This window comes from Crotalus tigris, unplaced genomic scaffold (assembly GCF_016545835.1).
Source record: "Crotalus tigris isolate CLP2741 ecotype Arizona unplaced genomic scaffold, ASM1654583v1 scf7180000017887.1893490, whole genome shotgun sequence".
NCBI lineage: Eukaryota > Metazoa > Chordata > Lepidosauria > Squamata > Viperidae > Crotalus > Crotalus tigris.
This window is the reverse complement of record NW_024096704.1, coordinates 365,249-579,113: the sequence shown is the minus strand read 5'-3', so window position 1 is coordinate 579,113 and position 213,865 is coordinate 365,249. Positions and strand designations below refer to the sequence as shown.

The following is a 213,865-nucleotide window of genomic DNA, read 5'->3' as shown; positions in this document are numbered from 1 at the left end:
CAGTTGACTTACTGCTTAGGCCTCTTCTAAGGCCTAAGCAAGTATAAATGCTATTTCATCTCCAAAGAGATCTGGGGAGAAAAACATATAAAGCAGGATTCAAATGTTATCATTCTTAGAATAAATCTACTAAAATTTGCTAAATGAAGCATATTAGTTTAATAGGTCTGCTCTAAATATAATACCACCCTAACTCTAAGTGACCTAAAAAGTTTAAAACAGGCAGCTGGAAAAATCTGTGATTTCATTCCTTTTGCTTAAACATTACAAAAGATAAATGGTGCTGGTTGTACTTAGATAACCCAAAATATACAATGCATCTTACCTCGATGCCTTTGATTCTTTTTCTTTTCTAAATATAAAAATAAGATTAAAAATAATTCTTTTGCAAAATAGAGGTGGATATCTCTTTTATCCTCCAGGTATTCCAAAGCATGTTCCCTCAACTATCAAAAGACGTGTTTTTCTAGTGAATATGCAGTTACCTGGCAGTAACACTATAAGCTAATTCTAGCATGAGTCACTGATTCCACCTTTCTCTTTAGGGAGAAAATTTATATTTTTTTCCAGTTTTAGAACATAACTCTGGCGCCACTGAACACAAAGGTAGCATAATAAATCTTTCTTCTAGTAGATAATTGTTAATATTAGTTACAATAACCTACTTGTCAGTATCTGGGGAATCGGGGCTATGGTTATTATAGAACCCAGGATATTTAAAAGATTTAGCTTCCTTACCTTCCTATTACTAGGTGGAATTACTTGCTTCCACCCTTCAAAATAATCTTTAGTTAATCCTTTGTAGTTGGCCTATTTATTTTCTGGCATTCTAGATATTCAAGGTTGATAGGTACTGGTGCAAATTTTAACAAATATCTATTTTAAATTTACATTAATTTTAGCCATTTTCTCCAATTTGGCAATTTTCCATATTTTATGTTAACTTGAATTTCCTGAAGCTATTCTATTCTATTCTAGCATTTGTGCCTAGATCCAATGTCACTAAATTCTCAGTTGAATAGTTAAGAATCTGCTGCCTTGCAAATTTTAAAAGATAGTTACATGTCTGCCTCCTCCATGAAGGAGTTGTTTTTAGAAATAGTTGGAAGGAGTGTCCCAACATTCATTGGGGCTGCTGAGAGTTCAGCCATCAAGAGCACTCTGAAATTATTCATTAATCATTACATTTTGGATAAAAGTATAATTGATAATTGGGCCTTCATAAGCTCACATTTGTCTGATAGAAACCGAACACAGATTTATGTTAAACTTCAAGTGTCTTACTTCTTTGTTTAAAAGGGTAAGGGGTTAATAATAGTATTTCTGTTCCCAAGATTCATTTGAGAAAGCCATGACTTACCAAAACAGTACTGTATAAACTGGATTTAAAAACATGTTTATTATATTACTGAATATGAACAAGATCGCTTTATTGACCAGATGATATAAGAATGACTCTGTTCTCTCTGCAATCCGAATTAATTTGCATATCTTAAGAAACATGTACTTTTTATTTTAGAGTAAATGGCTTACTTGTGCATACTCCTAGCACCAGCAAAATAGTAACCATGTGCTTCCACCTTAATAACAAACTAGTATGTGAAGTTTTGAAGGTCTGTTTAAAAACAACTTACTCCCCCATAACCACCTTCCAAATTATCTTGAAGTAACATTGGACCAGATCTTTTCCTATAAGATACAGTGGCAAAAATCAATACTAGGAACAACATACTTCAGAAATGATGCAAAACTAAATGGGGAGCTTCACCTGCCTCTCTCAAATTATCAGCACTAGGGCTGGTCTATTCTGCAATAGCATACTGTGCCCCTGTATGCCTTAATAGCTGTGAGATACCAGACTCAACAATACTATGAAGATTACATGCAGATGTATCAAAATCACTCCCAACTTGCTGGGATTCCTGTTCTCAGCCATAAAGCACTGCTAGCTTTACGAAGGTAAGATGTACTAGTGAAATATCTCCAATAGATGTATCCAGTGGTGGGATTCAGCCGGTTTGCACCACTTCGGCAGAACTGGTAGCTAATTTTTTGTTGCCCAGGCCCAAAATGGACTTCCAGAAGCAGCATCCACACAGAGAACTGGTTGTTCACATATTTGAATCCCACCACTGGATGTATCACACAAGTCAGGGGTCCCCAACCTCTGGACCGCAGACTGGTACTGGTCCATGACCCATTGGCAACTGGGCCTTGCAAGCAGTGGGCAAGTGTGAAAAGCCTCATTAGTGCATGCGCCAGGAGCTAAGTTGTGCACGTGAAACCATCCCCTCCTCCCTGCTGCTGCCATCACTTCTGCTGCTAGTCCAAGGAGCCAGAAAAATTGGGGACCATTGACATAAGTTAATAGATATTAACACTAAAATATTAACAATATTAATATATCTCTCAGGGGTTTTTTTCTTTTACTGGTGCTTCTTCTTTATAATTGCTTTCGTTTCAAGAAATTACAAGCTAGACCAGTGGTTCTCAACCTGTGGGTTGGGACCCCATTTGGGGTCGAACAACCATTTCATGGGGGTCGCCAAACAACACAGTCCGCCATTTTTTTCCCCTTTTCCTTAGCTGTGCTACTCCCTTTTATTCTACTGGCTTTTGAAAGCCAATAGAATAGACTCTCTTGAATAGCGTCTAATTCTATTGGCTTTCAAAAGCCAATAGGAATTGTGCAGGCTGTCTCTGCCCTGCTGAATCCGCCAAAAGTCCCATTCTGCAAACGGTGCTGCACCAGTTGAGTAGTCCTCGACTTACGACCGGTTGAGTAGTCCTCGACTTACAACTGGTTGGGGGTCGCGGCATTAAAAAGGTTGAGAACCACTGAGCTAGACTAAATTTAAAGGATAATTTTTTATGTGGAGGTTTTGGTATTCCAGTCCATAATTTCTAAATTTCGGGGCTTAAAATACTCTGCTGTGACAACTTATCAGTTACGATTGTGACAGATGCTTATTGATTGTATTTACTTATTTATTTTAAAATTGTACACGTGTAATATCTAAATACTCCTGTTCATGAAAACTCTTAAAATGTGCTTTTGTCATTTTGCTGATTTGTTCCTTTTCAAGGAGACCTACCTTTAGCCTGTATCGAAATGGAAATCTGGTAAATCTGGTAAATACTCTGAAATTACATAGCTGCAGTTATCTGAATCAGCACTGGAATAATAAAAATGCTGTGGAATATTTATAAAGACTAGGCATGCTTTTGAATTTACTTGGGAGAAATCATTTGAGCACAGAAACTCTCTGCTATTCATTAAAGGACTCTGGCCATTCTCATGAATCTGAAAAAAGTTTGATGCTGTCTTAAGGCACCCCTCAATTAAAGTTAACTGTTAAAGCAATGCCTTCTTTTTTTTTCAGATTCACAAGGAAATCTGGAAAAGTTTCGCCTAATAATAGCAATAGATAGTGTATTTGCATTCATCCAAAGTCTAAAAAAGCTAAGCCAGATTCTAATGAATCCAGGCCAGCAGACAAGATTTATTTTTGTATTAACTCCATTTTCTAATTGATCTGTACTGACTTGTAATTTTTATAAATCAGTCATCAAACTCTATGGCTCACAATTTGTTTCTTTGCCTTTAACATCATAAAGGATTTAACCAATGTTGCTAATGGGCTATTTTCTTCTGTCCCCATATACAATGATCAAGAAGCAGAAGCTCTGTTCTGTTGCTCTCACTGAAAAATGAGAAGGTTGATAACAAAGTGTTTTGACTGATGGAACTCAGATAATGAACTTTAGTACTTAGTTAAATGTATTTGTTATATATATTCAGATATATATAACTTTGTTTAGATAGGTGAGATTATGGAGTGAATATAGAACATACCTTCTTTGTTAGTATATGTTACTCTTAATGTGCTGTTAGTTTGTAAAATTTGCCTTATTGCTTTATTTTTCAAATAGTTTACAGGATGAAAGATGCACTTAGATCAGTGGTTCTCAACCTTTCTAATGCCACAACCCCATAATACAGTTCCCCATGTTGTGGTGACCCCCAACCATTTATACATCACCAGGTGCCAGGGGTGTGGCCAAAGAAAAGGGGAAAAAATGGCGGACAGCCTTGTTTGGCGACCCCCGTGAAATGGTCGTTCGACCCCAAATGGGGTCCCGACCCACAGGTTGAGAACCACTGACCTAGATACTTTCATAAATAAATTAATTGGATACAGACAATTTCCTACAAAGTTTTAATAGAATTTTTGCTCCACTTCTATTGTCTAGTTGTTGTTGTTTTCTCTCGCACACAAAAGGCATTTGAAAGGACAAGAGTCCAATCCCCTCTAGACTGCTCATCAGCCACACAATGATCTCCAGGTTTCTCCTAAGAACTAAAAGTTAAAATTTGATCTCATTAGAAGATATGATTAACAGTTCTTTGTCCCAAGTGCTTTCTCTGCTGCTTCTTTAAGAGATAAATTACAACTGTTAAATTTTTGTGGAACTCTGCATAAGTGGTATGTAAGAACTCCACTCTCTATATCAGCCCTGGGATGATGCTATTAATAATACAGCTATTGTTTCTTTTGTGAATCTATTATGGGCTCCTATTTCTGAGACTGGCACATTTTATAGTTGTTTAGTCACTTTAGAATACACACACGGACACACATACACAGACTGCAAACAAAAAATAGGAAGAGATTTTGACATTTGATAACATTATTTCGGAAGAAGAGGATTTGAGCTGGCTGCAAAGTTTTTGTAGTCTGAGAGGATAATTGAGGCAGACTAGGCTCAAATTCCATGCAGTCTTTGAAACCTTTTGTTATGCTGTTGCTATCAATACACCTGCAAGTCAAGTTAGTACATAATCAAGTGAGTACTACAAGAAGGCAATTTTTAATGGCTCTTCATGCTAGCTTCATCTGTTATCCCACTTGGAGACATTATGTAAAGATCTCACTCTCTAGAGAAGGCTCTAATGCTGTGAAAAATGGAAAGAAGAAGTGATGACAGCCAGAAGGATATATATTGGCACTATATATTGGAAGACCTGGTGCACTGTTTATTGAAAGACCTGGAAGACCAGGTTAAGGGCAGATCATTGGGGGGGGGGGGGAAATGGTCTTCAACAGTCACCACTGACCTGAGGGCACATAATTAATTAAACAATGGTATCTGTGGATCAATATTTTTAAGCTACTATTTGGAATGGTAACAGTCACATTTATTTCTATTATATCATAGATATATCAACATCTGTTATTCCATACAAATTTTCATGTAAGATGACAAACTGGATTATCACATTATATTCAAGCATAGTTTGTTGAATTGTGTATCACAATAAACTGGGTTTGCTAAACTTACTAAGCAAAAGTCATAGACTATACAATACAATGTCTGTGTTACAGACTACACTTTTATGTATTGCTGATGATGCTGTTAATCATGCCTAATTCTCAGCGATTCTATGGACCAACAGTCTAGTGTGGTTTCTTTTACTTGTTTGATTCTCTGACTGATATTAATTTGGGTAGTGTATAGCCATTATGTTTTTTTGGCAGCCTCATTTCCTTTTACCGCTGATCCCTCTGAGCATAACTGCTTTTCCAGTGAATTTGATCGCATGACATAGTGAAATATGTAAGGCAGAATTTTATGATTTGACCTTATTGTGATATGTCTGGTTTAATACATTCCAGTAACATACTGTTTTGTCACCTTTGCTGTACAAGAAATGCACAGAAGCCTTCTCCAACACTACAACTCAAATGAGTTGATTTTCCTCCTGTCTATTTTTTTCATAATCCAACTGTAGGTAGCTTTTGAAAAACATGAATTAATCTGCATTTAGTTGCCAGGCTGATGGCCTTCTTTTCTATACTCATTCATGCTCAGCTGTGTGACCCAGAGTGATTTGATGCTTTATTTCTGAACTACCTTCACAACTTTAACCTTTCATTCAATTTCTTCACTGTCTTTTGTCATTTTGACATTTCCACACATCTTTATTAGAAGACAAAACAGTAAGATTGCTCCCCACAAATACTTGTAACCTTCCAGGATATCATTCTATCGTTGAACATCCATGTTCATGCTTTTTCTATGCAAGCAGATATTCCTTCAAATACTACAGTGGACTGGAATGTCATTTTTTTCCCCTAAGACCTCAGCTAGGGTATATTCAGATACCATGAGCATTCTTGAAAAAAAGGGGATATTTGAGGTGGTGCTTCAGAATGCTAGCGTTCATTTTAAATTACCACAGTATTTAAAAAATGAAATAAAATAAGGTTGTACATAGACCTTAGGAGATAACCTGGGATTAGTTTCATGAGTGCCTATAGACACCATAATATTGTAAAAACAATACTGATATTAATTCTTCCTCTATGGCATTCTGAATTACAGTCAAAATATTTAAACACTGGAGGGCATTTACTCTGAGACGATGTCATGACCTCCCTCTCAGCTGGCTTTGAAAAGTGATACCGGAACATTCCTTACCTGAAGAGACAATGTACCTGTGACTCTGAACATATTAAAACAACAGAGCATATGAGTCTTCATTATCTGTACTGCAGAAACATTCATATTAGTCTCATCTTACCATTATCCATTGCATCCATTGCATAAGACCATTCTACACCTCCTTGCTGCTTTCAGATATCAACCATGCTACAACATACCATTGTTACTACATTTTGTGCAACACCACTTAAAATTTATTGGATGATAACCTGTGCCATAAACTACAGTTAATAATCACCTAGTTTGACAAACTAGAATGCTCTGTATTTTGATAGATATAATCTTCCAGGTGCTAATCTTTATATTCCCCTGTTCCTATCCAATGTTCCTATCCCAACTTTTAAATTTTTAGGTGTGTGTGTGTGTGTGTGTGTGTGTTTTCTGAGGTTTTCGCGGGTGTTTGTATGTAGGTCTTTACTCCTGGAAGCAAGAAGCCGAAAACACCAGCCTGAAGATGATGAATGAGACTCCCGTATATCTTTTATGCTTTTTAACTGACTGTACCCCATCCTGGTCTATACCATAATAAAGATTTGATTTCCTTAGGATGATTATAAAATATTTTTGGATTAATGACAAAGCTTCTTGTGGCTTAAGCTTTCACAACTTCTGTCTTCTTCAGGTAAATGACAGATTAGCGTTAGGAGGGAATTTTTTCATTCATCTAATGCTGCAGAGAGGGAGAATAATCAAAGAAGGTCACTGTTTAATTTTTAAGAAAATGTGTTAAGCTTCCAATCAAGTATCATGATAAAACAAACCTCTTTGTTCACAAATAAATATTTTAAGGGCAATAACAGCTTGTACAATGGTTGCATATACATTTCTGATATTAAACTTGCACGTATACTTTCATTTAAATGCTGGTCAGTTTATCCTAAGAAGAATGGAGTGAGGCAGTGCTAGAAGATTATGGATTCCATTAAAGTAGAAAATGACCTAGTATATCAAGTCTTCTCTTGTGAATAATGCTATTAGGTTTTGCTGACAAGATAAACAGCAAGGGAGCTATGTAATTTAATTTGTAAATCTTCAGTTCCACCCACTTCAGTAAGATGCTGTACAATCTAGATGTAATGCTATTCACCATAGGAATATGTTTCTAACCATCATGATCCCCAAATAATTATACGTGCATCATGATATTTTAATTCAAGCTCTGCCGTTTTGTACTTGTGTCACAAAGTCAAAGTCAATTATGCAAGGAGTGGAATTTCTGCTCCAGTGCATGGTTCATCCTATGCCCATTCTTGCCCTTCAATAGATGTCTATATTCTTTAACTGAGGCACAACAATAAGATAATTAACATCAGAGTATTTTTGCATTATTTCTCAAATTCTCTTTCTGGAGCAGAGGGGGGTTGAACATGGTTTGCAAAGCAGTTTCCAAAAAGTGTTTTGGAAAAAAATAAGGCATTGCTTCCAAGCTTCACAAGTCCTACTTTATGCTATAAATTCAATAAGCTCCAAGAAATTCAGAGAGATTGTATTTTTTCATCATTTTGTTTTCACATCAACTCTACATTTAAGATGCTACATGAGGCAGTTAGTTGCTTAAATCTTTCAGTGAATTTCAGAGTTGTATACAGATTTCCCAGTCATAATCTGATTCTCTAATATTGGGTATGCCATATAAATTCTGCATGCAGGACCAGAAACATCCATAGACTTAGGTTGCTTTTTAGAGTCAAACAACAGTGATATTCAGATTGTCTGCCCATCCCTGCTTCCCTTTTAGCAGCCTTATTTTGTGATTTATTAATTAGATCAGGAATGTCCAAAAAGGAAGTGAATAGAGATCACTTATGCACTCGCTAACCAAGAACAATGCACTCTTTCTATTTGCTGCAAGAAAGTTGGAAAAAAAATCTCTTTTATGAGTAGATAGACAATATTGATGGCTAGTGGAGAAAATCTTAAATGCTCTTTGGGTTGCTAAAAATTGTCTCCAAACCCAGACTTTAGATTTCCAAAATTTGGAGATGACCAGGTTATTTAGCTTTTGTTTAAAAGAGGCATATGAGGAAAAAAAATCTAGTAATAATCAGATGGACCACTGCATCTCCTTCAGAATTTGTTTATGAAGATATGTATAAGCTAAAATTTTATTATAAATGTAATAATGATGTCCTTATTGAATTGATATAATTAGAAATGTACCAACCTGAACATGAGACAGTAATTGTTAAGGGAAAAAGAGAAGAAATATTTGATGTTGTAGCCTGAGATTTGTACTAAGATTTTTTTATTGAGCTATTGATTAACCCAGTCACCACATTGCTTTTTAAATATTCAAATGTAAAATTGGAAAATTAATAAAATATTATATAAAAAAAGAATTTCCAACAGGCAAAGCCCAGTTTTGTTTCAATATGCTGGAAATAGTGACAGCAAAGATTTTGGGGGGGGGGGGTGTTAAGAAATAATTACTTTAAGTAGTTGACTTATCAGTAATTCTCATCCTTTTTTTTCTTTTCTTTTTCTTTCCTGCAAACATACATACTTAATGTAGCAGGGCTTTAGTCAGACAACACAGAAAAATAAACATTAACATTGAACACATTTGTCTGTTTAAGTTGTGGTTTTTTTACCACCTGGGTTCTAATCACATGAAGGATTTGTGATCTATTTAACATTTAAGATTTTAAAGCATGGGAAAAGACACATGCAGAATATTACAATATGATTTGAGTTCCAGTTGGTTTCAAGACAGCATCTCATTTTTTTATTCCATTCTCAAATACCTAAGCAGGGTCAGGCCCAGTTGCTATCTTGGCAGGAAACGATCAGAGACTGGGAAGCTGAAAAAATAATGACTTCAAATCATTTCCACATTTTTGTCAAAACTCTTTACATGGATATCACGCTCAACTTAAAGAAGATTTGACCCAAACTTTTTGCTGCATCAAGGGAAAGTACCAGGATGACCTTATCTGTGTTTAGAAACTAAGCAGAGCTATAAGTGGTTTTTTTAAAACATAGATCACCAAGAAATCCCAGACTAATTTAGGAATTTGAAATTATAGAAAAATGCAATTCAATCATGTCCTATTCTGAGACTGCCTGGATAGGTCCCTGCAGTTTTCAGATGTGATTTGCCTCTTTACTAGGAGGCAGAGAGAAAGTGACTGGCCTAAGGTCATCTAGATGGATTGACCAGCATTTCCTCTGCTTTCCTTTTTATATTCATTGGGAAAGAAATTGATATATAGCCTAACAAGTTTGTACTTTACCTAAACATTATAAGCCCTTCTCATGCATTTCAGTTACCCTGTAACTGGCTACATTGGTAGAAACATGGTGAAACATACCTGTCAAAATTTATAACACTGTATTCTATGTTGCCTTCTTCATAGCTTTCCAGCTTTCAAGTATCTTTTTACTCCAGAGGAATGATGGCTTCATTAGAAATGCTTAGATGAGGATAAGTGCAAATTAATGCACAGAAAGGTAATGAAAATGTCAATTTGGGACTGAAGGGATATTTTATTGTTCTAGAACTATATATCTGGACCAGTATGCTCTGGGGTAGGTGACTCATGTCTTAATTACCATCCAGATGGATTGTTATGATATACAATATGGGAAAGACACAACCTGGAAGCTGATCTAGAATGCATAAACAAGATTATTGGAAGGTCAGTCCCACCACTGCATCGCAACATCTCCCCTGAAGCTATTACATTAAACCAGTGATGGGATTCAGCCAGTTCACATCAGTTCCGCAGAACCGGTAGCTATGTTTTTGTTACCGAGGCCCAGAATGGACTTCCAGAAGCAGCATCCACACAGAGAACTGGTTGTTCACATATTTGAATCCCACCACTGCATTAAACCTCTGGGTCACATAGAAAGTTTTATATGGTATCACACCAAGTTACATCAGGCACTATTGCCAGAACTGAATCTTCTTGTCCAGTGACCATCCATTAGGAATGCCTGTTAAGAAATTAGGACTGCGAAGAACACAACAGGCCTTCTCTATGGGAACACTCATAGTTTAGAACTCTGTACCTCTAAAAGACTATAAATATCCTTTATTTTTAGGAGAACTTTTAAGACACTCTTCACTGGGCTTTCAATCCTTGATGAGTTTTATTGATATCCATCTTGGGGACATCAGTTGCTTAACACTGTTTTTTATTATTACTGGTTTTTTAAAATATATTTTATATTAGTTCTATTGTTGTATTTATAATTTCTATGCCTTCCTAATAGCCAGCTGGAGAGAAGCACTGATTGACTTGTGCTCTCATAACCCCAAAGTTATATGGAAGAAATCAATTTGTATCCCACTTTAAATTGCTTTGGACAAATTGGGGAGTGAAAGTGGTATTTTATGGAAGTGTCACATGTGTTCTCATTGTGGATGATGGCTAAAAGAGGACACTAAAAAGGAGATGTATTAGATTTAGCAAAACAGCAAAAAAATGGTATTGAGCTAGTCTCTCAAACAAGCTTTGAATATAAAAGCCGTTGAATGTCTTTCTTTTTTGACAGCTGAGTAATTTTGGAGTGGAAGACAAGTACTGAGGTGAGATATTGTAATAATACCTTAGCAGAATGTTTGGCTATTTTACTTCTATTCATGAATTTTTAAAAAAAGGAATTAACTTTTAAAGAGATAACTTGGCATTCCATGTGAGAAGTTAAAATCACAGGACATACAAGTTAGTTTCCTGCATCAAATAATTTCTGTTTATTTAACAGCCCTGTGAAAGTAAGTTGGTTACTCATGGCAGAACAAACATCCAGGAAATTCTACATATCCCAAGGACAGAAAACTGTTGTTATTCTTAAACTTTGGATCAAGCACAACCTATCAGATGTAACACACGTTAAAGTAATGAATTGCAAAAATAAACTTGTTGAGTCCGTCGCGAAATGGTAAGACACGAGAAGCAGTTGTAGTTCTCAGGAAACCTTTATTCTTCAGTTCAGCTTACATTGGAATATGGCGGCAAAAGCCCACACCTCGCAGCCTCCTTTTATAGGACTTTCCCGGGTCAATGTGTTACTTTTCGCGCGCCAGCACTTGCGCATGCGCACAAGCACTGGCGACAGCCTGTCTGGTCCCGGACAGCTTGCACCTGCCCTGGACTGCCTGCAACGCCCCGAGCCTGCTTGCAAGGCTCAGGACATAACACCCCTTTCCCCCGGGCTAAAACTACGACCAATGCCAAATAATACACAACCCACTCTTAGTACAATGCTCTGCTCCCCTCCATGTTCGGAGTTCCCCCATTTTCATTGCCTCAGTGTTTCTACCCTTCTACTGGCTCTGTTATGTAATCCTCTAAGTACTTAGGAGATTTCCTTGCTCTCTGTGACCTCCTAAGCTCTGGGTGCTTGCTAGGTACTCCCTGACTGAGGGGTGATGTGTGCCTGTTCCCTCCATTATGCCTTGGTGATTCCCAAGGACTGTGCTCCAATGCCTGGCCTGCTTGCTTGCCCACCGGGCTCGTCAGGCCAGGGCTTCTTCCAGTGTATGACCTGGTTGTCCCGCCTAGCTGTAGGCTCTCTGGCCCTTCTAAGTGACTGTCACTGTTGGGCGTTTCTGTAGAACTTCCTAGGTCTGTCCAAGACCTGTCAGGATGCTGTCTATCCCCTGAATCCCGTTCTGTATCCGGACTTGTGTGGGTTTCAGTACTGTCCCAAAACTCAGTTGTCCCCTGAGTGTAGTCAGAGGTGTTGTAGTTGGGATTTGGTTCCTCGACCACCTCCCTGTGTGTTTGCCCCCTTCTAGGGACAGGGGTAGTGTCGGGCCAACTCGAAGGAGTGTGTGCCAGCTGTCTTGCAGGGAATGGATTGTTGGGATGCTCCCGGGTATTCTCTCTGACTGGAGTATTGAGTGATGCGGGTGAAAAGTTATCATGCCCCCGGGGTGACTCCCTGGCTGGAGTAGGCATTGATGCCTGAGTTCTAGTTGGGCTCCATGACTTCCTGTTGGGAGCAATTGCGGAATTTGGGATGGGCCATTTGTGGCTCCCTCATTGGTACAGGGCAGCATTCCATGCCCCTTGTCAAGCTCCCGAGGGCTTGACATGCAAACGGGGACGGGGGGGCAGACGGCAGCCCAAAACCTCCGGCAACTGCCGAGCAACAAGCCATCACAGCTGGAGCCCGGTCTGAGCAGGGATACTTGGCTGGCCCGCCTCTCCGCGCTGACGCACAGGCGAAAACGGGCGCTGGTCTATTTGCAAGTCTGGACTTCCCCGACGATCAGCTGGGGGTGGCGAGCCCGGAATTCCCCGCGGTTCAGTTGCTGTCGGCAAACCCAGAAGTCCCAGAGAGGCAGCTGCGGTCGGCGAGTCGAATGCCCGCCGGCACGTCGCCGTGGGACGGGGACCCTCTGCAGCTACAGGGGGATCCAGCGGGGGTAGCGGATGGGGGTTACTTACCAGACAGAGGGGCCAGTAGGCAGGGAGAGCTTGGCGGCGGGAAGGCACGCAGGGCGTTTCCCTGGCCGAGGGGGAGGTGGAGGCTGGCGACGGTGTTGAGGCCATGCCGGTGCCGGACCAGGCGGCCGAGCAGCCTGTGGTGCGGCCAAAGTTGCTGTTGGCCGCAAACCCAGGACCCGGAGTGGAAGAGACAGGGGCCGTGAAGCCACAGGAGGAGTGGTGGCAAAGCCCGGCGTTGACCGGGGTGCAGACCGGGCAACCCCTGACGCCCAAGCCGAAACCCAGTCACTCGGGATGGAGGGAGAGTCGTGTCACCTCCGAGGACGATGAGGACTGGAGCTATTCAACGGCTCCGGGCCAAGATACGATGGAGATTTTGCGATACCGGTTTGGCGAGGCGAGCTACAGGGGTGCTTCCAACATGTGGCAGTCGGAAGAAGACTCTGCGGCGCGCACCCCGTCATCCCGGTTCCGGCTGAGCAGTCCGCGGCTGCGGTTGCCGCCTCCAGCAGGTTGGTCGGCCATCACGGGTCTCCCGTCGGGCGGCCCGCCGGGTCAGCCGCAACCAGCCCAGCAGGCTGGTTCCAGAAATGTGGCTAGAGGGCCTGCAGTGAGAGGGGGTGTGGAACGTCAGGGACCTATACCCGGATATGCCAACGTCGGGTCAGGCCAACCCCTGGGACCATGGGGTCCGGGGAGTTCATGGGGACCCCTCCTATCCCTGTCACGTTTGACGGCAATCCCGATCACCTGGCAATGTTCCTGGGCCAGGCTATAAGCCATCTAGATCAATATGCCCAATTATATGCCTCTCAATGGGCCATGGTCGGCGCTGTCACCGCTGCTCTGCGCGGAGAGGTGGCTGCCTGGGCGGCCGACCTGTACAGCGACCATGCCCATGAATTGGGGAGCGCGGGCCTGTTCTTGGACGCCTTGCATGGGAGGTTCGAAGATCCTACCCGAGCACAGAGAGCCGAGGCGGACCTCCTTGCGCTCCAGCAGGGGAAGCGCCCAGCTATCGAATATGTGCGGGACTTCCATAAGTTAGCTGGCCGATTGTATTCTTCGTGGCCAGAGCGCCTGCTGGTGCATCATTTTCGGGCCGGGCTGGACCAAGATCTGCGTCAAGCCTGCGTGTACAGGGGAGTTCCGAATAGACTTCGGGACTGGTACAAGGTAGTGGTGGAGTTGGAGGTGGGCCTTAAGGAGGTGCATCGAGGAGTAGGGGACATCCTGTGGCCACGGCGTTCTGGAGATAGGCCTCGAGAGGGAGGCCAGGAGCCGCCACGAATAACATCCAAACCGTCCGGTGCATCCAGGGAAGCGGGTTTCCAGTGCTTCCGCTGCAACCAGCCGGGCCACCGGGCAGCCGAATGCCCAGCGCCTAGCCCGCGTAAGCCCGCAACGATCGGTAAAGCTACCCCCCTGAGGACGGCTGGAGAGAGTTCGAGAGCCATCACCCAGCAGGCAACATCGGCCGTGAGAAAAGGCTCCCCGGCCACTCCAGAGTCCGCGGTGGTGGCCCGCTACCGATCCGGGGACGATGAGGATAGTCCGGAGGATGGGTCCGTCGACCCAATGGTGAGTGATCCCATTAGGCCATTTGTGCTACCCATAATCCTAACGAGTCCGGTAACGGGGGTACAGAGGGCGTGCCAGGCGTTACTAGACACCGGATGTACATGATGTCTGATCAGCAAAAAGGTCGCGGTGGATAGTGGGTTCCGGATATATAAATTAACACAACCCATCCGATTTGAACAGGTGGATGGGTCACTTTTGGGAGGGGTCCCCGCTCCTCATGTCACCGAACGGGTATGCATGGATCTGGGAGACCACTGGGAGGTACTACGCTTTATCGTGGTGCCCATTATGACGGAGACTGTCATACTAGGGTTGGCATGGCTAGATAAATGGACCCCCACGATATGGTGGGAGGGGGGTTACCGTAGAGTACGTCTTGGAATAGGCCCAAATCCAATGGATGGTGGTACAGGAGATCAGGTCCCTGTGGTCCCAGTGCTAACGGCCCAACTTCGGGAGCAGGAGGGGGAACTTTCATACCCCGAGGAATACAGGGACTTAGCAGATGTCTTTAGCGAAGAAGATTGCAATCACCTGCCCCCTCACCGAACCACGGACTGCGCTATTGAGTTACTGCCGGGGGTTAAACTCCCAAAACCATGGATGTACGCTATGACACCAACCGAAGTACAAGAACTCCGTAGGTATATTGACCAGAATCTAGCGCGAGGGTTCATCCAGCCAGCCCGTTCCCGGATAGCGGCTCCCGTACTCTTCAAGGAAAAGAAGGATGGATCGTTGCGCCTGTGTGTCGATTTTCGGGGCCTAAATGCAGTGTGCGTCGAGCATCTATATCCCCTCCCCCTTATGAAGGATCTATTGGCACACCTAGGGAAGGGCCGCATATTTACCAAATTAGATCTGCGAGAGGCCTACTATAGGGTACGGATTAAAGCTGGAGATGAGTGGAAGATGACATTCAACTGCCCATTAGGCAGTTTTCAATTCCGCGTTATGCCATTCGGATTGCAAGGGGCCCCTGCGGTGTTCATGCAATTAATAAATCAGGTGTTGCATGAGCACCTATACCGAGGGGTCCTTGTATACTTGGATGATATCCTAATATATACCACAACAAGGGACGAACATATCCGTCTTGTGAGACAAGTACTACGGAAGCTTCTCGATGCTCAACTTTATGTAAAATTGTCTAAATGCGAATTCCACCGAGAACGCCTAGATTACCTGGGATATCGCATTTCGGGGAACGGGGTGGAAATGGATCCGAGTAAGGTACAGGCGGTGCTAGACTGGCAAGCCCCCAAGACCAGGCGTCAGCTGCAAAGTTTCCTCGGATTCGCGAATTTTTACCGCCAATTCATTCCATCCTTCGCTACCGTAGTTCAGCCCCTTACAGAGCTTTTACGGACAAAACACCTTACCGGGAAACCCCGCCCAGGTCAACCGTTGATATGGACCATGGACTGCCAAAAGGCATTTGAGACTTTAAAAGCATTGTTCGCGAACGAGCCGGTGTTGCGCCACCCAGATTCGAGTGTCCCTTTTGTGGTGCAGGTCGACGCCAGCAATGTGGCTGTGGGGGCGGTGCTGCTGCAGAAGAATGAAAGCAGCGCATTACAGCCCTGCGCCTATACCTCCAGAAAGTTCACAGCGGCCGAACGGAGCTGGGCCATCTGGGAAAAGGAGGCCTTCGCGATCCGATGGGCTTTGACGACATGGCGACATCTACTAGAAGGGGCCGAATTACCTTTTGAGGTGTGGACAGACCACAAGAACCTGGAGGCACTACAATCCCCGAGGCGTTTAGCCCCCAAACACGTCCGATGGGCCCAATACTTTAGCCGGTTTAAATTCGTGCTAAGGTATGTGCCGGGAGGAAAGAACTTCCTGGCCGACGCGTTATCACGGATGCCGCAGTATCATAGCAAACGGGAGGAGGTCGTCCAGGCACTAATGCCCCATTCCCAGCAGGAGATGACTAATAGTGCGTTTCACAAATCACACGTGGACGAGTTAGACGACATTAGGACGGCCATGCGGACGGACAAGTGGGCGAATGAGCATCCAGGGTGGCTGACCAATCGAGATGGCGTAGCCTGGAAAGGCGATAAGATGTATGTGCCTGAAGCCCTACGTAAATCTGTCCTTCGAAGATGCCATGATGCTAAGCAGGCAGGCCATTTTGGGTTTCTGAAGACCTTACATTTACTACGGAGACAGTTCTGGTGGCCTAAGCTGAAGATAGATGTGGAACAATACGTAAGAGAATGCCATGTGTGTGCCAGTGCGAAGCCTCGGATAGGAAAGCCCATGGGACTGTTACAGACAGTGGCCAACCCATCCCGGCCCTGGGAGGAGATCGCCATGGATTTCATCGTAGAGCTACCCGAAAACCGGGGTTATAACGCGATCTGGACGGTGGTTGATCTGTTCTCCAAACAGGCGCATTTTATTCCATGTAGAGGCCTGCCGTCAGCACGGCGACTGTCACGGATGTTCATTCAACATGTCTATAGGCTCCATGGCACACCCAAAAGAATTATATCCGATAGAGGGGTGCAGTTTACTGCACGGTTTTGGAGGGAGTTCATTCGTCTACTGGGTTCATCCCAGGGGCTGAGCTCAGCTTATCATCCTAGCACCAACGGGGCAGCAGAAAGAGCAAACGCCATGGTGGAACGATACCTTCGCAGTTATGTATCGTTTCAGCAAACGGACTGGGTGGACCTCCTACCGTTTGCTGAGGTGGCATATAATAACACCGTCCACAACAGTACTGAGTATACCCCGTTCAGGTTTATAACCCGTTCAAGAGTTTAACCCCATTCCCGAATGGGCACCAGAGGTAGATAATGGACAGACACCCCAGACGTGGTATTCCCAGGTAACAGGGTTATGGGACCGGGTTAAGGAGGCATGGAGGAAGGCTGAAGCAGCTGCCAAAGCCCAGGCAGATAAAAAAAGAGCAGAGCACAAACCATTCAAGGTAGGGGATTGGATGTACCTGGCCACCAAGTATCTTCGATTGCAGGTGCCATGCAGAAAACTGGGTCCAAAATACGTAGGTCCTTTTCAGGTGACTAAGGTGATCAACCCAGTCACAGTCCAGTTACGGTTGCCTGCCTCCTTAGGTAGAATCTATCCCGTGTTTCACTGTAGCCTCCTCAAACCTGCACATGGGAGGCCCTACGCTACTGGAGTGCCAGGGCCAGTCTCGGGGTCCCATTACGAGGTACAGGAGGTTCTGGACTCCCGAAGGCGGTATGGGAAACTCCAATACCTCCTACGGTGGAAGGGGTATCCACTCTCGGACGCAACCTGGGTAGGGGAGGGGGATATAAATGCCCCTAAACTGATCCGAGCATTCCACCGTAAGTGTCCAGGGAAGCCAGGGCGAAACGGGTGTAATGCCGTGCACTCAAACTCTCTTCTCTCTTTTCCAGGAGGAGACATGGTAGAAGGGGCCGCATGTCAAGCTCCCGAGGGCTTGACATGCAAACGGGGACGGGGGGGGCAGACGGCAGCCCAAAACCTCCAGCAACCGCCGAGCAACAAGCCATCACAGCTGGAGCCCGGTCTGAGCAGGGATACTTGGCTGGCCCGCCTCTCCGCGCTGACGCACAGGCGAAAACGGGCGCTGGTCTATTTGCGAGTCTGGACTTCCCCGATGATCAGCTGGGGGCGGCGAGCCCGGAATTCCCCGCGGTTCAGCTGCTGTTGGCAAACCCGGAAGTCCCAGAGAGGCAGCTGCGGTCGGCGAGTCGAATGCCCGCCGGCACGTCGCCGTGGGACGGGGACCCTCTGCAACTACAGGGGGATCCAGCGGGGGTAGCGGGTGGGGGTTACTTACCAGACAGAGGGGCCAGTAGGCAGGGAGAGCTTGGCGGCGGGAAGGTAATGCGCAGACCGGACGCATGGACAGAAGGATGCGGGGATGGGGCTCCGTCGGCGAAAGGGAGAGCACAGGGAAAGGGTGGAGCATTTATCCAATTCAAGCGGATGTTGGCTTGGAGTTTGGGGCGGGAGCACAGGGTGTGGCACACAGTTATAAAGCGCTGGGAGAAAACCACTCCCAGTGCTGACTTTGTTTCATCTTCACAATAAATCGATTGGTGAGTTCAGTGTGTACTGGCGTTCCTTTTGTTCTTTCTCACGGACGACTTCAGATGCACTTGACACCCCTCCCTTTGCCCAAGGCCTCCCCCTCCCCCCCTGGAAAAGACCCAGAGTCTCAGCAGGAAGGTCCTGTCTAGGGCGAAGTTGGTCAATGTGCCGACGCAGGACACGACCGTTGTCCAAGGATACCTCGTAGGATAGAGGACCTGTGACCCTGGATATAGATGCAGGGACCCATGTATGACCAGGCCCGTAATTACGAGTCCAAACCGGGGCACCCACAAGTAGTTGCCTAGGTGCCCTGGGGTGTGAGACAGAAGGAGGCAGTCTGTCCGGACGCAACCGGTCAAGCTTGGTAGTCAGTTTGCGCCCCCAACGAAGTTCAGCTGGGCTTCTCCCTGTAGAAGTGGACGGTGTGGTGCGATAAGAAAGGAGGAAGTCAACCAACCTGTGATGCCAGTCCCCGTAGGTGAGCCTCTTCAATGCGTCCTTGGTGATGCGAACCATGCGTTCAGCCATACCGTTGGTGGACAGGTGGAAAGGTGCAGAAGTGGCATGACGAATCATGTTAGCCTGCAAGAAAGCTTGGAATTCAGAGGAAGTGAATTGAGGGCCGTTGTCAGACACAATAACGTCTGAGAGCCCGTGTGCAGCAAAAATCCCCCTCAGTACCTGAATAGTTTTTGCAGTGGTGGTGGAAGAGACAGGTACAACCTCAAGCCATTTTGAATGGCTGTCAACGAGGACCAAGAAGAATTGACCCTGAAAGGGCCCAGCGTAGTCAATGTACACCCTAGACCATGGAGACTGTGTTTCCTCCCATCTATGCACAGGAGCTTGGGGCATTTCAGGGCGTGAACATTGACAAAGGTGGCAAGCATGCACCTTAGCTTCTATGTCTTTGTCTACCCCTGGCCACCACAAGTGCCTGCGTGCAAGAGCCTTCATACGAACAATGCCAGGATGACCCTCGTGGAGGGAACCTAAGACCCTAGTCCTCATTGAGGAGGGAATGACAACCCTGCTTCCCCAAAGCAGACAACCCTGAGAGGTGGACAACTCGTTCCTTTTAGACCAGAAACTCTGAAACTCAGGACTAGGACAGTGCTCAGGCCATCCAGACAAAACCCAAGAAAGGACACATGAAAGTGTGTGATCTGTGCCTGATTCAGTTGCTACATCCCTGGCATTCAGGGGGGACTCGGGCAAAGCTTGAATGGAGAGAATATTGATGGCTGGCGTGGGGTCAGCCTCTATTACCGGCAGGGGTAATCTACTGAGGCCATCAGCATGGCCCATTTCCTTCCCAGGCTTGTGAAGTAGGGAAAAATCATATGCAGACAAGAAGATAGACCACCTGAGCATCCTGGGAGAGATGATTTGGGGAGTTTGTTTACGTGTGGTAAACAGTCCCAGCAAAGGCTTATGGTCAGTGAAGACCGTGAATTGCCTATCATATAAAAATTCATGGAATTTTTTAATTCCAGCAACAACAGCTAAGGCCTCCCTGTCTATTTGAGCATAGTTGCGCTCAGCTGCAGACAATGTCCTGGAGTAATATGCAACAGAAACCTGAGTTCCATCAGCCCAGAGGTGGCTCAGTACAGCACCTACCCCATAAGGGGAAGCATCACAAGCGATGCACACAGGAAGACACTCATTAAAGTGTGCACGTACACTGTTAGAAGTGAGTAAGGCCTTGACCTCATTGAAACTAGCCTCATGTGTTTGTGACCACTGCCACACTGCCTGTTTATCTAATAGCCTGTGAAGAGGCTCAGCTACACTAGCCTTATGTGGAAGAAAGGAATTGTAGAAATTCAGAAGGCCCAGAAAAGCCTGTAGTTCGGCCTTAGACTTTGGCCTAGGGGCTTGCATAATGGCTTTTAGTTTGGATTCAGCAGGATGAATCCCAGCAGCATCAATTTTGAACCCCAGAAACTCAGTAGAAGGTACCCCAATTTTACATTTGTCCTTCTTGAGTTTGAGTCCCGTTTTCCTGAACCTTAACAGGACAGCCCTTAGCCTTTCAGCTAGAATGTGTGTGGAGTCTCCTGCAATTAAGACATCATCAAAATAGGGGCAAACCTATTGTAGTGTGTTTTCCATTACTCTTTGGAAAATCCCAGGAGCGACATTTACTCCAAATTGAAGTCTCTTTACCTTGAAAGCCCCTCTGTGGGTCACAATAGTCTGAGCTGTAGCAGCGTCATCATCAACAGGCAGCTGTTGATATGCTTGAGCTAGGTCAAGCTTTGCAAAAACGTGCCCCCCCCCTTGAGGGAGGCCAGGATATGACTGACCACAGGAACAGGATAGGCATGTTGCTGCAATGCCTTATTTAGAGTGCATTTGTAATCAGCACAGATGCGAATGTCCCCATTTGCCTTAAGAGGCGTGACAATGGGGGTCTCCCATGGACTGGAGTCAACAGGTTCTAGAATTCCTTGTTGGATCAGTTTGTCCAACTCAGTGTCAATTTTACTCTTTAAAGCAAAAGGGACTCTTCTTGCTTTAATTCTAATGGGAGTGACCGTGGGGTCTAACTTTAATGATACAGGGGGTCTTTTGTATGTGCCCAGCTGGGGGCTGAAAACGTCTGCAAATTCTTTGCAGACTTCCTGTAGGTCGAGTGTTTGTAGGCTGTTGAGCCCTGTGATGTGTATCCCCAAGGCCTCAAACCACTCGAGTCCTATGAGACTCGTTCGTTCACCCTCTACTACTAGTAGGTCTAGTGAACCCTCAAAATCCTTATACTGTACGTTAAGGGTGGCCTCCCCCTTAACACACACTCTGGAGTTTTGAAAATCCATTAGCACAATGTCAGAAGGCCTCAATTTGGCCTGGGTTCTGCTGCCGGAACAAATCTTCCTAAATGTGTGCATAGAAATGATCGAAAGTGCAGACCCCGTGTCCAGTTCCATAGTTAATGGAACCCCTTGTAGCTTCACCTTAAGTGATAGCTTTTTCTTAATGGGCTTGTGTGTGCCTGTCCTGTAGATGCTTCTTCGCGAAGCACAAAACCCCACCCTATTCTGGCTGGGGACCCTGGTACCTTTCAGGTGCAATTCTTCCTGAGATTGTACCTTCAGACGGCCCAGGCACACAGCTGCAATGTGTCCTTGTTTTCCGCACGCCCGGCAGATAGCGGAGCAGAACTTGCAGTCAGCTCTCTTGTGGCGACCTCCACAACCAATGCTCTTGGGGAGAGCTGAAGAGCTTCCTCTTGGTTTTCCTTCCTTTCCGTCCGGATCCTCCTCGGAGTTTCTTTGGACTTCTTCCTGGTGCACGGATGCAGCATCTGGACTGTTTCTGATCGGCCGCATGTTCTTGATGGCGCCGCCCGCTGCTTCTTCTGCGGTGACCTCTCTCAAGGCATCTTGGAAAGACAAGTCCTCCTTGGGGAAAAGTCTTTGTTGCAACTCTCGATGCCTTAGCCCGCACACAAATCGGTCCCTCAGTCGTTCTTCGAGGTCCTTGAACTCGCAATGTTTGGCGGATTTCCTCAGTGCGGCGATGTACTCCTTGGCCGATTCTCCAGGTCATTGATCCCTCTGCTCGAAGGTGTGGCGCCACGCGATGACGGACATCTTAGGTTGGAAGTGCTCCTTCAGTAACTTTTTTAGATCTGCGTAGCTGACAGACTCTAAAGGAACAGGTGCTGCGAGGTTCTCAGCGATTTCGAATGTGTCTTGACCGCAAACGCACAGCAGGGTGGCAGCCTTCAAGCTATCTTCTCTCACCTGGTTCACTTTGAGGTAGTTTTCCACCCTGGCTGCGTAGGACTCCCACCTCTCTGGGTGTGAGACGTCGAATTCCGAAAGCCTTCCAATCTTCGCCATTTCGTATCAGGAAGGGTCTATCAGCCAGCCTACCCCCGAATGCATGCTGGATTGGCGGGTAGCTGCCGAGTCAACGCCGTTCCTGCCGCTCCGGACTCACTCGGGTAAGCTTACACCTTCTCTTTTCCGATGTAAGGCAATCCGATCCTCGTCGGTAGTGTTGAGTCTGTCGCGAAATGGTATGACACGAGAAGCAGTTGTAGTTCTCAGGAAACCTTTATTCTTCAGTTCAGCTTACATTGGAATATGGCGGCAAAAGCCCACACCTCGCAGCCTCCTTTTATAGGACTTTCCCGGGTCAATGTGTTACTTTTCGTGCGCCAGCACTTGCGCATGCCTGTCTGGTCCCGGGCAGCTTGCACCTGCCCGGGACCGCCTGCAACGCCCCGAGCCCGCTTGCAAGGCTCAGGACATAACAAAACTCTTAATTTTTAAATACACAGCCTTGTGTATAAAAGTTCTAGTAAATCTTTTTTACACTTCTTCAAAATCATATAGGGACATATATGCTTGGCCTGAAGGAACTGGCAGATGTGATCTCAGAACCACTGAACTATATTTTTCAAGGATCCTGGAGCACTGGGGAACTACCAGAGGACTGAAAAAGAGCTATTGTAGTTCAATCTTCAAAAAAGGGGGAAAAATGGATCCAGGAAACTACAGACATATCAGCCTGACCTCATTACCTGGGAAGATTCTGGAAAAGATAATCAAGCAATGAACCAGCAAGCACCTAGAGGCAAACAAAGTCATTACCAAAAGACAACATGGGTTTGTCAAAAGCTGATCATGCCAGACAAATCTTATTGCATTATTTGACCAGGTGACAAAATTCATGGACCAGAAAAATGCTGTGGATATAATTTACTTGGACTTCAGTAAGGCATTTAATAAAGAAAACCACAACCTATTACTTGATGAGATAGAAAAATGTAGGTTACACAACATCACTACCAGATGGATTCATAACTGGCTGATCGGCCATACTCAGCGTGCAGTCCTCAATAGAACTGCATCTACATGAAGGTAAGTGTGTAGTGGGCTGTCCCAAGGCTCTGTTCTGGGCCCAGTACTCTACAACATCTTCATCAATGATTTGGACGAGGGGATAGATGGGGAGCTCAATCAAATTTGCAGACAACACCAAGCTGGCAGGAATAGCCAACACTCCTAAAGATAGGCTTAAGTTACAGGAAGATCTTGACAGACATGAACACTGGGCACTATCTAACAAAATGAAATCCAATGATGAAAAAAGTAAGGTTCTACATTTAGGCAGGAAAAATCAAATGCACATGTATAGTATAGGTGGTAACTTGCTAAATAGTAGTAACTGTGACAGGGATCTCAGAGTCCTAGTGGACGATCACTTAAATATGAGCCAGCAGTGCACTGCAGCTGCCAAAAAAGCCAACACAGTGCTAGGCTGAATTAACAGAGGGATAGAAGCAAGATCACGTGAAGTATTAAAACCACTTTATAAAACCTTGATAAGGCCACACTTGGAATACTGCATCCAGTTTTGGTCACCATGATGTAAAAAAGATTTTGAGATTCTAGAAGAGCAACAAAGATGATTAGGGGACTGAATTCTAAAACATGCAAAAATCAGTTGCTGGAATTGGGTATGTCTAGTTTAATAAAGAGAAGGATGAGGGGTGACATGATAGCAGTGTTCCAATATCTCACAGAGTCAAGCTATTCTCCAAAGTACCTGAAGGCAGGACAAGAAGCAATGGATGAAACTAACCAAAGAGAGAAGCAACCTAGAACTAAGGAGAAAATTCCTGACAGAACAATTAATCAGTGGAACAACCTGCCTCCAGAAGCTGTGGATTCTCCAACACTGGAAGTTTTTAAGAAGAGTGTTATAGAGTTTCCTGCCTGAGTTGGTGGTTGGACTAGATGACCTCCAAGGTTGTTTTTATTATTATTATTAGTATTAGTATTATTATTATTATTATTATTATCATCATCGAGAAGTTTAGTATAATGCGGTCTCATTAACCTTTAATGAAATGTTAAAAGAAAGAAAAACAAACACCAGGATAGAATAAACCAGACTGTTTAATGTAAACAAGCCTGTGGTTAAAAAATCACTAAGCCGATGTCGTCAGGGTTGGAGTAAAAGGAGATCTGGGAGTTAGCGTATATAACGACCTGCCTCCGTGCCCAGCTTCTCGAGTCCATCATCAGCCCGTTGATTGTGCTTGTCTGTAATGCGCCGAGTTGCTCCACATCTGGCAGCCTGTCCCTGGCCCTGATGGTTGTTCTTCGATCCTCAATCGCTCTTCTGGCACATGTACAAGCGTCCAGGGGGCGGCTGTCAAAACATCTATTTGCCTTGTCTCCCTTCCCTCCCCTCTTGGGGAGATCTCGGATGCTGTTTCTGTTTCTATATGCCGGTTGATGGAATTCTCATCGGAGAGCCAGGCTTCTTTGAATAAGCAGCCACCCTTGGTGGTCTCACAAGATATAACCTCCGCATTGGCCAGATCCAAAGTATGTGATTTACAGAATTAATTGCAAGAACTGTGCAAGCAATTACGTTGGGGAAACAACTAAAAGGCTCAGAACTAGGGTCCATGAACATGAATTAGCAATCAAAAGGCAGGAGCAATGCTCACAAGTGTGGGCCCATATGGCCATCTTTGGCCATACTTTTGATATGGCCATCTTTGGCCATACTTTTGATATGGCCAATGCGCAGGTTATATCTCGTGAGACCACCAAGGGTGGCCGCTTACTCAAAGAAGCCTGGCTCGCCTATGAGAATTCCATCAACCAGCATATAGACCTCCTACCGGCCTATCAGACCCTCAGAAGGTGGGAGAGACTGCATTGCGATCCACAGAGGAGACAACTAGTCTGTCCCTTGCAGGATCGGGGCGGCAGAATTATCAATGAGGCAGCTACGGTCTTTAGAGAGGACGATGACCTGATTAAAGGGGAGAGAAACCAGGGATTGAAACAATGGGACAGTTTCTTACACGATTGGGGCGATAGGTCTACAGGTGAGGCGGCTACAACTTCCATGGGAGGGGATGATGGACCAATGGCATGCCACGGCCGTGAGCTGGGGATAGATGCACAGAGGCAATCTGGAATGAAGGGGAGGAGGGGGGAGGCGGAGAGCAGGAACACTGGAACAACCGTCCTTCGCAGGACTGGGCAGGGGAGTTATGGGCAGGATAACAGCAGCCTTGGGGTGGGGGAGGATAATGGCCCGATAGCATGCCCTAATTGCAGCTTGAGAAACAGCAGCTTGAGATCCCCCCCAAGAGGGGAGGGGATGGAGACAAGGCACAGAGATGTTTTGACAGCCGCCCTCAGGTGCTTGTACATGGGCCAGAAGAGCAATTGAGGATCAAAGAACAACCATCAGGGCTAGGAACAGGCTGCCAGTTTTGGAGCAACTCAGCGCATTACGGACAAGCATAATCAATGGGCCGATGACGTACTCGAGAAGCCGGGTGCAGAGGCAGGTTGTTATATAGGCTAGCTCCCAGATCTCCTTTTACTCCAACTCTGACAATGTTGGCAGTCTGGCTGATGAAAGTGCTCTTTTGGCATGTGTGCAAGCGCCTGGAGGGCAGCTATCAACATGTCCCTGTGCACACGTGAAAGAAAAGCACTTGAGGATCATAAAACAACCAGCGGGGCCAAGGACAGGTTGCCAGATGCGGAACAACTCAGCGCTGTACGGATGAGTACAATCAGCAGGCCGATGACGCACTCAAGGAGCCAGGTGCAGAGGCAGGAGGTTATATGAGCTGGCTCCCAGATCTCCTTTTACTCCAACTCTAACTACGTTGGCAGTTTGGCCAACAAAAGCTTAGTGACTCTTTTTAATCACAGGCTTGTTTATATTAAACAGTCTGGTTTATTATATCCTGGTGTTCGTTTTTCTTTTTAACTCGGTTAATATGATGCCCAGGGTTCGCATTTTTAGTATGTTAAAGGATATATATATATATATATATATATATATATATATATATATATATATATATATATATATATATATATATATATATATATATTTGGTCACCCTAACCCTAAAAATGGTGGCAAAATGATGCATATTCTGCCACAGAATATCCAACATTTATTCTTATTTGAAATTAATAAAGCAACGTTCTTTAATGTTATATCATAGAGAGTAAAATTGTCTCTAAGTATATAGATAAATACATCAATTTTCAAAGAGCATAGGTTCAGTTGCCATGGGACCAAGAATTATGTATATTCTCTACTATATGTAAAAATGAAAAGATCATGGGAAAGATTGAGGTCAGCATTCTTTTCATTAGCAGCATCTTGACTTTGCCACCATTTTAAACTTACAAATATTTCAGTATAACCCAGTAGCATTGATGTTTCAAATGTTAAGGTGGCCTTTCTGAGCTTCCTGCTAGTGGTACTACATTAATGAGATTTTCTAGATACCATCTAATTCCAGAATTCAAATTCCTCTTTTCAGAGCTTCAAGCTACAATAGGGTACAGGATTTTTTTTTTCAATACCAAGAAATAAAGTTCTGCCTTAGTTGATAACTTGGACAATATCAGTCACACAACTATATATTTTCCAAAAAGAGTCTGAAGGCATATATACCTCAGCTACATAGCCATTTATTAATTTACAGACTACTCCAATCACAAGATTTTACACAGTATATAACAAAGCCAGAAATGCAGAAAATTATAGAAATAAATTATAATCCAAAAATGAAATGATCATGATTGATTAGCACCAGTGGCACAGTGGAATAAGAATGTTTTTACTATCTTGTGGAATTTAAGAAAAAAGCACTACATATACTTCTGGAGAAAGATATTATTAGAGGACAGGTGTCAAACTCGCTGCTTCACGTAACAGGTTGCAACGTATTGTGACTTTTTTCACATTGCCAGAGCTGGGGTGGCCACGGCCTCTGCATGATGCAACTGGCCCATGGGCCAGCAGTTTGGCACCTCTGTAATACAGCACCACACACATCAAGTCTGCCATCTGATTCAGCTCTCATGCTTCCTGTGAGCAAGAGGTCTCTTGGCAGACTCACTTGATATATTTGGACCAGATGGATAGGACCAGTTTGAATAACACAGATGTAATCCATTAATCTGCTGCAATAGGTCTTTGTAGACAATAATTTTGAATTGGACACAGAAGCTTGTTAGTAAACCAGTGCAGGAATGAAATCAGTGTTCTCTTGCAATGGTGGGATTGTGCACCAGCTGTCTGGTTACCACAGCTTCTATATTGCCTTCAAAAGCTACCTCATGTGCATTGCAATACATTAGTTTGATTGTTCATTTATTAAAAACATTTCCAGGCTACCACAGTCAAAACGACTCATGGTGGTCCACCTAGAAAATACTATTTACTATAAAACATATCCAATATAAAATAAAAGCATAACAACATGGTGACAATACCCACATAGAAGAAGCTAGAAAAGATGGCAACATCAAATCAAATCAGATTGTCTAAAATAGGTTGGTCTTCAAGAGGTTTTGAATGACTAGCAAAGAGGAAGCTAGCCTGATCAAGAGGAGTCCATTCCACAGTGTCCATGAGCAACAGAAAAACATTGCCTGCTTGCCTCAGCTCCCCGAATCTCCTGAAAGTGTAGGTTTTGCAGAAGCTTCTTCTTGGTAAATCCAATCAGGCCAAAAACAGTAAGTGAAGACAGTCATGTAGTATCTGGGTACCAAGCCCTTTAAACTGAGCCCAGAAACCAATTGGCAACCAATGCAGGGTCAGTAAAACTGGTCTTATATATTGTCCTCATGTTTCCAGAAGTGTATGAGCTACTGCATTTTGTTTTGTTTTTGTTGTAAAGTTTTTATTTTTTTTCCCCCATACAATTCAGTAGTATTTATTCAACAAACGTGTTGTCTGACTTTATCATTCCCTAATGCAAATTTAATTCCTAATCCTTTATTCTTTTCTCCAGCCATTGATAAAATAAATCCCAAGTTTGAAAGTATTCTGTTTCTTCTTTTTCTTTCAACCTCATAATAAATGTGTCCATACTCTAGAAAGAGTACAGAGAGTACAGAGACGAGCAACAAAGATGATTAGGGGACTGGAGGCTAAAGCATATAAGGAAAGGCTGCTGGAATTGGGTATGTCTAGTTTAATAAAGAGAAGGACGAGGGGGACATGATAGCAGTGTTCCAATATCTCAGGGGCTGCCACAAAGAAGAGGGAGTCAAGCTATTTTCCAAGGCGCTTGAAGGCAGGACAAGAAACAATGGGTGGAAACTAAGCAAGGAGAGAAGCAACCTAGAACTAAGGAGAAACTTCCTGACAGTTAGAACAATTAACCAGTGGAAAAACCTGCCTCCAGAAGCAGTGAATGCTCCAACACTGGAAGTTTTTAAGAAGAGACTGGACAGCCATTTGGCCGGAATGGTATAGGGTTTCCTGCCTGAGTAGGGGGTTGGACTAGATGACCTCCAAGGTCCCTTCCAACTTTATTATTATTATTATTATTATTATTGTTGTTGTTGTTGTTATTATTATTATTATTATTATTATGGATCATCGCACAGTCAGCCAGATGTTCAGACTGGATTTGGCATTTTGTCTACCTATCGAGTCCTTACCCAGGACCTGGGATAGGCAGATGTGGATGTTTGATGGTACTACAGATACCGTCGCAGGACGGAAGCAGTTCCTAGTAAGGCCGCCTTTTGCAATTGACTAATAAAAAATTTGTCAATGCCAATGATGTTCAAGTGGTGCTCCAGTTGTTTTGGGATTGCACCCAAGGAGCCTATTACTATTGGTACTACCCTTGCTTGCTTTTGCCACAGTCTTTCTATTTCTATTTGTAGGTCTTTGTATTTTGTTATCTTCTCCAGTTCTTTCTCTTCTATTCTGCTGTCTCCAGGCACTGCCACGTCCACTATCCAGACTTTTTTGTCTTTCTTATCGACAATTGTTAAGTCTGGGGTGTTATGTTGCAGGTGCTTGTCTGTTTGAATTCTGAAGTCCCAGAGCAGTTTAATTTTATCATTTTCTATGACTTTCTCTATTTTATGATCCCACCAGTTTTTGCTTACAGGCAAATGATATTTTTTGCAGATCTTCCAATGCACCATTGTTGCTACTTTGTCATGCCGCTGCTTGTAGTCAGTCTGTGCAATCTTCTTGCAACAGCTTACCAGGTGGTCCACTGTTTCTTCAGCTTCTTTGCATAGGCGGCACTTACTGTCTGTTGCTGTCTTCTCAATTTTGACTTTATATGCATTTGTCCTTAAGGCTTGGTCTTGTGCAGCCAGAATTAGTCCCTCGGTCTCTTTCTTCAATTTTCCTGCTCTTAGCCATTGCCAGGTCTTGTTATTATTTGCTTTCCCAGCTATTTTTTTGATGTATTGGGCATGTAGTGCATTGTCTTCCCATGCCTCTATTCTGTTCTTCATTTGGTCTTTCTTGTAGGCCAGTTTGGTCTCTCCAGTAGTCAGTAAGCCTTCCTGATATACTAATTTCAGTGCATCTTAATCACTGTTTTTATTATTATTATTATTATTATTATTATTATTATTATTATTATTATTATTATTATCTTTTCTGGTATTATAACTAGTAAAAAAAGTTCAGGTTTAAAATCTACATGCTTTCCCAACATCTTTTCTAGCCAAGTATGTATTTTGTCCAGTACCTCTTTGTTATAACACATGTCCACCTTACATGATAATAAGTATCTGACTTATATTTACATTTCCAACATCTATCTGACATGTTTTTTAAACATTTTTGCTAACTTTGCTGATGGCAAGTGCCACCTGAAAAACATTTTATATAGATTTCCTTTATAAGAAGTTGACATTGTCAATTTATAATTTCTTTCCCACAAGTTTTGCCATTTTTCTAAATCTATGTTATATCCAAAATTCTTTGCCCATGTTATCATTGTTTAACTTGTCCATGTTCCATTTTCAAATTCAATAAAAAGCTACTGCATTTTGAACAACTGTAGTTTCTGAACAACATTTAAGGGCATCTCCATGTAAACTGCCTTAAAGCAGTCTAGCGTGACGGTAATATATATATTTTTTTAATTGAAAGTTTTTTAAATTTTACAAAACAAATCCCCTCCCCAAACCCCCCCCCTCCCATACCCTCCCCCACCTCCCCAAACCTCCCAAACCCTCCCTCAACCTTCCCAGAGCTGAGTACAGGCTTAATTAAAATTTTTCAGAAAAAGAAAAGAAAAACTTAAAACACATATAAATCCTAAACAAATCTAAATACATTAAATTAAATAGGTTATCTTCTCTAAAAAAATAATAATTGCAATCATTAAACACATTATAATATACTCTAAACATTTTCTAGTATCATACTTATATTATTATCCATCATTCTGTATAAACTCCCTCCAAAACACAAATTTAAACATTACTTTCTTTGAATATCTATACCTACAATATAAAATCTAATCTCTCCCTCTTTCTTTATCCTAGAACACAAAAATAAACATATAAACCTTCATTATACCATTAAAACTAAATACTCTTTGAATACTTAAACTAAATACTTAAACTTAAACTTCTTATCTAAGATTTTCATTCAATCTCCATAATCTTCTCTCCTATCAAAAAAAAAACTTAAAAAACATATAAATCCTAAACAAATCTAGGTACATTTAATTAAACAAGTTATCTTCTCTTAATAATAATAATAATAATAATAATAAAAACCCAATCATTAAACACATTATAATATACTCTGAACCTTTTCATATCATACTTATGTTATTATCCATCATTCTTTATAAACTCCCTCCAAAACACAAATTTGAACATTACTTAAAACATTAGAATTCCCTTATACACATTTAAATCTTTACCAATAACAAATTCCATCCACAATAAACACATTCCTTATCAATCTCTCTTGAATTCCCTTATACACATTTAAATCTTTACCAATAACAAATTCCATCCACAATAAACACATTCCTTATCAGTCTCTCTTGTCCATAAACCTCAAAAGAAGTGCTTTGAAAACTGCCCTTAAAGCTAACTCCAAAAAGTTTGTAAATCTTGCTTCTCCCACAGACTCAGTACTCTTTTGAATACTTAAACTAAGTACTTAAACTTAAACTTCTTATCTAGAATTTTCATTCGATCTCCATCCTTGTCAGTCTCTCTTATCCATAAATCTCGAAAGAAGTGCTTTGAAATCTGCCCTTAAAGGTAGCTCCAAAAAGTTTATAAATCCTGCTTCTCCCACAGACTCAGGAGCCAATACTTGTGAGGCTTCCTTAAACTCCTTCTTCTGTTGCTCTTTTTCTTTACGATTATATGTTGCACGAGTTGTCCTCTGCTCCTTCATCTCGACTTGTTGAGGCCCCTCAAACTGAGATTTCCCATTTTTCATTAATATAGGCTCTTCAGACTGCAATTCTACCCTTAAAGGTTGCTCCAAAAAATTTATAAATCCTACTTCTCCCGCAGATTCAGAAACCAATAGTTGTGAGGCTTCCTTAACCTTCTTCTGTTGCTCCTTTTCTTTACAGTTATATGTTGCACAGGTTATCCTCTGCTCCTCCATCTCAACTTGTTGAGGCCCCTCAAACTGAGGTTTCCCAATTTTCATAAGTATAGGCTCTTCAGACTGCAATTCTACCTTCTTTTCTTCCAAAGCTTTAAACTTAATAGATGGCGATGAACATACCCCCAGGACCGAAGTATAAAAGTCTTTTGCTTGAGAAACAGTATTAAGTCTATAACATATCCCCAGGTAATTCACCACCATTCCAATCGGAACATCCCATCTGAACAAGATTCGTCTCTTTTTAAGTTCATCTGCTAAAAAAGCAAACTCCTTTCTTCTTCTTAAAATTTTAGATGGGATCTCCTTTAGAATTATAACATCTTGTGAAGCAATTTGAAATCTCTTCTTATAAAAAGCTTGTATAATTTCGTTGCGCAGGGATCTTTTCCCAAAGTAAATTACCACATCTCTTGGCAAATTCTTTTGCACTGCCACCACAGAGTTAACTCTAAATAATTTTTCAATTTCACTAAGTATTTCCTCTTTTTCTTTATTCAAAATCACAGCAAAGTCCTTTGCAACCATCTCTCTCAGATCTCCTTGCACAGACTCTCCCAAACCTCTGATTCTTAAGGCATATTCCATTTGTCTATATTGAAGCATAAGAATCTCATTTTCCATTTCTTTTTCCATGCTTTCAAATTTTCCCTCCATCAATTCCACTTTTTTTATTACCTCTTCTACACGAGAGTTCAGCTTTTCAAGAACAGAGGCAACTCCTTTTAGAGCCAAAACTATCTCTTGCCTCAAAATCTTATTATTTTCCTCTAAAATCTCTTTCATTTCTGCCCTAATTTGAGATATAACATTTCCCATCATATCTTGCAAATCCTTCACAATTATTGGCTGTACCAAGGAAGAGGGTGAAGCTATTGATTTAGGTTGTTGCACTGATGATAACACCGAAGAAGAAACCACCTTAGGAGCTGTAGGAATTACTGGACGCTTTGGAGCCATCTTAAAAAAAATCTTTACTCCTTCTTAAAAATTACAAAAATTAAGCAAAAGAAAAAGAGAGATTAAGTCCAAAAAAATTCAAAAAATCCTTCAAAAGGAGATCATTATAACAAAAAAATACTGAACGCTTTGGAGCCATCTTAGAAAAATCTTTACTCCTTCTTAAAAGTTACAAAAATTAAACAAAAGAAAAAGAGAGATTAACTCCAAAAAATCAAAAAATCCTTCAAAAGGAGATCATTATAATAAAAAGAAAGGAGTTAAAAAAAGAAAAGGGAAGAAGAAAAAAATAATTAAATAGAAAAAATCCATTCCATTTTTTTAAAAGTACAAAAAGCAAAACAAAGAAGTTAAACAAAAATAATAATGCTTCTAAAATCCAAACCCAACATCAAAATCAAATCCACATTCCGTTCCAATCATTAAAAAAAAAAGGAAAAGGATAAAAAAAACACCAAAAAGCCTGCCGATCACCATTCTACCTTCCCAAAAAAAAAAAAAACCCCCGAAAGGCTTGCCGATCGCCATTTTACTTTCCCTTTCAACAAAAGGAAAAAAATAAAAAGAGGGAATATAAAAGTAAAAGTAAATCTTTAAACTTAAAATCCAAATAAAATCAAAGAAAGCAAAAGCTAAATCCTCTACTCAGCTCTGTCCGCCTCTAAAAAAAACTCACCAGATCACTTTAATCGCGGAGGTGGTTGCAGCGGCTTGTTTTGTCCCTAGGGACAAAAGCAGCTGGGAAGCGGAGACAGTCTGAACTCCGTGGGAGCACTCCTCTCACCCCCCCAAAAAAAGCCTTGGGGGTGCATGAGAGTGGCTCTACCACTATTCAGACAACCCTCTTCCCCCCCCTTTGCCCGGGAGGGGGATTTTGAACCGCTGAACAGCTGATGGCCGCTGTTCATAGCGATTCAAACACTTACCCAGGAGGACGGCTACAAAGTAGCCGCCATCGCGCGCGCAGATCCACCGGAAGTCGCGTGACGGTAATATTGGCATGGGTTTGTGTTATCCACGTGCCAAGAAAGAGCAAGCATATTTCTAGCCCTTTTGAATGTAATTCCATTTCCTCCTCAGCCGCTGTTGCTGATTTTAGAAAAGTTTAAAAAAAACACTTTTCCAGTTAACAACACAACTGGAAAAGATTGGGGAAAATGGACTGCAGAGCAGGTTTAAGTTAATAATTTAAGAAAAATGTGAGGATTTCCTGCTTTTTTAAAATGTTCATATCCATTTTCCTTCTTATCTGTACGCAAATAAGACAGGTATGGTGGCTGATCAAAAAATGTTGTGCTCTTATTCACCTTCATAATGTTCTCAGTTATAAAATATATTGCCTCTACTCCATGCATACAACCTAATCAAAGACAGCAGGGAAATCTGCAGTTCAAAATTACTTTTTTTTCTTAATAATTCACCCTAACTGAACAGCGAAATTCAACTCTTCCTGTTATTCTCTTGTGTATTACCTCCTAGCCTCAGTTTAATTGTCCAAATTAAATTAAGTCCATAGTCACAAAACCCCACCAATCCTGCAAAGATATTGATACTTTGCAAACAGCTCACAGCCTGCATAATGTTTTAATGCACAATTAATTTAATAGCTCTCCCCTGAAGAAATTAGAAACCAGCATTGCCGTTCAAGCAGCCATAATATCTCAATTATAAACAAGGCAAAGCTGATAAAATGGTAGATGGAGGTGGCAGTTTCATTCAGTCATGGTTTAATGGGGCTCATAAATACTGTAATAAAGTCAATGTGTCTGGCTTTTATGTAAATTGCTACCCAGGCTCTTTTCTGCCTTTAGCTTGAATTACATAACACTTTTTATAAGTATGCTAGATTATTCTGCAAGGGCATGTGGGAAATACCATGTGGTTAATACTGCCCATGTCCCCCATTAAATATTAAGAATTAAGTATGTCATCTGTCCAAGGAAATTTCCTATAGAGATTTGCAAATTGTTTTTCCTGGCTCATAACAATTTCTCAGTTGGTCCAGGGCAAGGGTAGGGTAGAAAGACTTGCGCTGCAGCTGCAATATATTCATTTTTGCCATGTATAAAATCTGTGACATTTCTGCTTCTTACTACATTTGTCTCCCTGTCAGAATATCACAATATGATTACACTTCTATATGCTCCTGCGTTGCTATCATGCAAAACTGTAACCAAGTGTCAGAATTTTGGATGTAAAGCAAAATGATCCAAAATTTGGCTCCACACAATTCATAAAAGTTCACTCATAACAATAAAAACCTGCTTATTTAGCAGTCTGGAAAAACAGTCTAATCTTCTTTATTTCTTTCAATTAATCTCAGCCTGATTTGGGGATATTGAAATGAATGAAAAAGCATCTGTTTGCCTAGAACCCCACATATTTTTAAGAGTTTTGACCGAAAGAACGTGTGTTACAGCAATGACTATTTGTTTGAGATTATGGCAAAAAGAACACTTAAGAAATATAAGCTCTTTATAAATGTCAACTGAAGCCCAACATAGCATTCAGCATGCTGAAGCCTATTCAGATCATGATTCTTAAGCTTAAATCTTAAAATATACAGTTGGGAAATATATGCCTGAGGAAATAGCCTCATTAGCAATTTTTAGAAAACCATTGCAGCCAATGTATGTCTATTAGAATTAATGTTTCCAGAGTTGTTGCTTCATTTAAATTGGTTGCCCTTTTGTATCAGCAGGGCAAGTTCACAAACCAATCCAAAACTATGAAAAGTAAAACTTTTTTGGTTTTAGTAATTTTATCTTAATTTTATTTTTTTTATATTATGTTCCTGTAAATCGAGTTTATTTCTTCAAATTTATATGTCCTCTGTAGCAGGCCTTTCTCTTTCCTTTTCTTTTTTCTTATTTCCTTCTGAGAGAGAGGGAGAGAGAGGGAGAAGCAGGGAAAGAGAGAATATTCATGAGTGCACAGCAGTATTTCTTCTATATCAAAATAACTCTTCCTTGCCTCTTCCAAGTCCTCTCTGAATCATAACGACTAAAAGTTGACGGCACTTTGTTCTGCCATTTTGGATATAAAATATCATTCTAAAAACAGATCCACTAACCTTTAAAAAGACAAAAGTAGTGCATTCTCAATTCAATCCACGTTCCATCATTCTTCATCTACGTCATCTTTATTCCAAAGCACAATAACAAGAACCACATCATGTTCATCATCTTGAGCAAAGGTCAAAGCAACATTAAGCAAATGGCCCTGCAGCCCTTACAGTACCTTCTCAAACAATACTTGAGGAAGAAGAAAATAGTCTGTGATAGAAACATATGGATTTTAATTCAAAAGGTTTAAAAACTGGTTGAGCAGTTGAAGAACTAACATCCCATTACTTCAAGACAAAGCTTAATCAAGTACAATTTAAGAAATGCTGTTGATTTTATGGTATCTTTTGGTTGTAACCTGCATCCAAAGAAAACCCCAATGTATAAAACAAGTGAAATTATGTTCTGTTAAAGCCTTATTCCCATCAATGAAAAAAATAAGAACATCAGGATATTGATTTCAATGTATTGGATAACCTAAAGGCAAAATAGGTGTGTGGTTATGCACATGGGTGTATATATTCTTTGAACTGAATCCATTTTTAATACTCATATATAATCCAGATTTAACAGATGTACTTAATACCTATCCATGCTTATAGATTATGTTTGCATATAGTGAGAAATTCTTAGTATATTGTTTTGTATAAAGTTTCTGTGTTTCATGGTTTATGAACGTGTCATGCATATCTGAACAACTGGATCTAAAACTGATTAAAACATAATTAGACTAAACAAGGATACCATATCATTTTAATAGGTTGTATCAGAAAAGTGTTTTTACAATTATGAAGACAGTAATCAAAAGAAGAAAAGATAGATATTATACAGATGCACCTAGGTGCCATTAATAATGGACTTTAGGCATGTTTAAAATACTAACATTTCTCAGAAAAGAATGTATGCCAATTAAATATAGATGAAAGATTCAGATGTGCATCTGAATCAATTTGCTGGTTTCCAGCATTTTCTCACCTTCATTAATGATGATTTGAAAACCTATCTGCTGCAAGTAACATACTCTTTCTTAGACCACATATATGGTGAGTCAGGTAGGTCTGTATAAATTATCATAAATATTGTGTGACACAACACTGTGTTCCTTAAATATATATGATATTTTCTACTTGTATACCTCCAGAAATATACCTACAACTTAGAATAGCTTACATGAAAATTCATGATTGCTGCTTTTATGAAATCCAGGCATGACAAATAATTTTATGATGCATTAACTTGTCGCAAGAAGTTTCCAAAAATAATTTTCAACAGAAAATCTTTTGACAACTCAACAGACACTGAACCAAATATATGCATTCGAAGGGAAGGCATTTGTCCAAATATGAAGCCCATGAGTTATCTTTGCACATGGCGCTCATGTGACTCACTAGAAATTTAGGAGGTTTTTTTTTTTTGCTATTATTCTAGAAGCAGGACAACCAAATATGGAAGCAATTCATGCCTCTGTGAGTTACATTTTACTTTTTCAAAAGCCATTATTCAAATCTCTTTCAGTTCATTGCTATTAGAAGTAGCAACCCATATCTTTATTGGGGATTTGCTCCATCTAGAAAACAGTTAACAGTCTGCCTATTGAAAGAAGAGTCTAATGTAGATGATGTGTATCAGAACTGAATCATAACACTTTGTCTTGAATTGCCTACATATTATAACACAAACATGACATTCCTAGCTGAGCCTATATCTTATTCACTCCAATAGAAGCCCATTAAGTGGAATTGACTAGATCCATTGGAAAGTTAGGGAAGATAGTAATCAAAAAAGTATACATTCTTATTTAATTAAATAATTTGTATGCATAGCTTTAGAAAATATAAAAATGCATATAGTTTTCATATAGCATGATCAAGGCGTAATTTAAATAATGTGTTATTTAATACTGTCAGCATAATTCAGGAATAACATAGAAGTATTTGGTCAGAATCTATAAAAGCATTTCTAAGAGAAAGAAAATATTAAGTTTTTGTAACATATTCTTAATTCACCATAATGAATTTTGTGGACTTCAGTTTTCAACTCTGTTAAAGAGGACAAAACACTTATTTTTGCAGCGTGATAGTTGATTATCAGATATGCAAATCCACTGACATTGACTACCGCTAGTTTAATTCAGATTTGCATGTCATCTTTTCTGCATTGTAGTGTGTAGTGATAAATCTGTGATCTCTGGAGCTTCTATAGAACTGTACATGTGAAAACACTTTAAAAATCTGTTTCAGTTTATAAACATGTAGCTTTTGTTATTGTTTTATTTGATATATAAATTTAAAATGATTTTTTTTTCTTTTAATGACCCTGTAATCCCTTGCATCGGGGTGGAGTCGGGGCTACTAAATGGAGCTTGAGCATTTACTGACCAGATGCCCTTCCTGATGCCTATGCAGAGTTCGCAGCAGACAATAACTCATTGCACCCAGAGAGAGAAATATCTGCCACTACGTAGTTTGAACTCACAGTCTCCTGATTGTGAGGCGAGAGCTCCACCTCTACACCACGTCTTCATAAACTAAAGTTGATTACAAGTAGTATATTACTATTATTATTACAACTCTAACTCCAAAGGAAATCATTAGTGGTATTTGTAGAGGGGTTCATTTATCATTTTTACAGCTTTATGTTTGATAATCTTGTAATATGATAATATTGAAACTAACAGCTTTTACTTTTTTAAAAGTCTTAAAATATATATTCATTATTTGTCCAACTGAAAAAAATACATTGAGAATATTAGTTTTTCTTATTTAAAATACCATCATTTTGATCAGAGAAACGTAATTTCCATATTGACATTCTACATGCCATATTTTAGAAAGCTATATGATTAGAAGAAAAAAATTCTTGCCAATAGCTGGAGTAGGTGTAAGACAGAGCTGGATGCATCATAGCAAAACCACACCCACCCCATTGCTGGCAATGGAAAAAAAGTTGCAATACGTCGCAACACATGACGTGATGTTGCAAGTTTGACACTCTGGTCTAAGATATTTTTGTTTCAATGGCTGTAATGGAATGCATTAAAAGCCATCAATTTACTTTTACAGTGCTTCTTTACAAAGTACTATGCCTTAATAAACATTATTTCTGTCAAAAATATATCTATAACTGATTTAGTCTGAATGTTGCAAATTTTTAATAATTGCAAAATTTCAATGACTTTAACTCTTAAATATCCTGCAATCTTATCCAAGAATGCCCCTGTGAACTAATGAGACTTTAATAAATTTTAGAAATAAATACATGTAATTAAATGGGTGAGAGGATGGATGAATAGCTTTTAGGGTGCCTTATTATTGGTATATAGTGAAAAATACAAGAAGAAATCACATATTAATAGGAAGTAATTTCAGATGTGGAGTAAGTTGAAATTAAGTTAAATTACTTTGTGATATATTGGCCACCTCTTCTGTTTCTATCAGTTGAAGATCTACTCATTTTGAGGCAATGAAAAAGAGGATTTTCGATGGCAGTCCCCACCACCTGGATAGTTTTTTGGGGAGATTAACATCTGGATGCAAGGGGAAACCTCTTAAATTTTCCATTTTTTGCAAATAAGAATTAAAAGGTCAAAATTCTAAGCCATCCCAAACTCTCTTTGGATTTTCTACTGCACTCTACTGCATTCTACTGCATTTTTGTTGTCTTGGATTTTTTTTCTCTATGCTATACTGTGCAAGACGGACATTTGATAAATCTGAAATTGACCTGTTTTGCAACCCTCCTACTATGTTCAGGAAAGTCATTCTGCATTTCTTTGCTTATGAACCCCAAAATCTATTTTATTTCTTAATAGTGACTGAATAAGAGAGGAAAAATTTCTATCTGCCAAACTTTCCTTGACTATATTAAAAAAAAAATCCATCAAGGCCAAGTTGTGCTACTGATATCAGTCATGAATGCTTTTCTTTTCAGAAAACGACTGCTGAGTCTAATTCTCCTGAATCTGGTAATACTTATATTATACAGTTTTTTGCAATTATGCAAAATATTCTACTATTTTAGTTTTGAAAGGCAGGACAATTGCTGGGTGTTATATATTGGACTACCAGCCTGTCTTGCTGGTTTAACTGTAACATGCGCAAATACTATTTCATCTTACAACTAGAGTTTGCAAATATACAACATACATAAATACATTAATAATCATAATACATATTTATACAGAACACAGCACTATCCATATTAAAGGTTGCAGTGCTACTCTTTAACTGTCTTTTGTAATAAAATAATGGGATAAATGTTATTATACACACAGAGAAACACAAAACGCTCTTCTTTAAAAACTGATGCACTACAATAACAGCTGCATCTTTAGCTTGTGACACAAAATGAGCCATGCTCATCCAACAGAAAACACAAAGAAGACATGAATTCAATTGTTGACTCTTTTTGATGATGTTTAGGCAGTCTTTTTTTCATAAAGGACATGTATTTATCCTCCATTCAGAACCTCTTAAAGCACAGACAATGTTAATGGCTTCTTCAACATCTGTTTAAACTTTCTTTACTATTACAGAAAATTTGAATTATTTATCTGGAGATCCACTGTGATTTCACAAAGACAAAGGAGAAGTTATCAATCATCCACATGTCTCAAATAATAGGTATGGACAACAAAAGTCTGTTCTCTTCGGCCATCTGTACCACTAATGGACCCGAGAACATCGGCCTTTTCTCAAACTTATATCATCCAGCCCAATTTCCCCAGTTCTTCCTTTTCCTTTTTCTCCTTTAAAAATAACCTGAGAGGAGAAAAAAAAATAAAGACATATGAGATTGATTGGATTCATGTATCACATTAAGCTATTGCTTGCTTAATAAGTAACAATGACTTTAGCTATACATAACACCAAGCTATGAACCATAATGGTTAAGACGTTAGATGGTTTAATTTTTATGGTGTTCATCATAGAAAAAGGTGCTCTGCAGATTCTATTTTGATAATTAACATTAAGCAATCAAGACACTCATTGAGGAAATTGTAACACATATAGAGAGATTAATAGAAGGAAATGTAACTCTATTGAATATACTAAATATAAATAATATTGTGATCTCTCTTTCTTTCTGTTTATTTTTTTCCCCTTAGATCCCAGATTTGTACTCACACTTTTGATGCCAGGTCCTTTCAATGTTATATGCGTTTGACTCCAACCATGACCTCTATTCCTTCCCCAAATTGCTGGCCCATGAATACCAGTCTTTCTTAGAAAGACTTGAAGCAAACCGGAGTGTAACCCAGATACTTTATGCCTAAAGGATAAGCACAGATCTTCGGAGCGAGCTAAATGGCCAAGTGGAAGAACCAAGCGGGCAAATCGACCTGCCTTCCCTTTCGGTTGAGAAATAGATAAATATTGTCCACCTGTTTAAGACAAAGTGGGAGAAGAAAACAAATTATTTCAACATGTCTTTGAAAAAGAACATGATAATAAAGAATTAAATTTATGGCTGCAACAAAAGACTAATACTGACCACCCAGCTGTAGCACTGCAAGTAATGTGAGGGCAGCACTGATATGACTGATTTTAAATTATTTATACATTTCCAGCATATGGTCTACCCTGAAGGCTAGATAGATAGATAGATAGATAGATAGATAGATAGATAGATAGATAGATAGATAGATAGATAGATAGATAGATATGTGTGTGTGTGTGTGTGTATGTGTATATGTGTATATATATGTATATGTATATTTATGTATATATGAGTGGTATCATCTGCATTTTTCTATAATGTTGCAGAAAATATTCTATCCAATTCAGAAAGTATTGTTATCTTCAAGCTGTAATAACTGAATGTTGGGTCTTGAGAAACATTTTTTTTTGCAAAAAAAATATTTTCTCATCAATATTCTTTAATTATATTTGATCCTGATGGTTTTCCATTGGTGAAAGGTCACTTTGGGAATCATATTACCCAAACGAAACTTGGGCTTCAACTAAAGAATTGACACCAAATAATCTGGACTTATTAAATGTCTGTACATCATTTATCCTAAAAGAGAAGATAAAAGCTTTTCATTTGAAACTGTAATCTTAAAATATTTACTGCCTGGAACAATTCATGTTTCTGAGGAACTGAGAGTTCAGTAAATTTTCTACTTTCTCTTTTGGATATGTGCAGGTTTATATCCATAGATTTCAGGTAATTTTAAATATGTCCATTTATGCAACCATCATCCCAATTTCTGTAAACATAGTATCTAGAGCCATAATTCCAGAAATATACCTAACATTTGCCATTAGTTAATCATCCATGTACTTCTTCATGACAGGATAAATAATATGTTGTGCAAAAGCTCAACTGTTAGAGGAGAACTGGAAGACAGGAATGAGTCAAAAAGGTAGTAATTTATTTCAGTAATGTTTTCATGAGAATTCAAAAGTCTACTAAAGTTGCCATGTCACATAAATATGCTATCAATATTTTTTTTATATATATATATATTTGTTTTCTGAGGTTTTCGCGGGTATTTGTATGTAGGTCTTTGGTTGTTCGGGTTTTCTCCCGCGTAAAATTGGAAGTGTCTTGGCGACGTTTCGACGAAGTCCCATTCGTCATCTTCAGGCTGGTGTTTTCAGCTTCGTGCTTTGAGCAGCAAAGCACGAAGCTGCTCAAAGCACGAAGCTGAAAACACCAGCCTGAAGATGATGAATGGGACTTTGTCGAAACGTCGCCAAGACACTTCCAATTTTACGTGGGAGAAAACCCGAACAACCAAAGACCTACATATATATATATATTGTACATACTGTACTTGTAGTGTGGCTATATTATCTAGTTGTAATTCCCAAGTGATTCTTGTCCAAGCCCTATTCAAGTGACTTGAGATGTCTCAATACAACTAATTGTATAAAATCCATATTCAGAATCACAAATTATAAGTAAGTAGTTTTCCAAAGCTTGAGCTACATAATAGGCCATACAGATTTAGATTTAGTTATACTTTCACATGAAACATTGTCAATTATAAAGAAAAGAAGTAAATGCTAATTTGATTTAGAAACAAAAATCTGAATAAATGTGCAAGAAAATTGCTTTAAGATGTATTACTGTGTAGTTCATATATTGTTTTTTAAACTTTTCTATTCAAGAAATAGTCCAGAGAAAATGGTCCTTGAAAATTTATATACACAGGAAAGCTGAAACAAAACTCTAACAAATTCTAACAAAATTCTAACAGAAACACTTTTCAGCTCCAAATAAATCAATTGCCAGAAACTATATGCCAAGATTTTTCTTATTTCTGATTCTTTCCTTATCAATTAGCTCTATCTTAAATGGAAGGAAATCAATACCTGAGGAGTCTTTAACAGGTTCCCAGTGTAAATCATCTTTTCTTTCTTTGATCCATCCACACAAACCACCATCAAAGTTGCAACTATGAATCAGAACACCTGCAGAGAAGAGATGAAAAATCAATAAAAAGACCTTCAGATTTGAGACAGAATAACTCACTCCTTTATAAACGTGCTGGGATGTTCATTCCAATACTTTGTAAGTTACTAGATTGGTAGAGGCTAAGCTAAGTGTGTGGTTATTATGTGGAGTCAAGCAATGTAAAGAATATATTAATCACATTTGCAAAAAGGAGAAGCTTTTATTAGTGCATCAATTGATGAAGACTAAGGAATTTTAAGCCATTTCCTACAGTGTGTTTCTCTTTATTTCTGCTTTTAGAAAAGTATGGGATACCCAATTTAATTAAAATTTGTCATCTTGGGGCAAATTATAAAGTTCTGTAGATTTCATTAGATTTATTCTACTATTTTCCTCAGAATTCAAGGAATGGCTTTCAAAAAGTAGAATTCTTGTTTTATAGTACATCTGTTTTGTACTTACAAGTATTAAAGTACACATATGCCTGGTAGCACACATATTGTTAGGAAAGAAGTACACAATAAACAGTAATGCTTTCCGCTTCACAGTGCTTTCTAGAATGCTATCTAGATCCAAAGGGACAAAGTGCTTACCTGGATCATCGTTTGCTTCATCCTCATTGGCACTTATCCCTTGTTCAATTTCAAATGTTTCTAAGAGATTATTGCTCACTCCAGGCTGGCGGGGAACTGGAAGAGAAAACCATCAAGCCATTAAAAAAAACTATAAAATAGAGAAGGAAGTCAACCACGGATTATTACATAGATTACTTACCAACCTATCGTCAAGCTTCACTGCAAAAGCCATTTGGGTGAGCTTGTAAGAAATACAAGGATTTGAGCTAAGTAATAATTATAGAGGCCACAACCAACTACTATGACTCATAAAGAAGACTATAAAGAGAGAACCATATTCAGACCCTCTTGCATTTCCTTCCTAACAGCTTTTTAGCATGCTAGTTCGTTTCAATCAGATCTTTGTTTCAGCTTCCATTGTGAAACTGCTCTGTTTTCAGTTTTTTGCTAACATCCAACCACATTACAGATAATCAGTCATGTGAACTCCCAATTTAAACAATACATTAGTGATGTTTTAATGAAATACTGTATATTGAGGTAGACATTGCTTAAGAATATTGTGCTTGCCTACACAAAAGTAAAACATTTTGTATTAGGCCATTTTAATTTTCTTGGAAAAACATGACTACTATAATTAAAGTACAGCAATGATATTGAGCTTTTTTGAGTGGCATATAGCATTATTTATTTCTTAAATATATGTGCTGTCAACACAACCTTAAGATAGTTTGTAATAAAATACGATACTAAAACCAGAAGTAAATAATAAAATCAACCTCTGATATTTAAAATGATGTAAGATGTGAATCATTTAAAACACCTGAATAAAATATCAGAAATTAGCCTAACTTAAAAGCACTGTAGAAAAATATGTTTTTTAATATCCCTCTTATTGGGGGAGAAAAAATGTGGAACATCTGCTGTTCTCACTAAAGAAAAATCATTCCTTGAATGCTGTCAAGGCCCAGATAAGTCATGGCAACTGTTCTTTCACTAAGATAGCTTTGGTTTTTAATTGTAATTGTTCAGACACAGGCCTTATAGAGAGCAGTCTGCTTGAACATCTAATATGTGATAGACTGTTATTTGGTATCTGGGTATGAATTTTGCCATTCAGTATCCCCCCCCCCCGCTACAATGTGATATGATCTACAATAGTTTTATTTTAAATGATTCCATTTAGCGTGCATTTTATTTTTAAATTAAGACATGAAATTTTGATTAAAATTTATTTCCCTCCTACCCAACACAATGTGCCCATCTTATGAACCATTTTGAAAGGCAAACTTTGCTTCAGTAAAGACTATCTGGTGAGCCACCACTGGAATATTGGTTCCCTGTGAACCTTCTCCCTTCCAGGAGAATCTCTCCTCCCTAATGCTCCTTTCCAATTTTCAGGAAAAGGAGGCGGACTGTCCCTACTCTACTCCATATGCAGGAATGATCAAATCCCAATCCTGCAATATTCCTCAGTTATCTCTCTTTAGTTTCTCCACTCCTAGTTAACAGATGGAATTTCTGCATGGAAAAGGGCAATAGGAGGCTGCTAGTTACAGTGACCACTGCTACTGAACCCTCTGTAGAGTAAAACTACAGATTTAGCAACCAGAAATTTTGGAATTCAATTTATATCTGCTAGTACAAGTAATCCTCAACTTATGACCATTTGTTTAAAGCAGCGGTTCTCAACCTTTGTGTGATGGCGAGTCCCATCACACGGACGAGGCGCGCATGCGCCGTGGCGCCCCATGCGCGGCCCCATGCACGGCGGCCCCATGCGTGGCGGCGCCCCATGCGCGGCGGCGCCCCATGCGCAGCACGCATGCGCGGCGGCGCCCCCATGCACGGCACACATGCACGGCGGCGCCCCCATGCGCAGCACACATGCATGGCGGCACCCCCATGCGCGGCATGCATGCGCCGCGGCGGCCCCATGCGCAGCACGCCTGCGCAGTGGTGCCCCCTGCGTGGCGCGCCTGCGCAGTGGTGCCCCCCTGCGCGGCGCGCCTGCGCGGCAGTGTGCGCCTGCGCGGCGCGCCTGCGCGGCGGCACCCCCTGAGGGGGAAAAATGGCAGATCGCATTGTTTGGCGACCCCCGTAAAATGGTCATTCAACCCCAAATGGGGTCGCGACCCATAGGTTGAGAACCACTGGTTTAAAACCCTAGTGGCATAGTAGTTAGAATGCAGTACTGCAGGCTGACTCTGCCCACAGTCTAGAGTTTGATCCTGATGAGGCTCAAGGTTGGCTCAGCCTTCCATCCTTCCGAGGACAGTAAAATGAGGACCTAGTTTGTTGGGGACAATATGTTGACATTATAAATCACTCAGAGTGCTCTAAAGCACTATGCAGTGATATATAAATCTAAGCGCTATTGCTATTTGTTTAACAACCATTCAAAGTTATGACACCGCTGAAAAAAATAATTTATAACCCATCCTCACACTTAACAATTGTTGCAGTGTCCCTGTGATCATGTAATCAAAATTTGGGTGCCTGGTAACTAGGATGTATTTACAATCGTTGCAGCATTCTGGGTTCACATGATTGCCATTTGAAACCTGCCCAACCAGCTTCTGGTAAGCCAAGTCAGTGGAGGAAGCCAGTGTGGGTGCTCCATCACTGGAGGTTTTTAAGAAGAGATTAGACAACCATTTGTACACAGTCTCCTGCTTGAGCAGGAGGTTGGGCTAGAAGACCCCCCAAACTCCCTTCCAACTTTGTTATTCTGATATTTGCTTAATAATCGTGTGATTCATTTAACAACCATTCGAAAAAGGTAACAAAATCTAGTGTGACTCACTTAAGGTCCGTCTTGCTTAAAGATGGAAGTTCTGGTCCCAATTGTGGTTCTAAGCCAAGAATTACCTGTAAAGCAAACCTAACCCTAAACCTATGTAATATATACCCCTATTATCATGAAGTGTCCGACTTTGTTAGGAATCAATATCTGTATATGCCTTCTAAGGCTAAGTTCTTGTTGACAATACTATAGAAGAGGCAAGTAGTACACATACTACAGGCAAGTAGAGAGAACGTCTTTGCCATTTAAATCATTATGACATTCTCTTTGAAAAAAATGTTTGTAACTATAATAGCATTAACACACTTAAATTTAAAATTACCTTTCAATGTCCACAACTTTTATCTCAAAGTTCCTCCTAATTTGGAGCTAGGCCTACAAAAGGATCTAAATCTTCTGAAAGAATAATGCCTTAGGCTGTTTGCCACATGAAAGCTTGACAAATTGATGTAATCCAAAACATGAAAGGAATTTCACGTGCAGACTGTACAGCTGGTCCTTTGATTTCATGTATATCAACTAAAGAATAACATGCAATTATTATAGCTTTAGACTACTCATATCAATATCTCTAAATGCCAAACTATTTGTGCTGTGTAACTAATATTTCCCAGAGAAACCAGCAGAAAACTGAGTGTTGAGTCCTTGGCATTAAAGTTGTAATTCTTTCAGATTTATAGTCTCGACTGATTTTTTTTTTAACTTCTGAGCAGACATGCCTAAGATCTTACAAACAGTACAAACAATAAGCCTATGCTGATACATATATAATGAAGCCTTTTCTGACAAAACTTTTCCTTTGGCTATAGGAATTCATTATTCTGCACTAAATACTACAGTAGGTAAAGAGCACCTAGATATATATAAAAAAGAGAAGACTACAGAGTGAATTTGAGTGATTTATTGACTAAAATTCTGTGGATTCATGAAAGAGTCTCCTCAATTAATTAAACATTCTTGCATCTCTGAGCAACTTAATGGATTTCTAAGCATACCAGCCCTCCCCCGCTCAAGACCTGCTATGTCACCTCATTCTGGTAGTCCAGTTTCTGAGGGTAAGAATGAAAAACACCAGGAGTATATACCAAAACTAAAAGCTAGTATGAGAATTCACCTATGGTGTAAAGGTCATCCCAACTGCCTAGCTAAAGCAAGCAGGCATTTATACTAGAGACCAGCAATATGGGAAGAAGAAGGAGGTATATGGTCTTTCTTTTTAGAGACAACAGCAAACCTATTATTTGAATTGGTATGCTAAGGGTCACAAGGTGAATGATTCAGAGAAGAAGAATAAAAAAAACAGGATGGAAGCATAGTGAAATTCTGTAGTAGAGATGTCAACATCCAAGATACTTTGGAAAATATTTCCTATTCTCAAGAACCTGTACAGATGAAAGATGAAAGATGAAATTTGATCGGCATTCTGATTATTACCGAGATGATGACGAGAAAAAACAGAATGATCAGCAACAAAGAACATGGGTATAATTACAGAGCGATAGTATTCTGTTAGGAAACCTGAAAATCTAGGATGGGAACAGATTATCTTGGTGGATGTCCACCCATGTGATTATTAAGATTAAATACTGATTTGAGGGTACATAATTAATTGATAAGTCAAAGCATTTCCAGTTCTTCCAAGCTTAATCTTGTTGCACCATTTTATTTGCCTGGCTAAATAGTAAGTGGCAAACTTGACTGTTTAACCTTTATGAAGCAATATCATCTGCTCACATGGAACTGGAAAGATAAACTGCTGTCAATTGTAAGCACTTTCAGAAGCCAAAGTACAGTTAATTTCACTGCCTTTCATTTTGAAGGAAAACATTTGCTTAGATTCAGAAAAACAGTCAGAAACTTAAATTGTGAGTTCCAAACCTGTTCCAACTTGATATGTTGTCAAAAGCCTTTCCACAGGCTATAATATGTATTATATTGAGACAAAATGTGTGTCTCTCTGTGTGTGTGCATGCGCGCATGAATTGTTTTTAACCCAATATAGTGCATGTATCTTTCTTTTTTTTTCCTGTTCAATTATATCCAATTCTCAGAAACTGCCTGGACAAATCCCTGCAGTTTTCTTGGCAAGGTTTTTAAGAAATGGTTTGCCATTGCCTTCTTCCTAGGGCTGAGCCAAAGTGACTGGCTCAAGGTCACCCAGCTGGCATTGTGCCTAAGGCAGGACTAGAATTCATGCTCTCCCAGTTTCTAGCCTGATGATTTAACACACCAAACTGGCTCTCTGACATGTACCTATCCTACTCTAAAAAGAAGATTTACAAACCAACTGATGTATTTATACAGCATGGCAAACAGAAAAAATATATATTATGAACTCAGTCTTTGATTTTAATATAGCATTTTTAACATTTGAAGATAAGAAGCTATATGTTAAACTCTGGAAAACTGAATGAATAATTGTAAAATATGCACATGATGAAACATTAGAGCAAGTAAATGAAATTGTGTACCTAGGTGAGACGTTTATTAAAAACAGGGAAATGGGCAAAGAAATTTTAAGATGTGTCAACATTGACAGAAAGGAATGGGAGGCAAGAACTTATTTATTATTTATGTATTGTCCAAATCCAATATTAAACTAAAATGGAATAATATGATTAGTAGGTACTTATGTATGCAAGTGTAGTTAAATAGAAGGAGGAGAGGAGAAATATTGTTATTCTGTTGCATCAAATGACTTCAGCCCAGAAAATGTTTTAGATTTTAGCTCTACAGGTCTGTCTGTCTGTAATTTATATAATCATCCATCTCACAAGCAAATGAATCTAGGTGGTATACAACAAAACATATCTAAAAATAATTATCATTAAAAATATTTAAACCATTAAACATTGTAAAAAATACTAAAAGAAGACTAATAGATGCAGGGATGTTAATAGTAATGGAGCTACCTCATTAGTTCACCTTGTCAGGGGCCCCAGACCTCCTGGCATAATCAGATCTTGAGGGACCTTCAGAATCTTAGATGTGATGAAGCCGTTCTCACCTCAGGAGAGGAGGGGAGAAGGCTCACAGTGTGGGGATTATAAATATTCTAACAGATTTTCCTAAACATTACCTATCTTGTGACTTTGCCATATTGCCAATCATAGTTCAGATTTCTTCTGTCATAAATAAAAATAAGCATCTATCAGCATCAGATATTAGACAATATGAGCAATACAGAACAAAACAATAATATCTGTGCAATTTACATATTATTCACTTTTTCATTCACTGGATTGATTGATTGATTGATTTACTTTGTCATTCACTGGATTTATTTATTTATTTATTTATTTATTTTTATTTATGTATTTAATTTATTGCCGCCTATCTCATAGTCCTATCCTGAATGTGGGTAACAATGTTTGCAAAATAATTCTTTAAGAACCCTTACAGAGAATTATGGTGTAATACGTCTTTTTTCAAAAACATTGGGTATTCTTAGATAATGCCTTCATCTTCCTCAGGCTTACTGCTGTGTTTTCTGTCCCCTAAAGTTATGAGGCCTTTATACCTAAAATATATATTAAAGGTGGAAAATTCAAATAAACTGCTTTTCTGGGGAGGGAGAAAACTGTCTTAAGAAGTATGCTAATAGGAGTTGCTGAAATACAGCCAAAATCACTCCCAAAGTTATTCAGGAATGCACTTGTCCATACAAGATAATAAAATTCATATTCTCTTAGCTAAGCACTGTTACTATTCTGGGCACCAAAGAAAACTTTCCGAGATACACTCACAAACTCTATAATTAACGTCAGTTGTGATGCTAAAGATGAACAGAGCACTGGGGTATTTCTTGGCAGGCATTCCAAAACATGCAAGTCATCAAATGTCATTTGTGGCATGAAGCTGACTTGGCATGAAAGTACTGCAATATTTTTAAAGACATCTCTCTAAATGATGCTCCCTAATGAAGAAGCACCTTTGGAATCATGAAGTCCAAATATCTCCCATTTGTTGTGCTCATTCCATAAAGCAGAAATCAACAGTTATTTTTAACTTGACTTTCCATTTGATTCTTGAGCAAGTAGCCACAAGATGGTTATGGGAATTCACATGAAACAGCACGTCTCTCAAAAACTTGTTTGGAAATTAAACTTGGGTCCAAAATATTAATCCATTACATATTTAGTATTGTTTTTTTTATTTAATCCATAGCCAAATTTCCCATATCACTGCATTCCATTTGATTTTCAAATGTCCATCTATTATAATTGGACATGTTGATCTAGATTTTCCTAGAATAGACCACAAGCTACAAGTCCAGCATTCTGTTCCCACAATGATCAAATGCCTAATGTCAGTGAGAAATCAACATGCAAAACACGATGAAAGTAACAGCATCCTCCAACACATGTCCCTTATCACATAATATTCACATTGCATGTGATATTAGAAGTATGCTACTATCATGATTAGCTGCTATAGATTACCTTATTCTCCATAAATGTGCCTATACTGTTTGTGACAGTATGAGAAATCTTATTTTGAGCAACAGGAGAATATCAAATTATACAAGATCTTGTGATACAATATTCCAAATAGTAACTATGTGCCTTTGTAACCATCTTTCAAGGCATAATCCTGGTTTCTACTAAGAGGGATAGAGAAGAGATTTTTTTTCCAGACATAAATATATTCATTTTTATTATTCCTTTCTTACTCATTCAATAATAATAATAATAATAATAATAATAATAATAATAATAATAATAATAATAATAATAGTAATAAAAAGTTGGAAGGGACCTTGGAGGTCATCTGGTGCAACCCCTGCTCAGGCAGAAAACCCTATACCATTTCAGACAAATGGCCGTCCAGTCTCTTCTTAAAAACTTCCAGTGTTGGAGCATTCACCACCTCTGGAGGCAGGTTGTTCCACTGGTTAATTGTTCTGTCAAGAAGTTTCTCCTTAGTTCTAGGTTGCTTCTCTCCTTGATTAGTTTCCATCTGTTGCTTCTTGTTCTGCCTTCAGGCGCCTTGGAAAATAGCTTCACTCCCTCTTCTTTGTGGCAGATACTGGAACACTACTATCATGTTCCCCCTCATCCTTCTCTTCATTAAACTAGACATACCCAATTCCAGCAGCCGTTCCTTATATGCTTTAGTAGTTAATAACGGTAATAGTGATAACATAGTAATACCCTGAGATGTAATTTAAAAGTTTAGATCTGTCAACTTGTGGATCAATATTAAAAACATGTTGTTTAATCCCATGAATAGTTTTGTCTTAATCTATCACTTTCTCTCTCTCTTCTCCTATTCCTGCTTCCTCATTGATGAATTTAATCTAGTTAATTAACTATATTTCACATCAACACATGAGAAAATTTACCCTTACTTACTAAATACATCTCCTCGGGGTTTCTGTGGCTCAAATGGGATCCTATTGTCAACTGTAATTTCCGGCTGTGGTGTAGTTTCACTAGGAAAAGGCAGAGGCTCCTCAGTTACTACTATTGGCACTGTTGTTGTTACAGGCTTAAATGGAACTGTGGGTGGTTGGGGAGGACTTGTCACTGGTGGAGATTTTGTCACTGGCCTGAAAGTTGTTCTTGTTGTGGCCGGTTCTGTTGCCAATCTAGTGTATGGTTTGTATGTTGGTTTCACAGTTGGTCTTGCTGTTGTCTTCACATAAGGCTTTGGTGTAATTACATATGGTATATATGGCAATTTGATAGGATATTTTGTACCACCAGACTCAGGTATTCTGTTGGTCATGCCACTGCTTCCTTTCAGAAAAGTTGAGTTGCTTTTAAATACACTATATGGGTTAGATGGATCAATCATAACTTTAGGAATCCCTGGAAAGAAAGAACCGAGAAATGTGCAAAATTAAGAAGTGATGCAATGTTAACGCTAACAAAAGCAACTACAAAACAAAACAAAAACAAAAACAGTATTTCTAGACTAATATCAATACAAAAGTATTATGATGCTTGCTTATAGTTCTGTGGATATCATTTTTTATCTTTAATTCATAACTACAATTTCCATATCTATATGAGACTGTCAAATTTTCAAGAAGATGCATTTTTTTCCATAAGTTGGATATGTAGTCCAAAATAAACAGGTCTTCTATAGTTCCAACAAAACTAGACAGCACCAGTTTGTAGAATTTTATTGAAGGCTACTGCATTTTAATAGTAAGAGAAATTATTCAGGTATATGCTTGTAAACATGGTGGAGGATTCAGTGTTTTAAACTTCTAAAATGCATAAGCAAATAACACAAGTGCTTAAATATTATCTAAATTAAATGGATGAGGAATTTGTTCAATAGAAGAAAGCACATTCTTCTTGGCAAATACATTGCTCAAATTAACTTAAGCGAAACTGCTGTAAGTAATTAATTTAGTGAATACTTTTAGAGCAGAAGTATGAATCTATGCACGGAATGAAAAGCAAATTTTCCAAGATATCTGCAACATTTTATTTGGGCCTCTGCATGATTTTGTCCAGCAAAGTGGTGATACCTTACAAATATAACACCATGACAAATAAATTTGATCAATAAATGCCTCTGCAGCCGAGAACCGAGCTATAGATTCAATCGTAGCTCAGTTCTCGGCTGCAAAGGCCTTTCCAGAAGGCCTCTGACACCGAAATGCAGGCCGGGGGATGCCCTGCATCTCAACCCAGAGCTGCATTCTCAGCTGCAGAGGCATTTCCTTTGGCTGCAGAAAAAGTGGGCTGGCTGGGCAGGTCTGTTGGTGCCACCGCCACGAGGTGAGACCATGGAAAAGACATCCCCGGGAAAACACAGTATTACCTGATCGCAGAGCCTTAGTATTCCAATCCACTACAAATACCTTTCCAACTTTGAAAAATACATTTTACACCAGCTTTTTAATATGACTACTAAAACCAGGGTCAGATGTCCAGGTGTCCATCAGATAGCAGCAAAGATTTGGAGTTTACAGTGATTATCTGGATTTAAGTAGTCCAAATGTCATAGCCCTAATATTAACACTTAAAACTTTCAGAATACACTTTTTGTTTTTACAAATGTTAGTGAAACTGAGATGATCTTAATAGATCTTAAAATGAACTTCACAAAGAGGTCATGTCTCATTTGGATTCAGAATACCAGATTAAAAGGATCATTACTTACTTATGCAGTTTAATCCATCACCTCTGTACTCTTCTTTGCATTTACATTTGTAAGACCCAAGTGTATTATAACACTGGGAATAACGTCCACACTGATATTGGCCAAGAGAGCATTCATCTATGTCTGTAACAGAAAATAAAATAAATACTATTTTAATAATAATCATACATTTGCAATTTCAAGTTAACACTCTTTCTTTAAAAAAATTAACACAAATCCCATTGCTGTATTAAAATGCTGAAATTCTAACGGTGAAAATTAAAATGGAAGGCAAATTATTTGAAGAGGCTTGAATGAATCTGGTGTTTTAAAGAGGTCCCAGTGGTCTTTTACAAGCAATAAAGATCAGAAGTTTCAGATAGTTGAGTTTTGACTTATAAGCTTTTCTGTGATAATAGAATACTGCAGGCTACAAGAAAGAACTACATATTACAGAATGGATTCACATTGCTTGAAATTAATAGCCATGCTGGCTGATGATCATTAGAGTTGAACCCTACATGTCTAGAGGCCTGGGAAAAGTTCTATGAACTATAGTTTATTAAGCATGGTGCTGGCTTTCCAGTTTATGCTATGCAAAATCAAATATAATCACATTTTAGATCTTGGATTGGTCATGCTGTGCTAAACCATGAGGTATTGGAAAAATCAGGGAAATGTCGATCTAAGTGCCTTCCCTTTCTTTTTTTTTCATGAGCATCCAAGAAAAAGAAAAACAGTCCCAAATTCAGTTTCACTTCAGCATTACACATGCAAAACAAGGGATTGTAGCTAAATTCTAACTCTGAATGACTTGCAAAAAGAGCAAAAGGCTAGAACAGTGGTTCTCAACCTGTGGGTCAGGACCCCATTTGGGGTCGAACGACCATTTCACGGGGGTCGCCAAACAACGCAGTCCGCCATTTTTTTCCCCTTTTCCTTAGCTGTGCTACTCCCTTTTATTCTATTGGCTTTTGAAAGCCAATAGAATAGACTCTCTTGAATAGAGTCTAATTCTATTGGCTTTCAAAAGCCAATAGGAATTGTCCAGGCTGTCTCTGCCCTGCTGAGCCCGCCAAAAGTCCCATTCTGCAAACGGTGCTGCACCAGTTGAGTAGCCCTCGACTTACGACCGGTTGAGTAGTCCTCGACTTACGACCGGTTGGGTTCGCGGCATTAAAAAGGTTGAGAACCACTGTTCTAGAGTTTGTGAATCCACTTTGATAATTCAGCATACTAACTATAGTGGGAAGCCAGAGAGCATAAACTCAGCATTCTATAGTTCCTGAGATCTGAAGTGAAGTTCCACATGCATTTGACTAAATATGTTTTATGAGTTTTGTAGAAGAGAGGTCTCTGATTATACAAAATATGATGACAATATTCAAGCAAATACAGGTTCAAGTCCCTTCAGAGCTTCCCTGTTGTCTATGGCAGTTGAAGATAGGGAGAGCAGAGCAATCCCGCTTCCCTTTCAGACTTATGTTTTTCAAATGCTTGAAGTCGACTTTGGTGCAACAAATATTTATAGACTGTTTTCTTTTATGAATGATTTTCATTACCATGGCATTGGTATCGGCCTCCAATGTACATCAAATCAAAGCCTTTATGACACTTGCAAATATAACTTCCAAAAGTGTTGACACATTTCCTGAATCGGGGACAGGTAACGCTCCCAGTGATGCATTCATCCACATCTACAAATAATAATTAGTAGCAATGAGTTTTATGTATTCAAATTTAAAAACACATTTATCTTGGATAATCTGAAAGGTCAACAGTCTTCTAGGGCATTACTTTTTATGTAGTAGTGCTGTGCAGAAATTATAGTTAAATTTTAAGATTACTGTATGGATAACTCTATTTTTCCTCCATAAAACCCATCTTTTCAAATGGAATTTCGCATCCCTAATGTGGCATAACTTTATAAAAAGCAGGTTTAAATCTTGTGGAAAACCATTGTGTGCAAAACATTCTGAATGTTAGAAAAGAAGTGTTAAAGGAAGAATTAGAACACTGAAATGTTTAATTTAGGAAGAGGTAATTGAAATCTAATATCCTTCAAAAGCATAATTTATTCTGATTTATTATAATTTACCCTGTTGCACAAGTGAATTTTATTGGCAGATTTCCATGCTAAAAGTAAAGTTCAACCAAGGACATTAAATGACTGTTGAAAAGAATTGATTTAATCCAATCATTGGAAGGTTTTATATCCAAACTACAATGCTTGTCAAAAGCTTTATTAACTGTTTCTGGAAACTATTACAAAATGTAATTATGTGTTCAAAAAATGATTTATAGAGAAAATTTCAAGACTCCAGGCATACCAGATTCTAGGGATCAACATTACAACATAAAAAAGATACATTCATAATATATCCTTTCACAACACTGAAACAAGGCATTTTAACCACTGAGTTCAATTATCTGTTCTATTATGAATCCAATTGAAAATATCTATAATAGATCTTTATCCAGTTTCTGTATGAACACAATAATATTAACATTCTCAAGCAACAACATCTGCTTATAAATCAGCTGTGGTGGTCCCAGTGGCTTCTGACACACTGGGTGCTTACAGTAGTGGCCAAAATTGTGGAAGCCTTTTGGGAAAAGGGTACAGTAGAAATGCCACCTTTGGCTAAGTTTCCACCAATTTTTCTTCTAATTTCTTTATAACTGTACCCTTGTTCACTTAATAATACTATTTTACATCACTTTTACATCACCAGATGTACATCATGTTTACATCACTTTTACATCACCACTTTTACATTACTTTTACATCACCAGATGGATCCGTAGCTGATCAGCCATACCCAGCGTGTAGTCCTCAATGGAACCACATCTACATGGAGGGAATTGTGTAGTGGGGTAGTAGAAGTAGTGTATACCTTTTTTTAATGAAAATTATCAGCACTTTTGATCAGTGACATCATCAAAGTAAACAAACCCACGTGCTGATTACATCAGCAGGTCATGGCCCTAAATGGAAGTGACGTGCTCAGCCCCCACCCTCCGGATGTGACGTTTTGGCCTAATCCCATCAAGATTGGCAGTCAATCCTCTGGGTACATGATTAGGTTAACCTGGACTAATTCTATGGACATTCAAAACCAAAAACAGCTAAGTAAAGTGAATAATTAGCAGAGGCCTGTGTTTTTGGGATACAAGCCCTGCTTTGGGGAGCTGTGAAATAAAAAATAAAAAAGGCTTTTTATTTCTAATCATTCTAGCCTAACGATGCTTTTAATTTTTGTGGAGTTTTAAAAATCAGTGCCTCAAAAGCGGTGGGAAAAGAAGCCCCTGAAAGGCAGCCAGAGCCTGCATTTAACCCCTTTTTTCTAAAAGGTATTTTTTTCTAAAAGGTATTTATTTCTAGGTGGCTTTAAAAGCATTTCCTTGAATGCAGGGGAAAAAACAAACAAACCACAGCCCATTTTAAAACCCATAGCTGGCTTTTACCTTTGTAAAAAATCTAAGTACACATATTTTGCCATTTGCAAAAATAAAATAAAATTTATTCTGCCCCCCTCCCCCCTATAGCAAAAGACAAGGAATATTAACAAAAATTAAAAGCATCGTTAGGCTAGAATGATTAGAAATAAAAAGCCTTTTTTATTTTTTATTTCACAGCTCCCCAAAGCAGGGCTTGTATCCCAAAAACACAGACCTCTGCTAATTATTCACTTTACTTAGCTCTTTTTGGTTTTCAATGTCCATAGAATTAGTCCAGGGTTAACCTAATCATGTACCCAGAGGACTGACTGCCAATCTTGATGGGATCACATCCGTTTAGGGCCATGACCTGCTGACGTAATCAGCACGTGGGTTTGTTTACTTTGATGACATCACTGATCAAAAGTGCTGATAATTTTCATTAAAAAAAGGTATATACTACTTCTACTTGGGGTACCCCAGGGCTCTGTTCTGGGCCCAGCGCTCTTCAACATCTTCATCAATGATTTGGACGAGGGGAGAGATGGGGAACTCATCAAATTTGCAGACGACACCAAGCTGGCAGCAATAGCCAACACTCCAGAAGACAGGATACAAGAGGATCTGGACAGACTTGAACATTGGGCGCTATCTAACAAAATGAAATTCAATGGTGAAAAAAGTAAGGTTCTACATTTAGGCAAGAAAAACCAAATGTATAGGTATAGTATAGGGGGTACCTTGCTCAATAGTAGTAACTGTGAGAGGGATTTCGGAGTGGACAATCATCTAAATACGAGCCAGCAGTGTGCTGCAACTGCCAAAAAAGCCAATACAGTGCTAGGATGCATTAATAGAGGGATAGAATCAAGATCACGTAAAGTATTAATACACTCTACAATGCCTTGGTAAGGCCACACTTGGAATACTGCATCCAGTTTTGATCACCACAATGTAAAAAAGATGTTGAGACTCTAGAAAGAGTACAGAGAAGAACAACAAAGATGATTAGGGGACTGGAGGCTAAAACATATAAGGAAAGGCTGCTGGGATTGGGTATGTCTAGTTTAATGAAGAGAAGGACGAGGGGGGACATGATAGCAGTGTTCCAATATCTCAGGGGCTGCCACAAAGAAAAGGGAGTCAAGCTATTTTCCAAAGCGCCTGAAGGTAGGACAAGAAGCAATGGATGGAAACTAATCAAGGAGAGAAGCAATCTAGAACTAAGGAGAAACTTCCTGACCGTTAGAACAATTAACCAGTGGAACAACCTGCCTCCAGAAGCTGTGAATTCTCCAACACTGGAAGTTTTTAAGAAGAAACTGGATAGCCATTTGTCCGAATTGGTACAGGGTTACCTTCCTGAGCAGGGGGTTGGACTTGATGACCTCTAAGATCCCTTCCATCATCATCATCATCATCATTATTATTATTATCATTACTACTACTACTACTACTACTACTACTACTACTGCTGCTGCTGTTACTTCTTTCTGGGCAACAGTCAACTCTTTGCACCATTACTTTAATTTTATTACGTTTTACAAGCTCACTAAATGAAAGAACACAAAAAAACCCAACCAACTTGATAGCGATCACATAACACATTCACAAATGTCCTCCTCTCATCTTCAATACATGTCATCAGGGCTTTTTTTCTCATAGAATGCTCAAAATGGAGTTCCGGCACCTTTTTTGGATAGAACCTTGTAGGCTAGGTAAGGCGGGTTCTATGACGTGTGTGAGTTTCGGCACCTTTTTTTTTTTTTTTAGAAAAAAAAGCACTGCATGACATCAATAACTAAATCCTACTGTGATCTGATTGGCTCATTGCCAAAACAAGATGACACCTGATTGGCTCTCTAAATACTCCTGTTTATTGGCTACTCCAAAAAAAAGTGGTGTTATTAGTTATCAAACCTCAAAACTACACTTTTTCCCAAAAGGTTTCCACAATTTTGGCCACTACTGTAATTAAAAAATCAGCACTTAGAAATTCAGCATATTGACAAAATTTCAAAAGGCCATATTCCTTGGATCCGTATAGTACATGTAAATGCTGATACATTATGACATGCTAGATTCTTGGGAAGAACTTGATATGTATGAAAACCAATACCAACTAAAGAGCTGGCAACTCTGATTTTACAACTCTGATTTTGCACTGTTAATCAAATTATATCATATACATTGTTGTGTACATGATATAATTTGGTTAACAGTGCAACCAACCACAATATTTAACTTGTATGCCATCTGACTCTGAATGACTCTGGGTTGCTCACAACAATCACACAAAGGAATTACAATAAAATCAATAAAAAAATAAAGATAAAAGAAGGCTAGAGTGATGAAGTGAGGGGTCTCCCTTTTCCTCACCAAAGGTCTGGGTCAAAGAGCCATGTCTTCATGTCTCTACTAATCAAGAGTGGGTGGGGTGGGGTTTTTTTGGAGGAACCTCATTCCAGAGAGCAAGTGCTGCTACAAAGAAGGCACACTTCCAGCATCCTAAGAGATGACATCCTTTAATCAAGGGTACCCACTGAATGGTTCCTTCAAAATTGGTCCATTATCAAACTGCCTTTATTATCAAGTTTCTCCCAATTTCTCTCCTGTCTGAAGTTTCAGTTCACATTATAACTGTAAGCAGCCATAGGAGGAAGACGTAAGATGAACCATACAACCACAAAGCAAACTCTGCCTCTTGCATACTACATCACAACATAAGTATAAAAAGGCAGAGATTTCATCTTGATGACCCAGTACACATTTTATCCTTTTGGCATCATCAGGGTTAGGAACAGATATCTATCTCTGCAATAATTTCTAAAAATAGTTATTTTTTACTTCTGACAAATATTGTAATATGGAGAAAATACTTAAAACTATGTAATGATTTCTTACAGTATTTAAAGTGAACAAATTCATTTCAGTGATCGTTGATGGTCTCCTTTACATTAGTATATCCTTTCAGTCTTATAATGTTCTTTATTTCCAAAACCTTTTTCTGAATGACTGTTCAGATTGGTTGAAAATACATGAAGATTCTTTACTTCTTAAAAATTATTCAGGTAATTTAACATTTTCAAGAACGAGAATGACTCTTTGTTTCTCTCATTTCTGCCCCACATCAATTGTGAATGATTCTTTCATTGTTGCATTTAAAACAAAAATGGCACATTTTTTCAGTCTTTTTTTCACTACTGATATCACTCACTATAAGAATGTTAATATGTTTTTTTTTCAATTTTATTCTTCTGCAATTCTTTAAAAGTTCAACATGCATAATAATTAACAGAATTCAAAGGCCCAAGAACATTAAAAATCCCACTAGTATATCAGGAATGGAAAACTGTTGTTTCTAAGAATTTGACTTTGCTTGAGTATTATTTTGACATGAGTGTGATACATGCTCAATATTTCCTAGTAAGTAGATTGTATAAAGCAGGGATGCCCAATCTTGGCCACTTCGAGACTTGTGGACTTCAACTCCCAAAATTCCCCAGCCAACATATCTTAAAGTTGCCAAGATTAGATACCCCTGTTATAAAGGTTCTTTTAATCTCCAAAATTCCTTCCTTCAAACAAAATTTATTGTGAAAAGCTGCCCAGAATTTCCACATCTTATGGAAGAGAGAAAATAAATATTTTTTTACTCACCCATGCAGGTTCTGCCATCTGGTGCCAGCTGTAATCCTGGTGAAGGACAACGACAGTGTATTTCTCCCTTAACCACATCACAGCCATACTGACAGTTTGCCATTGAACACGTGAGAGCATCTATGGAGAAATCAATATGTTAATCAAATGCTTCAGGATGTTTTTCACGCTGCCAGCTTATTTTTAAAATAGCATTGTAATGCAATTTAGCAACAGAAAAAGCCAATGGAAACATTGCTGTGATTATCTTTATGAGATGTTTCCTTCCTGATTGCAGAGAAAACTCTGTTATTTCTCCCAATCTTGATGTACTAAAATACAGTAGGCAAATTTATTTTAATAGTAGAAAGGCGGAACTTCCTTTTTACTATTAAGAGCTGTGGTGGCACAGTGGTTAGAATGCAGTATTGCAGGCTGTCTCTGCATTCCCACCTCCAGGAGTTTGATCCTGAACGGCTCAAGGTTGATTTAGCCTTCCAGTCCTTTCAAAATCGGTAAAATGAGGGCCAAGATGATTGGAGGCAATATGCTGATTCTGTAAACTGCTTAGAGAGGGTCTGCAAAGCACTATGAAGCAGTAAATAAGTCTAAATGCTATTGCTATTCACATACAGGAAAATTATACTAGAACATTAAAACTGAGAACCATGGGAAAGCATTGGATGATTTTGATAGATTTCATTTGTGATATTGTATTTTGGGGATTGTGGGGAAGGCTGCCATTTATTTAACAAGTTTTCAGAACCATAGCTTGGAGAATCTTTGGATTTCTGACAAAAGCCTATAGTTCAGGGAAATTTTGGAAATTAGTATTTTAAGTACCAACATCTATCCTCAACTCATTGCCCAAATATAGAGAATGAATGCCACCTTAAAGCAGTAACTTCATTACTACATGAAGTACTATAAATTGCCATATAAACTGTTTACCAAACTGACCACAGGTATCACTGTTTTCATCTTTCACTGCTTCCAATCACTCTGAAAATGCATTCAGTTTTCCATTACTTCCTGAATTCTCAAACATTTTCCTTGTCACTTACTTATTTCTATCCCACCCATCCTTTCTCGGTGAGAGAAAAGGAAAAAATAGAGTAGTGTATATTTTAAACACTCAGCAAAGGTGGGGCAAGCCTGAATATTTGAAAAGGCTATAAGGACACAGAACGTTCTTGGCAAAAAGTAGAAATCAGCTCTTTTGGTAGTTCTGTTTCTGATATCCTCTCAATTCACAATTGCCTGACTTGTTGAGCTTTAAATTTTTTAAACCTGTTAGCATATCTGATTCTGATCAGGGTGAAGATTGAGAAGAAGCAGGAAAAAAGAAATAACTGATAAGAGAAATATAAAGAATGTCTCACCTGAGACCAAAATTACTGAAATGTGTGTGAGGGAGGGAGTTCCTAATGAAGAAAAATGGAGATGGAAGAAAGGGACAAAGCCAGAAAGAGGACAGGACAAGTATTTTCTGAGTCATGTGGTGGTGGTATGGAAGTCAGAGATACAGAATAGACTGAGGGTAGAGAGTAGCTAGTGATTTTCTTGCCAAACATGGCAGTCATATAATACAACTGCTTGGTTTCACGGTGACTAAGCACTACATTAAAAGCCTATTAATTCTTGGGTTGGGCAGGAAGAATAAAGAATTTTACATCATTGAAGGTATATAAATAATTTGCGTACTTTCACCAATAATGATTAACTATTTTGTATGGTTTCCTTACTGTCTGCAACAAATATTTATAACTAGTGGAGATGTGAATCTTCTGCCAAGATAAGCTAAGAAGCCAATCTGTGACAGAAAATTAATCAATTACTGTCAAGACCGGGCCATGGAATTCTGACAGCAATATTGCAACTTAACAAACATCCATAATTCTTGCTATGTTGTTACATTCCAAATATGACAATTGTGAGTCACATAAAAAGTGACTCTTGTATCTTGTGAAAATAAAACAAATGGAATGCTATTTCTTCTTTTTTGCTTTGGTTTTTTTAATCTCATTTAACAGAGTCCTTTGCTTAAGGCAAATTAACTCCTGCTTCCAAGGAATTCCACTGTAAAAAAATTGAAACAATGAAAACTTAACCTACTAGAGCATGATCCATCAGGCATAAGCATGTATCCATTCAGACAATAACATTTGTAGCTTCCATAGGTATTCATACATCGATGTTTGCAAGGCCTTGGTTTCAATCCACATTCATTGAGATCTAAAGAGGATATAGGGAGGGTGAGGAGCAAGAAATAAAACATTAGATGCTAGCATTTGAAGTTTTGGAAGTTCAAAGTCAGTTATTTTAGAAAATTAAGTCTGCTTTACAGTAGCTGTGTGTGTGTGTGTTAAATTTGGATTGCTAACAAAGAGTTAAAGGGAAGCTGGTATAGCTATTTTGAGCTCTTTAGCTCTCATCAGCCAGCTACACCCTTCTGAGATTCAAACCTGGCTGCTTACACATTAGGAATTCAATCATTATTGGATAACATAACCCAAACTTAGTAAATAGATATGAATATGTATAATATATTGAAGGCAAAATGCAATAACTTATTAAATTTTTATACTGTTCAGATTCAGAAAGTGTAGGTTATGACACATAGTTTTGGTACACATAGTTTGGTACACAAATGTATGATTTTGGCAGTATTAGGGCACAGTGTTAAAATAAATCTTAATAGAAGAAATATATTCTTACTACTTGCTTAATTTTAATTCAACATTAATTGTATATTTTTGCTGACTTTATTCAGTAACTTTGAGAATAAGTCAAAAGTAGACAAACAGAGTCTGGGTTTTAATATTTTAAGGTTCAAACCTTGCAAACTGCACTGGAAATAGGGCATTTCACATCAGCTTCATTGTTTCTGTACTGGTATTCATTCAAAGGCTAAAAATGTTAACTTAGGAGTTCCCCAGTATAATTTCATTAAAGGAGAAAAAATCCTTTTTTTTTAATTTAACTGTTTCACTGTAACATCTCTAATAAACTGCCTTTCTGTTTACATTCTGTAACAGCTTTCTCAGATCTGTGTTAAAAATATTTGATATATTTTAATCCAATATTTTTATCAGCAATATGATAATAATATGAATATCAAAGACTCCACTACAAATTTCAATCACACAAAAAACTAGCCTTCAGTAAGGATATCTTAAGTAGAAAAAATTGTCTATAAATGGACCTTGGATTTATTTTGTTCATTTGGAAAATAATTTAAGGCCATTAAGGCAGGCATAAGATCGCAAAGGATTTTATACAATAATCAGAGGGCAACCTTTAATCCAAGTTGTGCTTTTTTCACTGACCTCAGTAGCCTTTGATCATTTACATGAACTATGCAGACAAAGCAACAGGAATGCACATATCCCCATGTGAGTTGCAAATACACTGAATACACCATTTAGAAACGCATAATCCTGTGCAGCATTCCAGATACAAGTTTGCAACTCTCAGAACTAACTGAATCCTGGCACTTGTTATCTATTCTATATAACCCTTTTTTAAAAAAAAAAATCTGTTTTAGCCAGTGGCACTATACCTGTGGTTTTTGTACATAAAGGAAAGGAATAGTTATAGTTATTATAGCCACAAAAGTGTCAGTATCGTAATGAATTGGCATACATGTTGCATTTTTCAAAAAGATCAAAAAATGTGTTTCATAAAGATCTTGCTTAGAATACTCTATGAACTAAAAAAGTAAATCTAGCAAGTTGGATCAAATATAAGAAAAAGTTATAAAAATGTTAAATTATCAAAACCTTTTTAAAAATCCACTGCGGTCTTCCATGTTTCTTTGCATTTTGAAAATAATTTAATGAGAAGTGCTTTAGCAAGCTTTGTTTTTGTTGGTTACCGTTACACACAAAAAGGAGAGTACTAAAATAATAACATAGGAATATTGCCATCATTAAAACTATATATTGAAGAGCATATAGAGAAAGCTAGGTGTTGAAGCAGCCCTTTTAAAAAGCCAGTCTCAAAAGCGCAGGCTGCTAAGCTTAGCTACTGCATTATAGGAAGAGAAATGGTTAATGCTTTTCTTAGAAAACAAATGGCTTTTGTGTGCTATCACTGCAGAGCAATTTCTAGCTAAAATATATAATAAAGATTTAATAGTTGCACCTAACAATGAAATACAATTGCTTTTCAGGTGCCATAAAATCAAAACTTTTAATCAGCTAGATGAAGTGAAACTGTGCTTCCAGGATCAGGCTTGGAAACATCATCAATGCTGAGATCCACCCACAGAGGTATGGAAGGACCTGACAACTCTGCAGTATTTAAATCCTTTTCAACTTCTCTTTGTTCTTGCCTGCATGCTCCAAACTAGGGACAAGATAGCCATCTTCCCAACCACCAAAGAGATCTAACCATAGGTCCCATTCTCCTACTGATAATTACAGACTGCACGTGCACCAGCAGAAGACAAAGGAACTATTACCCTCAATTCATCAGGTAACAATAAAATGTTTAAAGAACCTTAAGAACAATTTCCTGTAACAGAAAATGTGGTAAAATATTGATCCCAGGGTTAATTATTCATAATTATTAACTTACATGGGTTATAACCAGAATCTTGTGATAGTTCCAGTCACTATAATAACCCTTACCAAGCCACATTGTCTGATAGTTTTCCTATTGCAAAAATCACATTTTCTGAATAAACTCTGTCAAACTTGCAGCATTATTCTAAATGAACTATCTATTCTCAAGATATGATGGGACTCCAGAAAGCCCTGCTGGAAGGGATTTCTAAAAATATAGTCCCAACAGATCTATAGAACTTCAGGCCCATAAGCACTCTGATTCTGATTACTATTGTGCCATGTACATTGCACCACCTGAAAAATGCACCAAGGACCTGCTCAATTGTCACAGCTAGCAGACTTCTGGGAATAATCTAATTATCCTCTTGAATAATATATTGCAAAGTGCTAAGAGGTCTGCTGTACCTCCTTAATATATATCAAAGAGAAGTTCTATCTCTTCTTCCAGCTCAACTTTTCCTATTTTGCAGCATCTTATATATAGTAGTTGTCTTTCTTATCTTCTGTTATTCGCTAGGTCTGACATTATCCAGGTACAGCACTTTCTGCTTATGTTTTTCTCAATCTCTAGATCAGCGGTTCTCAACGTTTGTGTGACGGCGACCCCCGTCACACAAACGTTATGCGCATGTGCGGTGTGCCGCCACCCCCATGCGTGGCGCACATGCGTGGCGGCGCCCCATGCGCAGCACTCATGGGCAGCGCCGCCCCCGGAGGCGCGGCGGCGCCCCCAGAGGGGAGAAAATGGCGGATCGCCGCCTTTGGCGACCCCCGAAAAATGGTCGATTGACCCCAAATGGGGTCGCGACCCATAGGTTGAGAACCGCTGCTCTAGATGGAGCATCAAATCCTGGATTTTCTGCAAATTATAAACCTTTTTCTTAAATGTGTCAAGAGATGTTACGCTAAACCTATAAGCTTCAGGATTGCCTGTATGTTATATGCTATATGTTATATGCTATATGTCATATGTTATATGCTCGTACTATACTGTGCATGCATTTTACATGCTAATACTAGCACTACTGTTCCTGGAAGAGAAACTGCCAGAGATTTTAACAAATGCTACAATTATGATGTTTACTTAACCTTATTTAAGCAAGCAGCATTTTATCAATTAAGAAGAAGCTTAGAAAAAGTAGCATACATCCCAAAAGCTCTGAGCAGGTGAACAACCACAGGAAGAAAGTTGTTGAGGAAGAGAATTGTTTGGAGGTTAGGGTAACTATCAACGCTCAGTCTAATTGCATGCTGCCTATATTGCAGGCTTCTTTGTGGCAGCCAGAAGTTTGTTATCCTTTCAGCCTGTTTGCATAAGAGGTTTCCATATGTACTGAAGCCGTGCAGGTGGAAAGCATGGACCACCTGAAATAAAGGATTGTCCTCACCCCTCCAAGGCAAATATGTGGCATGATCTTCTGCAGTGGTGAAAAAAGGTGGTTCACTGGACCAGTGTTGAGAGGTTGCAAACTGGTGTGCAGCTTCACAATGGAGGAGAAGGCATAACAGAAGTCAAATGACTGAAACTCAGCAACACAACATGGCACTTTATTAGGTGAAATACCATTTCTGCATGTTACACTCAACTGTCTCCGTTCTCTTTAAAAGAGCAGCAGCAGATTGGGTTCAGGGGAAGAGATAATCTAGCTGAATTTGCAGCATGGGCCTGAAAAAGCTGAACGTTCAACTGAGAAATCGCTGCTATACAAATCTCGAGAAGGTGAAACTTCTTGTAAATCTGGAGTCAGAAATTATTTGAACAGATTAGCACTTCTACTACTGGGGCACCCACAAATGATACACAGTACAACAGTTCAGATTTAAATGAAGTGGAAGCTTAAATTTAGAGAGAAACACAAACTGAAACACAAGAGGGTACCTGCTACAGGAATAGTTTTGTGATAGGCCCCATTGCATGCACTCAGAATCTCCAATGTTCTGAGAATTCCTTTAGCCCCAAACTTTTGGCAATTCTTAGAAAAAAGGGTATGGTATAATATTAGTTATACTACCAAAAGTAGAAGAAAGTACAACAATATGATGTATTGAGGGTAAGGCAGGGAACAGCCCAGGACAAAATGTGAGGTCTCACAAAAATCTTTCCGGTGAAGTTTAATATATCTAAACAAGTACGTTTTTAAAAACATTTAGAATTCACTAAGCTGTGGAAAGAAACACATTTCCTGTTGCATCAACTTTCTCAAGTTGTCAGATATTCTAAAATGCTCGTTTCATTTTCCATCAGAACAGAAGCTTAGGAAAGCTTTATTAGAATTCATGAGTGTAACTGCACTTTTAAGCCCTTGAAAACAGAGAATAAACAGGCACACATGTCACCTAGTTGGACTTTTCTTCATTTGATGGAATGAATTTTATTTCTATTTAAATTATTTTAGCATATGGATTTCTTTGCTTATTTTTTGAGAAAGCAGTGCTGGTAACAGCAATTTATGTTAAGTTCCCACCACTTGCTTAAACTGTAAATATTTGTGGGGGATTGTGCTTGGCTGAACTAAGCAACAACAATTTGAACAAATGTTTCAAAGAGATAATACAATTTCTCACTGAGTTCAAACTGGCCAAGGGGGGAAATAGTGTGACCCACAAGACATATATGCCTACCAGTATTCCTCTTTTTTTGTCCCCAGATTACAAAAAAGTGGGTAGTCTTCTTAAAACACACACTTTTTTTTCCATTTGGGGGAATCAGGATATTTTAAGGGGGGGGGGAAATAAAAATTTCCTATCTTCAAGCTTACTCTGGGAGTGAAGACTTTGATGTGTCCTCAAACCAATGGAAATAAGGAGATCAAAGATTCCACAATTGTTCACTTTCATTTGGTAAAATATACCATTGATCTTGTCTATCATTAAATCAAGTGGCCAATAACTGAAGCTGTACCTCTGCAGTATAAATTGCTCTTCCTTTATAATTCTGATAAGGACCAAACAATAGCTACTATAAAAACAATTAACTGATGTTTTGTAAAGAAGCTTGAGTTTTATTTGTTTTTCTTTCCCTTTTTTGTTTCCTTACCTTGGTTGCATATTTTCCCAGTGTATCCTGGATGACATTTGCATTTGTTTGGACCAACACATTCTCCATGCTTACATCCAGGTTGACAAACAGCTGTGAATACCCAAAAAGAAGGCTATTATTCTCCTTTCAAATTAAAATGTTCACAGAATTAAAGAGAGTAAATTAAATAAATTTTCATGGTCTTTGTAGCTGTTATATTTTGTTAGGTACTTTTATTGTTGTTTTTTAACTTTATATTGTTTTGAGAAGTTTAAAAAAAAGTCTCCACTAATTGTTATATATTCAATAGTAGCCTTTATTAGAGTTAGAGCAGTAAAATAGTACAGCCTTCCAGCACTATATGTTTCTACTACAAAACTCCATTGCCCGACACATTTTCCCAAGAAAACAAAATAAAGTTGACTTATTTATAAAACAAAAAAGCATAAATAAAACTGTGGCCTCTTGCCAAAAAAGGGTGTCTCTTTGCCACAAAAAGAAAAGATCTTTCTTTGGCGTGGCTGTTTAAATATGAAATCTTAGCTATATTTTGCCATGTAAAGAAATAAAAAATGTAACAAATGCAAGTTGATAATCAAGAATGTCATCAGAATTAAGACTCCTTGAGTTGGGTGGAGGCGGGGGTGCGAGGGTGGAGGGACTGGTCCCAGGAAAATTACTATAAGGTTGCAGCCTATAGTGCATAACTAATCCTTCTGTCATGGTGAATAAACAGAAACTGCAAGGAGATTGCTTTTAATTAAATGCCAAATAAGCTTATCCTTCAACAACACTTTGTTAGGCTCGCATTCTACAAGGTGGCAGATTCTGTCAAAAATATCCCAATATATATGATATGAACAGAAAAAAATAGAATGCTATTGATTGACAATGACCTTGTTTAAATAATCTGTAAATATGACTGTAAAGGACTATTATAGCATGGGAGCAACTTAATACAAGGATTGACCTCTGAAAACTGAATGTTCTTTTAAATTATGGAGCTAACTGACAATCTTTGCTTGCTGACAAGAAATATTAATATAACTATTAATAATTTGTTTTACTGATGAAATTTTAAATGGAATGTATGACCTTATAAATGATATTCTTTATTCCAGATATGTTTATTATCCCAAAATTACAATGGCTAGAAGTGCACATTTACAGTTTGTTAATATGCTTTCAGAAATCTTTACCATAGGCAGGTGGTTTTTAATCTCTGAGCAGCTCAATATGCAATCTTTTCTTCTATCATCTTGGAATGACAATGCCAAATGCAAGGAAAATAATATTCTGTCTATATTTTAAATACAGCAGGCATTAGAATTCCAGAGAGATTTTCAACTAGTTAAATCACTGCCACTTTAGATTAGAATTGTGTATGAATCAGTCACTGTAAATAATGCACTGCTTTACATTTTGAAAGTGTTATTTCATTACACTCGTGGGCAAAAATATCTCCAATGCCCAGAAGTTAAGCTACTTGGATTTTTCATGTAATAGTACATCTATACTGTAAATCAATATATATGACAAACATTCCTTAGTATAGTACATAATATTGGAATGCCTCCAGAAAGTTCAGTGGAATTACTCAGACAGTAATGTCTGAAGCTGATTCTCAATTCTATAGCAAAAAACAAGTTGCCACAAGGAAAGTTGACACTGATTTGGAAACAAAAGCCACCCATAATTTTGGCCTGAGAATTGGAAATCTCCAGATAATGTTAAACTTTATTTTCTCTTGAAACATCTGGGCATGGATTTCTGCCCAGATAAGCCTTAACAAAAGCATTCTAAGATTCCTTGCTCTATTTTCTGCAACAAGTAGAAGATGGGGAGAAATCTCAAAATTATCAACATAGCCCATAAAGGAACAACACCATCCCTGTAGAGAATCCACATCTCAACTTCTTTATTAAATGTCAATGTATTTTTTTTTAAAGAATGATTATTATACATGCATCCTATACATGTTGAAGTACAGGTACTGGCATTTTATTCATAGGCAGTTTTCTGGCCCATAAAATATTGGATTTTCTTCTCCTACATTCAGTTCAAATGGCACCTTTTGTGGTAGCAACTAATTCTATACATAATTGTATGCTTCTAAGCCAAATTCCAATATTCAGTTGAATGTATAAAAAATAGTCTGAATAATTTTTCAGTGGAAAATAATCCAGATATCAAATCTATTGGACATGTTAACCTGAAGCAAACTTGTTGAGAAGTAAGTCTTTAGTGAGGTAAATGCCTAGATAGGCTTTTGCTTGGGAACTCTTAAAGAGCTCATGTAATTAGAAATCAGAATCACTGTCAATTAGTTCTAATTGAATTAGTAAACTTATTTCAGATTCCACAGCAAAGGATTTTGTCTTGAGTTATATTAAGGTGACCAATCGTCCTCCTTTAGGGAGGACAGTCCTTCTTTTGTACTCATTTAAATAATAATTAATAGGCATATAAGCATAATTACAATATAAAATGTTATTGTTACAAATGTTTTTATTATGCATTTATCATATTATAGTGTATTCTGTATTGTTGCAATGAATAAAGTGTTTTATTTACGATATTTTTTCTTCAATTTATTTGTGTCCTCTTTCTCATTGTAAAAAAGTTGGTCACCTTAGTTATATACCTGTATTACAGGAATCAAAGCACAGGGCAGCTAGATTAATTTTATGCACACCGGGTGTTCTCACTATGGCTCTGTCTAAATGTGTCGGGACTGCAACTCCTAGAAATTCAATCCTAACAGATCTGGAAAGCCATTGGTTGAACATAGCTGTTGTATGTTTCTGGGCAGTTATAGATGTCAGATCAATGGCTATTAAGGTGATGGCAGTGTGACTGCCACTGAAGGCCAACTCTGGGCAGATAGTGGGCTTTCCCGTGTAGTTGGTTGGCTAGGTTTTAGAACAGTCTGCTGTAGTATTTGGACCAAGGGTACAATCCAGCAGGACACATGCTATGTTTTCCTTTGGATTTTGGACACCTACATAGGACCCAACCTGATACAATAAAAAATATTTCAAAGGAAACATACATAGAGGTGCAGTGAAGTCCTAATAAGATTTGTTCATAAGGAAGTCTCATGGTATTCCCAGATAAGCATATACCAAATTGCTACTTGGTCTCTATTTCTGGCAGGGATTCAAATAGAAATTTGCATACAGCAACACTGAAATAAATGACTAGAAAATAAATGACTGTGTATAGCATTGTTTAAAATTGTAAATAGATAAACAATTTAAAACAGGCTTTCCTGATATCTTATTTATAAAACTGAAAATGATGTCACAATAGATTCATATTAGTTAGGAAATCCTCCACTGTATGGGAATGCTTCAAAAAAAAGGGTTTTGTTGCCTTAAAATAACAAATAAAATAAACACATATTTTTTTCTCAGTTTACATAGAACGTCATTTCCCCAAATTAGCAGTTACAGCTCCAAAACACCATAGTGCCAAAATTATTTCAAGAAATATGTTCAGCTAACCTTTGGGTTGGCACCTTATCCTGGCTATTCTCTGTCTTAAGATGTAGAAAGCTGCAAAACAAATTTCCATAAAAAGCAATTCAAACTGTTTTTAAAAATTATTTCTGAAAGGAGAGTGAACTTGGATGGGATTTATCAATTTGCTACATTCCTGCAGACTTACACACACGTTCAATTTTTTTTCTGAAACAAAAAAATAAACAAACTGAGACACATGTAAAAAGAGAATACCTTATATGTCACTAACTTACTATCAGGGTTTGCAATGAGATACATTGTGTATAAAAGTTAATAAAAAGAAATTATGTCATGCTATTCCTCTTTGACCTATTAAACTCCAAAAGTGAAAAAGGCTCCCTAATCTCACCATGCAATATATTATGGTAAAACAGTCTATTCCAACATCCAGTACAAATGCAATTCAAATATTCAAAATAATTTTTCTTTTAAAGAAACAGTATCCTTTTCTATTCAACCAAAGCATCATTTTTTGGCCCACTTACAAATTTGACAAAAATAATAAAAAACCTTTGGGCATCTAGAGATTTCAAGTGCACAAAAGCTCAAGCCAACAAATTGATTAGTCACTAAGATGCCCTAGTTTCTGCTGCTGAAGATTAACACAGCTATTCCTTTAGGAATTTTAGTAAAATATTTTATCAGTTGTGAGACAATTGATAATTAAAATCATTGCATTTTTAATATATTGAATTACAGCAGCTTATGGGTTGGATTTTTGTTTGTTTGACATTGCTTGTGTGATATGTGAACTTAACCAATATGGTTTGTAAACTATGATTTATGCTTTAGTATTTTTCTTGAACTAGATTATTATGGCTTCGTCAACAATTCATATATTAGCCATAATTAAAAAGCCAATAGTTAAGATGCTTGTCTAGAACTGGGAAGGTCCAGCATCGGTTGATGCTGAGTGGCCCATGAAAATTCACCTTGAGCTCCTAGAGATAAAGTGGGATAAAAATCAAAATAATGTTAGCAGTAATGATAATAAGGCACTCCAAGGACAAGGGAACATGCAACCCAAAGTAGTTTAAAAGGCTGTAATAACTAATTTGCTGCAGCTGTAGTGTTACATGATTTTAACCTTTCAAATCATAAAGTCCCAAAATTGAAATTAAACTGAAATGCTAGAGAAGAAACACAAAAGCAATAGCACTTAGGCTTATAAACTACTCCATAGGGCTTTACAGCTTCTCTAAATTGTTTACAGAGTCAGCATCTTGCCCTCAACAATCTGGTCCTCATTTTACCCACCTCAGAAGGATGGAAGGCTTAGTCAACCTTGAGCCAGTGAGAATTGAACTGCTGGCAGTCGGCAGAATTAGCCTGCAATACTGCATTCTAAACACCATGGCTCGGTAACATTTCAATTTAATTTCAATTTCATTTATTAAAAATAATATAATTCAAGATCTAGGGGAAAAAAAAGAATAAGTTCTGACCTACACCTGCTTAGGCAGAATAGCAAAGCATAGTCCAGTCTTATGTAAACCAGCAACACAGAAAAGGCAGTTTACCTGTTCTCCCTCCCTCTCATGTATGAAGAGACTTCGCCTGCTCCTGTTATTTATTAGTGCATCATGAAAGTAAGACAGAAAAGCAAAATTCCTAACAAGCACAAATCTTGCCACAATGGATACTGTTTCCTTAAAAATGCAATACATGTTCCCTTTGAAGTTTTGCTAAAGTACATTAGACTTTTTCAAAATATCATTAAAGAGGAGGGGAAAAAAGAATAACAGAATCTCATTGTTTTCTATACAAGCACAATAATGCAGTTCTGTATTAGTTCAGCATACAATAATTCAGATTCATAAACTGAAACTTAAATAGTGAAAATAACCTCCTCGTATTGCACTGCTCTTTTTTGTAACGGAAAAGTTCTATACTCTGGAACAGAGCTTGATCACAACCAAAACCTGATTCTCAGAATAAGCTACCTTAAACGAATATACAGAATTGCATTAAAAACGTAATTCTTCTCCCCACCAAAAGAATGTTTTCCCCTTCCATGGTATCTTTTGGCAACATTCAAAAACAAATTCCACGGTTAATAATAAACATGCATTAAAAGGAACATTAATATTTAGAAAGGGCAGAATTTAGCAAGTAGTTTTAGCCACAAAGCATAACAAAGAAACAGTATTTTCTCAAGCATTGTTTTTTTTTCTGCAGCTGTAGCAAGAAGGCAGAAGCATGCAAAGGGTTAGGTTTCCTGGACTCTTTACATTTTTTTATGAAGCTCCCTATAAAGTTTGTCTGCATTTCAGTTCAGCAAAGTCAGTTTTCTGGAAGCATTTTCATGATCAAAGGGGTTTGCATGATGTTGGCTTAAAAAGTAAGTTTAGGAACAGAAGTGGAAGATGAGCATTCTTTGAAGCTGAAAGAAAGCTTTCTGACTGTGGCAAACTACTTGCAGTCCTGCAATATTATTGACTTATACTTCTGGGCTGGCAATTAAGTCCTTATAATCTGATCACAGGTATAGTCCTCGTTTATCATTCACAACACAAGCCAGCAAATCACACATTAAGTGTGATATCACGTAACTGTGACTTGCAACATTCTGCTAGCTTCCCCATTGAACTTGCTTATTGAAAGCTGGCTGTGAAGGCTGCAGATGGTGATCAAGTGATTCTACATGCATACTGGTTGCCCAACATCTAAGTCATGATCACTGTAATGGCCACAAGTCTGAGAATCAGTTTTCCTTTAAGCAACATCATAATTTCAAATGGTCACTGAATAAGTGGTTGGTAAAGCAAGGACCATCTGCAATGTTTGTGGACCTTAAAACATATCTAATGTCCTTAGGATACATTATTAATGTGAAATGTGCTTGAAAAGCCAGGGAGTGCTTTCTGTGCTTTTACTATAAAGTGCATATCATTAACCATGCAATCATAGGCAGATTTGCTCAGAAGGAAGTTTTAACAATTAGATTCACTCATCTTGTTTAGACTTGGTTTGTTAAACTATGGTTTGTTGAATAAGCCACAATTTGCTGAGTAGAGTATATACCAGTGATGGCAAACCTTTTAGAGACAGAGTGCCCAAACTGCAACCCAAAACCCACTTATGCATTGTCGAGTGCCGGATGGGTGTGGCCCATTGGCTGGGTGTGGCCCATTGGGTGGGCGTGGCTGCAGTGGTAACAGCAGACTGGGTGAGACTAAAAAGTTCAATCAATCAATTCCAACTTTGCAAGATCTTTTTTTTCCCACAAGAAGTTGAAATTGACTGATTGATTGAACCCTTTTTTTTTTTTGCACACGGCGGTGGAGGCCTAAAGCGAAAAGGTTTTATAAAACCCAGCTGAAGGCCTAGGACTGGGCTGATGATGCGCGTGCCCACAGACAGGGCTCTGAGTGCCGCCTTTGGCACCTGTGCCATAGGTTCGCCACCACTGGTATATACAACATGTTAAAAGTCAACCACATGGGTTATAAATTGTAATACTTGGATACATGCAACATACCAAGTCAAACCAATCAAACAAATGAATCATATTTGTGCTAGCACACTTTACTTCTTTAAAATTTGCATTTCAATAATATACATGCTTCAACAAATAAATAAACCGTATTCGGACTTGGAATGTCCTATGACTGAAGCCACTTGGTCCTTGTACATTCTTCTCTAAGTGTTTAGCTAGATGTAAAAAAAAAATTTTACCCAAATTTTATCCTGTAGAAATGTCAACATTGTCAATAAATGAATTTTTTTCTAAAAAAGAAAAATATCAATAGAAAAAAAAGCTAAAAAAATTTTAAAATCCAAAAACTAAACTCTGATTGTTTCCTGTACATATTTGCTTTCCACAAATTACTTTAGCCAACTCACAGTTAGCCTTAATCAGACAGAGAATCACACTAAGAGTAGAATTGGTTGATAGACAAGTGTGGAAAATATACTGGAAAGCAATTCAGGATTTTATAACAAAGCAAGCAAAACTACATCCTAAGATAACTCTTCATAGGCTCTCGTACCTTGTACCCCTCCTATGAAGAGTTATCATAGGATGTAGTTTTGCTACATGGTGACACAGTGATTAGAATGCAGTATTGCAGACTAACTCTGCCCACTGCCAGAAGTTTGATTCTCACCGGCTTAAAGTTGACTCAGAATTCTATCCTTCCAACGTTGGTAAAATGAGGACCCAGATAGTTGGGAGCAATATGCTGACTTTATAAACAGCTTAGAGAGGACTGTAAAGCACTATGAAGCAGCATATAAGTCTAAGTCCTATTGCTATTTGACCCCAATTTTTTGTAACCTTCTTGCTTATCTGAATGGAGTTATACCTTTAAAAGTATCAAACTGAATAATCCGTCATGCATCATAAAAGCCAAATCCTGCCAATGTACTTTATTTTTTTTCATCCTGTGCCGGTTTTAGGAATTGTGAGAACATCCTTCTCTAAAGAGTTTTCAATATCCTTTCAAGCCAATCAATGATCTTTGACCAAGTTAACAGACATCATAGAAATCTTCGTACACATTCATAGATACAAACTTGCTGCAAAAATAAATAATCTTCCTGTAGCTGAGTAACCCAGAAGGTAAGGTTTGAAAGTTTGAAAAACACTCCCAGCCACAAAAAAGACTTTTCTAGAGGTTATAATCACAGCCAACTACAAAGAACAGATGATAATCATCTTTAGATAAATTAGCCCCCAAACATAACTTAGATATTGTTCTCAGCCCCTTTGATCTTTCTGAAGTAATTTAAACAAAGCTAACTTGTGTTTTAAAATAAGTGATTATGCATTTTTAAATTCCTAAATCTGAAGACTATTATGCTGAAGTTTTAAAAGGAAGCATTTTACACCTCTGTTATTGCTGTACTTTCAGAGTAGAGAAGATTGCATGTAACACAGCTTAACATTTGTTTGAGATGGTATACATAAAAGGGCTGCAATCAGGTTTAATAAGAATATGTTAAGTAATACATCAAAAGCAAATATTTGGTCTATGGATTATGGAATAAAGACTGGTGGAGGCCATTTACTTGGGACATGTTCAACTTATCTCATGACACATTGGGATTCTTTAAAAAAACATAGAGGGGTGCCAATACTTTTGGTCATATTTGTAAGTACATAAAATTGAAGCATAAAGGAAATTAAACCCAACACATATCATATTTAGGTAATCCTCAACATACAACCACATTTGACCTCAAAATTTGTGTTGCTAACTGAAAAATTGAGTTTTGTCCCATTTTACAATCTTTCTTGCCAGAGCGGTTAAGTGAATCACTGCAGCTGTTAAGTTAGTAATATGGTTGGTTGTAAAGTGAATCTGGCTTTCCTTGTCAGAAGGTCACAAAAGGTGATCCCAGGACCCTGGCATACTGCAACCATCCTAAATATGAGCCAGTTGCCAAGCATCTAAATTTTGATCACATGACCATGGGGATGCTGCAACCGTCGTAAGTGTGAAAAACAGTCATAAATTACTTTTTTCAATGTCACTGTAACTTCGAGCAGTCACTAAATGAATGGTTGTAAGTCAAGAACTAACTGTACTGATAAGTGATCCAGGGTCTCTACATTTCCCTAGTAATGATGTTTACTCTAACCTACCTTTGAACTGTTGATCCAACAATCAGCAGAAACGGTAAAAACTCAGAATAGTATTGAAAGTTTAGAAAGGCGTGAAGGGATGGCAAATGCAGCTGTTATAATCTGGATTTTACTGTTATTTCTTTTTTTTTTTAGTAATGACTTTGATTTCTTCAATGTACTATTCACTACTTCATATCTACACTTTGTATTGTATTGTCCATCCCAAAAGGGAATGTTGCAGTGTGATATAAATGTATGTATACTATTTCTTGGAAAAACAATGAAGCTAAATTAAATGCTTTTATTTACAGCCACTAGGTTAACAGTCCTGCATTATACTATTAAGTTCAAGATGTATAATCCAAATTGCCAGCCTAACTATATTAGCAGGATGCCTGCTTTTTAGGAGTGATTTTGGCTGGTTTACCTCTGCTTTAAGGAACCAAATTGACTCCAAAATGGCATATGACCTAAATAAAACCTATTCGTTACATAGGAAACCACAACAAAAGTTTTGAAAAATATCCAGAAATGCAAGTTCACAAGTGGCCAGCCTTCTCTAACTTTCATAAAAGCCAAAATTTCAGTTATATGTTTAAAGAAACAGCGTTTCATCTTGCCAAGCTAAAGAATGGTATGTGCCTTTGGGCTTTTCATATTAACCACATCAAATTTGCTACTTGGATTTTCTTTCACTTTAATAGAGCAGTGCTGGTTATTGTCAACTTTACTAGGTAGATCAGACAAGAGATACAACCAGATGGGCTAATCTTATTTTACCATAAAGCTACATTAACAGAACTCTATAAGTTTCTCCCGCCATCTCCTTTACAGCTGAAGAAACTAGGGAAGGTCTCTTTTGAAACTCTTGCTCTAATAGTTATCCAGTTGCAGTCTATGCTGACTCTTATCCAAGCATTTCCTAGGTAGTATCTCCAGGCCTAATTTGGCAAGGTCTTTCTCATATTCTGTCGGTTCCTTGCTTGCCACAGTTGTTAAGTGAATCACTGCAGATGTTAAGCTACTAACATAGCATCACTGGTTTCCCCAATGACTTTGCTTGTCAGAAGGTCACAAAAGGTGATCACATGACCCCAGTACACTGCAACCACCCCAAATATAAGCTAGTTGCCAAGCATCCAAATTCTGATCACGTGACTGTGGGGATGCTGCAATGGTGGTGTGAGAAATGGTCATAAGTCACATTTTTCAGTGCTGTTATATCTTTGAAAGTTCACTAAACTGTTTTAAGTCAAGGTCTCCCTGTAATATGTACAGTTTGAACTGAAATGCTGTCTGCAGGATTTTTGAACAGTCCTGGTTTTTTTTGCTATTTGATGCCTCTCTATACCTCCATGGATTGCAACTCTCCTCTGGAGGGGACTGTGATGAATTCCCCAAAGCTGCTTATAGATGTCATTTTGGGGGGTTCAGAGTCCCTTCTAGGAATCTCTGGAATTAATTAACCCTGAAAAACAGCCACATCCTGTTTCCAGAGTGCCTATATCTACAGAGTTACCACATTAACGTACAGTCATAAACCCAAATTAAGCCTCCAAGCCACAGCTCTCACATTGCAGCTGGCAAGGTTATTTCTTGAACTTTAGGGAAGTTACTATCAAACAAATCTTTCTAGCCATTCCAAAGAATATTTTTAAATCTGAGCAGGCTAGGCTGATATGGTATAAATAAACAAACCAGCCAAATACTGCCAAGCATTTCTATAAGAAGCAACTAAGAGGTGGGGACTCAGGCTGTGATCTTAATAGGGATATTGCAAAGAAGCAGAATAACCCCACCTTCCTTATGTTACATACCCAATGATTCTTTTCCAGAGTAATTTTTTCTGCCTTTCTTAGGCAGCTATATATGTAACTACACCCATACACAAAGAGCAATCCTCAACATGCCAGCCATTAACCTCTTTCTCCTTAATTACCTTTAAAGGAGAAAGTTAGAACCCAGATTAATACCTTCCAACAATTAACAGAATAAAAAAAAATATGTTATATATCTACAATCTCCCCAGCTATCCAATTTACCCACTGCTATGCTATGTTGTTTATTATGAAGGAGAGTGTCCTGAGCTACTAATAAAATTAGTTAAAATCCCAAGATAGTTTTAGAACAGGTAGTCCTCAAGTTACGACCACAACTGAGCCCAAAATTTCTCTTGCTAAGTGAGACATTTGTTCAATGAATTTTGGCCCATTTTGCGGCCTTTCTAGCCATAGTGAATCACTGCAGTTTTTACATTAGTAACCAAATTGTTAAATGAATCTGGTTTCCACATTGACTTTGCTTGTCAGAAGATTGTGAAAGGGGACCCCCGTCAATAAACATGAGTCAGTTGCCAAGCATCTAAATTTTGACCATGGAGATGCTGCAATAGTCATGTAAAAAACAGTCATAAGTCACTTTTTTCAGTGCCATTGTAACTTTGAACGGTCACTAAATGAGCTGTTGTAAGTCGAGGACTACCTGTAGTTATTAACAACAGCTTTCAGGCATACACACACACACACACACACACACACACACCTATGTATATGAGCTACAGCTACCAATGGTAACTTCTGGTGTACTGGCCGGTGTCTATATTAGACAATACTATTTTACCCTTTTGATTCTTTTCAAATCCTCAAGATAAAACCACCCTGTCTAATCTTTACCCCTTTCCTTTCCTTTTGATGTTGTTAGTCACATAAAGCTGGGAAACGTTGGGAATGAGTTCTTTTAGACAGCACTAATTTGTTGCTAAAAGAAATAATAAAATTTGCTTTGAGTTTTTTTTTTTTTTTTTTACAATTGAACAGATCCAAAGATGGCTGTCCTGTGGCTAAAAATGAGAAGAATATTACGGTGACCAGTGTCAGCCTGTGCTTGTTACTGAGAGTACATGCCACAGTACCCATCACCTGTTACTTTCTGGTGGTCACTGAAGAGGAGGGCTTTCTTACAGATTTGATTCCTAGGCCAAGCTCCTTCTTAGAACTGGAAGATCATGTTGCACAAAGGGAGTATTTAATTCTTTGCATCTGTTGCTTTGAAGTCAGTGAAATCCTTTCTCCTCTGAAGCTTCCAGTCTTGGAAAGCATAAGTGGAAGTTTCAGTTGTATGAAGATAGGAGGGCAAACTTTTGAAACAGCCCCCATTTTTAGTACCCATCCACTGTTCTGTTTATATTAAAATGTTATCTAGTTTGGTTAATGAAACGTCTGCAAGAAAACAGCCAGACTCAGAGAGCACCAAGAAAACCTTTTTTCAACCATAAGTACAAATATTCTCTATCGGTACCCAGTATTTCCATATCTTTTAATTAAAAAAAATGCTGCTGCCTTCCTCTTGAGTTGTATACAAGAATTAAATTTTGATATAAACTATGCTACTTATGCATTAATCAGGACTGTGGCCTTTTAACTTTAAATAGACACAGACACATAAATACGCACACTGAGAGATAAAGATATGAAGAGACTATCTTCATATTAAACTGAAGTCAAGAAATCAGGATTGTTTCGGTTTTTTAATTTTTATTTTGTTTCATTGTACCGAGAACCTTACCTTCACACATTATTGGAACTAAGCTGAATGGGTAAAATCCAAATAGATTTTAAAAAATGGTTTTCATTATAAATTATAATGAAACTACTAATGAATTTTACATTAGTAATTTGACTTCTTACAGGGAATAAACAGGTTAGTGCTGCCCTTGCAAATAGATCTGAGATAAAGACAAGAGGGATTGCTGTTCCTGCTTTTACAAAGACCTCAAGGTGTCTCTTAAACTGCCATTCTGTGCTGACTGGAGAATGGTGAAGATAGCTGAACTATGCAGTTTGGAGGAGATAGGGAGGGACACTAGGAGGGTTTGGAAAACTATATTCTTGTGGAAGTCAGCTGCTATGTTAAACTAACAAAGTAGCAGAGGGAAAAGCAGACAATCAGATGTGTGCAATTATGAGACCATAATTATACACATCTTATGGCACAAATCTATGACTGGATTGAGCTTGAATCAGCCTCTGAACCACAGCTCACCTTTCACCCTGACTGTTATTTAACAGAAATAGCTTACTGAATAATAAAACCCACTACATTTAGTTGAAATCTTTAAAAAAACATTAAGAATTAAACTTCCAGCCAAAGTAAATCCACATAAATATATGGAATTAATCAGAATTGTCTACCAGGATTGAGTGAACTATTCTGTAGATATTGTCTTCAAGATAATTAACGCACTGTACATAATACAGACGTATAATCTGCTCACTAATATTTAAAACTGGAACAATGCTAGAATTTTCACACAGATTTGACTGTTATCATCAGCTTTCTGGAAAAACTAAGAAGATTTAGCCAATATATAATTGAAAGTGAGGTGGAAACTATTCATACATGAAAACAAAGAGTACCCAGTATGAGGGGTCCTTGGTGCTCTCTGAGCTTGGTTGTTTTCTTGCAGACATTTCATTATCCAAACTAGGTAATGTTATCAATGCACTGATGATGTTTGGGTAAAGAAATGTCTGCAAGAAAACAACCAAGCTCAGAGAACACCAAAGACACCTCTTTTCAACCCTAAGGTACAAATATTCTCTGTCAGTACCTCGTATTTCCATATCTTTTAATAAGAAAAAAAAGTGTTATCTTCTTCTTGAGCTGTATACAGGAATTAAATTCTGAGGTAAACTATCCTATTTATACAGAACATGACACTTTAATCAGGGTTATAGCCTTTTAATTTAAATATACACAAACATATACACAAACACTTAAACACACACACCTGATGTAAACTATCCTATTTATACAGAACATGACACTTTAATCAGGGTTATAGCCTTTTAATTTAAATATACACAAACATATACACAAACACTTAAACACACACACCTGATGTAAACTATCCTATTTATACAGAACATGACACTTTAATCAGGGTTATAGCCTTTTAATTTAAATATACACAAACATATACACAAACACTTAAACACACACACACAGAGAAAAAGATATGAAAAGACTATCTTCATATTAAATGGAAATCAGAATAGTTTTCTTTTTATTTTGTTTCATTGCACTGAGAACCTTACCTTCACATGTTATGGGAACTAAACTGAATGGATATAATCCACATAGATTCTAATACATGAAATCACCTTGATTTTTTTAATTTTCAGCAAACAGAATCCAGAGAGTTTGTAATGCCTGACGATATCATTTAAATTTAATTAATTTTAGTTTAATTTGCTTTGCTTTTTTTCTTTGCTTTTTTTCTCTTTTTCCTTAATTAGTCCTAAGTTTCATGTATGACTTTCAAATTACTTGCTGCCTAACAATTGCCCTTTCTCCTGGTAGCAAGGCAGCTCAGCTGAAAGGAATTATTACACTCTACACTCTTCCAGAGTTCATAATAGTTTAATTCTTTATTCCTCCGTTGTAGTGTATTATTGTTCTGAGGTCATTCTTTTGAGCATATTTGTGAAAATAGCTTCAGAAGAATGGTAAGGGGTCAAAGAAACATGGAAAAGGTAAACATGTCAGTCCAAATGGCAGGTTGATTACTGTGCAGACATGGCAAATTGGTAAATTTATTCAGGAAATGTTGTAAGAAAATATTTCAAAGCTTAGATCACAATGTCCTAAAATTTGTCTAGGCATTGTGACAGATGTTGAAAGAAATCTAGCACTGACCTTCTTGTGATAACCTGAAAGAGGATAATTAATCAAAGATATTAAATAGGATGTGGTGTTGACTTATCCACTGTTCACAATATCTTCTACAATAGCTAATGCAAACATCTTTTAACTGAGTAGTCTCTAGCTATTAGGAAACAGTATTTCAATTGTCATATAATTGATTCTGATATCTCCAGTGACACTCACGATCACCAGGGTATCGGTGGACATCTTTCCTATCACATTCTACTTTACAATGTTAGAATAGAATAGAATAGAATAGAATAGAATAGAATAGAATAGAATCTGGAAGGGACCTTGGAGGTCTTCTAGTCCAGCCCCCTGCTTGAGCAGGAGAACCTATACCATTTCAGACAAGTGACTGTCTAGTGGTCACTTCTTAAAAATCTCCAGTGATGGAGCGCCCACGATTTCTGAAGGCAAGCTCCAGAATTCCAATGGTTAATTCTCCTCCATTAGGAAGTTTCTCCTTAATTCCAGGTTGCTTCTGTCTTTGGTCAGTTTCCAACCATTGTTTCTTGTCTTGCCCTCTGGTATTTTGGAGAATAGTTTGATGCCCTCTTCTTTGTGGCAGCCCCTCAAATACTGGAAAACTACTATCATGTTGCCTCTGTTTCTTCTTTTCTTTAGTATAGCCAAACCCAAGTCCTGCAGTCGTTCTTCATATGTTTTAGTCTCCAGGCCTTTGATCATTTTAGTTGCTCTTCTCTGAACCTTTTCCAAGGTCTCAACATCTTTTTTGTGGTATGGTGGTATGGTGACCAAAATTGGTTGCAGTATTCCAGATGTGGTCTCACTAGGGTTTTATAAAGCGGTACTAATACTTCACGTGATCTTGATTCTATGCCTCTGTTTATACAACCCAGGATTGTATTAGCTTTTTTGGCTGCTGCTGCACACTGCTTTTAAAGTATTAAATAGCTATTAAAAGGAATCTGTCATTCTGCAAAGCAAAGTGTGGCTCCAGAATTGGATCCTATATAGACTCCATAGGCAGTTTTAGAAATTAAAAATGGTGAATGATTCTAGGCCAGTATTTTCTTTGTAAAGTTACTACTGTCTAGTAATAGTTGACAATGATTATTCTGCAGAGAGCTCAGCAGAGAACAACCTCACCAACTTGTTTGTAATAATGTGATTGAATGTTTTAATCATGCTGTATCCATAGAGCAGGGGTATCAAACTGCTGGCCCGCAGGCTGGTTGCATCATACGGAGGCCGCGCCCACCCCAGCTCCAGCAATGCAAAAAAAGTTGTGATATGTTGCGACACGTCACGTGATGTGGTGAGTTTGACACCCGTACCATGGAGTGTCAGATAAATAGTCTTCCAGTCCTTTCTCCACAGGTCTTAATTTATAAAGGCCTGGACAACTTTAATGTATACAGGGAGTCCTCACCTTACAAAAGTTCATTTAGTACAATTTGAAGTTACAACGGCATTGAAAAAAGTGACTTATGAACTTTTTCACACTGACAACCGTTGCAGCATCCCCATGGTCACATGATCAGAATTCAGATGCTTAGCAACGGACTCATATTCATAATGGTTGCAGTGTCCCGGGGACATATGATCACCTTTTGTAACCTTCTGATGAGCAAAGTCAGTGGGGAAACCAGATTCACTTTACAACCGTGTAACTAACTTAACAAATGCAGCAAGAAAGGTTATAAAATGAGGCAAGCTCACTCAACAAATGTCTCACTTAGTAACAGAAATTTTGGGCTCGATTGTGGTCACAAGTTGAGGGCTACCTGCACATGAAGAACTGTCTTCTCCATCTTTTCTTTCTTCCCAGTAAGCTTGCTAGGTAACTAGCCAGCCAGCCAGCATCTCTGAATTTTAAGATCTTTTTTAAGACCTCAGTGTGCCAAATAATCAGAATAGAGTTGGAAGGAACCTTGGAGGTTTTCTAGTCCAACCCACTGCTGAAACAGGAGACCCTATAATATTTCTGTCCAGCCTCTCCTTAAAAACCTCAAGTGATGAAGCACCCACAATGTCTGAAGGCAAAGCTGTTCCACTGGTTAATTGTTCTCACTGTCAGAAAGTTTCTCCTTAATTCCAGGTTGCTTCTCTCCTTGATTAGTTTCCATCCATTGTTTCTTGTCTTGCCTTCAGGTGCTTTGGAAAATAAGTAACGGTAGTCCGCCTTAAGGGATCACATTTGGGACTGGGAACTTGGTTGTTAAGTGCAATGGTTGCTAAGTGAAGCTACCACTATGTTTGAAATTTTACCTTAGCTTTCCTTTATTTTACAGACCTGCGAAGGTTATACATGTGAGAACTGATTGGAACTAATGAAAATTACTTTTTTATTACCATCATAATTGCACACGGTCATTGTCTGTGGCAGTTGCTAAGTGAGGACTAGCTATCAAGACTTGTCTGACCACATAAAATAGGCCTTTGTAGGTAGGTAATTGGTTCAGTGAAATCATTTTTTAATTATGAAGCCACTTTAAATTATATTTTACTGGATTTTTTTCCATTGAAATTGCAGCATCCTAAAAAGGCGTATTTAATTTCAAATATTTTGTTTGTTTTCACAGAGCCTAAATAACACCTATTATAGATGGTCTATATAAATACAATATATATATTGTGTGGTTTGAAAAATATGAGATGTTCATTCTGGATTTTTAAAAAGTACCAATTCTTTCAATAAAAATGCTACTGGATCAGATAGATGCATTCTTTATTTCTAGTTAGTTCTCATCAGTTGCACTATTCTGCAGTTCTAAACACATCTAAACAGGTCAGCTTTAATTTACAGAAATTAATATTCACGCAGCACCACAATTAGGAAAGCATAGACAAAGATGTATACAAAATGTAAACAATCCCATCATACTCTCAAATAGACATATATTGGTAGGGGAGGAATAAGCAAATATTATTTTTGCTTTTTCTGAATCTTTTTGTTTCTTCTTCTTAGTTTTTCCTCTTTTTTCATTTAACTTTTCATTTATTTTAAGCGATTTACATTGCCAGATTTGCATTTAATTTAATTTGTAATTTGGAGGAGAGGCTAAGAATAAAAAGAGGGGGGGGAAGACGAAAAAGGGGAAAGAGGAAAAAAGGCATTCAGTGATTAAGTATTTTAAATTCAAATTGATTTCAGTAGATAATTAATCTTACATGCAGTTTGTAAACTCTTGATTGTACTTATGTACATTCCTAATTGGTGAATAACATTCTGATAAGGCAACTAGCAAATGTCAGTCAACAAAATATTAATTTGGCCAAGAGAAAAGCTGATTTCTGCTACATATGTGTCTTATCTCAGTGGGACTAGCCCACTTCCCTAAACTGGCAGAGGGGCATACTGGGGATCCTGTCTGTTATGTCCTGAGCCTGTGGAAGCAGGCTCGGGGCATTGCAACGGTCCTGGGCAGGTGCAAACTGCCCGGGACCAGACTGGTTGTCGCCAGCGCTCGCGCGCATGCGCGGGTACTGGCGTGCCAAATGTTGCAGTTTGGCCCGGGAATCGCCTATAAAAGAGGCAGGGAGATTTGGGCGTTGTCGGCGTCTTGTAAACAGTATGCTGAACAGAAATAAAGAGTTCCTGAGAACTACAACTGCTTCTCATGTCATTGCCATTTCGCGAAGGACTTAACACTGGCAACGAAGGTGGGATTGCCTTACATCGACCGAAGACAGGTGTAAGCTTACCCGAGAGTCCTGAGCAGTAGGAACGGTGTTGACTTGGCAGCTACCTGCCAATCTAGCGAGCATCGGGGGGTAGGCTGGCTGATAGACCCTTCCTTTTCTACAAAAATGGCAAAAGTTGGAAGACTTTCAGAATTCGACGTCTCGCATCCGGAAAGATGGGAGTCCTACGTAGCCAGGGTGGAAAACTATCTTAAAGTCAATCAAGTAAGAGAAGATAGTTTAAAAGCTGCCACCCTGCTGTGCGTTTGCGGTCAAGACGCATTCGAAATCGCTGAAAACATAGCAGCACCTGTACCTCTAGAATCTGTTAACTATACAGATCTCAAAAAACTACTAAAGGAACACTTCCAGCCCAAGTTGTCCATCATCGCTTGGCGCCACACCTTCGAACAGAGGGATCAGCGACCCGGAGAATCAGCCAAAGAATACATTGCTGCACTGAGAAAAGCCGCTAAACACTGCGAGTTCAAGGATCTAGAAGAACGGCTGAGAGACAGATTTGTATGCGGACTGAGGCATAGAGAATTGCAGCAGAGACTTTTCGCTAAAGAAGACTTATCATTTCAAGATGCCTTGAGAGAGGTTACCGCAGAAGAGGCAGCGGGCGGCGCCATCAAGAACATGAGGCCGATCAGAAGCACTCCAGAAGCTGTGTCCGTGCACCAGGAAGGAGTCCAAAGGAACCCAGAGGAGGATCCTGACGATGAAGTAGACCATCTCTACCCCACGAAAGAAGGGAAACAGAAAGGAAGCTCTTCAGCTCTCCCCAAGTGCCTCGGTTGTGGAGGTCGCCACAAGAGGACCGATTGTAGATTCCGCTCCGCTATCTGTAGGGCATGCGGAAAACAGGGACACATTTCAGCTGTGTGTCTGGGCCTTCAGAAGGTACAACCTCGGGAAGAATTGCGCCTGAAAGGTAACAGGGTCCCCAGCCAAAACAGGGTGGGTTTCTGCACTTCGCGAAGAAGCATTTATAGGACAGGCACACACAAGCCCATCAAGAAAAAGCTGTCACTTAAGGTGAAGCTACAAGGGGTTCCATTGGCTATGGAACTGGATACGGGGTCTGCACTTTCAATCATCTCCATGCACACGTTTAGGAAGATTTGTTCTGGCAGCGGATTTCAGGCCAAGCTGAGGCCTTCCAATATTGTGTTAACAGACTTTCAAAACTCCAGAGTGTGTGTTAAGGGGGAGGCCACCCTTAACGTACAGTATAAGGATTTTGAAGGTCCACTAGATGTAATAGTAGTAGGGGGTGAACGAACGAGTCTCATAGGACTCGACTGGTTTGAGGCCTTGGGAATACACGTCACAGGGCTGAATAGCTTGCAAACAATTGACCTACAAGAAGTCTGCAAAGAGTTTGCAGATGTTTTCAGCGCCCAGCTGGGCACGTACAAAGGACCCCCAGTGTCACTGAAGTTAGACCCCACTGTCACCCCTATTAGAATTAAAGCAAGAAGGGTCCCTTTTGCTTTAAAGGGAAAAATTGACACCGAGTTGGACAAACTGATTCAGCAAGGGGTTTTAGAACCTGTCGACTCCAGTCCTTGGGAGACCCCCATTGTCACGCTTCTTAAGGCAAATGGGGACATTCGCATCTGTGCAGATTACAAATGCACTCTGAATAAGGCATTGCAGCAACATGCCTATCCTGTTCCTGTGGTCAGTCATATCCTGGCCTCCCTCAAGGGGGGGGGTCGCGTTTTTGCAAAGCTTGACCTAGCTCAGGCGTATCAACAGCTGCCTGTTGATGATGCTGCTGCTGTAGCTCAGACCATTGTGACCCACAGGGGGACATTCAAGGTAAAGAGGTTACAATTTGAAGTAAATGTCACTCCTGGGATTTTCCAAAGCATAATGGAAAACACACTACGGGGTATACCAGAGGTTTGCCCCTATTTTGATGATGTCTTAATTGCAGGAGATTCTACACACACCTTAGCTGAGAGATTAAGGGCTGTCCTGCTGAGGTTCAGGAAAACGGGCCTCAAACTTAAGAAGGACAAATGTAAAATTGGGGTGCCTACAGATTTTCTGGGATTCAAAATCGATGCTACCGGGATTCACCCTGCTGAATCCAAATTGAAAGCTATTATGCATGCTCCTAGACCAAAGTCCAAGGCCGAACTACAGGCCTTTCTGGGCCTTCTGAACTTCTACAATTCCTTCCTTCCAAACAAGGCTAGTATAGCTGAGCCTCTTCATAGGCTCTTGGACAAACAGGCAGTGTGGCAGTGGTCACAAAAACACAAAGCAAGTTTCAATGAGGTCAAGGCCTTACTCACTTCTAACAGTGTGCTTGCACATTTCAATGAATCCCTTCCTGTGTGCATCGCTTGTGATGCTTCTCTTTATGGGGTGGGAGCCGTACTAAGCCACCTCAGATCAGATGGAACTCAGGTTCCTGTTGCATATTACTCCAGAACCTTGTCTTCTGCAGAGCGAAATTATGCTCAAATTGACAGGGAGGCTTTAGCTGTTGTTGCTGGAATCAAAAAATTCCATGATTTCCTATATGGCAGGCATTTCACAGTCTTCACTGACCATAAGCCTTTGTTGGGGCTGTTTACCACACATAAACAAACTCCCCAGATCATCTCCCCCAGAATGCTGAGATGGTCTATCTTTCTGTCTGCCTATGATTTTTCCTTACTTCACAAACCTGGGAAAGAAATGGGCCATGCTGACGGCCTCAGTAGATTACCCCTGCCGGTAATAGAAGCTGACCCTGCACCATCAATCAATATCCTCTCCATTCAGGCCTTGCCTGAGTCCCCTTTGGATGCCAGGGATGTGGCCGCTGAACCAGCCACAGATCTCACACTTTCGCGTGTCCTTTCTTGGGTTTAATCTGGATGGCCAGAGAGCTGTCCAGGCACTGAGTTTCAGAGTTTCTGGTCCAAAAGGAACGAGTTATCCACCTTCCAGGGGTGTCTGCTTTGGGGGAGCAGAGTTGTCATTCCTGCCTCAATGAGGACTAGGGTCTTAGGTTCCCTCCACGAGGATCATCCTGGCATTGTACGTATGAAGGCGCTTGCGCGCAGCCATTTGTGGTGGCCTGGGTTAGACAAAGACATTGAAGCTAAGGTGCATGCATGCCACCTTTGTCAACGCTCGCGCCCTGAAATGCCCCAAGCTCCTGTACATAGATGGGAGGAAACACAGTCTCCATGGTCTAGGGTGCACATTGACTACGCTGGGCCCTTTCAGGGTCAATTCTTCTTGGTCCTAGTTGATAGCCATTCAAAATGGCTTGCAGTTGTACCTGTCTCTTCCACCACCACTGCAAAGACTATTCAAGTACTGAGGGGGATTTTTGCTGCACATGGGCTTCCAGATGTCCTCGTGTCGGACAACGGCCCTCAATTCACTTCTTCTGAATTCCAAGCTTTCTTACAGGCCAACATGATTCGTCATGCCACCTCTGCGCCTTTCCACCCGTCCACCAACGGCATGGCTGAACGCATGGTTCGTATCACCAAGGACGCCTTGAAGAAAATTACCTACGGAGACTGGCATCACAGGTTGGCTGACTTCCTCCTTTCTTATCGCACTACACCTTCCACTTCTACCGGGAGGAGCCCAGCTGAACTTTGTTGGGGGCACAAACTGACTACCAAGCTTGACCGGTTGCACCCGGACAGACTACCTTCCACAATCACACACCCCAGGGCACCTAGACAACTGCTTGTGGGTGCCCCGGTTTGGACTTGTAACTACGGGCCTGGTCATTCATGGGTCCCTGCCACTGTATCCAGGGTCACAGGTCTTTTGTCCTACGAGGTGTCCCTGGACAATGGTCGTGTCCTGCGCCGACACATCGACCAGCTCCGCACTAGACGGGACCTTCCCACTGAGACTCCTGGGTCTTTTCCAGGGGGGGAGGGGGACCCCTTTGGGCAAAGGGAAGAGTGCGGGCTGCCGCCTATCAGTAACAAGGGAGCTACAGACAGCTCATTCCGAGATTCCGCGAGTGCTCCAAACAGGAATCCATGGAGCCCAACTAGAACTCAGGCACCAGTGCCTACTCCAGCCAGGGAGTCACCCCGGGGGCATAATCACTACTCACCCGCATCACTCAGTACTCCAGTCAGGGAGGATATCCGGGAGCGTCCAAACAACCCACACCCTGCAAGAGAGCTGGCACACATTCCGTCTAGTTGGCCCGACACTACCCCTGTCCCTAGAAGGGGGCAAGCACACAGGGAGGTGGCCGAGGAACCAAATCCCGACTACAACACCTCTGACATACTCAGGGGACAACTGAGTTTTGGGACAGCACTGAAACCCCAACAAGCCCGGGTACAGAACGGGAACAAGGGGAAAGACAACCTCTTGACAGGTCTAGGACAGACCTGGGAGGGTCGCCCAACAGTGACAGTCACTTAAGAGGGCCAGAGAGCCTGCAGCCAGGCAGGACAACCACGTCAAACAGAGAACGAAGCCCTGGCCTGACGAGCCCAGTGGGCAAGCAAGCAGGCCAGGCATTGGAGCACAGTCCTTGGGAATCACCAGGGTATAGCAAGGGGGACAAGCATGCATCACCCCTCAGTCAAGGGGTACTTGGCAGGTACCCAGAAGTCAGGAGGTCACAGAGAGCCAGAAGATCTCCTCAGTATTTAGAAGATTTTGTAACTCTACTGGCAAAACAGAGTTAACAGAGAGTATTCCTGTACACATAGGAAAATAGAACACTGGGAACAATAGAAGCAGAGGGGATAACTAGTACAAAGTAGTATGGGCACCACGCTCGTATTGGGTTGTATATTATTATTGTATGATCATAGTCTTAGCTGGGGGGGAAGGGGTATTATGTCCTGAGCCTGTGGAAGCAGGCTCAGGGCATTGCAACGGTCCTGGGCAGGTGCAAGCTGCCCAGGACCAGACTGGTTGTCGCCAGCGCTCGTGTGCATGCGCGGGTGCTGGCGCGCCAAATGTTGCAGTTTGGCCCGGGAATCGCCTATAAAAGAGGCAGGGAGATTTGGCCGTTGTCGGCGTCTTGTAACCAGTATGCTGAACAGAAATAAAGAGTTCCTGAGAACTACAACTGCTTCTCGTGTCATTGCCATTTCGCGAAGGACTTAACACCGTCAGTCAAGGAATTTCAGCTGGCGGGATCAGGAGAAGAGCCTTCTCTGCTGTGGCTCCTGCCCTCTGGAACATCGGATCCTCAAAGTGAAATTGGGTCCCACCCTCCTGACTTTTTTGTAAGAGCCTTAAGATCTGACTCTACCAGATGGCAGTGGGGGAGCTTCACACTGGAAACTGTTGGCTAATTAAAAGCTATTTCCCCCCTCTCCTTCTCTGTGTATCCGGCTCCCTCTTTTGCCATCTTGTGTTAATGATTTTAATTTATCTACTTTGTCGTTTTATATCTGAAGATTTTAATGTTTTTATGCTGTGAGCTTCCCAGAATCGTTTGACATGAGATGGGTGGCAAAGAAATTTCAAAATAAATAAACAAACAAATAAATGTCACACTACTATACAAGCAGCTATTCAATATAATACTGAGAACACATTGTGGTTTTAAGAAATATACTTTTAATAAGGATATTATTATTATTATGCGTAGCTACAGTAGCCAGGAAACCATGATGCTATTGCCGAGTAGTAATCTAGCTTGCCAAGGTACCACACCTGTTATAGGACACGCTTGTGTGCGTTTCAAGGTGCACCACAGGAAGGCGAGCTGGCTTCGCACCGGAGAGAAAGACGAGCAGTTCTTCCTGTAGCATCATCCAAGGCCCCTCCTCCCTTCCCGGAGCTGGTTTGCAAATGGGAGCGACAACTGGGAAGGTTCAGAGCAGTCAGGAATCTGACTGTCTGCTCAGAGTACAACCTGCCTCCTCACCAATGTGGTACCTACCTATCTACTTTCATAGAACATGCTTTTGAACTGTTAGGTGGACAGAAGCTCAGGCGAGTGACAGGAGTTCACACTCCTTGCAGTACCTGGGCTTGAACTGCCAGAGCTGAGGCCATCTTCAATGTCATTAAGCCACTGACCTGCCATGCCTCCTTTTATATAGGTGAAAAAATTATGTGTAGAGTACTAGATGATTATGACTGTCATATGCTTCATAATGTGGGGAACTAGGAAGATCACATATCTAACTTTGCAACAATTTTCAAAAGCATAAATATCTAATATAGGTATTTTCTGGATGAAGACTATAGTGATTTAACTAAGCTAACTGTTTTAATTCAGTTGATAGCCACCATTTCTGTATCATTATCACTTCCTTAGCTTCTAACATACCTTGTCAAAGGAGCAGTTTAAAGGGTTGATAGAACAATGAAAAAAGTGAGAAATGTTATTAATAAATGACCACTACAGGACACTGTCAGGATAAACAGAAAGATAAAAACTGAGCTGGATTGTTTTTGTTGCATTTTTTTTTAAAAAAATAGGTAGAATATTTCCATAAAATTCCATTTAAAGAGCAATTGCTCACATAGAGAATATATCAATTAAAATTTAAGTTTCAAACAAAAATTAATTTGGACAATTAAAGCTGGTCAAAGAAAGATATACCAAATTTAATACCGAGGTTAAAAGAGAAAGAAAAATAGTGATCCCATTGTTTATTTATGCCACTTACAGTACTGTTTGTATGAGTACTTGGACTTTACAATGACCAGAGTTTTTAACCTGTCAGTGTCCCTCCAGGAAAGAGCAGTAGCCAGTATATATTATAAGCCCTTCATCAGGTGAGTGTCCATGATTTCAGGAAAGCTATTACAGTATTAGTGATGTCCAAGCCCCATGAGGAATGGCTCAAAGCCCCAGCAGTGGTGATACTCACGTTGGCAGTGGCCCCAGGCGTGGCGAGCCCAGCCCCAGCAGCAATCCACTCTGCTCCCAAAATGGCACAATCCAGTCGTGGAAAGGATCTGCCTAGGCCACCTGCACCAGCACCAAAAATAAGCTTTAAAGAGTAAGTCCAAGACTCCATTCGTGTTAAGTTATAGTTGGTTTATTGGTGCTGAACTGAGTAAACCTCAACTGGCTGGATTCACACAATGTACTAACTTACGGTATTAGAAACAAATGGCTGGGTTTACCCAATATACCAGGGGTTCTCAACCTTGGCAACTTTAAGACTTGTGGACTTCAACTCCCAGAATTCCTCAGCCAGCTTCTGGCTGAGGAATTCTGGGAGTTGAAGTCCACAAGTCTTAAAGTTGCCAAGGTTGAGAACCCCTGCAATATACCAACCAGAACTATATGCACTCAGTTCAGTATAATGTTTTCACCTTGACAGAAAAGAAATGAGTGAACTATGGATCTTTTGTTCAATTACACTACAACAATATTTTTTGCCCAGTCTTTTTATTGTAAACTTTCAAGAAAGAAACCAATCATTGCATTTCTGGGTCCTTTTTCTATTTTTTGTGAGTTTTTTTTTTCTGGCAGAAGAGATATCTCGCTGGTTAACTCCTGTATATACCCTAGCAATTTTTCTCAACCTTGGCAACTTTTAAGAGGCATGGACTTTAACTCCCAGAATTTTCCTGTCAGCCATGCTGTCTGGGGAATTCTGGGAGTTGGTCCATGCCTCTTAAAGTTGCCACGATTGAGGAATATTGCCCTTCTGGATAACTGCAACATCATGTAACAGGACACATATAGTATGTGATGGTTATTGCAGATGCTAATTCAATGGACAGAACTTTCAAACAATTTCATTGCATCCCAAATGCTGTATTTTTAATTGGAATTGGTTTAGACATTCAGCTGTCATTTATTAAATAATATTTTTAAGCTTCCAGATTTTATCATTATTTGGGAAGCACGTTTTTACTCTTATTATCTTGGCAAGCCATCTTGAAACCATCTGTCATAAAGTTTTCATATGTTTTTGAACTACTGTTTCATCCCATCTTTAAAGGGTCTGGGAAACTATTTTTCCATCTTAGGCTAATAGTTTTTTTTAGTTTAGTTTCTCTTTCATTCCATCTCTTATTAGCATAACATATCCAATACCATCTGGGTTTATCATGGGAATCAAATGTTTCTGGTGCTTTTTTGTAAAGATAATTTAACCACATAACTCAAAATTTGATAAGGGGTCTTAAAAAACAAGTTGCATGGAAATTCTTCTAGGTAATCAGCCTTTACTTCTAGCCATTCACCATAAAAACAACTTAGCTGGAAGTTATTGATTTCTAGGCAATTCCCCAGATCTAAAACTAGGATAAGGTCAACGTTCTATGTACCATCCTGTCCTCTAATTATATATTGGACATACAACATGCCAGAGGTAAGGTCAGACATTCTGAATATGGTGCTGAGCTAGAAAACGTTTCTTCCAACATGCTAAAACTTACAGCTGAAATACATATTCAAGATGAATGCACCATATCTCATTAAAGGGATAAAGTTAGGGCAGCTACAAATATTTTATGATGATTCATTGTCCTTTTATTAGCTATAGCAATATCCATTTGATTACCGATGGTGTTCAAAATTTGTACACCTCTCCTGTTAAAGCATAACACACTATAAAATAATAATAAAGTGTGCTTTATTTGAGCAAATCAACTGACCCTATGGAATAAATGATTACTCAACCAATTGTAAAAAGGATAGGTAAAGGATAAGCTTTAAACTAAAATCCCACCCAGCATATTTTCTTGTCGTCTACATGACTTATTTCCTAATTTGCATCAAAGTTTTTTTAAATCAAATTTTGACACATTATAACTGTAGCAATTACATGTACATTCCTGCTTTTCAGCCCTCACTTTCAGATTTCATTTATCTGCATTCATGTTTAAACTTGAGCTGCAAACTTGTCAGCATGCTATTTCATCAACGTTGTGCTCAAATCATTAACTTCTGATTTATTCAGCTTATTAACGGAGAGTTTTTACTATTTGATAGACCTATTTGATAGCAACAATAGGAATTACAGAGGACAAATAAATTGTTTTCTTATAATATTCCTATAATCTCTGTGTGTGTGTGTGTGTGTGTGTGTGTGTTATACACACAATAAAGATCTGATGGCAGCAATTTAGCACCTTCCAAATGCCTTGCATTCTCATAGTCTTCAACAGAAATGTGCCTTTTCCTGAACCATCAAAGTATCTTTAGGAAACTGAGAGATCAGGGACAGTAGAAGAGATCCATAATTGTCCATTTAACTTACATAGGCAAACAGATTTCTGCATGAGCATCCTATAGTTGTCAAAAACCAAGAGCCATAGGCATAAATTTGATGCTCATCCAAAAATGGCATTTAAGCTGTCAGAGTTTTGAAGGATTCTGATACTGAAGTTTCAAGCAGTAAGTGTGTTAAAAATTGGGAAGCCATTAAACAAATAAATTCTTTCTGTATCAGCATCCCAGAATCTTCCCATGTAATATATGTTAATAAAAGTAAAGGTATCCCCTGTCCAGTCATATCGGACTCTAGGGGGCCGTGCTCTGTTTCTTAGACAAGGGAGTGAGGGTTGTCCAAAGACACTTTTGTGTTCATCTGGCCAGCATGTCTATATGCTGAGTTGAACAGAACACTGTTACTTTCCCACCGAAGTGGTACCTATTTATCTACTTGCATTTGCTTGCTTTAGAACTGCTAGGTGGGCAGGAGCTAGACAGGAATGGGAGTTCATCCCGTTGTGCAGTGCTCAGTTCTCAAACCCAGAATGTCAGCTTTCCAGTGACAAGGTCAGTGTCTTTAACTGATGAACCATCATACCCCTTTTAATAGCCAGATTTAAATCCTGGGCATCTTCCTTTTGTCTTTTTAAGGAAACCTCCCTTCTCCTCTCCACTCTGGTCAAAAGAATGGGGAGCTATGAAGAAGGAACTATGCCACTCCTTTCATTTCAATTATTTTGTCAACTAGAGCAGATAAAACCTCTCCCAACGTTAGCCCTCTGAATCCTTCCTTGCTCCTGGCCAAAGATCTCTGAAAGAACCAATTTCCAACTCCTTTTTTTTTAGGTGGAAATGGAAATAATTCTAATAATATAATAATTCTGTCTAATGAAGAGAAGGACAAGGGGGGACATGATAGCAGTGTTCCAATATCTCAGGGGCTGCCACAAAGAAGAGGGAGTCAAGCTATTCTCCAAAGCACCTGAAGGCAGGACAAGAAGCAAGGGATGGAAACTAATCAAGGAGAGAAGCAACCTAGAACTAAGGAGAAACTTCCTGACAGTTAGAACAATTAACCAGTGGAACAACCTGCCTCCAGAAGCGGTGAATGCTCCAACACTGGAAGTTTTTAAGAAGAGATTGGACAGCCATTTGTCTGAAATGGTATAGGGTTTCCTGCCTGAGCAGGGGGTTGGACTAGATGACCTCCAAGGTCTCTTCCAATATTTTATATATATGTGTATAAACTATGGATTGGATTCTCTCCCTTCCCTTCTTTCAACTCTTTCAAACTGTCTTTCCCTATTGGCCTGAGATCTCCCAAGAGAGGGGGATGTCCATTACTTCTTCGGGAAGGAATTTTCTCCCCACACAGAGACCTTTGCACCCTCTTGTCAGGCACTTGCCTATTCCTGAATTCATCCCTCCATTTCAAGGAGATTAATCGGCGTAATTATATCTTCCCCCTTCCCAAATCAGTTCTCTTCAATCTCAAAATCAAAGCTGCTAGCATGCACCAAAGCTGAAAGATATAACCAATTATGTCTGAATAGGTGAGGGTAATTTATTTATTATTATTTTGATAACTTAAATATCTAATATTCCTTTCTCCTCCTATTTTCCCCGAAACAGCCTTGCATTGAGAGTGTGTGACTGGCCCAATGTCAAACAGCCAGCACTCATCGCTAAGGTGGGACTAAAACTCACAATCTCCTGGTTTCTACCCTGATACCTTAACTATTGCACCAAACCACACCAAATCAAAGGAGTGACAAAGGAAGCAATCCTTCACTATTTCCCAGGATATCTCTCTTCTAGGTATTCTTTCCAGTGAATAAAATATTACAGATCGCTTCTTGTGCATCAAGTATCTCAAAGAACTTCCACTTTCAATTCTTCATCCCTACTTGCAGAGATGGAGTAAGCACAACACAACAGTGATGCATAAGGCTCAGGTTCCAAGCTCAAGTGGTGGCAAACCGATGTATGTTCAGTGCAGCTTGAAGCTGCTAATAAAAGGCTGCAGGATTGATATGTGTATGTACAGGAAAGAGTGCAGCTTCTTAATGGTCATATGACAGAGAGAAATTTGGTAAAGAGCCAGGAGACAAGGGAGGGACTTCAATAATGCAGGGGCCATCTTAGTGATGTCAGCTGGCAGAACATTTGTTAATGGTCTTGGCTTGATACAACTGATCCTTGAGGAGATGCTGATCTATCTGCCATCCTGGAGAAAATAGAAGCTCTCGGGGAAAGGAAACAATCAGGAAACATTAAGCAGCAGTCATGGATAATATCTGTGTATGAACTAAAATTGCAACACTAGTGTAGAGACATAAATTGGCATATTAAATGAGAACCCAGTCATAGGCAAAATATCAATTCAATGATCTTGCTGTGGTTAAGATAGCAATGGAGGAATTCTGTTTCATCATCTAAATATACAGTAGATGACAGGCAGAAGATAGTTGGAAGAACAGTATATCCAACAGATAAAACAAAAAGATGCCATGAACTGTTGGCTTTTATCAGAAATTAAATGAATTCATAACGTGTGGTTCTGGAAAATCTGTTGAATGAGCCAATAATCTCTTTACAGAGCAGAGGGAAGACCATAACAGGAAATGAAATGGGCCATTGTGGAGGAAAATTAAAATACCACTCGAATGGCATCCAGATCCTTGACATAAGGTCAGTCAATAATAAAAGCCAATGAAACTGTGTCTCAAGGCCCCTGATAGAGACAAACAGTGCAGACAGCTTCTGGTAAAAGATGTGGCAAGTTGCCAAGGGTAGCAAAAAGAAATGTTGACTTTCATACATGCTATTCTAAGATGCCAGAAAAAGCCACAGAGAAGTTGTTTTAAATAGAATGAAATGTCCAGAGCAACTAGATTTCTTTCCTCAAGGAAGAAGAGTATATTACTAATCACTATGAAGCAATTCTCCCCACGTTGAAGAAAACAGAAGAAGCAAGATGACCGAGTCCCCTTAAAGCAGGGGTCTTCAAACTTGGCCCTTTTATGACTTGTGGACCTCAACTCCCAGAATTCCTCAGCCAGGCATGCTGGGAATTCTGGGAGTTGAAGTCCACAAGTAATAAAAGGGCCAAGTTTGAAGACCCCTGCCTTAAAGTCATCTGTTTGAGCCTGCATACGTGGGTCCTGCTATTGTGGATTGATGTGCAAGGTCAGTTAGGGAAGGCATCTTCCATGTTCTTCCAAGTCACTTGGGATGGGAAAGATGCTGGGAGGAAGGAATTACAATTTTCAGGAGCCGAATAGATATGATAAGAGGGCTTCAGGGTAAGAAGTAATTGATGTGTCAGAAGATCACACCACTTGTTTTGCAAGCTAGAAATATAAGAGATGCATATATAGAATGGGAAAAAAATTGTATTCAGCTGTTCTGATGATATATAAGACTATGAGAAGTTTGTAAAGGTGTATCAGGTTTCTGTGATCAATTTGTACCTCAATAAAATGTGTTGTGCCTTCAGACATGACAGCAATTGGAGTTCCCGTGTTCAAAACTATCCCTGGTAGCCAAAGACTTCTTTTTAAAAGAAACTTAAGTTTGCTTTGCATAAAAAGATTTGAGAAGAAAAATGTATAGCAAGCTCTCATTAAACTTTTGATCAGATTATAAAAGCACAGCACTCAAAGCAAAATCAGAGGAATCAGACTAAGCCATAGACAGATATAAGGGATCTGGATTATGAGGGGTATATTGAAAAGGGAATGTTCATTTCAATAGACAAAGGCTTGTTGGATCTCAGAAGCTCACCGTTCTTAGTAAAACACAAGAGCAGTGCATGAATATCAGCAAAACTGTCAAAAATTTAAGATAAAAAAATGACAAAGTCGATTACAGGTAGTCCTCGACTTATAACCACAACTGAGTGCAACATTTTTGTGGCTGAGACAGTTGTTAAGTGAATTGCCCCATTTTACGACCTCTATTAAATGAATCACAGCAGTTGTTAAGTTAGTAATCCTGTTGTAAAGTGAATCTTGGCTTTCCCATTGACTTTGCTTGTCAGGTCACAAAATGACCCTGGGACATTGCAACCATCATAAATATGAGTCAGTTGCCAAGCATCAGAACCATGGAGATGCTACAATAGATGTTAAGTGTGAAAAACGGTCATGAGTCATTTTTTAAAGTGATGTTGTAATTTCGAACGGTCATTAAATGAACTGTTGTAAGTTGAGGACTATCGGTAAAGGATTGTGTATGTGTACAGGATGGGAGATTTCCAATATAGACTAAATCCATCTTCAACTGAATCCATCTGAATTTTCCTTGACGAAATATAATAGTTCAGATGGATAGATCAAAGAAAGGCCCATTTATTCAGCATAGTATAGAGCAGAATTCCCCAACTTTTCCAGCTTTGTGGACCGGTGGGGGAGGGGAGATGGTTCCACACGAATGGTGGGCAAGCGCATTCACACACACAGCTCCATTTGCCTACAGCTCCATTTGCTCATGCAAATGGGAGCGCACATGAATGCACTTGCCCTCTGCTCACGCAAGTGGGAATGCGTGTACACGCTCGCCCACCCGCCACTTCCACAGCCCGATTCTAAACGACTAAAGGCTCGGTAGTGGGCCACAGCCGGAAGTTGGGGACCCTTGGTATAGAGCAGGGGTCTTCAAACTTGGCCCTTTTATGGCTTGTGGACTTCAACTCCCAGAATTCCTCAGCCTGGCTGAGGAATTCTGGGAGTTGAAGTCCACAAGCCATAAAAGGGCCAAGTTTGAAGACCCCTGGTATAGAGCATGTTTTTATAGGAACTGCAGAATTGCACATACTTGTGTCATGTGCAGAATGGTAAATAAGCAAAAAAATGATCTGAATGGTCTCCAATATGTCTTGATAAACATGGTTCATAAATCTCATTAAGGCTGAGGAAGAACTATCAAATTCAAATAATATTACTAAACATTTCAGTAATGAGTATCAATGGGAATTAGATGTCTATATCCCTCTTTCATGTCAAACAATTTGAAAGGTCCTCTGAGACAAGATTTGTAGGTTTTGTTGTATTCCATGATTTCAAAAAGATGGGGAAAATGACAGTATTCATTAATAGATAGAGGGTCAAGGAGTTGGTAACAATGAACTACATCAAAGGCAGGGCACTTACAGGGGAAGAAAATGGGCAGATAATTTTTTTCTGCAAGTTCTCATTAATAAAAGTCCTTTAGGTATCCAACTGTCTTTTGTAGATGTGATGTTCTGTGATAATCCGAGCTGCAGGAATAAGACTGAAAGTACAATCACAAAGTTGATGGATATCACAGTCATTGTCTCCCCGTTTCCAAACACATCAACCTTATTGCTTGTGAATTGCTCAGAGCAACTGCAGTTGGGCGATGCCTAAACTCAGTTAAACAAGAAATAAATAAAACATGGTCCATGTATTTGCCAGACAAAAGAGGACACTTCTGCCAGAGGATGCAATGTGGGTGGTTTAAAGCCCTGCAGGCTGTGAGTTTTGTAGGCAGGTGAACCAAACATTATTCTAGTTCTAATTAACATATGGATTATGAGTTTGAAGCCAGTCCATCCCCAGGACTATTAGAAAATGTGATGGCAAGGCTAAATAAAATCTAGTCTGATGGCTGTTGATATTAAATAGCAAATGGTATGTCTAGAGATGGGCTTTCGACACAAAATCAACCATTAACAGCTTCAACTCAAAGTGGGAATCAGCAGATTTCATAGGGTGAGCTTACTTATTGTGATGATAGATTCTATGAAGCTGCCAGTGGCACGAGTAATAATAATAATAATAATAATAATAATAATAATAATAATAATAATAATAATAATGTTGGAAGGGACCTTGGAGGTCATCTAGTCCAACCCCCTGCTCAGGCAGGGAACCCTATACCATTTCGGACAAATGGCTGTCCAGTCTCTTCTTAAAAACTTCCAGTGTTGGAGCATTCACCACTTCTGGAGGCAGGTTGTTCCACTGGTTAATTGTTCTAACTGTCAGGAAGTTTCTCCTTAGTTCTAGGTTGCTTCTCTCCTTGATTAATTTCCACCCGTTGCTTCTTGTCTTGCCTTCAGGCGCCTTGGAAAATAGCTTGACTCCCTCTTCTTTGTGGCAGCCCCTGAGATATTGGAACACTGCTATTATCCCCCTTCGTCCTTCTCTTCATTAAACTAGACATACCCAATTCCAGCAGCCTTTCCTTATATACTTTAGCCTCCAGTCCCCTGATCATCTTTGTTGCTCTTCTCTGCATTTTTTTTAGAGTCTCAACATCTTTTTTACATTGTGGTGATCAAAACTGGATGCAGTATTCCAACTGTGGCCTTACCAAGGCATTGTAAAGTTGTATTAACATAAGGGACCAACTTTTTTACAATGAAAAGGAGGACACAAATAAATTGAAAAAAAAATATCGTAAATAAAAGAAACATTTTATTCATTGCAACAATAATACAGACAACTTGCATATGCAAAGTTTGCCAGCCGGGTGTTTTGGCGCGCTCAGCAGCAATTCCTATCGGCTTTCAAAAGCCAATAGTGGGAGTAGCACAGCTCATGCAAAAGTTGAAAAAAAAAACATCAAAAAAAGGTGCCAGAACGCTGTTCTGAGCGTTCTATGAGAAAAAAAAGCCCTGCAGATTAGTCTTCAAATATCGAAAAGGAGGACATGTAGGAGGACACTTTTCGAGGGAGGACAGAACCTACAAAAGGAGGACTGTCCTCCCTAAAAGAGGATGGTTAGTCACCTTAATTAACACTTCATATGATCTTGATTCTATCTCTCTATTAATGCAGCCTAGCTGCATTAATAGAGAGATAGAAGCTAACTGTGTTGGCTTTTTTGGCAGCTGCAGCACACCGCTGGCTCACATTTAAGTGATTGTCCACTAGGACTCCAAGTCTACTAGGGTCTGCAATTGTGTTTCCAAGCCACGTGGGTCTGTAGTATAACCAGAAAATTTTGTGTTGTTAAGTCTGGGCTTCACTTAATTTCTAGGTCCCCTAGCCTCTGAGATTTTGGAGATTTGAACATACTCCATATTCAGAGACCAAAGAGGCTAGTGTAATATGAAACAAGATTTGCTTTTTACAAGATTTGCCTACTGATATAGCCATAAGGTCTGTTATTCTTCACCATTCCTAAATGTCTTCATGAATTATGAAAACCAGTAAGTCTGGAGACTTATATCAGTTCCAGTCAATAAACAGAGCAGGTGTGCATTCTTTTCATGGCTTCAAATCACAGGGAGAGATAAACACTTCCCATATACAGGTTTCCATTTAGATTTGTTCCTCCTGACTGTTTACATTGCGATACCTAGTTAAAAAACAGCTTTGTATCCATTATTCTGGGTTCCAATGAAAATAGCTTGATAAATGAGGTCAAAGTACTGCAGTTGTGATCTATTTAACAATTGTAGAAAGATAATATATCTAATAGGTCTATCAGTTACAGAAGGGTTGTGGCAACTAAGCAATGTATTTCAAAAGAAACCTGGATTGCCTAAACCTGTCAAGGCTTGCCTATCATGCATCTTTACACAACTGAAATATTTGCATTGAATGGTGGAATATAATTGTGCCCTTAATTTTACAGCTTGTCTGATTAATGTTTATTTTACGTATGTGTTTAGAGATATCCAAGCATACCTGGAAAACATACAGGTATAAAAAGAAATTAAAAGTTTTACAGGATTATAAATATTCCCTGGTTTACTGTCAATTGCATAATTTATCTGACAGGAGATAGGCATTCTTTTCTCATTCACCCCAAAACACTGAAGCTACACAGATGCTAAACATAAGAGTTCTGGAGGCTGCAGTTACTTGGTATGACAATCCATATAATTATACATGAACAACGGGGAAATAACCACTTCAGCAATTAAAGTATTTTGTTTTAAAGCTCTTTCTTCCATGTTTACCTTTTGTGAACATGTTATTTTCACAAAGCACAAGCAACAGAATATGATTAATATCCATAGAGTATAATCATATGTTATGCTTACCATTTCTACAGATGTAATAGCACAGCTCTCAATAGCCTATCAATTAAACTAGAGCAATTTTTCTTGCTAGTATTCTTCCTGCACATTCAAATGCAGATTAGATTCTTTCCATCTACACCAGTGTTTCCCAAACTTGACAATTTTAAGGCATATGGACTTCAACTCCTAGAATTCCACAGCCAGCATTGCTGGCTGTGGAATTCTGGGAGTTGAAGTCCACATGCCTTAAAATTGTCAAGTTTGGGAAACACTGATCTACACTAACGTGTAAAACGCCCAATCCTATCAAAAATCTACTGTACTGTTGGTTTCAGTTACTGGCAGAAATGTTAAGTAAAAGGCTGAGGCTGATGGGTTACTTACAGAAGATTGTAGACTTAAGCCCTGACATCATCAGCTGGGTCTACCTAATAATAGAGAGTTCCTATCAGTCAGTTTAGATATATAAAATAATTCAACTGTCCAATGATCTGTTTAGGACTACCATAGCTACCTGTATCAAAAAATAATCAGTTCAGATTAGGACTCAGAGCTATTCACATTTAATTAGAGGTAAATTCCATTGGAAGAGATGAAATTATTTTCAAATAAATGCCAAGATGCCAGCTGTAAGCCTTCCTAGTTTAGATGGTTCTCCCCTCAATGCAGTGCAGCAGTTTAAAGACCAAACTACAAATCAGAAAACCCTGTGCTTGAATTAGTCTCCCATTCACAAAGTGGCTTTTTCTCTTTGCTAGGAATTTGAAACTGACCAACTTCAAAGGTCTGCTGGAATCCTTGTAACAATTCAAGGTTTCTGATTTCCAGAGGGATAGCCTTAAATTAGTGAAAAACAGAACCGAACCAAAAATTCCAAATAACAAACAGGAGTCTTCCATGAACTTTAAAAAGGCGTATTATTAACTCATGCATTTGATAAAATGGAATTTGATGTATGGAAGCATGTGCCAATCATTATGTCACAAATCTTTTAGGCATATGAACTGTTTTGTGTGCCTGAAGGCTATGATTTATTACAAAAAAGGGTGCACAAAAATAAAATCCTGTTTCATTTATCTACTTATTTAGAGTTATTAGGGTCTTGCAAACCTTTTATTGCAGGTGCCACTTATTGCCACTGATTCCTCCCAGCTCTGTTTCCTCAAGTAAGTGAAAACTTTCACAGCTGTATTTTGTGCAAAGTGCTAGATTTTGAACGGAGCGTGCAAAGAAAACGGAGTGCAGACTGATTCCACCTCCAACAGGTTTTCTACCCTGTCTTAGCCACTCAGATGTTAGTGGTGGAAACAGAAGGCAGTGTCAAGGTTGTGAATTGTTTCCTTCTCTTAGTAAATTGGACAATTTCTCATTCTCCACCAGCTCGGAAAAGAAGCTTGGCTTCGGATTGCTACCCTTTCTTTCGTTTCCCCAACCTTTTCCTTTCCAGGAAACTGATCAACTTACCTGCCGTCGAAATCCCCTAAAGTCTCCAGGTAAAGCCAGGATAAAACGAGGATCCTCCAGGATAAATCCATGTCGAGAAGGGAAGACAGACAGACAGACACAGACAGAAAAAGAAGAGAGGGAGAACAGCCCTGGGTCTCTCCACCACCAGCGGCAGGTTGGGAAGAGATGCAAGAGGCAAAGGCGCCGGAGCGCCCCGCCCGGCTCTTCTAGAAGGCGCCCTCAACCCAGCCCAGCGCGCCGGGGAACTGAACGCCAGCGGGGCCTCCGGGGGCGCCCGGCTGCAGCTAATCCAAGTCCTCGCAGGAGGCGAAGAGGTCGATAACAACGCAAGCGGCAGGAGGGAGCCCCCCCCCGCGTGTCCTTGCCTGGCGCTCCCCTCCCTCGAGCTCGGAGGCGGTCACGCCGCCCGCTGCCGGGAAGAGAGTGGAGCGCAGGCGTGCGCGTCTCGGCTCGCCTTCGGGTAACGTGGGAGAAGCGCGGCCGTTTCAGGTTCCCTGCGGAACAGAGTCGGTGGCCGTTTCAGACGGCTTTCTTGGAAACAAACGGAATAAGGAAGCAAAGGCGCGGGGCCTCCGATTGTGATCGCTGGTGGATGTCCCAAAGGAAGCTTACTTTTGATGATGAATGTCAGGTTGTGTTTCTTTGGGCATGGGGATTAGCCTCGCTACATTTAATGGGGTAGACTGAAGTACCGTTCATTAAGGCAATAAATTAATAAGCTAAGGCAGTGGTTCTCAACCTTTCTAATACTGTGACCCCAAAATACAGTTCCCCATGTTGTGGTGACCCCCCCAAGTGGGTGTGGCCATCAATAAGAGGGAGTAGGACAGCTAGGGAAAAGGAAAAAATGGCGGACAGTGTGGTTTGGCGACCCCTGTGAAATGGTCATTCGACCCCAAATGGGGTCCCGACCCACAGGTTGAGAACCACTGAGCTAAGGTATAGTGGGAAGAAAATAAAGGGAAATAATCACATTATTTTATTACCCCCATACTTCAGATGTTTTGTTTTTTTCATGTTTCTTTCCGGTCAGTTTCTGACTCCTGGTGAGTGCCTGAATTGGTCTGCAGTTTTTTTTTGCAAGATCAAGATTTCGGAAGTGATTTGACATTGTTTGCTTCTTAGGGTTGAGAAAAAAAGGGACTGGCTAAAAGTCATCTGTCTGTTTAATAACTCAGGTGTTCAAGTTTCTAGCCTGATGCTTTAACACTATACCAAACTGACTCTCTGGATGCCTTGCCACAATGTAAAAAATAGAAGTGTAAATAAATAGAATAAAATTAAATCAATGAAACTGAAAATCAATCATTAAAACAATTAACAGTGAAAAGCTTGCTGAAGAAATGCTTTGGGTATCTTCTTAAAAGGTGTGAGTGTAGGAGTCAAACAAGCTCAATAGGGAGTATATTCCATAACTTCAGAGCCACGGGAGATTCTTTCCCACATATCTACACATATCTACAGCAAAGGTTCGGGCAGGGTGGGAAGGCATCTGGAAAGAATTCCAGCCTATTTCTATAAGCAGGACAATTCATGACTGGAACTAATGAAGTCCTAAGCAAGAGGTCCCCAACCTTGGCAACTTTCTGACTTGTGGACCTCAATTCCCAGAATTCCTCAGCCAACTCCCAGAATTCCTCACCTCTGTCCTAAGCTACTTAGAGCTTTAAAGGTTCAAAGCAAGACCTTAAATTGTGCCCTAAAAGCAATAAGTATCAGTCCAAATCATGCACTACAGCCGTGGTGGCGAACCTATGGCACGCGTACCACAGGTGGCACACAGAGCCCTCTCTGTGGGCACACACACTATCGCCCCAGTCCTAGGCCTTCAGCTGGGTTTTATAAAACCTTTTTGCTTTAGTCCTCCGCCGCCGTGTTAAAAAAAAAAAAGGTTTCAACTTCTTGCGGGGAAAAAAAATCTCGCAAAGTTGGAATTGATTGAACTTTTTAGTTCCACCCAGTCTGTCGTTATCACCAAAGCCATGCCCACCCAATGGCCCACACCCACCCAATGGCCCACACTCACCCAGCACCCAAGGATACATAAGTGGGTTTTGGGTTGCAGTTTGGGCACTCGGTCTCTAAAAGGTTCGCCATCACTGCACTACAGGATCCATGTTATCTCTGTTACCTGTTCAGGTCAATAGCCTGAGAGGGTAACTTACAAAAGGAGCTTTGCACTAATCAAGATGGGTTGTAATTGAGATGTTGATCATTGTTGTGTCAAATCACCTCAGGCAGTATTGCATTTGGTGCACTGACTATAATTGTACAAATGTGGTCCTTGCCAAAGCTGGCACTTGCAAATCCAAAGGCAGCTGGAAATCAAGGAACAATCCCAAACTGTGAACCTGCTTTTTATGGGGGATGCATTCCCACCCAGAACAAGCTTCACTTTCATCCCAAGTTAAGCACCTCGTTCTACTTTGAAATTAATTTCAGTTCTTTCTTATGCAGCCCATCATTGAGATAGCATTCAAGGGTACTGATTGTTCCTTTGGAGTTAAAAAGTAGATAGAAGAATAGAATTGTCTTTGGCATCCTGATAACATTTCTCCAAAAAGGATTCATTTATATATTAAACATAGGAGACATGAAAAAACCATGTAGCATTCCATAGGTCAATATCTAGTGGTCAAACAATATTCGTCTAGCACCACCTTCTGGACACATTCTGAAATAAGGTTTGGTGTCCCTCCAAAACCATGTCCCAAGAACCAACCTGTTAGAAAGATGGGAAGGTAGAAAGCAGCCAAGAGGTCCAATATAAGTTGCACTTCCCTCCAGCTATGATCTCTGGCATAGATCATTTTTGCAGATGACAAAGGCATCTCAATATTTTATCTTGGAAGGAACACTATTGAAATGAGTAGGACACATCTGGAATTGTGATGTCATCACTTTATCAATGCCTTATCCAAGAGTAACCTATAATTATAGAGATATTCAAGGACAAGGGAGGTCTTTTTAAACAAAGGCTTCTGCCTGCGTTTAGTATGCAGGTCACATTCCACACTCAGAAAAGAATTGATCACCTCCCTTAATTATGAAGTCTGTGGGAGCGTGGCTGTTTTACTACTCTGCTTGGAAGAATAAGGGGTGAACAAGTGGTGGCTTTCATCACCACACACCCTGTCCACATCTTCAGATGAAAAGAATATGAACATGACTTGCCTCAAAAGTCCAAACTGAAGCAAATCTGAACAGTTTTATTTGCAAAAACACAAACAACAAAAGTGAAAATTCCTGAGTTGGATTCTGAATTTGGCACTCCCCCCAAATCCTGATGGAATGCAGCATTTTTTTCCTAAAGCATCATAAGACTGTTCTGTGTAGACATAATGAAGACAGAGAGGTGTGTCCTTATGGCAATTGCTACTGCAGATATTATTTCAAGTGTCTTAAGTGTGCAGCAGTCTAAAAATTAGATGATTTTGTTGTTGTTTTTAATTGCGAAGTCGTGTCCGACCCATCGCGACCCCATGGACAACGTTCCTCCAGGTCTTCCTGTCCTCTACCATCTTCTGGAGTCCATTTAAGTTCACACCTACTGCTTCAGTGACTCCATCCAGCCATCTTCATTCTCTGTCGTCCCCTTCTTCTATTGCCCTCAATCTTTCCCAGCATTAGGCCCTTTTCCAGTAAGTCCTTCCTTCTCATTAGGTGGCCAAAGTATTTGAGTTTCAACTTCAGGATCTGGCCTTCTAAAGAGAATTAGATGATAAATGGACCTAAAAAAAACCTCTATGGTTCAGTCTGATTGCTCATTATATTTCCTCTCTTTTACTTCAGTTCTGTTTGCTTAATTGTTCTCAGATCTCCAATAACCAAGATGTCAACTGACTTCTGCTAAAGAGAAGAGGGCATTTTTAAGCTATAATACCAACTATCCAGGCCATTACTATATTCTACAGATCAGGACTTTGATAATATCGGTAATAATGACCAATTAGATGGGAGATTCTCCAAGTTCATCCAAAAAGAAATCCAAATTTGTTTGAATTTTTAAATAAATGTTTAGAGCAGCTGCTACTGTAAATATGCACAGAGAATAATCTGACCATTATCCTGGAGTTACAGAATGATTCTCTAGCACAGGGCTTTTCAACCTTTTCACCCATTGTACCACTTTTAGGATATAGCAACATCCGAGTACTACCAGTCGCCTAGCAAAGTATCAAAAACTTGATGACCCCCCCCAAAAAAGGAATAAAGTGATAAAGTACAGGTAGTCCTCGACTTACAACAGTTCGCTTAGTGAATGTCGAAGTTACAATGGCATTGAAAAAAGTGCCCCCCAAGCCACAGCCGAGCAAGACACCTTCCTGCCCGCCCGGCAGCACTCTTCCTCCTGTCTGAGGTTTTCATTGTTGTGAGCATTTCTGTTGAGGATATGCAGCAGGAGTGCGGTGGGGGGTGTTTGGTTTTTATTGCCCCCGTCTGCTGGGTGGTTGAAGCAGGTTTCACAAGACCCTGGGACACTGTGACCGTCATAAATATGAATCAGTTGCCAAGCATCTGAATGTAAATCACAAGACCCTGGAGATGCTGCAACATTCCAGCTGATCGGCGCTTCTTCTGGGCTCAGCAGAAGCACCAGGATCAGCGCCGAGCTCCAGCTGGAGCCTAGTGCTGATCCTGGCACTTCCGCTGAGCCCTGACAGCCTTGCAGCTCCAGCCATCTTTCGCTCAGGCTTGTGCGGTGCTGCCACCGGTTCAGTTCATTCCCCTTCCCCGCTACCACTTTTTTAGGATGGTCATGTATCACCTGTCAGGTGCCAATGTACCACAGGTGGTACCTGTACCGATGGTTGAAAAGCCCTGCTCTAGCAGATCATTGGCACTAGCCAAACAGAATAGCCAGACACAAATCCACTGTGTCTCCTACTGGATATGCAAAGCCAGATATCAAACAGGTCCATGAAATCATAATTCATTTCTCATGTGGCAACCTCAGCATGGACACTGAAATCCTCAAGATAAAAGAATATAAGGTAATCTGGAGTGGTAACAACTATCCTGGCTAGAGTTTGTTGATCAACAGTGCACAGTATCTTGAGTGTATCCTTACACTGTCTCAGCTGCCTAAATGTATCAGCAAATATAGAAAACTGGCAGATATGTCAAATGGAGCTTGACCAATAAGATGAATATAGTTGCTCATATGCACCTCTATGTCTTTCCTTGAGTTTGTGTGATAGCTGTATCATCTGAGGAAAATGTTTCTATTACAGAAATGCTAAAAAGGTGCATGTTTTTGTCATCACCTCCTTAACACTTCTTTAACTCAAATGTATTCTTTCTTGATATCAGGAAAAGGTGCAGCAAGCCCTAAGCACATACCTTCCAAAGCAATTTTTTCTATTTTGAACCTGAATAGCTACATAATCCTATGAGCTTCCCATAACATCTACTGTGATCAGATTGCTTTGAAGTAAGAACTCTTCTAAAACTCTTGTCATCCCTAAAAGGAAACCCATGTTAAGCTGTCTGGAACTGATTGAAATTGCAGTCCCCAAACATCTGAAGGCACCAGATTGCCTCAGATAAAACAAATTTCATATCTGCACATCTTTTGGCCACACCATCTACAATTTTCCTCCTCTCCTCTACTATTCATTTTACTCACTGTACTAACTATAATTTTCTGTTGCTTTTCAGTTATCTGATATCAAAGCAGTTCACATCACTAAAAGGAAGACCACTAAAATAAAATAAAAACTATGCACAATTTGAACAACAGGAAATCAAGTCAAGAGGTGCAGCTGTCTTTTCCAGGAAGACAGAGATGGGTTGAGCAACTGCAGCAATGATGCTGTCACGGACAGAACTCTGAAATATAGCACCCAAATCCTGCAGCTGCTTTTGACAAAATCCCTGTCCTTTCTTAATCTGAAAACAGCAAATTCCACTGAGCCTTCTTCAAGCTGAGCTCAACTTCTAGACAAATATCATCTAATTTTGTCACTGTCTTTTTCTTGAATGGTTTTTGACTCCTAGAGTAACCTATGACTGGTATTTCTGGGCGATCATCCTGACTTATCCAGGTCCAACACTACTTAGCTTTTAGAACAGCCAGTAGCTAGGCAGACTCCTTTTTTTTAGTAATTTTAAAACCATTCTCAAGGTTGCAAAAATGCAAAGATTGTATAATACATGATGTTTGGGATGGGGTTGTGCTCATGCAGGAAGGACTGATTTGTAATAAGGGTATACTCCTTGACTTGAGCTTTCATTGGGTTTGCAGGTGGTGGCAATGGTTTCCTAAGATGAATTTGGTTCCAATCTTCCCAGCATTCAGGAAGTTGGAAAAACAAATCTTTTTCTACATTTTATTTTGTGATTTAAGCTTGGTTTTACTTGGATAAGCATCTATTTTATTGTCATGCTTTATTCTCTCCATCTTTGCTGCAAAATGCTTTGAGTACTGGAGTTAATGGAATAGTAGGGTATCAATTCAATAAGTAATGTGGTAGCCACATTTGCCTTAAACCTTTCACTATTGCCATCAGCCTATGAAATGATAAAGATTTATGACAAAATTCAATTTTCACACTAAGATATGTGATTTGGCTGATTTCAGTACAGAGAGTTGCACCAAATTAACTTATTGTGGATTAGTCAATATGAGCCCAAACATGAATACTCATGTGTCTTTAATTTATATCTTGGTACAAAATTATGGGTATGATTTCCTAAGAATCCACATACAGTTGCTTGGAAATAAGAATATAGGAATACCAAGGAAAGATTTAACCCTTTCCTTCCCCTTCTAAATTCTTAATGAAAACAATTGTATAAAAGCACCATTTGAATTAAGAAAAAAAATTCCATTGGCATCAATTGAAAGTTTATCCAGAAGCGTAATTTCAGAAGAGTAATTTTCATGATAGTTTCAGGAAGGAATATTAAATTCCCTTTCTTGTCTGCTGAAATCTTGATAACTTGCTGCTATTCCAAGCAATCATTTGCATGTTAAAGGATGTACAAAGATTAATTTAATAAATTAATTGGGCTCCATGTCAGAACTGCAAATAGTTAAATATATAAATGCCATTGTGGCATTTATTTACAGTCCAGCCTGCCATAAAAAGGCAAATATAAATTGTTACACAAATATTGAAGAATAATTACAAGATTAATTTTATACAGCTTTTTGTATTGATTATCCTAAAAATCTCTTCCAATACTGGAATTGGAATGAAGTAGATGTACTTGTCTATTCAACAATAATATTCTTAACAAATTCACCTTCTAGGAAACTGACATATAAAGGACCTCTAAGAGGCAAGAAAGTGAAAAATGTTCACACCTCCCTCTTTCCTCTTGTTGCAATCCTTTGGTGTAATTTTTATTTAAAACAGTTTAAGTAAATGAGTTAGTAAAAGTACCAATCCATCTGATAATATGAAATACTAAACCATACTGTTGATACATGGGGCCTAGGGAAACTGCCTATTTTTTTTAAAAAAAAAACCTAATTAAATCTGCATGTACAAGTACAACATTTAAATAAGTGGGTATTGCAATTTTAGAAAAATAAATTAGTAGACCTAGTCAGAGTTCTGTGACTCTGTTATTTGGTCTTTGTCAGATAAATTTGACAGGGTTGTTACATCGGTCTCTGTAACACATACTTGCACTACTAAACTTTATGCCAGCAAGAAAATTAGAAGCTAAAAATAAAGCATGAAAAGTGTTGTGACCTTTTTGAAGGGAAAAAAGGAATGAATGCATGAAAGCCAATTGCCAGTTTGAAAACATATCCCTGGAATGCTTTGTTAACACACCCTAAACCATGACCCCAGTTGGAACACTACAATCGTAAAGAAAAAATAAACTAGAAAGCACAGTTGAACAGATAAAATTACAAGGAGCATAGATTAGGAAACTAGGTAATAATTTATGCATTAGCTCTAGTTGTTGATATACAATGGTGAACAAATATCTCAGACAGCATCCAATAATATTTTTCATTAGAGTAGAATGACTTAATGGGCATCTTGAAGTGTGTGGCTTCATATAGATTTTAATCAATTTATTTTGATAATATGCAGCAAATGATAGTTACCAAAATATTACTTTTAGAGAAAATGTTTATTTCTACTCCAAAATGGCTCTCCATAACCATTCAGACTGAAATAAAGTTAAATTTATATAGGCAGGAATAAATGTTAAATAGAAACACATAAACGAAAATTTGTCATCATAGGAAGAGGAGGTAATATTGGCAAAATTCTCTGTTGGCTCCTTATTCATATATCAAACAGATTTGGTTTTGTCTAGTTAAAAAAAGTACAATACAGTAAAATGATTTCTTGCCCAGAAACTCTTATGATGGGGCAGGATTCTAATAGGTGATGGTAACCGAGTCATGATCACATACCTACATTATTTGGACTACCACAATGAACTATTGAAGATGACCCAGAAGTTCTAAATATGCAGTGGATAAGTCAAACTCCATCCTTTGAAAATAACTCATCCATTACAAGAAGTCCCATTGAATTCAAATCTACAAGTTGCCAAAATCATATCTGCTCACCTTGTCTGGTTATCTAGTGAGGAGGCAATAGTGGTCACTCCTCCTCATGAAGTTTTTGGGGCAGAGATCAAGTAACAGATCTTCCCAGAGGTAGTCCTACTTTTATCGGATATTCTGCAGTCTGGAAGTGCAGGCAGCCTCTACACTACATGCATTTCTAAAATTAAGCAAAGAGTGTTGTTCCAATTAGCCCTTACTTTAGTTTAACTGAATAGTACTTACAATTTGCTATTGGTATTAACTGTAATCTTTAATACATTTGGACTGTGGCCACACATTTGTTATGAGGCATCCACAACAATTCATTTTTCCATGTTGCATCACTGTTGTATATCTTGGATAGACCGTATAAGAAATTCTCTCACTAGCATCTACTGAAGAACTTCCAGAACGCTTGTAGACCTGATTTTCTCCAACCAAGATCTTGTCACTTGTGAAACTTCATTATCAGCTCATAAAATGTCTTTTGAGCCCTTTTGCTTAGCCATCTGCTTCTTTCTCTTTCTCCCAGTGACTAGGGAGAAATGACATGGTACTTTTCAGAGTTTACAACTGCTGCCAAATTCCAGCATTTTTCCATTTCAATGTGTGAGTTCGTTTTGGATAATAAGCTTTTAGAGTTTTTTTTTTAAAAAAGCTGATTTTAGTAATTATCTATCAAATTTCTCTCTGAAGCAGTCAGTTTTGTAAGACTGTATTCACACCTTTGTCACTTATGATCTGGTAATGAAACAGAATGGTACTACCAAAGATATTTCCTTTAAGATTGCTTCATTTATATTCTGGAAGATAAAAGCTGCACACATTTAAGTCTTCCTGCCTTTTATCTTCACAGAAATAAAGTGTGAACAAATTGCCTTGGGACTGTTTGTCTTGAAAGTCAGTTTTAAACTGTCTTAAACATTACAATATAAAGGAATACAAGCAAAAACTATCATTAAATATGCAATGGACCATCTTAAATGTTCAATAGTAAATGTTAAATTTCTTATTGAAAGAATCCAATAGTCTCAAAAATACATTATACTGATATTATATTGATATTAGAAAGCTAGTACAATAGAACAGAACAAGAAAAAATAAACTCATTGGTTGTGCCATGAACAATAGTAAACTGTTATGAAAACCACTCAAAACAAAATGTTTCTTTACAGGATTACTGTATTATTGCTCTCCCTTTGCTTAGCTTTGAACAATCTCTTTAATTTTTCAGACAATAAATATGAGAGAAACATAATCAAGCTTGAAATATTAGAATATGAACATTTTATCCAGCCTTGACATTACTGGAGGAACAACTAAGTCTACTCTAATGAATTAATTCTGGAGGAGGTTTACAGTTCATTGCTTGAGTAAACCAAACAGAACCTAAACACTGTAATAATTTAAAAAGTGTTCTGTATCTGGTTACACTACTTTACCTTCTGAAGAATCTGTCTGAGTGGCTAATGACAACATAACTTAAAATGAGTTTTTAAAAAATGAGCTAATATAAATTAAAGCCTGAAAAAGGAGTGCTATTCCCGTGTTTATTCAGGAGGACCAAACTGTAACGTACACATGACTGCATATCTCAAAATACCAACGAGAATTTCCTAGAGAAACAGATCTAAAAAAAAAAAAAGAAAAGAAATGAAGTATAGGCATGTGGCTTTTTTCTGCTGTAACTGTCATTTCCACAGTTGTTTTCTTTTCCCTATCCTCTTCCTCCCCAGCATTCATGTGGCCAAATCAAAACATGGAACATAATCCTCACAGGGAAAGATTAAAGGATACTCTCACTGAAGGAAGATAAAGAGTTGCAGAAAAAACAGGTAAACGTACATACGCACCTTTAAAGAATTCCTTACAAATCTGTTTTGTCCTACAGAGGACAGTAATCAAAGTTAATGTATAAATCTACTTGTAAATTATATACTATAAATACAGTGGTGAGTTTGACCTGAAGCATTCCTTAGATGACCTTGGCTATCTTGAAATAGGCTAAGAAAGAGTGGACCTAGTTAGTACTTTAATGGGAAATTACCCAAAATATAAAAACCCTTAAGCTAGGGTAGGAAATTGCAAATAATCAAACCACACTTAAATAGTTATCAAGAAAACCACATGGATGTTGACCACACAGCGATCATACGTTGTGAGATTTTTTTTAATTTAGAATATACTTTTCTAAAAAAATATTAAAATATTTGAGCAAAGTGATACTTTGTATTTACAGCAATACAGTTGTAACTGAGCACAAAAATATAATTGTAAAATATTGAAAAGAAGATACTATGATTTGTTCTCTAGTTCAATACTGATAAGCTCAAAACACTTGCAAAATACGTTTCCCAATGTCAAGACCAATTTTCATAGAAAAGGAAATCATTCTTCCAAGGATATATTGGTTGCTATTATAATGTAGACTGCTTAACATTTTGGGAGAGCCAGATGTCATTTAAACACATATTTCAAACAGGAATTAGGAAGCTTTGCAAGATAGCCCCTACTGCGTTTCCTTCCTTTTTCTGGAGACAACTGATTCAAGATGTACAGAGTTTCCTTTCCAGTCTTCAAAAAGTTATTTGCACTTTGATCAAGAAAACTAAATATCAATTCAACTTGACAGAAAAACCTTTGAATTAAACTGGGATACCAGTTATCAAATTATTCTTTGGGGAACATGACTGTGGTTCCATGGTTATCACTTGGGCTGAGTAGTTGCTTCTTTCCACACTCCAAGCCCGGTCAAGGTCCACCAGTCCCATGCACTGTTTACCTGAAATATATGAACAGAATATATATATATATTTCATATATATGAAAAAAATTCTGAAAGCCAGTTAAGATGTTAGCCTTACATCTGGGGAGACCCAAATTCCAGATCTCCCACAATCATAGCTTACTGGTTAACATGGGCCAGAAATCTCTCATCGCCACCTGTCCTATAGAATTATTGTTGGGGAGAAATTGGAATGTATTTTGGGTTTCTGGATACATATAATAATATTATAATAATAATTGACAAAATACAAATAACTTTGAATACTACTTTGTAATCCATCTTTGGTCTAAATAAAAATCTACACATTATCTAATTTTATACATCTGGTGACTACCATGCTTTATATTATATACAGAAGTCAATCCCTATAACAGTGATATCCAGAGACAAAATACTATATAAATTATTTTTATATTGTTAAGAAACTGAGAAAGTGGAAGTAACAGAGGAGTAGCAAAAAAATAAAAATAAAATGTGTTGTTTGGAAGAGCCAGGGCTTTTTTTCTCATAGAACACCCAGAACGGAGTTCCAGCACCTTTTTTGGATGGAACCTTTTTTTTAAAAAAAAAAAAAGCACTGGGAAGAGCAATTTGGGTTGGAAATATAACAAAAGAAAGAAAGTTGACAGCACAAACTTAAGCATTCACTGGTAAATATTCAAAAGTGAGTCCTACTGGTTCAAAAAGCATTACTTTCAGGGAGGACTAGTTATCGTTAAGCTTAATTGCACCCCAGTGTATTTCAGTATCTCTTTTTAGGGAACATTTGTTTCATGCTAATCTGATCTGACCTCCCCCCCTCCAATCAGCTGAAAATAAAATTACACACCCATTAGCAAGTTTAAAAGGTGAAGAAAGATGACTGAAATAGAAAGATTTTTAATAGAGCCTAATGTCAAGTATAACATCAGAACTAACAAGACAAGAATAAGAACACAAAAGCTAGATGGAAGGAAAGAAGATGCTTGAGGTTCAGAAATTTCTCTTTCCTATTTTTTCTGTGAAGGGAAAAAGGACTGCTGAAATGCTGAATCAACGTTTAAAAGCACACAAAGACACAATCATTCCACCCATCCTTATGTGACATATTTCCTTTATATATCATCAAAGTATTGGAAAAGGTACTCCCTCCCAATTGGTGAATGACACCTTTCAAATGCACAGCTGGGTTGATAACAGCATAATTTTGCTAACTTTAAAATCTGCCAGATTTACTGAGACATACAAAAGGTTAGAAGATCTTGAAATTTCTTTATGTACTCTGAACCACAGAGACTGAATATTTTATGCAAGTGTCTAAGCAAACACTTTTATTGTTCTTAATACCTCTGTAATACAGCCTGTAACTAAACACTTTCATTAATATTCATACTCATTTTTTCTCCTGATTAATTATGCACCATCAAGTCATTGCTAACTCTTGGCAACCAGATAATTTTTCTGTTACTTCTTGCAAATATTTTACTTCAAATATTTATGGTTCACTTTTCAATCACATGTCTTCCTAAGACATTTAATAATGACTAAAACATAAAATCAATTAGAATAATACTGTAGAACATCATTTAACGTTTTAAAAATAGTCAAATTAATCAGCATTAGAATTCAGTCAACAGCCAGTTTTTCAGGGAAGAACAATTAGTTTTGATATAATCAAACAATCATCAAGCTTGAAGGCTAATAACAGGCATACGGCAGAGAGTTTGTTATAGAGAACACAAGAGATGGGAGAAAGAAGTAACTAAAATTAGAGTGGGGTAAATAGAGAGCTGTATCTCCATGCTGACAGACAGCAATCAACTTTAAGTGAGTTACTGATATGCAGTAAAGATTCCTAACTAGCAATGCCTGTCATACGTCTTAAAGACATAAACTAAATATGAATCTAGAGCCTGGTCAATCCATGCCTTTGACTACTGCTTGAAAACTGCTGAGAACTTACCAGTGAGATTAATAATTTCTGTTCTGTTCTGCCTTACAGTGAACCTAATGATTTCTGTTGGTTGGCCTACTGTGTTGGTTGGCCTACTGTGCTGGCTGTGGAATTCTGGGAGTTGAAGTCCACATGCCTTAAAATTGTCAAGTTTGGGAAACACTGTTGTAAACAATGCCTCATTTTATTTTTTTAATATGTTGTAGTGATATGTCTGATTTATCCATAGTAAAGCATATTATTGCTGTTTTTATGAGTCACTGACCACTTTGGATATCTATCCACATGTTATATATAATTAAATTGCTCAATAAGCATTTATAGCACAAACAAGAGGTTATGTTTGAATGTGTTATTATTACAAGAAAACCAATTTCACAACAGCACCTATTGTACATCTATCAGAAGAATCAGGAAACAGATTTTGCAGAGAGAGAGAGAGGCAACATTAGTAGTGTTAATATGATTTTTAAGGAAATCTGTATCTGCAAGGGCAAGGCTTGCCCAAGAGTCTTCATGGTTGACAAGAGATTAGAATCAGTCATACATTTTTATAACTGCTTGTTAATACCTGTCACAACCAGCCATTAATAGTAAGCTAATCACATCACCAAATACAGTGTATATAATCTCCACAACAGCTGTTCTACAGAAAAGCATACCTATTTGCCTGCGTTCAGAGGGCAGCTGGACAGCTGTCTGATCAGCAAATCTGCAAAGAATCATGTGCTCCTAGAATAAAACACACACACACAACAAACACACACACAAATGGTCACTGGCATTGTTTTACTCTACAAAAATAATTATTTTAATAGCACTATCCAGAAAAGTAGGTTTACCTATGTTTCTATTAAAAATTGCTATCAGCAGATTTTGGATTATACTTTTGTCATTCATTCTGAAAGCCAATGAAAGGAGGGCAAGGGAAGGTTAATTAATGTTCCTCTGACTCAGTCAAAACTGGATACAGCTATTATAATTGCAAATGAAAACTACAGGATTTCTCCATTGGCAACTACTCTTTGGAAAGGGGAAATATATCCCTGACTGTATTTTTTGCCTCTTTGCTTTTACTGTTAGAGCATTAAATGACTTTCGCCCAGTTGTAATGCCTCCTGTGTTACTATTTTGTCCCTTCTCCTTCATTATTCTTGACTCTTGGATAGGCATACTGCTCTGTGATTGAGTACAAGACTCCCAGATGTATTCATAATGCTGTACTTTTATACCATGAGCTTTTGAACTTTTGATTTGTTTGCTTATTAATCTCTACCCCTAGAAATTAAGTTTACCTGTACAATCTGAAACTGAGTTTCATTAATGCAGTCACATACTGCAATTGACCAAATGTAGTGTACATTACATTAAATTAGAAATCGGTCTACTCCAGTGGTTCTCAACCTGTGGGTCGGGACCCCATTTGGGGTTGAATGATCATTTCACGGGGGTCGCCAAACAAGGCTGTCCGCCATTTTCCCCCTTTTCTTTGGCCACGCCCCTGGCACCCGGTGATGTATAAGTGGTTGGGGGTCACCACAACATGGGGAACTGTATTATGGGGTCGCGGCATTAGAAAGGTTGAGAACCACTGGTCTACTCCCTATTAAGTGAAAAAATAAAGATCAATGCCATGACAGTATATGTATTATTTTTATTTTTTCAACTTATGCTTTATTTTGTACAATACCTGTTTTGTTTTTGTTTTTTGTTCTCAAAATTACACTGCTTAAAGCTACATTTATTTTTTGTACAAAATTATTGGTCCTGACACTGGCAGAGATAGAATTTCAAACCAGTAAATTAAGAGGGAAATGCATTGGAAATATAGACATAGGAAGATATGTACATGACCCCTCCCCCAAAAAAGGTGCCAGGCTTTGAACTACCACATCAGTAATGGACAATCCTGAATAGAATTCACACCTCACACAGTGTCTGCCAGGACTGTCTGTACAAATGGGGCACAGTATCTTCCCTAGTGTGACTGTGGGATCCCACGTCAAACAGTAGATCACACTGTGACCAGCTCTAAGCTGAGGGCACATACCGGTCCAGTATCTAATTTTTTAAAATATAAACGATGCTATGCTTCAATGATTAGATGGCTTAGAAATTGGTATTTGAACATACATCTTTTTAACATTTATATTTTATTGTGTTTTACTAATCTAGGTGAAATGTTAACATATATTGCTAGTCCATATGAAATGCCATATTCTGTCTCTCTCTCTCTGGTTTTTAAATCACAGTGTTTTTGTTTGTATGCTTATTTAACAGTATAATTCAAAACAGAGCTTGGCATTCCAGAAATAACATTAACTAGGTATTTTGGATTCTAAATGTCTGGGAAACAGAAGATAAATCTAATATTTAGAAAAATGACATAATTGGAATAAAACCTCCTTAGATGTGTTAATGGGTTTATGTGTGTAAATTGCTCCCTCTTTGGAAACATTAGCTTAAATGAAAAAGCTGGTTATTTAAATTGAGACTTTCTATTCATGAAGGAAAAAGTTTTATTGTCTGGATTTTTATCCCCTTAATGGGACAAAATCATTTTATTAAATTGTACAACAAGTTTTCCTAATTTCTCTGATACCCTATACTGGGGTAGGCAACCTCGGCTCTTTTATGACTCGTGGACTTCAACTCCCAGAATTCCTGAGCCAGCCATGCTGAAGGGAGAGGGAGAGGTTTCCATGCTGAGCCATGGTGGCTCAGGAATTCTGGGAGTTGAAGTCCACGAGTCATAAAAGAGCCAAGGTTGCCTATCCCTGCCCTATACATATATACATGATATCAAATAGCTATGCTCTAACTGTAGAAAAATTGGTCGAATGCCTCTATTTACAAGTGTATATCTTAAGATGAGTCAAATGTTGCATTATTTTTAATGCAAACAGGGAGACCTCTTTATCTGAAAGAGAGGCCTGTAAGTGGGAAAAAATGATAGGTTAATGAAGGTTTAATCAACCCACCATTTTTCCCTTGCTCCTCTTTTCTAAAAAACACTGTTCTATATTACATATATGTGTATTTAATATTTAAGTGACTTCATTTAGTGATAAAAGGAATTTTCTATAAGAGAATTCACATAATCTCCATCACCAACTATCACTTCTTTACTATGGGCTTTTGTTACTGCCATTTTGAACAAAAAAATTAAAGGATAAAAATGCTATTGGCTTCATTTGACAAATAAAAAAAATACAAGGCTGGGATAAACTAGGGAGTGTGTGATAATGTCTAGCCACCAAGTTGGCTTCATAGGGATAATTAAAAGTATATAAATCCAAACTGGAAGGGTTCTCATTAGTGCTGATACAACCAAGTTATAAGATATAAACTTGGAATTGGGACACCATCTGGTATAGATTCACATAAAATACTACAAATAAATTGGACTGATTTTGGAATGCCTTCTGGCACAAATGACTGGGTTTTTTTTTAAAAAAAGAAAAAACCTGTTGCACATTTGTGAAAACAATCTGTTTCTTAGAACCTATAATGTTTCACTATGAGACATCTTAACTTCTGAATTTGCTATTTTCTTATCATTGCAACATTCAATGAACTCAATGAAAGAAGAATTTTCAGATGTGAAAAAATATGATAGAAATTTTTTTAAAAAATAATTTACATTAGTAACGTTTTATTTTTTCACTGGTTTAATACTTCCAGTCCAAACAAGTATGAAGTAAAATGTTGATAATACACAAAAATAAAGATAGCATGTATTTCTTTACATCTTATATTTTTTTTTTATTTGAGGACATGCTGAGGTTTTGGACATGGCCACTGCAGCGAATATATATATAAAATAACTTTATATATACAAAATAACTTTTGTATATAAATGCCTTTTAAGTGATTTCATCTAAAAAAGTGTTCAGAATATGTTTAATAAATTATGTGAAAAGATTTAATCCTGTGTTCTTTTATCTCCCTAGTTCTGAGTAAAAAAAAAAAAAAATTCAAGTTCCACATGAGTTATTGATTTAAGCAGTAGCATGTATTAGCTTTTTAAAATATATTTTCATTTATTAGAAACTTTAAAACTATTCATTAATATGTTTCAATTTCAATTTTTTATTATGGTCACAGACTAGCAAATAAAACATTAAAACAATAATAGTAAAAAATAAAAGAGAAAATAATATATCGCAATTGGTGATAGATTAATGAAGGCCAGTTAAAGTTTGTCTAATTTTACATATAGCACAGCAGACTTTGGCCACGTTCAGAGAAACTACTTCATACTGATCTGATTGCTCTACAGAGGATGCTATTTCTTCGACTCTCCATCTGAGCTTGGAGCACTTAGAGCAGGGGTTTCAAACTCGTAACATCACATGACATGTCACAATGTATCACTATTTTTTCCACCATTGCTGGAGCTGGGGTGGGCGCAGTTTTGGCATGACACAGCTGGCCCAGGGGCTGGCAGTTTGACACCCCTGACTTAGAGGAAAGAAATACTCATGCGCATATGCTGTTTGTCGACTTCAGTTCAGCATTTAACACAATCATTCCTCAGCATGTAGTAATCAAACTTGGCCCTTTAGGCTTTAACACTCCTTTGTGCAATTGGATTTTTGATTTTCTTATTGATAGGCCCCAGTATGTGTGAGTTGGGACTAATATTTCTAACACTATTTTCTTAGGCACAGGTTCTCCTCAGCAACCATATTGTGAAGTATGCTGACGATATAATAGTAGTGGGCCTTATTCAATATGTACTTACCGCAAGGAGGTAGAGGTTTGGTGAACTGGTGTAAAAAAAACATCAGTGAAGCAGGCACAGCAGCACCTGCATTTTCTGCGTCGCATGAGAAAAGTACATCTTCCTTCCCCTATCCCACTTTCTAGAGGGACGACCGAGAGCATCCTGTCATATTGCATTACAATCTGGTTTGGAAGCATCACTGCTTCAATCAGGAAGGCAGTGCAGAGAATGATGAGGATGGCTGAAAAGATTATTGGCAGTTCCCTCCCTTCCATCCAGGACATAGCACATAAGTATTGCTTGAGCAGGGTCCGTAAGATTGTGTGGGACACTACACATCCTCTTCACAACCTTCTGGGAGAAGGCTTCATGGTATCCAAAGCAGAACATTCAAATTCAGTCATAGTTTTGTTCCATACAGTATTAACTCTCAAGCTTCCTCTTTCCGCTATGCATTCAAGATGGACAGTGATTAATATTTTTATGTATTTATATGTAAGGGTATAGGTATATACATATGCTGTATATAGCCTGTTTATATGTGTATTATGTAGGTGTACACTTTTGAAAGCAAGCAACAAAAGTTTCATTTTTAATATGTGCCAGTGTATCCAATAAAGGTTATCTTATAACAGTTGCACATAAAAAAATATCAGTATTTCTCAGATATTTTATTAGAAAAGGTGTTATGAATTGAGTCTGTGAGTCCTGATGTAGTATGGCAGGACTTGAGCCATAATTTCAATGATCTCTTGTCCACAGGGCCACAGTCTCAGCTCAGATGGTATATTTTTGTATTGGCCCTCCAATACACTGTGGGAAGTACGTTGCAATGGACTAAAATTAATGCCCTTCAGATTTTTGGAATGGTTATTTGATATAAATACCTCGCTGCTTTAAAAGGGGATCATTAATATGTTATATTTAGCTCTTTAAATAAGGATTTGAAGTACAACTCCAAATACTGTAATATTAAGTTAAGAGATACTTATTAAGAAATTATCACTGTCCAATTTCAATCTGGAGAGAAGACCAGGAGGGAAACATATGGAAACAGAATGATTGTTAAAAGAGGAAACTGTTTCAAAGATGCAGATCTGTATCTGGCCTAATACTACTGGATGGGCTCAGACTGTCTCCAGACATATTTCAGATACCACAAAAGACATTAGAAACCTCCTATTTGACAGCTATTCTTTGTATGTACAATTGATGAATGGACATAGTTTTTTTTATACTGGAACTAAAGGTTTTTTTGGCCCACGTTTAAATTCTTAATAGCCGTTTTAAATTCTATTTTACAATCTGCCTTAGAGATTCTTGGATTTTAAAAACAAGATAATAAAATAAATTAAAAATAAATTTATATTTACTAAATGTTTATTCCATTAATAAAAGGAGAAAAAGACATAAGCTTTTTAAGTTTGCTATTCTGATATATTTTTAATGGGAGATTTTTTTTACAGTAAAACTAAACTAAACAAGAAAGATACGTAGAATGAAATTCTAAACCCAAAGTTTATATTTTCCTTACCTTATATGACAGCACTTTCTTGAACAGATGGCTATAATAGAAAAGAAGATCTTATTTTAAATGCTAAACAAATTCTTAATCAAGTGATTATGTTGTTGCACATAGCGTAAGAAAGAAGCACCCAAAACAGATTTTATTTAGAACCTATCCTCTAAAAACAGATTAGTAGTTCAGTTTGTTTTGAACAATGTTGCATTCTTAAAAACTTAGTTTGGAAGTGTTCCTGAAAAAACAGGAATACTTTAGAATAGTTGCACTTATTGCCTTATCTTTCCATAGCTATACATGCATGATAACATCTGCAAGAATACATTCTCCAGAGATTGCAACAGAAGAGTCTGGAGAGCAAAATTACAAAAACAAGTGAAATGACTGGCTATGCAAATGGTGTTGACAGAGAAATGGTTTGGGAGACCATAATCTCAATTATCTAAATAATGGACTGCTGGCACAAGGTCTAACAACTACAAGAACTGGTTAAAAAATTACTTAGAGTACAAGTCTGATCAGAAGAGCTTTAAACTGAATCCTGGGATGGGGTGGGTTATAAAAGTGAATATCTGTAACTCAGTTAAATATTTATGTGCTGTAGAAGGAACAGAAGTAATAAAGTATTCACTCCTGTTTAGAAATCCAAATGAATGAATGTGACAAGGCTATAGAGGCCATCTTGGTTAAAATAAGTGGAAGAACAAATATGTTTAGAGGGTGCTGCAAAGCACAAGGAAGTGCTATATAAGTCTAAGTGCTATTGCTATTATTGTTCTTGGTGTCTCCAAATGTCTACCTATTCAAAAAGAAAATGTGAACAACACCTTTTAAAATAAATCTCGAATTGTTCAAAAAGTAATAAAAAGATTTCAACCATCCAGACATCTGCTGGGAGTCTATGGTCATTCCACAAAATTCTTGACTTGTCTTATGAACATTTTTTTTTTTTTTCAGGGAGAGGAAAACTCCTAACTTCATACCAACTAATAGGGAAAACTTTGCAGGAAGTAATAGTAGGAGGAACATAGGAAGAAGGTGTTGAGGTTCTTAATTTTAAGGGTAATTAAAGCTTAAAATAGTCAAATAGGAGATACACCTCACTGGTAACACTACACGTGGAAAACATCTTGTAGTTGCAAATAAATGGAGTTGTAAGTGAGCAGTGTGACATGGCTGGAAGAAAAAGAGCAATGTAATTTTAGGCTGTCTCAACAGAAGAATTTCCAAATAACAGGAAGGAATATTCTACCATATTCTAATGCTGATCAAACCACACTTTAAATATATCTAGTTCTAGACATCACACTTTAAGAAGGATTAGAACAAGAAGTTCTCAGAAGGAATGATCAGAGGATCTTGTAAGTCCTCCTACGAGACTTAGAAGAAATTGGAGAGAGACAAGGATTTGTTGGTTCTGATTGTAGGATCCAGATGAACAGATTTAAGTTACAGAAAGATAGAATCCAACTGAAAGTTAGAAAAAGATTTTTCAAAAATAAGACCAGTGAGCTTCACTGGATCTGTTCAAGTGGAAGTCAGACATTTATCGGGATGCTTTAATCAGGATTTCACCACTGAGAAAGAAGATGGATTTCATAAACAAAATGACTTTTTCCAATTGTATGTTTCGGGATTCTATGACTTGGAACTATGTATTTCTTTTCTACATAATACAGCACTAGTAACTTGCATTTTTCTTAAGTAACACAACCTGAAATATTTTGATATAAATTGTAAGCAACTTTAAATATTTTAAAATACCAGCTGTTAAACATAATGCTTGGATTTGCTGTTTTTTCTATTATGTGAGAAAGCTTTTACCACCATACCCAAAATGCAGTTTCAGATATTGGGTAAAATGCTATAAATTTTAACATATTGGAAAAGCAACTGACCTTCGTGGAAATACAAACTTGGATGTATTCTGTATGAAACCATAACAGCAAGGAGAGATAACAAATGCTGCACCAACTTTGATACAGTGTTCAATAACCATGTCCGTTGCCACACCGCAAGCATGCAGTGCCACCTGCAAAAAGAAACTCTAAATATTTATTTGTTCAATTTCTATGGCTGTCCATCTCAGTCAATGACTCAAATTTGAGTAGAATACACTGTCCCACTAACAAACTTCCATGAGAAATAAAGGCTTTCTATTCATATTCCACAAAATTTAATTAAGCATATTTGGAAGGTGCACTGAATAAGAGAGGGAAGCGTCTCTTTTTTTTTTGTCAGTGATAAGTGTTTCCATGAATGAAAGCATATGATGAATACTGCTCATTAAGGAACCAATCATTCCCATGTCATTTTCTGAAAAGCTGAGTTATCTATTGGAACATCAGCTTTTGTTCATTGTGATTTTTATTATTCATACTCAGTTAGAAAAAATGCTATAGAAATTGGCATGAGAATAAATGTCAATATTAACTGAAAACTTCTTTCCCTAAATGAAAATTATTTTTAAGATAGTATCTTTAGTTTTTCAAGTGCAAACAAGGTAAAATAGCTTACCCCAATATTAAAACTTCCTTTAAAATTGTCCATATTCGCTTGGATGAACCAAATATTATGTAATCCTAATTCATCACTTCTTTTTTCGGCACATAGAAGTGACTGTTCTTTATTTTCAACCAAAATTATCTACATTAAAAAAGAAAAAGAAAAAAATAATCCTGGTCAATTTCTGGATTAAAAAACAATACATACTGTATTTTCTGGCGTATAAGATAACTCGGCGTATAAGACAACCCCCGACTTCGGCGCCAATTTTAACGCTTGCGAAAGTCATCTTATACGCCGGAAAGTATGGTATATTTTGCAATGAAAAGACTGAAGAGCTTGCATAAAGTTTCCTTGATCAGAAATATTTCCATTATAAACATAAATGAAATGCAATTAAGCTTGACTTGAAATAGTTCTTTTTAAAAATGCATTGTTCTGGGCATGTTACAAAAATCAGATATGTCATTAAACTAAAATCTCATAGTGAAAAATTATACTAATTTTAAAAAAAGGAGTTTCTAAAAACTTAATATTCATTCTTGTGAGCAGTTATTATTGTGCAGTGACATCCATGTCTGGCACATAGTATATGTGCCAATCCTACAAAGTTTTTATCCAGTTAGCTTATAAAAACAAAGATTAGATGTTTGCTAGTTATTATATGCACTGTCTTTAATATCAAGAATCCATGACCACATTTGTACCAGATGGGCCCAGTTGAAATCATTTTCACATTTTGCAGAACTTTGCAACTGCAATTCCCAAAATAATTTGTGAGCAGGCCTCTCTGGTTCATTTTCAAGTATTTGGAAACAAAAAAATTTTTTCAGGTTCATTTGCAGGCTTCAGAATGATTAACACAGATTTCCAAGGGAAAATCTTTCCAAGGCTTAAGACAGAGAGACATATTGCTCATAGAGGAGCAGCAGAGTTCTACAACTGTGAATCAATAACTAAATCACAGTATTTCGCAGGTAACACTTCTATATTTGAGGATACTGAATAAAAACAGAGATTTATGTTTAAAAAAACTTCTGGGTTCTTTTTATAGTTACAAAACTATTACATGTTTTCCATTACTGTAAAAGTTCAAAAATTAAACTAGAATCAAGATTTCCAATTTGGCAGCAGATCTGGGATTATGTAAAGTTTTGGAATGAATTTAAGCTAAAACATATTCAGGCCATTGCTTTAGCATTTTTATCAGATTTATATAAATTTATTTAAATGTTTTACAAATATCATGTAGGATACACAATGATATGATATTTTATAATAATTATAGAAGTTGTATAATAATTGTAAAAGTCTAAAAGCAAATTAGAATATAGTCAGAGAAAGATCCAACTCAAGTTTAGTAAAGCATAACGTAAAGGAAGGACACTGACACACCGGACCACTTCCAAATTTAAGATGTTAAAGGGTACAAAAGGAAAAATTTACAACTAATGTCGCAAAGGTGCTTTTCCAAAAGGCAACTGGATTTTCTTGTTTTTTTTCTTGAAAACATTTCACTTCTCATTCAAGAAGCTTCTTCAGTTCTCGATGACTAGTTAAATGTTTTCAAGGAAAAAAAACAAGAAAGCCCGATTGCCTTTTGGAAAAGCACCTCTGGGACAACCGTGATCTGGATGACTGAAAATTTCCATAGAGATTGGAGTTAATGGATATATTTAGCCTGACATCCTCCCCCGCGAAAAAAAAGACTACAAGGAGACTTGATATCTGCAGTAAAGTATATGAAGAGGTGTTCTGGAAAGAAAGCTGGCCAGAATGTCTCCAAAAGACAGGACAATAAACAGTTCATTAAAATTAGAACCAAAATGGGGCGTTCTTGGTGCTCTCTGAGCTTGGTTGCTTGCCTGCAGATGTTTCGCTACTCAACTAGGTAACATCATCAGTGCTAGTGTGAGGTTTGTTTTTTTATATATACAGTAGCATACTCTGCTAGTGTTGTTCGAGGTGTGTGGTTTTCTCCTTGGTAGTTCCTTAACAGCAGGGAAGCAGTATTTTTTTGTGCATATTGTATTTACAAGTACATAGACCTTTTTCCAGGTTGTTAGAGGAGTGATCCCCCAAGTTTTATTAGAGAATCTTCTGAGCTTGTTCTAATATTTCTAATTAATTAATTATTAAACTGATATCTTCCCATAAACAGATGATCATTTGTGGATAAAAGCTTTCATATTTAGGCTAACCTAAATGTTACCTTTGCTTTGGGCCTAGATATATTAATTTAGTCTTTTTCACTCACTATCTATAGGAATTACTTTAAATGGGAACTATGAAGAGGCATAAAAATATATGTTCTCACAAACATTATTATTTTATTATTTTTTAAAAAAAATATAGAAAGCTGAAAATATAATCAGGGAACTGCTTTTATTACCAAATTTCCTTCATAGGAAGATTATTTTCTTTCTTAGAAATAATTTTCTAAAAACTTGAAGTATTGTTATTGAAGGATGGTACATTATGATCAGTTAAAAAAAATATATCCAGAAAAAGGTGAATAGGTATTTGAAAAACATACTACAGCATATAAGCCACCCGTATCTAATTGCATATTTGAAATTTTGAGTTACCAATATTTATTTCATTGGTACTTTACCTGGCACAGGGGTAAAATATAAGCAAGAACAATTCCAACATGGCCCTGTTCAAGACAAGAAATGAAGAAGTAAATCTTAATTCTACACAGCCACTGCTTTACAACGGGAAGTGTGCTTGAAATGGAAAATATACTTTATTTTGAATGTAAAATAAATTTCAGAAGTTCCAGAAGAATTTTGGATTAGCCATGGTTCATCATAAAAAACACATCCGTTATGGTTATTCCGGGTTTTAAGGAAACAACATCTGGATGGATCCCAAAGTGATTTTACAGGATAAGTAAGGTAAGGCTGGTGTGCCTGGGACTTCTCCCTCTCAGCACATCACCTTTCTCTGGCCTCCATCCTTCTTAAGAGTCGCTTCCTTCACCCAGACACTCACTGTGCCAATATACTGGCCTGTGCACTTGTTCCTTCTGGCAATGATCTTTTGCTGTGTATTTCCACATCACTTCTGCTCTGAACCTCAGAACAACTTGTGTATCTGAAAAAAGTACACACTTTTGTTCCATATATGAATTGAGAGATATATGCTTCAGATGGGCATTGAAACCTGTGGCACAGGTATGGAACATTTTGCATATCCTTATATGCAATGTATTGCAACAAAATATCAACAGACATTTGAAAGTCAATGAACCTCTAATTTGTTTGCCTCTGTCTTGTAGGCTGGTGGTATACTTGTATATGTGAAAAGTAATTGAGATTGTAATTTACTACATTACCCCACCACTGCAAAAATCCACAATTACATCTCCAGGCTTAGACAGTTTTGTCACTAAAGCTATTATGTTGTTCAGTTGCTGCTGTTTCCTCAAAGCACGATCAGCAGACATCTTTCCTAAGAATGAGAAAAAGAAATATAAACTGACTGAGAAAAAAAACAGTTTCTTTTTAAAATCAATTATTTAACTACTTATTCTGATTTGCAATTGATTTATTTTTAAAGTTTAGCAGCAGTAGTTCTGATTTCAAATGGTGAAAAGAGGAGAAAAGAACAAACTCGCTTACACCATAAATCAGTTTTCCAAATAAGCCTCGGTTCTCTGACACATCCATGTAATTTACTTTGCCAAAACAAAAGTAGTTTGCCACTGCATTGTTCCAAGGTATTTACTGACTTCCAGTCTAGTCTACATCCTTATTATTTTTTGTACAATCCCCACAAAAATACTAAGTGTAATCCCGACTGCATTTTGAGATCCAGTAAAGTTGACAGAACTTCCTTCTCTCTACTACCCTGGTTTCATCTGACAAAATAATCTGATACTACAATAATCTGCACAGTATAAGTTTATATATGTGCGTTCAGATTTACTAAGGATTAAATGTCAGCCTCTACTATTGTTGGTTCCTTATGCAACATTCAAAAGTCACAAAATGCACTACACAGCAGATTACAATATTTTCTATCTCATTTTAAACAAAAAAATGTTTGTTCATTAAAATGATGGTCCAATTCACTTTGATTTCTTTTATTCAAGAAACCCACAATCAACAAGAAAACTAGAAATTATTTATCTCCAGCAGAGGCCACACTCGGCATAAGTTCTTTTTAATTGAAGAAGCCACGTTTTAGCTGTATCAAGGTTTGCATGAAGCAAATAGTCCACACTTAATTATAATCACTCCATTGAAGCTTACGTTTCAGACATGAGGCTTACAGCACTACTGAACAATAAGGGCTTACAAAAAGATCCTCAGAAAAGATGGAAAGGATATATTTGGGCTCGTCCAACTATCATGTTTCCCCGAAAGTAAGACTCGGTCTTATATTATTTTTGCCTGCAAAAGAGGCATTAGGTCTTACTTTCGGGCGGTGTCTTATATTTTCCGTGACATCTGCCTCGCCTTGCGGTGGCGGCACCAACAGTCCCATCCAAAAGTTCAGTCAGACCTTCCAACTTCACGAGATATATTTTTTTTCCAGAAAAAATTAGAAGGTCTGACTGAACTTTTTTTTAGTCTCATTCCGTTTCCCTGCAGCAGGAGAAAAACGTGCCAGAGCTGGAAAGCAGGTTAGTGAAGAATTTTTTTTTTTGCTTTCATAAGCAAAAAAAAAGGGAAGAGGGAGAAGCTGGGCAATGATGTTCCAAGCTCTATAGTAACGCTGGGAGAATTGGCAGGAAACAGGGCGACCATTTCGAGAATGGAGAAGAGAGATGCGAGGCAATGCAGGGCAGCAAGCAAGTGCCCTTCTCTGCTCTGCATTGCTGTGCAGAGCCATTCTCCTCCCCGTTCTCTCCAGTGGGGATGACGGAGGGAGGTGGAGGTCACAGCACAAGCCATAGGAGAGTTGGTGGAGAAGGTGGCGGCTGCCGCCAGGCAGGTGATTTGTGGAGCGGAGCATGAAGAAAGCCCCTCCAGAGGTGCACAGTGGCAGCGGAGCCTTTCAATGTCATTCCCTCCTGGCTCCAAAATGGCAGAGGGGAACTAGGTTTACCCCACCCAACCTCCGTACGATAGCATGGCAGTCAAGCTTGGGAGGGGAGTGAAAGGGAGCAAGGAATGGCCTGGCTGGAGGGGCCTGAAGGAAGCAGGTGTGGGGCGTGTGGGGCAGCTCCACCACTCCCCCACCTGCCTTGCTGTGGCAGCAGCGGCGTGATGTGCCAAATAGCCTCCTGCCCCATTGCAGCAGCCAGGTGGGACGGAGTGGGCAGGGTCCTAATTAGGACTTATTTTTGGAGTAGGGCTTATATTAGGCCAACCCCCACAAATCAGGGTCTTTTTTTCAGAGTGGGGTTTATTTTGAGGGGAAACATGCTATCTATTTCATATCCTTGTCACTATTGTTGTAGTAATAAGCATCTTATAAAATATAATTCTAAATTATTTATTTTAAAAATGCATTGTCTTGAGGCAGCAGAACCAATGAATAGTATAAAACAGATTTTAAATTCCTATAAATACAAATATTAGAGTCAGATTAAAAACAATGGCAACAGCAATAGTAGATTTAAAAAAATCCTCGCAGAGCAGCCTCAATAGGTTTTCTTTTTTCTTCTACTGGCGTAGAAGAAAACTATGTTTGGCAGTGTTCTGCAAATGGCTATAACTTATTGCAAAACATAGCCCATATTTATTGTTTAGATTTTTGTGAAAAGCAGGATTTTCCTTCACAAACATTCAGCGATTTAGACAATGACCATAAACAGGAACTGTAATTTAAATCATAAGAATAAAAACCAGACTTGCATATTAAAAGAATAATTTGTGCCCTAAGAAAAACCATTTTACTTCTGTAATTCCTTCTGCTTTAACTTGTCATGCAAGAACAACAGCAAATACATCTGAGTTAACTATATGTTGTGACTATCTTTAACAATTTGGCAAATATCCCTTAGACTGCTACCTCACCTCCTAAGTATGGAAGAGGGACCATGAAAGACAATTGATGCTTGAAAAGTTGATTTAAAATGTAATTCAGAACAGCATGGTATTACAATGTATCTGTTTTTCTTAACTCTTATTGTTTCCTTTAGCTCTACTAGTCAAATTGTTTTCTATTAAAAATACACAAGATGTTACTTTAATTTTATACTTGTTATATATTTCCAATGTTATGTCTGGACCATGGAGGCTTTAAAATAGGTTCAATCTGTTTTCTAACTACTTTTCAGGGCACTAATCTAGATAGGATTGCTAAATGTTAACTATAGGTATTTAAATTAATAATACATTCTTTTCTTTTAGATATTAGGACAGCATGAACTACAAAAGAAAGTAACTATTTTGGAAGTTTAGACTATCTAGTTAGTTTAATATTCATTTTACATATTAAAATAAAGAGCTAAGTTTGGTATTTGTTAATCTTTTTATAGTCTAAACTCTACAAGATACTGATAATCCCACTGACCTATTTCATATCAGAAACACAACGCAGCAGAGACATTTTAATGCTTTCCCTAATGCTATTTCTAAATAAAAAATCCATTCCTTGAAGCTATTTTTTCCATTTTGTAAACTTAAAGGCAGTTTTGGAAACCAAACAAAAACAATCTACTTAGGTTTCCAGATCATTCTATTTTAAAGCACCATAACATTTAATCCTGCTTATACTTGAATAGCTAATATGAAAGACAGAATCAAACTTGCCAACTATGAGGTTACTGTGTGAACTTTTGCTGCTGTGCTTATGAATAACAAAAAAACCAGCAAGAAATTGTGTGACTATTATGAATACAAAATGCCAAGAGATTTTATTATCCTTAAAAGTAGTAGACATGAATAAAATGGAGTTATATCAAGGATTCAACTAGGTATTCACAATTATCCTGTACTTGCATTGCTATATTTGAAAAATTATAAAACTGAATTGTATTTGGGTAGACCCAGATACTTGCTTTCTCCAGTGCATGCGTTCTGGGGAACTACTGTTATCTTACCTTAATGAAACTTTAACAATACTAACAAAACAACAATCCACCTAAATGCAACATCCATCAAGCTTTTGTGCCCAGTTGATAATGTTTAACAAAGGATAAAGTCAAGCTCAAATAGCAGCTTTCAAAATGTCATGTAACAAAATACCTCAAAAAGCTGCAATAGATGTAATAACATAGCTAGGAAAAGAGATCCACAACTGTGTCAGTAGCGGACAATTGGATAATAGAAGATTGTGCAAATATTTAATTCGACCAATATATTATATATTGTCATAAAATTGATATGTCTTTCTTAGGCATGCTAGGACAAAAAAGAAATGCTAAGATTTATAATGAGTCAACAAACTGCTCACATAAAACACTAGTATGCAGACATCCAAATTATGACTCTAGAGCAGTGGTTCCCCACCTGTGGGTCGGGACCCCATTTGGGGTCGAACGACCATTTCACGGGGGTCGCCAAACAAGGCTGTCCGCCATTTTTCCCCCTTTTCTTTGGCCGTGCCCCTGGCACCCAGTGATGTATAACTGGTTGGGGGTCACCACAACATGGGGAACTGTATTATGGGGTCACAACATTAAAAAGGTTGACAACCACTGCTCTAGAGATCCAAAAGAAGATGTGCTAAGTTGGAAACAACTTCAGCAGAAAGTTAATGAGTAGTCTCAAGTCCACTTTTCTTTGTAAAAATTGATAGGATCTATTCTTAATCCACAAATTCTAATCATTATTAGATGTGCAAAGGCAATCATTAGTAAAAAGCTAACGTTTGTGAAAGGTTTGCAAGCTGGGGAAACTGGGGTACAAAGTAGACATTTTGAAAACCTTTTTAAAAAGTGCTGCGGAAAGGGAATTAGAAAACAGTGGACTGTAATGTTCCATAAGAGCATAAAATGTAATTGCTAAAAGGTAAATTGAAATGGATAAAAAATTAGTTTGAGACTCATGACTGGAAATCTTTTGCTTCACACAAAGTCTGTGCAAAGTTTCCAGCTGGCATTATCAATGGACTCACTTTTACTTTAGCTTCAATCCTAAATTTCCAAGATGTCATTCATGAAAATATAGGAGGTTGGATCTCCCTGCTGTCAAAATACAGGGAATAGTGTACCATGGTCAATGGACCATGTGAGAAAGGGACTGATTGAATAATTATATTCTAACTTACAGACCAGAGAAAAGTATGGTTGGTGGACCGCCATGAGTTACCATAACATGTCTTGACCTTACACGCCAGTTTTATAAAGTCCTGGCAATGAATATAAGAGTCTTACAAGTAATTTTCTGTCAATAAAGTTACATAAAATGATACCTAAATTAATTCCACAGCAGACTTATGGAGCAATCATAACCTATCATCAGATGCACTACAATGTTGGCCATGCAGAAGAACTGACACTAATAGGAACATTTTTGATACACAACTTGATAATATGATAAACGAAATAATGGACCAGGAAATAAAACAGCTCAAATGAAGTGAATTATTAAAGAAAAATGGAGAGACAGTTCCTTCATGCATAACATGGCTATTTCTGATCAATTGTCCTTTGTATTCACTTTGTCATATGAAATAGCCCTGGATGAGAGACTGAGAAGACTAGTATTAAATTTCAAATACTTTAAATGGAAACTGAAAAGAACAATCCCTGAATGAGATAGGTTAATTATTCACATAATATTGTGTGGGTCCTTATTTTAAGACGTGTAATATTGTGACATATTTTACTCAAAGTATATATTATGTAGCATAGTCTGCACAGTGTTTATGTTGATTTGTTGTTTTATTTATCCTGACTGCAGCTAAAGGCCCTATGTACTGTATGCTGTTTTTTAATTGTTACATAGTTTTGTACAGTTTGTTATTAGCTAACAAGAGTCATAAATTCACGCTATGCAGAGTCATGGATTCACGATAGGAAGCTATATGATTTGAAATAATAATTGAAGAATATAATTTGAAGAATTCGTTACGGGAAAACATAGTGACATTATGAGATCCCTAAGATTGCGACTAGTCACTATGTAAGATTAGTCTCTATGTAAAAAAATCTTTGGGCTCACTGTAGAACAATAATCTTATTACAATCACAGACATCAAGTAATCCCCCAATCGTGTAATAGAAAGATTCTATTTAAACCTTGTCTCAGTTACACTTGAAAATAAATTAGGGCAACAGACTTTAATAATAATAATAATCAGCCTTTTCTAATTTCATGACCTGTGTGGAATTCAAGCCCTAGAATTCTCATCAAAGCTATTCTACTCAGAAATGCTAATACTTGATGTTCAAAATACAACGCTCAAGAATTGTTATTAACAATTATGAGCAATTTCTGAAGATCATTAAATTGTTGCCAATTTTTTAAAATAATCATATGTATGATTATGTATCTGGAGACGGCATGGTGGCTCAGCAATTAAGATGCTGGGCTTATCAGCTGGAAAGCCAGTAGCCCAGGTTTTATATCCAAGCATCATGAGACAGGGTGAGCTCCTGTTCTCGCCCCAGCTCCTGCCAACTTTACAGTTGGAAAACATGCAAATGCGAGTAGATAAACAAGTACCACTAGCATTTTGTGACATCATGCTGGCCACGTGATTGCAGAAATGTCTTTGGACAGCTCTGGATCAATGATCTTGAAACAGAAATGAGCACTGCCCTTATAATTGGCAATGACTAGTGGAGTAAAATCCGCAGGGACTTCTTTACCCTTTTTTATTATTATGTATCACATACATGACAAAAGATAACTGTCATCATTTAATTGCTTATATCAGTTCATTAAGCTTATGAATATTAACACACATATATTTCTCAGAAACAGTTGGAAACAAACTTTACTTTTTTTATAGAAGATACTGGCTTTGGGACAGACTCTTTTTTTAAGGAAATATTCTTGCTTGTTTTTTTTTTTTTACTTTGCAACTAGAGTTTTGGCTGACACCTAGAAGTTCATAATAAAACCACCACTAAAAATGGCAATAAGGATATGTTATGCTAAACCAATTGGGTTATATCCAACTTTACCTGAACAAACATTTGCACGCCACAGAATTTCCTCTCTCTCTATTCCTCCCCGCTTACCATCCAACTTAAGCAGAAATAAACTAAAATCTTGCTACCTACCATTAAGTTGTGCAAGACAAACTTGGAAGTGACTTTGCATTTTACAGGTTGCCAGTTAAAATAAAAAAGAATTAATCTCTCCAGGAACATTTTATCAGAGTCTATCAAACGTGCTGAAATGCAGCCAAAAAAATAAAAAAATCAAGCAATCAAACAATTTTTTTTGCACTTTTAAGAGATTTAATCCATGATGGTGATATAAGAATGGTAACGTGAAATTGGCCTATTTTTAGTAGTATAGATTTAGAATATTGAGTGAAATATGAAAAATCCAAACTTTTTCAACATCGTTATTCAGAAGTGATAACGTTGAGCCATGGAAATGCCCTGAAAACCTAAATGCATTATGCATAACTATAGATACTGTTCCCTAGTTCTGCTCTTTTGTAAACCAAAGATATGAAAAACTTTTATAGAATGAAATATAAGCCACTTTTAGCTTCTCCTCTCTCCTGTACCAGGAGAAGCAAAATATATCAGGCTGTGAAACCAAGAGAATATTGCATGCATGTAAACAGTTTTTTAGGGGTTTTTTTCTGGATTTTTATTGGAAGCTTCCCACCTCCTGCTTTTATATTTGCATTAAGCTTAACTTGCCAACATGACCTTATATAACAAAATAAGGAAAGCCACACATCCCTGACCACTGAGAAAGATGAAAAAAAAAAGTCAGTCTGGAACTGAGTATCTCTTATGAAAACCCTCTTGAGCATTTCTTATGACACACAAAAATTGCAATGGTTTGCAATTGGTGGCCTCATCCCTACTATCTAAAGTAGTGTTAAAGTCCGGCTTTTCTGCAATCTTTGGGCACTGAGAATGTTTTTACAACTAACATAGAAACCTTTGCTGTTATGAGTGTTGGATTATTTGGATTTGGATATTTATTGAAGCAAATTATCAATGTTCTGATTTATTATATAGTCTGTTATTGACTATGTTTATATTATTGTCTTAAGTTTCTTAGAAGTCACATGACTAAAATAGCATTTAAGACTTAGTAATAAATAGGTAGTACATAAAAATGTAATGTGCCTATGAAAAAAGGCAATGGCTTATTCTGGGTTCAATAAATGGTTTTATCATTTTTAGCTGCGATAACTGCTCCAAATGTTTCCTATAATTGATTATTATTTTCTCACAACACAGCAAAAAAATTCATGTTGCAGGATCTCCCTTCATTTCATTCTCACAAAAACAAGTCTGTGAGATAGGCTGGATTAAGGGATTGTAATTGGCCCCAAATTACTCAATACATTTTTATGGTTAAAGGTGGACTTGAACCTATTTTTAAAGTTAATCCTTCAGCAATGTTATTAATTTAAAAATTGTGTTATCTCTTGGATACAGGTATGTATTTATACTTTCCTGCTAACTATTTTAGTACATTAAAAAATCTTAATCACTGTATCCTATTATTAATGTAATTTATCTTTATTGAAAAATATACTGATGAATATTAAAAAATTGTTTATAGCAGGTTTCTTCAAATTTGGCCCTTTTATGACTTGTGGACTACAACTCCCAGCCAGGCACACTGGCTAAGGGATTCTGGGAGTTGAAGTCAAGTCATAAAAGGGCCAAGTTTATAGGAATCTTCAAAATGTATTTTTTTGACACTGCAATAATTAATTACTTTTCTCCTGCCTTGATCTTTGTCCTATTTTCAATTTGGAATTATTTTTTTATTTTTTGCTTCCTGGATACAGTTCTCTCTGGTGGTGTTATTTATATTTACTATATGTGGTACATTACAAGAAGTTAGAGCAGTGGTTCTCAACCTGTGGGTCGGGACCCCATTTGGGGTTGAACGACCATTTCATGGGGGTCGCCAAACAAGGCTGTCCACCATTTTTTCCCCCTTTTCTTTGGCCACGCCCCTGGCACCCGGTGATGTATAAGTGGTTGGGGGTCACCACAACATGGGGAACTGTATTATGGGGTTGAGGCATTAGAAAGGTTGAGAACCACTGAGTTAGAGGGTACGGTTAGAGAAGACACATGTCATGTCACCACCCTTTACAATTCTTTGCATGCTTGAAGACAAAAGGTGCTGACATTTATCAGCTTTTTCTTGCTGCAACAGATGTGAAATTTGCTTGATCAAAAACTCCTTGGGAATTCTACCTGAATCAGTATCATACAGTCTACTATATGCTGTGCTATTAGGATAGCTGCTTAATTTTATTCTACTAATGTAAGGATTTCTGATAATTTTTCTTCCAATTCCACCAAAATATAATGCTGGAACACTTAATAATCCATAAGTGTGATAAAATGCATGCTGAAAGGCATTTCTGAAGCACACTATCAGCTTATATTATGTTTTGAAAGATTTTAGTTTTAAAAGAGAAATGGTTGGGATTATGCTTAGTACAGGTAAAGATACTTATTTAAAAATGACCAGCTACTTTACAAAAATATGTGAATATCTATTTTAAATATTTATATTTTATAATATCTGGAAGTAAATAACTTTTTCTAAGGCTAACCATCTTTATTTAATCTTTGTATATATAGTTGTCTAACTTTAAATTAAAATGATGAAAAACCTTATAGCAATGTTGCTTCTTCAGAATCTGCTAATAAATTTGATGACATTGAAATTGAATTTATATCAGATAATATAATTTTTAAATTTTAACAGATTTTAAATCTGAAGGAAGAATGAAGATAAATCTCTGATGTTGTTAAACAGTGAACTGGTTCCAATTTGCATGTCTTAATTTGGATAGCTAAACCTGCTACAAAGGCAGATGGAAACAATAAACAACTCCAGCAGATATAATTTCCTTTATCTCTGTTTTAACTCTAAATTCTGAAGACCAACCTATAATGACAGCGTGCCAAAACAGAGCCTATAATGGAGACTTTGCTGATTTCCTGGCTGTGATAAATGAAGCAAAAAAATTATATCTATAAAAACTGTAGCCCAATAAGGAATAATTGAGTTTATTTAATTAATATATCACAAAAATCATACAATTCCTAGCAGGTTACAATCAAAATATTAAAAAAAATTATCTCATGATTCTGAATCTTAACCATGCAGCATTTTTTCCTATCTTTAACTAATTCAAAGTGTTTGCATCAACTAGTTCTTTACATAATACAGGGTTAATCTTATCAAATGTATTTATTTTAGGAATAATTACAAGGAATAACTACAAGGAATAAGCCCCTGTTTCTACATATTTTACTGCCCTCTAGTGGTCTACAAATGAGGCAAACTGGTAAGCAAACAAAACAACAATGATTTGTCCCAAAAATTCCAATAAAGAGAAATTTTATTTTCAAAAATTCTAAAAATCATCTCTGAAAATTTACTACCTTACTTTGAAAACTATACTTTTTTATTGTTTTCTTTGACTTAAGTCTATCTAAAAGTTATTCTAACCAAAGCCTGATGTTCCTTTGAACGATCCACAAATGAGCATCCCACTTATGGTGGTTTCATTAAATTGTTAATAACAAGAATATTTTCAATTAATAGACCGTCCATTTTGGAAAACATAATGAACTTCACTAAGACCATAAGACAAAAAATATCAAAAGCAAATGCTGTGAAACAGGAGTTTTACAGTCAGCCAATTATTATTTTTTAATTATAATGTGGTGGAATGTAATAAGGAGGTTGATTCCCAGGAAGGAGGGGTGCATTCCAGAGGAGTAAGAGGCAACTCAGCCCAGATCTTATGTGTGTGAGAGAGGGTGAAGGCAGCATCTCCCTAATAGTTCACAAAGTAAATTGTAGATGCAGATACAAGATTTTGTCTACAGGTATGAAACATTAAAGAACTCAGCTTGGAAGAATCACTGCATGTCATTCTTGGGGCCTGATAGATAAACAACTTTTTAATGCCTGTTAAGGAATCTGAAATACACAGTGGAACATGAAAACAAAAACAAATACTTTTCCTAGATAAACTAATTGATTTGACTACGTGCCATCAAATTGTTTTTGACTATGTGGTTGCTTGGAACTGAGAATAACTTAATGGCATGTAATTAATCAATCATTTCATCTAAGAGCATTCTTAATAGGACACAATCATTATCCTATTTGTTTTCAAATATATTATTTATGGTTAATCAATGGTTTCACTGCTAACAGAAACATCACATATTCTCTCAATTTTTTGAAAAAATTGTAATTTTTTCAAAATTTAGTTTATACGAGTGTGAAATCATCATTTCACAAATGAATGAAAAAAATATGATTCTATAGCAGTGGTTCTCAACCTGTGGGTCGGGACCCCATTTGGGGTCGAACGACCATTTCACGGGGGTCGCCAAACAACGCAGTCCACCATTTTTTCCCCTTTTCCTTAGCTGTGCTACTCCCTTTTATTCTATTGGCTTTTGAAAGCCAATAGAATAGACTCTCTTGAATAGAGTCTAATTCTATTGGCTTTCAAAAGCCAATAGGAATTGTCCAGGCTGTCTCTGCCCTGCTGAGCCCGCCAAAAGTCCCATTCTGCAAACGGTGCTGCACCAGTTGAGTAGTCCTCGACTTACGACCGATTGAGTAGTCCTCGACTTATGACCGGTTGGGGGTCGCATTAAAAAGGTTGAGAACCACTGTTCTATAGGGATATCAAGATCCTTGCCTTTTCCTGGGTTGACTGCAGCAGGCAAACTGTCCCAATCTAGAGCCCATTTAGGGCAAGGATGAGGCGAAAACATTGCTTCAATCCCTTTTTCCTGCATTTCAAAGAAAAGAAATCATCAATTCGTAAATCTGCTAGAAAGTTCAAAGTACCCTATCTGTACAATATAAAGTATTATGCATTAATGATATCCTGATATTAGTTATGTTTAAAACATAGGATTATTATAGACAAATTATGCCCTTGCTTTTATATCTATCAAAGTAGATACCCCAGAACAGATCTGCAGTTGAGCTAGCTAAAATTGGCATTGTTTTCTTACAACAGGAACCAAAACTTCTCCGTTCAAATCATCACTCAGCCATGAGTTACTCTTCAAAATATGTTTCTGCTTTATAAGATTTACAAATTAAGTTTAAATAAAATATTTTTACGACTTTAGAAGTAATTATTTAATCAAGCAAATAATACATTTCTCCTCTTCCATTATAGTACAGAATTTCTAAAGCAACCCAAATTCAACCTATTTTCTGGTTAAAGTTTCACTGTCATTGATGCAGAAGCAAATTATTTTATTTTGCAGAGAATAATTTAAGAAAAAATTAAAAACATTGCAAACATGATAAAATATCAATTCTCCAAACTACTTTTATTAGTTAAGTTCTTAAAACATAAGGAAATATTTTTATAGTTAATATATCTAACCTATAAAATAATTACCTACCATTAATTTTGTTATTGTTGGTCTTGGTCCACCTATAAACTGAATTTCCTCTGGAAAGTTTTCTGGCTCTTTAAAAGCTGAGAAAGTATTCTGCTGGCATTCATTTGGTAAAGGGTATGATCGACAGTTCAGTATATTTTTTATATTGCATTTGACAGTGGCTTGCTTTATTCCAGGTACTTCTAGAACCCTTTTGTACCAGCTCAATACTAAAGGCAGCTGTAATACGTTATTTTGGTGTTTCTTCCAGGCAGCCTTAAAATGATAAATGAAAAGTTTTATGCACCATTTTGATATACAAAGAATGCCTTTCATACTGAATATATATATTAGATGTACAATATATATAACTATGGATTGACGGTTGCAGTGTCCCAGGGTCATGTGATCACCTTTTATGACCTTCTGACAAGCAAAGTCAATGGGGAAGCCAGATTCACTTAACAACTGTGTTACGAACATAACAAATGCAATGGTTCACTTAACAACTGTGGCAAGAAAAGCAATAAAATGGGGCAAACTCACTTAACCAATGTTTCAATTAGCAATATAAATTTTGGGCTCAATTGTGGTCGTAACTCAAGGACTATCTGCATTTTTGTTTCCTCCATGAGATATTTAAAGTAAGCTACCTTTCAGCACTTATCTTTATGCTGTATTTACATTTTACTGACTGTTTTGCTTTTGCAGGGGGTAGAGGGAGGGGGAATACAAGGTAAACTTTTCTTAATTTAATAATTATTTTATTTTTCCTATGGATCCAATTAGGCATTTTCAAACTAAAGTTACCCAGACAGAATATGTTAATTTTGAAAAAAACATTGGTTGGAATTATACTTATGCCTTACTAAATCATCCAATAACTAATGCTGTTCTTAAATGAGTGTTACTGAATGACATTAGTATTATCACTAACGTACAAGAGTTGATTGGATGAACTGCTGTATGGTCTAAATAGAATTAATATTTTGACTTTTATTAAACTGTATGAAACATGCAACTAAAACCCTAACAGAAAAGTTCTGGTGCTGCAGCGTGTTTTTATATTAGAAAATAAGCAGTCATGGGAAGGCACTTACGGGAAAGTTACATATGTACATTTACTGTCATGTATAAATTAGGATTAATTATAGGAAAATGTCTTTATATTGTTCATCCACGTATCAGACAAAACAATTGGTTTCAAGCAGGATTATCAATGAGAATTTATGACCTACTTGGAAAATATTAAAAGTTACAAATCCTGTTTACTCAGGCAGTTGTAGATAAAGGATCTAGAATTTGGATTAAACTGACCTGTAGGGGCAACAGCAATTTTAAACACATTTACGCAGAAATTATATCTTAATAGATTAGTAATTATCAGTCTTAATTTTCAGATCTGTATATAAAGAGGGAAGAGACTATCTATATAGGCTAAAGATGATCAAATCCATGAACAGGCTACAAAGGTTGAGCACTTCCCACAACTTATCATTGCTCAGCTTTTATTTTCAACAGAGATAAATTATTCATTCTTACCAAAAAATGATGGATACATGGCAACAGAACTATGTCGGTCAAAGTGAAATAAAGCCCTTCAGCAAATATATGCTCCAGAGGTGGAAGTTCAGATGTCTTTATTTTCCTAATGTGAGATGGTTCCCTGTTGGTAGCAAGTGGCACCTTCTGCAGAGTTAGTTTAGAGAAAGCTGTCCTCAGTTCCAAATCTGCAGAAGCAGGTTTCTGATTTTCCACAGTCCTCTCTTCTTTTGAGGAAATATCAGTGCTTGCTGTCTTGTCAAGCATCTTTTGCTGTTGAACTTTCTGTCTTCTAATTTTGTCATCATTGTGTACTCTTACAGGTTCCCCCAATTTATTTTCAAACTGCAGTATCTCTTTGGGAATATTCTGACGCTGATTAGGAGACACTTTTAGAAAGTTTTCAACTGCCAGAGGAATGCTGATCTCACAAAGTCTGGTCCATTCGCTAATCTAGAAATAAATAAGAGTGATGCAACAGTTAAAAGTGCTGGATTACAACTGGGAATATTCAGTTTCTACCTCACTTTCAACTAAGTAAATTTAATAGGTGACTTTGGGATAGACATTGTCACTCAACCCAACCGACTGAAAGGTATACAGGATAAAATGAAGGGAGATGTAAATCCTGAGATCCTGGAAAAAATATTGGATATATCATTATCATCACCACTACCACCACCACTGACTATTTAGCCGAGGATTAGTATGATAACCATCAATTGTAAAATGTAAGCATTTTAACAAATTGATTGAAATGGCATACATAAATTATTTGTTTTTGAAGCTACAGAAATAAATCTCTACTCATACACACTGGATCAGATTCAAATGCTACCACTGTGTACCTAAAATAACTCCAAGTATGTATTCCTCAAAAAATAGCTTTGTTTTTACCATGCAACAAGCTGGTTTTGAAGCTGAATTAAAATTCATAAGACTTTAAATTCTAGCATTAAGTCTAATATTCAAAGATAAACAGGACTCTAGGGGATATTCTATGATAGTATAGTTAACTGTTTTATACAGCTTGTTTTAGATATCTATTAATGTGCTATATAGATATATCTTTTGCTTTTATGTACTAGAAAGTAGTTTAGAAATATATTTTATCTTGACTGAAAGCACCCTCTAGATTTCAATAATAAACTCACTTCAGCACAGGCTTTCAAACAGGTCCTTTTAAAGCCCAAGAGTTCCACAACGCCTTTCTTTGATGGATCCGCCTCATAGGTTTTCTGTACTATATACCGCAATACCACAGCAAGCCCTGCACGACAAAATCTTCCATTCTTTTCAACTACAGCAGGTAAACAGCAGTTTTGAACCATCACAGGAATTTCAGATCTTTTGATGAAGCTAATCTCTGGGTATGCTGACAGTATTTCCTCCATCTGTTGCATATCAGAAGTTATTTCACTTGGGGTTACTAAAAATATCCTGAAGTTCTTACAATCACAATATGCCAACAGAAACAAGGATATAGATGTGTGCAGAGGGTAGGTACAGTCTTCATTGTGACCGAAATAGTCTAGATATAGGTGGTCTTCGTTTTCGCTTTTCATGTTTTCCTTAAAGCAAGAAATGTAATTTTAAAAAATAAGAGCTAGAGTTATCTATTTACAAATCAATGTACTATAACCTACAATTACAGTCCTAATGGAAAATAGATCATTTGGTTTTTCTTTACAATACATAAACTAGAATTGATTCATGCTATGTATGGACAGCAATCCAATGCCGAGTTCTCTTCTCTGAAACATTTAGGACTTTTTATTTGTATCAGTATAACACCATTACCTTTTGCTGTTCCACCCTTTATATTACTGGTAACTATCAAAATCAAATTTTAAAAATTTAATTAATTTTTTTTAAAAAACATGGGTATATCCTTGCATATTTCTAGGAAGGTAGAAAACTCATTATTCAGCAGTGTAGTAACATTTTACAACTTTCAAATGGTAATATTTTAAAACTAGATGGCATACCCTCAAAACAATTTAAGTTTAAGAATGTAATATTCTTGCAAAAATGTTATAATGCCATTATAACAAGTCTACTTATCATTTGCAGAATAAGTTTTAATGCTTAAGAGACTTTGAAGTTGTTTATCAGCCAACCATATGGTACACTAATAAGGTGTGAGAGGCATCACACCTATGTGTACACATTACTGGAATAGTAATTTATTATATTGTTTATATATTGTAAGAGCATCTCATTCAAGTGCTATTGGCAATTTTATTATAGATAGGGAATTTACAGCACCTGGGGAGAACACTTATTCACAATATGCTGTGATATGAATATGGTCAGCCACAAAAATACATGACTGACAGATATGACTTCTTAGTCCTAAGGGTGTTCTTTAAATTGAGATTATGATCTGAAAAAATACTGAGCAGTACTTCACAATTTTTATTTTATAAGAATATTCATGGAGGCTGAGGAGGAAAGAGGCGTTTTTAGAAATAAAGAATAGAATGGAAATTATTTATCAAAATTTCATGTCAAATTTATAGCAGCTTGCTATAATTAAAATATCAATAGTACATTATTTTAAAGATGTTTTAAAAATAAAATTGCCTAGAAGTAAGGAAATCACTGGTTTCAGAAGGGATATTTGCAGACACACTGAAGTCAAGGAACAAAGCTTGCTTACCCCAACATGTACAATACATAACTGCCCTTAAACGTTGCTCATAAAACATTTTGTTTTTCAGAACTTCTACATGATATTGAGGTTACAATTCTAAGTACTTTAAATCCCAATAAATGTTACAGCATTTATTCATGAATAAATATGCCCAGAACTGTACAGATGAATAGCAATCCAAAGTATTTTTAGAGTAATTACACTAAATCAACGAGATACACTTTCAATTAAACACAAAGATGTAATACATAGGTACATGTTTTTAAAGCAGGACCCCGTTATTGAATAAAATACTGTAAGGGATTCACTGACTTAATTAGCAATATCAACACTAACCAGTTTCCACAAATATATTTTGAATCACAGTTCCAACATTTTCATTACTAATTCTTCCTTTTTTAACTTAATATTTCATGAACTATGGAATTACAGTTTCTTCCCATTAAGTCTAGGGATATGATCATGTTACATCTATAACTAAAGCCTCAGCTTTTAGATGGTCCTTTACAGCTAATGCATTAATTCCAGTTTTCAGTTAGCTGAAGCTCTCTACACTACTTTTAAACGCCTTTTGTAGAAACAAAGATGTCAAAATCTCAATTAAAAGGATGCCCAAGGCAACTACATTATTCCTTATTTACAGCTGGGTTCCAACAATTAAGAGGTCCCTTCAATAGAGAAAAAATATTAAGAGAATACAAGAAAACATCAGAAAGATATATTTTTTTTTTCGTGTCATTTTTCTAGATTTGATTCCTTGTGATTACCTAAATAACTGTAATTCCAATTTTTCAATTTCATAGTAGATATTTTGTTTGCATTTCTTTCACTTCTCCTACAAATGTAGCAGGCAGAATTGCACAGAAATTATACAGATTTTAATCTGCTGGCATTATACCAAGCTGACTGGTCAGCAACTGTTTTTCTAAGAAAGCGAGAAAGGATAAACTGCAATCTCAGAACAATTATTGAAACAAACTTGAACTGAATATGTGGCCAGCCCTTGCGCCGGGTATCCCTTACCGAACGGCTTCTTGTCCCCCGAAGCTCCACCCCTTCCTCCGCTTTGTCCGGGTTGGAGATCACCGCTTCCGGTGCCAGGCCGAGGAAGAGCGGCCGACCGGTATCGGCTGGAAGCTTCCCAAAGCGGTAACCAGCCGAGGGTTAGGCGCGATTTTGGCGGGAAAGAGAGGACGGCCTGCCTTACCGGGTTTCCGTGCGCCAGAGCGAAGCATGAGGCGTTGGGGGCTTAGGAGTAGTCGCGGGCGAGGAAACGGCGCGAAGCTTTCGATCCGCTTCTGCGATCGCTGCGCCACCGTTGTTATGAAGATGGGGTTTTTTTAGTACTATTGTATCCATGATGGGTAATAAACTTGGCAGCAAAAAAGCAAGGAAAAACGTCCCTTTTTTGGACAATGATAGGTGTCTGGAAATAAACCCATGTTTATTTGGCCCATCCTCTGAGGCAGAACCGTGATCCTTATGTGGTTTGTTTAGCATCTTGTGTCAATCCAACCCGTTGTTTTATTAGTCAGCATTTCTGACTTGGCACAAGAGGAGAATCCAGACCAGCTTTTAAAATGTATTAAGGTTAACCAGGCCAAGAATCAGCAAGGGGAAAGAAATTTTTCCCAGATAGATATCATTATAAAATGATAAATAATAAGGTTTCTGTTATGAAACCTTATATGATGGTGAGATTAGCAAAAAGTACAAATAGATAAAGTGGCTGCAGTTGCATCAGATTGTAACATTTGACAGATCATCAGCAATCTTGCCTTTCAGAGTGAAGAACAACTTAGTCATATTTCAGCCATTCTGTAATTGAGACTTTTAAAAAGCTTAATAAGTGTTCAGATTCTGTGGCAGCTCTCTCATCACCGCAAGTACAGATGTAAGATAAAATGCATAGAAAGTAAATTTTCTAGATGGCAAGACCAGGTGTATTATATGCATATTTCACACTGATGAATGCATTATTCCCTCTGCTGTTGCTGACTGTAACTTCCAGATGAGCCTTAACTGAGCCTATCCTAGATTCTGAAATTAACACCAGGTTTCTTAAATTGATACAATCAGAAATTGTATATGAGCTGAAGAATTAATTGCTTGCATTCATTTAAGCCGTAAAAAGTAAAGTAATAGAAGAAACCTGCATTTCTTCAAACAACCTGAAATGATTTTACCAGTGTAACTATTTCCAAACCCTGTTAAAAACATGTGAGATATGAAGGCCAAATGCATACTTAAAATTGACATTTTCCTTTCTTTTTAATTAAAGATTCTACTATGGCTGCTACTGTGAATTTGGAACTTGACCCTGTGTTCTTGAAAGCTCTGGGCTTCTTGCATTCAAAGAGCAAAGATTCTGCTGAAAAGTTAAAAGCACTTCTTGATGAATCTTTGTCTAGGGGAATTGATGCATGTTATCGCCCACAACAAAAGGTACTGAAATTGATGGAAAAATATGTATGTTGTCTCACATGGCATATACTGTAACAATAAATGAGACCCATTTTGATTTAGAAGTTAAAGGTCCCAGACTAGAAACAGGAGACTGTTGGTTCTAGTACTACTTTAGACACAAAGCTAGTTAGATAACTTTGAGCCAGTCATGTACTCTCAGCTGTAGGAAGGCAAACCATTTTTGAAAATCCTCCCAAGAAAACTGCAGAGACTAGTCCAGGAAGTTTCCAGGAATCAATATTGTGATTCAAAGATGGATAAATAATGTACCCTGCCCTATGCCATGTTTTCTGATCTTACCGATCCTATTCAAAATATACTGTACCCATATTAAAGGACCTGGTTTAAGACAAATCATTCTGGGAAAAAAATATGATAGGTCTATTTATTACCTATTTCAGAAGTAGATCTGGTTTACATATGACACTAGTCCATCAAATGTTTTTTTTTATTTTATTTGGCAAGTTTTTATTTTATTTGGCAAGTTCTGTGAACCCAGCCATTTTAATTTATTCATAAGAATCTGTGTATTTTATGAGTTTTACTTATAATATTTACTCCAGTTTTACTCTTAATGTAACATTTTGTGCATTTTTTAGGAAATAGATCAGCCCAAAGTATCCATTCCAAAACCAGTTTCTGTTAAGACCACTCCTAGCCTCCCTACAAGTAGCAATAATGGGAAACCCACTGTAGTTGAAAAGGTGAAAAAAGAAATGGAAAAGAGAATTGTGGATAAGGTACGTTTCTTTGTACACTTTGAACATTATACCAATTCCTCATTTACTAACCGAGTTCCAGTTCAGCAATCAGATTGTAAGCAGAATGGTTGCTAAGTAAACATGAGAGAGAGATGCTATAAAAATCACTGGTTGCTGCCTCCTCAATCACGCACCCAAATTGGCCTGAAAATGAATGTTTTATTACCATTGTATTTGCAAATGATCAGTAAATGCTAAACAAGAAGTGAGTGTACTGGGAAAAGAGATTCTGATAATATTGCATATTTTTTAAAAAATTGCTAGTGTTCAATCAGAGGTTCTCAAACACACAAATCATGCACATTTGTGAGCCACAAAAAATCCATAAGAGCACCTCAGTGAGCCAAAATATATAATTGGAAATGCTGTGGACCTAGAATCCTGTTCCATGACATCACTAATGGACTGTCTCTATTTCACACCCTGGAAGTCCCACTTATAAGATACATGCTATGAGATGAAAAAGACTGAAAACTACTGTTTTAAATACATATTTTGTTTTGCAAACTATGTCTTTGCCAAATGTTACTTAACAAAAGTTAATTTACTTCAGAAGTATAAAATGTGCTTTCCTCTGCCAGTCATTTAATTTTAAAAGGGTGTTCTTCTCTTTTTTACAAGTTATTTTGTTGCTTTTCAGTGATTAGGAGAACACGTTTCGTTACTCAAACTATATTTATTTAGTCTTTCCTTGCAATTTCACTTTGCTATTTTAACAGCATACTTTCAACTTAATATATTTTATCTGTTAGATAAAAGTGGAAATCAGTGAAGGAATTGACATTGCAAAAAAGCCAAGACTAGAAAAGCCAGAAGCTCATGCTTCATTAATCACAGTGCAGACAAGCAAGGATTTGGCTATGGCAGACCTTTCTAGTTTTGAAGAAACCAGTGCTGATGATTTTGCAATGGAGATGGGTCTAGCTTGTGTAGTTTGCAGGTAAGTTTTTTGATTTAATATTTATAGCATATATGAAGACCACAATTAAATATCTTGATATTACTTGTAAATGGAATCTTTTGTCTAAATAGAGATCTTGACTCCTTAAATAATTCTCATACGTTGTGAGATCTAAATACTTTTGATTTCTCATATATCATGGGTATCTAAAGCATATCTGTTAGAAGATGTTACATTTCATGGCAGTGAGATTATAAATACAAAATTCATAGAATCATCATTGGATGGAACCATATAAGGCCACTGAGTCCAAATCCTAGGGAGGCACGGGAATCCAAATTAAAGCATTCCTCACATCCATCATCTAGTATTTGGTCTACCAACCAAAGTCTTACCTCGTGTTCCTAAAACCAATTACTACAGAATGAAAACTGCTTACTTCTGAGTAAAAGCTATGTAGAATCATATAATCTGGGATAATTTTTTGCCTTAATTTGGTTTTTGTAGCAGCAAAAACCATCTATATGTTCACTCTAATTTTGCTATTAAATTAAAAACATCTTTTTACCTAGCCTTCTGGAAATAGTTTCTATGGATACATATGTATCTGTCCAGTAGGGATACATTTTATGCAACTTAGCAATTAAGTAACCTGGTTTGTTATCTAAAAATAATAGCCATTAGGGAAATGGTGTTTTGCTAATGTAGTTAAGGTATATTTCCATTGGTATATAGGATTAATATTGTTACTTAAATGTTTCCAGTAGAATAAAATTTAATGCATATGATTTTCTTACTAATGTACTACAGCCTTATCTGATGTAGTCTTACTCTTATGACTTAAAGACCTAACCTTTCTTCTGATTCAGTAGCTATCTTCTATTTATGTTTAATGTATAAGTTGAAGGAATATGATTTGAACGAAGTCATTGCACAATATTTTAATGCTGTATTTGTGCTACATTTCATATTATTTAAATATTTTAAAGGGTCAGTAATTGTCTTACTTTGATTTCATTAAACAAAATGATGCTAGACTCAACAATTTTCATATACATTTGTCTTGCTATGGTTCTGTGTGCTTTTTTCTGTTATATCGAGTGTAGATATGTTGTTGTCCAAAATCATATTTGATTTTTCATAATTTAACATTTAGAATTCCCAATTAAATATATGCTGCAATTGGGATTTATTTCCTTTTTTAATTAATCGGGAATTGGAAGAGTGTTCACCTTGCTTTTGTTGATCTTTGGTCATTGACCATTCTGGCTGAGACTACTCAAATTGCAGGTCAGCAACATTTAGAGAGCAACAACTTTTTATACATCTGCTTTGAGTTAAAACCTTCAGCTCATGATTTTGTTGACAATTTTGGTCTGTTTTTCTCTTGGTTTGCATGTAACTAAGATAGGAAGAAAAGAGCATATCTTCCTTCTTATCTACCAGGAACCCTGCCTCGTCATAAATTCCCATGCACCTTTCATATATGCTTAAGATGATGGCGCCCAGAGTCATTTTGAACCACAAGATAGGTGGCATATAAATTTAATAAATAAATGAAATTCTAAAATAGCATAATAAATTTTGGTAACTATAATGTTGCTTTGACTTATAAACATTAGATTTTATGCTGACAGGTAATAAACATTATACCCATTGATAAACGTATGGTAGACCTTTGTTTGAAAGAACCGGGCCTAAGCTTGCAGGTTTGTTAGGTGGAATTGGAAAGCACTAATTTGGCCTCCATTGCTCATCCTGTGCATATCTGTCCATCTTTTCCAGTTTCACACTGTTGTGATTTTGTAGCTCCTCCTAATTCTCTACAGCTAAAGATACAGAATCATAGGGCTGGAAGAGATCTTGAAGGTCTTCTAGTCCAATCCTCTGCCCGAGGCAGGAGATCTTATTGCATCCCAGACAAATGGCTGTCCAATCTTGAAGACCTCTAGTGATGGAGCACCCACAACTCCAGGAGGCAAGCAGTTCCATTGATCAATTGTTCTCAATGTCTGGAAATGTTTCCTTTGATCCAGGTCGGATCTTTCTTTAACAAGTTTCTACCCCTTGCTTCTTGCCCTGCCCTCAGGTGCTTTGGAGAATAAGTCGACCCCCTTCTCCCTGTGACAGTTCCTCAAGTACCAAGACAACTCTCCCATCACACCTATTACTTCCCTTGGTTAGACTAGACATGCCTCGTTCCCTTAACTATCATGGTATAGTTTAACCTCTAGACCTCTTATCATACTTTTGCTTTTCCCTGCACTCTTTCTAGTGCATCTTTTTGGTATTGTGGCAACCAGAACTGGTTGCTGTATTCCAAGTATGGTCTCACTAGTGCTGTGTAGAGCAATACTATCACATTTTGTGATCTTGATGCTATCTTTCTATAGAGACAAATTTGTAAAAAGATGATTTTTTTCATGAGGTTGTTTGAAGAAATGACATTTAATTGACTACTTTGTGTTTTATAGACAAATAACAGTGACTTCTGGAAATCCATTAGTGGAGTGCCAGGAATGTCATAACCTCTATCACCAAGACTGCCACAAACCTCAAGTGACAGACAAGGAAATGAATGATCCACGGGTAGTGTGGTATTGTGCCAGATGTACCAGGCAAATTAAAAAAATGGTAAGATTTTTTTCTATATCTGTGAGGAAATAGTAATTTATTTAAGGAAGAAATTCCTTAACTGACTAGAAAATAAGATCAGAAAGAAGAATAGCTTGTTTTAATAAATTCGGTTGACAGCAACCGGGTTCTTTTTTCCTAATGTTGTTTTATTATAAAATAAAAAATATCCTTAAAATGTTTTGAAATATGTTGTTTTGTTTTTAAGCTGATGTTGGCTTGATTTTAATAGTTTAATATAGCCTTTACAAAAATAGTTACAGCAACTATATTTTTTAAAAAATAAAGTGATAATTACACTGGAAAAATAATTCAGCTCAAAAGGTTTATGCTAAATCTGATTCACCAACCCATGTTCTTAAACCCAGTAGTGATGATAATTTCATAAACTACTTTAATAAAAGACTGACTTTTATTGGATCAGGTTAATAATATTTAAATCTCATAAAAAATGAGGTACTTTCCTATATTGATTTTCCTGGAAAAAAGGCTTTATTTTCATGTAAACTATTGTTGATTTCACATGTAGAACTTATTATACCTGTATTGGTAAAATTGAGATAGAAGAAAAACCTTTTTATTATTAGAAAAAACACAGAGTAACTTTTTTTAAAATCAAAATATGGGAAAATTTTTCAAAGGAGAGTTGAACTCTTGTACCTTCATTTGGAATAATGTCACGTAGAATATTTTGTTTAATAAGGTCTAGCTTTTTTAAAAGCATAAAATAATTTCCCCTGTCCTCCAACCATCATATTCTACCAGCTAATAAACTACTGTTCAATTATGTAAATTTTATAAGGTCTCTATAGATGCCTTTGGAATTAATAGTATAAAAACCAGGTATACTGTAGGTTCATATTTTTTTCTTCCCATGTCAGACTTGGACAACAAGCTGATTGGTCAATTCCTGTCACAATAAATGGATCAACACTTGATTGATATAAAAAAAAATGGACCTTGCACTTTGGGAAAATTCTAGGAAGAAAAAAAAATATAATAGTAATACATTAGGTTGTTATATAAGATCTCATGTACATCTCTTAAGTTCCTTTATTGTGATTTGTCAAATTTACCTACTGAAAAGTTTAGTAGATACAGGTAGTACTATTAAAGCAGAAAGCTATTGTTTCATATATACAACATGTAATTTACATAGGCTCAGAAAACACAGAAGCCTTCCCAGAAGCCAGCTCCTGCTGTAGTGTCAGTAGCTCCAGCTGTGAAAGATCCATTAATAAAGAAACCAGAAATTAAGCTAAAATTGGAGACTACACCAGCCTTCCTAGCATTTAAGAGGGCAGAAGTTAAGGTACTGTGCAGAGTGTACTGGAAAATATTTATTTATTGATCGAATTTATAGGCATGTTTTTAGTTTAATTTTGTTTTTCTAATGGGGAGTATTTTGTTTTACTAACATTCCTAACCTCATATTATCATCCTCCACTTACACTTAGAGTTCCATATAAAATATTTTTATTCTTAATTTTGTTCCATTTTGTTAGTGATTTTGAATAAATTATATAATTTAAATAACATTATCAATAAAACTATATTTAATAAAATTTTGTATTTCATTTTAAAACCAGAATGCTACCTGTTGTTTTCAAAAATATTTATATTTATTTCTAGATTTAGATGGGATGTAATAGAAATGTTATCCCTTCAAGTTTGTAATTGTTCTTTCTTTTCATTCATATTAAAGTGAGACAATTACTGTAGTAGGAGATTTGTCTGTATGGGAAATCACATTTTTATACCTAAAAGTTGTATGAAATAAAATAACAGTTTTAACAATAAAAATGTTAAAATTAAAATTAGTTACCGAGTGAAGGAAAGCAAAAATTACCAAAGGAAATAATTAACAAAGTTTGTGCTAAAATTGCAGATAGTTCTTGACTTATGACCATTTAATGATGGTTTGAAATTATGACGGCCTTCAAAAGTGACTTACAACCTATCCTCAAGATTACAACCATTGCTCTTTCCCCATCAGCCAAGCAAAATAAAATGGAGAAGCCTGTAGTTGCTTCTGCTATTGCAATTTAGGAAGCTTCTAGACAAATTCCGGGGCCATGGCCCTTAAGTTTCCTGAAAGTTTGAAAATATCACTGAATGCAGAACTAAAATAAATGTGTTACTTTAGGTAAAAAAAAAAGTGATAGTATTTTAAACCAATTAACATGCAGGACACATGGGTGAATTTTCTATGCGTTCTTTTATATTTGTAATAGATAAGAGAATTCTGAATCAGTTTGGTAGGATTCTGCCCTTCTCATCAGAATTAAAAAGTGCAATCCATCTTTTCAACTTGTGCCATTCAGAAAACACTGCTTGCCTTCATGCCAGTCCTAATAATTTTAATGAGGCTTATACAGCACCATTTGTGGTTGACTGTATCAAACAATTGCAAATAACTTTGATGGAAACCTATACATGTACTATGGAAATCTATGTACTATTGAAACCTATACATGTACTATTAATGTGCCCTATTGCATCTAAATGCCTAAACCACTGCTATTTTGTCCCAATAACTACAAATTATATTTCTGAGATCCATTATTTATTTTCATGTTAAAAATAATTCTTGATTAAAAAAACCTTAGGCATGGATCATTGAGCTATTGCAGGCATGTCAAACTGCCGGCCCACAGGCCAAATGCTTCACACCGAAATCGCGCCAACTCCACTGCTGGCACGTCGTCACGAATTTGACATGCCTGAGCTATTGTAAAGTGTACATGCAAGAAAAAAATTGAAGCTGTGGTGGTCGGTTTGGAACATTAAAGATATTAATGTACTTATTTTTGTAGTCTGAGCCTTTGAATAAATATTAGAGTCCACTGAGTTTTTCATCTAATAATGATAGGAAGGTAAATGTCTGGCCCTTTTGCTTTGCATGTTGATCTCTGCTCAATTGCATGTTAGGTAACACTTGTTTCTATTTGATTTTAGACTTCGGCAACAATTTCAGGGAACTCCACCACTGCCAGTGTTTCCTCCTCCTCAAACAGTGGCCTTACTGGATGGGCAGCTTTTGCAGCAAAAACATCTTCTGCAGGCCCGTCAACAGCTAAGATGGGGTCTGCCACCCAGAGTACCGGTGGGAAGCCCGCCCCTGGCTCAAACAATCAGAAACCCACTGGTTTGTCAGGGCTGGCCACAACCAAAGGGGTAGGGTCAAAAATAATATCTGCCAGTAGCACAAGCTCTGGCCAGTTGAAGCCATTACCACCTCTGACATTGGGTAAAATGGGTCTCTCTCGTTCTGTGAGCAGTGACAACGTAAGCAAAATAGGCCTTCCTAATGCAAGCAGTTCAACCCCAGGCAACAGCCCAACTATTGGTGGAAATGGCAGCAATGTGGCAGCAGGGAGCAGCGGGAGCAGCAATAGCAAATCAAGTACAGAATCGGGCAATCAGTCCCCATCGCTGAAAGGTCCAACTTCACAAGAATCACAGCTCAATGCTATGAAGAGGTTACAGATGGTCAAAAAGAAAGCAGCTCAGAAGAAGCTAAAAAAATAATAGGTCTATTTTTTTAAAAAATAGATAATGCTATCAATAGTTTAGTCTGCAAAGTGCAAACATGTCGTTCAACTCTAGCCAAATACAGTAAAATCAATGATCTATAAATTACTGTTGTGTTTTCGTTTGTCACCTGTGTATGTATTCACAAGAATTCATATATGTGCTGTCTGCTTCATCCTTGATATTTGCTGGCAAGACAATGTCTTATTTTACAAAGAAGTTACACATCTTTCCAAAGAATATCTCACATACTGTATATACAATCTCTTAATACCAAAATCTTGTCTCCCTTTTCTTTTGTGCTCTATAGAAGTCAAGTAAGCTGATGTTTTCAATCTGTTTGAAAATTAAACTTTAACCAGCATCTCCAATTGTTTAATTCTGGAAATTTATCCAAAATAGCTTACGAACTCTTGGTCTCATGAGACAAAATTTCAGTGTACAATATTTTTAGCCACTTGCACAATTCAGGTACTTCTGGAAGGCAGATCCATGTTAATAATTTTATATGTAAAGTATCTCGAAAGGAAGTGATTCTATTCATAAAAAAAAAAATTGGGCAAAGTAGGAGTACCCAATTTAGAGGCTACCTCACTAAGCTGCATCATCTGCAATAAGTCTGTCAAAAAGCAGAATTAAAGCAATATTCACTTTTGACTTTCTTCGCTGTTTCTTCATAGAATGGCAGGAGATATTTAGAACTTTGGAGTTAGGTTTATGGTAAAAGAAAAATCAGTGCTGCAAGCATTTTATTAGTCAGTCATAAAAATAAAACGTATGTACCACACAAATAAGGTGTACATGTCTGTGTCTGGAGATCAGAAAGCAATAGAACGTTTAATCATTTATGGAGTATTTGCCACCTTATCATATGAGGGATCACTGAAAAAGTCTTATTGTTGAAATTCTCAATCCAGCAATGAACATATGAGATTGATATGTCCCAGGATAATGTTTCAGGAGCCAATCGGGGTCGCTCATCGAACCAGAGATTTAGTCTTCCAAGCTTTTAGACTTGTGCTGAAGATTAACACTGATTCTAAAGACGGTTTGTAAATTATACTTGCAAGATTGATCTTAGAGACCATTTATAAATAGTTTCTTGAACTCTCTGACGTATATACTTCGCCAGTTCTTAATACATGGGGAATAGCATCAGATTTAGTGACTTGTATTTTTATTTTTTAAATGATTTGGAAATTGCCTAGGAAGATACCATTTATCATGAATGAAGGAAAATATATGTAACTGCTGTCCCACTCGGGCACACACATAACTGGATTAGTGAGTTTATTAATATTCCCCAGCAATTCCCTTTGCCAAAACCCCAGAACTGTCTCAAGTCCAGCCACAAAAAGACCAATGCTAATCCACAGATCAATGACCAAAGACTCCACAAGGCACTTGAAAGTTTCTCAATCAAAATAAAACCACAAAGCAAACTTAAATCCACAGTACAAGAGAGTTCACAAGGCAAGAAAAGTCCAGAGTTTCCAAGGCATGATCCAAGTCAAGGCACAGTGTTGGTCCAAAGTGAGGCAGGAATCACAATGACCAGAAAACACAGCTAGGAAACAAACATGTTCCCAGCATCACCTGCATCTGTCTGCTCTGCTAAATAGCTTCCCATGCAGCCCATCAAGAAGAGCGAGGCTTTCTCCTCATGGGTAATCTGGCTGACCGTCTCTACTCCTGCCTTTTCTCTGCCTTACCTGTTCTTGGACCAGGAGCAGAAGGCATTTTCAGCAGAACTACAGTTCTGAGATAGCTGTTACAAAGTAATATTCTGTTGAAAGGTCAGCAAATAGTGCATTCAGTTCTTGAAATCTTCACAAGCTTAGATCTAGAAATGTCTTGCATAACCAAAAAGGCACGTCCATGTGCACGAAATCTCCAGTGAATTTTCTCAACTTCTCTGTACCGCTTCAGTTCCTTACACCTGAGTCTAAACTGTTTCTAAGAGTATTTAGAAACCTGAAAACATTCTATGGACAATATACGGTTCTTCTTGCCCATTCCTGATTAATTCACAGATCTACAAAAGTCAAACTCTTAAATTTATAGTTGGCATAGCTAGCCGAGTTGGATTAGTTGTGTGTTGGGCTTTCACAGCAAAGTTCAACAAGACATCTTGTGGCACCTAAAGGACCAACTGGATTATTATGTCATGAGATTTTTGTTATTATAGGTGGCTTAACATAGCAGTCCCCAACCTTTGCTGCTGGGCTGGGGGGAGAAGGGAATTTGGCCATGTGAACCCATGAGTAACGGGCCAGCACGCACTCGCATGTGCATAGCTTTACTTGCACAAGTCAAGCGTGTACATGCTCGTGCAGCCCGGTTCCAAATAAGCCGCGGCCTGGTAGTGGGCCACTGCCCAGAGGTTGGGGACCCCTGGTTTATCAGATTAGTTCAATATAATTAAATTTCTCATAAATCTGTGGAAGGCATTACAAGAGGTCTTGTCCAGTCCAGGGTGACAAAAGTTGAAAAGTAAAAGCAAATGCACACATTCCATCAAAAATTCTTCTTCACAAGTACTTCAATTCCGGATTTTGAAAGCTCTTAGCTTATTGCATTTTTTAAGGCACAAAAATTCAGGGGTGATAATATCACAACAAACGTCTTCTGTTTCTGGGAATTTGTTCCGTGAGCAATCTGATATTTACGTGTATGTCATCTTCCCAAGATAATTAGCTGGCACATATCCTTTTTGTCCTTCAACTTCAGCTAACCACCATTCTTTGTTGCCACTCTGGTCTGAAAAACGAAGGATTTGAACTCTCTGATATTCGTGAAGACTGAGTTCCTGTTTACTTCTTGCTTGAAATGCATGAACAGCATAGAAAGTCTAAGAGGAACGAAATATAAAAGAGAGAAAGAGAATGAATGAACGTTCAATTCTATTCCTTATTTCAGTGAAAAACGGGGAAAAGCCCAAACAGCAAATCAAGCAATATCTTACTTATGCTTGTTTCTTTAAAAATCTTGTGTCAGATTTGGAATAATGTGTTTGAGTAATGTCACTAATATTAGGCCCAAATCCCTAAATTTATAAACTCTATACTTATTTCCCAATGAGATAAGTATGAAGCCATGAAACAGTGGCATATTAAAGTTATCTCTTGGGTCTTTGAATACTTATCTTAATGCACCCTGAGAACTATAAAACATGACATGCTCTAACTTAAAATGATCCTGTAGCAGTACAGGATCAGCTCCAGATTTGGAAAAAAGCAAGACCTAGACCAGATGTTTTAGTAGGCCTACTTATTTGCCTTTTTCATAACTGGTCATTTGCACATCATCTTCCTTTGAGATCAGTCTATACAAAAAGAGTTGGCAAGATTAATAGATGCTGTAATTCATTTATCTGGAGAAGAAAAATGAACTGGCAGCTATAATTAGGAAGCCCTGAGCAGCAACTAACTCATCCCCTCTCTTTTTTTAAAAAGGACTCATCAGGAAATCATGCTTACGTGTTGCTCATCCGTTTCATAAAAGCTCTCCAGTTCAGAGCCATTAACAGATTCTTTTTCACACAGACTATTATAGGAAGAGTCACTGCCATTTCTTTTGTGCCCTGTGGGTTTTGAACTGTTGTCATCCAGTTGTCGTGAAGAGACAAAAAGGCTGATGTTATCAAAGTCACCATCACAGAAATTGGTTTCCCCAGCATTTTGTGGTGCCTTGGCTGGTTTATAGGGTTTCAGGAAGGAAGAATAAACGTATCCTTTAAGAACTATACAGAGGGGAGAAAAAAAGGCCAAGAGTATCAAAAGGTGGATTTTTTTTTTTATCTTAAGAACCTTCAACTATTGCAAGTTGAGAGAGAGAGAGAGAGAGAGAGAGAGAGAGAGAGAGAGAGAGAGAGAGAGAGAGAGAGAGACTGACTTCTGGTTCTGCCTCGTAGTGACGTAGCCGATGGATTGCAGAGCTCCACACGCCTAAATAGGTGCGAAAGTCGCCCCAGAAAGGCGATAAAGAAGGAGGGGCACCCCGATGATCGCGGAATGACAGAGGTCTATCCATTTGATCCAGCGGAAGCCAAGAGAAAGGCTACCTGCACATCAGTGTCTAGCCCAAGCTACCAGTAGCCGAAGTTCAAAAGCACAAACCAGCATGCTTGGAACTGGGTGAGAATATCGATCTTCTCTCTTCTATTTTGCAATTGATTCCCTGGAAAAGATCCCCAAAGCAAGAAATCCTCCAAAAATGAGAAGGGAGGGGATTCTATCCCCACCCTTCCATAGACGGAAGCGGTGATTTAATTTTTACAGGGGAAAGAAATATACTGAAATGAAATTAGCAATATTACAGTCTGGATAAATCTTAAAATTAAGAAAACCATTAAGATTTTACATCTGAAAGAGTTTTGATGAAATTATAAAAAATAATTCTTTGTTTGAAAAGTTGGAAAATGAATAATTACTGATATCTAGTGGAGGATTAGAGTATACAACAATAGCAATACTGACTCAGAAATTGGCAAAATGCCAGAAATAAAGAATAATCTGTTCCCTTCAACCTTAGTGACCTTCAGCCAAACAGAAAACAGTTGGGAACAAGGAAAGAAAACATACTGAGCCATCTACTATAGACTGAGAACTATATTTGTTTTAAAAACTGCTGACCTTCTGGGATTATAAATATTTAGTGAGCTGTGATCTTTAAGCTCAAGAATTGTCTGCAGAAAAAGAAAGAAAAATTGGAAGATTAGTTAAGATGATTTTAATATCTTATTTTGTTTTAATGTATTTAATTATTGGCCATTCACTTTCGTTGGACAATGGATAGCATAAACAAACAAGATTATTATTTAAGTCAAAAACCTATAGTCATTTAGGAATAGCAATATAGAAAAGGAAATAAGAAAATAAGAGGTGAAGCAGTGATTAAAAGTAAGTGTCCATTAACCCCATATTTAAAATCAAGAAGGCAATGTTAAAGTCAAGTCTCTGCCGCTAGGGCATATCTAGGCTGAGATGCAATGTGAAATACTTACTTCCAGTATCAACAAGCCACCTGCTTGTACAGTCAAAAGGATCCTTTTGGTCTATGAGAGCCACCACCTCTCCTTCATAAAGATCAATATCCAATTCCTGTGTGGCATTGCATTTACGCTTGGCTTGGTATAGCAAGTCCACATTGTACATAGAAAGTAGCATTGACCTGTGGACTTCTTTCTGACGGGGAAATTCAGTCTGGAAACAAAAAGCTGTTTCAAAGAACTAATATACCATGGAACAGCATGTTCATTGTTAACTGCAATTTTCTACATAATAGGATTTCAGTCCTGGCCTGGTTTAAAATAATAAAAGGCTTATTTAATTATGATTTGTCAAATAAACCACAATTACCCAAAGCCAAACTCAAGTTCATCAAGTTCAAAATCACATTATAGTTTAGTCCAATGTATGAATCCACTCTTATTATTCACATACTTATACTTGTTCATATTTTTGAAGCTATAAGATTCGTCTTCCACAAAACATCATATTTGTCTGCTTCTCTCATTTTAATACCTTCATTCTGTCAATATATAGCATTTGAACTTATCGTTATCCTATAGTGATTCACATTACAAGGCTATTCTTTAGAAATTAGCTATCCATAGATAATACTATTTTATGACAAATTGTAAATATACATCAAGAATTAGTTACTGTCTCCTAAGCATCTGATATTGTTTAAATGACAGCAGGTGGAAACTGGGATCCATACATCTCCAAAAGCGATGCCTATTTGTTAAACTTGTATCCACTTCAGTGCAGTTACTCAGTCATGGTTTAGCATGTATGTATTTAGCCATAGCAGATTTTTGGTTTTAGACAGTGGTGGGATTCAAATATGTGAACAACCGATTCTCTGTGTGGATGCCACTTCCAGAAGTCCATTCTGGGCCTGGGCAACATAAAATTAGCTACCGGTTCTGCTGAACTGGTACAAACCGGCTTAATCCCACCACTGATTTTAGAGTGTATCCAAAGGAGATCTCAATATCTCTAGATTGAATATAAAGATGATGAATCTCTAGGTTGATATAATTACTCAGAGTTTAATGACAAATTACATACCTGGAGAGAGACAGGCCTCTTTTTTTCAAAACTTAGCTTTCTTTCAATAAAAGTTACACAGTGGTTTTCCTTGATACAACTCAAATTGTGAACATCTTCAAGAACCTGATCCTGTATTTCATTGATACTTGGAGAAGATTTCTGCAAATTATAAAAGAGCCTCAAGGTTACCTAATTATTCTGCAGCTTCAAGTATGAAGAAGCTTCTACTAAGAACCTTATCTCTATCACAATTATAATAGACACGTATTAACACTTTGTAACTACATGTGCTTACTACCCAGTCTGCAAGCACATTTCCAGGTTTCCAAAATCCTAGTGCCTAACTGATGAGCTGTGTTTGCTATATCTCCCAGAAAGCAGTTAGGGAAAGAACTAATTGTTTAGCTGCATATTCATTTTAATTCATGCCTTATGGGGAAAAAAAACTTTTTTGAGGCAATAGTGCTGAATCAGAAAACATTGGATAGCAAAAGACCCAGCTGAGCAAATTTAAATGTCAGATGCAAGGATGTGCCCCTTCCAGATAATACAATCCCCTCTGCTTACTTAACTGAAGCTTAACTACCAAAAGGATGTGCAGAGAATTGTTCTCATAATTTATTAGCTCCTGGATTTAAATACGGTGTGCACCTTCCCTATAGGAGCACGGTGGGTCAAGTGGTTGCAATGCTGGGCAGGAGGTTAGCTAGCCCATGTTCAAGACCCGGGGGCTGCTGTGGTGCAGGGCTGAGTTCTCGTCCTTCACTCCAGCTTCTGCCAGGAACATGAAAATGAGCTCCAAACTGGGCTTGCCCAGGTCAACAGTGATGATACTGGCTAATACTTTCAACCCAGAAACACTTCAGTGCTTTTAACTCAGGGTGTCTTCAAGCTTGGCCCTTTTATGACTTGTGGATTTCAACTCCCAGAATTCCTCACCTAGGCACGCTGGCTGAGGAATTCTGGGAGTTGAAGTCCACAAGTCATAAAAGGGCCATATTTGAAGACCCCTGTTCTAACTGGATGCTTCTAACTTTCCCTATAAACAGAGATCAGTAACTCATGGGCTGTAATTTACACACAACCACCCAACTTCATTTAGGTCCCCTTTTCCAAAGTCATCATTTTGTCAGCAAAACAAAACAAAAATTATAAACATTTCAGCTTTTGTTTTGTTTAAAATGTGACTGATGTGAATGGGGACAAGTATCTTCTGGGAGACCCTCCATCCCATTGATACCCTTAACCTGAAAAAAATCTCAGAGGCAAAAATGACCTTCCACGTTTTGGTGACATCACTAACCTTCCTATGATGCCTTTGAAAATGGAAAGTGCAGACCCAATCTAAAGAAAACACTCCATCCCTATCAACATTTCATCTACCAGCAATGTAATACCACTTTGTCAAAAATTCTCCAGGATTTGTTATCGTTCAGTGGGATGAAGGTGAATTTGCTTTTCAAATTTTCTTTCAGAGACCATCAATTCAGCTAAAAAAATTGCTGGTTTAAAATGTGAAAAACAATTTGAATTGCAAACATAAAAAGCTTCCTTCAAAGAAGAAAGAATTACAACTGCTTTCAGCAGGGTGCTAGTACCTCTGGTTTAATTGCTAGTAACTGGGATTCGTTGGTTGAAAAGGATTGTGATGCTGATGACATCATGTCTTTCAGGAGAGCGATGAGACAACACAGGCAACTGGTCACAATTTTCTTTGCTGCTTCATTGAATCGCTGGAGCTCCTCCACCAGCTGAGCATTGAGGGCCTCGTATTCTTTCCTGGCCAGGTCAGTATCATCCCCTGAAGCCTTTTGATACAAGCTACTATAATCCAGAAGTTTGTCATAACGTTTTTGGATGAGCTTCTGGGGGCTGAAGAAAAGAGCCTGCAGTGCAGTCAATGGAATCAGCACCAACCTATCTACTTGATTCAGCTTCATGCATTAGAAGAAGGGAAGGCAAAGGACACATATCAGAGCAAGGAAATCAGCAACATTCCCATTTGTTAAACAACATTAGCATCACTTTGACATAAGGATGGCATCTCAGTCTTTACCTCCCATATTTCTAAGCACACTCAAAATGCCTCCTAGTTGTGGGCTACAGATAGCAGTATGTTGGCAAATAAGGTAGTCTGTATCTTGCATATATTAGCCTAAGCAAGTGAAATTGGACTTTGTATTTGTGGCATTCAGCCAAAATACAGGTAGTCCTCGACTTATAATATTTCATTTAATGACTGTTCAAACTTATAATGGCACTGAAAAAAGTGACTTGTGACCTGTGGTGGGATTCAAATATGTGAACAACCGGTTCTCTGTGTGGATGCCATTTCCGGAAGTCCATTCTGGGCCTGGGCAACAAAAAATTAGCTACCAGTTCTGCCGAAGTGGTGTGAACTGGCTGAATCCCACCACTGCTTATGACCGTTTTTCACACTTATGACTGTTGCAGTATCCCCTTGGTCATGTGATCAAAATTTGGACACTTAGCAACTGACTCAAATTTCAGACAAGCAAAGTCAATGGGGAAGCCAGATTCACTTCTTAAAGCCAGATTCTAAGCTATCTTGCTAAAAAGCATTATGTGAAAGTCTGAACTGAACCCTGGATGGCAGCAGAGATCAATAGCTGTGGGATCATATCATGAAAAGAATGCCACATGCGGGATTGTAACTTAAAGTATAAGAGAATTATATGGCAAAATGCTAAGGAAGGAAGAAAGGAAGGAAGGAAGGAAGGAAGGAAATGTTCTGTGTACCCAAGGAACTAAGAGAAAGGACAATGTATCTGAATGAAGATAACCTGTTCTCATAAAGTTAGTGAAGATGTTTCAGGATGTGAAATAGTAAATCTATTTATAGCCAATATTTGCTAGTAATAAATTATAATAATAATAATTTAATGATCTAGTTTAGAGAATCTTGCTAAATTCCTGGTTGTCTTAGGAGGATCAATTTAGATAATGAATAATAAGGTGAAACCCTAATTCAAAAATATAGAATTTTCCATGCCATAGATTTAAGTTACAAAGTTTATGTTCAGGTGTAAAATTTACTGGATGAGTCACATTTTCTGTTTGAATTCATCTTGCCAAAGTTGTTGCAAGAATAAAGATGGGAAAAGACATACTAGATTTTCTTCCTTTAGAAGACCACAGCTAGATGGTTGACATGGCTTTTATCCTCCAAACAGCTATGTGTGGTGGGTTATGGCCTGACTCACCAAATAAAGTTTGTGGCTGAGCAAGATTTTTTTTTTTTTTTAAAAAGTGTCCCTAATCTATATACATTATTTACATTATATTCATTCTCAGTTCATTTCTTTTGAATCATTCTTCTGATATGGAAGACTGGATTTTGTATATACTTAATGTAAATTGGAATCTATAGTAACTAGGCTAAAAAAACAAACTGTATTAGATTTGTTGTGTAATATATGCACCTTTTTCACAAAATCCATTTCCAATCATTTTAAATCTATATATTCAAGAACTTACAAATAGTTTGCTGGGATGCCCAGCATTAATCAATGTGTCTGAAGATCTGTTTTCCCCTTTTTCGTTCTCATGTATCAGATCCTGAAGATCACTTATGCACTGTGCTCCGAGAAATACAGAATTCTGAAAAAAAAAAAATGAAATGGGCAAAAATAATGTTACATATACTCACAAACCACCACTCACATGTATACTTGCTCAATAATATTTTCAGTAAGAAGTCAATACTTATTTATGAAAAATCTGCTTGCTAAGCACTTTGCTGTAATATTTATAAAGCTATGTAGATAGGGATGTTAATAATCCAATTTGCCTAGTATTCATGAAATGTGAAATGGCTTTTTGGGTAAGTATACTATATAAGCATACACAGTCAAACCTCTAACTCTGTGTGTGTTTGTGCGTGCCTTCAAGTTATTGTTAACTCCTGATGACTGCTTGGACTGGTCTCTATAGCTTTCTTAGCAAGACTTCAGAAGTGGGTTGTCATTGTCTGCTTCCTAGGGCTGAGAGAGAATGCCTGGCCCAAGGTCACCCAGCTGGCTTAGTTCCTGCAATAGGACTAGTTTCCCAGTTTCTAGCCTGGTGATTTAACCACTGGTGATTTAACCACAAACTGCCTCTCTAAAGACCTAACTAGAGAAGCAAAAACCAAAAAATTGCAATTCATCACCTTTCATTTTGTTTCTTCCTGTGAAAATGCAGGGAACAGGAAGTGGCAAAGATGATATTCAAAGAGTACATGTTAAAAGCTGGTAAACCAGTCCTTTCAAAGATATTAAAACCACAGTGTTATTCAAATGAGTCCATCAGACCAAGCAAACACCCAGTCATCTATAGTTTCATTTCAGAAGTTTGGTGGCTATATAAATCATTTAAATAAATATATTAATAATGATAAATTCTGAACTAGATACAAAAGAGATCAAGCCAGCCAGAAGATGGTGGTGGTCTAAATGAAGATCAATATATCTAGAAAACTTTTCACAGACACAGGTTAGGAATATAGGTAACCAAAGCAGGGTTAAAAAGAATGTTGTGTATCTCAGCTTTTAATCCTACTTTCCATATTTCTTTGTAGCTAGACTCTAGTGCGGTGACTCTGACTTCGGCAGAAGAGTCTTCTCCAGAGTCTGCAAATATGAAAATGATCCCTTAGATGAGGCCTAAAGCATAGATCTATAAAGAAATTGACTGGAGCCTTCAGACTTCAAATGGAAGATTATTATTTTTAAGTAGTACGGTACCATTATTTTAAAGCTCTTTGCAAATGAAAAAAAATCCCAATAGAAGAAGGCATTGTTTTATTGATCTGCTAATGTAATTGTTGTCATTTATTTTAAAAATTTAAATAATTTATGCACTACATAAATAAATTATGTAATACATAATACATAAATCTGAAGATTTTCTCAGATTATTTCTTGTATCCACCATTCAGCATTTCATACATCTCAGGCCCAAAGATTTATGGTCTGATCTGCATATTATAGTAAGCCATGAGTTGCTTAACAATTGTTTATAACAACTAAACAAACCAGAATTGATTGTGCAACTATTTTTAAAAAATGACTTTCCATATTTTACAAACACAATATAGCCTTAAAATGTACATTTGCCAGGAGACTCACTAAATTAAGTTTAAATCTTCATTTAATTATCTGGTCTGAGAATTCATTTCAAAATACTGTTTCTGACATTTTTAATATGGGTTAAGAGGAGTGCTTCAGAACTTTCTTCCCATCTGTGAGATCAATTTAGAATTTGAATCAGGTTTGACCGGTCAAATGTTGATTTGCAACTTTTGAACAGTTAGCACCAGGCTTGCAATATTGTTACATAACACTTACTTCTAAATGCTGAAGAGACAATGGAATATTCTTCACACATAGTTTGACCGTCTTTTCTAAGCTTTTGAATAACTTCTCCTCTTTATTAAAAACTTCATCTTTCACCTAAAGCCACAAGAACATTATAGTTAGGATAAGAACATAATTGCTAATAGTAATGTCAAAACGTCTCAGGGTTCCTCCCTAGTGGTCTGCTGAGGCATCTTCATATAACACTAAATAACAGTTTAAAGGAATGTCAAAATATCTTCACTACCATTCTGGTTCCATTTCTTTAATTTCAATCCTGTGGGGTCCTGGTTGCTCTCTGAGCTTGATGGTTTTCTTGCAGATCTTTTATTACCAAACTAGTGGTGCACTGAGGACGTTATCTAGTTTGGTAATGAAATGTCTGCAAGAAAAAAAACTGAGCTCAGAAACCAACAAGGACTCCACAGTTCAACTCACTGCTACTGGTACAAATATTCTCTTCCATCAATTTCAGGTTTCTTCAACATTATCCGAAAATGAATATTGACATGTTTTATAGGCAGGCATTTTTAAATTCCCCTCATTGTATGGGAGCCTTCATTGTGTTAGCTGCCGAGAGCTATTTAAGCGAGATGGACAATTGTATAAATCTCATAAATAAATGAATACATCTTTTGAATAAATAAAAATATTATCATAAAAAACAAGGGAAGGATTTCTGGGATTGCTTTCATTTACTTCATGATATCTGCCTGTGGGGTCTTTCTGTAAAACAGTAATTTTGCGCTTTCAGTGAGCAAATGTGAAATTGGTACGTGACTTTAGCCTCATGTTCACTGTCTTGTCCAAAATAGATCATACATGCACTCATAACCTTTTGGAATGCTTGCCATTCGTACACTACAAAACACATCTGTTAAAAGTTTTTATGGGGAAAAAAAAATCCTGCTAGGATTGATAGAATTTACTTTGCTAGACAGAAAAGGATCAGCAATTGATTAAAGAAGTTAGAAGTTGCTGCAAATGTCAGCAATGGAAAATGTGACCTGAAATAATAACTTAGAAGAAAGAAAAATAACTCCACCCTAAGATGCTTCAATAATATTTGACAAATGTTGATAAAAAAAAACTCAGCACAGAGAATATACTCTTTATTGTGGGAATGTTATCAGCCTGCACAGAACTTTTTGGACCATATCATTCTGCGCAGCTGATAAGAACTGGCATGGAATCAAGATCTATGAATTTTTATTGTTAGTTCAGATTTCTGAATTTCATTGCAAACAAGTAGAGGATCAGAATGGCTGCTGTTGCATGTAATAGTGTCAATATTGGTTGAGATGGAGAAGCAGTTAGCTATGCTCAAGGCAGTTCCTCTATTCTTAAAGCATTGATCCAAATGTGAAATAGCTTTGAAATTAATCGAGCTGCCAACTACAATAACCTCATATGAAGCCCAATTTTCATTTATGTACTGTGTGCTAAGACCTCCATCTAGGGCAGAAAATTTCACAGACTAGTTTGTTTAGTACTGGCTTCCTATTAAAAGATTAGTACTAAGCCACAGAAAAATGCAATTGCTTTTTTTGAAGTCAGATACGTTTTGAAACTAATTCTCATCCATAAACAGCACATACTTATGAAGTCAATCACAGACCCTAACATAATATATATTTCATGAGTACTTTACCTTTTACCAATATAGATTATTTATTTATGGCCTAGTAAGCTACTGGTTGGCACCCCTTTGTTAATGAGACTAGTTGAGATCACAAAGCAAAGAATTTAGCAAGCATCCTGATCATTGTGCCTAATTTGTGCATAATAGAATTGTGACTCTGGCATACAAAAACATTCTCATTAAAGTAAATTATGTACTCCAGATTTCTTAACACCTTGATAAATGCATGGGCTGTTGATAAAACCTGTTTTGGAATGGGCAAATAGTAAGGACATAATAAGAAAAAAAAGGAAGGATACCGCAGGAATGAAAATGCTTAGCCCTCTGATCACTAACCCTCTTAAAATCCCTGTCAAACAATGGCTGGATTCACATGTTGCACTAAAGTAAACCATAACAAAGTTGACTTAGTTGTTGCTTAAGCATGTTGCATGAAATCAGCCACTGTGGATTTTAAATTATTGATGTGAATAAATCCAGCAAATGTTTGTTGATTCAAGAAATCACACCTAAACATGCCATAATTTAGTGTGATGTGCAAATACAATGAGTGATTACCTGAGGTTCTCCTCCAGTCAAAATCTTCAGGTGACCAGTAACTCTCTTGGACTTTTTACTAATTGAGTGAATATTTAACTTTGAAAATTTATCCTTTAAAGATTCGTCTTCATCATTCTTCTTATACTTAAGCACTGTAATCAGACAAATCACATTAATAGTAACAATATGTACTGATAAGGCATCAATGAATTCCTATCTACTTTTTTTTAATGCTATCACGGATTAGAGGGGGGAAAAATAAATGGAGGCTACAGCTTGTTCTACTTATGGAAAGAAGAGATAATTAAGTCCTTATGGCCACAGAAACTTTTAAAAAGTTTAATTTCACTAATTGTTCCTGCCATTTTCAATAGCAGCCTTTGTTCTATTGCAAAATGCATATAGATGCTTGAATTCTATATCATGTGTTTGCAATCTTTAGTGAATCTATCAGGGAGAAGCTCAAATATAACAAGAAAAAATGCCTAGCTTTATGATATGCCTTAAGCAAATGCAAGCATCTAACACTGGAGCTATAGCATTTTTTTTAGCCTTCTCATGCAGTATGACAAATAAGATGGGAAGAAAATGTGCCTTTTGGTTCTGGGATTTAATTATTTTTTTTGCCTATGAATAATCATATATTGTTCTTTATGAAGAACAATAGCCCAAGGCAATTCCTATATAAAGAGACAGGATACCCATGAACTCTAGATGTAAATGCAGAAAATGTCTATCCCTGCAAAGCTAGTAATTGTTGAAAATTGAATTGTGAACCAGATGAATATTACTTTGATCCTACAAAGAACATGCTACAATATTTAAAGGATCCACTCAAATATCATAACCACTGCCTATATTTGGATATCTCTGTAAACTATTTTCTCATAATATGAACATACTTAGCTTTTTTTAGGGTTATGGGTCCTTACCATCTCTTCCTCAAGCATAGCCAGTGGGAAGAGATTTTGTTGGACTTCCAGGTCTGAGTTGTGAAATTCCAAACAATGTGTTGCTGGATAGAAATAGGGAGTTATAGATAACCCTAACTATTTGCTGTCATCTAATAATTGTATAGATTTTTGCAGCCCTACTTTGTGATCAGATAAGATTCTACATAGGGCATCCAAATACAAGACATACATATCCAAAACAAGCTAAATGCAAAGCATAGATTATTGTCATATAAAGTGACTGGATAAGACAATGCTGGATTTACAAATCATATTAATACAAACTGGTATTTAAGTTTGGTTTCTCATACTATATGAACCCAACTATATGATATATGACTGGACACCATGTATGAAACCAGCCAATTTTAATTTGTTCAATAGTTAAGCAGCTTAGGACTTTTGTATAACATTTAAAAAAGGTCTTTGAATCCTGGTCTTATGTCTCACTACACATTTTGGGCCTAATAAACTAATGTTGATGCATTCACATTTCTTTCAGGAATGCTTTGTACAAGGCAAATGAATTATCTTAAATTTTAAAACTTCATGCTAAGTAGAATTATTGTGGCTTGAATTTGGGTTCCTATCATGTGAACTTAATATTTCTATTACAACAATCTTTTCTGTAGTAGTTAGTATTACATCTGCAAATGTGTTTGGCAAACTTTCCCTATACAGAACAATCATTCTGAAATCAGACAGATATTAAACTGACAGAATCACTTTCCTAAAATTAAAGGTCCCATAAAATAAGAATCCCACAGGAACAGGTTCACTGTCTGTAATTCCAAATGCATTGCCCATATGTGTCATAAATCAATCCATGGCTTAATTTGTAAATAAATAATGAGGTCAGGTCTTTAGATGAGCTCAAGTTAATGTGGAATGAACAGCCATCACAGGAAAGACATTTCAGTTGTATATCTAAGCTTTAGCCAAAAGAAAAGTGTTAGATTCGCAGGTTTGTGGCATTAAGAGGAGACGCATTGTGTAAACAAGTCTTCTTTATTGTTCTCTTCCATAACCAGCAACAGCAAAAATGGTGCGCAGGCCTTTTATAGTGTCCAAACCCCGGACAGCGTCAGCCAATGAAAATCTGGCTGTTTTCGCGCCTTGCGCATGTGCGCAAGGCTGGAGACAGCCAGTCTGGTCCTGGGCAGCTTTTAGTCTGCCCGGGACCATTTGCAACATTTCTGAGCCTGCTGGATGCTTCAGCAGGCTCAGGACATAACAAAAAGTCCTAGTAGATTCAGTCAAAGATTTATTTGATCTAATATTCTGTATTTCACAGTGGCCAATCAAATAGATTGAAAGTTCACAAGAAGGGAAAGAGGAGAATGATACTCATTCCATAAGTACTTATATTTAAAACAAAGCTGCTTGCTGCTGCATACAAACATACAAACCAGTCCTTACAGATATCCCATATTACTGACTTTTTCTTACCTATATCTTTTCTCCTTTTAAGTTCATTTATATTCATGTTCATATCTTTCATAGCAAGCAAGGCATCCTGAAGTGCTTTGTGGTCAGGGTGAGACCTGGGAGTTGCATTCAAGAGCTCACATAATAACAAAGGATACTTCATTACACGTTGTATTGGTTTGATCATCAGAGATCCCATGTCTAGTAGATTTGGTTTTCCCCTAGAATTTAAATTAAGCCATGTTAAGTACAAAAGAGAGTTCGTGCAAAATAGGGAAGAAAAAGATTGTATTTCCTTGTAATAAGTTGCTTTCACAATAACCCCACGCTAACCGTAATTCTTACTGTAATACACTTAATGGTGGGGAAATGTTAGCATGAATGTTTGATACGCCTATTTCTGCAATTGCATTAGCATCTTTGTTGTTTAATATGCCAAATGATCAATATCTTCCATTGTCATGAATTTTAGCAGGAACAAAAATCTAATTCCCTTCTGTTGTAATTCTGAGTCACCTACTTTTCAATGACTGTGCTGTCATAGCACACCAAACCACAAACTAAGTACCACAGTTTAGTTCAGTATAGTATATAAAGCCAGCTTTTTGGCTAAAGGTAAAGATTTCCCTTGTCCAGTCATGTCTGACTCTAAAAGGCAGTGCTCATCTCTGTTTCTTAGTGAAGGAAGCAGCGTTTTCCAAAGACACTTTGGTGGTCATGTACCTAGCATGACTATATGCTGAGGTGCATGGAATGCTGTTACCTTCCCACCAAAGTGGTACCTATTTATCTACTCACATTTGCATGTCTTTGTACTACTAGGTGAACAGGAGCTGGGGCAAATAACTGGAGTTCACCCCATTGGGTCTCAAACCCAGGCTGTCAGCTTTCCAGCTGACAAGCTCAGATTCTTTAACCACAGAGCTATCCCACCTGCTAACTTAAAGTGGAAGCTCACAGTATTTGCTTAATTCAATGAATGATAGTTACGCTAGCTGTGGATAAGCAGATTGCTTAAATACAGCTGCAAATGACAACAGATATTGTCTATTTATAAAAACATTACTTTTTGGAATGGTTTAACTGGTTTAAAGGCTATTCCTGAGCTAATTTCGACCCTAGATTTAATAGCATTTGTGGTGATTATGCAGAGCTTAGGGAATACTCCCATTACAGTGATCAGAGACTTCATTTTGCCAATCAGGGCTTTTTACCATTTACTGTATACTACCACAAAACTTCACTGTATCAGACTGGAAATAAAACGTCACTTGCAATTAATCTAATATAACTAGTACAATCAGATTTTGATTCTTTCTATTGGCAAAGTAAATTCATTTAACAATTGCAGATATGTTTCTTTCATGACTTGGGAAGCCTTGCTTGTTTTCTTTCTATAAATCAGACTGTCATTATGGTACAAGAAATGGACAGATTACTACATCTTTTGCAATCTGAGTTTTTCTCCTGTGGGAGTTTGATTACTGAACTCTATCCAGCAACCCAAGATTAGATTAGATTAGATTAGATTAACTTTTTGCCCTTCCCCGTTGATTCAGTGATTTTACTTTTTAAAGTTGGAATTGCTATTATTTTTCCCAGGTACACATCTTATCTTTGTAGGGTCATTTCCTAAATAATACGGCTGCAAACCATACTAGGAAACAACAAAATCTCAGATGTTAGTGCAAGCCACTTATTTATTTATTTATTTATGAGACTTATATACCGCTTTAAGTGCAAGCACTCTCTAAGCGGTGTACACCAGTAAGCAATGTATATATATATTTACATTGCCCCCAACAATCTGGGTCCTCATTTTACCTACCCCGGAAGGATGGAAGGCTGAGTCAACCTTGAGCCGGTGAGATTTGAACCGCTGACCTGCTGAACACAGTCAGCTAAAGTGGCCTGCAGTACTGCCCTCTAACTGCTGCGCCACCTCGGCTCTTTATATATTTATATATATATGTGTGTGTGTGTGTGTGTGTGTGTGTGTGTGTGTGTGTGTGTGTGTGTCTTCTATATTATCTCCAGGAAAACTCCATGAACTACAGTACATGTCTATGAATTCATCAGAATTCAAGCTCAACTTGAAGGAGACTTTACTTTTTGAAAACAAGCAAACAAACAAAAGGACCCATGCTGCAGAATAAGGAAATTAATTTCTGCCATGAACTCAGTTGTTTGAACAGAGTTATTCAAGCTAGATTTGACAGCTTGGGGGAGCTCCTACCTCATAGTATAGAAAACTCTGTTTCTCTGTTTAAACTAAAATGCAATAGATTTACACAGAAGGATTCTCATTTCTTTGTAGCAGTATATGTGTCTGCCTGCCTAAATGACTCAAAATTATTCATAGGATGTCATAGAGCTATTATTCTGCTAATCACCAACATACTGTCTTTGCTATGAGTTAAGGGCTCTGGATAGAGCTTAGAGAAAAGGGTTATTGTGGAGCTGAAACATCTACTAGACAGATGTGCAGAAATCCACATGCCAAAAGGCTTATTAGGATTTCCAAAAAAAAAAAAAAAAAAAAAACAACCCAGAACCTGTTATTGTGTCTGGATGCTTGGAGGTTACACAAATCCCCTGTATCTAGTCCAAACAGCCCCATCCATATATTGTATTTTGAAAGCTAATGAATTATTGACCAATTTATAATCTGTGCAACTCAGAGCTTTTGGTATATACTTTGACAATGATAAAGGCACATAAATTTGCAGAAATTCAGCACAAGTAATTTAATGCACATCTGCTATTGGTACACCTAGGCAAGATCTCTCTTTTTTATTTTGATGTTTTTTATATAAGCACAACCTTAACCTCATTTGTTTGAGACAAACGCTTTATTATGCCAACTCAGGATCACAAAAATCTTTTTAATTAAGAAATTTTCATTGGCCAAGGAAGGGTAGGTCAGCTGTTGAAACTGTGTCTGTGTTTTGTTATAGGACAAGCATACCTCTATATATTATGGCAGGTCACAAACAAGTTCCATTCATGACCAGTGGTACTGCACCAATAATGTTTAGATTGAATTGGGTAACATTAATTATATGGATGCTGTATTTAGAGTTCAAAACTATACACATCCAATCATTCAACAACCAACAAAAGGCTGGCTTTACAGAAGCTGTTAAACCAGAACATGCTTCATTTATTTTTTTGGCTTTTGTATGTTGTATGAAGCCAACAAATTGCACTTTATTAAATAAATCTTGTTTAAACCAGCATTGGATGTAGAGACCATGAGCAGAAGGCAACAAAATGACTGAGAAAGAGAGGAAGTCACTGGAAACATAGCAGCTATTCCCCTACTATCTTTGACATCAGCACTCCTATCATCAACATTCCCCATCACTCTTATAGCAGCCAGGCTGGACTTATGAACAGGAGGAGAATGTGGACAGCAAGTCTTCACTACCCATTTGCTAAAGACCTGAAGGCAATTTTCTTTATCCTCAGGCTATTAATACCCTTAGAGGTAGAGCTCCATGTAGAGCTCCATGCATAGCATGGCCCCATGGATGTTTAACACTATGAAGGAAGGATTTTGAGGGGGCATGAAGATGTGAGAAGGTAGGCTCTTTTGTATTTCCATAGCATGAGAGTGAGCAAGTTGACTTCATCTAGCCCTTTCATATACCGTATGAATGTTGGATTAAGATTAGGTTCTGTTTCTGATCTCCTTCTTTCTTGTCTATCTTTTTACTGAATAAGAGTTTTTTGCTTGATTATGTTCTATCAAGTCATGGTGGCTCAATGGTCAGAATGCAATACTACAGGCTATTTCTGCTGACTGCCAGCTGCCAGCAGTTTGGCAATTTGATTCTCACCAGCTCAAGGTTCTGAGGTCCGTAAAGTGAGGACCCAGATTGTTGGGGGCAATATACTGACTCTATAAACCAGTTAGAGAGGGCTGTAAAGCACCGTGAAGTGGTCTATAAGTCTAAGTGCTATTGCTATTGCTATTTTTAGTCCTCAATGGACTACTGTATGTGATACTCCTCACCATATAGATACTGTAGGTTTTCTGAATGAACTGCCCCTAACCTGCTCAATTTAATGTTTAGTTTAGTTTAATGAAAAGAGGGATCGGGGTGACATGATAGCAATGTTCCAGTATCTTAGGGGCTGCCACGAAGAAAGGGGAGCCAATCTATTCTCTAAAGCACCTGAAGGCAGAACAAGAAGCAATGGATGGAAACTAATCAAGAAGAGAACCAACCTAGAAATAAGAAGCAATTTCCTGACACTTAGAATAATTAATCAGTAGAACAGCTTGCTTTTAGAAGTTGCTTCAGTGCTCCATCCCTGGAGGTTTTTAAGAAGCGATTGGACAACCATTTGTCTGAAATTGTATGTGGTCTCCTGCTTGAGCAGGAGGTTGGACTAGAAGACTTCCAAGGTCCCTTCCCACTCTGTTATTCTATTATACCATTCTAAGTCCATCCACCCTGCTGCTGGCCATAATCTTCTTTTCTTCCACCTTTACCACAATTATAGCCTTTTCCAGTGAGCTGGGTCTTTGCATAATGTGTCCAAAGTAGGATAATTTGACCTGTTCATTTGTGCCTGCAATGAGAACTCTGAATTGATTTGTCTGACAATCCATTTGTTTGTTTTCTTGGCTGTCTATGGTTTTCTCAATATTTTTTTACTTTATTGATTTCCCCCAAAAATGGAATATAATAATATATTCACAGATTTATGTACATAACATCCAGATCTTATTATACATATAAATAGGTTTCACAACTAGCCATCCCAGATGCAGACCAGTGCTAGAGTATTCTATAGGTAGTCCTCAATTTATGACAACTGTTAGGACTAAAATTTCTGTTGCTAAACAAGGCAGTTGTTAACTGAATTGTGTCCAATTTTACAATCTTTTTTGCTACAGTTAAGAAAATCACTGGAGTTTTTAAGTGAATCACATAATCATTAAATAAATCTGGCTTCCCTCATTGATTTTGCTTGTCAGAAGCTGGCTGGGAAGGTCAAAATGGCAAACATATGACCCTAGGATGCTGTAACCATCATAAAAACACACTATTGCCAAGAGTCTGAAATTTAATTACATGACCATGGGGATATTGTAATAGTCTTAGATGTGAGGCCTGGTTGTAAATCACTTTTTTTCAATGACATAGTAACTTCCAAAGATTACTAAATGAATGACTGTAAGTCGAAGGCTTCCTGTAAATATATAAATTGCTCCTGTTTGGGAAATGTGCCTTCAATAACTCAGAACAAATGGAAAACATCTGAAGTATGTGTGTTTTCCTTCGCTGAACAGGGGCAAAAGAAAACCAGTTTTGGGACCAGCAACAGCAAATTTAAGAAGCTACAAAATCCACAACATGGGAAGAGGGCATTTTTCTTAAAAAAACCCCACACATTTAATCCAACATGCGGAAATTAAGTCTTATTGATTCATGTACCCTACACTTTTCTATATTGTAAAACGTTGACTATTTTGCGTTGCTGAACTTATGCTTAACCAAAAAGTATTTTCTAAGAACCATATCTATTTTCAGTATAGAGTGACGTTCCAGGATTAAACATTTAGTTGACTTGCTTTATGTAATTCTTTGTTTTCTATTTTTTCAAACAAAGATAGAAAAGTCTCAAATTTAGATCAGGGAAACTAGATCTAATTTCCTTTCAACCATGAAGCTTACCAGATAATTTTGAGCAAATTGGGCATTCTATATCCACCTACTGTAGTTGATCTCAAAGCTGAAGATAAATTAATAGAAATGGACATAAATGAGGAATTTGGATGAGAATGCCAAAACTGTAATACATCTAAATAAATGCATAACTTACCCTTCTTCATATATCTTTCTGCAAAAAGAAAAAGAAATGCAAAATCATCAGCAGTCTCTTAAGAAAAAAGAATATTAGTAGGCTGATCAGGTATCTCTGTTGTTTTTTTTTTTGAGCCAGTGGGCATTACGTATTTTGAGAACTGTTACAGGCATCTAATGAAATGGCTACCATAGAGAATCTAACCAATCACAACATACCAATTTTCCAGAACTCTTGAAATTATTTTCCATGACACACAAGCACATCTTTAGTCTCCCAGATGCATTCTGTCACCTCAGCTTACCTTTGTATTTTTTTCTTGGCAGATAAACACACATCCTAATAAAACACAGGCTGGAGCCACCCACTGCTTTTATTGTTAAGATGAATAAAAGAATATATAAAAGAATAACAATACAAGAATAAAGTATTTATTGTTAAAAATAAACCTAAAGGATCCATGAGGAATCCAGAATCCGTATTGCAGACCCTAAGTGCTTAAACCAAACTACATCTTGATTCAGTATTGCTACAATAACTTTTTCAATATTACATATCCCTTCTGATGGGACTTACTTTATGGGTGGCATGCCTATTTAATATTCAATAAAAAAATGGATTGGGCTTTTAAATCTCATATCTTAAGAATCTCTTTACTTAGGATTTGGAGAAAATATTATAAAAGTGATTTCAAAGTACCATTATGGGCTATACCTTGGCATGCGATAGAAGCAATAAAAAGAGGGGTTAAAATGGATATGGTGTCTTACAGACAGTTACTTAAATGGGATGGACAAAACTGGCAATTAAAATCACGGGAGGAGTTAGCACAAGAAAACTTTATTTATTCTTGGTTCCAATATAGGCAATTATTAGACAGATGGAAGATGGATTGTAAGGTGGTTTTTCTTAGAGAAGATGAAAATCTTATTAAGCAAGTGAAGGATTCAAGACAAACCCACATTAAGAGAATTTATGCGGTTTTAGTTGAATTGGATTCAGAAACGGAACTAATTAAAGATTGTATGATAAGATGGGCGCAGAATTTTGGTGAGCCAGTCTCATTGGACACCTGGGAAAAAATTTGGGTGAGAAATGTCAAATTTACACAAGCACAGAACTTAAGGGAGAATTTTTATAAAATGTTTTATAGATGGCACCTTGATCCACAAAAAATGTCTTATATGTACCCTGACGTGCAACCCAAATGTTGGAGATGTGGTGATAAGGAGGCTTCCTATTATCATATTTGGTGGTCATGCAGAGAGATAAAAGCATTTTGGATCAAAGTATGGTGGAATATCCAGAGAATTTTTAGAAGGAGGGTAAAATTTACTCCGCAATTATTTTTGTTAGGTATTGTGACAGATTGTGATACAAAGGAGGTTGTATTGATGTTAAATTTGATTACAGCCGCTAGGCTGTTAGTAGGACAATATTGGAAGAAGGAATCCTTGCCTACATTGCAGGAATGGTTTCTTAAAGTAGCTTATCTGGCGGAAATGGCAAAGATCTCGGCTTTCTTAAATCAACAAACGCAAGAGAAGTTTTTTGCTGTTTGGGATAAATGGATAAAATTTATACAATTTAGATTGGGTATACAAAAATATTATATAGTTTTTTCATAAGTTTTATTTTTATATATATTATAGATAATCTCTTTATATATATAAATATAAAGTTTTTAATTTAATTTTTATTTTTACTTTTTAAGCCTATATTCTGCTCTGGGAAGCTCAGGGGGGGGGAAGGGAGGGGGGGGTTTTTGGGAGGGGTGTTTTGTTTTTTTTTTATATGTATTGTTTAGTTTTATTTTTTTTGTATATGTTGTCTCTTGTTTTGTATTCTTTTTTCTTTTTTGTAAAACTTATAAAACTTTTAATAATAAAAAAAAAATATTACATATCCCTTCTGGCACAATCGGACTTTTGAATCTTCCCTTCAGTTTTAGATTCATCACAGTTTGACATTATATTGTAATGTTTGGGGATAAAATAAGGAGAGGGGTCTATTTGTCTGGACCTGAAAAAGGATGAGACATTTAACAAACAAATAAATAAATATTAATTAATAAATAACTTTCAAGTATTGCTTTGTTGAAGAACAACTGGAGTATTAGTTGTGCAATTTTCTAAGTGTGTTTCACTTTATTGATTCTTCAATGAATTATTCACTTCCAATCTACTTCATGAAGCAATACATTCCACTTGCTTCTAAGAGTCAAGCAAAGCACCTACCCCTGTGGCTTCACTTCACTGTCTTGTATGAACTCTTCCAAAAATTCCAAAATCTGGAAGAGGCTGATACCCATGTGCTTCCATTCAATTGCTGGAATTCTCACAACCGCAGTAAACAGAACTGTGGTTTAGTACTTAAACATATGAATTCTTGGGCCTTATTGCATGAATAATAAGGAAGCCTATTCTTAATATTCCATTTCTGAACTTCTGAGGAAGAAATGGTGAATTAAAAGAAGCTCTGCTAAAAGTGGAACCAATAACTGCAATGGAATGAAGAACTGGCAAATAGAGTGGCTCTTTGTAATTCCTCTCTGGACAAGGAGAATACCTGAAATCACCCACAAGTTCTCCTTAGAGTTGCTCCTTGCAAGAAGACTGCAAGACAGTGGTCTTTGGCAGCTTTATTGCTCTGAGAGACAAGGGAATACGCAACTTGCTCAACCAATGGTTGGGTGTATATAAAGTTGGTGTATTTGACTAAGATTAAATAAACAACTTGTTATCTCTGATAATCCTGGACTTTTGCTGATCAGTACTGAAACAATGAAGCTTTAAGGATTGTTTAGAGATAAGATATGGGATATGAGAAGAAGAGATTATTTGTTGTATTTTATGAGAAAGTGATAGTTATTGAAATGGTTTATACTTGTGAAAAAGAGTAAGTCACTTCTTTATCTTAATAGTAATAGTAATAATAATAATAGTAGTAGTAGTAGTAGTAGTAGTAGTAGTAAAGTTGGAAGGGACATTGGAGGTCATCTAGTCCAACCCCCTGCTCAGGCAGGAAACCCTATATCATTTCGGACAAATGGCTGTCCAGTCTCTTAAAAACTTTCAGTGTTGAAGCATTCACCGCTTCTGGAGGCAGGTTGTTCCACTGGTTAATTGTTCTAACTATCAGGAAGTTTCTCCTTAGTTGCTTCTCTCCTTGATTAGTTTCCACCCATTGTTTCTTGTCCTGCCTTCAGGCGCTTTGGAAAATAGCTTGACTCCCTCTTCTTTGTGGCAGCCCCTGAGATATTGGAACACTGCTATCATGTCTCCCCTCGTCCTTCTCTTCATTAAACTAGACATACCCAATTCCAGCAGCTGTTCCTTATATGCTTTAGCCTCCAGTCCCCTAATCATCTTTGTTGTTCTTCTCTGTACTCTTTCTAGAGTCTCAACATCTTTTTTATATCGCGGTGACCAAAACTGGATGCAGTATTCCAAGTGTGGCCTTACCAAGGCATTGTAAAGTGGTATTAACACTTCACGTGATCTTGATTCTATCCCTCTGTTAATGCAGCCTAGCACTGTGTTGGCCTTTTTGGCAGCTGCAGCTTTTTTTTTTTTTTTACTGTTTTCTATTTTTCTTTTCTGTACTTTATGTTTTATTTTTATTCTTTTGTTTTTTAGTTTGTATTAGTTTTTTATCCTTATAATAATAATTAAAAATAAAAAGTAATATTATATTTTTGCTAACACTTTTAATTCTTTGAAACCATGCAAAAGGAGCCAAGAGCATTAGATAAATCTAATCAAGTAACTTCTTGAAAAAACAGTCCTTAAAGGGAAGACTCTTAATAAAGCAAACTGTTGAAAATATAATCCCCCTCCAACTCTCACATAATTTACTCTCGCATATGCTTTGAAAATGTTTTTTTAGAAAAAATCTTACTTCAAGGATTGTAGACAATCTTTTATACATTGTTTCAATTCCTCATCCTTTTCATAGAATTCCAGAAGAAGGTGAGCATCATCATGATGGTAACAGTAGATTTTGTATGCTTCTTCTAGTACATCTTTAATCTGTAGAAATACCTGACCTGGGAAAGTCAAAAACATACATATAAGCCAAAACAAAACCACTGTCAGATGATACATGGTCTCCCTTAAATCTGTAAAGAAATATATGGTCTCATGTAAAAGCTGCAGGTCATTTATGATTGGTCTTGGAAATTCTGCTTTCTGCCTTGTCCGTGAGTTGGAATTCCTGCCTTTGAGTAGGAATCTGTTGGCTTTCTCAGTGGTAGTGCTGCAATTACTGAATATTGCTCTAAATGACATCCATTAAGGTCTCTTTTTTAAGAGAACCTATTTTACACAGGACAGTTCTTTGGTTCAAGTCAACTTTGGAGAACTATAAGATCGAAGGGTTGTCCATGATTTTAGTCCTTCAGCAATAGGAATTATTTCTTTAAGGAATTACCTTCATTAGGAATATTTCCTTGTCATTCTCACTTAAGTCAGGAAGTGCAAAACAATCTTTATTTATATTCTTGGTTTGAAAATAAAGCACAGCACTGTTAGGCTCCTTGATTTATAGTGGACACTAAATTAAGTCATTCCTGGTTTGTTCAATAGTCACAATAATGGTAGGAGCCCAGTGATAACCAGCTTCAGGAGCACACAGAGACTTTGCTTGGTTTTGAAACACAAAGCTGTTATGAAAGGAAGCACTAAACAAAGAAAAGCACACACCAAAAAGGAAGTCAGTCTTTGACTTCTTGAAAGCAATTGAAAGAAACTTCCTGAAAGAATGTACTTCTCATTAAGAGTATGAGGCAGGTAGAAAAATGTGAAAGCATAAGCATAGTCTCATTTGATACTTCAGCTGAAAAATATATCTGTAAAAAGCAGCACATCTGTGCAATGTATTTATTTCGTCTCCTATCTAATTTGGGGACAAAACAATTCAGTCTTTGATTTTTCCTTTGTGTCTAGTAACTAAGATAAATGCCAAACACAGAAAGGTGAACTGGGTTGACAAGAGGCTAAATGCACAGCTTTCATTATAGATAAAGTGCACATGGATATGATTAAATAGAGCCATATTCTTTTTACTGCATGCATAAGAAAAGGAAACCTTCTCTTCCCCTTAGCCATTCACATCATTTACTTTAATAATGCTACTAAGAATACGAAAAAACAACCTACTAAAGGTCTTCAATCAGAGTGTCCTTGAATGCTGCAGAAGGCTGTCTCAAAAAAGCCATTCAACTTATAATTAGCTATAATGAAACCTGATTATTTTTCTACCTTGTTGCCTCTAAACCAGGAATCACATAGCAAGTCTTACAGTCAACAATAATATTCATGTTTCTTCTGAAATTAACTATTCATTGGCTGGTTTCATTAATCCCTTTAAGTCATGAAGCACTTGACTTCCTTTTGTTTTAGTGTTCTGTGTCATTTGTGCTAAGTCCTAACTTTAGGTTGTTGTTTAAACCCAGCCAATATCTCAGTCAACAAATCATGATTTGTTATGTCTTATTTGTTTCAAAAAAAAAAAAATAAAGACAAAGCAAAACGTTATATAATGTAAACCCAAACAATCAGAAAGCTACAGGCTACATGAAGCAGCTGTGGACATGTTGATGCTTTTCCACAATAGATATGGTTAATGTATTTATGAATTATATCTTTAAACTCAAATGCTCCAAAGTAAATCTTGCTATCTTCAGATCTCTAATTATAATCTGGGTGTCAAATTTGAACCAGATCTTCACCGTGTGTGTGTGTGTGTGTGTGTGTGTGTGTGTGTGTACGTGCACACGTGTGTGTGCATGTGCATGCATGTTCATGGAGGTTAAACACTTATTCAATCTTGACTAAATCTTCAGCTTTGCTTTTGTTTAGAATTTGGGTGGCTGATAATCTGAAATCTAAGAACTGTAGGCTAGATTGAGAAGTTGAAAAAATATTGGAGGAGGACAATGACAAATCACTACTCATACCAAGAAAACTGCTTGAATGTGTTCTAGTTATATGTCCGTCCTCCTGATTTAACGTATTATATACATAATATTGAATTATATCATAGCATAAATTAGGACCAACTAAAAGATCAAAAAATTATCTAGCTTTTGCATTCATAGGTAAAAAGCAAAAAAACCAATAAAAAAACTCAGAGTGAAATCATACACTGTGAAGAATGCTAGATATTATAACTCAGAAACATATTGAAGGTCAGTTATGTTTGCTTTATATGACATCAAATAAAGCACAATTTGGGAAACTTTTAAAATCCTTGTTTTAATCTATGTGAAGATGTTCCTTCTATGCAGCTTTGTCCTTTTTTTTTTCTAGGCAGACCCATTGTGATATAGTAACTGAGGTATTGGACTGGAACTGCAGACACCCAGATTCAAGTCCAGTCTTACCATATGGAAATACACTGTTGTTATGAAAGTACAATAAAAATATCCATATACTGTAAGCTGCCTTGAACTCCTGGATGAAAAACAGAATATATTCTAATAAATATACAGGGTTAGAGGAGGTTTAGAGTGTAAGACAACTAATCTCTGGGTGGTTCATTTGAAAAGGGTTAAATAATACAGTCCACTTACCTGTATCACAGAAACTCCTAGAGCCAGACAACTGATCTGTTTGCATATCCTCTAAGAAAAAGAGCTACAAAGCATCCCTCTCCATTACAAAACATACTTGAAAGCCAAGTAATATGAAACACAGGCCTCAACAGCCACATCCGGGGCAGGAGGTCAAAAAAGGGAAGATGGCAGTTTAGTAGCACAAAATACATCCATTTGTTCAGAGCCACATAAATGTTCTGTTATGTCTTGCCTTTTTAGACCCCCCCCCCCCGAAATGGATCTCTCTGCTCTCAAATATTAATTGGCAAACAGGCCTACTGTTTCCAGTCTGACAAATCAGGAAGGGCCTAGTAATGACAAAGCCTTGTTAGAGTTATCCTGATGTACGGGACCTTCCTACGTTCTGGGGTCAGAGCTTTCCAGTCTCCAAAATAAAAGATATTTGACCCAGTTAGTACAATTATATGCTGCTGGAAACATCAGTAAGAAAGTCTAACAGGAACGGTTGCCACCTAGATTAAGCTAGCTGAGTATGATATTGCAAGTTGATTATGGGCCTGATTCTCTATCTTTCATTTGCATACTACAGTACTTGGAATGTTAGTTTGAGAAAATAAGCAGGTAAGTTTGACTCTAGCTGGGCAATGGGCAATTTATTGCATCATTATTATTACAATTGTTGTTGTTATTGCTCCAGGTAGCCTTGTAGAGTTCAGGAAGACAACAACATACCAATTCCTTGTATGGCTGGTTCCACATCTAATGTTGCTTCTTCCAACAATGACAACAGTTTTGATGATATTTCATGGACCAATTCAATGTTGCTAAATAAGCTATCCACATCAAGTCGAGCAATCTAATGAAGCCAAAACAAGGGGCAAAAACTGAAAAAATGGAATGCTACTGTTGTAGCTATTCTTTTGCTCAGAAACACACATTACATATTCACTTTTCAATGGGTTTTCTTATGATCAGATAAAAGGGAGATTCAAATTAAAGGACAATTGGAATAAAAAACCCAAAACTGAATTTAAAATAGTTATATATATATGATGACCATATAATAAGCCAAAATGTATACACTGCTACTAAGATTTTAAACTAACAGGTTAAACACTATATCAGTGGTTCTCAACCTGTGCTCGGGACCCCATTTGGGGTCAAATGACCATTTCACGGGGGTCGCCAAACAACTCAGTCCGCCATTTTTTTCCCCTTTTCCTTAGCTGTGCTACTCCCTTTTATTCTATTGGCTTTTGAAAGCTAATAGAATAGACTCTCTTGAATAGAGTCTAATTCTATTAGCTTTCAAAAGCCAATAGGAATTGTCCAGGCTGTCTCTGCCCTGCTGAGCCCGCCAAAAGTCCCATTATGCAAACGGTGCTGCACCAGTTGAGTAGTCCTCAACTTACAACAAGTTGGGGGTCGCGGCATTAAAAAGGTTGAGAACTACTGCATTATATGATGAAATGGATTGCAATTTTTATTACAATATAACCACATTTTACATTTATATGTAAAACAAATACAAATACAAACATTTTCAGCTGATATATCTTCACAGTAGGATATGTACAGATCAGTCTTCATTATTTTTTTTTAAGCAGTGAAGTCAAAATCTGGCTGGAAGGTTATGGAGGCTGAAGGGCAATGCAACTAAGAAACACAAGGTTGGGGAATGGCAACTATTCTCCCTCTCCCACATAGCAAAGAAAGTTTTCCTATCTTTTGCGTGTTTCTCAAACAAAAATATAATAAAACTAAAAGTAATGTAAATAATTTAGATTATCTGCTTGATTATTAATCCCTAATGGTCTATACTTTTAAAAATAGAAAAGTTATCCTTTTTGTTGCAGCCATTCAGATCCATTTAATATTAAAAAAAATGTGCAAAGAAAATAAAAATGTGCAATATGTGTGTGTGTGTGTGTGTGTATGTGTGTGTTAAATTTAGATTTTTGCCTGACAAAAATATATAAATAAATAAAGCAGACTGCCTCTTTTGCTTCAAAAACAAAACTCTGAATGTGTATGTGGTAGCCAGACATTTCTGAAGTGCCAGCTGAACAACAAACTGACAGAATAAAACCTGCATGAAAAGATATAATTGTAATCAGCACTTCCATTAGCATCACTGTCTCAGATGCAATACCCTACAGTCTGGGTCTGCAAAGCTAATTACTGTAAAATAATATTAGCTATCTGCATGTGCAAATACAGCCTCTATGTCTCTCTGGCTTTATTTATTAAATTTCTAGGCTGCTCTCCTCAACTAAATGACTCTGGGTGGTTTACAACAACGTAATAAAATAATATAAAACCTGAACAAAAACACAGATAAAAAAGTTAAAACTTATAAGCTTGAAGTGAAAGTAAAAGTTAAAAATTCAGAAGGCTAAAAAGTTAGCAAGAGTGGGAATGCCCTCAAGCCACCAGCTGTCCCCAGGGCTGCATCACACTTCAGAAGATTGGGGGCTCACCTCTGAGGGTAAAATTTCTGAAGAACAGGGATAACAGCAGAGAAGGCCCTCCTCCTGGCTCAACTGGTTCTGCCAATTGAAACTCCTTGACAAATGGGATATGAAACATTATGTCCCTGCTTGACTGGGTGGGATGGGTTGATATAGTTGGGATGATATGTTCCCCCAGCTAACCTGGTCCCTTGCCTTGAAGGGCTTTAAAGGTGATGACCAACAGCTTGAATTGGACTCAAAAGCAAACTGGCACCTAGTACAACTCATGTAGCAGAGATGTTACATGTGCACATGCATTTTGCATGACACACCACTGATTAACTGAATGTTCAGTTTCATGGGTACACATAACTGACTGAACATACATTTATCATTAATTTCACATAGTTGGCTGACACGATCCAAAGTGGGCCCTTTTCACTGGAATGAATGAGACAAATTATGGGGTAAGCCAGTTCCTCAGATATCCTGGGCCCATGCCATAAATAGCTTTAAAGATAATGACCAACACTTTGAAATGGACCTGGAAGTAAACTAGCAATTGCATCCAGTTTTTCTCAGATTAAGTGAGAAAAAGAGCAAAAGGGCAGGGAGGAAGGAAAGAAGGAAGGAAGGAAGGAAGGAAGGAAGGAAGGAAGGAAGGAAGGAAGGAAGGAAGGAAGGAAGGAAGGAAGGAAGGAAGGACTAAAAGTTTCTTACCTGCCTTTTTTTCAAGGGTTCAACCACTATTCTGATGCAGAATTCCAGATCACTAAAATAATCTCTTTCTGTTTGGAGTATTTCTGCAATTATCTTTTGCCTTCTGGCCATCATTCGCTTAATGAGTTGCTCTTCAGTTTCCAGGGGTAAACCAACTGGTCCTACAGATCCTGCATGGGGTGCCATCTTTTCTGTAAACAAACAAACGTTTGTTTAAAAAATAGGTTAACAACTTGTTTAGGGCTAAATGACCCACAAAAAGGAACAGCTGCACATGGGAATGGCACACAAATCCAGAGGTTTGCAACTGATATTCTATCAATGGTCATGAATGTGATCTAGTGGCTTACTCCATGCCCAGCTTGGATAGAGCACACTGTACAAACATGTTTATTGTCTGAGTTTATATGTAGCATTAAGCCACATTCTAGTTTTCTTTGATTAGGATCATCAGGTGAAGCCAGCTACTACAACTTGCAGACCATGAATTATGCCATAGCATAATGTGCCATGAGATCCTAACTACTTGGGTATTATTCCATAAAACATGGTTAATGAAAACATGGTTTGACTGTATATATTTAATAGGAACTTCCATGTGGACAAAACAGATGTTTCTGAATTCAAAGATAAGTACAGGTAGTCCTCATTTAGTGGCTGCCTCATTTAGTGATTCTTTGCAGTTGTAATAATGATGAAAAAGTAACTTTATGACCAATCATCACATTTACAACTCTTACAGATCTGCAAAATAAAGCTGAAGTAAGATCACAAGGACAGTTGCTGTTTCACTTAATGCCCACTTCACTTAACAACCAAGTGATCAGTCCCAATTCTGATTGTTAAATGAGGACTAGCTGGACACATTTATGGCTACAGTCTCATGAAATGTAAGCTAATCTTACCTTTCTTTTCTTTCCTGAGCGTATGTTATACTGATCTTTATGCTCTAATAATTTGAAACAATACTCAGGATATTCAATATTATTTTTATACACTTACTTGGACTTAACACTTTAGTCTTCATTAAGTGAAATGAACATCGAGGTTTATCTACCTGAATTAATATTAATATTAATACATTGTTTCTCTCTTTCCTCCTTCCATTTGTTGTTTCCCCTCCAATCTGAATTTATATTTTTCAGTACAGAAAAGTATTTTCTTTATGTTACTTTATAAAGCACAAGTAGTGTAAATGAGAAACCTATACTGTCAAAGAGAAGGTCTTATTTTGTATTGTATAAATTAAACATTTGAAAATAAGTCAGCAGGGATGTCCACAGGATATACTTAAAACAACGAATTCTCCACTTTCTCAACTCCTATTCAGTCCTATGTGGTCCTTCCATTCCTGGTTGACTCAAGGATTTAGCCATGTCTGTTTTAATCATGATTTGATTAACACAGTGGCTTGATTTACACATAACTCTAAATCATAATGATGGTCATAAAAGCAACATTAAAGAAGGAAGCAGACCATATCATGAGTTAACACAATAGGTGAAACACCTTAACAGAGGGACCCACAATCAGTAATAAGAGCTATTGCAAATAGCAGGTTCTTTTTAAAGCAAAGCTTGAAAAGAATAGGGAAATCTGGCTAATTTTAACCTCATTAATATAACTGCTGATGGAACTAATAAGACCAAAAATAGTAATGATTTGCACATGTGAGAATTTCAGGGGAAATGCAATTTCTGATTTCTCAACTGTATTTTAAAGATATAGAATTCAGAGATAATTCTGGCTTAGTAGCTATCACATAGTTCCTAGTTATCTGATTCCATTCTGAATAAAATGCTGAAATTTATGCCCTCTGAGAAAGTTTCCTCTGAGTATCAGGTTTCCCATGTATTTCAGGCAAAGAAACATTATAGTCTCTATAACCTTGCACAAACCACTAGAGAATTTGACACTGCTTAACTATTATCAACTGATACCTATTTAAGTAATCCAAAACCCCAGTTTTGTTTTTTGTTTAACCATGTGTTGCAAGTAGTTATGAAAAAGACACATAACTTTTACAGAAAATATCTGATTTCCATTCCTTGACTTTAGATTCTTTTAAACGATTGAATGAATATTTTCTGGAACACTGAAAAAAATATAAAAAATTATCAAAGATGAAATAATATCCTTATTGTGAATGCTTCTGATGGACTCCGATGGGTAATGTTTCTCCTACTTGGGTTGTGAATTCTAAAGTTACTACATAAAACAATCTCTGAATTAATTATGTATAAATATAATCTATGTATATATGTGGATTGAGCTGATACAGGCAAAAGATTTCTTCCTCCCATAATTGGGCTGACAGGGTGCATCAAAAAAACCCCACTCAATATAAATATATATTTTGTTGTTGTTGTTGTTACTTGCGAAGTCGTGTCCGACCCATCGCGACCCCATGGACAACGTTCCTCCAGGTCTTCCTGTCCTCTACCATCTTCTGGAGTCCATTCAAATTCACACCTACTGCTTCAGTGACTCCATCCAGCCATCTCATTCTCTATCGTCCCCTTCTTCTATTGCCCTCAATCTTTCCCAGCATTAGGCCCTTCTCCAGTGAGTCCTTCCTTCTCATTAGGTGGCCAAAGTATTTGAGTTTCAACTTCAGGATCTGGCCTTCTAAAGAGCAGTCGGGGTTGACCTCTTCTAGGACTGACCGGTTTGAACGCCTTGCAGTCCAAGGGACTCGCAGGAGTCTTCTCCAGCACCATAGTTCAAAGGCCTCCATTCTTTTGCGCTCAGCCTTTCTTATGGTCCAGCTTTCACAGCCATACATTGCAACTGGGAAAACCATGGCCTGGACTATACGCACTTTTGTTGGCAGGGTGATGTCTCTGCTTTTTAGAATGCTGTCTAGATTTGCCATAGCTTTCCTCCCCAGGAGCAAGCGTCTTTTAATTTCTTGGCTGCAGTCCCCATCTGAGGTGATCTTGGAGCCCAGAAAAATAAAATCTGTCACTACCTCCATTTCTTCCCCATCTATTTGCCAGGAATTGAGAGGGCCGGATGCCATGATTTTGGTTTTCTTAATGTTGAGTTTCAAGCCAACTTTTGCACTCTCCTTCTTCACCCGCATCAAGAGGCTCTTTAGTTCCTCTTCACTTTCTGCCATTAGAGTGGTATCATCTGCATATCTTAGGTTGTTGATATTTCTCCCGGCAATCTTAATTCCAACTTTTGATTCATCTAGCCCTGCCTTTCTCATGATGTGCTCTGCATATAAGTTAAATAGGCAGGGCGACAGTATACAGCCTTGCCGGACTCCTTTTCCAATTTTGAACCAATCAGTGGTTCCGTGTTCAGTTCTCACTGTTGCTTCTTGACCCGCATATAGGTTTCTCAAGAGACAAATGAGATGGTCTGGTACTCCCATCTCTTTAAGAACTTGCCACAATTTGTTGTGATCCACACAATCAAAGGCTTTTGCATAGTCAATGAAGCAGAAGTAGATGTTTTTCTGGAACTCCCTAGCTTTCTCCATGATCCAGCGTATGTTGGCAATTTGATCTCTAGTTCCTCTGCCTCTTCGAAATCCTGCCTGTACTTCTGGAGTTCTCGATCACACATACTGCTGGAGTCTAGCTTGTAGGATTTTAAGCATAACTTTACTAGCATGTGAAATGAGTGCAATGGTGCGATAGTTTGAACATTCTTTGGCATTGCTTTTCTTGGGATGGAATGTAAACTGACCTTTTCCAATCCTGTGGCCACTGTTGAGTTTTCCAAATTGCTGGCAAATTGAGTGTAGCACTTTTACTGCATTGTCTTTTAAGATTTTGAATAGCTCAGCTGGAATACTGTCACCTCCACTAGCTTTGTTGTTGCTCAGATTTTCTAAGGCCCATTTCACTTCACATTCTAGGATGTCTGGTTCGAGGTCAATGACCATCTCATTGTGGTTATCTGGGATGTTAAGCTCATTCTTGTATAGTTCTTCTGTGTAGTTTTGCCATCTCTTCTTAATCTCTTCTGCCTCTGTTAGGTCTCTGCCATTTTGGTCCTTTATCATGCCCATCTTTGCATGAAACGTTCCCTTCATATCTCCAATTTTCTTGAAGAGATCTCTGGTCCTCCCTATTCTGTTGTTTTCTTCTATTTCTTTGCACTGTTCATTTAAGAAGGCATTCTTATCTCTTCTAGCTACTCTCTGGAATTCTGCATTCAATTGGGTGTATCTTTCTCTTTCTCCTTTGCCTTTCGCTTCCCTTCTTTCCTCAGCTATTTGCAAAGCTTCCTCAGACAGCCATTTTGCTTTCTTGCATTTCTTTTTCTTTGGGATGGTTTTAGTTGCTACCTCTTGTACAATGTTGCGAACTTCCATCCATAGTTCTTCAGGCACTCTGTCTATCAGATCCAGTTCCTTAAATCTATTTGTCACCTCTACTGTATATTCATCAGGAATATGATTTAGTTCATACCTGAGTGGCCTAGTGCTTTTCCCTACTTTTTTCAATTTAAGCCTAAATTTTGCAACGAGAAGCTCATGATCTGAGCCACAGTCAGCTCCTGGTCTTGTTTTTACTGACTGTATAGAGCTTCTCCATCTTTGGCTGCAGAGCACATAGTCAATCTGATTTCTATGTTGACCGTCTGGTGATGTCCATGTGTAGAGCCGTCTCTTGGGTTGTTGGAAAAGAGTGTTTGTTATGACCATCGTATTCTCTTGACAAAATTCTATTAGCCTGTGCCCTGCTTCATTTTGTACTCCAAGGCCAAACTTGCCTGTTATTCCGGTTATCTTTTGGCTTCCTACCTTAGCATTCCAATCCCCCATGATGATAAGGACATCATTTTTTGGTGTTAATTCTATAAGGTGCTGTAGGGCTTCATAGAACCGGTCAATTTCATCCTCTTCAGCACCAGTGGTTGGGGCATAGATTTGGACTACTGTGATATTGAATGGTTTGCCTTGGATTCGAATTGAGATCATTCTGTCATTTTAGGGGATTGTATCCCAGTATTGCTTTTCCTATTCTTTTATTGACTATCAAGGCTACTCCATTTCTTCTGAAGGATTCTTGCCCACAGTAGTATACCTGATGGTCATCTGAGTTAAATTCACCCATTCCTGTCCATTTTAGTTCGCTGATTCCTAAGATGTCGATGTTCAGTCTTGTCATCTCTTTTTTGACTACGTCTAGCTTGCCTTGATTCATGGATCTTACATTCCAGGTTCCTATGGAGAAAAAATCTTTACAGCATCGGACTTTCCTTTCACCACCAGATATATCCACAGCTGAGCGTACTTTCGGCTTTGGCCCAGTCGCTTCATTCTTTCTGGCGCTACTAGTACTAGCCCTCTGCTCTTCCCCAGTAGCATATTGGACACCTTCCGACCTGAGGGGCTCATCTTCCAGCGTCATATCTTTTTGCCTTTTAGTACTGTCCATGGGGTTTTCATGGCAAAGATACTGGAGTGGTTTGCCATTTCCTTCTCCAGTGGATCACATTTGTCAGAACTCTCTGCTATAACCTGTCCATCTTGGGTGGCCCTGCACGGAATAGCTATCGCTCATTGAGTATGCAAGCCCCTTCGCCACGACAAGCAGTATCCATCAAGGGGATAAATATAATATATAATATAAAATAATTAAAAAATCCAAAATAACAGATTCACTCTTATAATAATAGTGTAAAACTGCGAATCATTAACTGAAATTATACCTGGATCTCCATACTGTTAAGTGCAAATCTTTTTCTATATACTATTGTTGTTGTTGTTGTTAATTGCGAAGTCGTGTCCGACCCATCGCGACCCCATGGACAACGTTCCTCTAGGTCTTCCTGACCTCTACCATCTTCTGGAGTCCATTTAAGTTCACACCTACTGCTTCAGTGACTCCATCCAGCCATCTCATTCTCTGTCGTCCCCTTCTTCTATTGCCCTCAATCTTTCCCAGCATTAGGCCCTTCTCCAGTGAGTCATTCCTTCTCATTAGGTGGCCAAAGTATTTGAGTTTCAACTTCAGGATCTGGCCTTCTAAAGAGCAGTCGGGGTTAATCTCTTCTAGGACTGACCAGTTTGAACGCCTTGCAGTCCAAGGGACTCGCAGGAGTCTTCTCCAGCACCATAGTTCAAAGGCTTCAATTCTTTTGCGCTCAGCCTTTCTTATGGTCCAACTTTCACAGCCATACATTGCAACTGGGAAAACCATGGCCTGGACTATGCGCACTTTTGTTGGCAGGGTGATGTCCCTGCTTTTTAGAATGCTGTCTAGATTTGCCATAGCTTTCCTCCCCAGGAGCAAGAGTCTTTTAATTTCTTGGCTGCAGTCCCCATCTGAGGTGATCTTGGAGCACAGGAAAATAAAATCTGTCACTACCTCCATTTCTTCCCCATCTATTTGCCAAGAATTGAGAGGGCCGGATGCCATGATTTTGGTTTTCTTAATGTTGAGTTTCAAGCCAACTTTTGCACTCTCCTTCTTCACCCGCATCAAGAGGCTCTTTAGTTCCTCTTCACTTTCTGCCATTAGAGTTGTATCATCTGCATATCTTAGGTTGTTGATATTTCTCCCGGCAATCTTAATTCCAACTTTTGATTCATCTAGCCCTGCCTTTCTCATGATGTGTTCTGCATATAAGTTAAATAGGCAGGGCGACAGTATACAGCCTTGCCAGACTCCTTTTCCAATTTTGAACCAATCAGTGGTTCCGTGTTCGGTTCTCACTGTTGCTTCTTGACCCGCATATAGATTTCTCAAGAGACAAATGAGATGGTCTGGTACTCCCATCTCTTTAAGAACTTGCCATAATTTGTTGTGATCCACACAATCAAAGGCTTTTGCATAGTCAATGAAGCAGAAGTAGATATTTTTCTGGAACTCCCTAGCTTTCTCCGTGATCCAGCGTATGTTGGCAATTTGATCTCTAGTTCCTCTGCCTCTTCGAAATCCTGCCTGCACTTCTGGTAGTTCTCGATCCACATACTGCTGGAGTCTAGCTTGTAGGATTTTAAGCATAACTTTACTAGCATGTGAAATGAGTGCAATGGTGCGATAATTTGAACATTCTTTGGCATTGCCTTTCTTGGAATTGGAATGTAAACTGACCTTTTCCAATCCTGTGGCCACTGTTGAGTTTTCCAAATTTGCTGGCAAATGAGTGTAGCACTTTTACTGCATCGTCTTTTAAGATTTTGAATAGCTCAGCTGGAATACTGTCACCTCCACTAGCTTTGTTGTTGCTCAGATTTTCTAAGGCCCATTTCACTTCACATTCTAGGATGTCTGGTTAGAGGTCAGTGACCATCTCATTGTGGTTATCTGGGATGTTAAGCTCATTCTTGTATAGTTCTTCTGTGTAGTTTTGCCATCTCTTCTTAATCTCTTTTGCCTCTGTTAGGTCTCTGCCATTTTGGTCCTTTATCATGCCCATCTTTGCATGAAATGTTCCCTTCATATCTCCAATTTTCTTGAAGAGATCTCTGGTCCTCCCTATTCTGGTGTTTTCTTCTATTTCTTTGCACTGTTCATTTAAGAAGGCATTCTTATCTCTTCTAGCTACTCTCTGGAATGCTGCATTCAATTGGGTGTATCTTTCTCTTTCTCCTTTGCCTTTCGCTTCCCTTCTTTCCTCAGCTATTTGCAAAGCTTCCTCAGACAGCCATTTTGCTTTCTTGCATTTCTTTTTCTTTGGGATGGTTTTAGTTGCTACCTCTTGTACAATGTTGCGAACTTACATCCATAGTTCTTCAGGCACTCTGTCTATCAGATCCAGTTCCTTAAATCTATTTGTCACCTCTACTGTATATTCATCAGGAATATGATTTAGTTCATACCTGAGTGGCCTAGTGCTTTTCCCTACTTTTTTCAATTTAAGCCTAAATTTTGCACCGAGAAGCTCATGATCTCAGCCACAGTCAGCTCCTGGTCTTGTTTTTACTGACTGTATAGAGCTTCTCCATCTTTGGCTGCAGAGCACATAGTCAATTTGATTTCTATGTTGACCGTCTGGTGATGTCCATGTGTAGAGCCGTCTCTTGGGTTGTTGGAAAAGAGTGTTTGTTATGACCATCGTATTCTCTTGACAAAATTATATTAGCCTGTGCCCTGCTTCATTTTGTACTCCAAGGCCAAACTTGCCTGTTATTCCGGTTATCTTTTGGCTTCCTACCTTAGCATTCCAATCCCCCATGATGATAAGGACATCATTTTTTGGTGTTAATTCTATAAGGTGCTGTAGGGCTTCATAGAACCTTTTTGCCAACAATAACCATTTATAACCTTCAAATAATTATAAGTTGGATAGAAGGATAGTTAAAAGACTATCTAATCCAGGGGTGTCAAACTCGTAATGTCACGAGATGTGTCGTGACGTATTGCAACCTTTTTTCCATTGGCGGCACCATGGCGCATCCAGCCTGTGGGCCGGCAGTTTGACACTCCTGATCTAATCCAAGAGCAGGCATTTCAGTTAGTCTCTGCAGCATTCAATTGCTACTAATGGAATAACCTTAAGCTAATATTCATTTCTTAACAGTATCTCAACATAGTCATGAAAGGCAGGGATATTTTTTGATACTGGCTCCCTGGTTCATCTACTCTGCTCTAGAAGCTATTCAACATATTGCAGACAAGAATGGTCTAACTCCTAATACAGGACCGTATTTACAGTCTTGCCGGGGTGTCTTCAGGCTATGTTCAAAACATCAAGATTGCTCCAGCTTCACATAAAAAAAACCAGGCAGAAGTTTGCACATTGCCTTCTTGACTTTTTTTTTTTTACTACATTCCGTGGACACTTCTGCAGTCTTGGGGCCTGTAGATATCGCTAAAGGCTTGGGTATCTTCTGTAGTTTCCAACTAAAACTGACATAACAAATATAGTTTCTCCTGGCCAATCCTATCTACATATTAGTAAATCCACTTGGATTGCAAAGGGATGATTGAAAATGATTCAGAAACATCAAACAATACAAAATGCAGTTGCTGGGATGCAGATTAAGACAGAGGTACGTAATCTACAACTATCTAAAATTTACAGTGTCTTTCCAAAAATTGCGACTCAGTTGTAATCTTCATTTATCTACTCATTAGGGTTATATCCAAGTTACTTTTAGGAGACATCACCTCAAGGATTCCCCCTGCATTTTATCCTCACCACAGCATCCTCATGAGGTAGGTTTTGCTAAAAGAGAGTGGCTGGCTAAAATCATCCAGTGAATTTTGGCTAAAGGTACATTTCAACCTGGTCTCCTTATCCTATACCAACACCTTAATCACTATATCCCACGGCTGCATGATGAAAGAAGGGCACTATTAAATACAGAGGAGTGATTAATTACTTGTATTTAATCAGTGAAATCATATAAACATTACACCACCCAGAATCCTTTGGAGTGGGACAGCTAATCAATTTAAGTAAATAAATAAAATTATTTATCTTTCCATAAGGCTTGAAGATTGGTTCCTAAATGTGCATTTATTATACATTATGACTTAAAATGGTAAATTGCCTTCATTGTACTGCATTTAAAGAATACATAATTAAAAGGATATATTTTTCAGTTCCCACTTTTGCATCAAGTTTAGATTGATGACAGATGCTACAGTATAAATAGATGCTACATTATTCCAAATTCAAACTTCAAGGCATACTCATCTGAATTTTTTTTAATTTTACCATCTCATTTCATATAATTATTAAGAACTGTATTACTGTATAACTATTTGATTAATCGGGGCTTTTTGTGTCATAGAACGCCCAGAACGGAGTTCCGGCACCTTTTTGGGATGGAAACCTTGTAGGATAGGCAAGGCGGGTTGTATGACATGTGTGAGTTCCGGCACCTTTTTTTTTTTAAAGAAAAAAAGCACTGTGATTAATAGGATATTTGAAGATCAGTTTTGACAGGGAGCTAAGCTATCTTATAAAAAAAACAGGGAGAGTTTTTAGGCTTTCAAAAATACTAACCAATTTAATTACCGTAACTATGATTACCTAAAGCTCAAAGAGAGTGACATTTGAATAGACCTTTTAACATGAAAAGATTAGAAAGGCCAACAGATATTTACATAAGCATCATTTTCCCACTATGATATATATGTCCTGTTATACTCCTATTTGTAACTTGATCCATCCAGACCAAAAAAACAAAAAACCATATAAACCAATGGTTTATATTTTATAGTGTTGGTGCACTAAGCAATAAATAAAAAATATATGGTAAATAATGTATAGGAGAGTTATATTGCTCATAATGAATGGCAACTAGTAAAAAAGGATCATTATATATCCATTTAGGCCACAGATTACAAAAAAAAGTCCTGCCTTATGCAAACATTGGCTTAAGGAAGAAAGCTATTCAAGTAATCCATTATTTTATTTTACTAATACTAGTAGATTCGGTTCCTGTTTAAATTGCTCATCCATTTACATGACACTGACCTTTCAATATAATGTCTATTATTGAGATACTTCCTGTTTTTAAATTGACTGAAAAGAGATCTCAGAAATTCTAATGAAAGGCAGTCACATGTGAGAAAATGTTCCCAAATCTGAAAATGAAAGGATATTCCACAAATAACAACACCATCAGAAATATTCAACACTTATTTTGAACCGGGGAATATATATGAAGAAATTAAAGGTAATTTATTGTCTCAAACAAATTCCAGTATTACAGCATGTTGTTACAAAAATAAAAACCTAGGAATGATATTGCTCATTCATATTTTTACACTAATGTGAAATTAAGTAGAATCCAAAGCACAGCTGGTAGCACTATTCTACTAGCTGGTCTGTGCCCTCAATTAAGATTTTAAACTGAGTTTGAGAGATACAAGTCATTCTCTTACATCAAGTTTTGATGACGTGGGAGAAAATGGGAGGGTTCTATGTGCTGCCTTGTGCTCCTGAATGAAGCAAATAAATGAAACAATAAATAAGACATTATGTCCAATCCTGGAATGCATGACTCTAAGGAAACATGGGTTAAATGTTAAGAAATAGCTGGGATTGTATAATGCTGTATGACAGACTACCGGCAGTCCTCAACTTACATCCATTTCTTTAGTGACCATTCGAAGCTCAGTGGCACTGAAAGAAATGGCTTATGACTGTTTTTCACACTTACATCCATTGCAGTATCCCCATGGTCAAAGGATAAAAATCGGACACTTGGCAACTGGCTAATATTTATGATGGTTCTTGTTTCCTGGGTTCATGTGATTTTCTAACACAGGGGTCCCCAATCTATGGGCCCCAGCCTGGGACCAGGCTGTGGGCTCTTGGCCAGCGGTCTGTGGAAATGCCTGGCCGGTGCGTGCACGAGTGGGCGCACATTTCCCCCCACTCGTGCTAGCACACATGGGTGCAAATGGGGCTGCTAGTGCTGGGTGGCTGTGCATGGCCCATTTGCGCGTGCCGCATGCGTGAATGGGGACGCTAGTGCCCTGCCAGTGGACGTGGCCCCGTTTGTGTGTGTGCATGTGCACAACAATTTGGAAGCTGCTCTCTTTCCCTCCGGGCTGCGAATCCAGAAAGGTTGGAGACCTCTGTTCTAACAAGCAAAGTCAATGGGGAAGTGAGATTCATTTTACAATTGTGTTACTAACTTAACTGCAGCGATTCACTTAACAACTGTGGCAAACAAATGGGGCAAACTCACTTAACAACAGAAATTTTGGGCTCGATTATGGCTGTAAGTCAAGGACTACCTATACTACGAAGCTGAGAATGTTGCCAAACCTGGTTAGAACTATTTACATAAATTGTGCTATATAAGCATAAGTTGAGTAAGTCTAACTAACATTAACCAGAGGTTATGTGATTGTAAAAATCTAACCACAAGAGATTTCCTATCATGAGGAAACCCAACAGGAGGGGCTGATAACAAGAACAGCAAGGAGCACTGAGTCTAAATCAGGCAATGTGGCTCAGGGCAAGTTTTTCATCCAGAGGCCTCACTAGAATCTGAACAAATTCTGTGATTTCTCTTCAGGGGCTCAAAATATTTGTAATAACTTATTATGCTAATGGAATTAATTTTACATGTTGTCTTAATCCTCTTGACCTTATTCACATATACTATTAAGTCATAATCCATCAACTACAGTGCATAGAGTAACACATCACTCTACAATCAAAGCAAATAAAAGATTATGGCTTGTTACAAATCTCCATATAGTGTTTATCTTTAGCCCAGTGCAGTGATGAATTTAACTATTACTTTGGAAACCGTGATTTATACCTTTATACTGTATATGAGTAGCCTATGCTAGCTTGTTCAACAAAAGGGTCTCCATACTTTTCCATTCCTCCAATTACTTCATGTGCAGAATAGAGGAGGGATAACCTTTTGTCCTATTTTCCATCTCTATTCTCCTGTCATTATATAAATAAAAGGATTAAAGCTGGAATAAAGCTAGACTAGCTAAAGGCTACTTCTTTTGGGACTGTCCAGTGATTACTCATAGTATTGTTTTCAGCAATGTGGGGAAGTTCTGTGCTTTTGAGATACAGATACAAGAATCATGTAAATTATTTCCCTGTTTATTCCTGCCTTTCTGTCATTAATGGGATTCACTGTAGATCGTATAAAAATAAGAAAATCCTGTATATATTGACTACAGCTGGGAATTGGAAATGGGCAGAAAAACTATTTCCCAATATTAGTTTTCTTTTGCAGCTAAATAGAAGGTAGCCTTAACAAACGAAGCGTCTGGCAATGGTTTGTCACAGGGAAATTCTTCCTGGCTAATTGCTCTGCCAATACAATACAATCCCTTTGCATATAGGGAAATACAGTCTGCATACTATAGGAAGATTCTGCAGATAGAAAGGATGAGCTTTACATCACAGGCTATTGTTTGTCACTGAATTCCACTGTTATTGGGACTATAATGCTTCTGTGAGGTTGCTTTAGGGCAATGTTACAAACCTTTTCAGCATTACAATGTGGTTTTATAACCTACATTCCACCAGTATAGTGAATGCTACACATACACTATTATTTAAGCCACTTTGGCTGCAATCCAGAATGATTATTGTATAGCCTAACCTTTTCATACTGAATTAGGAAAAATCCTTTTTAGGAATAGAAAAAAACCTCCTCTCTTTACAGGTAGTTCTCAACTTATGACCATTTCTTAAGGATTCAAAGTTACAATGGCATTGAAAAACTTACAATGGGTTCATGCACTTATGACTGTTGTGGCATTTCCATGGTCATGTGATCATGAGTTGAGTGCTTGGCAATTGGCATGTATTTACAATGGTTGTAGTGTCCCAGAATTATGTAATCACCATTTATGTCCTTCCCAAGCAAAGTCAATGGAGGAAGCCAGATTCGGCTAACAACAGTGTGATTCGCTTATGGCAAAAATTCAGGTGAGACTCAATTACAGTATCATTTAGCAATGCAAATTCTCGTTTCAATTGTGGTTGTAAATGAGGACTACTTATATATCTATATATGTGTCTATACATACAGTTATTTTAAATTTAGACTTGGACTTGCCTTATTGTGTGAATAACAAATTAGTGTTTTCTTCATTTGTGACCCCAGGGACATAAGCACGGAAAAAAAATCAATATTCTCACTTCACTTAAGATCCAAACATGAACATAACGAAGCAAAACTTTTTCACTTTCCAAGACGAAGCTCCCACCGCTTAGTTCCTATTATTTCATTTCACGTGAAAATAGGGTAATTTGCACCTGTCTAAAATGTGGCTTTAAAGAATTGTATAATTATAAACAAAGTTAATGTGGCCTTTAATTAAAATCTCCCCTTCAGTGTAATGAGATAAACTAAATACCTTTCAAGGTATTTCTATCTTATTGCTCTTTCTGAAACAATAATAAAAATATATTAACTGCCTTAAGTATCTTCCAGGTAGAACACTCTCCTCCTCCTCGTTTCCAAGCATATGGATTACTCCTTAAGAAAAGTAGCTTGATTCTTCCTTCTTCTCCTTCCCCTGCCCAATTTTACCTTGCAATTTCTGGTTGTATTCACTCCTGTCTGACTGGCTCCTCCTCAAGGTTGCAGAGCTGCTGTTGTGGTCTCCTGCAGTGCTGCTCTCCACCACCGTGTCCGTCTTCCTCCTTTCCAGCATGTACAATCTCTGCTTTAGGAAGGTGAGGTTCTTTTTCCTGACCCCCATACTTTCTTTTCCAGTAGGATCTTTGGTTTCCATTTCCAAGCTCGTGTTTCTTGCCCAGATGGTTGGGAAAATAATAATACAAGCAGCTTAGCAGGGAGGTGTGTGTGTGCTTGTTGCGTGGGCAACAGGATCAGCTTCCTTCAAGGAACAGCTGACGTGCTGAAGAGACCCGCATAAGTTCACTTCTTACCTGGCTCACCTGAGTGCCACCTTTACAATCTAACTGGGCTCCACCCCTATGAAGTCATCCTTTAGTACACTGACTGGGGAACCAGACACCTGTTACCTGAGAGATTTGCAGCAGCAGGTATAGCATAGCAGCAGGGACCAGATCTTCCTTATTAACTTCTTTTTAGAAGTGGGCGTTAATGTATTTTCATTTCTCCTTTTTATTTACTTTCTGATAGTTTTTTTTAAAGTTGCAAAATATCTGCTTATTTTTTTTCATTTATGCAAAAAAACAAACAAGGCATGCTTTAAAGACTGCTGGCTAGAAAATCCACCTAAGGCCCTATTTATTTACCCCTGTAGGTAAAATGTATGGAGCCTCTGATGCTATTTCTGCTTGAAGGGTCCCTGTCATGTGGATCAAGCTGAGAGCTTCTCCGTTGTCCTACTTAAGGACTTTATTTAAAAAGTTAATTCTTTGAGGATCAAGGGATTTTGCTGTCAGGGTTGAGCAATAAATCCCCCCCCCCCATATATAAAACATTCAAAAGATGAATTTACCCATTGGGAGGCAGAAAGTCTCACAAGCACCTCTCTTGTCAGGAAATCAAAACAAAAAAAACCCTCATATTGTTTCACCATCCAAGTTACTTAAAAAGAGGGTAACCCTGAAACCCCAGGTGTGGATTCAAAGACCTGGCAGCCAGTTTTTTTCCAAAGAAAGGAGAGAAGTATGAAGTGCCATTTCCCATTTGATCCCCACAAAACCCCAGTCATTCCTTTGATCTTTGTAGGGGAACCATATTTTGAATCTGTATCTCCATGATTTTAATCTGACCCAACATGCCTGACTGTTCTGTAGGACAATTTGCAAAATGAATCAATAACATGGTGTGATCAGGAAAAGCAATGTGGGCAGATTAGGTCAATGAGCTGACCCCTCAATTGTTGATGATGATTACTGTTATTATTTCATTGCCCCCTCTCTGATGGGAACAGTAGTAGTAACTTCATTCAGAAAAAAAAACACTTTGAAATGCTGATTTAGATCAGATTGCTTGAAGCTTGAATAAATGAGGGAGCACTTTTCTCATTAAGAAGCTGAGGACAACATCTCAAACAATGGAACATATTTTCTTCTCTAGTGATGATTCATCCCTTCTATTATTACTTTCAGAAAATGTGTCAGAATTCTTTTAAATTCAGCTTTAAAATCCAGCTTTTCAAATTTATAGCATTTAGTTGTTGTTTTTTTTAACAAACAAAATGAATTCTAATTTCTTACATGAAAGAGTCAGTTTGGTAGAGCAGTTTAGGAACCAGGCTAGAAAGAGCAGACTGTGAGTCCTAGACCTGCCTTAGGCGCAAATGGCCAGTCACTCTCTTTCAGCCTTAAGAAAAAGTCAGTGGTAAACATTTTCTAAAAACCTTGCCAAGAAAACTGCAAGGACTAGTCCAGGGAGTTGCCAGGCGTCAAAACTGACTTGGAGGCATGGCACAACACACACACAAACACACACTTTATATAATACTTCACTTTTAAAAAGAAAGACTACAAATGTTTCAAATATATTAAAGTATAGTTTGAGTTGTTTCAATTTTCTCCAACTTGATTTATAGAGAATTGCCATAACATAGATTGCCTTCTTCTACCCTACCTTCTAACTCTTGACTGATGTGATGAGGCTAGATTGATTTGGATCTCATTACTAGGATGAAAGAGCACTAAGAAATCTCACTGTAATCTAATCTAGGAAACTGCAAATAAATATCATGGAAAAAGGATGACAAGAAAACTGCATGGATGTATCCACAATGTCAGCAGTAACTGAGCTTGGCTACAAGAAGACTTACCTTGCATTATTTGTCTTCCTTTTAAATGTTTGTGCATAGGATCTAAAAAGGCCAGGGCTGACCATTTTGTAGGTATACAAACATCAAGATATCTGAATATCTTTTCCAAGGCCTTCATGGCTAGTCTGCAGGGTATTTCTTGATTGCTTGTTCCTTTACTATTGATTGTTGATCCTAAAAGATGCCATAGATTATGAGATCCCTGGGATCACAATAGAGGGGCTCCTCAGGAGAAAAAAGGCTGGGAGTCATTTGCGACCTTCCCAATTGGTTTCCCTATTGCAGGGGTCTTCAACTTGGCCCTTTTATGACTTGTGGACTTCAGCTCCCAGAATTCCTCAGTCAGGCATGCTGGCAGAGGAATTCTGGGAGTTGAAGTCCACGTCATAAAAGGGCCAAGTTTGAAGACCCCTGCCCTATTGACTTTGTTTGTAAGAAACCATCAGGAAAGGTCACAAATGGCAAATACGTCAGTGAGGGGATGCTGTGAAAGCCAGAATCTGAGGATTCGTCACAAGTACTCCTCATTCAGCTCCATTATAACTTTAAATGGTTGCTGAATGAGCACTCATAATCCAAGGACTACCTCTAAAAACGCTTATTAAAAAAATGAAGAAGGAACAGTATTTTACAAATGAAGACGAATATACGTGTCCCAGGATAGTGTTGGAGCCCATCCCCAGGGAGCTTCTCTCTAGAGAAGATGGGCTCCAGAATGAGTTCAAAAGCTTGGAAGAGAAAACTTCTGGTCCCAATGACTTACCCACAACACTGAGGGAAGTCAGCTCCCCAGAGAAGGAAATATTAAAAGGGCAGAAAAATATATTTCCTCCAAAGGATTTTAAAGGCAGAAACCAACCCTGCCCCCAAGTCTCTCTGTCCCAAGCAGAAGCCAGCCCTGTACAAATGCAGATATAAACCATCAGAAAGGCCCCAGCTAGGAGATCAAGAAGACAAAGACACCTAAAATCTGCATACCCCACCCAAACTCTAGGAGTTATTAGCCCCATCACCAGGGAAGCAGGATATGATAATAGGATTAGCCCATCACCATCAAGAATACCAGAAAGGCATACCCAGACTCAGGTCAGAATACATGACACAGGAAATACAAAGCCTAAAACAGGAACCTATTCCAAACAAAAAGCTTCAGAGGTTATAAAAACCTATTTCCCATATGTACTCGGCCTTCTTTTTCTCTCCTCTTTCCTACAAGAACCATCTTTCTGCCTCTTCAATAAACTGCAACCTTCTTTCTAAAGCAGTCGCCATGTTGTTTATTTATCCCCAGCTTGGATGAACCAGGATGAAGACTTTTCCTTCAACAACACTATCCTGGGACACATACATTTGTCTCCATTTGTAAAAAGCTGTTCCTTTTCATTTTTTTATCTCTTGAGTAATAAACAATGTGATTTTTCTGACAAAGTTGTCGAATTCTAGTCCAACTCAATTTGCCAATTTCTAAAAATGTGAATATGCAGTTGTTGCATTTCATCTGTTGCTGTGTTGAGTTTCCCTGTGCTAATACTTCTTACATTCCATGTTCCTACTGTAATTCGATCTTTGCAGCTTCAGGTTTTCTTTTCCTGTATGGCAACAACAGTACCTAGATGACCTGAAGGCTTTAATCTAGCCACATTATAAACACCACTAGTACTCTGAAATTTTTTTAGCTCTTCCTTTATGTTGAGGGCCATCCAACCTGACGGGCCCATCATCTGCATTCTATCAATCATTTCATATTACAGGTGGTCTTCAACTTACAATTGAGCCCAAACTTTCTATTGTTCTTTTGCCTCATTTTACGACTTTTCTTGCCAGTTGTTAAGTGAATCATTGCAGTTGATAAATTACTAACCCCGTTGTTAAATGAGCCTGGGTTCCCCATTGGCTTTGCTTGTGAGAAGGTCGCAAAAGGTGATCAAGTGCCTTTGGGGCACAGCAAGTCATAAATATGAACCAGTTGCTAAGCAACTGAATTTTGATCACATGACCATGGGGATGCTGCGAAGGTCGTAACTGTGGAAAAAAGGTCATAAGTCACATTTTTCAGTGCCATTGTAACTTTGAACAGTCACTAAACGAACAGTTGTAAGTCAAGGACTACCTGTATTTATGCATGTGGTAATCCTGATAAAAATACAGGAGTGGTTTAATATTGCCTTCTCCAGTGAAGTATGGATAGATGTCTTTACCATTGTTGTTAAAGTGATCCTCTTTCTCTAGAACCTTCCCATATGGCAGCTGCCCAGTATAGGTGCCTGCTTGCTTTGGCTCAGCAGCTGGGATCACCTTCACGCCTTTGGTTTGAATATATACTGGGAACATATACTCTTGGCATACCGTGTGGGTGTACTTTGATCACCCCTCTGAGGAACACACACACATACACCATGAGATGGCATACCAGGACTTGGGGGAGGAGGTTAGGTTGTAAGGCAGAGTAATAATGATGATGGTGTTTTTAGAAAGATTAATTGATAAGTTCAGGACAGTCAGGTATAGGCCTCACCAGCCTTTGAATGACAGGTTGGCTGTTAGACTACATAAAATAACTTTTAAAAAAAGAATATGGGGGAACATTAAAATTTAATTAAACAGGAACATAATTACATTTAATTAATTTAATGTGTTTTGTAATTAATTACTTTTGTAATTCAATAATATAGAATTTGCCAATTAAATCCTCAACATAACCACACTGTTACTGTGAGGCTTCAGCCGGGTGGATACTCAGATTCAAGGATCTCTTGATAAGCTACCTTGGTTACATATTAGGAAAAGGTAAAGGTTTCCCTGTCAATCGTGTCTGACTCTAAGACATGGTGCTCATCTCCATTTCTTGGCTGAGGGAACTAGTGTTTTCTGAAGATAATTTCCGTGGTTATGTGGCCAGCATGGCTATATGCCAAAGGCGCACAGAACACTATTAGCAAAGTCATAATAAGAGCAGAAAACCTACAGATGTAAGCTACTAGTTTCAAGCGTCTATATGGTTGTCCTGAGATTCATATTGTACACCTTTTTCTCCTCCTGTGCATATTGAGAGACCCAAAGCTGACTAATTCTCTGTGAGACTTAGAGCAACAGCCCTATGATTTTCCAGCCCTCTGCTTCTGATCTAGCCTGTTCCAGCCATAGTATGCTCACTGAACCTTATACCTCACATCTTAGTTGATTCCTAGGTTAAAAATAAATTAAGTTGCAAATGAGCAAAAAAAAAAAAAAACCCTCTACTAGTTCTCTCAAACACATACTGTACTCTCTCAGATATGCAAACAATATACACGTACACCACAAATATAGAGGCTTCAGCAGAATGAGGCAAAGAGATGTCAGGCTATAAGTTTGTTGGTGGTGGACAATGAAGCTTGGGAGAACATAGAAGCCACATATCCAGCATTCTGGCTCCTATATCATCTACATCAAGGGTGTTTGCAGAGGATGGTCAGAAAGTCATAATCTGTGGAGTGAAACAGTGCAATCAAAGTGCTGCCCGCTTTTTATGTGCATCACACATGTGCATTCTCATCATTCCAGGCTGAGTTGCATGAACTCCTTGGAGTAGAAATATGGACAAATATTAATGACTCTGGTACCTCAGTTGCATTTAAGCAACATATAATATTCTGCAATATCATACTCAAGTTTATTCAGAAATAAGTCCTACAGTTTTTAGCAGAGCTTGTTATTTTACTTTATTCATGTTCATTCAGAAGTAAGCACCGTTGATTTCAATGGGATTTAGTACCTGATAAACTAATGGCCAGGATTTCTTAGGATATTTGTATTATTTTTGTCATAGATATGTCATTTACTAGAAAAAGTAAATATGCATAGTGACTGAAATTTATTACCTATTTTCAAATTTGTCTCTTATGCAAATGATGCTTGCCAGTCCAGTTCATAAATCTGGCTTCAGTGATTGCAAAGGAGGAAAGAAGGGAAAGGGAGAAGTGGCAGTTCAAATGCCTGAAGCCAGAATATCAAGTTCTTTTATTCCAGCAAATCCTCCACACTTGCCCCCTATTTTGCATCTTTATTTTTTTAAAAAAAATAATTTTATTTTTATTTTCAAAGTTAAAATGCAAACTCCAAAAGGGAACAAGAACAAAACTACACAAAGCAAAAATGTGCATAAAAACAAAAGAAGAAACATACACATAGATCAGTGGTGGTGAACCTATGGCACTGGTGCCAGAGGTGGCACTCGGAGCCCTCTCTGTGGGCACACATGTCGTTGCCCCAGCCTTGCCTCCCCGTGACCCCCTCATCAGCAGCCCCCCTGGAGAAGAGTCGCCCCCAAGCATGCCCCACGTGGAGCAGCACAGCCAAGGACATGGCAGACAGGCAGTGTAGACAAGACTCTGCCCTCACGCCCCATCGCATACAGTTGATGTTGCAGGGTGCAGAGGGTGTGGCCGCCATGGCGCTGTTGGGCTGCCTGGACGATCTGCGACTGGGCCTTGGAGATGGTGAGTGGCCCTGCGGGCAGGCGGGGTGGGGTGGGGGCGGGGCAGGGGGTGGAGAGGAGGTGGGGCCAATTTTTGGGCACTCGGTGTCTAAAAGGTTCGCCATCACTGATATAGATGGTCGATCCAAGTTGAATACTGGTAAGTGTATTGCAAAGCAGGTCTACAATTTATACACTTCTACAGCTCCATTTACCCAACCAAGCTGACCTCCCATCTATATACTATAAAAAAGAACAATGATCAGGTAAACCCAACAGGAAAGCTAACCTGATTTTGCATCTTAATAGATTCCACTGTATCTAAACAGTAAGAGTCTCTTGACCACTCCCTCCACCCTTTTTCACTTTGGAAATACTGTTCCAGGATTTTAGCTTGTTCTCACTAGACACAGATAAGACCCCAAAGAGTCGGGCTAAAGATAAACCCATTATGATAGGAAAATAGGAAAAGCTCATTTTACTATTTTTTGCATGTGCTAGTATATATAAATCTTTGTAGAAGATTATATTTTCATTTTGCACAGAAAGTGACCCTTGAACAGGTACAAATGAACATCAACTGGCAGAGGGAATGGACTTAAAACATCAGAAATAACAGATGCTTGTCGTTGGGGAAGAGTAATAAAATAACCATTAACCAGCTAAACAAATTACTAGGAATGGAAAATAAGATGCAGTACATTGAACAATGCATTTACCGGCTTCCACAAAATAATCATATTTCAGAGTGAGACTATAAATCCATACGCAAGAATATATTGTCTTCCCATTAATTTCAGCCCCACTGATGATGCTTATATAAATGTTCAAAACAGGATTTTTTTTCTCCCTAAGTGCAGAAACAGGTGCTAAACTCCACACAGAAAATATTGGTAATATGTTCCTAAGCAACGCTATTAGAAGCCTATCAGTTGCAATTGTTCTATGGCCCTATACTGATCATTATCTGTATCTCCACTGCCAAAAGCATTATAGTGCTTCCAGTTGTTGTTGAATAAACCAAAGGTTCCTTGTTCTTTGAAAGGAACTGTTTCAATACACGCTATTAAAAATAACCTTTTGTGTGATTTAATTTTTCAAAGTAATTCTAGTCCAGTGATTCCATTTGCAAAATTAGATACAATCATAAAAAAGTCTAATGATTATTTAGGGCAGCCCAACAGAGCATGGAAATATAAAGAAAGAGACTTCTCTTTCCACAGTGAAAGGTTTTACCTTACTTTCTTAAGATATAGGAAGGTTTTCAATTTGAGCAGTTTATTAATTGCTGGATTGAGGTTACTGCTCCAGCATATGATTCAATCAAGTGATATACCTTAATTGTCTGTTTAAAGTTTGCAAAGGACAAAACTCAAACAAGCAAGGTCTACAGTTCCCAGGAGAAGTAATGCACATTTTTTAGGCTTCTGTGAAAAAGGACTTGTATGTTTACCCATATACAAGAACTGAATGTATTGTATATATATAGACAGAAGGTGATCTGATTATCAAAATAAACAACAAAGGAAAGAAAGACATTAGATCATGGGTGTCAAACTCGCCTTGTATCGTGACATATCACAACATATTGCGACTTTTTTCACATTGCTGGAGCTGGGGTGGGCGTGGCCTCCGCATGATGCAACTGATCCAAGGGCCAGCAGTTTGACACCCCTGCATTAGATGTTGAGAGGCAGAGAGAAGCAGGGAACCAAATTACCTCAAAAAACTTAATGGAACATTTTATTAGTAGAGCTTTCAAAAACAAAAAAACCTTGGGAAAGGAGTACTAAAAAAGCAAAGCTACTAAAAGATGATGCAAACTTATTTCTGAATTACTGAAAATCTGCACTTGCAAGAATGCAATATGCGTCTATGTGTGTGTGAAAGAGAATGTATACTTAGCTCTTTCTATAAACATTTTTGAAACAGCATAGGGATAGCAGCTGCCTTAAATTCTCCCACTGACTTACAGAAACCAAAGAGGACATTTCTTTCCAGTCAGTTTTGACCTCTCATGAGTTTCTTTGGAACAATACAGCACGGCTGGCCATTGCTTACTCCCATAATTTTTTTCAATTGTCTAACCCTGGAATTTCCTAATGTTCCCTTGTCCAAGTAATAGCTAGGTATGACTTGACTTAGTTTTTTATAATCAGCCAAGATCTGATAGGTACTATCGCCTATTGGGGAATACACATTTAATATTTTAAGTCCTTTTAACAGATTGTGTCCATATTCCTAATTTCTAGGTTTAAATCCTGAGTTGAATGCAGTTCCCAAGTCCACAGCTACAACATTCTTCAATGTTTAGCAGGTATTGCAATAGCATGCACTATGTGCTAATGCAGTATGTACCATTACAAATTAGCAGTTTTATTACTGTTGTATGCAACCTTTCTGGGACAAACATTCATGTGATTCATCTAATTTCAAGCGAAGAGAAATCAAACCTGAAGCACATCATTTAAGTACATATCTGGATTTTAGATTTTAGATCAGTCTGCACAGCTTTCTGCTTTTCACATGTAGATATAGAATTGTTCTGGACAGAATTGTTCTGTATGAATAAAATCCTGATCCAGATTAATGACTCAGGCTGGCTGGTTGTTTTTCTATGGCCTTGCTATATTTTCTTTCATTTTTGTCATTAATAGAATTAAATGCTTATAAAACTACGTTACATATGAAATTTTCCGCCTTTTTTAAAAAAATCATTTTTTAAAAAAAATATATAATTCAAGGTGGAAAACATACCTGATACTCCTGCCTCCTATTTCCTCTGCAAAAAAAAAAAAAAAAAACCTTGAGGGGAGTTGGATTGAGAATGACTGGCCCAGAGTTACACAGCTGACTTCCATGCCTAACATTCTGAGTCTTCTAGTTTCTAGGCCAGGACTTTAACCAGTACACCAAGCTGCCTTTTTTTGTAAGACGCTAAGAAAAAGACGCAGGCATGTCTTGAGCAGAGGTTTGAAGCTGCGGGACACAGTTTGACAATCTCTGAGTTTATTGCTTCTTATATACTTGTTACATACACCAGCTTAACCATTAGATGCTGACAAAGGTTTCTTCATTGGAAAATGTCTTCATGTAAGCAACTATTTTCTAGTAACACATTACATGATCAAAGACCAGGTAAGAACAAATACAGGTAGATCAAAAGGAGAAAGAACTGACAAAGACAGGAAGAAACAGGAAGGAACTTAAGCATATTATCTGTTTAGGTAGGTGAGGCATTAAGTCAAAAGTGGATGACCTTCTGGCTGCTTCATTAGGACAAAGGGTATCAAAAGGTTATGAGGTTTGGGGGGGGGGGAAGCACGGCAGTTTGCTGCGCGTGCATTTTCCCCCACATTTTTTCTCTTCTGAAATGGGAGTAGATATACTTTTGTTTAGCAACACTACTTTTCTGATAGGAAAGGTAGGCAATTGTTGCCTAAACCAACCTAATTCAATTTGCAGCAGTTACCACATAGTGAAATCAAAGGAAGCTTTCCTTACAGCCCCAACAGGTCCCATCAAAATAAACTGCAAATTACTAGAATTAAGCTTTTTTTTTTTTTTTTTTTTAAAAGTATTAGGTACTGGTGGTCAGAGATGTCTTGTTCAAGACAACACAATCTCTGCAGCTGCCTACAGTATCTATGCAACAAATTTGTTACAAAGTCCTCTCCACTTCCTTTTTGAGGAAAAACAGCAGAATTACAAGCTTGCATTTTTGCATCAAACCTCAATGGTATGTCAGCTGATAATCTCTTGATGGTAGCCAGATATCACGAAGTCAAGACTGTTTTCACTACCAGGCCTAGAAGGTCAGTGTTCAAGAAATGTTCCATTTTAATAGATAGTTCAGGTCTGGGTACAGTATCAAGTATTGAGAAGGAATATTTAGCTGTTACATGATGTGGCTATCTTGCTTTTTGGTCAATTCCAAAATGGAAGATATTTCCCTGTTTGAACTTTTGTAACTGGCAGAAATTATCAGAACTTGTGAGTAGTACTCCATTTGCCAATTGTCATGAGTTCAGCAGAAGGATGTGTCTTGGCTTGGCCCTTGATGTTGGCTGATCAGTTTCTGATTAAGTTCTAACATGGTTCTTTTCTTTGGCCATGGCCACTACTAGTATATGGTGATCATAAGTCACTTTCACAGAATTGGGCATGATCCAT

The 213,865-nt window shown here is 37.8% G+C and overlaps 4 protein-coding genes and 1 long non-coding RNA gene across 11 annotated transcripts; 2 read left to right on the top strand and 3 right to left on the bottom strand.

The window, feature by feature from the left end:
• Window positions 1-36,225: 36,225 nt before the first annotated feature.
• On the bottom strand, window positions 36,226-105,921 carry NPNT (nephronectin). 4 transcript variants are annotated; one of them, XM_039343996.1, is made up of 14 exons: window positions 105,621-105,921; window positions 93,855-93,955; window positions 72,072-72,122; window positions 68,584-68,676; window positions 66,935-67,027; window positions 63,091-63,210; window positions 60,997-61,116; window positions 55,458-55,592; window positions 53,917-54,039; window positions 52,149-52,607; window positions 44,007-44,102; window positions 43,332-43,430; window positions 41,136-41,392; window positions 36,226-40,769 (listed from the first exon to the last, which is right to left on the bottom strand). In XM_039343996.1, exons 1-14 carry the CDS (start codon window positions 105,689-105,691, stop codon window positions 40,674-40,676), a joined length of 1,914 nt encoding a protein of 637 aa, XP_039199930.1. In that variant the 5' UTR covers window positions 105,692-105,921; the 3' UTR covers window positions 36,226-40,673. The 4 variants fall into 4 exon arrangements, with proteins under 4 accessions (XP_039199930.1, XP_039199931.1, XP_039199932.1 ...); XM_039343997.1 differs by lacking the exon at window positions 72,072-72,122 and having other exon boundaries at window positions 105,621-105,919; XM_039343998.1 differs by lacking the exon at window positions 66,935-67,027 and having other exon boundaries at window positions 105,621-105,915.
• Window positions 105,922-106,130: 209 nt separating this feature from the next.
• On the top strand, window positions 106,131-115,682 carry LOC120308241. Its single transcript, XR_005556803.1, has 2 exons — window positions 106,131-106,254; window positions 111,285-115,682. It is a non-coding gene; the product is annotated as an uncharacterized LOC120308241 (long non-coding RNA).
• Window positions 115,683-116,299: 617 nt separating this feature from the next.
• Window positions 116,300-148,312, bottom strand: GSTCD (glutathione S-transferase C-terminal domain containing). Of its 2 annotated transcripts, none has more exons than XM_039344001.1 (12): window positions 148,291-148,312; window positions 145,766-146,182; window positions 144,612-145,064; window positions 143,091-143,345; window positions 142,367-142,460; window positions 130,965-131,080; window positions 130,239-130,283; window positions 127,637-127,765; window positions 127,018-127,151; window positions 125,132-125,162; window positions 119,531-119,600; window positions 116,300-116,929 (listed from the first exon to the last, which is right to left on the bottom strand). In XM_039344001.1, the coding sequence occupies exons 2-12, from the start codon at window positions 146,174-146,176 to the stop codon at window positions 116,793-116,795; spliced, it is 1,875 nt and encodes a 624-aa protein (XP_039199935.1). In that variant the 5' UTR covers window positions 146,177-146,182; window positions 148,291-148,312; the 3' UTR covers window positions 116,300-116,792. The 2 variants fall into 2 exon arrangements, with proteins under 2 accessions (XP_039199935.1, XP_039199934.1); XM_039344000.1 differs by lacking the exon at window positions 148,291-148,312 and adding an exon at window positions 148,035-148,280.
• Window positions 148,313-148,332: 20 nt separating this feature from the next.
• On the top strand, window positions 148,333-157,934 carry INTS12 (integrator complex subunit 12). The gene is made up of 7 exons (XM_039343995.1): window positions 148,333-148,416; window positions 149,549-149,712; window positions 150,333-150,473; window positions 151,247-151,434; window positions 153,870-154,029; window positions 155,189-155,341; window positions 156,988-157,934. The coding sequence occupies exons 2-7, from the start codon at window positions 149,557-149,559 to the stop codon at window positions 157,558-157,560; spliced, it is 1,371 nt and encodes a 456-aa protein (XP_039199929.1). The 5' UTR covers window positions 148,333-148,416; window positions 149,549-149,556; the 3' UTR covers window positions 157,561-157,934.
• Window positions 157,935-158,295: 361 nt separating this feature from the next.
• ARHGEF38 (Rho guanine nucleotide exchange factor 38) lies at window positions 158,296-203,486 on the bottom strand. 3 transcript variants are annotated; one of them, XM_039343991.1, is made up of 14 exons: window positions 203,043-203,480; window positions 189,095-189,285; window positions 186,654-186,777; window positions 183,263-183,410; window positions 179,381-179,398; window positions 173,564-173,763; window positions 171,180-171,313; window positions 168,971-169,075; window positions 167,121-167,243; window positions 165,221-165,556; window positions 163,641-163,781; window positions 162,569-162,767; window positions 161,043-161,305; window positions 158,296-160,414 (listed from the first exon to the last, which is right to left on the bottom strand). In XM_039343991.1, exons 1-14 carry the CDS (start codon window positions 203,245-203,247, stop codon window positions 160,229-160,231), a joined length of 2,373 nt encoding a protein of 790 aa, XP_039199925.1. In that variant the 5' UTR covers window positions 203,248-203,480; the 3' UTR covers window positions 158,296-160,228. The 3 variants fall into 3 exon arrangements, with proteins under 3 accessions (XP_039199925.1, XP_039199928.1, XP_039199927.1); XM_039343994.1 differs by lacking the exon at window positions 168,971-169,075 and having other exon boundaries at window positions 203,043-203,486; XM_039343993.1 differs by lacking the exon at window positions 179,381-179,398 and having other exon boundaries at window positions 203,043-203,483.
• Between the last annotated feature and the right edge of the window lie 10,379 nt (window positions 203,487-213,865).

What these genes read in the sequence shown, in the direction of transcription:
- NPNT (XM_039343996.1), bottom strand. Translation starts at nt 105,691, where the DNA reads ATGGATTTATCCTGGAGGATCCTCGTTTTATCCTGGCTTTACCTGGAG. An exon ending in TGGGAAAATATGCAACCAAG is followed by an intron (nt 67,028 to 68,583) that starts GTAAGGAAACAA and finishes TCCATTGTGAAG; the next exon opens with CTGCACACCAGTTTGCAACC. An exon ending in TGAAGCAAACGATGATCCAG is followed by an intron (nt 43,431 to 44,006) that starts GTAAGCACTTTG and finishes TCTTCTCTGCAG; the next exon opens with GTGTTCTGATTCATAGTTGC.
- GSTCD (XM_039344001.1), bottom strand. Translation starts at nt 146,176, where the DNA reads ATGAAAAGCGAAAACGAAGACCACCTATATCTAGACTATTTCGGTCAC. An exon ending in GTTTGAAAGCCTGTGCTGAA is followed by an intron (nt 145,065 to 145,765) that starts GTGAGTTTATTA and finishes ATTTATTTCTAG; the next exon opens with ATTAGCGAATGGACCAGACT. An exon ending in ATATTTTACCCCTGTGCCAG is followed by an intron (nt 127,766 to 130,238) that starts GTAAAGTACCAA and finishes TTTTTAATGTAG; the next exon opens with ATAATTTTGGTTGAAAATAA.
- INTS12 (XM_039343995.1), top strand. Translation starts at nt 149,557, where the DNA reads ATGGCTGCTACTGTGAATTTGGAACTTGACCCTGTGTTCTTGAAAGCT. An exon ending in AAAAGAGAATTGTGGATAAG is followed by an intron (nt 150,474 to 151,246) that starts GTACGTTTCTTT and finishes TTTATCTGTTAG; the next exon opens with ATAAAAGTGGAAATCAGTGA. An exon ending in CTAGCTTGTGTAGTTTGCAG is followed by an intron (nt 151,435 to 153,869) that starts GTAAGTTTTTTG and finishes TGTGTTTTATAG; the next exon opens with ACAAATAACAGTGACTTCTG.
- ARHGEF38 (XM_039343991.1), bottom strand. Translation starts at nt 203,247, where the DNA reads ATGGAAACCAAAGATCCTACTGGAAAAGAAAGTATGGGGGTCAGGAAA. An exon ending in GGCATCCCAGCAAACTATTT is followed by an intron (nt 165,557 to 167,120) that starts GTAAGTTCTTGA and finishes TAATGCATGAAG; the next exon opens with CTGAATCAAGTAGATAGGTT. An exon ending in ATGAAACGGATGAGCAACAC is followed by an intron (nt 160,415 to 161,042) that starts GTAAGCATGATT and finishes CGTTCCTCTTAG; the next exon opens with ACTTTCTATGCTGTTCATGC.